This window comes from Hippopotamus amphibius, chromosome 3, assembly GCF_030028045.1.
Source record: "Hippopotamus amphibius kiboko isolate mHipAmp2 chromosome 3, mHipAmp2.hap2, whole genome shotgun sequence".
Taxonomy (NCBI): domain Eukaryota; kingdom Metazoa; phylum Chordata; class Mammalia; order Artiodactyla; family Hippopotamidae; genus Hippopotamus; species Hippopotamus amphibius.
In genome coordinates, this window is record NC_080188.1 from 113982963 (window position 1) to 114271320 (window position 288358).

Sequence of the window (288358 nt, forward strand, 5' to 3'; positions counted from 1 at the left end):
AAGTAAGGAGACATCTACTGGGGTATAAAGCAGATGACTTCACACTGGACATACAACAATTACAAGCTAAAATAACTGGCGTACAACATGCATCCTTACAATCTCTACCCTAAACTGCAAGTTTACAAGGTATAGCCGATGGATTAAAAGCATTGAATCCTTTGGACTGGATAAAAAGCATGGGTAGTGGTCTCCTAGGCACTCTGATATTCTTTTGTTGCTTTTTAACTGTCTTATGTTTAGTCCTCAGATGCGCAAGAGAAGCCCTCTGAGAACTGATGAAAAAAGAAGCGGCTCGATCGGCTTATCTTCTCCTACAAAAACAAAAAGGGGGAAATGTGGGAAAACATTCAGATGTTTTCCTGAAGCCTTGAGAATGTAACAGAAAATACGGCTAGGGACTTCCTAGGTGGCGCAGTGGTAAAGAATCCGCCTGCCAATGCAGGGGACATGGGTTCGAGCACTGCTTTGGGAAGAATCCACAAGCCACGGAGCAACTGAGCCCATGTGCAGCAGCTATTGAAGCCCACATGCCTAGGGCCTGTGCTCCACAACACGAGAAGCTACGGCAATGAGGAGCCTGTGCACCACAATGAAGAGTAGCCCCTGCTCGCAGCAACTAGAGAAAGCCCGTGTACAGCAACAAAGACCCAACGCAGCCATTAAATACATAAAATAAGTAAATTTATATTTTAAAAAAACAGAAAATATTGCTAAAAGTAATTAAACTACGTGGGCCGAGCAACTGGGTACAGGATGTCCTGCTCGTGCAGCGGAGGAGCGAGGGGTGCGGACTTAGGAAAGCCGGGTCAGTGCAAGTTAGAATGCTGCTTGAGCACGCACCGATTGTTCTTCCGCTGTTCTTGCAAAAGACCACTGCCCCCAATCATGCGAGGCCCTTTGTACAAAGAGAAATTCGGTTACTTCAAAGAAAATATTGATTGTGGGACACAGCTGGGAGTGTGGCAATCTTATGCTATATGACTTCCTGAATGCTGAGAGTGCATAAAAGCAACGTGGCATGAATCAGCAGGGCTCTTGATCCAGAGGTCTTGAGTCCCCGGTCCCATCTTTCTCTTAAGTCTGTCTTTGTGTTTCTTTACGCTTTGTGGCACCCATCATTCGCCCCGACGTGCCGAGCTCATCTCGGCAAGGGATCCCAGAGCGGGTTTCAGATTGTTGGGGGTGGAGGGGAGGTTGGTTCCTGACACAGTTGGATATGGGGTCCAGGATGTCCTGAAGGTTGTGTTGGCCTGCTAGTGGACTGAGCCAGGGTCCAGCTGTCCCCAGGGTAGGATCTGGCCTGCACTGCAGGATTGTCATTTTCTTGCTTCTTGTGTCTGCCCCCAGGTGGATAAGGATGGTCTACAGGCTTGGTCTGGCTTCCTGGTGGGAGGAGTTGGTCCACTGGTGGGTGGAGCTGGGTCTTGGCCCTCTGGTGGGCTAGGCTATGTCTAGGGGCAAGCCCAGAGGTGGCTGTGGGCTCTTTAAACTTTAGGCATCCTGTCTGCAGATGGGTGGGGCTGTGTCCCTGCCTGGTTAGTTGTTTGGCCTGGGGTGTCACAACACTGGAGCCTACAGGCTATTGGGGGCCAAGTCTTGGAGCTAATGAGCCAAGATCCACTGCCAACAACGTTCCCCCACGTGCTGCCACCCATGTGCGTTTTCCTTTACCTGAGCCTGAGGTCCTTCTTGTTTCAGGGTCACAAAGCCCCTTTCTCCCTGCTGACTGCAGGGGATTCTTGGAGGGGAGTATCCGCTTGTACTCAAACAGACACGGAAGTAGTAGTATGGGATCTGAATTGTCATCTATAGTTCTAGGAAGTCAGATATGTTCTATTGTTTCCCTAAGCCAGTGGTTCTCAAAGCATGGTCCCTGGAGCAGCAGCAGCAGCATCACCTGGAAACTTGCTAGAAATGTACATGGTGGGACTCTACCCAAGATCTACTGAATCAGAAAGTCCAGGGTGAGGCCCATAGCCCTGTCTTAACAAGCCTGGTAAGTGACGGTGATGCAGGCTCAACTTTGAGAACCTTCCATCTAAATGTCAACTAGACTTGACTTTGCCTCCAGGGGACATTTACTGATATCTGGAGACATTTTTAGTTGCCATAATTGGGATGGCAGGTGCTACTGGCATCTAGTAGGTAGAGGCCAGGGATTCTGCTAAACATTTTACAAGGCACAGGACAGAACTGCAGCAAAAAATTGTCCAGTGTAAAATGTCGATTGTACCAAAGTTGAGACACCTGCTCTAAACTGAGCCTTCACTCTCTCGATGGGCCAAGAAATTAAACCTCAGTCATGTGTGTGTTCTCTGTGTGTGTTTATGTGTGTGTGTGTTTGCGTGTACGTGTGTGTGCATGTGTGTTGGGGGACGTTGGTGGTGGACTTCATCCCCAATTCCTAATTTCAGGCTTAGGTGGACCAGAGGCAACAGATTCTTCATCCAGGTGATCACGTCATTCAGCGGCTCAGTTTGCTGCCCAGTGCTGGTGTTTAGTGCAATTTCTCTCAAAGGGCTGGGGCAGGAAACTCTCCCACCTAACCTGTCCAACCAGGAAGAAGGTCTCTCCACACCAGCAACAAGACTCTCCCATGAGACAGTGGTCTGAGCTGCACAGAATGCTGGCATCCTAACGTAAGGTGCCAAGTTCAAGTGGAACAGCAGGCATCCATGCTGTGCCATCCTCCCCCTCAACTCCCATCTCTTCTCAATGAATCCCCACCTTTCTGGGTCTGCGTGTTCCCACTTTCCTCTCCCCATAAGCTCACTCCATGCTGTCCCCATCACAAACCACTTAGCTTCAACTTATACAATCAACACAAAATCTCTTTGTTGTTGGAGGTCTTTGGGTGGCATTAGGATGCTGAGCTTTTAGAAACAATATTGAATCATTTTCCCCAGAGTAGAAGTGGGGTGAGGAGAGGTTAACGTAAGTTAATTTTTTCTTAATAACTCTCTCTGCTATATCATGCATATTGTGTTTAACCTAATGTCTCATATATCCTTGTATATAACATATTTAATGCACCTATAAAGTGCAATCAGAGGAGAGGATAATCCCTACAGACCTAATGAATAGAGTCCACTTGCTCTTCACTAAGGGAAAAGCCATAGAAAGAGAGGAATAAGTCATAATGCCCAGGAAATATTATCTCTCCCTGGAAAAATAGGCAAGGCTCTACCAACCCATGCTCTAAGAGTCCCAGGGGAAGCCATTTGGGGCCACATGTAGCCGCTGAAGAAGCCTGGCAGAGATACCGGAAGCGTGGGCAACAGAACTGTGTGAAACCACTGCAGGAGGACCAGATGCTGCTTATGCTGAGATATCCAAGGCAAGCCCGTCAGCGATTTGAATGCAGGCACAGTAGCAGTCCTGTTGACCAGTCATGCTACCTCCCCAGGACCCATGCGGTGTCCACTCCTTTAACAACGATTACAGTTACAATTTATTCTTTCCCTCCACCTACCCATCGGCTCCTCCAGCCGCATCCTCAGGCCCATCCCACACTGTCTTCGGGTCAGGGCTGCTTCACAGTGGTACACAGTTCCATTGGTTCCAGTCACAGGGCACAGGGATGTGATTCAGACTGTGACTCATTTTCTGCATAATTTTGTTTTTCTTGTCTACATGAGAATATACGGGAAAGCCATGTTTGATCAGAGCCTGGGATTGGCAATGGATAACGTAGGTGACGAGACCATGGGCCCGATACTCAGGTATGGTGCCTCCCATCCGCATCTCTCCCGTCTGGTCCATCAGGGACCAGGACACAGGGGTCCCCTCGGGCCCCAGCAGGCAGAAGGTGGGGAAGCTCCGGATGCAGCGCTCGATGAATCTCTGGCTCCTCTCATTGCCACCGAAATGCCAGAATTTATTCACCAAGGCCGCGTGGGGAGGATCCAGGGATGAGAGTTTAAACAGCTCTTGGTCACTATGGATGTTCCAAGAGAAAAGGAAAGCCCATGAGATTAGAGGTTCATATTTGTTCTTACCTCTGTTATTTTGAGAGACAGAGTAGGCAGAAGAAATAGCAAACGCAAAGTCCTGGAGTATGGGTGAACTTGTAATGACAGAGGAACAGAAAGAAGGCGATGTTGTTGTACTGAGTGAGCTGGAAGGTCAAGACAGGTCAGAGATGTTGACATAGGCCTGATATAGTCCAGATGAGAAGGGAATTGGTGGGGTATTTTAAGCAGGGGAGAAATCATGGTTTGAATTACATTTTTTGGAGAGATTATTCTGGCTGCTTTGAAGAGGATAGATTGTGGGGAGGGAGAGTAAGACTAGGGAGAGAAGTTGGGAGGCTATTTCCATAGTGAGAGTTGTAAGTATTGCAGAGTAGCTTTTATCAGACTCACATGGCCTTGGGTTCGCCATCGGTAAGGGATAAGTTCTTTACATCCAGCAGGGAAGGAGCCAGTTCCTTTATTGTCTCAATCGCCATATAGAGAATATTTTGCGATTGGTTGACTTTGAAGGATTTAGTGGCTGCAAGATTTTGTATTACTTCAGTCAGGCTGGACTGTGAACCTAGGTGGGGTTATGAGGAGAAACACAATGAGTTAAGTCCACCTAGGGAGACGCTTTCCAGTGGAGCAGGAAGTGTCTGAGGATTTCTAGTCAGAGAACTTTGGTGATAGGCTTGGTGCTGCTGCTGTATGACTGGGATTATGTAGTCAGCATTTGTGCAGTTTTCCCTGTTTTCCAAAAGTGAAAACATGCCTAGAAATTTATTCAGCCATGGTCATGCCATTGGAGGCAATAGCAAGACTGCAACTAAGTTTTCTGGGCTACAGAACCATGTAAGTTTGATGCTCAAAGAAGATGAGTTATAATCATTATAGTTGCCAACATCTGTGGGGTACTTACTATGTTCCCAATGTGGTAGATTGTTGCAGTAATGGCCCACAATTTGCCCACATGTCATTGTATCCATTCCCTGGAATGGTGCCCTTCTGCACAGCATCTGACCTTGGCCATATGACTGACTTTCATCAGTGGGAAAGGGTAAATTAGATGCAGGGAGAGGCTTAAAAATGCTTACATTGAGGCACACCATTTCTTTAAGCTCCTGGCTACCTTAAGACCAACACCACGTGAATACTCCTAGGCTAGCCTGCTGAGGACATGTGCTCACGATATACTCATGGCCAATGGCCAGCACTGACAGCCAGAACCATCATTCAGACCTGTAAGGGAGGCCATGCTAGGGCAACCAGCCCATAGTCCACCCATCAACAGACTGCAGATACATAGGTAAACCCAGAGGAGACCCGCAGAACTACTGCCTTGCAAAGCCTAGCCTAATTATTGATTCACAGAATTATGAGGTTTGCTATGTAGTGAAAGTTCCCTGAAACACGCAGGTATTGTACTAAGCAATTCCTAGTCAAGGTTTCATTTCATCTTTTCAACACTGCTGTGCTTTAGGTACCATTACTATCTGCATTTCTATATATGAAAATCATGATCTCAGATAGGACCAGTCCCTTGATAGGATCACATAGCAAAGTAACAGGCAAATGCCATCCTAGGTCGTCTGACTCTGGAAGGCATGCTCGTAACCACGGCAGTTGTTCTTTATGACCAGGGAGGTGTTCTGTGGCACAAGCTGTCATCCCAGTTCTAGGAATGAAAGTCCCTGGGGAAAGCTCTGCTCTGATACCTAATCACCCTAAGGGATTCTGGATATGCCTGCAAAATATGCCCTAAATCCTTGGCTATCAGGGGATTTTGTTATGGTCTTCTATAGGAAGCTCATTCTGTACAAGCTCTGAGAGTATATTCTCCCCCTTCACAGGTATAGTTGCAGGTGAGTAAAAAAAGAACGAAAAAAAGACAGCAACCGAGCATTCGGAGCTTGGAGAACGGAGATGCCCATCATAGGAGAAATTGTTCAGGATGAAGATGTGAGTCAGCACATGTTCCATTCCTTTTGCTTACTCTGGATCTGCAAATGCTGCTTCCAATTGATGACTTCTGGTATGCCAAGGAATTCCTGACAGTTCTTGAGGTCTTTGGAGTAGATGTGGTAAGTATTGGTGTAATGATCAAGGTCATCCGTCATGTCCTGTTATGATTGAGAAAAGGCAGATAAAACAAGTTTCTTATTTTTCACGAGTATAATGCTTTTATCTAAATTCTACTATATTGTGGTATCTTTAAGTACTAAAATATTGGTGTTTGTATTTGAGCATTACAAGTTTTTCTGAATCATTTAAATCATGAGTTCAAGATGAGAGATTCAGGTACTCAAATTATGATGAAAAACTGCAGAAGGATACTATCCTCTACCCATACATTGTGTTAAAAATCTCAACTCAAACAAAGACACAACTATTTAGAAAGCATTCTTCTATATTTTCATCTTCCTCCACGGGAAGAAGAGCACAGCAATTGACAAGAAAAACTTTTGTTGCAAGAATACATTTTTCTATATTTCAAATACTTGCAGAATATACAAACTATGACAATGACAATATTCATTTGGTTGTTGATAATTCTGGATTAAAATTTCCATCTACACTTAAGACAAAGGTGACGAAAACGAATGAGAAATGTTTTCTTAAAATAATACAATATTGAACAAATTGTAATTACAGAAAAACAAAAGAAACCACTTATGTAGAAAGATCCTCTCAAATTATTAAATAAGAGATGAGATTATTTGGAAGAAGAAGGGGCAGGGAAATATTACCACAACTGGAGGAGAATTTGAAACCTTTTTTAAAATAGTTGCAATATATTTCACAAAAATATACTCACAAGTCAGCAATGATACCACTAACACACTTTGTTTCTTAAGATCAAAGTTAAGATAAAAGATCAAATCATTTTATTTCAGTTTGGTTATTATTATTAATATAAGTTTATTCATTTTATATATTGTTTAATTTAGTGGTTTTTAAATAACATAATTGGCCGGAAATATATATTTGTATATCTATAAACTTATAATTTTACTGGTCATTTTAAAGGGAGCTTAGGGTGTTTTGTCTTTGAAATGTATTAACTACTATTTAGTTTCATTAATTTTTAAATGTTTCCCCAATATACATATGGAAATTCTAATATCATAAATTTGCTTTTTTATAATTACCCTAAGTGTCCTGTTTCATATCTTCCTATCTTTGTCCTTGCTACTTTCTCTGGTTAAAATGGTTAAAATGTCCTCTCTTCTGTGTCAATCTAACAAAGATATATTTGTCTACAAAATCCAATTCAGATGAAACATCCACTAAAAACTATCTCTAACCTGAGTCTGTCACCGCCATCTCCAGCCTCCGTACTTTAATCAGCTTTCAGTTGTGCTTTCTTTGTATGTTGTACATTTTCTGTTCTTGTACACTTTACAGGGTTATAATTTATGTTCTTATCTATATTCTCCTCCAGGCTGTGAGGTTCTTGAGGACAGGAACTTATTTGCTATCACTGCAATTCATTTCTGTATCCGCAGGCTCTACACATTGCCAAGCACATAGCAAATACAAACTTACATGCATATTCATTCCACATCCAGTACCTTACCTGCTCCTGGGGGCGGATGACCACTGTATTAAAATCAGGCCACTTGTCCACCAGGGCCTTTAGCTTGAAAGGGTTTCCCTGGTTCATGTGGAAGATGGTCCCATAAACCTGCAGCATCCCAAGAAAGTGAGAGGGTCAGCTTATTAGGAAGAGATGGCAAAGTGCCTTGTTTGATCAGGACAAAGTTTATTTCAATGAAATCATGAAATTTTACAGTGGTACAGGGGAAATGGGGCATCAAACATCAAAAGTCTCCACATGCTACTTTTTATTTTTACCTCAAATGAGAGCTTTTGCTTCCCATCTAATATAAATCATACATGCATGTAGTAAAATATTTGGACAAATAAAGGTCATGATCTAGAGAACATCACTCTTTTTTGTAGGATTTTATATTATCTTTTCCCAGACTTTCTTCTATTCATATGCACAGAGATACACAACTTTACAAACATAAAATGATTGGATACATGAAGTTTCTCCCTCAATGAATACATTGTGGGTGTATTTCTATGTTCATAAATTCAAACATTTTCAATTATGTTCCAATGACTGCATAGGATTCTGTTATAAGGATGGATCACAGTTCATTTGTTCATTTGCCTATTGATGGCCATTTCAGCTGCTCCCAAGTTTTCATTATTTTAAGAAATAATTCTTCACAGGGCATGCTTGTGCAGAAATATTTGCATGGGCATCTGATATTTTCTTAGATTATCCAGGAGGTAATTGCTGGTTCGAAGGTCATGGAAAAGTTTAAAACTCTTTAACATGTATGTCCACATTACACTCTGCAAAGTAAATTTCCTCCCACCAATAAGCAAAGGCTGCAGCAAAATGCTCAACAGAATGGACTGTAGGGTCCCACAGCCTTGGTCCAGTCTTGGATACCGAGCCGCACCATGGTGCACAGGCTGCTCAGAGAAAGGAAAGTGGCAGGAGAGGATGAATGAGACAGTCTATGGACATTACGTGTCCGAATGGTTGGGGGTTGGGGAATGCAGCGGTGGATGCCACCATGGGCCGAAAGACTATTGTGAACACAAACACTTACAGATACCAGCATGGAGATATGCCAATGACCAAAGGTCAAAAAAAAAAAAAAAAAAGTATGCAGTTGAATGGTTTCTACCACGGATAGGTGATGACCAAAGACGGTACCAGCATCCTTCCCTCCTGCCACCCTCCACCCCACAGGAACTACTGAAGTTAGACCCCGGAGAAAGAGAAGGGGGAAAAATCTAAGTTGACAGAGCTTATCTGAATTTATTGTTTACAGCCATGAATAGAGGCTTGATATAGAAATTCAGGATAGGTTGCCAAAATATAGACATTTCTTCTTACACATTTGCATTAGCGGTCTGTAAAATTGCTTTACACTGTGTTATCCATCACAAGATCTGAAAAATGTGTAACTGTTATTCTTTCTTATTCCCCTGGCTGAATTAATTAAAACTCTTTTTTCTGTTGGTCTCAGATCATAGTGAGCCACGCAGCTATTCTAAATTGACTCAGCTGGAACTGACACATGCAATAAAATATACTTAACACTCAACACTTAGAAGAACGGATGGACCTTTTATTTACTGAGACTCAAGCAAGTATTGAATTCTATGTCATGTCTCCATTTAAAATTCCTGTCAACCAGTATTCTCCATTTCAACTAGGGTAAATGTATATCTTTAATATACAACCAATGCTATTTCTTCATGAAACTTAAGGAGCCAGCAGGGCCACCTTATCTTCCCACAGAGATGCTCCAAGTAAGGACCCTTGGGAACTACCAATAGCTTTCTCAAATAGCTTAAAAAAAAAAGAGTTTTCTCAAAATGTTTGGGGTTCACGTAACCCAAGGAGTAAAGAGAAGTTTAAATCACAAAATTCTGTACTATGGAGCATGGAAGAAAAAATTTTAGGCTGAAGAATTTTCAAAAATATCTACTCACCATAAAAATATCTTAGGCAAGTATTCATAACATGTATGACTGATGTAACCGCCAAGAAAAATTGACTGTGTCTCTGAGAGGTTGCCTGTTTTTGGCAGTAACAAAGAATAGGGCACGTTGTTTCATTACTCTATTTCTTATAAATGAAACCATAAAATCTACAAATAAAATAATGCTAACATTTTTCTCCTTTATACTGAAAGAAGGGAGTAAAGAATCTATTAGGGAGTGAGGGACGTGAATGCATTTATCTTGTCTAAAATGTATGCATCTTGCAGAAATCTCTTGCATTCTTATACACTAACAACAAAAGAGCAGAATGAGAAATTAAGGAAACTCTCCCATTTACCATTGCAACAAAAAGAATAAAATACCTAGGAATAAACCTGCCTAAGGGGGCAAAAGATCTGTATGCAGAAAATTATAAGACACTGATGAAAGAAATCAAAGACGACACAAACAGATGGAGGGACATACCATGTTCTTGGATTGGAAGAATCAACATTGTGAAAATTACTATCCTACCCAAAGCAATTTCCAGATTCAAGGCAATCCCTATCAAATTACCAATGCCATTTTTCGCAGAACTAGAACAAGAAATTTTACGATTTGTATGGAAACGCAAAAGACACCGAATAGTCAAAGCAATCTTGAGAAGGAAAGATGGAGTTGGTGGAATCAGGCTTCCTGACTTCAAACTATACTACAAGGCCACAGTGATCAAGATGGTATTGGTATTGGCACAAAAATAGAAAGGAAAATCAATGGAACAGAGTAGAGAACTCAGATGTAAGCCCACGCACATATGGGCACCTTCTTTTTGACAAAGGAGGCATGAATATACAATGGAAAAAAGACAGCCTCTTCAATAAATGGTGCCGGGAAAATTGGACAGAAACCTGTAAAAGAATGAAATTAGAACACTTCCTAACACCATACACAAAAATAAACTCAAAATGCATTAAAGATCTACATGTAAGGGCAGACACAATAAAACTCCTAGAGGAAAACATAGGCAGAACACTCTATGACATACATCAAGGCAAGATCCTTTTTGACCCACCTCCTAGAATCATGGAAATAAAATCAAGAATAAACAAATGGGACCTAATGAAACCTAAAAGCTTTTGCACAGCGGAAGAAATCATACCCAAGACAAGAAGGCAACCCTCAGAATGGGGGAAAATGCTTGCCAATAAAGCAACAGACAAAGGATTCATCTCCAAACTCTACAAGAAGCTCATGCAGCTTAATACCAAAAAAGCAAATAACCCAATCCACAAATGGGCGGAAGACCTAAATAGACATTTCTCCAAAGAAGACATACAGATGGCCAACAAACACATGAAAAGATGCTCAACATCACTAATCATCAGAGAAATGCAAGTCCAAGCCACAATGAGGTATCACCTCGCACTGGTCAGAATGGCCATCATCAAAACATCTAGAAACAACAAATGTTGGAGAGGGTGTGGAGAAAAGGGAACTCTCCTGCACTGTTGATGGGAATGTAAGTTGGTACAGCCACTATGGAAAACAGTTCAGAGGTTCCTTTAAAAACTACAAATAGAACTACCATATGACCCAGTAATCCCAATCCTGGGCATATACCCAGAGAAAACCATAATCCAAAATGAAACATGTACCTTAATGTTTATAGCAGCACTGTTTACAACAGCCAGAACATGGAAGCCACCTAAATGCCCATCAACAAATGAATGGATAAAGAAGTTGTGGCATATATATACAATGGAATATTACTCAGCTATAAAAAGGAATGAGATGGAGCTCTATGTAATGAGGTGGATAGACCTAGATTCTGTCATACAGAGTGCAGTAAGTCAGAAAGAGAAAGACAAATATTGTATGCTAACTCATATATACGGAATCTAAAAAAATAAAATAAAATAAAGTAAAATAATGGTACTGATGAACCCAGTGACAAGACAAGAATAAGGATGCAGATGCAGAGAATGGAATTGAGAACATGAGGTTAGGGGGCGGGGGGTGAGGGGGAAGCTGGGACAAAGTGAGAGAGTAACATAGACATATATACACTACCAAATGTAAAATAGATAGCCAGTGGGAAGTTGCTGTATAACAAAGGGAGATCAACTCAATGATGGGTGATGCCTCAGAGGGCTGGGACGGGGAGGGTGGGGGAGATTCGTGGGAGGGAGGGAATTTGGGGATATGTGTATGAATACAGCTGATTGACTTTGGTGTACCTCAAAAACTGGTACATGATTGTAAAGCAATTTTATTCCAATAAAGAGCTTAAAACAAAACAAAACAAATAAATAAAATGTATGCATCTCATTGGAGTGTCTTATAAAAGAGTAGAAATCTGGTTTCTATTTTTACAAAAAAAAAAGTTTCTGGGAAAACAATTGTTCTCCAAACACACACACACACACACACACACACACACACACACACACACACACACACACACACACACAGTGTCCTACTTAAATTACACTGGAATGGACCCTATCCCTTTGGTTGCTAAAGAAAAACACAGGTGAGGACCTCAACCAATCATTAGAGTTGCTCTAGAACAGTTCTGGATGTGGCCATCCATGTGTGTACACTATTTAGTCCTCAGATTTCTGATCAATTGTACTAGGTTAACAGAGATCCTCAGAGTCAGTCATAAAATAGCCTGATATGCAATAAGTTCACAGCAATTGGAAAATCTAAGTCCAAAGAAATGGACTTATTATTCATTTCACATACTCATGATGGTTAACCTCGCACATGGCAAATGTTTCTTTAGGGAGAACAAATTAAAAATTGACATGCAGTCTTAGCTTACTTTGTTGAGAACTCTGCGCAAGCTTCCAGTGCTATTGTGGAAGGCTTCTTGGAAAGGAGCAAGGGAATACTTTATGAATCAGCTTGGAACAAAAAGCAGAGTTAAGTCTCAGGCATTCCTATGTTCATACTATAACACCGCAGCTCACTCTTTGTGGGGTATTGGGCAAACCACTTCACTGAGCCTCCATCTTCACATCAGTGACACGGACATAACATCAAATATCTTGTAGAGAGGTTATGCAAATTAAATAAGAGAAGACACGCACTAGTGCCTGGCACAGAATAGGTGTTCTGGAACTACTAGTGTCCCTTCCCCTCATTCACATGAACTTTCTATTCCTTACTCCCTTCAGAACTTTCCCATTGTCACCTTTAAGGATATAGGAAGGCTCTTCCTCAAGGATTTCTCCAGCATCTGCAGCATCTGGGCACCTAGCAACTGGAACATCGTGCAAGACACCTTAGCCTAGAGAGATGACCAGGAAACAGCCAGAATGAGAAGAGCTGGAGGAGATTCAGAAACACAACTAGCACGTTCTATGCTAATTGCCAGAGCCCTCTCCAGTGTCTCTCTCTCATTTTCGTTTTACATGTACACAACATAGAGTCAAATCATCTTTATTTATAAACTGGTATATACATTTTCATATAGAAAAGCCATGCAAATACATAGTCCAGTTTTCAGTATATAAAAATGAAATCTCTATTTTGATACATTTGTATTAGAATTTGCTTATTCATTGACATTGTATTTATTTATGTATTTTAAAATTTTTATTGGAGTGTAGTTGATTTACAATATTGTGTTAGCTTCTACTGTACAGCAAAGTGAAGCAGTTATACATGTACGTATATCTACTCTTTTTTAGATCCTTTTCCCACATAGATCATTAAAGAGTGTTGAGTAGAGTTCCCTGTGCTATACAGTAGGTCCTTATTAGTTATCTATTTTTTAAAATAAATTTATTTATTGGCTGCGTTGGGTCTTTGTTGCTGCACACGGGCTTTCTCTAGTTGTGGGGGGAGGCTACCTTTCATTGTGGTGTTTGGGCTCTTCATTGTGGTGGCTTCTCTTGTTGTGGAGCACAGACTCTAGGCTGAGGGCTTCAGTAGTTGTGGCACATGGGCTCAATAGTTGTGGCTCACGGGCTCTAGAGCGCAGGCTCAATAGTTGTGGTGCACGGGCTTAGTTGCTCCGCGGCATGCAGGATCTTCCTGGACCAGGGATCAAACCCACGTCCCCTGCATTGGCAGGTGGATTCTTAACCACTGCACCATCTAGTAAGTCCCGGTATCTAATTTATATGTTGTAGTGTGTATATGACAACCCCAATCTCCCAATTTATCCCTCTCCCCTTTTCCCCCTTTTAGTGAAGATGGGGGGAAATCCTCACCTATTTCAAGGAAGGATGAGACTGGCAGAAAGTGTAGAGCCTGCCTTCTGAAGTTTTCAGTTCCCTTTCTTAAAACTTTGATGACTTCCAATCATAAACTTCACTTTAGGGTAACAAGCACAATTTAAATTACGTATAATGTTTTTTTGAAACATAGTTGCTATCACTGAGTCTTCTGACTCTACTAGTAATAAGCTGTGTAACCCTGGGAAAGTTACTTTGCCTCTCTGTGCCTTGGTTTCCTCAAAGTAGATGGGATCATAGTACTATCTGAGTCAGAGTTCTTATGAGGAGCAAATGAGCTATTAAAAGAGTAAATAGGGCTTCCTAGGTGATACAGTGGTTGAGAATCCGCCTGCCAATGCAGGGGACACGGGTTCAATCCCTGCTCCAGGAAGATCCCACATGCCGCAGAGCAACTAAGCCCGTGTGCCACAACTACTGAGCCTGCACTTTAGAGCCCGTGAGCCACAACTATTGAGCCCATGTGCTGCAACTACTGAAGCCCACGTGCCTAGAGCCCATGCTCCACAAGAGAAGCCATGGCAATGAGGAGCCTGTGCACCACAACGAAGAGTAGCTCCCACTCACCACAACTAAAAAGAAAGCCCGAGCACAGCAAAAAAGACCCAACACAGCCAATAAAATAAATAAAATAAAGAGTAAATAAGTGTAGAAGGGTATCTGTCACACAATGAGCACTGAACATATGTTATTTTATTACTACTAGCACTCCTCTTCCTCTTCCCCCTCTTCCTTCCAGTCCTTTTCTCCACCTCCTCTGCTTCCCCCTCCTCCTTCTCCCCACTTCACTTAAAGTGTTGGATACTGCATGATATTTTGATGCAAACGTTTAAATATAAGGCACACTGACATGGTTTCAAAGAAGGGTCCCCGACCTTTTTGGCACCAGGGACCAGTGTCACGGAAGACAATTTTCCACCACCAGGGCGAGGGCAGGGATGGTTGGGGCAGGGATGTGAGCAATGGGGGGCAATGCGGAGCTGCAGGGGAAGCTGTCCTTGCTGGCCTGCTGCTCGCCTCCTGCTGTGCGGCCTGGTTCCTCACAGGCCACAGACCAGTAGTGGTCCGTGGCCCGGGGGTTGGGGACCCCTCGTTTAAAACACAAATGAGTAAACTTATAGTTTGTTTGTTTAAGTGCCACTTCCTGTTTCAAGCTGGTATTCTCGCCTAATGCATCTCTAAGCCTCACTCTTGAATCTGTGATACATACTGTATAACTATTAGGTAGCATAAAAATCCTATTTTTACATATTTGACCCATGAGATCAAATTGGGATTACCAAAACATCCCATAAAATTCTATCGCCATGAAAAAGGAAGAAAAGAAACCCTGTGTCACAGTGTTCTGGTTTGGAACTATGATCTGGGAGGAGCACAAAATTACTTTTTAGTAAAGGCACCAAAGAGGTGTTCTGAGAGGATGTTATATTAAAACCCGCCATGCATGAGATGCCCTGCTCCAGGAGAGAACTGGGTAAATTTTTGATTTGAGAACAGCAAGTTATGTCTTGAAGAAACGTCCACACCAAGGTAGAGGCACCCCTATCTTGTATTTGAGGATCTTCAGACTGTAAAACGCATAGCATTCCTGAAGGCCAATCTTATCTTTTATCTAGAGGCAACTGACAAGGAAGTTACGTGAGTATAAGATGCAACATAGAGATGCATGTCAAATCTGTGGGGTGAGGTCAGAATGGCCATCATTTAAAAGTGTACAAATAATAAATGTTGGAGAGGGTGTGGAGATAAGGGAACCCTCCTACACTGTTGGTGGGAATGTAAATTGGTGCAGCCACTATGGAAAATAGTATGGTGGTTCCTTTGAGAACTAAAAATAGAGTTGCCATGTGATCCAGCAATCCCACTCCTAAGCATATACCCAGACAAAATTATAATTCAAAACGATACATGTACCCCTATGTTCATAGCAGCACTGTTTACAATAGCCAAGACATGGGAACAACCTCAGTGTCCATCAACAGATGAATGGATAAAGAAGATGTGGTACATATATACAAAGGAATGTTACTATGTCATTGAAAAGAATGAAATAATGCCATGTGGGGCAACATGGATGGACCTAGAAATTAGCATACTAAGCAAAGTAAGTCCTAAAAAGACAAATACCATATGATATCACCCACATGTGCAAGGCAAAATATGACACAAATGGTCATGTCTACGAAACAGAAACAGACTCACAGACATAGAGAGCAGTGTGTGGTTGCCAAGGGGGAAGGGGAGTGGGGGAGGGATAGAATGTAAGTTTGGCATCAGCAAATTCCTATATATAAGATGGACAAACAACAAGGTCCTCCTGCATAGCACAGGGAACTATGTTCAATATCCTGTGATAAACCATAATGGAAAGAATATGAAAAGGAATATATATATCCATAAATATTGATATATATATATATGTCTGTATAACTGAATCACTTTGCTGTGCAGAAGAAATTAATGTAACATTGTAAATCAACTATGCTTCAATAAGATTTTTAAAAAATCTGAGGGGTGTAATATTACTGGATTTCCTGAAAAGCATAGCATTTGGAACCACCCTCCAAGGATGCACACCCAAACCAACAACCAAGCATGATGCCTCATAAATGAGGTAGACCGAAAACAACTGAGACTGAGATTCTCCAGGACACTGGACACACTCACTGTGAGCTGGCAGAGCTGGGCAACAGGCAACGTCCTTGAGAGTAAACTTCAGGACCTGGGACCTAGTTATTCCCAGAAGAAGAAATTAATCCAAGGGAAACAGTTCAAAAGAAGAAAATAGCTCTCAGCGGAATTTGATAAAGCTACACAAAAATAAGCAAGGACTGAACAAAATCCCAGTGTCCAACAATAGGGCAAGGAAATACCAGCTATGATGCAACTCCATGATAGTCACATCATTCCTATACATACATGGGGACATGGGGAAGGGTTGAAATAATATGAGAAAATGTAGGACATAGAACAGTTCACGTACCACATACATAAGCATAAACTTAAAAGCACACAGGTAAGACGACAGATTATGGAGGTAGCAATATACTACAATCTTTAAAGTAAGTTTGCTTATTATGTGATTTCAATAAACAATAGATCTGGTCTGTATTCTTGTCCTTATGCATCTACTCATTTCCTCTCTGACTTTATTAAGTACACCGTTCTTATCACTCATGGAGGCAAAAACTGCCTACATTAAGATACAACCAGAAGGATTAAATTGGGTGATGTTTAGAGTGTCTTTACCCACTCACTTCCAGAAGATGCCCAGATTTTTCCTCATTCCTTCATTAGTTCAGATGCAAAAACTGGAAGAATTTTTCATAGTACCTAACAAGTTGCCTTTTATAGAATCGGTGCCAGATACACGTTTCTTAAGCTGAAGCTATTCCTTTTCCTTAGCAGAGCAAATATTCCTATTCTGAGCAGAACACAACGTGAACATTTTGAATTGTCTCATGTAAGCGGAGAGGATGTCACAAAGCAATGATTACCTATTTTATTTTATTTTGGCATGAGTTCTCACCTGGAAAGCTGTCTTCACATCAAGTTTTGTAGGAACAAATGAAGAGAAACAACCTTATATCATGAAATTTTGCCCTGGTGCGGTCAGGTAAGCAGGGTCTTGCAGAATGCCTTCAGGTAGGTTCTGTTCAGAAACTGCCAAACTGAGGCTTGTCATGTGAACCTTGCACTAGGCAAAAAGTTGGGTGTTAGCACTCATGTAATCCAGCCCTTGCTCTCTGGACTTGAGTGGTGGGAGTTGGTTGTGCAAGGCTGGGAGGCTGCCAGTGTCCCATCTGAGTGCTCTTTCTGAAACACCAGGCTGCTCTTTGCCCCACAGGCCCTGCCATTTCTCTGAAATCCTATTTCTGTGCAACCAACAGGCCAGATACAGGAAGGGTCACAGGGTACAGGCAATAGCTTCCTCCTCCCCTTCCCATTCTCGAGTACCTGCAGTAAGAGGAAGATGATTAGGAAAGATATGGTTCAGGCCTGATTTGCAGAATCTGATCTTCCTTCCTACACGTATGCAGAATAGAAGATCATTTGCAGAGAGGGACTAAAGCTCTTAGGATCCTCGCTTTTTTTAGGATCATCTGTGTCCTCTCCCCTACCCATTCTGAGGCTCCAGTTCAACATCCCCACAATGATTCCACTCGGGCACTTCTTAGGTTCACTTTTATAGAGAAGGAATCTAAGGCTGGATTGGATAGAATTTAAACCCAGACCCTTTCACTCCAAAGTGCCCAGTATCCCTCAGAAACGAAAGGAGGGTTCACAGGAGAGATAACCCACTGTGGGAAACGACCAGGGAGGGAAGGCTGACACTATATGGGTCCTTGTCCTCATCACTCTTATCCTTGTTCACCAGGTGAGAGGACAGTTTCTTTATGGAGCGAAGGAGTCACTCTAATCAGGGGAGCAGGGACAGGGTTGGCTACTTTCTAGAGAGAAAGTGGAAAAACCTCGTGTGCTCCTTCAGTCCATGGACCAGCACAGCACAAGTTACCACATCTTTACCTCTGTCCTCCCAGAATATTAATTCTCCATCTTGACTCCTGTTGAAGTTGTTATAATTATTCATTACTCTTTCTCTAAGGCTAAAGGCCATTGAAACTGTTCTATCTCAGAATGGCCATCATTAGAAAGTCTACAAAGAATAAATGCTAGAGAGGGTGTGGAGAAAAAGGAACCCTCCTACACTGTTGGTGGGAACATAAATGGTACAGCCACCATGGAAAAGAGTACAGAAGTTCCTTAAAGAACTAAAAATAGAGTTACCATATGATCCAGCAATCCCACTCCTGGGCATATATCTGGAAAAGACAGAATCTCTAATTCAAAAAGATACATGCATCCCAGTATTCATAGCAGCACTATTTACAATAGCCAAGACATGAAAACAACCTAAATGTCCATTGACAGATGAATGGATGAAGAAGATGTGGTATGTGTATACATATATATAATATGTGTATATAATATTACTCAGCCATAAAAAGGATGAAATAATGCCATGTGCAGCAACATGGATGGACCTAGAAATGACCACACGAAGTGAAGTAAGCCAGATAAAGACAAATAGCATATGATATCACTTACATGTGGAATCTAATAAAAAATGATACAAAGTTATTTCTGAAACAAAACAAAAACAGACCCACAGACAGAGAAAACAAACTTGTAGTTAAGAAAAGGGAATGTGGGGAGGGAGCCGGAATCAGCCTAGTGGACCCCTGGCCCCAGTAGGGTCCATATCTCACAAAGACTGTGTACAGCACACGAGTAGGTCCTTCGGTGTCCCACCTGAACCCAGGCCCCTGGCCCTCTGTCTCCTTCAGCCCTTATACTCACTCAGTCAGAGGATTCAAGAGTCTCTATTACCCTTGGATGTTAAACTACTCTCTACCTCTCCCTGGATCATTTCCCCAGCTGGAAAAAGAGTGCTGTCATGCCAGATAACCAAGGATTTTCCCTGCTCTTCTGCTACCAACCCTCTCCAGTGGATCCCCAAGAAGGGTCCTACTGCCTGGTGTCACTGCCACCAATCAAATGAGAACTAGTGCCGTTTGGAAGCAAAGGAGAGCTTTATTGTTCCATCAGAGAATGGAGAGGTGCAAGGTCTGGCTCCAGAGCAGGAGCTCTCCCTGCCAGACTGTGGGCGGGGCTGCTTCACAGGGTTCGCAGTCAGCAGGGCATGTGCGGAGTTCTCAAGGTCTCGCGCAGGCACATGGCTCATGGCCCCAGAGGCCCCAGAGCGCAGTGTCAGCCTCAGGTCGCAGTGTCTGTGCACACGGCCTGCTGCCGCCTTGAATCTCTGGGCGTCGCTCCTGCACACGGCCCTCAAAGATGCGGTGTCGGGGAAGCCATTTCACACCAGGACCTTTGGTCTGAAGCCCCGGGTTTGAGGCTTCTGCAAGTGACACGCTGTGAGCAAGTGAAACTAGATGAAGCACGAAGGAAAAGAGAAAGATCAGACTTTATTACCTAGATTCTATTTTTATTTCCCAGGAATTGTTTTTATTTAAGTTTTTATTTTGTTTTGGGATATAGTTGATTAACAGTATTGTGTTAGTTTCAGGTGTACAGCAAAGTGATTCAGTTATACATGTACATGTATCTATTCTTTTTCTTTCCTTTTTAATGGTTATAGATCTGCTTTTTAATTTTTTTAATTTAATTTCGTTTTAAAAAAGTTTTATTTTATTATGGAGTGTAGTTGATTAATAGTGTTGTGTTAGTTTCAGGTGTACAGCAAAATGACTCAGTTATGCGTATACATGCATTTGTTCTTTTCAAATTCTTTTCCCATTTAGGTTATTACAGAGTATTGAGCAGACCTCCCTGTGCTATACAGTAGGTCCTGGTCGGTTATCTATTCTAAATATAGTAGAAGAGTTGGGGGGAGGGATAGATGGGGAGTTTGGGATGGACACGTACACAGTCCCCGGGAATTGCTCATGGGCTTTGCCACTGACACTTCTTGATTCTGTGGTTATTCATTACCTTTGCTGTGTTACCCAAGATAACAGACTAAATCTTCTCACACGCTTTGGGATCAGATAAGAGGGAAAAGGTTCAGGACCACAGGCGTCAGCCTTTTTTTTTTTTTTTAATAAATTTATTTATCTATTTATTTGGCTGTGTTGGGTGTTTGGTGCTGTGAGCGGGCTTTCTCTAGTTGCAGCGAACAGGGGCTACTCCTCGTTGCGGTGCATGGGTTTCTCATTGTAGTGGCCTCTCCCGTTGTGGAGCACAGGCTCTAGATCCGCAGGCTTCAGTAGTTGCGGCACACAGGCTTAGTTGCTCTGCGGCAGGTGGGGTCTTCCTAGACCAGGGTTCGAACCTGTGTCCCCTGCATTGGCTGGCAGATTCTTAACCACTGCACCATCAGGGAAGACCCCAGGCATCAGTCTTTATGGAAATGTTTCTCTGGATGCTGGGGTAGGGCTGCCAGTGACGACATCAGCAGCACAGCAGAGGGGCCCGGACGAGGACGATGGGGCTGAACTAACAGGGCTGGGATCCTTGCTGCCCCTCTTACTGTTGTGACCTTGCACAGATTAGTTCATCCTTCCATGTCCCTGTTTCTGGATCTACGAAGAGGACTAAACAATAGGACTCTCACCTAGGACGGACACATCATTAATTGGAGTTCAGGCTAGTGGGTGTCCCTGTGCCTACAGATCCCCGATGAGTTCCAGAAAATGTATGACCTTGTATAGGTTATCCAGCCTTTTCTCATCATTAGTTGGGAACAGAGCTTTTCCCAGCTTTCTAAATCCTAGGTAGAAGCAGAAATAAGATCATATCTTTTCTTAATTTAGATGTGCATAGTTATATTGCTTAGACAATAATTGCTTAGGCAGTCTCCTGGTATATGGTAAGCATAGAAAAGTGTTTCATTAAATAAATGAAGAATTATCTAATACAATGCAGTATGCGTGTGCAAATGTGCATAAAAATATTTAGTGGAAATAGTTCTTTCCTTAGAGTTCTAGGTCCAGTCATACTCACGAGGCCAGTGGAGTTCATGAAGGTCTGATAATGTAGCTAACTCTGGTTCTAATATTCAAAATTCTGAATATAATAAGGATAGATCCCCAGTGACTAGTGAGACTACATTGAATTATCTAGCATATGTTTAATTGCAGTCCCAGAAGGAGAAAAGAGAGACAGGAACAGAACATTTTTTAATGGCCCCCAAATTGCAAATTTGATTTCAAATATCAACCTACAGCTCCAAGGATCTCAATAAACCCTAAGCATGATAAACACAGAGTAAAACAAGCCTGGAAATATAATAATTAAATTTCTGAAAAGCAAAGATAAAAGGAAAGTCATGAAAGCAGTCAAAGTCAATAAAATGGCATAAGGGGAAACCTACACCCTCCAAACCCTAGGCACACCAACTCAAAAATCATACACAGCTCACGTCCCCTCCTGAGAAATGCAGAGACCAGTAGAGAGGCTCCTGCACCACTGGGCATGGGACCAGCAGCATTGAAGCCAATAGGAAAATATGTGGCACCTTGCCGTAATCCCCCAACCCATGCATCACAGCACTTCATGCTGGGAGGAAGACCTCAACTACCAGCTTGTCCCAGGAGAGAGGAGAGGACTGGACTGTACATCCAGTGGTCTGACTTTTCAGGAGCAGCCTGGGGGATTATTTTGCAATCTTGCTCGTGTCTGAGTGGTGAGAGGAAAGAGCTCCATGTTGGTAACCACTGAGAACAAAGGTGATGGTTTTGTTGCCACAGAATTCGTCCAGGGAGTGGGTGCGTGATCTCTGAAGGAAAAGAATTTCTCCTCAGGATCAATAACAAGCTGCCACTCAGGTTTAAGCCACAGAATAAGAGTTTATTAAGAGGAGAGAACAACAGCTTCTGGCACAGACACCAGAAGGGAGAGGAGAGACCCGCAAAGGGGTCTCACATGAGTAGGTTTTTACCTTCAGAGCAGGGTTAATTATAGCATCAACCTTTGCCTAAAGTTTACCATTTCCTTAGGAATTTACAATCATTGATAATTATCAGAGCAAAGACTTTCGTGACTCAGTGATCCATTGCAATTAATCGTTGTCCCCGTTCCCTTACTGTAGCCACAAGACAGAGTCCCTAGGGTTTAGAAAGATTGGTCACAGTCACCCATGGTTTTCCAGTTCTACCTCCCATCCCCCTGCCGAGTCATCCCCAAGAACTCTCAGTTTGAGCTAGTGCACACTCACTGGTAATAGTCCCTCCTCCCAGCTTAATGCAGAGGGAGCAAGGCAAAACCCCCAAATTCTAGCTTTTCCCAAACGCAGAAACTAAACAGTGTTTGCAAGGATGTAGAGAAATTTGACCACTTTTGTACTGCTGGTGGGAATGCAGACACTATGAAAAACAGTAGGAGAGTTCCTCCAAAAATTAGAACGACCTCGTGATCTGGCAATTCCACCTCTGGGTATATAGACAAAGGAGTTGAACTCAGGATCTTGAATAGCTATCTGCAGTCCCATGTTCATTGCAACATTATTTACAGCAGCCAAGATGTGGAAGCAACATAAATGTCTGTGGACAGACCAACAGATAGAGAAAATGTGGTATATACATACAGTGGAAGGTTATTCATTACAAAAGAAGGAAATGCTGCAATATATGACAACATGGATGAAACTTGAGGACTTCATGCTAAGTGAAATAAGCTAGTCACAGAAGGACAAATAGTGCATGCTTCCACTTATATGAGGTATCTCAAGTAATGATACTCATAGAAGCAAAGCATGGAGTGGTGGTTACCAGGAGTTGATGAGAAGGAAAGATGGTGAGCTGCTTATCAATAAGTAAAGTATCCGTTATGCAAGATGAAAACGTCCTGGAGGTCTGCTGTACAGTGCTGTGCTCATGGACAACAGTACTGTGCTATACACTTAAATATTTGTTAAGATCTCATATTTTTCAACCACAATAAAATAAATGCATAAAATTAAAACGTGGGGAGACAAAGCAGTCAGAGACATAAAAGACACATTTCATTCAGGGAACAATAAGAATTGCAGTTGACTTCTCATCCCTACAGAGTTAGAATGTACTGGAACAGCATCGTAAAAATTGCTTTAGGAATAACGTCCATAAAATTCTACATCCCAATGAAAATATCCTTCAAAATTTAGGTAAAGCCATTTTCAGACAAATATATGCAACTAATATATTTTATTACTAGAATTGGTGCTGTTTTATGTTTTCAGTATTTAGAAAATTCTAGTGATGCAATGATGATCACAGATGTCATATAGAAGGGCTGTCTTCAACATTTCAAGAAGAGTTAACACCTATCCTTCTCAAACTCTTCCAAAATATTGCAGAAGGCGGAGCACTCCCAAACTCATTCTATGAGGCTACCATCACCCTGATACCAAAACCAGGCAAAGATGTCACAAAAAAAGAAAACTACAGACCAATATCACTGATGAATATAGATGCAAAAATCCTCAACAAAATACTAGCTAACAGACTGCAACAGCACATTAAAAAAATCATACACCACGATCAAGTGGGGTTTATCCCTGGGATGCAAGGATTCTTCAATATACGCAAATCAATCAACGTGATACATCATATCAACAAATTGAAGGATAAAAACCATATGATCATTTCAATAGATGCAGAAAAAGCTTTTGACAAAGTTCAACATCCATTTATGATAAAAGCTCTCCAGAAAATGGGCATAGAAGGAAATTACCTCAACATCATAAAAGCCATATATGACAAACCAAAAGCCAACATTGTTCTCAATGGAGAAAAACTGGAAGAATTCCCTCTAAGAACAGGAACAAGACAAGGGTGTCCACTCTCACCACTGTTATTCAACATAGTTTTGGAAGTGTTAGCCACAGCAATCAGAGAAGAAAAAGAAATTAAAGGAATCCAAATTGGAAAAGAAGAAGTAAAATTATCACTCTTTGCAGATGACATGATACTATATATAGAAAACCCTAAAGACTCTACCAGAAAACTGCTAGCACTCATTGATGAGTTTAGTAAAGTAGCAGGATACAAAATGAATGCACAGAAATCTCTTGCATTCCTATACACTAACAACGGAAGAGCAGAAAGAGAAATTAAGGAAACTCTCCCATTCACCATTGCAACCAAAAGAATAAAATACCTAGGAATAAACCTGCCTAAGGAGGCAAAAGATCTGTATGCAGAAAACTTTAAGACATTGATGAAAGAAATCAAAGATGACATAAACAGATGGAGGGATGTACCATGTTCCTGGATTGGAAGAATCAACATCGTGAAAATGACTGTACTACCCAAAGCAATTTACAGATTCAATGCAATCCCGATCAGATTACCAATGGCATTTTTCACAGAACTAGAGCAAGAAATCTTACGATTTGTATGGAAACGCAAAAGACCCCGAATAGCCAAAGCAATCTTGAGAAGGAAAAATGGAGTTGGTGGAATCAGGCTTCCTGACTTCAAACTATACTACAAGGCCATAGTGATCAAGACAGTATGGCACTGGCACAAAAATAGAAAGGAAGATCAATGGAACAGAAGAGAGAACTCAGAAGTAAGCCCAAACACATATGGGTACCTTATCTTTGACAAAGGAGGCACGAGTATACAATGGAAAAAAGACAGCCTCTTCAATAAGTGGTGCTGGGAAAACTGGACAGCAACATGTAAAAGAATGAAATTAGAACACTTCCTAACACTATACACAAAAATAAACTCCAAATGGATTGAAGACCTACATATAAGGCCAGACACTATCAAACTCCTAGAGGAAAACATAGGCAGAACACTCTATGACATCCATCAAAGCAACATCCTTTTTGACCCACCTCCTAGAATCATGGAAATAAAATCAAGAATAAACAAATGGGACCTCATGAAACTTAAAAAGCTTTTGCACAGCAAAAGAAACCATAAACAAGACTAAAAGGCAACCCTCAGAATGGGAAAAAATAATTGCCTATGAAACAACGGACAAAGGATTAACCTCCAAAATATACAAGCAGCTCATGCAGCTTCATACCAAAAAAGCAAATAACCCAATCCACAAATGGGCAGAAGACCTAAATAGACATTTCTCCAAAGAAGACATACAGATGGCCAACAAACACATGAAAAGATGCTCAACATCACTCATCATCAGAGAAATGCAAGTCAAAGCCACAATGAGGTATCACCTCACACCAATCAGAATGGCCATCATCACAAAGTCTGGAAACAACAAATGTTGGAGAGGGTGTGGAGAAAAGGGAAGTCTCCTTCACTGTTGGTGGGACTGTAAGTTGGTACAGCCACTATGGAAAACAATTTGGAGGTTCCTTAAAAAACTACAAATAGAACTACCATATGATCCAGTAATCCCACTCCTGGGCATATACCCAAAGAAAACCATAATCCCAAAAGAAACTTGTACCATAATGTTTATTGCAGCACTCTTTACAATAGCCAGGACACGGAAGCAACCGAAATGCCCATCAACAAATGAATGGATACAGAAGATGTGGCATATATATACAATGGAATATTACTCAGCTAGAAAAAGGGATGAGATGGAGCTATATGTAATGAGGTGGATAGAACTACAATCTGTCATACAGAGTGAAGTAAGTCAGAAAGAGAAAGACAAATATTGTATGCTAACTCACATATACGGAATCTAAAAATGGTACTGATGAACTCAGTGACAAGAACAGGGAAGCAGATACAGGGAATGGACTGGAGAACTCGAGGTATGGGAGGGGGCGGGGGGTGAAGGGGAAACTGAGAAGAAGCGGGAGAGTAGTACAGACATATATATACTACCAACTGTAAAATAGTCAGTGGGAAGTTGTTGTATAACAAAGGGAGTCCAACTCGAGGATGGAAGATGCCTTAGAGGACTGGGGCAGGGAGGGTGGGGGGGAATCGAGGGGGGGGCGTCAAGGAAGGGAGGGAATATGGGGATATGTGTATAAAAACAGTTGATTGAACCTGGTGTACCCCCCAAAAAAATAAAATAAAATAATAATAAAAAAAAAAAAAAAAAAAAAAAGAAGTGCTGTCTTCGATCAGCAGAATTTCAGGCCATCTTCCACAAATAAGGAAGTGCTTCTTCCTTGATGAATCAGCTTGGAGAATTCTTTGTTCTTTTTCTTCTACCACTGGTACATCCCCAGTGTCTTTCCTCTTTAATAATCATGTCTATGTCACACTAATTCATTAGAGATGTGAGAATATTGTCGTTTTATGGCATTATTAAGATGAGAATTTTTTAAAATTCCTGTGCCTCAGAGGAAAAAAACATATATATATACTATGTAGATGCATACCACTACAGATTAGCACATAATGCACCATTCTATTGTATTCTCAAATTGCTTTTTGAGGAAGACAAGAAATTTCATCTTAAAAATCTATTTGATGACAATGCAACATTTTTTCTGTTTACTTTCTGAACTCTTAGAAGGGTGAATTGTACTATAAGAGAAAGGTGAGTGCAAAGTCACCTTCCTGAACATTTTCAAAGATTTAATTTTCTGAAACTGCACAGGTTAGTGCATAGCACAGTTAGTTAGAGGGTTATTTTCAAATTGTAATATCCTTTATTAAATTGTGTAAAATGTCCTACAGCTTGGTATAAGAAGAATGGCTGATATTAATTATAAAACTCCTCCTTATACACAAGAGAACATTACATTTGAAGTACCCCTTTCTGCCCAGAGTAGCCTTGTCTTTGATACAAATAATTCCTGTTCAGCCTGCAACTTGAAAGTAGTTGAAAACATGCCAATTTTTTTATCTTGTCAATTTAGAAAAAATGTCGTATTCAATATTTACAGATTTAACCTAGTTCACAGAATATGCAAATGTTATGTGTGCGAAAATCCCACAAATTCCATACAATTTTATGAATTTTTCCTGATTTACCTTAAATTTAAAGTATTGATGCCGCATACCTTTTAACAGTTACTTGGTTTTTGCCTTTTTTTTTTTTTTGGCTGCGTTGGGTCTTTGTTGCTGCGCTTGGCCTTCCTCTAGTTGTGATGAGCAGGGGCTACTTTTCATTGTGGTGTGTGGGCTTCTCATTGTGGATGCTTCTCGTGTTGCAGAGCAAGGGCCTTAGAGCACACAGGCTTCAGTAGTTGCAGCACGTGGGCTCAGTAGTTATGGCTTGGGGCTCTAGAGCACAGGCTCAGTAGCTGTGGCACACAGGCTTCGTTGTTCTGCAGCATGTAGGATCTTCCCAGACCAGGGCTCAAGCCCGTGTCCAACGCATTGGCAGGCCGATTCTTAACCGCTGTACCACCAGGGAAGTCCCAACTGTTATTGCTAAATAACAATTTTCTTTTTGCATGCGTACTGTTTCTGGATAACAAGATGTTAAATTGTCCTGCTACTGTGGTATGACAAGCTACATAAGTTCTCTTGCTTTACACTCCATTTACACACTCTAAATAGAGATAAACATGATGGAGCTGGAAAGAAGAATAATGGCACCACTAGAATAGTGGGTTGCATTTATTCTTTGATTATGGATACATTCTTTATTAGCCACCTGCATTGAAAGAAAACTGTGAGCCAGTAAAATAAACCAGACAGAAACAGAAATACTGCATGACATCACTTATACACGGGACCTTAAAAAAAAAGGTGAACTCACAGAAACACAGAATAGAACGGTGGTTGCCAGGGTTGGAATGTGGAGGAAATAGGAAGATCTGCTGGACCCAAAGGGAAGTTCTTGAATGATGTGTGAGTAGGCACCCTGGTGGATCTGATGGCCGTTCAGACTGCTTCCACCAGAGCCCAAACAACACACAACACACACAACTTTTCTGCTGATTACAATTTATTCTTTCTTTCTGCCCACCCCACTGCATCTCTTGACACGAGACCAGCGGAGCCAACACTGTCTTGAGTTCAGGGCTGCTTCACAGAGGCACACAGTTCCACTGGTTCCAACCATAGGGCATGGGGATATGATGCAGAGTGTGACTAATTTTCTGTATGATTTTGTTGGCTCTGTCTGTATGGTTATATACGGGGAAGCCGAGTTTCTCCAGAGCCTGGGTGTGGACAAACAACATATGCGAGATGAGACCCTGGCCCCGGCACTCTGGCAGGGTGGCCCCCATCCGCATCTCTCCTGTCTGGTCCATCAGGGACCAGCACGCAGGGGTCCCCTTGGGCCCCAGCAGGCAGAAGGTGGGGAAGGCCTGGATACAGCGTTCGATGAATCTCTGGCTCCTCTCATTGCCACCGAAATGCCAGAATTTATTCACCAAGGCCGCGTGGGCAGGATCCAGTGGTGAGAGTTTAAACATCTCTTGGTTACTATTGAGAAGAAGGAAAAAGAACAGCCTATTAATGACAAATACAGTGGAATATTATACTGGTTTGCCCCCAAATTGTCTTCAGACAATGCAAATGAGAGCACAGGTAAAGGTATAGATTCTGCGACCAGACTGCCTGGATTCACAGTCTGGCTAGATGTGTGATCTCGAGCAGGCAGCATCATGTGTCTTTGCCCCCATTCCTTTTCTATGAAGTGGGGACATTAATAGTACCTTCCTCCAAAACTGATATATTACAGGAGCAATTGCATTGTAAGGTACATTGGACTTGTGCCCACAAACAATAAGACATACATAACAATTAAGTATTGGTCCTCTCAGGAATGCAGTGACTCTCCACTTAATATGAGGGAATTGATATCACCCCCATTTTACAGATAAGAAAAAGAGGTAAACAGAAAATAGACAAGTGCCCTAAAGCACATGCTAGCAAGCTGCATATAAAGCCAGAGCTTAGAGGCATGTAATCTTAGATTGTTGGTGTAGAGGGTCCTTGGCCACTGTGGGAACTGAAATCCAGAAAGGGGGAGTGATGTGGTGTGCACTGAATCTGAAGGCAACTACAGGCTGTAAAGGGCTTTGGGAGGTGTCCTGGAAAGAGCCCACAGTGTGGAACTAGGAGATGTAGACTCAAGCCCATTATGCCGTTAACCATCCGCGTGACCTGAACAAGCTATTTCATCATCTGAGCCTGTTTCTGTCAGGACCATAGGGAAAATATCTCCTACCTTGTCTATCTCCTGGGGTGGACGAGAGAATCAAATGAGATTATAGATGTGCAGGTGCTTTTCAGGTGTAATGTGTGATACAACGTGAATAAAGCTTTTGCAGGTATGTTACTACACAGAGGGCCATAAGATTGGGCATCTCCAGCTCAACTCTTCACCATCAGTGTTCAGTTTTATTCAGGGTCTGACTGGACATCAATGGGGGAAAATATACAATTTGTTTAAATACTTTTTAGTGGGAAACTTTCAGTCCGTGAAGTGAGTTCATTAAATGTGTATTTTTCAAGCACCTGCGATGTGTTCTGTCTGGTTATTGAGGATCTACTGGTGAACAACATGAAGATGGTCCCTGCACTTGCGGAATTGGAAATGTTGTAGGGGAAGGTCAAAGAACAAACAGGTCAATAAGTACACATATAGGCTGATTTCAGATAATGATAAACGCAAGAAAAATAAAAATTGGGTTTAGCAGTTGAAGACTTATGGGAGGCGGTGGTTTTAGACAGGGTTCTCTGAGAAGAACTCTCTGCGGAAATGACATTGGAGAGTATGAATGGAAAGAAAGAGGCGAGTATGTGAAGATCACAGGGAAGGACCTTGTTGGCAAAGTGCAAATGCAATGGCCCAAAGGCATGTGTGAGTGAATGAGATCAAGATGCGGAAAAATGGCCAGAGCTGCTGGTGGGAGTAAGCAGAAGGGACGGGATGAAGTCCAAAAGGTGATGGGTTCCAGGTCTCATAGGACCTTGAAAGTCCATAAAGGAGTCTGATTTTACTCAAGGTTAGCTGAGAAACCTCAGTGGCTTTTTGGCAGGTGAATGGACGTAACCCACAGTACATACTAAAAGCAACCACCCTGGAAATGGGTGGCAGGGAGACAAGAGTGAACGTAGGGAGAGAAGGTGGGAGGCTACATCAATAGTGAAAGATGTGGGTAGTGCAGAGCTGCTTTTTTCAGACTCACATGGCTTTGGGTCTGGCACGTTCAGCAGGTAAGTTCTTTGTCTCCGGCAGGGAAGGAAGCAGTTTCCTCGCTGTCTCAGGCATCACATAGAGAATGCATTGTGTTTGCTTGACCTTAACGAATTTAGGGGTTGCAAGATTCCGAATCACCTCATCCAGACTGGGCTGCGAACCTAGAGAGGGGTAAAGTTAGGAGAGAAGTAGTTGTCCATTTAGATGCTCCAAGAAGCTTCCCGACAGACATATGCAGGATATAAAGTCAGACAATGTCGTTTCTGGTATTGCAAAGGACCATGTTACCACGGCCCCGTACTACTTAAGCATGTTTTCTCTTATGCAACACAGAGGTAATAACTAGAAATCCTGACCATATTACTGTGAAATCAAGGAGAAGTGGTATTTAGAAAATAGTAGCCGACCTTGCATGTGCACATACTACATGCCCAGGTACTGGTCTAATACCACATTTAATCCTTATGTTAACCATATGTTTTAGGTACTTTTATTGTCTTCATTTTTTATATGTGAGGGAACTGAATAATAAATAAATTACACCACTTGCTCAAGGTCACAAAGCAAGTAACAGGCCGAGCAAGGATGTCACCCAAGGGACTCTGACTCCAAAAATGATAGGTGTTCTTGTGACTGGGGTGCTGCTCTAGGGCACAAGGACTTATCATTCTAATTTTAGGAATGGAAGGCCAGAGGGGGAGCTCTGCTCTCACACCCTATCCTAAGGGTGTGATCTCACACCTAAGGGGTCCTGAATATGTCTGGAAAATATATCATGAATCCTCAGCTAACAAGAACTTACATTACTCACACATCCTTAAAAGAACCCCATAGTTTGCAATGTTTGAACTCAACTCAACTGAAGAGATGGTGGCAGCTGATACAGGGATTGAACATCAAGCTGGGTGTCTGGAGTTTGGTAAAAGGAAATAACGGCTGTAGGGGAACATACTCAGGATAAAAAGTGACCCTACAGGTATACAGACATGAGCAGTCCTAGCAGCCAGCACACATCCCAGATCTCTTACGTACTTTGGATCTGCAAATGTTGTTTCCAATTGATGACGTCTGACGTGCTAAGGGATTCTTGACAGCTCTTGAGGTCCTTAGAATAGATTTGGTAGCTGTTGGTGTAGTGATCAAAGTCATCTGCCATCTCCTGTTTGGTTGCGTAATATAAATAAATCAAATTAATTATACCCAGTGATTGGAATACTCGTGTGTGGTATTTCATTATACTATGCTATTTTACAAACCTAAATATTGATATTCTTCTTGATGTACTATCATCATTCCTGAATCATCAGGGATTTAATGAATTATTCCACTTATGAGTAAGAAAAACTTGATGAACCAGGTATTTATATGTTGCATGACAATTTCAAATCCACCAAACACGTGCCAGTTTAGAAAGCATTCTGCAATAACTCTGTAATCCTCAGGAGAAAGAATGAATTTTTGTCAAAGACGAGCTTCCATTGCAAGAGTAGATATTACTCTGTTTCAAAGAGTCTCAAACAAATGGATTGTGAAAATGATATTGAAATTGACATAGGGAACCTTGTGTTAGAATTCTCACATGTGATAAAGCTATACAGAATGAAGACACATGATGTCTTTAAAATGTAAACCACAATGCATTATTGTTTAAAAAATAACTCATATTCCCAATGAAACTGAAACACAAAATTTGCTCAAAAAGATCTCAAAACTAACAAAAGATAAGATTACTTTCAAGGTGAAGGAAGGAGTCAGAGGACAACCACCCAACAAGGGTAGCATAGTTGGAAATCGTTGCACAGAAATGCTGTCAGCATTAATACCACCAACAATCTGTGTTTTAAAGGTTGCATAAAAAAGCAAATGTTCTTCCATCTTTGGATTTTAATAATTAAATTATCTTTATTTTTGTATTCTGTTTAATTTGGTGTTTTAAAAAACCACTATATATTTAAATTTTACTTGTAAATAATTTATATCAAAATGACACTATGAAATGAATTTTCACTTATCTTCAACATACTTGCAACATATTTATATTTGAAAGAGTTAACCACTTAGTTTCAGTGATTTTTGAAAATATAGTACTGAAAATACTTTCCCAATATAAGCATTGTAATTTATTCTTTATATTTCCCTAACATTATTCATATTTACCTTCACATGTTTTTGGGTGTTATTTTCTCCACTTAGAATGCAACCTCCGTTCTTGTCAACCTGTCAAAAACCTATTCTTCAAAATTCAGTTTTGGTGAAATGTCTGCCATGAAGGCTGTCTGATCCTCTCCCTGCAACCCCTGACGTCTATAATTTTAATCATGTCTTGGCCAGGGCTACTTTTGTATCTCATATATTTTTGTACATTTTCAAACCATGTTGTAATTTATTTGCTTGTCTGTATTTCCTCCCAGGCTGTGAGGTTCTTGAGGACAGGGATTTGTTCACCATCAGCGCAATTCTTTTTGGCATCCCCAGGGTCTATCACATGCAGGTATGTGGTAGATTTGTAGCAAATATAGACATAGATGTGTATTCATTTCACATCTGCCACCTTATCGGCTCTGGAGGGCGGATGACCACTGTATTAAAATCAGGCCTCCTGTCCACCAGGGCCTTTAGCTTGAATGGGTTTCCCTTGTTCATATGGAAGACGGTGCCATAAACCTGCAGTATCCCAACAAAGTGAGATGGTCAGCTAACCAGGAAGAGATGGCAAAATGCCTTGCACTTGATCAAAGTTTATTTCTATGAAATCAGGTTAACTACCTAATACTGCATTTAGTTCAGTCTTCAGGTTCTACTTTATTACTCCAAATGGAAATAGATTTTTGGATTCATATTATATGAAGGTATTTTAAACTCAAGATTTATAAAATGAATAAATTAAAAATCTTCTATCATATTGTAGAATTTAGTGTTATATCTTTCCATTTTTTCCATTTATTTACGTACAGTTTTTTTATTTTTTAATTTTCATTTATTTTTTTGATATACAGTAAACTGCATATATTTAAAGTGCACATTTTGATATCTTTTTCTTGTTAGTAATGTATATATGGTAATGCCAATCTCCCAATTCATCCCACCCCAACCCCAGCCCTGCTTTCTCCCCTTGGTGTCCATATGTTTGTTCTCTACATCTGTGTGTCTATTTCTGCCTTGCAGACTGGTTGATCTGTACCATTTTTCTAGATTCCACATATATGTGTTAATATGTGTTAATATGTGTTCTAGTTCTGTAAAAAATGCCATTGCTAATTTGATAGAGATTGCATTCAATCTGCAGATTGTTTTGGGCAGTATAGTCATTTTCTCAATGTTGATTTTTCCAATCCAAGAACATGGTATATCTCTCCATCTGTTTGTGTCATTTTTGATTTCTTTCATGAGTGTCTTATAGTTTTCTGAGTACAGGTCTTTTACCTCCTTGGTTAGGTTTATTCCTAACTATTTTATTCTTTTTGTTGCAATGGTGAATGGAATTGTTTCCTTAATTTCTCTTTCAGATCTTTCATTGTTAATGTGTAGGAATGCAAGGGATTTCTGTGTGTTAATTTTGCATCCTGCAACTTTACCAAATTCATTGATTAGCTCAAGTAGTTTTCTGGTGGCATCTTTAGGATTTTCTACGTATAGTATCATATCATCTGCAAACAGTGACAGTTTTACTTCTTCTTTTCCGGTTTGGATTTTTTAAAATTTCTTTTTCTTCTCTGATTGCTGTGGCAAGGACATCCCAAAACTATGTTGAAATGTAGTGGTGACAGTGGACATCTTGTCTTCTGATCTTAGAGGGAATGTTTTCAGCTTTTCACCATTAAGAATGATGTTAGCTGTGGGCTTGTCATATATGGCCTTTGCTATACTGAGATAGGTTCCCTCTATGCCCACCTTCTGGAAGGCTTTTATCATAAATGGGTGTTGAATTTTGTCAGAAGCTTTTTCTGCATCTATTGAGATGAGCATGTTGTTTTTATTCTTCAATTTGTTAATATGGTGTATCACATTGATTGATTTGCATGTATTGAAGAATCCTTGCACCCCTGGGATAAATCCCACTTGATCATGGTGTATGATCCTTTTAATGTGTTGTTGGATTCTGTTTGCTAGTATTTTGTTGAGGATTTTTTGCATTTACCTTCATCAGTGATATTGGTCTGTAATTTCCTTTTTTTGTAATATCTTTGTCTGATTTTGGTACCAGGGTGCTGGTGGCCTCATAGAATGAGTTGGGGAATGTTCTTTCCCTGCAATTTTTTGGAAGAGTTTCAGAAGAATGGGTGTCAGCTCTTCTCTAAATGTTTGATAGAATTCATCTGGAAAGCCATCTGGTCCTGGACTTTTGTTTGTTGGAAGATTTTTCATCAGTTTCAATTTCATTACTTGTGATTGGTCTGTTCATATTTTCTATTTTTCCTGATTCAGTCTTGGAAGGTTATACCTTTCTAAGAATTTGTCCATTTCTTCCAGGTTGTCCATTTTATTGGCATGTAGTTACTTATAGTAGTCTCTTATGATGCTTTTTATTTCTACAGTGTCCGTTGTAACTTCGCCTGTTTCCTTTCTAATTTTATTGATTTGAGTCCTCTCCTTCTTTTTCTTGATGAGTCTGGCTAAAGATTTATAAATTTTATTTTTCTTCTCAAAGAATCAGCTTTTAGTTTTATTGATCTTTGCTATTGTTTTCTTTGTTTCTATTTCACTTATTTTGCTCTGATCTTTATGAATCCTTTCCTTATAATAACTTTCAGATTTGTTTGTTCTTCTTCCTCTAGTTTATTTAAGAGTAAGATCAGATTGTTTATTTGGGATTTTTATTGTTTTTTGAAGTAGGATTCTATGGCTGTAAACTTCCTTTTTAGAACTGCTTTTGCTGCATCCCATAGGTTTTGTATTATTGTGATTTTGTTGTAATTTGTCTCTAGGAGTTTTTTGATTTTCTCTGTGATTCCTTCAGTGATCTCTTGGTTATTTAGTACCATAGTGTTTAGCATCCATGTGTTTGTGATTTTTACAGGTTTTTTTTCCTGTAATCGTTTTCTAATCTCATAGCATTGTGGTTGGAATACATGCTTGATATGATTTCAATTTTCTTAAATTTACCAAGGCTTTATTTGTGACCCAAGATGTGATCTATCCTGGAGAATGTTCCATGTACACTTGAGAAGAAAGTGTAATCTACTCTTTTCAGATCGAATGTCCTGCAAATATCCATTAAATCTAGCTGGTCTATTGTGTCATTTAAAGCATATGTTTCCTTATTAATTTTCTGTTTGGATGATCTGTCCATTGGTGTAAGTGGGGTGTTAAAATCGCCCACTATTATTGTGTTACTGTTGATTTCCTCTTTTATAGCTGTTAGCATTTGCCTTATGTATTGAGGTGCTCCTATATTGGTTGCATATATATTTATAATTGTTTTCTCTTCTTCTTAGATTGATCCCTTGATCTTTATGTAATGTCCTTTCTTGTCTCTTGCAACATTATTTTAAAGTCTATTTTATCTGATATGAGTATTGCTACTTCAGCTTTCTTTCGATTTCCTTTTGTGTGGAATATCTTTTCCATCCCCTCACTTTCAGTCAGTATGTGTCCCTACGTGTGAAATGGGTCTTATTAGACAGCATATATATGGGTCTTGTTTTTGTATCCATTCTGCCAGTCTGTGTCTTTTGGTTGGAGCATTTAGTCCATTTACATTCAAGGTAATTATCAATATGTATGTTCCTATTAACATTTTCATAATTATTTTGGATTTGTTTTTGTAGGTCCTTTTCTTCTCTGGGGCTTCCCACTTTGGGAAGTTCCTTTGGCATTTGTTGTAGGGCTGGTTTCATGGTGCTGAATTGTCTTAACCTTTTCTTGTCTGTAAATCTTTGATTTCTCCATTGAATCTGGTAAACTTTTCAATCTTTGCATCCAGTCTTTTTTCAAAGTCCTGGATCATCTTCACTATCATTATTCTGAATTCTTTTTCTGGAAGGGTGCCTATCTCCTCTTCATTTAGTTGTTTTTTCGGGGTTTTAGCTTGTCCCTTCATCCGGTACAAAGTCCTCTGCTTTTTCATTTTCTGTATCTTTCTGTGGCTGTGGTTTTCAGTTCCACAGAAGGAAATACTGCTGATACTGCTTGATACTGCTGTCTTCCCTCTTGTGGAGGAAGCTATCTAGGAGGCTCGTGTGTGCTTCCTGATGGGAGGGACTGATGGTGAGTAGGGCTGGGTGGGCGGAGCTCAGTAAGACTTTAATCCGATTTGGTGGGGAAGATCAGTAAAACTTTAATCTGCTTGTCTGCCAATGGGTGGGGCTGTGTTCCCACCATGTTTGATGTTTGGCCTGAGGCTACCTAGTAGTGACACTTACAGACCCTTTAGTGGGGCAATGGCAGACTCTGGGAGGGCTCACACCAATGAGCACTTCCCAGAACCCCTGCCCCAGTGCCCTGTCTCATCAGTGAGCCACAGCCACCCCCCAACTCTGCAGGCAACCCTCCAGCACCAGCAAGTAGGTCTGATTCAGTCTCCTATGGGGTCACTACTCCTTCCCCCAGGTCCTGGTGAGCACATTTTTTTGTGTGCCCGCCCAGAGTGGAGTCTCTGTTTCCCCCAATCCTGTGGAGGTCCTGCAATCAAATTCCACTGGCTTTCAAAGTCTGATTCTCTGGGGATTCCGCCCCCCATTGCTGGACTCCCAGGTTGGGAAGCCTGATGTGGGGCTCAGAACCCTCACTTTAGTGGGTGTGCTTCTGAGGTATAACTGTTCTCCAGTTTGTGAGTCACCCACCCAGCATTTATGGGATTTGATTATAATGTGATTGCACCCCTCCTACTGTCTCATTGTGGCTTCTCCTTTGTTTCTGGATGTGGGGTGTCTTTTTTGGTGAGTTCCAGTGTCGATGATTATTCAGCAGTTGGTTGTAATTCCGGTGCTCTTGCAAGAAGGAGTGAGCACACCTCCTCCTACTCTGCCATCTTGATCCAATCTCTCTCTGTTGAATCTGAATGAGATCCTTGCTCTGTACAGTATTCTTGGTTGTAGGTTTTTTCCTTTCATCACTTTAAATATATCATGCCACTCATTTCTGGCTTATCAAGTTTCTGCTGAGAAATCAGCTATTAACCTTATGGGAGTTCCCTTGTATGTTATTTGTCATTTTTCCCTTGTTGCTTTTAATAATTTTTGACTTTAATTTTTGTCAATTTGATAACTATGTGTCTCAGCATGTTTATCCTTGGGTTTATCCTGCCTGGGACTCTCTGCACTTCCTGGACTTGGGTCGTTATTTCCTTTGCCATGTTAGGGAAGTTTTTGACCATAATCTCTTCCAATAGTTTCTCGGTTCCTTTCTCTCTCTCTTCTCCTTCTGGGACCTCTGTAATGCGAATGTTGCTGCATTTAGTGTTGTCCCAGAGGTCTCTTATGTTGTCTTCATTTCTTTTCATTCTTTGTTCTTTATTCTGTTCCATGGCAGTCATTTCCACCATTCTGTCTTCCAGGTCACTTATCCGTTTTTCTGCCTCCATTATTTTGCTATTTGTTCCTTCTAGTGTATTTTTCTTTTCAGTTATTGTATTGCTTCTCTCTGTTTGTTTGTTCTTCAATTCTTCTAGGTCTTTGTTAAAGTTTTTGTGCATCTGTCCTTCTAAGGCTATCTCTCTATATGGTGTTTTCAGTAGTTTAATTATATTTTTGGGTGTACTTTTCCTTCTCTTTATTCTGTTTGAGGTTTACTGAGCTTATTCTAAAATTGAGGTGGGAGCATTTTAAACACTTTAGTCTTTCCCATTAAATAATTTCTTTACTTATGGTTAAAAAAGAGCTCTGATTCTATACATCAAATCCTAACAAAGTATCTCTTGCTCTTGCTGCAGGTATTTATGAAAGTGGAGGGAAGGAATAGGCATTTCTTATACAGATTCACCTGCCTCCCAGTTCTTAGGCAGCTGGTTTCACAGCTCAGAATTGCTGAGTATTGGCAGGAGCTTTATGACCAGAAAGCAGCTCATCCTTCTGGAAAAAAAGCCTCAAGAGGCACTCTGCCAATGTCTCAATTTTACAGAGCTATGTCCATGAACATGGGACCCAGAGGGAGGGACTCCATCTCACACTCTGCTGCCAGAAGTTCAGCTTGGTGCATGGGTCAAATTAAGAATGTAGCTCAGCAGTTTTTGGATGAAACAGATTAAAATACACTTCTCAAAGCCTGCTATAGCCAGAAGATATAGTTCATCTTCTGGAATAAACTTCTGTCTCTTGTTTTTTTCTGGGCATCTCTGCAGAGACTGAATGAGAAGACAGCTTTGCAGGTGAGAACAAAGGGTAATTGCTCTGAGACTCCTCATCTCCTTCTGTTTCCCCACTGAAGTAGAATGAATTAAAATGCTACCATTGGATGTGGATAAGAATTTCCTCATCTGTGTTGAATTATGTCAGATGAAAATGAAGTTCTTCCCTTTGAGAAACCTGTATAGGTGCCTATGTATAGAGCAGTATCCTAATTCTGTGAGTTTTCCACTGGATAAAGACAGGCTTTTTTTCTGAATTGATAAAAAAATATGGAGATATTTGGGAGCTTACCATTGGCAGATGGGTGACAGAAAATATAATAACTTCTCAGAAGGAATGTGCTCGCTCAGGTGACATTTATATAACATAGTTTGTTGAGATACTATGCAAACATGATCTTATTTAATTCTCTAGTAACATTCTAAAGTAGTCAGGTTTTCCCCCCTTGAATAGATGATGACCAGGGAAATTAAGTGCCCTGCTTAAAGTGTCAAAGACACAAGGTAGATTCTAGTAAATGAACTACATTATAGATATATTATTAATTTTAAACTATAAAAATGTAATTTTAAATATCTCAGCTGCAATGCTCCTATATTTGGTGTTTCCTTCTACATTTTTACCTTTATATGTGATTTATGTAAACATGTATACCAAAAGACTTTATATCTAGTTAGAATCTTTGCACTTTCATTTCGATCCTTTTCATGTTCATCTTTAAGACTCTCTCAGATGGTAATTATATATCATAACTTTCATGTTAATGAGTTTTAGAGTAGTAAAATAATGATAGATCATAAATTATCTTTACAAAGAGACACTGAGATTGTGTCCCATACTTCCCTGTGAGTTAATATGACATTGCTTTACAAACTTTTTCAGAATACTTTTCTTCATTTGAATTGTTTTCTTTGGATAAATTCCCAGCTATGTCAAAGTTTTCAAAGTGTGCTTTATAATGTACTTTGCCCATTATCAATTCTGGCAAGCTGCTAAAATGAGTGTCCTCAGTTTTAGGTAACTGGATTTACTAAACACCATATTTGTGTTTTTTTTCAATTTTTAATTTTTAATTTTTTACAATAAACCGCATATATTTACAGTGTACAGTTTGCTATCCCAATCTCCCAATTCATTCCCCCCCAACCCTCCCCGCTTTCACCACTTGGTGTCCATATGCATATTTGTGTTTTAAGTGTGTGTGTACACATGTGCAGAAAGTTTTCCCAAATGTACTTGCTGATACTTTACTATCCCCAGTTACCTGGCATCAAATTCAAGTTTTCTTATTTTCATGTAATCTTTTGGTGAAATGCTCCTAGCTAATGTCTGTTTAATCTTTAGAAATGATACTCTTCTACTGTCTTGATACTTTCCAAGATATGGCACAGGTACTTCTATTCTGGTCTGAGCCTTTTTTCAAAGGAGAATCTGGTACAAATTCCCATGCCCAGAACATAGGTGGTCTTTTACTGGTACCTGCTGAATCAATGAATGAGTCTTTTCTCTTGGTAAGCAGAGTGACTAAATAGATAATTATGTTGATACAAATACATAATACATCCAATCACTAAACAGACACTGAGTACTTACTGTGTATCTGACAGCATAATAAACATTGAGAATAATAGGATAAATCATTCAAGACCCTGCCCAGGGGACTGATAATCTAGAAGGCAAACTGTAATTTACTGTAACCAGTTTTGTGATTGAAATGTGTACTCAGACTTAAGGGAGTGAAGAAAAGAGTGCTTTGTTCTGTTTAATTGAATAACTAGAGGGGGTCAATAGGGGGAAAGTTGAATTTTGAGTAACACTTTGAAATGGGAAGAAATCTGGATTTCGAAAGTTTTACCAAAGTAGAACATAAATAAAATGAAGAAAGGCCAGAGTTATGAACTCAGATAGTGAGTTAAAGAAATACTCTGTGGTTATGTGTGGAAAAGAAGGACAACAGAGGAGACTAATAGACTTTACCTTGATATTGAAAAAAAAATCATTTATAGGACTTAAGTGAATACTACCAGTCCCACTGACTGTCCACAGCAGCTATAGTCAAGATACAAACAACTCTTGAAAGATTAACTTAAACTGGATTAAGGACTTAAATGTATTAAGATCTGAAATTGTAAAACTCCTAGAAGAAAACATGGGGAAAAAACTTGACCTCGGTCTTGGCAATGATTTTTTGCATATGACAATAAAAGCACAAGCAACAAAAGAAGAAAATAAACAAGTGGGACTATATCAAACTGAAATGCTTCTGCACAGCAAAAGAAACAACAAAATGAACAATCTATGAAATGGGATAAAATTTTTGCAAACCAATAAGGGGTTAATTTCCAAAATATGCAAAGAACTCATACGACTCAAGAGCAAAATATATATACTGTGTATATATTGAATCCTGTTTAAAAATGAACAAAGAACCCCTGAAAAGACATTTTTCCAAAGAAGACATGCAAATAGCCAATAGATACATGAAAGGATGCTCAAATCAAAGTCACAATAATACCTCACACCTACTTAAATGGCTATTATCAAGCAGTCCTGAGGTTATGTGCAAAATGCCTGCTGCTTCAATTCTGCCCTCCAAATACTCCATAGGGATCTCTCTGTGCCCTACCCTAACTGGAAACATGCAGGGAAGGGAATTTCTGGGAAATGAAGTTCAGCCTAGCTTAGGTAACAATTGCCTCATTTGTTGAGAATGCATTGTGTTCTCAATAAATATTTATTGAGCAGTTGAATAAATGAATGACTGCATGGATGAATAAATCAATACTTAAGTTTCCAGACTAGTTACAAAAGTCTATTTAAATTATAATGAAGCTACACCAGAGTATCGTTAAATAAAAATCAAGGCCAGTCTTTGGTATGGAGAGACTTTATTTGAGAGGAATATTTAAAGACTGGGGGAAAAAGAGTGCTGTAACAGGAAGAGGGTATTATTTCAACAGGAGAACTCTCATTTAGACCATATGATCTACAAACAGCTGAGAGGTCAGGCAGAAAAGGGTTATTCTTTTATGGAAAGGAGTAAGCAAAGTTCATTCTGAATGCCAAGGTTGGCTCGGGATGAGGGTGGGTCACAGTGCAGAGCCCTGTGTGGGGGAGAGAAGCTTGATGAATGTTTGGTCAAGCCAATAACCTTTGTTAAGACATCAAAACACTTTGTTCTGATGGTTCACTAGGGATAAACAGTCAAGCTAACCATTTATGAAGGAAATTAAGACAGGGCTAGAAAGAATCCAGTTCTTCTGCACATTTTTTAATTGTGTTGTTTGGGTTTGTTTTTTGTTTCTGTTTGTTTGTTTTGTTTTTTGATGTTGAGTTGTGTGAGCTGTTTATTTGTTGAATATTGGGAATATGAAGGGTTAGCACTTGGTCTTCTCATAGGTAATAAGGGGGACATGGTGAGTCTTTCTAAGCCAAAAGGCAGAAGGACAGTTCCTTGAAGGAAGACATTTCAGGAACTCAAAGGCAGTGGAGGAGTTTCCTTAACCATTGCGGTTTTCCAGAATAACAAGGCTTAGGTGTCTTTGTATGTCTTGCAGCACTTCTCATTCTTTGCTTTTTGATCCTCTCTTTCAATTAAGGTACCTGCCAAGATGTTCCATTTACAAGGCCCACAACTGCTGCAGATGTTAGAGAAATCCTTGAGGAAGAGCCTCCCTGAGTCCTTAAAGGTGAGAGTGGAATATTCTTAGGGAACAAGGACTAGCAACAGCCTAAGAAAAAGGTGGGAAAGAGAACAAGCATTCACTGAGCACTTACTCTGTGCCAGGCACTCACTCATCTTGCATGTCATTTAGTTTACATCACCTCTCTGCAAGGCAGGTCCATCATGTCTATGGAACCAAAGAGGAAATGGAGGCTCAGCTATATGACTTCACCAAGATCACACCAATAGTGAGTGGTGATGCTAGGATTTCAGTCTACTATGATTTTTGCTGTGTGATGACCCCAAAACGTTCCCTTGTGCCCTTTCAACACCTTTGTGATATAACACTGGAAGTTTTTCTAAGATTGGCACAGTTGATTGTTTGGTAAGAATAAATTAAACATTAAGTGCCTGAGAAAACGTTAATCATTATGACTCAGCTTTGCAATGACTCGGTCAATTTCTGTTTTGTCAAACCCCAAAGGATTATGTTTAACGTGGGGTGAGACAGAAATTATGTTTAAGAAATGATCTTATACCATAGAGAAGTGTTTCTTCTAGGATACACTATTTTCAATACTGAGCCCATAAAATTTCACAAGGTATGTTCTGTCAAAAGCACAAATTACCAAAGGACACTGGAGAAGAAACATGCACCCTAAGTTGTCCTGTATCTGTTGGAGAAATGGATTTTGTAGTTTAAAACTTTCCAACAAAGAAAACTCCATGCCCAGATGGTGTCAGTGGCAATTTCCACTACACATGTAAGGAAAAAAATAATACCACTTCTACACAAACTCGTGCAGACTAGAGCAGAGGAGAAAACACTTCCCAAATCATTTTATGAGTCCAGAATTACCCTCATACCAAAAGCAGAAGTGGATATTACAAGAAAGGGAACTACAGAACAATATCCCTCGTGAACAGAGATTACCCTCAACAAAATACCATCAAGTCAAATCCATCAGTACATTGAAAGGATAATACATCATAACCAAGGGGAGTTTATGCTGGAAATGCAAGGCAGGTTCAACATTCAAAAATCAAAGCAAAGAAAAAAAATCTATGTAATTCACCATATCAACAGACTAAACAAGAAGAACCACATGATCTTCTCTCAATAGATGCAGAAAAGAAGTATTTGGCAAAATGCAATATCCTTCATGAAAATAAAACTCAGCACACTAGGAATAGAAGGAATTTCTTCAACCAGCTAAAAAGCGTACTGGGAAAATCTGCATCTATCATCATGCTAAATAGTGAAAGAATGAATGTTCCTCCTAAGATCAGTAACAAGGCAAGGATTCATTCTCACACTTCTATTCAACAAGGTACTGGATATCCTGGCCAGTAATATAAGGCAAGAGAAAGAAATAAAAGACATACATATTGGAAAGAAACAAAATATGATTTATTTGCAGATGGTATGATTGTTTAATGCAAAAATTCCTAGTAAATTTACCACCCCCTCCACAAAAAAACCCCCCAAATCTCCTAAATATATAACTAAGTTTAGCAAAGGCTTTAAAGTGAATATATAAAATACAAAAAATGTTTTTCTATGTTCTGGCAATGACCAATTGAAATTATAAATGGTATTGATTTTTTATTTTTTGTTTTTAAGCACCACCCCCCAAAAAATACCCCCCAACAGACAACAACAACAAAAAGCCTTAGGTAGAAACTCTGTTAGTTTACAAGGCTTGTCTCAAAAATAAACGCCATTTTATTTTGTTGATGAATCACAAAAAGCTCTGGACTTCTCAGTGCAGCATGAATATGATTTATGTGTAGTTAATTACATAAATCATTTATGTAATTTTTGTTATGAATATGATTTAGTATCATTAATTACACTGATCATGCTGATGGGAAACCTCAGAAGGAAGAGCATCATATTATACCTTTTCTTACTTTTTCCTGGTACTCTGACACCTTGTATAGGGATCATGTATAGACTAAGCCACGAGCGCTTAGTGTAGCCCAGAGGCACTGATCCTTCTGATCGAGGTAGGGTAGGGAACTGTAGAGAGGAACAAGGTCAGGAGTCAGACTACTCTGATCCCACAAATCCATTGTTTTCTGGGTAATGCAGCAAAAGTTAAACATCTCTAAGTGTCAGTGCTCTTGCATGTAAAGTGAGTAAAACCAGAAAGTAATACTCTTGGTAAACATTCCTCAACCGTAAACAGGGTTATCATTACCTTACAGAGCTTTTGGGAAGATTAAATAAAATATGATAAAATTAATAGCCAACATTTCTTGAATACTTACTAAGTATCAGGAACTATACTGAGTGCTCGACATGAACTCAAAAGTCAAACTCAAAAGTCTTTTTTATTTTTTTAGGAGGATAAGCTACTAAATCAGTTAGATGCTCTGTGGACTGAATTATTTTTATCTTGAGTGGCTGCTTTGAAAAGTTTTCCAGGTTAAATTGTTTTCTTCCATGCTCTATAGGGCAGGTCTCTGGGGTTTAAATTGTCATTTACTTCTTGTGTTAAGTGGATCCAAAGTTTTGGAGAAAATTCTTGGCACTACTAGCCTCAGCCCAACTCTACTGTGAGGAAAAGTAACCCTCAATATGAGATCCTTGATTTTTAATGAGTAAATGGTTCTTTTCCTCTCTACTCAGTTGATTCTTTGATGACATAGTTTTTTCCCATCAGCAGAAATCTAGAATATTTGTAGGAATTGTTCTTGTTACAAATGTATGATGTAAAACTCATTCTCATTCAGTACTCACTAAAGTCTCAGGTGAGAAAAAAAAATGTGTAATATGGCCTGAAGGACTGCTCATCTATCTCTCTAGGTAATGCAAACTGCATAGGTTATCTCACGTGTTAACTCCAAATCATTCAGTTTGCCGTGGCTGCCTGGATCACTATGTTCTGGCTTAGTGATGCTTCCATGTACACAGAAATGTGTATATAAATGTCACTGGTTCCAAAGTCCAATGTTTAAAAAATGTGGTTTTATAATTTTTTTATTTTCCCTAAAACTGCATTTAACTTCTATATTGAGCCCCTGATTATGGCAGAAATTTAACTTTATAAAAACTCAGTGAAGTCAAAGTTTGCCTGGGCCTCTTTCCGCTTAGTCTGACATAAACATTTCATGACAAGGGTAGGGAAGCACAGGGTGAAGTGTGGTCCTTTGTCATTGCAATATTTACCATTCCATTGGTCCCTGGTCTTTGACATCCTTCCATATCATCTGCTGAGGCATCATGTTTCCAACTGCACTTAGGTCCTGAGACCTACCCTAGTATGCACTGCTGTTTTTCCTCTCCCCGCAACCACAGGGTCCATTCTAGCTTGGAGAATCTCTCTTTCTCGTCTCTTCAATGATTTGAGGACTGATGTTTGGACAGATTTTTGCAGTAAAGGTTAAACAGATTGTGCAATATGTGATGTTCTTGGACCTTGATCACCAAAGGTTGTGTTCTTAATGCTATGCTCTGTCTCTACTTATTAAGTAGGCAGGAGTCATTTAACCCTTCTGAAAGGTAATTTGGAGGTATGTGTAAAAAAAAAACTTTATACAGCAGTTGATGTTTGACCCAGAAATTCCCTTTCTAGAATTTGTAATATCAGGCATATTTGCAAGGATTTATGCAAAAAAATATTCATTGATGAATAAACTGTTAAAAATTAGAAAACACTGAAATGACCAGCAATAAGAAATAGTAAAATTGAATTAGAGTCCTTCATATAATGTATATTATACAGTCATTAAAAATGACTAAGTAGGTTTGTGTTTATTGACATGGAAATATGCTCATAGTATTATGTGTATGGGGGGGGGAATAGATGTTAAATTAATATGTATTAGATAATTTCATATTTAAAAACTATCTGTGTATATAAATAAATGGAATAAAATGGAGAGATATAATACTGAATTCTACAACCTGATAGTAGGTGATTTTTCATTTATTCATTTTATTTATCTGGATTTTAAAATACATTCATATACTATTCTCATGGTTTGACCCAAAAGTCTATTTCCATTTGGAGTAATAGAGTAGAACCTGAGACTGAACTAAATTCCCTATTAGGTACTTACCCTGACTTCATAGAAATAATCTTAGAACTCATCAGACACAAGGCACTTTGCCATCTCTTCCTAATAAGCTGATATTTTTACTTTGCCTGGGTATTGTAGGTTTATGGGACCGTCTTCCATATGAACCAGGGAAACCCATTCAAGCTAAAGGCCCTGGTGGACAGGTGGCCTGATTTTAATACAGTGGTTATCCGCCCTCAGGAGCAGGTAAGGTGGCAGATGTGAAATGAATATGCATCTATGTTTATATTTGCCATGAACCTGCCATGAACCTACCATGTACCTTGCAATGTGATAGACCCTGGGGATACCAAAATGAATTGCAGTGATGGTGAACAAATCCCTGGCCTGAAGAACTTCACAGCCTGGAGGGAAACACAGACAAGCAAATAAATTGCAACATGGTTTGAAAATGTGTGAAAACCTATGGGATACGGAAGTAGCCCTGACCAAGACGTGATTAAAACTATAGATATCAGGGGATGCAGGGAGAGGATCAGACAGCCTTCATGGCAGACATTTCACCAAAACTGAATTTGGAAGAATAATAGGTTTTTGACAGGTTGACAAGAACAGAGGTTGCCTTCTAAGAAGAGAAAGTAACATCTGAAAATATGTGAAGATAAATATAAATAACATTAGGGAAATAGAAATAATAAATTACAATGCTTGTATTTGGGAATATATTTTAAGTACTAGACGTTCAAAAATCACTCAAAGTGGTTAATCTGTTTCAAATATAAATATGTTGTAAGCATGTTGAAAATACATATAAAGTAATATGGACACCACGTGGGAAAACTGGGGAGGGGGAGGGGTTGGGGTGGGATGAATTGGGAGGTTGGGATTGCCATATATACATTAGGAAAAAAATATCAAATTGTACACTTTAAATATATGCAGTTTATTGTATGTCAATTATATTTCAATAAAATTTCTTTTTAAAAAGAAAATACATATAAAGTAAAAATTCATTTCATAGGGTTATTTTGATATAAATTATTTACAAGTAAAATTTAAATAGTGATTTTTAAAAAAAAACCAAATTAAACAGAATACAAAAATAATTTAATTATTGAAATCTAAAAATGGAAGAATATTTGTTTTTTATGCAACCTTTAAAACACAGATTGTTGGTGGTATTAATGCTGACAGCATTTCTGTGCAACGATTTCCAACTATGCTACCCTTGTTGGGTGGTTGTCCTCTGACTCCTTCCTTCACCTTGAAAGTAATCTTATCTTTTGTTAGTTTTGAGATCTTTTTGAGCAAATTTTGTGTTTCAGTTTCATTGGGAATATGAGTTATTTTTTAAACAATAATGCATTGTGGTTTACATTTTAAAGACATCATGTGTCTTCATTCTGTATAGCTTTATCACATGTGAGAATTCTAACACAAGGTTCCCTATGTCAATTTCAATATCATTTTCACAATCCATTTGTTTGAGACTCTTTGAAACAGAGTAATATCTACTCTTGCAATGGAAGCTCGTCTTTGACAAAAATTCATTCTTTCTCCTGAGGATTACAGAGTTATTGCAGAATGCTTTCTAAACTGGCACGTGTTTGGTGGATTTGAAATTGTCATGCAACATATAAATACCTGGTTCATCAAGTTTTTCTTACTCATAAGTGGAATAATTCATTAAATCCCTGATGATTCAGGAATGATGATAGTACATCAAGAAGAATATCAATATTTAGGTTTGTAAAATAGCATAGTATAATGAAATACCACACACGAGTATTCCAATCACTGGGTATAATTAATTTGATTTATTTATATTACGCAACCAAACAGGAGATGGCAGATGACTTTGATCACTACACCAACAGCTACCAAATCTATTCTAAGGACCTCAAGAGCTGTCAAGAATCCCTTAGCACGTCAGACGTCATCAATTGGAAACAACATTTGCAGATCCAAAGTACGTAAGAGATCTGGGATGTGTGCTGGCTGCTAGGACTGCTCATGTCTGTATACCTGTAGGGTCACTTTTTATCCTGAGTATGTTCCCCTACAGCCGTTATTTCCTTTTACCAAACTCCAGACACCCAGCTTGATGTTCAATCCCTGTATCAGCTGCCACCATCTCTTCAGTTGAGTTGAGTTCAAACATTGCAAACTATGGGGTTCTTTTAAGGATGTGTGAGTAATGTAAGTTCTTGTTAGCTGAGGATTCATGATATATTTTCCAGACATATTCAGGACCCCTTAGGTGTGAGATCACACCCTTAGGATAGGGTGTGAGAGCAGAGCTCCCCCTCTGGCCTTCCATTCCTAAAATTAGAATGATAAGTCCTTGTGCCCTAGAGCAGCACCCCAGTCACAAGAACACCTATCATTTTTGGAGTCAGAGTCCCTTGGGTGACATCCTTGCTCGGCCTGTTACTTGCTTTGTGACCTTGAGCAAGTGGTGTAATTTATTTATTATTCAGTTCCCTCACATATAAAAAATGAAGACAATAAAAGTACCTAAAACATATGGTTAACATAAGGATTAAATGTGGTATTAGACCAGTACCTGGGCATGTAGTATGTGCACATGCAAGGTCGGCTACTATTTTCTAAATACCACTTCTCCTTGATTTCACAGTAATATGGTCAGGATTTCTAGTTATTACCTCTGTGTTGCATAAGAGAAAACATGCTTAAGTAGTACGGGGCCGTGGTAACATGGTCCTTTGCAATACCAGAAACGACATTGTCTGACTTTATATCCTGCATATGTCTGTCGGGAAGCTTCTTGGAGCATCTAAATGGACAACTACTTCTCTCCTAACTTTACCCCTCTCTAGGTTCGCAGCCCAGTCTGGATGAGGTGATTCGGAATCTTGCAACCCCTAAATTCGTTAAGGTCAAGCAAACACAATGCATTCTCTATGTGATGCCTGAGACAGCGAGGAAACTGCTTCCTTCCCTGCCGGAGACAAAGAACTTACCTGCTGAACGTGCCAGACCCAAAGCCATGTGAGTCTGAAAAAAGCAGCTCTGCACTACCCACATCTTTCACTATTGATGTAGCCTCCCACCTTCTCTCCCTACGTTCACTCTTGTCTCCCTGCCACCCATTTCCAGGGTGGTTGCTTTTAGTATGTACTGTGGGTTACGTCCATTCACCTGCCAAAAAGCCACTGAGGTTTCTCAGCTAACCTTGAGTAAAATCAGACTCCTTTATGGACTTTCAAGGTCCTATGAGACCTGGAACCCATCACCTTTTGGACTTCATCCCGTCCCTTCTGCTTACTCCCACCAGCAGCTCTGGCCATTTTTCCGCATCTTGATCTCATTCACTCACACATGCCTTTGGGCCATTGCATTTGCACTTTGCCAACAAGGTCCTTCCCTGTGATCTTCACATACTCGCCTCTTTCTTTCCATTCATACTCTCCAATGTCATTTCCGCAGAGAGTTCTTCTCAGAGAACCCTGTCTAAAACCACCGCCTCCCATAAGTCTTCAACTGCTAAACCCAATTTTTATTTTTCTTGCGTTTATCATTATCTGAAATCAGCCTATATGTGTACTTATTGACCTGTTTGTTCTTTGACCTTCCCCTACAACATTTCCAATTCCGCAAGTGCAGGGACCGTCTTCATGTTGTTCACCAGTAGATCCTCAATAACCAGACAGAACACATCGCAGGTGCTTGAAAAATACACATTTAATGAACTCACTTCACGGACTGAAAGTTTCCCACTAAAAAGTATTTAAACAAATTGTATATTTTCCCCCATTGATGTCCAGTCAGACCCTGAATAAAACTGAACACTGATGGTGAAGAGTTGAGCTGGAGATGCCCAATCTTATGGCCCTCTGTGTAGTAACATACCTGCAAAAGCTTTATTCACGTTGTATCACACATTACACCTGAAAAGCACCTGCACATCTATAATCTCATTTGATTCTCTCGTCCACCCCAGGAGATAGACAAGGTAGGAGATATTTTCCCTATGGTCCTGACAGAAACAGGCTCAGATGATGAAATAGCTTGTTCAGGTCACGCGGATGGTTAACGGCATAATGGGCTTGAGTCTACATCTCCTAGTTCCACACTGTGGGCTCTTTCCAGGACACCTCCCAAAGCCCTTTACAGCCTGTAGTTGCCTTCAGATTCAGTGCACACCACATCACTCCCCCTTTCTGGATTTCAGTTCCCACAGTGGCCAAGGACCCTCTACACCAACAATCTAAGATTACATGCCTCTAAGCTCTGGCTTTATATGCAGCTTGCTAGCATGTGCTTTAGGGCACTTGTCTATTTTCTGTTTACCTCTTTTTCTTATCTGTAAAATGGGGGTGATATCAATTCCCTCATATTAAGTGGAGAGTCACTGCATTCCTGAGAGGACCAATACTTAATTGTTATGTATGTCTTATTGTTTGTGGGCACAAGTCCAATGTACCTTACGATGCAATTGCTCCTGTAATATATCAGTTTTGGAGGAAGGTACTATTAATGTCCCCACTTCATAGAAAAGGAATGGGGGCAAAGACACATGATGCTGCCTGCTCGAGATCACACATCTAGCCAGACTGTGAATGCAGGCAGTCTGGTCGCAGAATCTATACCTTTACCTGTGCTCTCATTTGCATTGTCTGAAGACAATTTGGGGGCAAACCAGTATAATATTCCACTGTATTTGTCATTAATAGGCTGTTCTTTTTCCTTCTTCTCAATAGTAACCAAGAGATGTTTAAACTCTCACCACTGGATCCTGCCCACGCGGCCTTGGTGAATAAATTCTGGCATTTCGGTGGCAATGAGAGGAGCCAGAGATTCATCGAACGCTGTATCCAGGCCTTCCCCACCTTCTGCCTCCTGGGGCCCAAGGGGACCCCTGCGTGCTGGTCCCTGATGGACCAGACAGGAGAGATGCGGATGGGGGCCACCCTGCCAGAGTGCCGGGGCCAGGGTCTCATCTCACATATGTTGTTTGTCCACACCCAGGCTCTGGAGAAACTCGGCTTCCCCGTATATAACCATACAGACAGAGCCAACAAAATCATACAGAAAATTAGTCACACTCTGCATCATATCCCCATGCCCTATGGTTGGAACCAGTGGAACTGTGTGCCTCTGTGAAGCAGCCCTGAACTCAAGACAGTGTTGGCTCCGCTGGTCTCGTGTCAAGAGATGCAGTGGGGTGGGCAGAAAGAAAGAATAAATTGTAATCAGCAGAAAAGTTGTGTGTGTTGTGTGTTGTTTGGGCTCTGGTGGAAGCAGTCTGAACGGCCATCAGATCCACCAGGGTGCCTACTCACACATCATTCAAGAACTTCCCTTTGGGTCCAGCAGATCTTCCTATTTCCTCCACATTCCAACCCTGGCAACCACCGTTCTATACTGTGTTTCTGTGAGTTCACCTTTTTTTTTAAGGTCCCGTGTATAAGTGATGTCATGCAGTATTTCTGTTTCTGTCTGGTTTATTTTACTGGCTCACAGTTTTCTTTCAATGCAGGTGGCTAATAAAGAATGTATCCATAATCAAAGAATAAATGCAACCCACTATTCTAGTGGTGCCATTATTCTTCTTTCCAGCTCCATCATGTTTATCTCTATTTAGAGTGTGTAAATGGAGTGTAAAGCAAGAGAACTTATGTAGCTTGTCATACCACAGTAGCAGGACAATTTAACATCTTGTTATCCAGAAACAGTACGCATGCAAAAAGAAAATTGTTATTTAGCAATAACTGTTGGGACTTCCCTGGTGGTACAGTGGTTAAGAATCGGCCTGCCAATGCGTTGGACACGGGCTCGAGCCCTGGTCTGGGAAGATCCTACATGCTGCAGAACAACGAAGCCTGTGTGCCACAACTGCTGAGCCTGTGCTCTAGAGCCCCAAGCCATAACTACTGAGCCCACGTGCTGCAACTACTGAAGCCTGTGTGCTCTAAGGCCCTTGCTCTGCAACACGAGAAGCATCCACAATGAGAAGCCCACACACCACAATGAAAAGTAGCCCCTGCTCATCACAACTAGAGGAAGGCCAAGCGCAGCAACAAAGACCCAACGCAGCCAAAAAAAAAAAAAAAAGGCAAAAACCAAGTAATTGTTAAAAGGTATGCGGCATCAATACTTTAAATTTAAGTTAAATCAGGAAAAATTCATAAAATTGTATGGAATTTGTGGGATTTTCGCACACATAACATTTGCATATTCTGTGAACTAGGTTAAATCTGTAAATATTGAATACGACATTTTTTCTAAATTGACAAGATAAAAAAATTGGCATGTTTTCAACTACTTTCAAGTTGCAGGCTGAACAGGAATTATTTGTATCAAAGACAAGGCTACTCTGGGCAGAAAGGGGTACTTCAAATGTAATGTTCTTTTGTGTATAAGGAGAAGTTTTTTTTTTTTTGTTTGTTTGTTTTATTTATTATTTTTTGGGGTTACACCAAGTTCAATCATCTGTTTTTATACACATATCTCTGTATTCTCTCCCTCCCTTGACTCCCCCCCACCCTCCCTCGAGTCCCCCCCACCCTCTCTGTCCCAGTCCTCTAAGGCATCTTCCATCCTCGAGTTGAACTCCCCTTGCCATACAACAACTTCCCACTGGCCATCCATTTTACAGTTGGCAGTATATATATGTCTGTGCTACTCTCTCGCTTCGTCTCAGCTTCCCCTTCACCCCCCACCCCCTCTCAAACCTCGAGTTCTCCAGTCCATTCTCTGTATCTGCATCCTTGTTCTTGTCACTGAGTTCATCAGTACCATTTTTAGATTCCGTATATGTGAGTTAGCATACAATATTTGTCCTTCTCTTTCTGACTTACTTCACTTTGTATGACAGACTCTAGGTCTATCCACCTCATGACATATAGCTCCACCTCATCCCTTTTTATAGCTGAGTAATATTCCATTGTATACATATGCCACATCTTCTTTATCCATTCGTTTGTTGATGGGCATTTAGGTTGCTTCCATGTCCTGGCTATTGTAAATAGTGCTGCAATAAACATTATGGTACAAGTTTCTTTTGGGATTATGGTTTTCTTTGGGTATATGCCCAGGAGTGGGATTACTGGGTCATATGGTAGTTCTATTTGTAGTTTTTTAAGGAACCTCCAAATTGTTTTCCATAGTGGCTGTACCAGCTTACAGTCCCACCAACAGTGCAGGAGAGTTCCCTTTTCTCCACACCCTCTCCAACATTTGTTGTCCCCAGATTTTGTGATGCTGGCCATTCTGATCGGTGTGAGGTGATACCTCATTGTGACTTTGACTTGCATTTCTCTGATGATTAGTGATGTTGAGCATCTTTTCATGTATTTCTTGGCCATCCGTATGTCTTCTTTGGAGAAATGTCTATTTAGGTCTTCTGCCCATTTGTGGATTGGGTTATTTGCTTTTTTGGTATTAAGCTGCATGAGCTGCTTGTATATTTTGGAGGTTAATCCTTTGTCCATTGTTTCACAGGCAACTATCTTTTCCCATTCTGAGGGTTGCCTTCTAGTCTTGTTTATGGTTTCTTTCGCTGTGCAAAAGCTTTTAAGTTTCATTAGGTCCCATTTGTTCATTCTTGATTCCATTTCCATGATTCTAGGAGGTGGGTCCAAAAGGATGTTGCTTTGATGGATGTCCTAGAGTGTTCTGCCTATGTTTTCCTCTAGGAGTTGTATAGTGTCTGGCCTTACATGTAGGTCTTTAATCCATTTGGAGTTGATTTTTGTGGATGGTGTTAGGAAGTGTTCTAATTTCATGCTTTTACTTGTTGCTGTCCAATTTTCCCAGCACCACTTATTGAAGAAGCTGTCTTTTTTTCCATTGTATATTTGTGCCTCCTTTGTCAAAGATAAGGTGCCCACATGTGTTTGGGCTTGCTTCTGAGTTCTCTATTCTATTCCATTGATCTTCCTTTCTATTTTTGTGCCAATACGATACTGTCTTGATCACTATGGCCTTGGAGTATAGTTTGAAGTCAGGAAGCCTGATTCCACCAACTCCATTTTTCCTTCTCAGGATTGCTTTGGCTATTCGGGGTCTTTTGTGTTTCCATACAGATCATAAGATTTCTTGCTCTAGTTCTGTGAAAAATGCCATTGGTAATTTGATCAGGATTGCATTGAATCTGTAAATTGCTTTGGGTAGTACAGACATTTTCACGATGTTGATTCTTCCAATCCAGGAACATGGTATGTCCCTCCATCTGTTTGTGTTGTCTTTGATTTCTTTCATCAATGTCTTAAAGTTTTCTGCATACAGATCTTTTGCCTCCTTAGGCAGGTTTATTCCTAGGTATTGTATTCTTTTTGTTGCAATGGTGAATGGGAGAGTTTCCTTAATTTCTCTTTCTGCTCTTCCGTTGTTAGTGTATAGGAATGCAAGAGATTTCTGTGCATTCATTTTGTATCCTGCTACTTTACTAAACTCATCAATTAGTGCTAGCAGTTTTCTGGTAGAGTCTTTAGGGTTTTCTATATATAATATCAGGTCATCTGCAAAGAGTGACAATTTTACTTCTTCTTTTCCCATTTGGATTCCTTTGATTTCTTTTTCTTCTCTGATTGCTGTGGCTAAAACTTCCAAAACTATGTTGAATAATAGTGGTGAGAGTGGACACCCTTATCTTGTTCCTGTTCTTAGAGGGAATTCTTCCAGTTTTTCCCCATTGAGAATGATGTTGGCTTTTGGTTTCTCATATATGACTTTTATTATGTTGAGGTAATTTCCTTCTATGCCCATTTTCTGGAGAGCTTTTATCATAAATGGATGTTGAACTTTGTCAAAAGCTTTTTCTGCACCTATTGAGATGATCATATGGTTTTTATCCTTCAATTTGTTGATATGATGTATCACATTGATTGATTTGCGTATATTGAAGAATCCTTGCATCCCAGGGATAAACCCCACTTGATCATGGTGTATGATTTTTTTAATGTGCTGTTGGATTCTGTTAGCTAGTATTTTGTTGAGGATTTTTGCATCTATATTCATCAGTGATATTGGTCTGTAGTTTTCTTTTTTTGTGACATTTTTGCCTGGTTTTGGTATCAGGGTGATGGTGGCCTCATAGAATGAGTTTGGGAGTGTTCCACCTTCTGCAATATTTTGGAAGAGTTTGAGAAGGATAGGTGTTAACTCTTCTTGAAATGTTTGATAGAATTCGCCCGTGAACCCATCTGGTCCTGGGCTTTTGTGTGTTTGGAGATTTTTAATCACAGTCTCAATTTCTGTACTTGTGATTGGTCTGTTCATGGTTTCTATTTCTTCCTGGTTCAGTCTTGGAAGATTGTATTTTTCTAAGAATGTATCCATTTCTTCCAGGTTATCCAATGTATTGGCATATAGTTGCTTGTAGTAGTCTCTCATGATGTTTTGTATTTCTGAGGTGTCCGTTGTTACTTCTCCTTTTGCATTTCTAATTCTGTTGATTTGCATCTTCTCCCTTTTTTTCTTGATGAGTCTGGCTAATGGTTTATCAATTTTGGTAATCTTCTCAAAGAACCAGCTTTTAGTTTTATTTATTTTTGTTATGGTTTCCTTCGTTTCTTTTTCATTTATTTCTGCTCTGATCTTTATGATTTCTTTCCTTCTGCTCACTTTGGGGTTTCTTTGTTCTTCTTTCGCTAGTTGTTTGAGGTGTAAGGTTAGGTTGTTTATTCAATCATTTTCTTGTTTCTTCAGGTAGGATTGTATTGCTATAAACTTCCCTCTTAGAACTGCTTTTGCTGCATCCCATAGGTTTTGGGTTGTTGTGTTTTCGTTGTCATTTGTTTCTAGATATTTTTTGATTTCCTCTTTGATTTCTTTAGTGATTCCTTGGTTGTTTAAGAGTGAATTGTTTAGCTTCCATGTGTTTGTATTTTTTGCAGTTTTTTTCCTGTAATTGATATGTAGTCTCATGGCATTGTGGTCTGAGAAGATGCTTGATATGATTTCAATTTTCTTGAATTTGCTGAGGTTTGATTTGTGACCCAAGATGTGATCTATCCTGGAAAATGTTCCATGTGCACTTGAGAAGAAAGTGTAGTCTGTCATTTTTGGATGGAATGTCCTGTAAATATCAATTAAGTCGAGATGGTCTAATGTGTCATTTAAAGCTTGTGTGTCTTTATTTATTTTCTGTTTGGATGATCTGTCCATTGATGTAAGTGGGGTGTTCAAGTCTCCCACTATTATTGTGTTACTGTCGATGTCCCCTTTTATAGCTGTTAGCATTTGCCTTATGTATTGAAGTGCTCCTATATTGGGGGCATAGATATTTACCATTGTGATATGTTCTTCTTGAATGGATCCTTTGATCATTAGGTAGTGTCCTTCCTTGTCTCTTTTAATAGTCTTTACTTTCAAGTCTAATTTGTCTGATATGAGTATTGCTACTCCAGCTTTCTTTGGACTTCCATTTGCATGGAATCTCTTTTTCCATCCCTTTCCTTTCAGTCTATATGTATCCTTTGGTCTGAAGTGGGTTTCTTGTAGGCAGCATATAGAAGGGTCTTGTGTTTGTATCCATTCAGCCAGTCTGTGTCTTTTGGTTGGAGCATTTAATCCATTTACATTTAAAGTGATTATTGACATGTGTGTTCCAATTACCATTTTCTGAATTGTTTTGGGTTTGTATTTGTAGGTGTTTTCCTTTTCTTGTGTTTCCTACTTAGAGAAGTTCCTTTAGCACTTGTTGTAAGGCTGGTTTGGTGGTGCTGAATTCTCTGAACTTTTGCTTGTCTGGAAAGCTTTTGATTTCTCCCTCAAATCTGAATGAGATTCTTGCTGGGTAGAGTATTCTTGGCTGTAGGTTTCTCTCTTTCAGGCCTTTCAGTATATCCTGCCATTCCCTTCTGGCCTGCAGAGTTTCTGTAGAAAGGTCAGCTGTTATCCTTATGGGTTTTCCCTTATATGTTGTTTGTTGCTTTTCTCTTGCTGCTTTTCATATTTTTTCTTTGTGTTTAATTGTCGTTAGTTTGATTAATATGTGTCTTGGTGTATTTCTCCTTGGGTTTATTCTGTATGGGACTGTCTGTGCTTCTTGGCCTTGGTTAATTATTTCCTTTCCCATGTTGGGGAAGTTTTCCACTATAACCTCTTCAAATATTTTCTCAGACCCTTTCTTGTTTTCTTCTTCTTCTGGGATGCTTATCATTCGAATGTTGGTATGCTTAATGTTATCACTGAGGTCTCTGAGACTGTCTTCTAATCTTTTTATTCTTTTTTCTTTTTCCTGCTCTGTGGCAGTTATTTCCCCCATTCTATCTTCCAACTCACTTCTTTGCTCTTCTGCCTCAGTCATTCTGCTGGTTATAGCATCTGGAGTATTTTTAATTTCAGTTATTTTGTTATCCATTGCTGTTTGTTTTTCTGAGCTCTTATGAACTGTTTCTTGTACTTTCTCTATTTTGTTATCGAGATTTTGTATCATTTTTACTGTCATTACTCTGAATTCTTTTTCAGGCATTTTTCCTATTTCCTCCTCATTTATTTGGTCTTGTGGGTTTTTTTCCTGCTCCTTTGCCTGCATGGTGTTTCTTTGTTTCCTCATGGTTGTCCAAACTTTCCCAAAAGTGCTTGTCCTGGTGATAGAGGTGTTTATAGAAGACTGTCCAAGCCTCAGACTAATGTCCAAGTACTGGATTAAACAAATATTCAGTCTAGGAAACACATACATGTATAAGACACACAACTACTGAATCCATTAGGACATAAGGCTCTGGAAAGACCTACAGAACCCCAGTGTGCTATCAGATATTCAAAGAGAAACCCAACAGAAACTGACAACTGAAACAGAACAAATCAGAGACAAAAGCAAAAGCAAACAAAGGAACTAATAACACCTTACACCTACAAACATTAATCCAGGGAGATTTTGTAAGCTAGGATCCAATATAGAAAAGAGCCAGAGTACCACCAGAGAGAATGGAGATTCTCAGAATGTAATTAGACAACTGTACTATGAACTAAGATAAAGACAAAAACCTAATATTAAATACCAAGGCGGTGTGTCATCTGGAGAATAGAGCAAGGGGTCTGAGCAGATCAATAGTGTTGCTTATAAGTATGTTAAGATAAAATAAACTAAAAATGGATGGAAGAAAGGGGAACAGAAGAGCGTAGTGTGGTTGGAAATATGCAAATAAAAAGAAAGGAATAGAAATGTATAAAAGATAGGGATGAAAGGAAAGTATGAGAGATATATTGTCTGTACTACCAAAAACTTAGCTAGATATAGAAGTATATGAAAAGGCAAAAAAAAAAAAAAAGAATAAAAAATATCATTAAAAAATTATGTTATAAAACTTGTAGATCCCTTAGGGCTAAGATCGTATTTAATAAAGAAAAAAAAAGAAAAGAAAAAGAAAAAAAAAAAAAAAGAGAGAGAGAGAAAAAGAAAAATGAAAAAAAATCCAGAACTTATCCCAGAATGGACCAGTTCAATAGGAATTGATACTACTATTTCTGTTTCCTTAGTGTCTCAGCTGTAAGTGTCCTTCTCCTCGCCTTGGGTTTTTTTGCCTTATTCTGTGACCAGCAGAGGTTCCTTTATTGTTCGTCTGTAAGCGTAGGTGTGTGGGGAGGGAGAGGGTACAATAGTGGCTCCTTCTCCTGGGAGTGAGTGAGCAGTGGCACAGTATTGTTTCATTCGGGCTTGGAGGTGCCTGTTACAGAGGGACGCCGGTGGCTCAGGTGTAAACAGAAAGTCTTAGAGTTGGGCTTCTCTCGGGGTTTTTTTTGTTGTTGTTTTTGTTTTTGTTTTTCTCGGCAGCCTCCCTGATGCCGGCGTTCCAAGGGGTTTTAATCTAGCCCCGCCCGAGTGCCTGAGGGTGCTTGTTATCCCTGAGTGCCTTAGGTGGCCCACAGGGCGTCTCTCCACTGCCTGCTGCAGAGGCGCTGAAAGAGAGAGAGAGGCTATGCGCGTGGCTCCTGCCCCCCGCCCGTGAGCCTGCAGCCTCCAGCCGCCATCATGGCCGGGCAACTCTCAGGGGCAGGCACTCCTCGTCGCGGACCTCTTCCCTCCTGTCCTCTCGGTCCGTCACCTTACTGGCAACAATATTACTCACCCTGAACCAGCTCTCCGGTTCCCTCGCTCCCGCTCCTGGACCCTTTGTTTAGCTGTGGATCCACGTCTCGGTCCGGGAACGCTGAGCTGCCCTGCGGACCCTCTATATGTTTCTCACTCCCTCTCGTCTGCCACAGCTCCGCCGCTTCACCCTCTTTGAGCCCTCGTAGATGCCTCGCTACCAGTTATGTCGGGCTCCTTGCAGTCCTTTCTGGTGTCCGAGGCCGTCTGCTGGTGTTCAGCTGGTTCTCTGTGGGAATTATTGCGTCCTTTGGTGCATTCCCAATGTATCTGTGGAGAGGGATGCATTCCGCGCCCCTCTACTTTGCCGCCATCTTTTTCCCCCAATCATCTGTTTTTATATACATATCCCTGTATTGCCTCCCTTCCTTGACTCTGCCCTCCTCGAGTCCCCCCCACCCTCCCTGCCCCAGTTCTCTAAGGCATCTTCCATCCTCGAGTTGAACTCCCTTTGTTATACAACAACTTCCCACTGACTATCTATGTTACAGTTGGTAGTATATATATGTCTGTGCTACTCTCTCGCTTCGTCTCAGCTTCCCCTTCACCCCCCGCCCCCTCACAAACCTCGAGTTCTCCAGTCCATTCTCTGTATCTGTGTCCTTGTTCTTGTCACTGAGTTCATCAGTACCATTTTTAGATTCCGTATATGTGAGTTAGCATACAATATTTGTCTTTCTCTTTCTGACTTACTTCACTCTGTATGACAGTCTCTAGGTCTATACATGTGAAGGGGGAGAATATACTCTCAGAGCTTGTACAGAATGAGCTTCATACAGAAGACCATAACAAAATCCCCTGATAGCCAAGGATTTAGGGCATATTTTGCAGGCATATCCAGAATCCCTTAGGGTGATTAGGTATCAGAGCAGAGCTTTCCCCAGGGACTTTCATTCCTAGAACTGGGATGACAGCTTGTGCCACAGAACACCTCCCAGGTCATAAAGAACAACTGCCGTGGTTACGAGCATGCCTTCCAGAGTCAGACGACCTAGGATGGCATTTGCCTGTTACTTTGCTATGTGATCCTATCAAGGGACTGGTCCTATCTGAGATCATGATTTTCATATATAGAAATGCAGATAGTAATGGTACCTAAAGCATAGCAGTGTTGAAAAGATGAAATGAAACCTTGACTAGGAATTGCTTAGTACAATACCTGCGTGTTTCAGGGAACTTTCACTACATAGCAAACCTCATAATTCTGTGAATCAATAATTAGGCTAGGCTTTGCAAGGCAGTAGTTCTGCGGGTCTCCTCTGGGTTTACCTATGCATCTGCAGTCTGTTGATGGGTGGACTATGGGCTGGTTGCCCTAGCATGGCCTCCCTTACAGGTCTGAATGATGGTTCTGGCTGTCAGTGCTGGCCATTGGCCATGAGTATATCGTGAGCACATGTCCTCAGCAGGCTAGCCTAGGAGTATTCACGTGGTGTTGGTCTTAAGGTAGCCAGGAGCTTAAAGAAATGGTGTGCCTCAATGTAAGCATTTTTAAGCCTCTCCCTGCATCTAATTTACCCTTTCCCACTGATGAAAGTCAGTCATATGGCCAAGGTCAGATGCTGTGCAGAAGGGCACCATTCCAGGGAATGGATACAATGACATGTGGGCAAATTGTGGGCCATTACTGCAACAATCTACCACATTGGGAACATAGTAAGTACCCCACAGATGTTGGCAACTATAATGATTATAACTCATCTTCTTTGAGCATCAAACTTACATGGTTCTGTAGCCCAGAAAACTTAGTTGCAGTCTTGCTATTGCCTCCAATGGCATGACCATGGCTGAATAAATTTCTAGGCATGTTTTCACTTTTGGAAAACAGGGAAAACTGCACAAATGCTGACTACATAATCCCAGTCATACAGCAGCAGCACCAAGCCTATCACCAAAGTTCTCTGACTAGAAATCCTCAGACACTTCCTGCTCCACTGGAAAGCGTCTCCCTAGGTGGACTTAACTCATTGTGTTTCTCCTCATAACCCCACCTAGGTTCACAGTCCAGCCTGACTGAAGTAATACAAAATCTTGCAGCCACTAAATCCTTCAAAGTCAACCAATCGCAAAATATTCTCTATATGGCGATTGAGACAATAAAGGAACTGGCTCCTTCCCTGCTGGATGTAAAGAACTTATCCCTTACCGATGGCGAACCCAAGGCCATGTGAGTCTGATAAAAGCTACTCTGCAATACTTACAACTCTCACTATGGAAATAGCCTCCCAACTTCTCTCCCTGCTCTTACTCTCCCTCCCCACAATCTATCCTCTTCAAAGCAGCCAGAATAATCTCTCCAAAAAATGTAATTCAAACCATGATTTCTCCCCTGCTTAAAATACCCCACCAATTCCCTTCTCATCTGGAATATATCAGGCCTATGTCAACATCTCTGACCTGTCTTGACCTTCCAGCTCACTCAGTACAACGACATCGCCTTCTTTCTGTTCCTCTGTCATTACAAGTTCACCCATACTCCAGGACTTTGCGTTTGCTATTTCTTCTGCTTACTCTGTCTCTCAAAACAACAGAGGTAAGAACAAATATGAACCTCTAATCTCATGGGCTTTCCTTTTCTCTTGGAACATCCATAGTGACCAAGAGCTGTTTAAACTCTCATCCCTGGATCCTCCCCACGCGGCCTTGGTGAATAAATTCTGGCATTTCGGTGGCAATGAGAGGAGCCAGAGATTCATCGAGCGCTGCATCCGGAGCTTCCCCACCTTCTGCCTGCTGGGGCCCGAGGGGACCCCTGTGTCCTGGTCCCTGATGGACCAGACGGGAGAGATGCGGATGGGAGGCACCATACCTGAGTATCGGGCCCATGGTCTCGTCACCTACGTTATCCATTGCCAATCCCAGGCTCTGATCAAACATGGCTTTCCCGTATATTCTCATGTAGACAAGAAAAACAAAATTATGCAGAAAATGAGTCACAGTCTGAATCACATCCCTGTGCCCTGTGACTGGAACCAATGGAACTGTGTACCACTGTGAAGCAGCCCTGACCCGAAGACAGTGTGGGATGGGCCTGAGGATGCGGCTGGAGGAGCCGATGGGTAGGTGGAGGGAAAGAATAAATTGTAACTGTAATCGTTGTTAAAGGAGTGGACACCGCATGGGTCCTGGGGAGGTAGCATGACTGGTCAACAGGACTGCTACTGTGCCTGCATTCAAATCGCTGACGGGCTTGCCTTGGATATCTCAGCATAAGCAGCATCTGGTCCTCCTGCAGTGGTTTCACACAGTTCTGTTGCCCACGCTTCCGGTATCTCTGCCAGGCTTCTTCAGCGGCTACATGTGGCCCCAAATGGCTTCCCCTGGGACTCTTAGAGCATGGGTTGGTAGAGCCTTGCCTATTTTTCCAGGGAGAGATAATATTTCCTGGGCATTATGACTTATTCCTCTCTTTCTATGGCTTTTCCCTTAGTGAAGAGCAAGTGGACTCTATTCATTAGGTCTGTAGGGATTATCCTCTCCTCTGATTGCACTTTATAGGTGCATTAAATATGTTATATACAAGGATATATGAGACATTAGGTTAAACACAATATGCATGATATAGCAGAGAGAGTTATTAAGAAAAAATTAACTTATGTTAACCTCTCCTCACCCCACTTCTACCCTGGGGAAAATGATTCGATATTGTTTCTAAAAGCTCAGCATCCTAATGCCACCCAAAGACCTCCAACAACAAAGAGATTTTGTGTTGATTGTATAAGTTGAAGCTAAGTGGTTTGTAATGGGGACAGCATGGAGTGAGCTTATGGGGAGAGGAAAGTGGGAACACGCAGACCCAGAAAGGTGGGGATTCATTGAGAAGAGATGGGAGTTGAGGGGGAGGATGGCACAGCATGGATGCCTGCTGTTCCACTTGAACTTGGCACCTTACGTTAGGATGCCAGCATTCTGTGCAGCTCAGACCACTGTCTCATGGGAGAGTCTTGTTGCTGGTGTGGAGAGACCTTCTTCCTGGTTGGACAGGTTAGGTGGGAGAGTTTCCTGCCCCAGCCCTTTGAGAGAAATTGCACTAAACACCAGCACTGGGCAGCAAACTGAGCCACTGAATGAAGTGATCACCTGGATGAAGAATCTGTTGCCTCTGGTCCACCTAAGCCTGAAATTAGGAATTGGGGATGAAGTCCACCACCAACGTCCCCCAACACACATGCGCACACACGTACACACAAACACACACACACACAAACACACACAGAGAACACACACATGACTGAGGTTCAATTTCTTGGCCCATTGAGAGAGTGAAGGCTCAGTTTAGAGCAGGTGTCTCAACTTTGGTTCAATCGACATTTTACACTGGACAATTTTTTGCTGCAGTTCTGTCCTGTGCCTTGTAAAATGTTTAGCAGAATCCCTGGCCTCTACCTACTAGATGCCAGTAGCACCTGCCATCCCAATTATGACAACTAAAAATGTCTCCAGATATCAGTAAATGTCCCCTGGAGGCAAAGTCAAGTCTAGTTGACATTTAGATGGAAGGTTCTCAAAGTTGAGCCTGCATCACCGTCACTTACCAGGCTTGTTAAGACAGGGTTATGGGCCTCACCCTGGACTTTCTGATTCAGTAGATCTTGGGTAGAGTCCCACCATGTGCATTTCTAGCAAGTTTCCAGGTGATGCTGCTGCTGCTGCTCCAGGGACCATGCTTTGAGAACCACTGGCTTAGGGAAACAATAGAACATATCTTACTTCCTAGAACTATAGATGACAATTCAGATCCCATACTACTACTTCCGTGTCTGTTTGAGTACAAGCGGATACTCCCCTCCAAGAATCCCCTGCAGTCAGCAGGGAGAAAGAGGCTTTGTGACCCTGAAACAAGAAGGACCTCAGGCTCAGGTAAAGGAAAACGCACATGGGTGGCAGCACGTGGGGGAACGTTGTTGGCAGTGGATCTTGGCTCATTAGCTCCAAGACTTGGCCCCCAATAGCCTGTAGGCTCCAGTGTTGTGACACCCCAGGCCAAACAACTAACTAGGCAGGGACACAGCCCCACCCATCTGCAGACAGGATGCCTAAAGTTTAAAGCGCCCACAGCCACCTCTGGGCTTGCCCCTAGACATAGCCTAGCCCACCAGAGGGCCAAGACCCAGCTCCACCCACCAGTGGACCAACTCCTCCCACCAGGAAGCCAGACCAAGCCTGTAGACCATCCTTATCCACCTGGGGGCAGACACAAGAAGCAAGAAAATGACAATCCTGCAGTGCAGGCCAGATCCTACCCTGGGGACAGCTGGACCCTGGCTCAGTCCACTAGCAGGCCAACACAACCTTCAGGACATCCTGGACCCCATATCCAACTGTGTCAGGAACCAACCTCCCCTCCACCCCCAACAATCTGAAACCCGCTCTGGGATCCCTTGCCGAGATGAGCTCGGCACGTCGGGGCGAATGATGGATGCCGCAAAGCGTAAAGAAACACAAGGACAGACGTAAGAGAAAGATGGGACCGGGGACTCAAGACCTCTGGATCAAGAGCCCTGCTGATTCATGCCACGTTGCTTTTATGCACTCTCAGCATTCAGGAAGTCAGATAGCATAAGATTGCCACACTCCCAGCTGTGTCCCACAATCAATATTTTCTTTGAAGTAACCGAATTTCTCTTTGTACAAAGGGCCTCACATGATTGGGGGCAGTGGTCTTTTGCAAGAACAGCGGAAGAACAATCGGTGCGTGCTCAAGCAGCATTCTAACTTGCACTGACCCGGCTTTCCTAAGTCCGCACCCCTCGCTCCTCCACTGCACGAGCAGGACATCCTGTACCCAGTTGCTCGGCCCACGTAGTTTAATTACTTTTAGCAATATTTTCTGTTTTTTTAAAATATAAATTTACTTATTTTATGTATTTAATGGCTGCGTTGGGTCTTTGTTGCTGTACACGGGCTTTCTCTAGTTGCTGCGAGCAGGGGCTACTCTTCATTGTGGTGCACAGGCTCCTCATTGCTGTAGCTTCTCGTGTTGTGGAGCACAGGCCCTAGGCATGTGGGCTTCAATAGCTACTGCACATGGGCTCAGTTGCTCCGTGGCTTGTGGATTCTTCCCAAAGCAGTGCTCGAACCCATGTCCCCTGCATTGGCAGGCGGATTCTTTACCACTGCGCCACCTAGGAAGTCCCTAGCCGTATTTTCTGTTACATTCTCAAGGCTTCAGGAAAACATCTGAATGTTTTCCCACATTTCCCCCTTTTTGTTTTTGTAGGAGAAGATAAGCCGATAGAGCCGCTTCTTTTTTCATCAGTTCTCAGAGGGCTTCTCTTGCGCATCTGAGGACTAAACATAAGACAGTTAAAAAGCAACAAAAGAATATCAGAGTGCCTAGGAGACCACTACCCATGCTTTTTATCCAGTCCAAAGGATTCAATGCTTTTAATCCATCGGCTATACCTTGTAAACTTGCAGTTTAGGGTAGAGATTGTAAGGATGCATGTTGTACGCCAGTTATTTTAGCTTGTAATTGTTGTATGTCCAGTGTGAAGTCATCTGCTTTATACCCCAGTAGATGTCTCCTTACTTTATCCTGAGATGTGTCACTAGCATTATATTCCTGTGGCGTTACGCAAAACGAGGTAACATTCCAGTCGCATTTCAAATGTATTTGTAACTTCCAATTTTACACTTCATCCCCTAAAGGCAATACAGCATTTTCTAAATCTACAAGGCGACTGTTTATTTCCTCGTCAATGTGGCTTTGACTTCCCCATGCTGAACCTGCGTTTTTATGCCATTCTTGCACAAAAGCAGTTGTCTGTATAGGCTGGTGTAATGCCATTCCAGCAACAGCAGCTGTAGCAATGATGCCCATGATGGCTGCTATTAGCAACCCTATAAATCGTTTAGATCTTTTTAAGACAGTGTTTAATATTGATAACAGGCCATGCATATCTGGGGATACCTCACAGGGTCTGGTTTGGTTAACAGGAAGCCAGATTCCCAACCGTCTCCTCAAAATTACATATGAGTGGTTCTGGTTATAAATTGTAGAGTTTAAACATGTATATAACTTACAATTCATACATGTCAAATTTTTCTCCATATCATTAATAATTATGGTGCCGGCCATCAATATGTGAGGATCTCAAACATATGCTTGAATGTAAACTCTCCAATTAGTGGATGTATTAAAGCATAAATTATAATTAGTTTTGTGAGTATAATTGCCATCCCAGATTTGTAATATTTCTAAACTTAAAGGAGGTTTCCATATTTCTGTCTGAGCTTTGCCATTCTCTAATTGAGGCCAGGGAGGTACCAATCTGGCACCATGCCATAAGGTGGGATAGGGCGAGCGAGTGGCAATATTGGTTATAATTATGTCTAGATACATGCCATCGCAATCTTTTACAGGGATTGCAGGAGGAGTTTTGGTGTGAAGAATTAGAGACTGCATACCCCTTAGGAGACCAGTCCCATACTGTTCCATAAGAACCATTAAGTAGTACCACACCCCCCGTCCCACGGCAAACATCTTAATGAATCCAATCTTGTCTGTCAGCCCATAACCATTTTATTTCATACAAAGGTCTATCAGGGGTGGTATAATCAGTAAACTTGGTTTCTTGATATCCAAAGCTCAAACCCGAAAACAAATGTAGTTGCACTTTAGTGTGGTTTCTATTTTGAGAATTAACAGACAGCCATGCCTGCATTGTCATATTCAAACATCCTTTGTCAGTGCCTATACGTATAGGCCATGTTTCAAAACCCATGGAGCTAGTAAATTGGGTTCCTTCTTTGCCCTTCTGTTTAGGCAACCTTTTATCCTCTGGTCCAGGAATCCAAGAGGAATCATTAACATAAACAGGTATGGATCTTTCTCCCCAATTAACAGGTCTTAGTAATGGAGGATTAGCCACATAAACCCAATAGGTATAATTCTTTTCTTCTGCTGAGACAAGGGGCATACTCACTGCGATAGTCATCAGAGCAAACATGGTCATGGTCAAGTTGCCTGGAGTCACTGGTTGTTTCTGCTCACAAGGGGTTTCTCTGTTTCTTGGCACAAATGCTTCATTTGCCCCCATGTTGGGATTTTTGCTCTCCGTGTTTGTGGTAAAGGGCCTGTGATTTTTGTTGTCTTGAAAGTCAGACCCTCAAAGCTCGTTACCGGAGGTTCCATGTCCCATGCAAAACGGCGTGTCTTTGGGGCGCTCATGATATGGTTTGACTCGCCGAGATGGGATCCACACAGGTTCCAGGCCTTGTCCTGGTGACACACAAGCAAACCCTCTTCCACATGTAACTAACTTTTCTGGTGACCAAATGTTAGTCAACGGGTCCTGCCACCATATCAATGGCTGTGTATCATTAAAATGAGTCACATTCCTGGATGGGGCTCGAAAAGGCCTCTCAGCTGCTGTATCTGTAGCCTGTGCAGATACATTCAAAAAATTAATAGTGAATAAGGCTTTATTTAAAGTTGTTTGTTGCCCTTGGGTAATTCCCCCTTTTTGTTTTTGGAGCATGTTTTTAAGTAGTTGGTTTGCTCTCTCAACTATGGCCTGCTCTTGGGGGTTGTAAGGAAGTCCTGTAGAATGTGATATGGACCACATATCAAGAAATTTTTGAAATGTCTTACTAAGATAAGCAGGGCCATTATCCATTTTAATGGCCTGTGGCAACCCCATGACTGCAAAGCATGCATATAAATGCTTCTGCACATGCCTCAAAGCTTCACTGGACTGGGCAGTAGCTCATATGAATTGAGAAAACGTATCAATGGTTACATGCACATAGGAGAGCTTACCAAAGGATGAGATGTGAGTAACATCCATTTGCCATAAAGCATTAGGGTGCAAGCCCTGTGGGTTTATGCTGGGTTCAGATTGCTGAGGATTGTTAATAATTTGGCATGATGGACATGTTTTTAATATATCTTTGGCTTGATTCCACATAATATCAAACTTTATTTTTAAACCTTTTGCATTTATATGAGTTCATTGATGGAAATGTTTGGCATCATCCAATACGGGTGCAACAAGTTGATCAGCAGCCCTTTTACCTGTTGCCAGAGGCCCAGGCAAGGTAGTATGGGCCCGAATATGGGTAATTTGAAAAGGAGTGTCTATAGAATGGAGAACCCGCTGAAGTAATAGGAAAAGATCATAAAGAGGCTGTGGAATAGACTGCTTAATAGTAGCTGTTTCTATCATGTTAGTGGCTTGAACCACATAGGCAGAATCAGATAAAATATTAATGGCCTGACATATGTCTTGCAAAACACAGATAACTGCATATAATTCTGCTTGCTGAGCTGAAAAGTGAGGGACAGGGATTTGTCATGTTTTAAATCCCACATATCCCACTCGGCCTTTACTAGAGCCTTCAGTAAAAATTATAGGAGCATCTGGTATAGGATCAGATTTTACTATTCAAGGTAGAATCCATTGAGTTCTTTTAAGAAACTGCAAAATGGGGTTTTTTGGATAGTGATTATCAATTTTCCCAATATAATCAGCAACGGCAATTTGCCAACTTACATAAATTTGGTAGCAGGCCTGAATTTCTTCAGCGGTTAAGTTAATAATTATATGTGAAGGGTCAGTTCCAATCAAATGCTTACTTCAAGCTCTTCCCTTCAGAACTAACTGAGTAATTAACTCCAAATAAGGTGACAAGGATTTTACCATAGTATTAGCTAAAAGCAACCATTCCACAATCCCTTCATTTTGCATTAATATCCCTGTAGGTGAATGAGGAGAAGGTAACATAATTAACTGCAATGGCTGATTAACGGTTACTCTCTGTATTTGAGAAGAATGAATTTTATTTTCTACGAGTTTTAGTTCCTTTAAAGTGGCTGATGTTAACTTCCTTGGGCTATTTAATTTTGTATCCCCTTTCAACAGTGCAGATAGGTTAGACACTGCATATGTGGGGACCCCTCTGAATGGGCGAAGCCAATTAATGTCTCCTAGGAGTTTTTGCAAATCATTGAATTTGAATTTGATCTGTCCTCAATTCCACCTCTGTGGTCTCATAGTTGTTCTAACAACTATTGCACCCAAATATTGATATGGGCTATGCATCTGTACCTTTTCTGGAGCTATTTTAAGTCCTGCTTTATCAAGGCAAAGTTGCATGTTCGTGTATGCAGAAGTAAGTATATCTTGATTAGGAGCAGCACACAAGGTATCATCCATGTAATGAATAAGATAACAATTAGGGAATTCTAGTTGTACTCGTTTAAGGGACTTAGCAACAAAGTTCTGACAAATAGTGGGGCTATTGGAGTAACACCTTCCATTGAAACTGTTTTCTAGGTTCTTTATTGTCTAATGCAGGCACAGAAAAAGCAAATTTTTCTTTATCATTGGGGTGTAATGGAATGGTGGAAAAGCAGTCTTTTAGATCAATAACTATGAAAGGCCAATGAGCAGGGATCATATTAGGTGATGGGAGGCCTGGTTGTAATACCCCCATTGGTTGTATAACTGCATTGACTCCCCTGAGATCTGTTAATAATTGCCATTTACCAGTTTTTTTTCTTTATTGGAAATACTGGAGAGTTCCATGGGCTAAAAGTTCTTCAATATGTCCCTTTTCTAACTGTTCAGGCACTAATTATGTTAGAGCTTCTAACTTTTCCATGGTTAAAGGCCACTGCTCAACCCAAACAGGTATACCGGTTTTCCAGGTCAATGGGATTGGTGCTGGGGGAAGCAGTAAGCTTTTAAGAACCGTGACCACTAGTGAAAAGACTGAAATACAAAACCTTCTGTTTACATTGCCTTCAGCTGGAATGGGAAATAACTTCCCTTTCATAGGTCCAATGGCCTTCTTACAATCTGTATTTGCATTTTCAAAGGCCATTAATTGTAAAATAGTATCAGCGGCCTCAGCATTAGTGATATGTCGCTTGATAGCCTCTTGTAATCTGGCAATAAATTCAGTATAGAGCTCTTTTGCCCCCATATGAGTTTTTTAATAAATTTATTTATTTATTTATTTCTTATTTTATTGGTTGTGTTGGGTCTTCTTTGCTGTGCACGGGCTTTCTTTTAGTTGCGGTGAGTGGGGGCTACTCTTCATTGTGGTGCACAGACTTCTCGACTTCTCATTGCCATGGCTTCTCTTGTTGTGGAGCACGGGCTCTAGGTGCGTGGGCTTCAGTAGTTGCAGCACATGGGCTCAATAGCTGTCGCACAAGGGCTTAGATGCTCCACGGCATGTGGGATCTTCCTGGAGCAGGGATCGAACCCATGTCGCCTGCACTGGCAGTCGGATTCTTAACCACTGCATCACCTAGGAAGCCCTCCTGTATGATTTTTTGTAAAGAGACAGGAAGTTGCCCTTTAGCTTCTCTTTTTTCCCAGGCTCTTAGGCAACAATGCCTCACCTGTTCTATGGCCTGATCTTCCACCAGATCTAATCTTGAACCCTTCCCCAATTTCCATTACCTATCAACTGATCCAAGGAGATAGGAATCTGCCTTGCTTGGTTATGGCTTGCCATAGTTTCAGCATGATCACACCACCAAAGTTTGAATTGTAAAAAAACGAGCCAACGTTGCCCAATCAGCTGGAATCAAATGAGAGCCTTCGGCTAATCCCTGTATGATTCCTGTGGTGAATGGAGAATTCACTCCATAATTGTGTACTGCTTGCTTTAATTCTTTCAATATTTCGAAAGGGGTCAGCTCATGTATTGCCCCGTAAATTCCATTGGGATTATTAGGATCCACTCCAGGTGCCACCCTTTCATGAATATTCACCAGGAACACCATCTGCATAGCCTCCAGATCTCCAGCTTGCCTAGCCTGCAAAATGCCCTTCGTAAGGGTGATAAAACTGTGTCCTTTGACTATGGGAAAGGCAAGAGCTCCTGCAGGTGGCATTAAATAAGGTGGCGGAGGTGGCAGTAGAGGAAGATTGCCCTCCTCAACAAATGGGGGAGACAAGGGTCTTAATCCATCAGCCCTTTGTATTCCCTTTTGTTTTCCACTTCCCTCTGGCACCTCATATGCCAGTCAATCCTCTGAGGGACCAGCTTCTTCATCAAGGCTATTGTCTGAGCTCTCAGGAGTTTGTAGAGGCTCTAGTACAGACTTAATTAGAGCCCTTGTTGACCAAACTGAAACAGGTATAGGGGTCCCTTTAGAGTGTAGTTTTTTAAGTTCGCTACCAACCTTTTCCCAAGTGCGCAAGTCCAGTGTGCCCAAAGAAGGAAACCACGTACAATGTTTCTCAATCATTTGCAAAAGCTCTAATAATCGACCTTCACTTGTTTTTGCTCCCCCTGCCCTCAGGAGCTGCGGTAACAGGCATACATAAGGTCGATCTTAGTGTGAACTTTCTGCATTTCCCATATTTTACCCTGAAAACAAAATACCTGAGAGATTTACTTACGGGCAGGGAATTTCCAGAGGCCTCTCACTCCCCTCTCACAGCACTTCCCAATTTTTAATTTCACTTTTCGTGAGCCTTCGTCATTCGAGCCCCTCAAGCCCCAAGTTGGGCGCCACTTGCCGAGACAGGCTCGGTAAGTCGGGGCAAACGACGAATGCCGCAAAGCATAAAGAAACACAAAGACAGACTTAAGAGAAAGATGGGACCGGGGGACTCAAGGCCTCTAGGATCAAGAGCCCTGCTGATTCATCCCACATTGATTTATTGAGCTCTCGGCATTCAGAAAGTAAGATAGCATAAGATTGCCACATTCCCAGTTGTGTCCCACAATCAATGTTTCCTTTGAAATAACCAAATTTCTCTTTGTACAAAGGGGCTCACATGATTGGGGGCAGTGGTCTTTTGCAGGAACAACAGAAGAACAATCAGTGGGTGCTCAAGCAGCATTCTAACTTGCACTGACCCGGCTTTCCTAAGTCCGCAACCCTCGCTCCTCTGCTGCACAGGCAGGATGTCCTGTAGCCAGTTGCTCAGCCAGTGTACTTTAATTACTTTTAGCTGTATTTTCTGTTACATTCTCAAGGCTTCAGAAAAACATCTGAATGTTTTCCCACAATCCCTGAGCCAGACTCTAGGAACCATCTATGCCTACCAGTCATCTGGCACTAACCCCAGGATCTGGCTTCACCAACCAGTGTGTGGGCAACAGGCCCAGAGTCTTTGGGATCCCGACTCCACCCACCAGTGACCCAGCACCCACCCCAGGGCCTTCTGGGGTTCTACAGCCAGCCACCTCATGACAAGGCCCTGCAAGACAGCAGCAAGCTACATCCACACAAGGCAGGACCTGGCCACCAACCAGATAGGAGCCTACCTGACTGCCCACATAGCCCACCGCAGCAGGAAAACCCAAGTAGCCCTCTTAGGGGAACCCGTAGAGCTCGTAGTTTGGATAACAAGAGGGGATTGCACTGCTGGGAGGCATAGGACACCTTCTACAAAGGGTCACTTCTCCAAGGTTGAGAAATGTAACTAAGCTACCACATACATAAAAATACAAATAGCAACTTAGAATGAGGCATGAGAGGAACATGTTTCAGGTGAAGGAACAAGATAAAACCCCAGAACAAGAACCAAGTGACATGGAGATGTGCCCAAGAAGGAATTCAGAGTAGTAGCCATAAAGGTGATCAAGGGACTTGGGAGGAGAAGGGATGCACAGACCAAGTACTCAGAAATTTTTAACAAAGAAAAAATTTAAAAAATAATCCAACAAAGATGAAAACTACAATAACTGAAATGAAAAATACACTGGAAGGAATCAATAGTAGACTAAGTGAGGCAGAAGAACAGATCAGTGAGCTGAAAGACAGAGTAATGGAAATTACTGTCCCTGAACAGAAAAAAAGAAAAAAAAAGAAAAAGAATGAAAAGGAGCAATCCCATGTGCTTAGAGATAAAGACAAGATCGTTTATGGGAAACAAGACTTTCCAGCCTTTGGATGGATTATTTGGATATCCTTTTCACATGCTGATTGCTTTATTGTTTGAGATAGGTGGTAAAGAAATATCCAAGATACCCCGAGATTTAAGCTCATGCCTGTCTAGAGACTTGAAGTCTGCAGGCCCTGAGTGGCATTGTTCAATTGTCTTGGTAACTTTGTTTTAATTGCAAGATTTACTGTTTGGGGTAAATAATAATGCTATATCAAGGGCTTTTGTGAGGAAAAGATAACACGATGCATGTAGAAGAGCATTATAACTGCTCCATGTTGTATAGTTACAGAATATTGCTTTAACATGCCTAAAGCGAGTACTCTGGGTAATATGGTAAAAATTCGGGATTAGGGATCAGGAGTGTGTCTGAATTACAAGCATGGCTCTGCCACTCAGTGGATGATAATAGGGAAATCACATCAACACTGTAGATTTTGGTTTCCCTTTTTTAAAATGCAGGTAAAAATGTATGCACTTGTAAAAAATAGATAGGGAAAAGATTGCATAAATCCAAGTTAGAGAATTGGCTCAAGATGGCAGATGGAGCCCAGTTATCCTCCGCCTAAGCCCATTAAATTATCAAATTAACATCAATAGGAGTCGGGGAAGAGAAAAAGAATTTATTGATGCTCCAGATGTGTTGAGGAATTCCTGTAAGCTGGAGAATGAAAAGGACCAAGGCTATGGGGATATAAAAGTGTAAGAAATACATGCGTGAAATGTCAGCTAGAAGAGAATGCAGAGCAGAATCAGCCCAGAGTCAATAGACAACCAAAGTGCAATGAACCTAACTAAGGCCTGTTACTGGTCAGAGTTACATTGAGCAAGCTTGGCTGGTTGATCTTTGATTCCCTCCTGTTTTTTGCGAAGCATTTTGCAAATGTGAGTGTAACTAGAGCAGAAGGCAATTGTGGGCGAGGAGGGGAGGGGAGGGGCTTTGAGGACTAGAAGCAACAGAGAGCTCTGGCCTTTGGAAGAGGGGAGGGCTTCCCATAAAGACGGCAAACTATTGCCACAAGTTGTAACATTCTGGTCCCAACCTCCAACATACGAGGGGTATGGAGCAGAAATTCTTTTAAAATTGTTAATAGGAATTCTCAAACTCTAAGATAAAAATAATCCAGGAATGACCAAAGAATTGACAAGGAACGAAAGGCATCGAACTTCACCTGTGGGTGAATTCACACCTGCTGAAAGAGAAACAGAGTAATGAGGAGACTTTAGAAAAGTATAGTTGTTGATATTTCATGTTACCTTTACAAAATGGAATCAAGTAGAGATTTTGGAAATTCAATACTGGAACTTTGAATAAAAATCTCAGTAGGTGGACTGACTAGCAAAGTGAACATGGCTGATAGATAATTAGAAAGCTAAGAAGTTCTGGTAGAAGGTATATATCAGAAGATCACATAGAATGAAAATGGAATGGAAAATATGAAAGAAAATATAAGAGAACTGAACAACAATGACAAGTTTGAACATCCATCTAAATGACATTCCAAAAAATGAGAATGGAGCAAATGGAGTGATGAAAACAAAGTAAAAGGAAGAAAAAGAAGAGGTGGCAGAAGTATCAGAAGAAGCAGCAGATTTTCCAAAAGTGAGGAATGACTTAAGATTGAAATAATTCACTTAAGACTTAGTGTGAAAAGAACTCATTAGATATATTACTGTGAAATTTCCAAGCACCAAAGATGCAGACAAGATCCTACCAGTTTCCAGAGAGGGGGGATAAACTGGTTATGATAAGAAGAGTAAGAATCACACTGACTTCAGACTTCTCATGACAGCCCCAGATAGTTAGCAAACAGAGAAGTGATACCATCAAAGTTCTCAGGAAGGTTCTTAAAACCACAATCATAAGGACAGGCAAAACAGTATTTAATTAAAATGACAAATTACGGAAACGTTTGGACATACACCAACTCTCGATTTTTAATACACGGAGTTCCCCTCTCTTTCTCACTTTGAAAATGAGGTGTCATTAACAAACACCAAGCTCTTAAATTATAGTTCTGTGGGGCTGAAACAAGCTTACTCCCACTCATGAAACCTGCATCCCTTTCAAAAAATAAAGCAATTCTATCACCTCTGAAAGTTCTTTCATGTTGTTTGCCAGTCAATCTACATCCCAACCAGAGGTAACCACAGTTAAAATCTCTCCAGTGATTAGTTTCTCAAGTTCTTGAACTTCACAAAATTAGCATCCTATATTGAGTCCTCTTTTATGCTTGGGATTCCCATTCACCAAATACATATGAGACAATCCATGTTGTTGGTATGTCAGTATTTCATTCATTTTATTGCTGAGTGCTCTCCCACTATGTCCCATCCTATGTGAGTATGATCAGCTCACTTGCAGGCCTGTGTTGCAAGAAATAGCTCCATCAATACTGAGTTCCAATATTTCGCAATCTGACCTGGTAAATATTGAAAAAGAAGAGTTCAGTACATTCAATGCACTCTTCAATAGGAGCAGGCTGCATGTACTCATCAGTTACATGATTAATCCCTGCATGAAATAAAAGCAGGTGATTCTGGAAAAGAAATCTGAGGAAGACTTCCTTGGGACCTGCCTTGACGGGACTCTATAGGTATTCCTGAGGACCAGTTCATCTGTAAGTTTCCGAGGACTTATCCTCAGATGTTAAGAATTAGAAAATATACCAAGAGTCTTAAAAGGAAGTTTTCCAGGGAACCTCTGAAAGCAGATGGTCCACACACATTGCCTCAAAACAAACAAAACCAAAACCATAAATCTGCATCAATTAATCTGCTTGCATCAAAGACCATTGAAACAAAATTCTCCCAGATGTCTCCAACTACTGATAGTCCCATTTTCCTTTACGTACTTCTTGTCCTTTAGTGTTTTGACTAAATTAATCTTTTTTCCAGTTTCAGGTTATACAATTCTGATTTTCCACAAAATGTTTCTCTTAACTGAGAATAATACTTGTTGAGGTTATAAGGACCATCCAATCTGACTGTGTAATTTACTTCTTCCAAATTATTGCTGGTCCAGTCAACTTAAAGAATCTCTGTACGTGGCAGAGCCTGAAAAAAAAACCTGCAAATAATGGACATATATTCAACTGATGCTATGAAATTTAATTCTGAGCAATGATTTTCTGATCAACAACTAGCCCTCCCAAATGTTAAAAAGATATTGTTAATAAACATTCATGGAATTTTTGCTGGAACAATATCTTTGGAAAGTCTTGTTGATAAGAATTGACCAAATTTGGTCAAAATGATCAAATATTAGCATTCAACCTAATCATATGAATCACCCCTACCCTCAGCCAGACTAGCCCTTTGTCAATGTTGAGAGGTATTTTCTTTGTAGTAATACTACAAACTGAATCCCAAACAGTCAGACATTTGAAACCTTGAGTTATTCCTAATGAAATGATAAAAGGTTTAAATTTCTTAGACATAGAAAAAAAGTGAGGATGGCACCAAACTGTGTTACATTAATTTTACCAATAATGATGCTCCTCTTGGACAAATACTACAGAAAGAAAATATCCTTGTGCTGTGAAGACAGACATACAAGTATTCCTCAGAATCAGGAACTATTTTCATGAGATAACCCTGATGTGGAAAACCTACAGAGTTAGTCAGCTTAACCACACCTCCTGACTTTTTAATCTACGAGGGAATCAGGTTCTTCTCTGCTAAGCCAGGACTGTGGGAATCTTAAGCGATTCCAGGATATTTCCTCCACAACTCCCCAGTGGACTAGGTGTCCTTTCAAAGAGTCTGAAACGGTCAAGTACACCTGGAGATGTACCTGCTAGCTGATGGGACACCTCCAGCTCCAAGTGGTCATCTATGACGGTCCTTCGTAATGACTATTGTAATAAAGAACACACTTCAATCTATGCAACCATAACAAATTAGTTTATGTTCTTTAGCCCACAGAGTCAAGGGTAATAGAACAGCCTTGAATTCTCTTTGGCCAAAAGGTAAGAATCTGTGTGGTTGCAAACACACTGGATTAACACCAGAGGTGAGCTGGAACAATCTATATGTAAGATAAATAAAATTCCTCCTGGCTTTCTATGCTTTTACTATAGGACACTCCTTCGTTTCCTAAGTTAGTTCCCTGATAAGATAAGAGTAATTTGCCTCCATACTTTTATCTCTGTTTGCAAGATACATTATGTATGCTAAGCTATCTGACTACAGATCATGTTTTGACACGAATGTTTTCCTTGCATACCAGAAATCCCCAATTAAGGCAAAATCTTATCTAACATTGTGACTTGAGCATCTTCACTTATATATAATGAGCTAGTTAGGAATGGCCACCTTGAGTCAACATAAATGAGGAATTTGGTGAGGACGTTTCTAGGAAAAGCTGACACTGTGTAGGACTGTGTAGGGTGGTGTAGTAGGACCGTATGTCATCTTTTTCTGACATTCTTCTCTTCATTATGTCATATTAGAATGATCATATCAAAAGGGGTTGTATCTGTAACCACAGGGAAAAAGCCTTTCACTCAGTATTTTGAGACACACTTACATATGCAACTCACCCTACACGTGGGTACTTTTGTTTTGCTTTGTTTCATTTAAGAGACATTAATATAATTTTATAATTGTCAGTCACTTACCTAAGCATTTCACAAATGTTAGCCCATTTAACTTAAAAACACAAAAACCTAGTACGAGTGGGTAATATTAATATTATTCACCTCACCCATAGATAAGGAAACAGAGGCACTGAAAGATTAGATGGCTTGGTCAAAGACACACAACTGGTAAATGGTAGGATCAGATGATAAATCCCGAGTTACAACCAGACTCCAAAATTTGCAGGAAGAGCAGAACATGTGACTCAGAAGGAAGGACTAGATGCCCCTGGACTCTGCACCAGCTAGCAGAAGCTTCTCCCTTCTGTTTTTAAAGAGACAAAGTCTAAATTAACAGCGTCAACTTAGCTATTTCTGTAGAATAATTAACAAAACTCCCTTTGCAGCTCTGGGGTATACGTGCCAGGATAAAGAGAAGTTCACATTCCGGAAAAGTCTGCTGCTTCTCATTTGTTCTTGGGGACCTTTCTGAGTGGAGACAACGTTTCAGGTGAGGACTCATCTCACTTGGGAGAATCACTGTGACACCTGCCTCCTTTTTCTCCAACAACAAGGTGGGAAAAATCAAATGCTCTTGTTGGTTTTAAGTAGGATTTGCCAAGCTTTTATTGAGATTCATGTCAAAGGAGAGGGAGTCTGTTCAATTTGAGAAATAATGCTTTGCATGTCCTCTGTATACCGCAGATGTACTGTGGAAAAAAATTCTTGGAAGGACTAAGCCAGGTTTCCATTCTGGGCAGATAAATGGTATGGAGGGAGTATGGAAGTTGGTGGGTGAGTAGAGAGGTAAAAGATTTTGCAAGAAAGGATGCTGATCTACATAACATTTATCTAACCCCTATTGTGTTGAGATACTTTGCAAACATTGCTCTATTTATTCCTTTAGGAAACATCCTAAAGGAGGTAGCGTGTTCCTTAGATAAAGGATAATCAGGAAAGTGAAGCAGTCTGTTCAAAGTCAGAGAGAAAACATGCAGAGGAATGTGGACTAGAAAGCAGCCCAGGTTTACTTTTAATTCAGATCATGTGAAAAAGAAAGTTAATTTCAAAGAACTGATCTGTAATTCGGTGGCCATAAAATAGTTTTTGATATTTTGTTTTCCCTTCTAAATTTGTCTTTCTGTATCATTACAATTCTCACATATGTTGTATATTGAATATGTGTAAGCAAAGATTTACATATTCAAATCAAGAAGTATGCACTATTTTATGCTCTCTCTTTTCTCCTTTTGTTTTGGTATTCACCTGTGTGTGTGTGTGTGTGTGTGTGTGTGTGTGTGTGTGTGTGTGTGTGTGTGTGTTTGATACTTATTATGTTAATGGCTCTTAGAATTGTAACATACTACAAGCATAATTTATGTAACCTATCCTAGTGCTAGATATCGAGATTGTGCTTTGTATTTTCCTATTTATTAATGTTGTTTTATAAAACTATTCTTTGGGACTCATTTTCTTTATTTGAATTGTTCAACATTTTGCAAACATTTCCAGTAAGGGGAAGGCTGAGTCTGAAGTGCTTTCTTTGTGGGCTTTGCCCTTTGCCATTGGTGAAAGCTCACAGTGACTGTACAGTATTCTAGAGGCTCTTCAGTTTTCAATCTACCCTGTTAATTGGGCAATATGTTCGTTGTTGGTGGTACTTTTACATACATGCAAGAGATAGAGATAAACAATAAACACATGAAAAGAAGCTCAACGTCTTTAGTCATCATGAAAATGCAAATTAAAACCACAATGAGAGGCCGCCCGGCCTCACCACCCCTCGCTCGCACGCACGCACGCACGTTCATTCTCCGTTCTCGCGCCCCTTTTCCTACACTTTCCTCTTCTCCCCGACCCGAGGAGTCGCTCTCCCCGCGCAGTGCATTCTGGGCGCCCAGGTCGAGCCCGCCGCCGCCGCAGTCGCTGGAGGAAAGCGAGAAGAGGCCGCGACCGGGGAGAAAGACGCCTGCCCAGGAGCTGCCGCCGGAGAGGCCCGCCCACCCGTTCGCCCGTCCCCCTGCCCTGTTCACGATGCAGCCTGCTTCTGCAAAGTGATACGTACGATCGAAGGGACTATGTCTGCATTGAATTTTGTGTTGAAGACAGTAAAGATGTTAATGTAAATTTTGAAAAATCCAAACTTACATTCAGTTGTCTTGGAGGAAGTGATCATTTTAAACATTTAAATGAAATTGATCTTTTTCACTGTATTGATCCAAATGATTCCAAGCATAAAAGAACGGACAGGTCAATTTTATGTTGTTTACGAAAAGGAGAATCTGGCCAGTCATGGCCAAAGTTGACAAAAGAAAGGGCAAAGCTTAATTGGCTTAGTGTGGACTTCAATAATTGGAAAGACTGGGGAGATGATTCGGATGAAGACATGTCTAATTTTGATCGTTTCTCTGAGATGATGAACAACATGGGTGGTGATGAGGATGTAGATTTACCAGAAGTAGATGGAGCAGATGATGATTCACAAGACAGTGATGATGAAAAAAATGCCAGATCTGGAGTAAGGAATGTTGTCATCGCTGGATTTTGAGAAAGAAAAATAACTGCTCTGCAAGATTTCGTAAGTGAGAGAATTCCTGAGTTGATAGCTCTAAAGGCAGATGCTGTATTTGCCTCCTTTAACCCATTTTTCAACCTGTTTGTTTTTTTAAAGGCTTCACTAAGGGTTGATATGTACCATCGTATGGGGCAATTTTAAGTCAGCTAAGGCAATAACCTTATGCATGAACATCTCCCAAGTTTCCATGATGCTGTTGAGGTCCGAGGCAACTGATAAAGCAGTTGTGATAAATAAAAACATTTTACCTAAGTCTCCTTTACTGCATAACATAGATACTGATGTGATAGGAAGCTTCTTGGATTAGGGAACGTAACAAAATTTTAGATTTTAGAACATGGACTCCAAGTGGCTGAAACAAATTGGTTGATACTTTAAACTCTTAACGTTGTTCCTCTGGTATATCCTTCAGGATTGTTCCACTAAAGTTTTAATTTTTCAAAAAATTTACTTCACATTATTGTATGTAAGTGATCACTTAGTGTTCCAGATGTATCTTAGCTAAAACTAGTGAATGCCCTAACTTAGATGGTTTTGAAGCCTGTACATTTGGTATTGTTTGACCCTTAAACTTTTACATCTCTTAGCATGGAGGACGAAGAAAGGCTGTACATTGTTGCTTGAGAGTCTGTACATTTAGACCAAATTTGTATTTGCACTGTCAGTATGGCAAATCAGTGAAAAAAATGTTAATACACTATTGGATTTTTTCTTTTTTTCTTTCTTTTTCTTTTTTTTAAATTCAGCTTGTACCTGGGCTGAAAACCTCAATTTATGTTCATGACAGTGGGGATTTTTTTTAATGTTGACTTTCTTTCTAATAAACTGTTGGAAGACTTCTTGGCTATCCTTTCAAGTGTCTGGTTTACTGTAATTTCATGTATTGCTATTTACTGGAATGGAGTTTTTTATTTTTACTTGAGGAAGAATTGGGGAATATTCCTCTGTTTGAAAAAAAAAAGAGGCTTACTGTAATGTGACAGAAAACCTTTTAAAAGTGGATCTGTAATAGAAAATTGTAGATGCACTTTGCAACAGTTGGAAAAGAAAGTGTGATTTGATTGAAATAAAACTAAATGTGTTGTCCTCCTCTAAAAAAAAAAAAAAAAACCCACAATGAGATAACTCTTCACATCCACAGATTAGCTAAAATTTAAAAGGCCAACGGCCCAAAGCATTGTTGAAGTGGAGTAACTGGAACTCTCATGATTTGCTGGTAGGAATGTAAAATGAAACAACAACTTAGATAAAACAGTTTAGCAGTTTCTTATATAGTTAAACATACACCTTCCATACAATCCAGCTATTCCACTCCTAGGTATTTACCCAAGATAAGTGAAAATATATATCCACTACAAAGTTTTTACATGACGCTCCATTGTAGCTCTACTTACTATATCCAAAAAAAAAATAGGAAAAGAGAAAAAGAAAAAAAGAAGATAACTACCCAAATATTTATCAACAGATGAATACATTGTGGTGTGTTTATACAATGAAATAATATTCAGTAAAAAAAAGTAACAAACAACTGATACATGAGCAAGTTGTTTTAATCTTAATATCATTATGAAACGTATATACAATGATTAACATTTATATAATAGAAACTAGTCTATAGTGATAGAAAGCTCATCATCTCTTGAGTAGGCTAGCAGTGGGTAGCAAAAGACTACAAAAAGAAATCGAGAAACGCTGTGGATAGGAATTCCCTGTTTGTCCAGTGGTTAGGACTGTGTTCTCTCACTGCTGAGTTCGATCCCTGGTCAGGGAATTAAGATCCCACAAGCCATTTGCGTGGGGCATGGCCAAAAAAAAAAAAGAAAGAAAGAAACACTGAGAATGAAGGAAATGTTCTATATCTTAAGTGTGGTGATGGTTTCATGAGCATATACAAGTGTCAAACCCATAGAATTGTACACTAAATTTTCATTTAATTATGCCCATTTAAATTATTCAACAATAAAGTTATTTTAAAAAGATACAGCTATAATGATGCTGTCAAAGACTCTCCTCTCCCCAAACCAATAAGTGGACAAAATGCTCTGTTGGTGTCCACAAAGGATTGGAGAGCACCTGGAGGTGTGGGGCAGTACGCACACATGGACAAGTCAAGAATATTCACTTGTTCAAAGAATCTCAAATCTGTTCACAGCAGGTGCCAAGACATAAGTGAGATCTTTGGAACCAGAGCATTTTCCCATTGCAAGTGAGCAACACTGGTTCCATCTCTACAAGTCTATATCTTTTTTTAATATTTACTTTATTTATTTATTTATTTATTTATTTATTTATTTATTTATATTTGCTTTTGGCTGCATGGGGTCTTAGTTGTGGCACATGCGATCTTCATTGCAGCATACAGATTTTCTCTCTCTAGTTGAGGCACACAAGCTCAGTAGTTATGGCGAGTGGGGGTCAGTAGTTGTGGTGCGTGGGCTTTGTTGCCATGTGGCATGTGGGATCTTAGTTCCTGGACCAGGGGTTGAACCCGCATCGCCTACATTGGAAGGTGGATTCTTTACCACTGGACCACCAGGGAAGTCCCTCTGCTAGTCTATAGATTAACAGATCATCCCAAAGGGCATGTGTTCCTAAAAGGAAGAAAGCCAAGAACATGTTGGCCAGAGATCTGGGAAGGCAAAGTCTGAGGCACTAAAGGGCTAAGTACATAAAACCACCTTTTTCCTGCTTCCTTCAGAAAATAAGAGTAATAATGACATGAATACTATTCTGTGTCAGGCACTCTAAGGATTTTATATGCACTTTTTCATTCACTTGGTGCCAGTGGATGGATTTAATCCCCACACCTAAGATATATATGTATATACTGGCATTTTTCCAAGGGCATTATTGGCACGGATGACTTCACACTGTGGTCTGTGTTAAAGTTAAATCCCATCCCTTCAGTACAGAAGGACAACCCAATGGACTGATTTGAATTGCTGTGTAGTTAACTGCCAATGACAATATTAATAATAACAATAGTAAAAATAATATCATTTTGAGTTACTGTATGCTGGAAACTCTTCTACACACTTAATATGTGTTAATTCACTTAATTCTGACAGCGATTTTCTGAGACAGGATCTCATTTCAGAGGATTTATTAATGTGGAAACCAAGGAATAAGGAAGTTAAGTAACTTTTTGAAGATTACATAACTTGTTAGTAGTGACATTGGGATAATCACAGACAGCAACTTAACCTGGAAAGATGCACTTGCATATTTAAAGAATATGTTTGTTCGATGGGACCGACAAGGACTTACTTTCCGAAATGTACAAACAATTCATACAACTCAACAACAACAAAAAAGCCAATTGAAAAATGGGCAGAAGACCTAAATAGGCATTTCTCCAAAGAAGACATACAGATGGCCAATAGGCACATGAAAAGATGCTCAACATCACTAATTATTAGAGAAATGCAAATCAGAATTACAATGAGGCACCACCTCACATGGGTCAGAATGGCCATCATTAAAAACTGTAGAAATAAATGCTGGAGAGAATGTGGAGAAAAGGGAACCCTCGTACACTGTTGGTGGGAATGTAATTTGGTGCAGCCACTATGGAAAACAGTATGGAGGTTCCTCAAAAAATTAAAAATAAAGTTGTCATATGCTCCAGCAATCCCACTCCCGGGCATATATCCAGACAAAACTCTAATTCAAAAAGATACATGAACCCCTATGTTCATAAGAACACTATTCACCATAGCCAAGACATGGAAGCAACCTAAATGCCCATCGACGGGTGGATGGATAAAGAAGAGGTGGTACATACATAAAATGGAATACTACTCACTCATAAAAAAGAATGAAATAATGCCATCTGCAGCAATGTGGATGCAACTCAAGATTATCATACTAAGTGAAGTCAGTCAGAAAGAGGAAGACAAATACCATGTGATATCACTTCTACGTGGAATCCAAAAAATGACGCAAAGGAACCTATCTACGAAACAGAAACAGACTCACAGGCATAGAGAACAGACTTGTGGTTGCCAAGGGAGAGGGAGTTGAGGGAGGGATGGAGTGGGAAGCTGGGGTTAGCAGATATAAGCTATTATATATAGAATGGATAAACATCAAGGTCCTACTGTGTGTCATAGAGAACTATATTCAATATCCTATGATAAACCATAATGGAAAAGAATATTAATATATACGTATGTATAACTGAACCATTTTACTGTACAGCAGAAATTAGCACAACATTGTAAATCAACTACACTTCAATTAAAAAAAAAGTCTGTGTTAAGATAAAGTGTCTTTAATGACTGAAATTCAGGGTAGTGTAAGAAAGTGAGGTGAAAATTATCAGAAAGAGAGCCAGTCTTTCTGCTAGTCTCATCGCTCCTTGCATTGGGAGGACTTCAGTGACAGTGCCACCAAGAAAAGTTACTAAAGAAAGGCTTGGACATAGGTATTAGCATAGAATCTGAGACTCATTTCTTTGTGTCCTCTATGAAGTGGTCCCTTCAGGACTTTCATGATGCCCCTCCAAACTCCTATCCTCCACAGTAAGGCTAGAAATCTAGGGTGCCTGAACGTTCCTCCCTCTCCCAAGGCAGTTACTCTAGGCAAATTTACCTCACCTGTTAACCTTCTAAGGTTCAGGTAAAGTTGTTCAAATCTATTTCTATTGGTTCAGCATCTTCTCATTCCTGGCTGTTTCTTGGTCCTTTCTCTAGGCTAAGGTACCTGCCAAGATGCTCCACTTACAGGGTCCACAGATGTTGCAAATGCTAGAAAAATCCTTGAGGAAGAGCCTCCCTGAGTCCTTAAAGGTGAGTATGGAACATTCTTAGGGAACCAAAGGGTTGCACCTCCTATAACAGAGGTTAGAGAGAAAATGAGCTTTTACTGAGCACCCCTTCTGCGGCAGGAACTCACACTGCATCTCACATAGTTCACACTACCTCTTGGCAAGGGAGGTATATTATACTCACGTCTCAGAAGAGGAAACAGGTCTCAGCAATGTGACTTGCTCAATATTTTTAAGTGGCAAAACAAAACAAAACAAAACAAAAACTGCTCTCTGAAGACTCAAAACCATTCCCTTGATTTCTCTTTAAAAGGTTGATCTAAGTACATACTAGTTTTTAAACATTGTGCCCTAGGTGAGGTTAACCACCATGTACCTTCTTGGAACATTTACCAGGTCAATTCCTATTTCTTTGAAATCCAGAAGATTGTGCACTGTTCATGGAGGAGACCAAGAAATAATTATGTACTCTTCACTATTTTATTGCAACAATGTTTATTACAAAGGGGCTGGGTTTATGCATATTTTATTTATATTTTCATTTTTAACATTCAGAGGATTGAAGAAACAAGTAAACTGCTTTTTTAAAAGGTCCTTTTGCACCTAAAGGTAGAAGCTGAAGTCACGTGCAACTACTGACCAGCACCAGCACCAAGGGAGACCTCAGGGCCAGAAGACTAGCAGCATAGTTCCTAAGTGGCAATAGAAAGCACTTGTGGCCCTGACCTCATCCCAGCCACTGGGCCTTGTCTGTAAACTCACATAAATTTCAAAACTTGCATCTAAGGAAAGTGTCAATCTCAGAGAGACAGCAGTGAGCAGTCCTGGAGAGAGAACTTAGTTCCCTGCCTGCGAATTGAAGCTGGGTAGCCTGGATAAAAACCAGGACTCCTAGCTGCTAGACCACCAGGGGCTAGAGGCTAGAAGCAAAGTGGTCCTGGCTCTTCTGATGTTTGAAAGCAAGACTGTTTCAAGGAGGCAAAAACTGTAAAATCAAGTACAATGTTTATCATTGGAGACGCAGCACAACAAGTGGGAGAGCACACAGCGAAACAGTATTTATTTAATTCAGAAGCTAGACGGAAATACACAGCCAGAGAGAAAGTGTGTGGGCATCCTTCCTTATGAGGAGGAGCACAGTAAAGAGGTGATTTAAGTCACTTACAGAAGACAGGTCTTCCGGGTCTTTGTTTACCTTTGGCCAACTATCTTTCTTCACACCTGATCTGACCTATGACCGTCCCCAACATGCATGTGCAACTTTTGCTAAGATGGATCCCACCACAGAGGCCTGTGGGGGTCTTGGCATCACCATTATGGCATGGTGCCCCCTCCTTTTAGACCCCTGAGGAGTCTTTCTGTGCCTGTGCAGCTGGTGAAGTTTCCTTGACCTCAGGAGTGGTCATCTTATCTCTTAACTCCAGCAGAGTTCAGTTTCTGCCACTAGCTTTGAGCTTGGAGCATCTGGGGGTGGGCGGGGGTGGGGTGGGGTGGGTGGGAGCAAAGTTTTCAGTTTGACTCCACTTGACAAACACCAGCTGTCCATCCCAGAGACCCATCTATCTCCTACCTCAGTGTCACTCTTATCCATATGTTGCAGAGGATGGATGCGAGGCCAAGAAAACTTAAATAACTTGCCCAACTGGCTACTGCTGGGGCCAGAAAAATAATCCACCTACCCAGTCAACTCTCCTGAGCCTACCTGCATGTTTTGAGCAAAATAGGCACTCAACTTAAGATGCTGATAAGAACGAGGAGAAACTGGATCTCTCACACTTTGCTGGTAGGAATATGAAATGGTACAGCCACTCTTGAAAAGCAATTTGTAAGTTTCTTTTAAAACTAATCATGCAACCAGCACGCAACCAGCAATTGCAATCCTGAGAATTTTCCCCAGAGAAATGCAAGTTTATGTTCACACAAAACTATGTACATGAATGTCTGCAACAACCTCATCTATAATAGTCAAAAGCTGGAAACAACTCAGATGTTCTTGCATAGGTGAATGGCTAAATGGACTGTGGTACATTCATACTATGGAATACTATTAAATGATAAAGAGGAAATGACCTATTGATACCTGCAACAATCTGGATGAAACTCCAGAAAATTTTATGCTGAGTGAAAAAAGCCAATCACGAAGGGCTACATGCTGTATGATTCTGTTTACATAAAATTCTTGAAATAATAAAATTACAGAAATGGAGAACAGATTTTTTTTTGTGCTATTAGTGAACGGTGAATTATATTTATTGATTTCTAACCTTATACTCAAGGAATATATCTCTCTTGGTTGTGACAGATTATTCTTTTTATATTACATAATGCATTCAGTTGGTTAATATTTTCTTTAGCATGTTTCTATATGCTTTTTTTTAAGCTCTTTATTGGAAAATAATTGCTTTACACTCTTGTATCAGCTTTTGAGGTACACCAAAGGGAATCAGCTGTATTTATACATATATCCCCATATCCCCTCCCTCCCGTGACTCCCTCCCACTCTCCCTGTCCTGGCCCTCTAAGGCATCACCCATCATCGAGTCGCTTTCCCTTTGTTATATAGCAACTTCCCACTAGCTATCTATTTCACAGCTGGTAGTGTATATATGTTTATGCTACTCTCTCACTTTGTCCCAGCTTCCCCTTCGCCCCCTGCCCCGCAACCCTGTGTCCTCCAGTCCTTTCTCTGCATCTGCATCCTTATTCATGCCCTGTCACTGGGTTCATCAGTACCATTTTTTTTTTTTTTTTAGATTCCGTATATATGAGTTAGCATACAGTATTTGTTTTTATCTTTCTGGCTTGCTTCACTCAGTATGACAGACTCTAGGTCTCTCCACCTCATAGCTCCACTGCATTCCTTTTTATGGCTGAGTAATATTCCATTGTATATATATGTGCCACATCTTTATCCATTCACCTGTTGATGGGCATTGACATTTAGGTTGCGTCCATGTCCTGGCTATTGTAAATAGTGCTGCAATGAACATTACGGGACATGTTTCTTTTTGGATTATGGTTTTCTCTAGGTATATGCCCAGGAGTGGGATTACTGGATCATATGGTAGTTCTATTTTTAGTTTTTGAAAGAACCTCCAAACTGTTTTCAATAGTGGCTGTACCAATTTACATTCCCACCAACAGTGCAGGAGAGTTCCCTTTTCTCCACACCCTCTCCAACATTTGTTGTTTCTAGATGTTTTGATGATGGCCATTCTGACCAGTGTGAGGTGATACCTCATTGTGGCTTTGACTTGCATTTCTCTAATGATGAGTGATGTCGAGCATCTTTTCATGTGTTTGTTGGCCATCTGCATGTCTTCTTTGGAGAAATGTCTATTTAGATTGATGGTTGCTGCAGGTGAAGGAGGAGGTGGGCAGTGGGAAGGTAATGGGTGTGACTATGAAAGAGTAATGAGAGCGATCCTCGTGATGATGGGCTGTATCAATGTCAGAATCCTGGTTGTGGTATTGTATGGGCACAGAGACACTAGGTCTCTGTACTTCACCAAGTTCACACAGTAAGGAGCCAGGATTTTGCTCTGGGCAAGTTAACACATGAAGCCATGTACTAACCATGATGCTCCTCCACTTGGCACAACGTCTCAGATGTTGGTCAATAAAATTATATATTTCAATTTCTATTATTCATTTTTGGCCAGAACATGTACCCTAATCCTACCATGAGAGTTAGCTTGATGACAGTGATGTCTCATTGGTTCTGTGGCTAAAAGGGCAGACTTGGCAGCCAGCCTGCCTGGGTCTGTGCCTGCCTCCTCCACCGACAAGCTGTATGTCGACTTCACATCATTTAACTTTCACATGCTTTAGTTTTCTCATACAAAATGGGAGTGATGAGAGTCCCGACATCTTGGGGTTATTGTCAGGATGAGAAGGCTCATGTTAAACAGGTAGAACTGTACCTTGCACACAGAGAAGCGATGCAAATATTAGCTGCTATTATTACATATCAGACCATAAATTTACAGAGGGGTGAATTGCAGATACATCTGTTTATCTTATTTGAGGCTAATACTTTGAAAGACTTGGCATAATTTGGGGTGAGTTGAATATATTCACCTTTCATAATCTCAACCATTTGTAAACCATCCTTTTACTCTGAGGAAGAGAAAGGTAAGCATTCTTCTATAGGTAGACTATTTGGCTTTATTTTCTTTTTAATTAATTTATTTGGTTGCACCAGGTCTTATGTGAGGCAGGTGGGTTCCTTAGTTGTGGTTCAGGGGCTTCTTAGTTGTGGCATGTGGGCTTCTTAGTTGCAGCAAGCAGGCTCCTTAGTCATGGCCTGCAAACTCTTAGTTTAATTACTATAGCCGCTACTATTGGTAGGAAATATTTACCTTTACTAGAGGATATTTTGAAAACACACATTGCCAAGACCAGCTCGGCGACTCGAGGTGAGTGACGGGTGCCGCAAGCTTGAAGAAGACACAGACACAGACTGAAGAGAAAAGTGGGACCGGGGGGCTCAAGACCTCTCGGATCAAGAGCCCCGCTGACTCATCCCAGGCTGCTTTTATTGAGTTCGTGGGCTAACATTCTCAGGTTACACTCATAAACAGTCAAAGGCCTCACATGATTGAGGCAATTATCTTTGTTTACTTCCTGGGTCTGAGTTGAGCAGGTGTGGATTTGAGCTGGGGGTGGAGAGCAAAACAGCCCTGGGGGCAGGAGACCTCTCTCAGATATTGGGGGTCTGTGCCCCACCCGTGTTGGCCCCTCTGCGACTGTGCCTGTCTTAGGTTGTTCCTCCTCTGAGGAATCTTACCCGTCTTTGGCTAACCAGCCATCCCTCAGGACCAAACAGGGTGATATTAGTCCCCACGCCCCGCACCCTCAGCTCCTCCACTGCTCAAGCAGGACATTCTGCATCCCATCGCTCGGCCCACATACTTTAACATTTTCAAGGTTTCAGAAAGGTTTCCGAATGTCTTCCCACAGCACATTAAGGGAATTCCCTGGTGGTCCAGTGGGTAAGGCTCTGTGATTCCAATGCAGGGGGCCCAGGTTTGATGCCTGGTCAGGGAACTAGATCCCACATGCCACAACTAAAGATCCCAAGTGCTGCAACTAAAGATCCAGCATAGCCAAACAAATAAATAAAATAAAATATTAAAAAGAAAATCATCCACATCAAAAAAGCTTTAAAAAAAGGAAAAGAAAAGAAAATGTATGTTTAAAAGCATTAAATCTGTAGATAACTTTAGACCCAGCAATTTTCCTTCTAAAAACCTTCCCTAAGCAAATATCAGGTACGTATGCAAGGGTTTCTGCAAACAGTTATTCTCTGAAGAGTCATTTTTTACATTGAAAAGTTGGAAACACCTGGAGTGTATCTGATAATTTATTCTTATGAAATTCTGTGTGTATATGTGAACAGAAGAAAATCTATTAAAGATCTTCTTAAATTCTATAATGGGAGAGTTCATAATTTTTATTCATAAATTTCATTGGTCTGAATATTTTCTATATGAATATTTTTAAGATATATTTATTGGGGCCAAAAATAGAACCTAAAAAATGGTCTACAGAAATTCTCATTAGGTACCTTCCAATAAAAAAAAATCCTTATTTGATAGAAATAAACTTTGTCGTGATTAAACAAGTCACTTTGCCATCTCTTCCTAATAAGCTGATCCCCTTACTTTCTTGGGATACTGCAGGTTTACGGGACCACCTTCCACATGAATCGGGGAAACCCTTTCAAGCTAAAGGCCCTGGTGGACAAGTGGCCTGATTTCGATACAGTGGTCATCCGCCCTCAGGAGCAGGTAAGGTGTCAGATGTGGAATGAATATGCATTTATGTTCATATTTGCTGTGTGCTTACCATGCTCCTGGCAATGCGGTAGATCCTGGGGATATAGAAGTAAATTGAGGTGTTGGTTAACAAGTCCTTGTCCTCAAAAAGTCCACAGCCTGGAGGAGATTATATGAGGGTGAGTCAAAAATTATCCACACTCCGATTTAAAACTTCTATAAATTCTACAGCCAGCTTGCGGATAATTTTTAACTCACCCTCATAGATAAATCCACAGATAAAAGACAGCATGGTGTGAAATAGGCAGGATCAAAACACAAATGGCATCCTGCTGCTGCTTAAGACAAAACACACTCTGTCATTTCTTGCATCCAGTTTGTGGAATAGAGGCAACCAGTGCGGGGCTGTGCTAATGTAGGATTATGTTAATGGCACAGACAAGAGCCTGGTCTTTTGTTAAAGAAATCAAAGGAACATTTCCCAGGCTAGATTTCTACATCATAATAACTCAAACCCATTTTAAACTCTTAACCTAAGGGAAAAAAATATTGTCTACCTTTTAAAAATACCAGTTTTGAAACCACACCAACTCATTTGTGCTAACTCAAAATGTCTCATTGTGATACTGTCTCCCCATTGAGATGCTGCACAGTGTTATAACCTATTGTCATCAATAAAGCAAATGAAACAGGAAAGGAAAAAAAAACTTTGTGGTAGAAGTTGCAGAGAGAGGATCAAAAATGCTTCTTAGTAGAAATTTTTACCAAAACTGGATGTTGAATATAAATAAGATTTTTCACGTGGTGGCAGGGCAAGACTGCATTCAGAGCAGAGAAAATAGCAGTTGCAGGGCATAAGGTCTGAAACAACAGAGTGAATTAAGGAAAATTAAGGAGAAATGACATAGTTGGAATTGTTAGTTACATGTTGTATGATAAGTTTTTTAATTAGTGAAATTGAATAGTTAAGACATTTCAAAAATAAAATGTATAATGATATTTATCAAGTAAAAAATCCAAAATTTTAATATAAAATGTATTACCTTTGTATATAATTTACATAGAAGTGAAATCGGTAAGAAATATTATTTAAAACAACCAAATTAAATAATTCAAAAATGAAGACTTTTAATTACTGATAGTAACCTGAGCTTTCAAAAATAGTCTTAAAAAATAAGGTTTGTCCAGCTTTATGAGTGAATACCAACATAGAAGATTGTGTAAGTTTAAAAGATACAACGTGTAGATTTGATACACATATATCATAAAATGATTCCCACTATAGCTTTAGCTAACACTCTATCACGTCACATAATTACCATTTCTTTTTTTTTTTTTTTGCTGAAAACATTCAAGATTTGTTAAAATTTTAATTTTGTCTACTATTTTTAGGTTTCAGAATTTGAGGTGTTCTTCATGGTATGAGGTCAGTTTTTGACAGGTGCTTGAAAAGAAGCTATGTTTATTTTTGTACGATCTTGAATGTCTGTTGAACAATCACATGTATCCTATTGACTTTGTCAGTCTTCTTTCTGTGGGTTTCTCCAGGCAGCCATACCTTCTTCTCCCTCTGGGCAAACCGGGCTCAGGAGGCTTCTACACCTGTTGTGTGTTTCCTGACCCCACACCTGGTGACCCTCTGATCTACTCTTTTAGCAACCCTCAAGTACTGTTGACCCCTGAACAATATGGGTTTGAACTGCACGAGTCCACTTATATGTGGATCTTTTTCAGTAATTACGTGCTACAGTATTGCACCCTCTGAGGATGGTTGAATCTGTGGTACAAGGGCTGACTGTAAAGCTATATGCGGATTTTCAAGTGTATGGAGAATTGGGGTCCCTAACCCCTGCCTTGTTCAAGGGTCAACTGTATAGAATACAGCATTCTTAACTATAATCCCCATACTCTATATTAGATCCTCAGAGTTTATTTACCTTATAACTGGAACTTTGTACCCTTTGACCAATATCTCCCCATTTCCCCCTGCTAGGCCTCCCCCAGCCTCTAGTAACCACCATTCAACTCTCTGTTTCTGTGATTCAGCTTTTTAAGATTCCACAAATAAAAGAGATCATACAGTATTTGTCTTCCTCTGCCTGACTTATTTCACTTAGTATAATGCCTACAAGGTCTACCTATGTTGTCACAAATGGCAGGATTTACTTCTTTCTTGTGGCTGACTGACATTCATTCCATTGTATAGATATGCATTTATCTTTATCCATTCATTTTTTTCCCCATATCTTGGCTATTGTGGATAATGTTGCAATGAACTTGGAGTGCAGGTATCTCTTCGAGATCCTATTTTCATTTCCTTTGGATGTATACCTAGAATGGGATCCCTGATTCATATAACAGTTCTATTTTAAATTTTTGGTTGAACCTCCATACTGTTTCCATAGTGGTTTTACCAACTTACATTCCCACCAACAGTACACAAGGGTTCCCTTTTCTCCACACCTGCCCCAATACCTATTATCTCTCGTCTTTTTGATGATAACCATTGTCTTCTTAGTATGTCTTGTACGTCTTCTTTGGAAAAAACATGTGTTCAATTCCTCTGCTCATTTTTTATATGCATTTAATATGTATGAATTATTTAAATCCATGTTGTTTGACATCAAATCCAGTGGTAAATTCAAGAGAAAGCTGCCATCATTTTATTTATAATTCAGTCAAAGTTAATTGCCTTTCATACACAACTTCTTAATCATTAATAATAATTTTTACTATAATCTTTTTTTTTCAGATCTTTATTGGAGTATAATTGCTTTACGCTGTTGTGCCAGTTTCTGCTGTACAGCAAAGTGAATCAGCTGTATTTATACATATATCCCCATACCCCTCCCTCTTGAGCTCTCTCCCACCCTACCCATCCCACCCCTCTAGGTCATCACCAATCATCGAGTTGGTCTCCTTGTGCTCTGCAGCAGATTCCCACTAGCTATCTATTTTACATTTGGTGGTGTATATTTGTCAATGCTACTCTCTCACTTCGTCCCAGCTTCCACTCCCCCAACCGTGTCCTCAAGTCCATTCTCTACATCTGCATCTTTATTCTTGCCCTGCCACTGGGTTCATCAGTGCCATATTTTTAGATTCCATATATATGTGTTAGCGTACGGTATTTGTTTTTCTCTTTCTGGCTTACTTCACTCTGTATGACAGACTCTAGGTCCATCCACCTCACTACAAATAATTTAATTTCATTCCTTTTTATGCCTTTACTCATTTTTAATGGGATTGTCTAGGGGTTTTGATATTATGTCATATGAGTTTTTTAAATATGTTTTGGGTATTAACCTCTTATCTGATATATGATTTGAAAGTATTTTCTCCCACTTGATAGGTGCCTATTCATTTTGTTGATTGTTTCTTTTGCTGTGCAGAAGCTTTTTTAGTTTGATGTAGTCCCAATTATTGATTTTTGCCTTCTTGTGCTTTTGGTGTCATATCCAAAATACCATTGCCAAAACCAATGTCAAGGAAATTTATCTCTGTTTTCTTCTAGATTTTTACAGTTTCAGTACTTATGTTTAAGTCTTCAGTCAATTTTCAGTTAATTTTTGAGTGGTGTAAGATTGGGATCAAATTTCATTCTTTTGCATGTCGTTATCAAGCTTTCCCCGTACTATTTATTGAAGAGACTGTTTTTTCCTGATTGAGTGTTCATGGCTCCTTTGTAAAATATTAGTTGATCATATATGCTAGAGTTGTTTCTGGGCTCTCAATTCCATTCTATTGGTCTATGTGTCTATTTTTATGCCAGTACCATAATTTTTTTTAAGAACATTTATTGAGATACAGTTAACAAACAATAAACAGCATATATTTAGAGTGTACAATTTGGTATCCCAATCTCCCAATTCATCGCCCCCCAAACCTCTCTGCTTTCCCCACTTGGTTTCCATGTGTTTGTTCTCTACATCTGTGTCTCTATCTCTGCCTTGCATTTCCTCTTCCATAGTTGTTAGCATTTGCCTTATGTATTGAGGTGTTCCTATATTGGGTGCATATATGTTTAAAATTGTTATCTCCTCTTCTTGGATGGATCCCTTGATCTTTATGTAATGTCCTTTCTTGTCTCTTGTAATATTTTTTATTTTAAAGTCTATTTTATCTGATATGAGTGTTGCTACTCCAGCTTTCTTTTGATTTACATTTGCATGGAATATCTTTTTCCATCCCCTCACTTCCGTCTGTATGTGTCCCTAGATCTGAAGTGGGTCTCTTGTAGACAGCATGTATATGGGTCTTGTTTTTTATCCATTCAGCCAGGCTGTGTCTTTTGGTTGGTGCATTTTGTCCATTTACATTCAAGGTAATTATCGATATGTATGTTCCTATTACCATTTTCTTAATTATTTTGTTTTTGTTTTTGTAGGTCCTTTTCTTCTCTTATGTTTCCCGCTTAGAGAAGTTCCTTTAGCATTTGTTGTAGGGCTGGTTTGGTGGTGCTGAATTCTCTTAGCTGTTGCCTGTCTGTAAAGCTTTTGATTTCTCCATCGAATCTGAATGAGATCCTTGCTGGGTAGAATATTCTTGGTTGTAGGTTCTTCCCTTGCGTCACTTGAAATATATCATGCCAGTCCCTTCTGACTTGCAGAGTTTCTGCTGAGAAATCAGCTGTTAACCTTATGGGAGTTCCCTTGTATGTTATTTGTTGTTCTTCCCTTGTTGCTTTTAATAAGTCTTCTCTGTCTTTAATTTTTGTCAATTTGACTACTAGATGTCTTGGTGTGTTTCTCCTTGGGTTTATCCTGCCTGGGACTCTCTGCGCTTCCTGGACTTGGGTAGCTATTTCCCTTTCCATGTTAGGGAAGTTTTCAACTATAATCACTTCCAATATTTTCTCGGGTCCTTTCTCTCTTCTCCTTCTGGGACCCCTATAATGTGAATGTTGGCACATTTAACATTGTCCCAGAGGTATCTTAGGCTGTCTTCAGTTCTTTTCATTTTTTTTCTTTATTCTTTTCCACATCAGTGATTATCACCATTCTGTCTTCCAGGTCATTATTCGCCCTTCTGCCTCAGTTAATCTGCTATTGGTTCCTTCTAGTGTATTCTTCATTTCAGTTATTGTGTTGCATATCTCTGTTTGTTTGCTCTTTAATTCTTCTAGGTCTTTGGCAAAATTTTCAATCTTTGCATCCAGTCTTTTTTCAAAGTCCTGGATCATCTTCACCATCATTATTCTGAATTCTTTTTCTGGAAGGGTGCCTATCTCCTCTTCATTTAGTTGTTTTTCTGCAGTTTTATCCTGTCCCTTCATCTGGTACAAAGTCCTCTGCTTTTTCATTTTCTGTATCTTTCTATGGCTGTGGTTTTCAGTTCCACAAGACAAAATACTGCTGATACTGCTTGATACTGCTGTCTGCCATCTTGTGGAGGAAGCTATCTAGGAGACTCATGCTGCTTCCTGATGGGAGGGACTGATGGTGGGTAGGGCTGGGTGGGTGGAGCTCAGTAAGGCTTTAGTCTGATTTGGTGGGCAGAGCTCAGTAAAACTTCAATCTGCTTGTCTGCTAATGGGTGGCACTGTGTTCACACCTTGCTGGTTGTTTGGCCTGAGACTACTTAGCACTGGAGCTTACAGGCTCTTCGGTGGGGCTAATGGTGGACTCTGGGAGGGTTCACGCCAATGAGCACTTCCCAGAACCCCTGCTGCCAGTGCCCCTGTCTCCTCAGTGAGCCACAGCTGTCCCCCACCTCTGCAGATAACCCTCCAACACCATCAGGTAAGTCTGGTTCAGTCTCCTATGGGGTCACTGCTTCTTTCCCCTGGGTCCTGGTGAGCACACTGTTTTGTGTGCCCTCTAAGAGTGGAGTCTCTGTTCCCCCCAGTCCTGTGGAGGTCCTGCAATCAAATCTGCTGGCTTTCAAAGTCTGATTCTCTGGGGATTCCTTCTCCCATTGCTGGACTCCCATGTTGGAAAGCCTAACGTGGGGCTCAGAACCCTCACTTTAGTGGGTGGACTTCTGCAGTATAACTGTTCTCCAGTCTGTGAGTCACCCACCCAGCATTTATGGGATTTGATTTTAATGTCATTGTGCCCCTCCTACCATCTCATTGAGGCTTCTCCTTTGTCCCTGGATGTGGGGTGTCTTCTTTGGTGAGTTCCAGTGTCTTTCTCCATAATGTTTTAGTTTCTATAGCTTTGTAGTATAGTTTGAAATCAGAAAGAATGAAGCCTCCAGATTTGTTCTTATTTCTCAGGATTGCTTTGTCTATTCAGTCTTTTGTGGTTCTGTATAAATTTTAGGATTTTTTTCTATTTCTGTGAAAATGCTATTGGAATTTTGATAAAGGTTGCATTGAGTCTACAGATGGCTTTGGGTAATATGATTATTTTAGCAAAACTAATTCTTTCAACCCATGAACCCTTAACCAATTCATGAACCATAAATCCAAAGGTATATCTTTCCATTTGTTTATGTCTCCTTCAATTTCTTTCATCAAAGTTTCGAATTGGCCTTTTTGATTTTTCTTCTTGTTACCTTTCTTGGCTTAAAGTCCATTTTGTATAATACAAATATAGCTATTCCTGCTCTCTTTTGGTTTCCATTTGCATGATATACATTTTTCACCCCTTCACTTTGAGCTTATGTGTTTCCATGACGCTTAAAGTCTCTTGTAGGCAACATATAGTTGATCTTTTTTGTTTTGTAATCCACTTAGCCACTCTATATATTTTGATTGAAGAATTGAATCCATTTACATTTAGAGTACTTATTGAGAGGTAAGAACTTACTAATGCCATCCTATTGTTTTCTGCTGTTTTGTAGTTCTCTTGTTCCTTTCTTCCTCTTGCAACCTTGTGAATTGATGATTTTCTGTGGTGGTAATTTTGATTCCTTTCTCTTCTCTTTTGTAAATCTACTGTAGGTTTTTGCTTTGTGATACCATTAAGCTTATGTAAAATATATTATATATATAATAGTCTATTTTATTCTGATAACAGTTTAACTTCAATTGCATACAAAAACTCTATCTCTTTGCTCCCTCCTTTTTATATTTTTAATGTCACAATTTATATTTTTGTGTTGGATATCCATTAACAAATTATTGTAGCTATAGATATTTTAATATTTGTCCTTTAATCTTTATACTAAAGTTAAGTGGCTAACATAGCATCATCTTACTATATTAGAGTGTTCTGAATCTGACTATATCCTGACTTTTACCAGTATGCTTTATATTTTCATGTGTTTTTTTGTTACTAATTAGCATCCTTTCATTTCAGCTTGAAGAACTCCTTTTAGCACTTTCTTTCTTTCTTTCTTTCTTTCTTTCTTTCTTTCTTTCTTTCTTTCTTTCAGAAAGAACTGGAAAATTTTATTCGAGACAAATCTGAGGATCATAACCCAGGAAGAGCATCTCAGAAAGCTCTGAGATCTGTTCCCCTTTCAGCATTCTTATAAGGCAGGTCTTTTGGTGATGAATTTCCTCAGTTTTTGTTTGTTAGTGAAAGTCTATCTTGCCATCATTTCTGAAGAACAACTTTGTTGGGTAAAGTACTTTGGTTGGTAATTTGTTTCTTTTGGCACTTTGAATATATTCCCCCCATTTCCTTCTAACTTGCAAGGTCTCTGGGAAATCTGCTGATAGCCTTATGGGGGGGGGTTGACAGTTTTATTATAATGTGTCTAAGAGAGGTTCTTTTCAAGCTGATTTTGTTTGGTGAACTGTGAGCTTCATAAACTTGTATATCCAAGTTTCTGCCAAGATTTGGGAAGTTCTCAGCCATTATTTCTTTTTTTTTTTTCATAAAACTTTACATTTATTAGACTTTAATAAAGGCAGGCTAATCACATTACATACACTAGGTCAAGGGCCAAAAAGAAATTAATATACGAGAGGCAGAATTTTAATAAAAACAGAAAATACATTTGAATCTCTAACACTGAAGTTCTGATTACTGATATTGTCATCAATTGCAGCACCAGTGTGTGTATGTATTACATAGGTTGGCCAAAATGTTCATTTGGGTTTTCCTGTAAGGTGTTGTGGAAGAATCTGAACAAACTTTTTGGCCAACCCAATATGATCCTTTTTTTTTTTTTTTTAATTATTTTTTTGGGGGGTACACCAAGTTCAATCATCTGTTTTTATACACATATCCCCGTATTCCCTCCCTTCCTTGACTCCCCCCTCCTCGAGTCATTATTTTTTTAAATAAACTTTCTTCCCCCTTTCCTTCTCTTCTACTTCTGGAATTTCAATAATTCACAAACTGGTTCTTTTAATAGTATCCCATAGACCACATAGGATTTTCTCACTATTTTTTCATTCTTTTTCTTTTTGCTTTCCTAATTAGATAATTTCAATTGGTCTGACTTTGAGGTCACCTTCTTTCTTCCATTTGGTTCAGTTTGCTGTTGAAATTCTCAGTTGAATTCTTCAGTGCAGTCATCATATTCTTCACCACCAAAATTTTTGTTTGGTTCTTTTTTATGTTTTCCATCTCTGAACTTCTCATTTTGTTCTTGTATTGTTGTCCTGATATTGTTAAATTGCATGTCTGTGTTCTCTTAAAACTCTCTAAGCATCTTTTGAAAAATTATTTTGAATTCTTTATTAGGAAATTCCTGGATATCCATTTCTTTAGAGCCAGCTACTGGGGGCTTACTGTATTCTGTTGGTGGTTTCATGTTTCCCTGATTCTTTCTGATCCCTGAATCCTTGCATAAGTGCCTGAGCTTTTGAAGAAACAGTCACCTCTTCCATATGGACTGACTTTGGTAAAGGAAAATTTTATCCATGGGTAGAGGCACTCTGGATTGTGCTGTGACCTGAAGTCTAGTGGTTTGGGGTACCAAGTGCAGGGGCATGTAGTGGCACTGGTTTGGGTGGTGTACGTGATGTCTTCTTGACTCAGGCTACTGGGATCCACATTGACAGCTGTGTGATCCTTGGTGAGCATTGCAGGAAGTCCAAAGTGGCTGCAACAGGACTTCCCTGGTGGTCCAGTGGGTAAGACTCCACGATCCCAATGCAGGGGGCCTGGGTTCGATCCCTGGTCGTGGAACTAGATCCCACATGCATGTCACAACTAAGAGTTCACATGCCACAACTCAGAAGTCCGCATGTTGCAACTAAAAGATCCCACATGCTGCTACTAAAGATCCCGCATGCCGCAACTAAGACCTGGCACAGCCTAAATAAATAAATATTTTAAACAAAACAAAACAAAGTGGCTGCAAGGCTGTTGGGGTTTTCAGTGGTGCCTCCTAGTGCAGTGGCTATGGGCCAGGGCAAGCAGTGGTAGTGGCTGGAGCCAGCAGTGTGCCTGTACACAGCTGTGGGGGCCAGCTCCAGGTTCCTGGGTAGTGGCAGTGGTCGTTTGCAGACACATACATAATGGTGGGGTCCAGGGCAGGCAGCAAGGGCCAGGACCAACTGCAGGTGCACTGGCAGCTATGGGGTCCCTCTCTGTTGGCATGCATGAAAGTGGTTGTTGAATCTTGCTGTGAGTGCACAGCAGTGGAGACTGGTGGTGGGAGTTGGGCTAGGGGCTGGGCTGGGGGCTGGGCTGGGGGCATGCAGGTGTACAGCTAGAGGGGCCTGCTGCAAGTTAGTGCAGTGGTGCAGGCCAGTCACAGATGACAGGGCCTGATCCAGGCCCACAAACAGCTGTGAGGACCCTAGCTATCGATGTGCTCTCCCATGACTGCACAGTCTCCCTCTCAGTGTGAATGGCAGTGGAGGCTAGTGACAGTCATCAGGCCAGCGGCATGCAAGTATACAGCTGGATGGGCTAGCCCCAAACATGTGCTAGGTGGTGGTTGTCAGCCACAGGGGTCGAGGCTGGTGTCTTGCACTCGTGCAGCTGTAGAGCTGACTGCTGACTGTTGGTGCAATTCCCTGGTTCCCGCAGGAGCTGGTGGGGGAGGAAATAAAGAGGGGCTCAGGTGGCTTATATCAGAGAATGTGAATACCTGTGGGGCAAAACTTGATGAAATCTGCAGGGGGTCTGATACTGACTATTGGTTTCTTTAGGGGCAAAAGCTGCTGCGTTTTTTTGCAGAGCAGGTCAGAGTGAGCTATGAATCACTACCGCTACATAGCTACTACTGGTAGCCCCTGTTTTTCTTCCTTGTTCCTAACCATCTCTATACAGCACAGTTTTGCCACTCTGGGTGAGATGAAACAGAGATGGGACCTTTGCGTGGTGCCCTGAAGGCTGGGGAAGCTGGTCATTCACCCTGTTGTTCCTTTCTTGGTGAGAGGGAGAGCTTTCTAGCTAAGGATTTCCTTCTCAGCACTGAGCAATGCTGGCTTGGTGGATGGAATGATGCAGGCAAAATGAGGCTGTCTTTCTTCTCTTTTCATGCAGTTAGCCTCAGGTTTTTTGTTCTACTGTGTTGCTGAAGCTCCTTAAGTGGGCTCCTGAGCTCTCCCAGAGCTGTTTTTGTGCATGAATAGGTGTCTAATTATTGATCTTTGTGAGGGGCAGAGGCTGGGGTCTCATACATTGACATTTTGGTGACATCACTCTTAAAAATAAAGTTTGATCAGGAGTAGCCTTGATGAATAGGAAGTGTATTTATTTTTTTAATATTTCCCAGATATTTTAGGAAAAAAAGCTTTCTGAAGAGTTCCCTGGTGGTCTAGTAGTTAGGATTTGGTGCTTTCACTGCTGTGGCCCGGGTTCAATACCTGGTCAGGGAACTGAGATCCTACAAATCCTGCAAGCAACCTGGCGCAGCCAAAAAAAAAAAAAAAATAGCTTTCTGATTCTGAACTGGCTGAAGTAATTTTCTTTATATCTATTCCTTCATCCTCAAATAATTCCTCATCAGTTTTAATAATTTTGCTAGATATATTTAAATGAGTATGTTTGTTTACTTATTGATGGAATTGATGTTTGTTTAACAATGGTATGATTTTTTTTAAAGAAAGCAAATCTACTTCATCATCTTTTTCTTGGCTTCATAATTTATAGAAGAATCATCTAACCTGTTCACTTACTTGGTTTTAATGAAGACATGTACATAGTCCACATATGCAAAAAATCTTTACATTAGATAGAGCAAGATTTATTCTTTTGGCCAAAAATTGTGCTTCTCAGTTGTCATTTTATGTGAGCTGGTAGGACTAGGTTAGTCACAGTCGCAAGTATGGACTTGCATGCCAGTTTGGTTTTTGCTGGCTATTAACTATGCTGATGGAAGTGGATTGGACAACATACAGAAGTCACAGTGTTCTCAAGAGCAGAAAGAGAAGGCAAGACTCAGTACTCGGCCACTTTTCAAGCTTTTAATGAGTTTCATGGGGGTATAAAAAATAATTTTGAATGGATCATTTTTGTTTGGTTTAAAAATTTAAAGCAATAACTGAGTTAGGAATAGTTTTGCTCAGGACCTTCTTCATTATTTATTGAATAAGGGAGTCCTTGACTTGATCTCATTATGTAAATAATCCTTCAGTAAAATCAATACAACATAAAAGCTAATATTTTAGTATTAAAAATATCACAATATAATGGAACACTGAAAACTAATATGGCAACCACTGAATACCAGCATTTTAGTTGATTCTACTTTTTCAACCCAAATAGGAGATGACAGATGACCTTGATCACTACACCAATACGTACCAAGTCTACTCCAAGGACCCTAAGAAATGTCAGGAATTCCTTGGCTCACCAGAAGTCATCAACTGGAAGCAACATTTGCAGATTCAAAGTAAGGGGACTGGGATGTGTGCTGGCTGCTGGGATCTCCCATGTCTATATCTGCAGGGTCATTTTTCATTTTGAATTACACCCTGACATCCTCTACATCTTTATTCCAAGTCACAGACACTCAGCCTGTGGTCCATTCTTTCTCTCAGCTGCCACCACTACCTCCATAGTTGTTAGTTCACAAACCTCTTTGGGAGCTTCCCAGGTGAAATCTGAAACCAGTCCCCATATGTGTCTGTGGCAGGGAGAGACCTAGGAAAGGGGCAGACCACTCCAGATTGGTAGGTGGCAAGTTGAATAAGCAAGGGAACTTACTTCCAGGCTTGTCTTAGGAGACTGCAGGATGAGTAGATCACTGCACCTGCCTGCCAAAATCTTAAACATTTGCATAGTGGCCTTAACTGGCTTCAGTCATGTATCCAATCCAGATAACTCAACACCATATTTCTCTCAAAGCTGTGTCTGTGGAGCACTTTCTAGAGCTGGGAAGGCAAGTGGAACCCACATTCCAAGGAGGAGAGAGAGTGGCAAGCCTCCAGTTGCCTGGGTTCAGCTCATGGGTCAATAGGCACCATGTCTTCTTGATGACTTCCTCCAACAATAGTGAATTAGAACTTGAAGACTGCAGCATATGGGGTTTACATAGGAAATCATGAGTAATATGATTTCTTAATAGCTAAGGATTCATGATTTATTCCAGAATCTATTAGAGAGCTTAAATATGGGAGCAGAGCTTCCCTTTTGTCTCATCTCTCTCTCACCATTATGTCTTATTTACAAAGGAGAATTTAGTAGTTGAGAATGTGTTTGGGAATTCCCTGGCGGTCCAGTGGTTAGGACCCTGTGCTTTCACTGCCAGAGGCCTGGCCTGGGTTTGATCCCTGGTCTGGGAACTAAGATCCCACAACTAGGAGTCCACAAGCCATGGTGTGGCAAAAAAAAAAAAAAATGTATTATCTGGAGTCAGACTACCTAAAATCATGACCTTGTCGGGCCTGTAAGTAGTTGTGTGATCTAGGGAAAGGAACAACCTCCCTTTGAATCAGTTTCCTTATGTATAAAAATGAGGATTATAATAGTATCCAAAACACAGAGACATTTAAAGATTAAATGAGATCTTGAATGGGAAGTGCTTAACACTATGCCTGGTTTTATCAGTTAGGTTTTCAAAACATCCCCAAATCGTGACTGCAAACCACAACTTAGCTCATGAGTTTGTGGGTCAGCAGTTTGGGCTAGACGCAGCTGGCTGATTCCTCTGTTGGTCTCTCTGAAATTCACTCCTGTGGCTGCAGTCAGCTGGGAGGTGTCTATGAGCTGGTAGGACTAAGTTAGCCACAGTCCTGAGTCTGGCTCTCCACGCTGGCTTTGTCTGGGCTGGCTACTGTCTGCACTGATGAAGTGGTTTGGACGATGTACAGAAAGTAACAGGTTCTCAAGAACAGAGAGAAAAGGCAAACCTCTGTGCATAGTCACTTTTCAAGCTTCTTACTGATTCACAGCTGCTGTTGTTCCACTGCCCAAAGCAAGTTTCATGGTCAATCCCATAGTCAGTTCAGGAGAAAAAAATCAATAGTGAAGAGGAACAAACTTGGACCATTGTAGCAACAATCTACTGCACTGAGTGCATAGAATTGTTCAATAAAATTTGGTTATTATCTTTGTACCTCATCTCCTTGGACGGTCATAACTGTACTGTGATGTATTCAGGAACTGTAGTGTTATCCCAATTTTCATTTTTTGTTTAATGTAAGAATGATCTGCCATTATCCCATAGAGGACTTTTCATGATGGAACACAAGTTTTAATAATTTGAAACCCACAAACTTTACAGCTGTTGGACAGCTTTTTCCTGACATCTAAAAGAAGAATGATATCTCATATGATTCCTCATTTCCTCCATCTAGGTTCACAATCCAGCCTGAATGATGTGATAAAAAATCTTGCGGGTATTAAATTGGGCAAGGTGAAGCAAACGCAATGCTTTCTCTATATGGTCTCTGAGACAACAAGGAGATTGACCGCTTCCCTGCTGGATGGAAAAGACGTATTACCCAATGCTGATAAATACAAGTCCATGTAAGTCTGATAGAAGCTGCTCTGGGGAATTCCCTGGTGGTCCAGTGGTTAGGACTCCATGCTTTCACTGCCTGTTGAGGGCACGGGTTCAATCTCTCTTGTCTGGGAACTAATTAAGATCCTGCCCACAAAAATCACAACATACTTGGGTGGTGTAAAGCAGCAGAAATTTATTCTCTCACAGTTCTAGAGGCCAGAAGACCCAAGTCCAGAGCTTGGAAAGTCTGTGTTCCCTTATTAGTCTCTAGGAGAAGAGCCTTCTTGCCTCTTCCAGATTCTGGTGGCTCTAGGCACTCCTTGGCTTGTGGCTTTGATACCCAGCAGGGTTCTTGGCCTTCACCAATCAATAGAAATTGATCAGAGGCCAGACAAGAAGCTCAGGCAAGCCTTTATTGGGAGCCTGCTGCAGCAGGGGGAGCAAGAAAAAACAACAGCTTGCCTCACTCGCTCACTGCAGGGAGGTCCAGCTGGTTCCTTATATGGGGTGAGAATAGGGGTGTGTCCAGGGGTCAGGACAGAGGGGTGACTTAGGTGGTCTGCCCACCCCTTTGGTGGCGTTCTGTGCAGGGGGCATGCCCAGTACCCTGCTTCTGCTCCCAACACAATGTTTTTTACTGCTGGCTCCTCAGAAGGGGCAATTGGGATTTTTGGTCTTTCTGGACATTTTTGCAGATAATCTGTCCCAACTGTGCATGCATGCAGTTATTCTTAGTCCCTTATAATTTTTTTGTATTTTGTTGATAAAGGAGACGTTTGTCCAGGTACAAGCATTGCAGCACTGCAATAAGGGTTCCAGGTCCCAGCCTGTCTCAGCTTCGTCACTCTAATTTCTGACTTTGCCTTCACATGGCTCTCTCCTCCATGTGTGTTTGTGTCTTGTCTTCCTTCTCTTGTAAGGACACTTGTTATTGGATTAAAGTCCACTAGATAATCCAGGATGATTTCATGTTGGGATCCTTAATGTATTTCCATCGGCAAGGTGCTTTTTCTAAATAAGGTCATATTTTCAGGTCCCAAGTGGGCATACCTTTTGAGTGGACACACCATTCAACCACTATACCTCCTACCTGTTCTTCCAGGTTTCCTTTTGTCTTCTTACCAACCGTTTTCTGCCAAGCAGCCAGAGTAATCTTCTTTTTAACAATGCACATTAGACCATGTACCTCCCTTGCTTAAAAGACTCCAGTACTTCCCATCTCACTTAGAAATAATTTTCAACTCCATCACGACCCTATAAGAGCCAACACCCTTCTACTTTTCGGATCACACCTCCTCTCTTGCTTACTGTCCCCAACATCACTGGTCTTCCTCCTGCCATCCATCATTGCAAGCTCAGGCCTATTGAATCAGCTTTTCCCTCTGCCTCCACCCCACCCATCCTTACACATGTGACTTCTTTTCCTATTCAGAAATGCTCAAGTGTCACATCCCATGCTAGACCACCCCATCTAAAATCACTTGCCAGTTATTTTCCACACATGACCTAGTTTTATTGTCTTCATAGCACCTATGATTATTTGAAATTAGCTACTTTAGTTCACTTTCTTACTGGTTGTTGGAGCTCTCCCCAACAACACTGCAAACCCCATGAGACAAAGCAGGTACCTTCCCTGTCTCATTCACTGATAGATCCTCCACAGCTAAAACAATGAGTGCCTGGTATGTGGTAGGTGTTTAATAAATGTGTTCAGTAAATTCACTTCACTAAACAAAAGTTTTCCAATAAAGAGAATTTCAACAAATTATATCCTTTCCCCCATTGATGTCCAGTCGAATACTGAATAGAATTGAACACTGAGGGTGGAGATTTGAGCTGAAAATACCCAATGCAGTGGTCCTTTGTGTGTATTCCTGGGAGGGATTTATTTATATTGTATCACACGCTATAACCTGGAAAGCACCTTCACATCTAGAATCTCACTGGATCCTCTTGTCTGCACTGTGGGATAGACAGGATGGGAGACATTATCCCCACTTCCATGATAGAAAACAGACTCAGATGATGAAATAGCTTGTTCGAGTCCCATGGATGATTGAGGTCACAGTGGACTTGGGTCTGAATCTCCTACTTCCACTTTGTGGGCTCTTTACAGGACACCTCCCAAGGCCCCTTTATAGCCTGCAGAAGCCTTCAGACTCAGTGTGCTGTACCTCAGGGGCTGCCTGCACTCTGCGTCACTGCCTCTTTCTGGACTTCAGCCTCCCTACTTGTTCAACATGGTAGCCAAGGACCTTCAGACACCCACATCCTAAGCTCTGGCTTCACTGCTTGCTAGCATGTGCTTTGGGGCACTTGCTTATTTCTCTGCAACTTTTGCCTTCTATGTAAAATAAGGATAAGAACAGCTGCCTGTTTAGGTTGGAAGGTTGCAGCAGAGGCCAAATGAAACAATTGTAGATATTTTCTGTAGAGGATGTATTATGTGCCAGGTGTGTGTTCTAAGCTCCTACATCCATTGATTCATTTTAGCTTCACAATGATTCTATAAGGGAGGTGTGATTATCATCCCTGTTTATGAGATGAAGAAATAGAGGAAGGGAGAAATGAAGTAATCAGCCCAAAGTCACCCAAGGAGTCAGATTATGAAGCCAGGCAGCTTGGCTACAGAGCACTTACACTTAAATATGTTCCTATTCCCCTTTCGGGGCAATTGGGGGAGAGGACAAATAAAATACTCCACAGCACATGTGATTTTGTTACCAAACCAAACTTGGATCCATTTGCAGTAAAGCCAATCTACTGACACTGGGCTGTGGTGAAGGAAAGTACAGAGTTTATTGCAGGGCACCAAGCAAGGAGAATCACGCTCAAAAGACTAGAACTCCCCAATGGCTTTCAGGGAAGGGGTTTTAAAGGCAGTGTGAGGGAGGGGCTGCAGGGTTCACGATCAGCTTGTGCACAATTCTCAGACTGGTTGGCATCAAGGTGAAGTTTCAAGCATCCTCAACCTTCTAGTTTCAACCAGTCTAGCGTCTATGCTTTTGTAGTCAGCAGCTTTCAACTGGTGGGGGTCTGCTTCCTATAGAAGCAACTTAGGAATATGTGCCAGGCCTTTCTCTATATCTTGCAGAGAACTGTGAGTTTGGTGATTCCGTGTGGCAGATACATAGTCTAAATTGTTACCTGTTTCCCAATCCAACAGCTATTCTATTTCTATATCTTCACATTTCCTAATCACTAACTCTTGAGTCAGCCCTCTGAGACTCAAGGGAGGCCTGGGAGACTAAAGCAAAAGCTTATTATTTCAAAGGACAGGGATACAGGGGCTTGTATGTGGTTTAAAGATTATGGCCTGTTCTTTCCTCTTGTTCCCAATAGCCATCAAAACATGTTGAAACTCTCATCGCTGGATCCTACCCATGCTGCCTTGGTGAATAAATTCTGGCACTTTGGTGGCAATGAGAGGAGCCAGAGATTCATCAAGCGCTGTATCCAGAACTTCCCTACCTTCTGCCTGCTGGGGCCCGAGGGGACCCCTGTGTCCTGGGCGCTGATGGACCAGACAGGAGAGATGCGGATGGCAGGCACCATGCCTGAGTATCGGGCCCAGGGCCTCATCACCTACATCGGCTGTGTCCAGGTCCAGGCTCTGGACAAACTTGGCTTCCCCCTGTATTCCCATATAGATAGGGCCAATCACATTATGAAAAAAGTGCGCTTCAATCTGCAGTGTACTTCCATGCCCTGTGACTGGAACCAGTGGCACTTTGTGCCTCTAGGAGGCAGCCCTGAACACAAGACAGTGTTGAATGGATGGGGCATGTGGCTGGAGGAGCCAAAAGGTGATGGAGAGAAAGAAAAAACTGTCATCAATGAAGGGGCCTGAGCTCTGAGGAAGCAGTGATGGGTGGTGAACAGGACAGCCGCAGTATCTGTGCTCAGATACCCCCAATAATTCCTTAGTTTCTTGAGTACCAAACACACCAGCACCCCAGCTACCTGGCTGTTACAACTCCCACACTTCCAGCAACCTAGCCATGCTTTAAACTGACTTGCATGATTTTCTACTTTGTTCTTCCTGGAACTACGACCTCATTGACCCTTTCCAATTTGCCAGAAGGGTTGTAATATTTTGTGGGTTTTATGATTTTCCTGTCTGGCTTTCTAAGACTTTATTTTAATTGATTGGAGAGTAACCTGTCCTCTGAGTAGATCTTTGAAGATCCTCCTTTCCCAGGTCACTTCTTAAGCCTTGTATTATAATCATGTAAAATATACTATGCACAGACATCATACATTTCTATACATATAGATATAGATGGGATACAGATATAGATATAGATATAGATAACAGCAGAGAGAACAAAAGAAAATGACTGAGTGGTGTTAACATCTCCTTAGTGATGACTAGCCTGGGAGACATCCTCTCAGAGAGCTCTGAGGAACTCCTCCAAAGAGGTGAGGAGGAGGGCAGGATGTATGTGATTTTGGAGTAGGGTTACATGCAATCAAGCCCACATCTTGGTAGGTCAGTGTTAGTCACAAGGAACAGATACCTCTGTGAATGATTTTGGTGCTTTTCTAAGTATGGGAAGATGCAAGAATTGGGGTTCATAAAAGATTCTCCTGAAAATATCTAACTATCTGAACACCTTTTCTGCCAGTTTCCCCAGAGCACAAGTGCCTCACTGCTGATCTCGGCCCTGAATTACTTTCACTGCAGTGGCTCATGATTCTATCTGAGCCTGACCAGGGTGCTTGGCCTTTCCCAGTCAGTAGAAATTGACTAGAGGCCAGACAAGAAATTCCAGGCAAGGCTTTATTGGGGCTGCTGCTGCAGCAGGGGGGAGCAAGAACAAGTAAGAAGTAAGAGAACCTCATTCCATGGTTCTCTTACTCTTTGGCTTCCTACGGGGGAGCAAGCCTGTTTCTTATATGTGATGAGAGTAGCGCTGTGTCCAGGGGTGCAGCCTAGGTGTGGTTTAGGGGGTCTGCCCACTCTTTAGGTGGTGTCTGCCCCTATCCCCTTGGTGGCGTTCTGTGCAGGGGGCATGCCCAGTACCCTGCTTTTGTTCCCAATACCCTGACACCCTGTTTTTGGCTCCAGGCTCTTCAGAAGGGGCAGTTTGGTTTTTTGGTCTTTTTGGACCTTTTTGTCCATAACCTGCCTCAACTGTGCAGGCACATAGTTATCTTTAGTCTCTTACGATTTCTTTGTATTTTGTTGATCGAGGAGACGTTTGTCCAGGTACAAGCATTGCAGCACTGCAATAAGGGTTCCAGGTCCCAGCCTGTCTCAGCTTCGTCACTCTAATTTCTGACTTTGCCTTCACATGGCTCTCTCCTCCATGTGTGTTTGTGTCTTGTCTTCCTTCTCTTGTAAGGACACTTGTTATTGGATTAAAGTCCACTAGATAATCCAGGATGATTTCATGTTGGGATCCTTAATGTATTTCCATCGGCAAGGTGCTTTTTCTAAATAAGGTCATATTTTCAGGTCCCAAGTGGGCATACCTTTTGAGTGGACACACCATTCAACCACTATACCTCCTACCTGTTCTTCCAGGTTTCCTTTTGTCTTCTTACCAACCGTTTTCTGCCAAGCAGCCAGAGTAATCTTCTTTTTAACAATGCACATTAGACCATGTACCTCCCTTGCTTAAAAGACTCCAGTACTTCCCATCTCACTTAGAAATAATTTTCAACTCCATCACGACCCTATAAGAGCCAACACCCTTCTACTTTTCGGATCACACCTCCTCTCTTGCTTACTGTCCCCAACATCACTGGTCTTCCTCCTGCCATCCATCATTGCAAGCTCAGGCCTATTGAATCAGCTTTTCCCTCTGCCTCCACCCCACCCATCCTTACACATGTGACTTCTTTTCCTATTCAGAAATGCTCAAGTGTCACATCCCATGCTAGACCACCCCATCTAAAATCACTTGCCAGTTATTTTCCACACATGACCTAGTTTTATTGTCTTCATAGCACCTATGATTATTTGAAATTAGCTACTTTAGTTCACTTTCTTACTGGTTGTTGGAGCTCTCCCCAACAACACTGCAAACCCCATGAGACAAAGCAGGTACCTTCCCTGTCTCATTCACTGATAGATCCTCCACAGCTAAAACAATGAGTGCCTGGTATGTGGTAGGTGTTTAATAAATGTGTTCAGTAAATTCACTTCACTAAACAAAAGTTTTCCAATAAAGAGAATTTCAACAAATTATATCCTTTCCCCCATTGATGTCCAGTCGAATACTGAATAGAATTGAACACTGAGGGTGGAGATTTGAGCTGAAAATACCCAATGCAGTGGTCCTTTGTGTGTATTCCTGGGAGGGATTTATTTATATTGTATCACACGCTATAACCTGGAAAGCACCTTCACATCTAGAATCTCACTGGATCCTCTTGTCTGCACTGTGGGATAGACAGGATGGGAGACATTATCCCCACTTCCATGATAGAAAACAGACTCAGATGATGAAATAGCTTGTTCGAGTCCCATGGATGATTGAGGTCACAGTGGACTTGGGTCTGAATCTCCTACTTCCACTTTGTGGGCTCTTTACAGGACACCTCCCAAGGCCCCTTTATAGCCTGCAGAAGCCTTCAGACTCAGTGTGCTGTACCTCAGGGGCTGCCTGCACTCTGCGTCACTGCCTCTTTCTGGACTTCAGCCTCCCTACTTGTTCAACATGGTAGCCAAGGACCTTCAGACACCCACATCCTAAGCTCTGGCTTCACTGCTTGCTAGCATGTGCTTTGGGGCACTTGCTTATTTCTCTGCAACTTTTGCCTTCTATGTAAAATAAGGATAAGAACAGCTGCCTGTTTAGGTTGGAAGGTTGCAGCAGAGGCCAAATGAAACAATTGTAGATATTTTCTGTAGAGGATGTATTATGTGCCAGGTGTGTGTTCTAAGCTCCTACATCCATTGATTCATTTTAGCTTCACAATGATTCTATAAGGGAGGTGTGATTATCATCCCTGTTTATGAGATGAAGAAATAGAGGAAGGGAGAAATGAAGTAATCAGCCCAAAGTCACCCAAGGAGTCAGATTATGAAGCCAGGCAGCTTGGCTACAGAGCACTTACACTTAAATATGTTCCTATTCCCCTTTCGGGGCAATTGGGGGAGAGGACAAATAAAATACTCCACAGCACATGTGATTTTGTTACCAAACCAAACTTGGATCCATTTGCAGTAAAGCCAATCTACTGACACTGGGCTGTGGTGAAGGAAAGTACAGAGTTTACTGCAGGGCACCAAGCAAGGAGAATGGGCAGCTCACGCTCAAAAGACTAGAACTCCCCAATGGCTTTCAGGGAAGGGGTTTTAAAGGCAGTGTGAGGGAGGGGCTGCAGGGTTCATGATCAGCTTGTGCACAATTCTCAGACTGGTTGGCATCAAGGTGAAGTTTCAAGCATCCTCAACCTCCTTCTTTCAACCAGTCTAATTTCTGCATTTTTGCAGTCAGCCATTTTCATCTACTGGAGTTCTGTTTCTTATGAAAGCAACTTCGGAATATGTGTCAATTCTTTAACCATATCTTGCAGGCAATTGTTTGTTCAGTCTTTCTGCTCTGTGATAGATATACAGTCTAAATTGTTACCTATTTCTCGGTCCAACAGCTATTCTGTTTCTACAACTTTACATTTGTTAATCATTAATTCTTTTGAAAAGCATTTTTTGCATCTATTGAGATGATCATATGGTTTTTATTTTTCATTTTGTCCATATGGTGTATCTCATTGATTGATTTGCCTATACTGAAGAATCCTTGCATCCCTGGGTTAAATCCCACTTGATCATGGTATATGATTGTTTTAATGTGTTGTTGGATTCTGTTGACCAGTACTTTCTTAAGGATTTTTGCATCTACATTCAACAGTGATATTGGTTTGTAGTTTCCTTTTTTTGTAGTATCTTTGTCTGGTTTTGGATTCAGGGTGATAGTGGCTTCATAGAATAGGTTGGGAGTGTTCCTTCCCCTGCAATTTTTTGGAAGGTTTGAGAATGATGGGTGTTAGCTCTTCTCTAAATGTTTGATAGAATTCATTTGTGAAACCTTCTGGTCCTGGACTTTTGTTTGTATGAAGTTTTTTAATCACAGTTTCAATTTCATTGCTTGTGACTGGTCTGCTCATATTTTCTATTTCTTCCTGATTCACGCTTGGAAGGTTATACCTTTCTAAGAATTTGTCCATTTCTTTCAGATTGGCCATTTTATTCGCATATACTTGCTTGTAGTAGTCTCTTATGATGCTTTTTATTTCTACAGTGTCCATTTGAACTTCTCCTGTTTCATTTCTGATTTTTTTGATTTGAATCCTCTCCTTCTTGATGGGTCTTGCTAGAAGTTTTTTAATTTTATTTATCTTCTCAAAGAACCAGCTTTTAGTTTTATTGATCTTTGCTATTGTTTTCTTTGTCTCTGTTTCATTTATTTCTGCTCTGATCTTTATGATTTCTTTCCTTCTACTAACTTTGGATTTTGTTGGTTTTTCTTTCTCTAGTTTCTTTAGATGTAAGGTAAGATTGTTTATTTGGGATGTTTCTTGTTCCTTGAGGTAGGATTGTATTGCTATGAATTTCCCTCTTAGAACTGCTTTTGCTGCATCCCACAGGTTTTGGATTATTGTGTTTTTGTTTTCATTTCTCTCTAGGTATTTTTTGATTTCCTCTTTGATTTCTTCAGTGATCTCTTGGTTATTGTAGTGTATTGTTTAGCCTCCATGTGTTTGTGGTTTTGGTAGTATTTTTCCTGTAATATTTTTAATTTCATAATGTTGCGATCAGAAATGATGCTTGATAAGATTTCAATTTTGTTAAGTTTACCAAGGCTTGATTTGTGACCTAAGATGTGATCTATCCTGGAGAATGTTCCATGTGCACTTCAGAAGAAAGTGTATTCTGCTGTTTTCAGATGGTATCTCCTATAAATATCTCTTAAATATAGCTGGTCTATTGTGTCATTTAAAGCTTGTGTTTCCTTATTAATTTTCTGTCTGGATGATCTGTCCATTGGTGTAAGCAGGGTATTAAAGTCCCCCACTATTATTGTGTTACTGTTGATTTCCTCTTTTATAGTTGTTAGCATTTGCCTTATGTATGGAGGTGCTCCTATATTGGTTGCATATATATTTATAATTGTTTTCTCTTCTTCTTGGATTGATCCCTTGATCTTTATGTAGTGTCCTTTACTGTCTCTTGTAATATTATTTATTTTGAAGTCTATTTTATCTGATGTGAGTATTGCTACTCCAGCTTTCTTTTGACTTCCATTTACATGGAATATCTTTTTTCATCCCCTCACTTTCAATCTGTATGTGTCCCTAGGTCTGAAGTGGGTCTCTTGTAGACAGCATGTATATGGGTCTTGTTTTTTATCCACTTAGCCAGGCTGCGTCTTTTGGTTGGTGCATTTAGTCCATTTGCATTCAAGGTAATTATTGATATGTATGTTCCTATTACCATTTTCTTAATTGTTTTGGGTTTGTTATCGCTGTTCCTTTTCTTCTCTTGTATTTCCTACTTAAGAAGTTCCTTTAGCATTTGTTGTAGGGCTGGTTCGGTGGTGCTGAATTCTCTTAGCTGTTGATTGTCTGTAAAGCTTTTGATTTCTCTGTCAAATCTAAATAAGATCCTTGCTGCATAACATATTCTTGGTTGTAGGTTCTTCCCTTTTGTCTCTTTAAATATGTCATGCCACTCCCTTCTGGCTTGCAGTTTCTTCTGAGAAATCAGCTTTTAACCTTATGGGAGTTCCCTTGTGTGTTATTTATGATTTTTCCCTTGTTGCTTTTAATAATTTTTCTTTGTCTTTACTTTGGTGCATGTGCCTGTGTGTCTTGGTGTGTTTCTCCTTAGGTTTATCCTGCCTGGGACTCTCTGCACTTCCTGGACTTGGGTGGCTATTTCCTTTCCCATGTTGGGGAAGTTTTTGACTATAATCTCTTCAAATATTTTCTCAGGTCTTTTCCCTCTCTCTTCTCCTGCTGGAACCCCTTTAAGGTGAATGTTGGCACGTTTAACATTATCCCAGAGGTATCTTAGGCTGTCTTCAGTTCTTTTCATTCTTTTTTCTTTATTCTTTTCCACATCAGTGAATTCCACCATTCTATCTTCCAGATCACTTATCTGTTCTTCTGCCTCAGTTAATCTGCCATTGGTTCCTTGTAATGTATTTTTCATTTCAGTTATTGTATTGCTTATGTCTATTCATTTGTTCTTTATTTCTTCTAGGTCTTTGTTAAACTTTTCTTGCATTTTTTCAATCTTTGCATCCAGTCTTCTTTTGAAGTCCTGGATCATCCTCACTGTCATTATTCTGAATTCTTTTTCCGGAAGGTTGACTATCTCTACTTCATTTAGTTGTTCTTCTGGGGTTTTATCTTGTTCCTTCAATTGGTGCAAAGTCCTCAGCCTTTTTGTTTTCTCTGTCTTTCTATGGCTGTGGTTTTTCTTCCACAAGATTCAGAATTATACTTCTTCTTAATATTGCTGTCTGCCAACTGGTTGTTGAGGCTATCTAAGAGACGTGTGCATGCTTCCTGATGGGAGGGACTGGTGGGTATGGCTGAGTGTTGTTTGGTGGACAGAACTCAGTAAATCTTTAACCCTTTCGCCTGCTGATGGGTGGGGCTGAGTTCTCACCCTGTTGGTTGTTTGGCCTGAGGAGACCCAGCACTGTAGCTTACAGGCTTTTTGGCATGGCTAATGGCAGACTCTGGCATGGCTCATGCCAATGACCACTTCCCAGAACCATTGCTAGTGTCTGCATTCCTGTGGTGAGCCACAGCCACCCCCCACCTCTACAGGTGACCCTCCAATACCCGGCAGATAGGTCTGGTTCAGTCTCCTATGATGTCACTGCTCCTTCCCCCTGGTCCTGGTGCATACACTACATTTTATGTGCCCTCCAAGTGGAATCTCTGTTTTCCCCAGTCCTTTGGAAGTCTTCCAATCAAATCCCACTGGCCATCAAATTCAGATTATCTGGGGATTCCTCCTCCCATTGCTAAACCCCCAGGTTGGGAAGCCTGACATGGGGCTCAGAACCCTCACTTTAGTGGGTGGACTTTTGTGGTATAACTATTCTCCAGTTTGTGAGTTGCCCACCCAGTGGTTATGGGATTTGATTTTATCATGATTACACCCCTCCTACCATCTCACTGAGGCTTCTCCTTTGTCTCTGGATGTGGGGTGTGTTTTCTGGTGAGTTCCAGTGTCTTCCTGTCAATGATTATTCAGTAGTTAGTTGTGATTCTGGTGCTCTTGCAAGAGGGAGTGAGTGCATGTCCTTCTACTCTACCATCTTGATAATCAAATCCCTCACATGGATTATTATCCTGGTCACTTACTCTTTTAACTTATCCCTCACTTTCTCTGAATACTATTTTTCTTGGACCAGCAGAACGTGAATCCAGGCTCCATTTTAAGTTCTAGTTCTTTTGCTATTTCTACCACATTTGCAGTTACTTCCTCCACTGAAGTCTTGATGAATTCCTCAAAGTCATCCATAAGGATCGGAATCAATTTCTTACAAACTCCTGTTAATGTTTATATTTTGACCTCTTCCCATGAGTCATGAGATGTGCTGTCATCCTGGCTTTGTTTTTCCATTTATAGAACACAGACACAGTTGATTTAGCATAATTCTTAAGGGGCCTAGGGTTTGGGGAATGGCAAATGAGCATTGGATTCAACTTAATGTCACCAGCTGCATTAACTCCTAACAAGAAAGCTTCAGCCTGCCTTTGAAGCTTTGAAGCCAGGCATTGACTTCTCTCTAGGTATGAGGGTGCTAGGTAACATCTTCTTCCAATATCAGGTTATTTCATCTACATTGGAAATCTATGGGTTTTTAATTTGTTTTTGTTTGTTTGTTTGTTTTAGCATAACTACCTTCATTAATTATCTTAGCTAGACCTTCTGGATAACTTGCTGCAGCTTCTACATTAGTGCTTGCTGCTTCACCTTGTACTGTCATGTTAAGGAGATGGCTTCTTTCCTTAAACTTTATGCACCAACCTCTGCTAGTTTTACTTTTCTTCTGCAGATTCCTCACCTCTCTCAGCTTTTACAGAAATGAAGAGAGGTAGAGCCTTGATCTGGATTAGGCTTTGATTCTAGGAAATGTTGTGGCTGGTTTCATCTTCTATCTGAACCACTAAAACTTTCTCCATTTTAGCAGTAAGGCTGATTCACTTTTCTATCATTTGTGTGTTCACTAGAGTAGCACTTTAATTTCCTTCAAGAACTTTTCCTTTGTGTTTACAACTTGGATAACTGGCACAAAAGACTTAGATTTCATCCTGTCTCAACTTTTGACATGCCTTCTTCGCTAAGCGTAATCATTTCTAGCTTTTGATTTAAAGTGAGAGATGTGCGACTTTTCCTTTCACTTGAACGTCTAGAGGCCATCATAGGGTTATTAATTGGCCTAATCTCAATATTGTTGTGTCTCAGGAAATAGGGATGCCTGAGGAGAGAGAGGGAAATTGGGAACAGCTGATCAATGGGACAGTCAGAACACACAACATTGATGGATGAGGTTCACCGTCTTGTATGGGCACATCTTGTGGAGTCCCAAAACAATTACAATAATAACATCAAAGATCACTGACCACAGACCACCATAACAAATAATAATAATAGTAATAATAAGAGTAATAATAATAATAATAATAAAGCTTGAAATATTGCAAGAATTGCTAAATGTGACACAGAGACATGAAGTAAGCAAATGCTGTTGGGAAAAATGGTGCTAACAGACTTGTTCAATGCAGGGTTACAACAAACCTTCAGTTTGTAAAAAAGGAAAAAAAAAACCCAATATCTGAGAAACACAATAAGACAAAACACAATAAAACAAGGTATGCCTGTAGTGTAATATACAAACAAAGATAATTTGCCTCTTCTTTTCCCATACCTGTGTTGGGTTTTTAGTTCTTTGCCTATTGCATACAATAGAAACTAAGAAAATAATAGCAGCTAACAGTAATATTTCCATCTTTGTCTTATTCCTGATTTTAATGATAGATGGCTTTCACAATTCATATTTGGAATAATATTTGAATGTCACTATATGTTTAGAGTAATTTCCTACAATTCGCATTTTCTTAGAATTTATATTTAGAATAGTGCCTGGATTTTATGTTATTTCATATTTGTTTATTTATTTTCTTTTTGACAATTGATATACTCGTAGTTTTTACTCCTGTAACAGGTTACAATGAAAGATCTGATTCTAAGCCATTCTTGCCTTTCTAAAATAAATTCTGCTTGTTCATATCTGTTAATCCTTTGATGTAATATTGGATATTTTATTGAAAAATTTTCCATCTGTATTCATAAGTGAAATGTGAAATAAATATATTTGAGTCTTTTTTTTTTTTAACCAGATTTTGGATTGGGAATCTTTCCATCTGTTGCCATGGCCTAATATTGAAATTATTTGTTCATTTTTGGCTTATATAAAATTTAAATTAAAAAAAAGCTTATTTGGGCCACTTTTTAAATAGCAGACATTTCATTTCCATTCTTTTCTATTGATCTGTTGAGGTTTTCTATTTCTTTGAAGGTCAGTTTTGATAGTTTATGCTTGAGGGAAATTGTCCATTCCTTTTATCAGTAAATATGTTGCCTTGAAGTAACATAAAGCTCTCTTATAACTCTTCCATTCCCTTCTCTGCTTTCTGTCTCATCTCTAGTACTGTATGCTTTTTATTTTTCTTTCTCTTATTTTTCCTCAAAAAGTCTTACCAGGAATTTATCTTTTGGGGGGGGGGGCACTTAAAAATTAGTGAGGTGGATGGACCTAGAGTCTTTCATACAGAGTGAAGTAAGCCAGAAAGAGAAAAACAAATACCATATGCTAACATATATATATATATATATATATATATATGGAATCTAAAAAAATGGTACTGATAAACCTAGTGGCAGGGTAGGAATAGAGAAGCAGACATAGAGAATGGACCTGAGGACACTGGGAGGAGGGGAAACTGGGATGTAGTGAGAGTAGCATCGATATATACACACTACCAAATGTAAAATAGATGGCTAGTGGGACAATACTACAGAGTACAGGGAGATCAGCTTGATGCTTTGTGAAGACCTAAAGGGGCGGGATAGGGATGTTGGGAGGGAGGCTCAAGAAGGAGGGGTTACAGGGATATATGTATACATGTGGCTCTTTCATTTTGTTGTATAGCAGAAACTGATATAATACTGTAAAGCAATTATTCTCCAATAAAGATAAAAATAAAATAAAATAAAATATAAAATAAAAGCCAGTTTATGCCTTTGTATATCCTTGGTACTATGTCTTATTCTCCATTCCATTATTTTCCGATCTCATTTTTGACTGCTTCCTTTATTTTCTTTTAGTTCTTTTTGATATTCTTTTTACAGTTCATTGAATACTTACTTTGTCTATTTCCAGTCATTCTTTTAAAATCAGGCCTCTTATACCTACTATCCTGAGTACATTAAGGTTTTGTTTTTGGTCACATTCAAGAACCTGCCCTTATATAAGTACCTTCAAATTCTTGAAGTATTCTTTCAAATTAATTGCATGATTTTACTTTTTATTTTTTAACAATATAATTTCCAACGTGATATACTCTGCCAAAACTCTTACACTTGATTGTTGATATTTTCTTTCAAAATAAGATATTTGTCTTCCTGTGGAATTTGTGGCTTGCCAGAATGGGATTCCAAGTGTCATCCAAGTCTGTAAGAATAACACCATATCAAACTGCCCAGAATACTACCAAAAATTCCAATTGCCTTATTCCATTGTATAGGCTCTAGTTTTGAATAAAGTATTACTATTCTAATATGTTGCTGGTCTATTGCTTTGGGCAAGGGTAATATCTCATTCATGCTGATGTTCACTATAGTATCTTGTCCAAGATGCTATAAATTCTTAATAAATGAAATCTGAAGAAAAAGTTCAAAGGAATTAATCTGACCTTTCACCATCCCACACAGGAGATGACTGATGACATAGATCCATACATAAACAGATATTGTATATTCTCCAAAAAGCCTCAAAAAATCACAGCAAGTCTTGAACAACTGTGAGGTCATCGTATGGAAACAAGTGCTCTAAATCCAAGATAGCAGGTCAGAGCAACAGTAGTGGTTCTCAAAGTGGGTCCCCAACCAACAGCATTAGCCTCACTTGGGAGCTTGTTAGAAAAGCAAATTCTCAGACTTACTGAATCAGAAACCCTGGCGACTGGGAGGCAGACAGCAATTGTGGTATAACAAGTGCTCTAGCTGAGTCTGATGTAAGCTCAAGTTTGAGAACCACTAAGCAATTGCATTGAATTATTTTAATCAGATAGGAGCAGCAGAAGCAGAGAACTCTGAATCACCGTTGCCATGGCCTAATATTGAAAGTATGTGTTCATTTTTGGCTTATATAAAATTTAAATGAAAAACAAGCTGATTTTGGCCACGTTTTAAATACTAGACATTTCATTTCCATTATTTTCTATTGATCTGTTGTTTTCTTACCCCTCTTCTCAGATTGTCAAGAAGGTTTGGATGAGGAGATGAGAATGGTTGCATTTTCAAAGTCAGTAAGAGTGGAACATCTGAACGTAATCTTCTAAATAATGGAAGATATTCTGAAGCTCAATGCCTCCACTAAGAGCAAACCTGGAAGCTAATGTGAGGCAGGCCACCCAGACAATGAGTTTGAGAGGTACAAAAACATGTGTTCACCGACCTAGTGGCTTCTAAAAAAATATTGTTAGTTCTTACATGTTTTTGTAATTCTCATAAATTAGTTTGGGAATGAGTAGAAGACAAATTAATTCACTGGAATGAATAAAGGTTGCCAATAGTCAAAACAAGCAATTCTGCAAAGGTGAGTATTTAATCAAGGAAATGAGTGTTGGAGAGCTCTAGTGTCTTGATGGTGTCCAGAAATTACAGGAGCAGGCATTAAAGTTTTGTTTGTTTTGTCTTGTTTCCACAGTGAGGATCTGAACTTGAAACTTTCCCAGCTGGATGCTTCCCATTCAGGACTGGTGAGTGACTGCTGGAAACCAGGTCAGGGTGAGCCGAGGCTGCACTGCCTCCTGCGTTGCACACAGACCCTGCCTGTGTGCTGTCTGCTGGACCCAGATGGGTTGCAGACACAAGGGCCACCATGGACCCCACTAGCAAAATGGGGATGGTCTATTCACTGGATGGATACCGAAACAAGGACATCCTGAGACTGCTGGTGTTCTGTCATATTAAATAACTGCATTAGGAGAATATTCCATTTTACCCCTCTGTGCTGGCAGGGAGTGAAAAAGCCCCCAAATCTGTGACATAGTCTGGTTTCTTTGTGGCTTCATGTGCATGGCACCAATGGACCTGCTACCCACAGAAATTAGTTTCATTTGTTCAAATGATGAGGCTATTTGGCCATCTTGGGAAAGTCCTTTCTTAATATTGAAGCAGAGTCACAAAATAGCTTTCTTTCACTCACAAATGTTTATTGGGCAGTTATGATATGCCAGGAACTCTTCTAACATGGAGATGTGATATTAAAAGATACAGCCACCATCCTGAGGGGTTCACAGTCTGGCAGGGGTGGTGATGGTAATGAAACAGAGTAGGACTATGTCCCCCATGTCTTCAGCCTGTCTTTTGTCTGTGGAAAAACTTTAGCCAAGGAATAAGTTTAATTAGAGAAGAGAAAATGCAGAAGCAAAGAAAAATGGTCAAACAGGACAAAATAATAATAGTTTGGTCAGTAGGCAAAGTCAAAGCCTTTTAGTTCCTTCTCAACAGCTGCAGACAATATTCTGAGCCATGTCCTGTGAGCTATCTTATAGATACTGAAACCCTCACCAGATGGAAGAAGTTAACCACATGATGACCAGACTGGAGCCATGACATAAGCTGCCACAATTCTGAGAAATGACCTCAAAGAAATGGGACCAAAATGACCCTGGAACTGAAGATGAAGTGTACTTAAAACAATCAAGATGATACTGGTCAGACCACTGATGACCAATTTCAAGATGACTGTCAGAACTGACTGTGTTGTTCCTGCATGTAGCCCCCTCCCTCCATCTATAAAAGCTCTTGTCCACTGCTTATCAGTGTGTGTGTTTGGGGCGGGGACAGGGGGAACTCGGCCTTTGGACAGGAGTCCACCCTCCCTGACAGTTGCCAGCATCCAAAATAAAGCAAGATTTTCTTTCCACCAACCTTGAATCTTTATTGGCTTTTGAGCAATGAGCCGCCAGACCTCACTTTTGGTTACAGTTACACAGTCTTTCAAAATGTATGATAAGAGTTGCTGGGAAGAAAGTGTTACCAGTAAGCATATGGCTGGGAAGCCTGGGCCAGTTTTTACTTCTGAGAATCAGAACTCTTTATGAAACTCAGTTGACAGAATCTATCTGGAAGATAAATAAGGGACTTTAATAAATTGTTAATAGAATATAGCTGGTCTATATGGATTGTTTATCACAAATACATCTGCTGAGAGAGTAGAAGATGGCAGAGTAGGAGGACGTGCGCTCATCCCCTCTTGCAAGAGCACCAGAATTACAAACAACTGCTGAAAAATCATCGACAGAAAGACACTGGAACTCACCAAAAAACAAAGCAAAACAAAAAAAAAAAACCCACACCCAGAGACAAAGGAGAAGCCACAATGAGATGGTAGGAGGGGCACAATGGCATTAAAATCAAATCCCATAAAAGCTGGGTGGGTGACTCACTAGCTGGAGAACAGTTATATCACAGAAGTCCACCCACTAAAGTGAGGGTTCTGAGCCCCACGTCAGGCTTCCCAACCTGGGAGTCCAGCAACGGGAGAAGGAATCCCCAGAGAATCAGACTTTGAAAGCCAGCAGGATTTGATTGCAGGACCTCCACAGGACTGGGGGAAATGGAGACTCCACTCTTGGATGGCAAAGAAAAAGTGTGCTCACCAGGACCCAGGGGGAAGGAGCAGTGACCCAATAGGAGACTGAACCAGACTTACCTGCTGGTGTTGGAGGGTTGCCTGCAGAGGTGGGGGAAAGCTATGGCTCACTAAGGAGACAGGGGCACTGGTGGCAGGGGTTCTGGGAAGTGCTCACTGGCCTGAGCCCTCCCAGAGTCTGCCATTAGCCCCACCAAAGAGCCTGTAAGCTCCAGTGCTGGGTAACCTCAGGCCAAACATCAAACAAGGTGGTAACACAGCCCCACCTGCTGGCAGACAAGCAGATTAAAGTGTCACTGAACTCCACCCACCAAATCAGATTAAAGTTTTACTGAGCCCCATCCACCCAGCCCAAACCACCAGTAATCCCTCCCATCAGGAAGCACCCACAAGCCTCCTAGATAGCTTCCTCCACAAGAGGGCAGACAGCAGAATCAAGCAGTATCAGCAGTATTTCATCTTGTGGAACCGAAAACCACAGCCACAGAAAGACAGAAAATGAAAAGGCAAAAGACTTTGTACCAGATGAAGGGACAAGATAAAACACCAGAAAAACAACTAAATGAAGAGGTGATGGGCATCCCCCCAGAAAAAGAATTCAGAATAATGATGGTGAAGATGATCCAGGACTTTGAAAAAAGACTGGATGCAAAGATCAAAAAGTTGCAAGAGAAGTTTACCGAAGACCTAGAAGAATTAAAGAGCAAACAAACAGAGATATGTAACACAATAACTGAAATGAAAAATACACTAGAAGGAACCAATAGCAGATTAACTGAGGCAGAAGGGCGAATAAGTGACCTGGAAGACAGAATGCTGATAATCACTGATATGGAAAAGAATAAAGAAAAAAGAATGAAAAGAACTGAAGACAGCCTAAGATACCACTGGGACAATGTTAAATGCACCAACATTCACATTATAGGCGTCCCAGAAGGAGAAGAGAGAGAAAAAGGACCCAAGAAAATATTGGAAGAGATTATAGTTGAAAACTTCCCTAACATGGGAAAGGAAACAGCCACCCAAGTCCAGGAAGTGCAGAGAGTCCCAGGTAGGAGAAACCCAAGGAGAAACATGCCAAGACATATAGTAGTGAAACTAACAATAAAGACAGAGAAAAGTTATTAAAAGCAACAAGGGAAAAAAGACAAATAATATACAAGGGAACTCCCATAAGGTTAACAGCTGATTTCTCAGCAGAAACTCTGCAAGCCAGAAGGGAGTGGCATGATATATTTCAAGTGATAAAAGGGAAGAACCTACAACCAATACACTCTACCCAGCAAAGATCTCAATCAGATTCCATGGACAAATCAAAAGCTTTACAGACAAGCAATAGCTAAGAGAATTCAGCACCACCAAACCAGCCCTACGACAAATGCTAAAGGAACTTCTCTAGGTAGGAAACACAAGAGAAGAAAAGGACCTACAAAAACAGAAACAAAACAATTAAGAAAACAGTAATAGGAACATACATGTCAATAATCACCTTGAATGTAAATGGATGAAATGCACCAACCAAAAACACAGACTGGCTGAATGGATACAAAAACAAGACCCATATATATGCTGTCTACAAGAGACCCACTTCAGACCTAGGGACACATACAGATGGAAAGTGAAGGGATGGAAAAAGATATTCCATGTAAATGGAAGTCAAAAGAAAGCCGGAGTAGCAATAGTCATATCAGATAAAATAGACATTAAAATAAAAAATGTTACAAGAGACAAGAAAGGACACTACATAAAGATCAAGGGATCAATCCAAGAAGAATAGATAACAATTTAAAATGTATATGCACCCAAATGTAGGAGCACCTCCATACATAAGGCAAATGCTAACAACTATGAAAGAGGAAATCAACAGTAACACAATAATAGTGGGCAACTTTAACATCCCACTTACACCAATGGACAGATCATCCAGACAGAAAATTAATAAGGAAACACAAGCTTTAAATGACACAATAAATTAGCTTGATTTAATAGATATAGGACATTACATCGAAAAAACAGCAGATTACACATTCTTCTCAAGTGCACATGGGACATTCTCCAGGATAGATCACATTTTGGGTCATAAATCATATGTTGGTAAACTTAACAAAATTGAAATCATATCAAGCATCTTTTCTGACCACAAAGCTATGAGATTAGAAATCAATTACAGGAAAAAGGCAGTAAAAAACACAAACACATGGAGGCTAAACAATATGCTCCTAAATAACCAAGAGATCACTGAAGAAAGCAAAGAGGAAATCAAAAAATACCTAGAGACAAATGACAATGAAATCACAATGATCCAAAACCTATGGGATGCAGCAAAGGCAGTTCTAAGAGGGAAGTTTATAGCAATTCAATCCTACCTCAAGAAAAAAGAAACATCTCAAATAAACAATCTACAATCTAACCTTACAGCTAAAGAAACTAGAGAAAGAAGAGCAAACAAAACCCACAGTTAGTAGACAGAGAGAAATCATAAATCTCAGAGCAGAAATAAATGAAATAGAAACAAAGAAAACAATAGCAAAGATCAATAAAACGAAAAGCTGCTTCTTTTAGAAGATAAATAAAATTGATAAGCTTCTCACAAGACTCATCAAGAAAAAGAGGGAGAGGACTCAAATCAATAAAATTAGAAATGAAACAGAAGTTACAACAGACACCGCAGAAATAAAAATCACGATAAGAGACTACTACAAGCAACTATATGCCAATAAAATGGACAACCTGGATGAAATGGCCAGATTCTTAGAAAGGTATAAGCTTCCAAGACTGAATCAGAAAGACACAGAAAATATGAACAGACAAATCGCAAGTAATGAAATTGAAACTGTGATTAAAAATCTCCCAACAAACAAAAGTCCAGGACCAAAGGGATTCACATGTGAATTTTATCAAACATTTAGAGAAGAGCTAACACCCACCCTTCTCAAACTCTTCCAAACAATTGCAGAGGAAGGAACACTCCCAAACTCATTTTATGAGGCCATCATCACCCTAATATCAAAACCAGACAAAGATACTACAAAAAAGAAATTACAGACCAATATCAATGTTGAATGTAGATGCAAAAATCCTCAAGAAAATACTAGCAAACAGAATCCAACAACACATTAAAAGGATCATACACCATGATCAAGTGGGGTTTATCCCTGGGATGCAAGGATTCTTCAATATAAGCAAATCAATCAATGTGATACACCATATTAACAAATTGAAGGATAAAAACCACATGATCATCTCAATACATGCAGCAAAAGCTTTTGACAATATTCAACACACATTTATGATAAAAACTCTCCAGGAATTGGGCATAGAGGGAACCTACCTCAACATAATAAAGGCCATATAAGACAAACCAACAGCAAACATCATTCTCAATGGTGAAAACTGAAAGCATTCCCTCTAAGATCAGGAACAAGACAAGGATGTCCACTCTCAGCACTACTATTCAACATAGTTTTGGAAGTCCTTGCCACAGCAATCAGAGAAGAAAAAGAAATAAAAGGAATCCAAATTGCAAAAGAAGTAAAACTGTCACTGTTCGCAGATGACATGATACTACACATTGAAAATCCTAAAGATGCCACCAGAAAACTACTTGAGCTAATCAATGAATTTGGTAATGTTGCAGGATACAAAATTAACACACAAAATTCTCTTGCATTTCTATACACTAACAATGAAAGATCAGAAAGAGAAATTAGGGAAACAATCCCATTCACCATTGCAACAAAAAGAATAAAATACCTAGGAATAAACCTAACTGAGGAGGTAAAAGACCTGTACTCAGAAAACTATAAGACACTCATGAAAGAAATCAAAGGTGACACAAACAGATGGAGGGACATACCATGTTCTTGGATTGGAAGAATCAACATTGTGAAAATTACTATATTACCAAAAGCAATTTCCAGATTCAGTGCAATCCCTGTCTAATTACCAATGGCATTTTTCACAGAACTAGAACAAGAAATTTTATAATTTGTATGGAAACGCAAAAGACCCTGAATAGCCAAAGCAATCTTAAGAAGGAAAGAGGAAGTTGGTGGAATCAGGCTTCCTGTCTTCAGGCTAAACTACAGGGTTACAGTGATCAAGACAATATGGTACTGGCACAAAAACAGAAGTATAAATGAATGGAACAGGATAGAAAGCCCAGAGATAAACTTTGGTCAACTAATCTATGACAAAGGAAGCAAGGATATACATTGGAGAAAAGGCAGCCTCTTCAATAAGCGGTGCTGGCAAAACTGGACAGCTACATGTAAAAGAATGAAATTAGACAACTCTTTAACACCATATACAAAAATAAACTCAAAATGGATTAAAGACCTAAATGTAAGGCCAGACACTATAAAACTCCTAGAGGAAAATATAGGAAGAACATTCTTCAATGTAAATAACAGCAAGATCTTTTTTGATCCACCCCCTTGAGCAATGGAAATAAAAACAAAAATAAATAATGGGACCTAATGAAACTTCAAAGCTTCTGTCCAGCAAAGGAAACTATAAGCACAATGAAAAGATAACCCTCAGAATAGGAGAAAATATTTGCAAATGAATCGATTGACAAATGATTAATCTCCGAAATATATTAACAGTTCATCCAGCTCAATGTCAAAAAAATAAACAACCCAATAAAAAAATGGGCAGAAGACCTAAATAGGCATTTCTCCAAAGAAGACATGCAGATGGCCAAGAGGCACATGAAAAGCTGCTCAACATCACTAATTATTAGAGAAATGCAAATCAAAACTATAATGAGGTATCACCTCGCACCGATTAGAATGGGCATCATCAGAAAATTGACAAACAGTAAATGCTGGAGAGGGTGTGGAGAAAAGGGAATGCTCTTGCACTGTTGGTGGGAATGTAAATTGATACAGCCACTGTGGAGAACAGTATGGAGATTCCTTGCCAAACTAAAAATCGAACTACCATATGACCCAGCAATCCCACTACTGGGCATATACCCAGAGAACACTATAATTCAAAAAGACACATGCACTCCAATGTTCTTTGAAGCACTATTTACAATAGTCAGGACATGGAAGCAATCTAAATGTCCATCAACAGATGAATGGATAAAAAAGATGTGGTACATACATACAATGGAATATTACTCAGCTGTAAAAGGCAATGAAACTGGGATGTTTATAGAGACATGGATGAACCTAGAGACTGTCATACAGAGCGAAGTGAGTCAGAAAGAGACAAACACATATCGTATATTAACACATATATGTGGAATATAGAAAAATGGTACAAATCAACCAGTTTGCAAGGCAGAAATAGAGACACAGATGTAGAGAACAAACATCTGGACACCAAGTGGGGAAAGCGGGGAGGGTTGGGGGGAAATGAATTGGGAGATTGGGATACTAAATTGTATACTCTAAATTTATGCAGTTTATTGTATGTTATCTGTATGTCAATAAAAGTTCTTAAAAAAACAAACAAAAAACAAACAAAAACACATACATCTGCTGTTTATCGATTTATGAGGCAGAGCTATACTAAAGAATGGACAGCAGTTTCATCGTTTGTGACTAGCCAGAAAGGTGAAATTCCAAACAAATGACTTGCAGAGGCTAACTTGACCCATTCATGCAATTAGCTTTTGTCACTGCAGTGTGGGAATGGAATCCAGAGAATGGAGTCTGGTGGACTCTGGGCCTCCGTTACAGAGGTGGTTGCTGTGATTCCTTCCTCCTACCTGTTGCTAGTCATCTGTGAAGTGTGAAGCTGTGAATCTGGTTGTTTTTTCAGCCCTGTGTGTTTGCACCAGGAGTAAGATCTTATATCAGGAGGGTTCTGGAAAAGAGTAATAACTAAGATGAAGACTAAAGAGTTAGTATTAATGAACCAGACAAAAAAGTGATGGGAAATTCCAGAGGAAGGAGAGAACATGTTCCAGGCACACACCGTTTCTAATCAAAAACTTGTGTTACCAAATCAGAGTCCCTTACCTAAAAAAAAAAAAAAAAAAAAAAAAAAAAAAAAAATATATATATATATATATATATATATATATATATATATATATATATATAATACACTTCAGGAACAGCACAGTCATAACAATGGCTTCTTTTGCCTTTTTTCCTGACACTGGAACTTGGGCCATTGTGGACATTGCAACTATTACATAAAAAAAAAAGAGCTCTTAACAGAATTGGCTTTGGGCAATTAACAAATGCCAACCCCCATCTCTCTATAAAAAACATAAACCTCTACAAAATTTATTGTCTACATTTGGTATAATTTTAAAGGATGAATTTCCAGCAATTAAAGAATTATGTCAGTTAACAAGCTTTTATAAGAATTTAGTTCACCTTAGAAGGCTATGGTAGGTTTGTCACTCATACCATAGTATAAATCAGTTCAGTCAGCTTTTTAAACTCCTAAGACCTGGCTGATTGTTATATTGACTAAATCAAAGCATAGTCTGAGAAAGAAAGGAAAGAGATTATTTTGGATTTTGAAGTGTAGAGAAGACAGATAAAAAAATAAAATCAAGCTGATCTTGCTGTGCTTTGCAGCACCTTCCCACTAGCTATCTATTTTACAATTGTAGTGTATATCTCAATGCTACTCTCTCACTTTGTCCTAGCTTCCCCTTCCTGCCCCCACTGTGTCCTCAAGTCCATTCTCTACGTCTGCTTCTCTATTCCTGCCTTGCCACTAGGTTTGTCAGTACCATTTTTCTAGATTCCATATATATGCATTAATATACAGTGGTTTTTTTTTCTCTTTCTGACTTACTTCACTCTGTATGACAGACTCTAGGTCCATCCACCTCACTACAAATAACTCAATATTGTACCTTTTTATGGCTAATATTCCATTGTGTATATATGCCACATAGGGAGGGGGTATGGGGATATATGTATACATATAGCTGATTCAATTTGTTGTACAGCAGAAACTAACACAATATTGTAAAGCAATTATACTCCAATAAAGATGAAAAATTAAAAAATATAAAAATAATAAAAATAAAAAGTTAGCTATATAGCCAAAAAAATAAATAAAATAAAATAAAAAGAGCCTAGTGTTATATGAAAATAACTATATTATTCTGGCACTCAAAATTCAGGAAACACAGAAGATGAAAGAAGAGAAAGCAAAATCATTTTCTATTTCAAAATGATGCCTCAGGCAGGTCCTGTATCTGGAGAATAATCTGGATCCAATCATCCAAGGTTGAGGCTCAGACCACCTTAGCACCATCCTGCTGATCTTGAATGTCTCTATCAAGACAGTGATTCCCAAACCTGATCATGCACCTGAATTAAAGACACAACAAAAAAGCATGGGAAATAGGAAGAAAATCTTTTTAATATGGCATAAATAAGCATAAAATTATCAAGAATCACAATAAAAGTAAACAGATTAATTTTCCTATTAAAATTCAGGTTTCTCATATAAGTTAAAAACAAAATCCAAGATGCGTATTAGTCTGCCAAGGCTGCCATAAAAGAATTCCATAGACTGGGTAACTTAACATCAGAAATTTCTCAGTGTTCTGGAGTCTGAGAAGTCCAAGATTAAGGTGCCAACAAGGTCAACTTATGCTGAGCCTCTTCTCTTGGCTTACTGGTGGTTGCCATCTCACTATGTCCTCACATGGTGTAGAAAGAGAGAAGAAGAGAGAGAAGGTTCTAGTCTTTCTTCCTCTGCTTAGAAGGACACCACTGCCATTGTGGGGGCTCCACCCTCATGACATCACTAAACATAGTCACCTCTCAAAGGCACCACTTCCAAAAATCATCACAGTATGGATTTGGGTCCCAACCCATAAATTTGGGAGGGGGAGGCACACAAACATCCACTCCATACTAAGGCACATATGAAACAAACAACATGTGAGGGTTAAAAGCATGGGGAAAAAAGATACTCAAGACAAATGTTAAACCACAAGCAAGTTAATGACATCGATATTTGCAAACAAAATAAAACAAAACACAGTTCTCCCACAAGATAGGTCCTGAATCTTCCTAACAACACAAGACAGCTACAGAATATACAGACATACAGAGAGAGATTGGTACATCCACAGTCATTGTGGGAGAATCCAGGACACTTTCCTCTGAAAGTGACAGATGGAGTATTTTTATTTTTTTAAGTTGGATTTATGCAATACCATTATAACGAATTTTTCGTGATTTCTGGTTTTCTACTTCTGTGTTTGAGAACTGTTCATCTGTGTGTCTATTCATCATAGCTGACCTACAGGGACACTGGGGGAAGCGAGGGATGTGTGTCCACATGCAGAGCACTGGAAAGTTGTTTCTAAGCCATATTTCTGGTCTCTGCTTGTGATCATCAACTATCTATTGGGCAAGATTTGTATCTCTATCCCCGGGGCTGACACTTATCACTTTCGCCTATGGATAAATGTTGCTTGGGACAAACAGGGATGTGAGGATGGAGAAAAGACCCCTGTTGACTAGATATCTTAGGCCATCTCCCACCCAGCTTCTCACTTCTGTCATGCCCAGACTTGAAGGTTTTTTTTATAGTGCCTAACTCCACAGCAGTCTGCTCCCATATGTGTTTCCATCTGGTATTTCCTTTAGGTTCATCCATCTGCTCAATATTTCAGGCTCCATGATAGTACCTTCTGAGGCAGATTTACTCCATTTTTGTTTCTTTTTATTTTTTCCATTATTTCATGTAATTATTGGTGTGAAGAAGATGGACACATGTTTGGTTCACCACCTGATCCCCTCTCCACCTAGCATTCTCTCTCTCCACCCTTTCTCCCAGGTTGGTCCCACCCCTCCACATCATATCAGTTCCTTCATATTTGACTTAGACTGTTGCCCTTGCAGACAGATACAACTGGGCCAATCCTACTTTACTATGGATACAAACTCCCCTCAAATAGTCCCTGAGACTCGGGCTTTACATATGAATCTTCCTATGACCCAGTGAACAGTCTTTTCTTTTACCTTCAGGGAAGGCCTCAGCTCAGAAGCATGGGAAGCACTGAAATTGATCCCAATGGACTCTCTCTGCTGTGCTTTTGGAGCCCTTTCAACTAGGAGAGGGAGTAGATTACAAGGGACTTTCCCACCTCCCTTCCTTACCCTGAAGGAGCACCTGTTCTCAAAAAGAAAAATTAGGGACAGTCCAACAGGAGCTCTTGGCATTAAGCCTTGCCTTATCACCATGGAAGAGCAGCCTGTGTGTGATATTTCTAAAAACTGAAAAATGATCCCCAGAAGTAATAATAAAAATATTTAAAACTGGTAAGGGCACCAACTTTTTAGAACAATTTGTCTTCCCAAGGACCTACTCTAGAAACTGGAGATCATGGCACTTCACTAGTAGCCTAATGGCTACCCATCTGTTCCTACCTGAACACACACAGACACACACACACACACACACACACACACACACACACACACACACACACGCCCTCTGTTAGCCTCTTTGGCTCCTGATCTCATCTAAACTTAGTCCAAATCTTTAGCTATGTCCCAAACTCATGTATTATAGAGCAGCTGTCCCCAACATTTTTGGCACCAGGGACTGGTTTTGTGGAAGACAATTTTTCCACGGACAGGGGTGGTGGGGGATGGTTCAGGTGGTAATGCAAGTGATGGAGAGCAGCACATGAAGCTTCGCTCCCTAGCTCACTGCTCACCTCCAGCTGTGTGGCCCAGTTCCTAACAGGCTGTGGACCAGTACTGGTCTGAAGCCTGGGGGTTGGGGACCCCTGTTATAGAGGTTTTGTGAATCTCCTTTTGAGCATACTCACTCACCACCTAAAAACTATTCACGAGAAATATATTTAAAGTAAAACTTTTCATTTCCTGCCAGACCAGTGAATCTTCCTCTGTATGAACACTGATCTGCTCAGCTGCTGTAAAATATGTTGGAAAGGGCTTATTAGGTTTGTGTAGTCATTGATTATCCCAGGAAAAGTAGTGTCTAGAGAATGGGGTGAAAATTAATTTATTTCTCCTGGGTACACTTTTTTTCTTTCAAAAATTGTACCCTGTGTCTATTCAAAAGACAATGGCTGTTTTTTAATGGGGATACTGCCTCCATGGAGGACTCTTATGAATTCACTTATCCATCATGGTCCCTTATTAGCTTGTTATTCAATCATTACTATTTTTCTTCCTCTGTCTTAGATTAGTTGACCATAGTGTGTGGGTTTATTTCTGGGTTCTCTATTCTGTTTCTTTAATCTATGTGTCTATTTTTTTTCATGCCTGTGCAATACTGTTTCGATTACTGTAGCTTTGTAGTATAACCTGAAGTCAGAGAGTATGATACTTCCAGTTTTGTTCTTTTTTCTCAAGATTGTTTTGCCAATTCAGGGTCTTTGGTAGCTCTATATAAATTTTAGGATTATTTGTCCTAGGTTTGTGAAAAATGTCATGGGTATTTTCATAGGGAATGCATTTTAAATCTGTAGATTTCTTTGGGTAGCATGGACATTTTAACAATATTAATGCTTTCATCCAAGAACACAGGGTACCTTTCCATGTCCTCCTATCTTCTTCAGTTTCCTTCATTAATGTTTTATAGTTTTCTGAGAATAATTCTTTCAACTCTTTGGTGAAGTTTATTCTTAGGTATTTTATTCTTTTTGATGCAATTTTAAATGGGATTGTTTTACTGTTTTTCTCTTTCTCATGGTTCATTATTAGTGTATAGAAAAGCACAGATATTATTTCCACTAAGGAATCTTATGAATTTGCCTATTCATTGTATTCTCTTATTAGCTTTTTATTCAATCAATAGTATTTTTCCTAGTGCTCACTGTTGAACACAAATTCTCTTCTATTATGTATGAGCAAAATACCCGTTATTCTCACTTTGCTTCCACTTGCATCCCAATAAGACGACATCTCTCCAAAACATTTCCCCTATTCTTCTCCCTCCTCACATCCAGAAGAGTATGATAGGTGAGACAAAATGCTGTTACTCCTCTACCTGGTCCCCCTGAGCCAAACCCTGAGTGTTTCAGCTTCAGATATCATAGAATTTCCATTGCAGTGAGTAACTTCCATTTAAAGGATCCTTTTTAAAAATGTTTATTACACATTCACAGAGAGTCTATCACTGTCTGTTTAGATTTAACTATATAGATAAGATTTGCCAGATTCTTTGGCTCACCACTGTTTGCTCTACGATTTTTCTGCTCCTAACTGAGGTCTCTGCCCCTATTTATTTGTTGTTTGGTTAGAACTCTTACTCTAGTACTTTCTACATATGAGTACATTAGTGATATAATTTCTGAAGTCTTCCAAATCCATAATATCTTTCTTTGACCTGTGGGGGACTGACACCCTGTGACCCTATGTTTTAGGCTAACCAATTTGTTTTTTCATTTTACACAAAAGGAAATTGAGGCTCAAAAAAAGAGGGTAACCTGTTCTGGTCATGTAGCTAGTAAGAAGTGCATGACTAGTAATGGGTGGGGGGGGGATGCTCAGATAGAGATTAACAATCAAAATCATAGGACAAATAGAGTTTAGCCCAACTTTAAGTTTATAAAATGGTGTAAGACTGTAAAAAGCTGGCTGGAGATGAGGCTGGCATGGGTGTGCACCATGTTAGTACAAGGAAGCTAGTGCATGTCTGTGCACTTCACTTTACACCATACTGTTCACCCTAGGTCTTCAGGAGTGTGTGGCTGGTTCTCATCCTTGGTGCAGCTGGGGCCCACTGATTAGAAATCATAATAAATAATCACTACAACCTGTGTAGGTTTCTCAGCATGTTCTCCTTACATTACACAGAAACTGGCACCCATGCAGGATTCCTCGTTTCTCATTAGTTCAGGACACAGTTTGGGTAAGAAGCTCAATCCAAGGTCAACTCCTAGGTGTCCTTGGCTCCTGTGCATGGGAGGGAAGTCAGATAGTGCGGGAATAGGGTGTTCCTCCATCCTGTTTACTCTTTTCTTCAGAGGCAAATCCACTTATGGCAATTCGGTCTTCTGGCTCCTAATGCAGAACTCTTTCTACAACCACAAACATCTTAAGTGAGAAGATGCTGAGAGAAACAAACAGCAAAGTGTTTCTTTGTGTACCAGACCTTTACCTTTGTTACCTGCTGGGGTGAGGACTGAAAATGTGCAATTCTTCACTAAAAATCAGAGAGAAGAAGGGGACAGTATAGATAACTGGAGGAGAGGGAAGGGCTGGGTGATCCTGGCCCCGAGGATTGCAAGAATGCAGCAATCGGGAGAGGTGTGAATAAACAGTCCCCCATATTCCTCTACTCCCACCCCAGCCAAGGGGGTTTCAGGATGCACTGGGCAAGGCTTTCTCCTTCTATCCCCAACCCTCTGGCTTTGTTGCTTTCCTCTCGAAGCCCCCAGTGTTCAGGACTCCTTCCCGTCCTTCTTGAAGCTTATGTTCTTTTTTTTTTTTTTTTAATTTTACTGAAATATAGTTGATTTATAACGTTGTGTTCATTTCTCGCTGTACAGCAAAGGGACTGAGTTATACATATACATATTCTTTTTCATATTCTTTCCCATTATGGTTTATCACCGGATATTGAATATAGTTCCCTGTGCTATACAGTAGGACCCTGTTGCTTCCTGAAGCTTACATTCTAATGCAAGGAGACAAAAACTACACTAACAAAAAATAATCATATTTACTATACAGTGAATTGTAGTATATGAACTATTGGGATAAGGGGACAGAAGTTGATAGAGGAGGAGAGGACAATATTTTATAGGGAGTGGTCAGGGAAGGCCTCTCTGGAACCTGGCATTTCACAGAGACCTAAAGAAAGAAAGGAGACAGTCAGGCATGTACCAGGGGTGGGGGTTCCAGATCGAAGAAGCGCTCCAGGATGTGTCCAAGTTGGTCCACTGGAGTGAATGAAAAAAAATACTTCAACCACCATTTATACTTTTACCCCCAAAATAAGAAATAAGTGACATAACATTTACTATATCAATTACAAAAGCATATATACATATATAATATAAATAATATATATGGGATGGGTGCTCCATTTGTTAAAAATCGTAGGGGTGGGAAATGAAAAGTTCAGAGATTACTACTGCCTAAGGCCTCCTAAGAGGTAAGGGTAGATTTTATCCATGTCTTTATTTTCAGACTCCATCATATTATCTGGAACAAAATAGGTATCAATATTCCCTGTATATCTTTTTTTTAATCTCCTGTGTATATCTTTTTTATCTCTGCTTTATAGCAGAGTTCACTTTTCTGTGTGTGTGTGTGTGTGTGTGTGTGTGTGTGTGTGTGTGTATTTTTAACAGCAACTGGGCCTATGCCTTGCAGATGGGTCCCTAATAAATAAGTAGATGAATAGATGGTCTGAAGGATGAATCAATGTGAGGAGAGGTGATTTACCCGAACTGCGTGCATTGAAACTTTGCAAAGACAGCCTTGGCACAATAAAAGAGCTTGGGCGTTGGCTTCTGACAGGAGTTAAAAATCATCCTCGGGCAGTATATTCACTTTGTTCCCTAATCCGTGAAACAGGAAATGGATTAAAGACAAAGATGATGCAATGAGACAATCCTGTGGAAAATACCAAAACACAACACCTGGCATTTAGTGAACGATTCCCACCTTTCATCTCTCACCCTCCTCTCCGCATCCCCACCGCCAAGCAGCCCGCTCTGCATTGACAGTGAGGGAAAGGGCCGCTAAGACAATGACAGGTAGCGCGTCGGCTTTGCCCCTACGATGCCTTTTACCAAAACTACCAGGAGCCAGAGTGAGGGAGACACAAATTTGCCAGAGACATGTGAGGTCAACCTCAGTTAACTGAGAGGAAGGTAAGTTGGGAAACAAAAAAACAAAAAACAAACACAAAAAGGTTGAGCCAACATGAGCTATTTGCAACCTTGGACTAAATAGAAAACCATCAGGGAGCACGTGACGCAGCATCTGCCACCCCCACGTCTCATTTCCCTGCCACAATTGCCTCCCCCTAAAGGAGTGGGAAGCTCTTGGGGGCCAGAGCACGGAAGCTGGACAAACCGCACCATGCTGCCATTGGCCGTCATGACTGTCAATTCTCACCCACCTCCGCTTTTCCCCGCCTCCGTCTCTCTCCAGGTTCCCCATGCTGATCCTCCGGCGCCATCTGCAGGCTGCACGCGGAACTCCATACGCCCCGAAGAAACTTTTGCCCGCTGCGAGGACTGGAGGCACCAGGGCTGAGTGAGGTTCTTTCCCGCTCTGCTCTCGTGCCAGCGCGGACCTGGAAAGGGGCTGCCCGCGCCGACCTCAGTCCCAGGAGCAGTGAGGGAGGATCACCGAGGGATAGGTTGGGGCGGAGAGGAGCAGACACGGGAAGTGCTGGGGTAGGCTGGGGTAATGGAAGCTGATTAGAACCATAGCGGAGAAGCAGTGAGGGGGCGGGAGGTCTTGTGCGGGCCGCTTGGTGGGTCATCCTGTCTCTGCTAATAGCTGTATGTCTTGAGGCCAATTGCTTGATATCTCTATGGTGACAATTTCCTTTGAAATGGGGATAACTGTAGCTGCCTCCTATAGCTGTTATGAGGATAAAGTTAGTTAATATTTGTAGAGTCCTTAGAGTAGTTTTGTTCAGTGAAAAAAGGTGGTCATCAGCAGCATTGGCATCACCTCTTGAGAAATGCACCTGGCCACACTCTAGCCTTAGGGAATCAGGATCTCACAGGAGCTCAGGAATGTTTCCACAAGCTCCGCAGAGGATCCTGATGCAGCATAAACTCTGGGAAGCACTGGTCTGAGTTTCTCAGGCAGATCTGTTGATGCCTCTACTTGTTAAAAGATGCAGATTATGGAGAGTCACCCCAGACCTGTTGAACTTACACTGGGATTGAGTCCCTGAATCTGTGGTTTTTAAAAGCTACTCAAGTGATAAGTTTGAACAGCAGTGGACGGAGAATCACATATGGGTAGATCTCTTTAATTTACAAATAGGAAACTAAGACCACCCCTCAGCCGCCCACAAGAGGCAAGGGATCCTGCCTAAGGTCTCCCCGCAGGGTCCTAAGAAACTGTGAGGCTTTAAGGTTAAACTCCTCCTGGATACTGCTACCCCAGTCCCAACTAGACCTGTGGCCTCTGACAAACTATCCTGTTTCCTTATCTGTGAAATGGGGGCAAAATTCACACCTAGTTTAAGGGGTGACTGCAAAGATCAAATGCAACCCAGATATGTCCCCCCAGGAATATGTATTGGACTGAAGTGTTCACCCATCTCCAGGCCTCAGAGCCTGAAATTCCTGCAGGTGCCTGGAACCCTGTAGGGCAGTTTTCCTTCTGGGAATTTGCTTGATAAATTAAGACTTCTTGGAAACTCAAGTCACCAGGAGAGGGGCTTCAGGGAGACAGTCGGATCTCTAGGTTTCTCAGTTTGGCCAGAGTCTGGCCCAGCCCAGGGTTTTCAAGTCCCAAAGTGCAAGAGAGGACGAGAAACCATAGAGCTCACCACTGCATCTCAGCCCCAGGCAACGTCCACCCCTGGTATTTCTTTTACTGAAGAGACGAAAATCCCCGGCTTGCTGGCAGCCTCTTTCTTAGAGCCTCTGGTGTCCCAGGAGAGAGGGCTTTACCCTTCCATGAGTGCACTGTCTTCCTAGGATAGGGTGGACCTGGGGTCTCTGTAGGCAGTTTAGCTTCTAGGCCTTCAGGGCTGACCCTATGTGGTTGCTGGAAATTTAGAGACCCCACTGTGAGGTAGGCCCACTGTGAACTCATGGGAGAGGAGGAATAGACTATCCTTTTTGTGCTTTTGCATATCCCAGGGCCAGCTCTGGAACAGGATATCCACGCCTTCATCCCCAACTCCTCCCCAGAGGCCAATTCTCTAGCCCTTCACTCTGCTTTTCCCTTTGTACATCTGATGACAGTTCCCTGCTACTCCCCCATGAAACTCCCACTCATCCCTCACCCATCAAGTTCAAGTCTAAATCTCTATCTCTCCCCTCCATGCCCCCCCTTACTCTTCTCAGGTAGAGGCAATTGTGTCTTCTTCATTCCCAGAACATGTTGTTTGCAACTAAATACAGAAATCAGTCCACTCTGTTACGATTTTTTGAGCATGGGCCAGGGGAGAGACATCTATCAGGATTCATGGAAGAGTTACTATTCCAAAGCACTGGCCTCGTCCCCGGACTCTCCCAGACTTGGCTTCATTATTTGACGAATCCCCTTCTCTCCAGAACATGTGAGCCATCTTTACCTCATTATGGGTTTGACAACAGTTAAATAACCCAACCACCTATGACTTGGCCAGATGTGTACTTTTCACATTTATAATGAAATGCAGACTACTTACCACATGTGACAAGGTGCTTAGTCCAAGGGACTGTGCACTATGTGGTCTTATCAAAGGCAAACACCTGTCCTCAGGAATGTCAGACAATTTCAACAGCATCATATCAGCATCGGTTGAAAGTGAAGTCTCCTCGATGGCTCAGCAGATTCCTTGAGTGTTCCCTATTCTGTCACTGCTGCCAAGTTGTGGTGGGTTTGCATCGAAGCTCTCAGAGCACAGCCTCGAAAAGGAAAGCAATGCTGGAGTTCTGTCACAGACCTATAGGTCCCGATTCAGCCAGCTCTAGGCTGTTCATTTTTTGGTGAGAGTCAGTTTTACACTTAAGGCAGAAATGGAAGATGGCAACCTAAAACAGCATCAGGCCAACGATTCCAAGCATATGGTTCAGTTGCTATTCCAGTGACCAGTAGACAAACAGGGAGTAAAGCATCAGCCTTTAGCTAGGCTCAAGGAGACGGGATGCTCTGCGATTGGCAGGAACTATGTGCTGGTTGAGATGCCATTACAAATGGGCAAAAGTCCACTGAGAGGTAAAAATACAAATGTCACCTAAGAAACAGGATCTGGGGAAACAAGGCAGGCTTTTTCTTTATCTTCTGCTGAGCTATCTCCCTTTGAATTCTTTTTTCCTTTTCCTTTTCACTGCATCTCAAATATACTTCTCAGTTAATGGCCAACATCATTACCATCATAAAGTCCAAGCTTCTCTGTCTCTCTCTGTGTCACTCTCTCTCTCTTTCTCTCTCTCTCTTTCACTTTGGTGTATGTTATTCCTTCCCATGTCCAGTCCTGTGTCCCTTCCTAACCCTCCCTGGGTATTTACTATCACGATGTGAATCCTTTCACGTCACTCCTTGTCATTCAGTTGGAATGGATTCGTATCTCTAAGTCAACATGTCAAAAGTAGAATTCACAAACACATACACACACGCGCACGCACACACACACCAGCAGCAGCTCCTTGCTTGCATTTCCCATACCAGTTAAAGGAAACTTTATCCTTGCTCAAGTTGCTCAAGTCCAAAGCCCAGGAATCATCACTGAGCCCTCTTTTTCTCTTGCTTCTTGAACTCCCCATCCCCATGCTCATGGGCTTGCGTTTCAAAATAAATGCAGAATCCAACCAGTGTTCACACCTCCACCACTATCACTGGAAGCTGTGCCTCCCACATCTTTGGAAAGCAGCAATAGCCTCCTTCTAATTGCTTTCTCCTTCTGCAACTATTCTCATACCCTATAGATTTTGGCCCACACAGCTGCCAGTGATTTTTTAAAAATCAGGCTTTATACTCCCTTGCTTCAAACCGTCTGTTTAGAATAAATCTTGCACTTATAATAAAAATCCAGACTCCTTACTATGGCCTACAAGGTGCTTAGTGGCAATGGCAAATACATGTGCTCCTTAAGGTATGTTCCTTTCCAGGGCAAATTCTCTGTCCCCAGAAATGTCAGGCCATTCTCTCATGTCAATAGCGCCATTCTCTACTGCCTCTTCCTTTTTATAACTTTTTAACATCTCCAGGGTCTACAAAGAAAAGAGAATCAGCAAGTCCCCTTGTGCAATAATTTGTTGTCCATTTATTGTATGTTACTACTAGTTCACTTGTACACTTTAAGATGGTTCAGTTGATATTCCAGTGACCAGTAGACAAACAGGGAGTAAAGCATCAGCCTTAAGGAATAACAGTGATTTGATAAAACTGTCATAGTTTTCCTCTTCTTTTCCTTGAGCTTTTTAATAATATTTTTACAATTACACTTCCAAAGTTTACTCTCTCCAAACCCCACTGAACACCTAGAATTTAAGCAGTGATTATAATTTCTCTGTATATATTTTACATTAAGTTAGGAAAAGCTTTCAGTATTATTCCAACATCGTCGACTTTTACATAAACATCTGTTCTATTTCAAAAGAGTTGCCACCATCCATTATGTTCTCCCCTTCTTTGACCAGCTTTTCGGAAATAGCACCCAATACTGAAGGCATCTCCTCCTATTCAGTTTCTTAAATAGTAAGATGTTTTCTCAAGCCCCTTCTTAGGTCGTCAGTTTGGAGATACCTAACTCTGGAGCCCTCCCTTAGGACTGGAAAATTCTCTATATACAGATGCACTGCCTGGCAACCGGGAGTGCAGGTGCCGGCCTTTTCCTCCTGGTTGGAGAGTCTGTGTGCAACAGCCTCTGGGTGAAGTTGGCTCCTTTGCGGGGTGGCGGGGAGAGGGGGGCGAGCACCAAGTCAAGCTGCCTGCTTCGGGCCATTTCGTGCACTGGAAGCTGGTGAAGCTCACCGCGCCGATGCCCGCAGATTCTGGGCCCGGAGCCTCTCCCAGGGAACTCAGCCCACCGCCGCCGCCCACCCCGCAGCGGCTGAAGGGGCCGTGAGGGTCGCGCTCCCAGCACTGGTGGGCCGGGCTGTCCGCCCTACGGGTTCCAGGGCACTTTGCTCCCGCTGTGCGCAGCCGCTGTGTAATCAGAGCCGCGGGGAGAGAGCAAATCCGCCAGCTCCTCCCACTCCCGCCCAGCGCTGGCGCCGGTCCACTCCGAACTACAGCGGACGCGGGGAGGGGGGGCAGGACGGGATGGAGGGAAACGATCGCTCCAAGTTTGTCCCAGAACAAGGAAGCTGACTGTGGCCCGAGTGCGGGGAGTGAGTGGATGGATGGGACCGAGCCGGGGTCATTAGGGCAAGCGGGCTGGTTGGGCACACATTTTCCCGCGCACCGCTTTCCGACGGGTCAGCCCGCGTGATGCGGTCCACACCCATCATTTCCCTCCGCCCCCTCAGTGGCCAGAATCGGTCAATCGGCTTCCGACGTGAGTGAGCTACTGTCCAATGAGGGCAGACAGCCTCCGCAACCTTGCCGCCCATTGGCCAGACGCGATGTCAAATCCCAGGCGGGGAGGTGGGGCTTCCAGCTGCGCACTGTTTGAGTTCCTCTCCAGGACCAGCCAAGCGCCAGCCACTGTCTCCCCAGCTCCTGCGGATCCCAGTTGGGCAGTCACCCGCGCCTTTGGGGCAGATTCTCCGCTTCTGTGAGTGGTTCCTCTGCTCTCGAGAAGGACGTGGAGTTCTTAGGGGGTGGTCATTAAGGGCACTAGTTCGAAGGATCTCAGCCCAGATCCAAGGAGGTTTTGGAAGGTGGGGGGGGGGGGGGGGAGGAGGGGTGCATAAGCAGCTTCTCATTGTGGTAACCCTCTCCCTACCCCCAAGCTTCAAAGGTCAAGAGTTTTACACCTGGAAAGACACTTTGAGATCGTCTAGGTAGCTGTTCCAACCAACGTGTTGTGTGCCTTTTGTGGGGGTGAAGGGTTGGGGTTGGGGGGTGGGGGGCGTAATGTTAAAAGTACAAACTCCATAAGTGCACGCCAGGCATACTGAATCATGATCTTTGAGGATGGGACTCTGGTATCCTTCTCCTTCGCCGCCGCCGCCGCCGCAGCCTCCGCCGCCGCCTCCGCCTTCTTCTACAAACTCAGAGGGGAGAATTCTCAGGACCAATAAAAGTTTGATTTGAACCAAACTCCTTCGTTTACAAATGAGGAAACTGAGATTCCGAAGAGGGGTGTCATCTGGGGAGGGTTTGACAGTTTAAGGAGGTTCTTTCTTGGCCCTGGGTAATTCTTCCATTGCTGTTCTGAGCAATTCTCAGCTGAATACCTGGGGGTATTCATATATCGGGAGTTCCTGTATCCTTCCTATATCCTGAGTTCTCTCTCTGTGCATGTCTCTCCCTGCTGTGTCCTTTGAACTCCTGCCACCTTGGTCTCTCAGCTCTGGCTCCTCAAATCAGGAGTTCCAACTGGCTCTGCCTTGCTGCCCCTTCTTGCACCCTGGCCTGGAATCTCTCCAGGCAGTCAGCTGGAGTAGTTGCAGCGTGCACCTCATTTGTCACTGCCCTTAACTGCATAATGTCCGTTCCTTGCAAATTACTATTTCATCTACCTTGCCTATTTTGTCTGGTTTTGCTTTTAGATTGAAGGGTAAATCTGGACACTGTTAATTTATTTGGCCAGAAATCCAAGGTAATAACGGTTTTAATGTTCTTGTCTACTAGTTCTATCATCTGTGTCACTTGTGGATCCGTTTCTATTCATCCATATCTCTCCTCATTGTGGGTCATATTTTCCTCCTTTTTATGCCTTAGAATTTTTGATTGGATATCCAGCTTTTCAATGTCATATTTTTTGGATGCTAGAAATGTTTTTATTCCTATCAGTCTTCTTGAGCTTTGTTCTACTGTACAGTTATGTTACTTGAAAACAGTTTTATCCTTCCAAAGCTTGCTTTTAAATTTTGTCAGGTGGGACCAAGACAACCTTTAGTCTAGGGCTAATTTTGTGGAGGCAATCTCTTTCTGAATACCCTACCTGATATGTTACACATTATTAAGTTTTCTAGTTTGACTTCTGGGAACAGAAACTATTCTCCTCCCTGTAGGAGTAACAGAAACTGTTCTCCCTCTGTATGAGCCTCAGAATTGTTCTGCTTTTTTTTTTTTTCCCCGCTTTGGGTGGTTCTTCCCCTGGTTTCCAACAGTTTCATCACACTCGTGCACTGAAATTTAGCTGAAATTTCAGGGGTACCCATTACAGATCTCTGGCACTCTCTCCATCTGTGTAGCTGTGGCTGTCTAGTACTCTGCCCTGCAAACTCCAGCCACCTGGGCCTCCCAGGACTCTTTGCTTGTCTTCTCATTCAGGGAAACTGCCAGGCTTTGCTTGTGTTTCCCTTCCCTGAGATATAGCCTGAAAACCCTCTGCAGGCAGTAAGCTAGATATCCCTAGATCCTACCTCTGATTTACCTCTCTTAGGGATCAGAGATCACTGTTCTGCCCTGCCTGATAGCCAGTGTTCAAAACTTATTATTCCATATATCTTGTGTCTTATTGTTTTAGTCTTTTCAAATAGGGGGGTAAATCTAATCCTTGTTTCTCTGTCTTGGCCGGTAGTGGAAGTGAGTTTTATTCTCTTGGAACTCATCATGAATTTCATGCAGCTTGAAGAGAACACGTCATTCGGTGCTACAGGAAAAGACCAGAGTTCCAGGCCTGAAGTTTCAAAGGTATGTGTACTTTTAAAGAACTCTGCTGGGACAGCACTCGAACCGTAGCACAATCTCAGGGTGCCGGTAGGGGATAAGTACATAAAACATGGCAGTTATAACCCCTTCTCTCGCGTTGTTTAAAATATATTTGGGGAGATCATACATGTAAGTGATTATGTGAAAACAAAATGATAGTGTATGAATTAACAAAGAAAGGGTACCTTGTTAGACAACAAGGTAACTTAGAAATAGTACAGACCCTTAGTATCATTGAAAATATAGGTGGGTGAAAATGATTATGTAGTTAATAATTACTGAGTACTTGGAGTTAAGCTGTCACTTCCTATAGATCATGTCCTTTAGCATTTAATAAAACTCTGTGCAATACATAGTACCATCCCTATTTTACAAATGAAGAAACACACTCAGTTTTTTTAATGGACTTCACAGCAAGAATGTGAACCCAGGCAATCAGACTTCGGAGCCTGATTTTTGACCAACGCACTGTTTTACTCAAAATATGCAAAATGATAACACTAAATCAAGATATAGGGACTTCCCTGGTGGTGCAGTGGTTAAGAATCTGTCTGCCAATGCAGGGGACACGGGTTCGATGCCTGGGTCGGGAAGATTCCACATGCCACGGAGCAACTAAGCCAGTACACCACAACTACTGAGCCTGTGCTCAAGAGTCTGTGAGCCACAACTGCTGAAGCCCACATGCCTAGAGCCCATGCTTCATAAGAGAAGCCACCACAATGAGAAGCCCAAATTCTGCTGTTAGGGCCTAGATGGAGACTCATTGTTAAAACAACTCTAACTAGTTAGAGACAGCTCAGGTGATTGATTGTATTGCTTAGGAAGCATCCCATTGCAACCACTGGGGCCTGCTGCCCCAAGGCTGCGTGACCACCAGCACATCTCCGACTCTCTCCAAGGCCAAAAATCAATCAGCTGATAGCAGGCACCACTACTGGTTATTGATAAACTAAACTCTCTCCCTATATAAGAAACCAGCCCCAAGGGAGGGGGCTGGCTCTCCTTAAGGGTCAGTCTCTCTCTCTCTCTCTCTCTTTCTCGTTTCCCTTTAATAAACTTTCCTCATTATCTGCTTGCCTGGCTCGCTCTCTTTTTTTCTCCACACTCGCCTTATAACCTCAATGAAGAGTAGCCCCCGCTGGTGGCAACTAGAGAAAGCCCTTGTGCAGCAACAAAGACCCAATACAGCCAAAAATAAATAAATAAATAAATTTATATTTAAAAATAAGATATAAACAAGTGCTTTTAGAGTGCAGAGAAAAGAGTGCTTAATTCAGACTCAAGAAATTAAGGTCATACCACATGAGAAAGATCTTAAAGAATTAACACGATTTCACAAGATAGGTGGGTTCAAGCATAAGGGAATAGTCTGGGTAAAGTCATGTACACATGAAAACATAGTTGAGGAACAGTGTAGCTAGACTCGATGGTATGTAAGGATAATTCAAGAATGAAGTAGTAGGCAAATAATGCTGGGAAGGTAGTTTGCTACAAGATCACAGTAGGCTTTATATCAGTAAGAACATTTTGTCAGGGAAAAAAATCCTCTAATTGTGAGATGACAAAATTGATTCGTGGAATTAAAATTAAATAAAATTTAAAATGTCTTTGTGCACTAGCCACATGTCAAGTGCTCAGTAGCCATATGTGGCTCATGGCTGCCATATTGGACAAAACAGATACAGAACATTTCCATCGTTGTACAAACTGCCACTGGACAGTGCTGCTCTAGATCAAGGTGCTACTCTATGGCCTAACTACTCAAAGTGTGGTCTATTTACCAGCAGCGTGGATATCATCTGACAGCTTCTTAGATCTGCATGATCTGCATTTTAGCAAGATACCCAGATGATTCACATGCCCATTACAATTTGAGAAACACTGTTCTAAAATAACCTTCTGCTGGAAGATTCTGTATGGTGAAATCCATCATTCTTTTTAATTAGTTAATTTATTTATTTATTGGCTGCCTTGGGTCCTCGTTGGTGGTCATGGGCTTTCCCTAGTTGTAGCGAGGAGGGGCTACTCTTCATTGCAGTGGCTTCTCTTGTTGTGGAGCATGGGCTCTAGTATATAGGCTTCAGTAGTTGTGGTATGCAGGCTCAATAGTTGTGGCTCATGGGCTCTAGAGTGCAGGCTCAGTAGTTGTGGCGCACGGGCTTAGTTGCGCTGCAGCATGTGGGATCTTCCCAGACCAGGGATCGAACCCGTGTCCCCTGCATTGGCAGGTGGATTCTTAACCACTGCACCACAAGGGAAGTCCAAATTCATCATTCTTATCAGCATTATTTGCTAATATTTATTTAGCTTGTATAACCTTGTTTCAAAAAGAGACCTTTTTAGCTCCTTGAGAGAAAAAAATAAATGGATTCATTGGTTCACACATCTGGAAAGTCCAGAGGTCAGCTGAGCTTTAATTCAGTAGTACACAATATTTTCAAGGACTTATTTAGGTTTTTAGTTTCTGTACTCTGCTTTTCATGTACTCCTATGGCTGGCTTTCTGCATAGTAACAATATAGCTGCAGTAATTTCAAAGATCTTTCTTTACCATCCAGATGATGAGTCTATCCTGTTACCCTGGGGCAACTTCTTTGCCATCATACGCTAAGTAGCTCAACCTTCCTGCACAAAACCTTGTGGCTAAAGAGGCACTTAGAGGAATCAAGATCTGTTCCTGAGCTAGCATGAATACATTTTTTTTTCACCTTTATGACTGCTGAAAAAAAAATCAGACAGGTAGAACAGCTTTTTGGAAAATAGCTGTGGTATCTTTTACTTTCTTGAACTCCATGTTTTGGTATTTGAATTTTTTTCTGTAAGTAAAGGAGAAGCATTTACTGTTCTTATCCTTGTATTATTTATGGAGAATGATTTAACTTAAACTTGAAGTTTAATATTCATGTGAAAATGTCTAGAGCTGTGCTGTTCAGTATGGTCACCACTACCCACTTCTGGCTATTTAACTTCAACTTAACTGAAATTAAATAGTGAAAAAAGTGACTAATTCAGATCCTCAGTTGCATTAAACATATTTCAAGTACCCAATAGCCACATGTGGCTGCTATATTGAACAGTAAAGATGATGAACCTTTCCACTGCAGAAAATTCTGTTGGACAGTACCAATCTGGGGCACTCATTTAGAAAACAGAACAAACTGTTTGGAGGGAATATGGGATGATGAGGGGGAAAATGGATCTAAATGAGGTAACAAAGGAGAATGTAAATCTAGAATAAGTGGCACAAATAGAATGCACATGAAATAAATGATACAAATGAATACCAAAAAACAAAGTTGGTTATCTTACTAGTTGCATGAAATACTTAACTTTTATTATTACTTTTTAATGCATTTATTTTGTATACAGTAAAATTCGGTCTTTTTGGTGGATAGTTCTATGGCTTATGACAAATGCCTACAGTCATGTAACCATGACCAGAATCAAGATACAAAAGAGTTCCATTACCTTAAATAATTCCCTTTTGCTCACTCTTGTCCTCCAGCCATCCCAATACCATCCATATATCTTCTTTGGTCAAGTGTCTACTAAAATATTTTGCCCATATTAAGATATTGGTTTGTTTAATTTTTAATTGTTGAGTTTTGAGAGTGCCTTATATACATTGGAAATAAGTCCTTTGTCAGATTGTTTCATTTGACAAAGATTTACAGATACTTTATCTAAGTCTGTGGCTTGTCTTTTCATTCTCTCTCTCTCTCTCTCTTCATTTTCTTAATACTGTCATTTGGGGACCAAAAATTTTCAATGTTGATGAAGCCCATTTTATCAGTTTTTTATAGTGCTTTTGGATTTATGTCAGAGAACACTTTGCCAAATCTAAGATCACAAAACTTTATTTCTGAGTTTTTGTCTAGAAGTTTTTTTATAATTTTAAGTCTATGATCTGTTTTAGTGTGTTATTTTTTATGGTGCAGTGTATAGATTGAGCTATAGTAATACAGTATATTCTATTACAATGCAGTGTGTGGATAGAACAATAATAATAGTAAACACACATTAGTGTTTGTTAGTTAATTAATTAATTTGCTCTGCATATGGCATCTAGTTGTTCCAGCACAATTTCCTGAAAAAGTTACTCTTTCTCTACTGAATCGCCTTTACACCTTTGTTAAAAATTAATTGAATATGTATGTTTGGGTCTATTTCTGAACTCACTGTTCTATTCCATTGATCGATCGATTTGTGTGTTGTTCTGCTTGTACTAATACCACACTATCTTGATTACTGAAGTATAATAATTCATAAGGTCAGTTAGTGGGAGACTTCCAGCTTTGTTCTTCAAAGGTATTTTGGCTAATCTAGGTCCTTTCCATTTCAATATAAACTTTAATGACTCAAGTTGTCAGTTTCTACATAAAACCAGCTGAGATTTTTTTATTGGAATTTTATGGACCCTGTAGGTCATTAGTTGACAGCTTAACAATATTGACTCTTCCAATCCTGAACACAGTATATCTCTCTTTTTATTTAGGTCTTGTTTAATTTCTTTCAATATTTTTTTAGGATAAATATCTTGCATATCTTTTGTCAGATTTTTCCCTATGAATATCATGCTTTTTTGATGTTACTGTAAATAGAACTTTTTAGAAGCTTATCTTTCTGATTATTTTTTGCTTGCAGCCTGAAACTTTGCTAAACTTGCTTCTTTCTGGTATCTTTTTCATAGAGTCTGTAGGATTTTCTACATAGATGGTCACATCATCTGTGATTTGACAGTCCTACTTATTTCTTTATGATCTGAATGTCTTTTCTTTATTTCTCTTGTCTTATTGCACTGACTAGGATTTCCAGCATAATGCTGAATACAAGTGGCAAGAACAGACATCCTTTCCTTTTTCCCTAATCTTAAGAGGAATACATTCTTTCATCATTATGCTATTACCTATAAGTTTTTTATAGATGCCCTTTATGAGATCAAGGAAGTTCCCTTCTATTCTAGGCTGCTAATCATTTTTCTCAAAAATGGATGTCAGAGTTTGCTAAATGCCTTTTCTTCTGTTTGTTGAGATGGTTATATGTTTTTTCTTTTTTAGTCTCCTGATATACTTAATTACGTTGATAGCTTTTCTTTTTAAAAAAATTTCCTGCAGTTTTATTGAGATATAATTGACATATAGTATTGTATTAATTTAAGGTGTATGGCATAATGATTGGATATATGTATATATTATGAAATGATCACCACGTTCATCACTTCATAGAGTTAAATTTTTTTCTTGTGATGAGAACTTCTAAGATCTACTCTCTTATTTAGCAACTTTCAATTATACAATACAGTATTTTTAACTATAGTCACCAGGCTGTACAGTGGATTCCCCAGAAGTTATTTATCTTATAACTAAAAGTTTGTACTCTTGACCAACTTCACCCATTTCCTCCACCCACCCACCCCTGGCAACCAGAATCTATCTTCAGGGAATAATCTAGGGTAATTATATGGTTTGCTTCATTTTTTCCCCCTGGTTTACAGGGATCACTGTCCTTTCTTGCCTAATGTCCAGTGTCTTGAAAACCATTTCATATATTTTGTCCATTTGTCCATGAAAGGAGACCTAAATCAATGTTGTTTCAGACAGAAATGTAAATTAGGTCTGTATTTTCCCATCTTGGCCAGAGTGGAAATTCCAGACATTGCTTTTTGTATTCTTTCCAGAGGTTTTAGTTACAATTGGTAAGAATAATAGACTATAATGAGATTAATTCATCTTGGCTGTTGTCTTCTGTTATTCTTTTTTTTTTCCTTCTGTTATTCTTAAAAATATAAATAATGGCATACCAGAATGTCAGTTAAGGGCATCTTCAGAAATTCAACAGGAAACATTGTGTTAAATGATCTCTAGAAGCATTTCCTTTACAATCAGGGAGAATGGAGGAATACTCACTGTTAGCTGATGATTACATAATCATCATTGCATCACACTGTACTGGTGATTCTAGCCAGTACAATAAGATAAGGAAAATAAGTAAAAATACACTTAAGAATTGAAAAGGAACAGGCAGATTCATGAAGCATCCACAGATGATATAATTGCCTGTTTTGAAAACCATAAAGATCCATAGGCCAAATATTAGAAATTATTATAATTTAGCAATTGGCTAGATTTAAGATTGATATGTACAAAAAGATGGATTTATCTTGATCAGCAGTAATCTTTCTGATTATTTCTGATTATGCTTGCTGCATAATATCATGAAATTATTTTATGATGCCTAGAAAAATTATTTCATGATGCCTAGGAATAAATGTAAGAAATGGTTTGTAAGTCTTTTATGTACAGTATTAGAAACTTTTGTTGGAGGACATGAAAGGAGACCTAACTCAAGGTCAAGATATCAGATATTCATGAGTAGGAAAACCAATATTATTGGAATGTCAGTCCTTGCCAGATTCATTTAATGATTTAATACAAGCCCAATCAAAATTCTAAACGTTTATTTTTCTGGCACTTAACAAGATAACCAAAATTTATTAGAAGAGCAGAGGGCTAATATCCAAGACATTTTTGAAGATACAGAGTGAAGTGAGGGAAATTGTTTTATCAGATATGAATGCTTATTATAAGGTTGCAAGTAAGACAATATTTAGCACAGATATGGAAAAATATGCCACTGGAACAGAGCAGAGACAAACCCATAAAATATGTGAAAATATATTTTTATTACTTTGTTGGGGCTTCCATAACAAAATACCACAAACTGGGTGACTTAAACACAGATATGTATTGTCTCACAGTCCTGGAGGTTCAAAGTCCAAGGTCAAGTTGCCTAGGGAAATATTAAGACTTAAGACAAAATGTTTTAGGTATAGAAAAGTTTGTCATATTTAGAATAGTAAAAATTTAGAAACACTCTAAATATCCAGCAACAGAAGAATGGATCAGAAACTATTGTACAGTAAACTATCATATAGGCCCTCAAACTGTGTTTTCAAAGGTCGTTTAATGACATGCAAAAGCACTGGCAGATTGCTTAGTGAAAAATAAACTCATATGCAGCATAGTATATTTTAATTTTATAATTAGAAAAACATGGAACGTTATTATTGAAGGTGATTCTGATTAAATTTTTTATCTTTCCTTTTTTAAGGATATTGTCATGCAGCAAGCATGTTCTGGCACATCTGGTGATCAATCTCTAGCTGACATTCGAGAATGTAACAGCACCATTAAACTTAAAAGTGAAGTCAGTGAGCATGAAATATCCCCTAAAAGTCAGAACGCACATGTGCGCACCAGTAAAGAATGTTGTTTCACCTTTACTTTGCATGAACGTTCCACGAAGTCAGACCGTAGTGTGTTTACAGCATATGGTGGAATCAATGACAGTATCTACTCTGTTCTGAGAGATGATGACTGTTTCAGTGGGTGGAAGAAGAATAGTTTTAAAAAGAACATTATTGTTTACGAAGAAAAAACAATAAAAGGATATGTAAATTTAGGAATGCCTCTGAGATGCCTGCCTAGAGGTTCTCATTTTAAAATAACATTTGGTCAAAGAAAGAGTAACCAGGAAGAAGATGATCAGATACTACGCCAGTGTGAAGATCCAAACACTGAATGCATTGTTTTTCACGTCGTTGCTATTGGGAAGAACATAAAGAAGATTGTCAAGATCATGGAACTTCATGAAAAAGGAACTACACTTTGTGTCTATGCCTTGAAGGGTGAGACTATCAAAGAAGCCCTATGCAAGGATGGCCGATTTCGGTCTGACCTAGACACATTTGAATGGAAAGTAATGGAAGGTCACCAGAAAATTTACGGAAAACACTCCATGGTGGATAAAGTATCTGGAAAAACCTTAGAATTGGACATTTCTAAAAGACAATGTGTCAGGAAAGGTACCCCTAAAAAAATTAAACGGAAGGATGAAAATGCCACTGATGAAATCAGTCCCCAGGATTTGATACAGTCTAAGAGCAAAGTCCATGAACCAGAGGATGATAGTGAGACTGAAGATGTTGAACACAACAGAGAAAAAATTCTCCCACCTCAGAGTCTAGGGCAGGATATTGAGGATAAGAAATACCGGACAACTTCCAAAATTAAACATTATTACAATAATAGTTTCTACAAAAAATATAGGGGGAGAAACCCACAAATTAGGCCAGGGCTCCTTCTGGGTATGCAATATGCTGTTAATCGGGCTATCCAGAGGGAAGCAGCTCATCTCTGGGAAAAGAATTTACAAATGTTGAACAAAGTTATGATGCATCAATATCCAAATTTTAATGAAGAGGCACTTTGTGTGCGAAAGTATTTTCAGGGAGAACAGAAGAGAATGCAACTGCCGACGTTTAAACAATTCAACATATATAAAAAGTCCTTTGGAAAAGTGACCGAAAATTCTACTTCAGTTGCAACCTGTGAACGTCTTGTTCATCTCAGTAAGTCAGTTGGGTTCATGAAATGGGACAATAATGGAAACATAGGCAGTGCTACTTGCTTTGTCATCAACAATGGTTTTATTTTCACCTGTCGACATGTTTTAGATCTCATGGTGGGAGAAGGTACAGATCGAAGTTTGTGGCCACATATAATAAGCAAATATGCAAAGGTCACTTTCACATATAAAGAGTTCTGCCCTACTGATATGTGTTGGTTTTCCATGGAGGCGTGGTTTGTGGTGTCTGATGAAACTCTCGATTATGCCATTTTAAAACTAAGGGCAAATGGAAATGGATTTCCTCCAGGCCTACTTGGACAAGTTTCCCCTCAACCGTCCAGTGGTTTGCTTTATTTAATTGGTCACCCAGAAGGCCAGAACAAGAAAATAGATGCTTGTGCTGTGATTTCTCTAGAGCAGCGGCTGAAGAGGTACCCAGGTTATCAAGATGAGGCAGCAGGACCCAGTGATACCACTCATAATGCTTTGCCTATGTTCACCCAGAGAAGCTTCCTATCACAGGCTTGGAGCACGAACACAATTAGTTACGATACTTATTTTTCTAGTGGGTCCTCTGGCTCTCCAGTGTTTAATGCATCTGGTAGTTTGGTTGCTATGCACTCCTTTGGGCATTTTTATAAACGTGGAGGTAGTGTGTATGCCCTTATTGAATTTGGCTATTCTGTGGATTCAATTCTTTGTAATATTAAACAGAACAATGAGCACTTGTACCAATTATTAACAGAAGAAAAAAATGAGAACCACAATGAAGAGAAAGATAACACACAAGTGTCGTCACTTCAAGATCATCAGATTGAACCCATGGAACATTAAGGAAATGATGCTGCTTTCAAAAAAAATATGCTAATAATTTAAAGCATTTGGGGCTGTTTCTTTAAAGTATAATGAATATTATTGCTCAATCAGAAAACTTACAGAAGATCATGTGGGTGTACAAAACACATATTAGAGCTCAAATAAATACTGATTTTTTTTTTCTCATTGGCTTTTTCTTTTCTTTTAAACAATCTCAAGCCTCACTTAAAATACTTAGGTTGGGCAGTAACTACTGGTGTAAGATAGGCTACAAGGATGTATTGTACACTGCAGGGAATATAGCCAATATTTTGTAATAACTGTAAATGGAGTGTAACCTTTAAAATTGTATAACAATTTTTAAAAATATAAATAAATTAAAAAGAAAAAAGTAGGTCACTTAATACAAATAGTTTGGTGTTTACCATTTTAAACGCCTAGGATGGTACATCCATTCCATCTTTCTAACTGGTGAAGTGATTATTATTCTCTGTGTAACAAGATAATAGGGAAACATACCTTTAGAGTTAAAGGAAAAACATGTATTGTTCCTCTAAAACCCAAAATTCTTTGGTAATCTTAATTTTTTCCCTTTTATGCCACTGTGACATCAGCCTCTATTGTAATTGCCAATAGAAAATCCCAGCTTTTCAATTTTTTTCTCTAGCTCTGCCCTTCTCTGGCAGATATAAAGAGTGACTTGGGGACTTCCCTGGTGGCACAGTGATTAAGAATCCGCCTGCCAATGCAGGGGACACAGTTTTGATCCCTGGTCCGAGAAGATCCCACATGCCACGGAGCAGCTAAGCCTGTGTGCCACAACTACTGAGCCCGAGTGCCACATCTACTGAAGCCCATACGCCTAGACTCTGTACTCTGCAACAGTGAGAAGCCGTTCACTGCAACAAAGAGTAGCCTCTGCTCACTGCAACTAGAGAAAGCACGTGCGCAGCAACAAAGACCCAATGCAGTCAATAATTAATTAATTTCTTAAAAAAGAAGGACTTGGCTAGTCTCCATCTCCACCCTCTCATATTCACAGTCTAGAAAACTAACAACTACATATCTCAGTCCACAATTTGCAGCTAAGATTCTGGATATAAATCAGGTTCCTCTAAATAGATATACTTGCATGTAATTTGGAAGACAGAAATTAAATGGAGGCCCTCTTTCTTCACCATATTCTGGCAAAGTAAGTCAGAAAAGTGAGTGTCTAGAGATAGTAGTGTTGGCCACATTCAGTGTCAGTGTTTAGTCATCAGCTTCATGGGTACAGGAGTTAATTGCCACAGTGTTGGCAGCCAGAATCAGCATTGCAATGTCTGGTCATTCACTTAGATGGTGTGGAGAGGCGTTTGTAACAGCTTCCCAGTCCAGCTTCCTGATTCCTGGATTGCAGCTATGAAAGTGTGTTCTTGAACTCAGTAATTCCAATATTTGCCTTCTGAATCCCACTGCTTTTTTTATCATCATCCTAAAGATTTGCCAGCACTAACCACTTCAGTTATATCTCTTTTACCTGCACTGACCTCTGGCATAACCTCCATACTAACTAGCAATTGATGGAACTGTCCAAATATGTGATAGTCTTCCAGCCATGCAAAAGCCAGAAATCTGACTCAAGAGAAATTGTTGATTCAGAAACTCTAGATCTGTATGTTTATTAGAAACTGTTGAATTTCAAAAAATAAAAGAGATTTATTTCTCTCTCTATAATAGTCGAAACATAATGTTCTCTGTGGTTGTGGGAATTCCAGGTTGTCAGGGTATTAAGTTTCTTCAATCAGGTTCCATTACACCACAGTCCTCAACGTGCAACATGGTCCAAGATGACTGCTAAACTTCCAGCCAACACACCTACACCACAGCCAGGGATAAGAGGGAAATTGCACAAGGAGAGTATACCTCTTCCTCTTAAGAACACCATCCAGAAACTGCATATCACAGATGCTCATGCCCATTGTCTACAACTTGGTCACATAGCTCAGCTGAAAATCAAGCTGTGAATGTAGTGTTTATTCTAGTTGACCAGATGTCCAGCCTAAATTGTATTGCTGTGGAATAAAAGGAAAATAGGTATTGGGTAAATTAGTAGTCTTGACCACAGCCCCATCCATCTAGCCCCTCTAGTATCTTATGTACGCTTCCTTCCACATATGAAACACACCTACCCACTCTCTAAGATAGTCCAGCCTTTCTGGGTAATGTGCATTTCTCTCCATCACATCTGAATGCAGCTCTCCTCATGGCCCAGAGACATATCTGCCCACTCCCCCTCATCCTACTCACACACCCGATATACCAGGGTGGAGTATGGCCAGAATCCAGTATCTTAAATTTTTATTCCAAAAAGAGAACGGAAAATTTGGCAGTCATAATCTCCCATGGCAATGATCAAATTCTGTTTTGCAGGAATTGCCAGGATGTCCTGCTTCAGTAGGGAGTTCCACTTATGATTAGTTCACATTGCAACTCTTGGTTACTACTCATGCGAGTTGGAACAGACTTGACCATGCTCTCTCAAAGCCCCAGATTTTGTCTTTCCAGATATTCTTTTCTGTCTATTGTTTTCTGTGGCCATCTCCTTCTCTTTACAATGTCTAGTTTTGGTAAGTTAGGATTTCCATAGAGTAAATATGTGCTTTTGTTGTACAAGTCTGTGAATTCTGACAAACACATATACTCGAGTGACTACTACCCAATCAAAAAGCTAAGCAGCATTTTTATAAAATATAAATACACTGCTGTCAGTGTGCTTACAAAAATTTAGTGATAATTTCAATCAGTGTATATCTTCCCCTGACTTCTCCTTAATTTGTTGTTAGTTTTTGTTTGTTTTACATCTGGATTGTTCAAATCAGAATCCAAACAGTCTCCACATTGTATTTGGTTATATGAGTCTCTTAAGTCACTTTTAATGTATAAATTCCCCCTTCCTCTCTATTTTTTCCAGACATTTATTTATTGGAGAAAGTGGGTCATATTTGTCCTATAGAATAGTCTACATTCTGGACTTCGCTGTTTCATCTCTGTGATGTCATGGAATGTGTAGCTGTATTCCCTGTACTTCCTATAAACTGATGGTTAGATCTATAGGGTCGATTATATTCAGCTTAGACTTTTAGCCAGAAATACTTCCTAGGTGGTGTCAAGGGATGTCGGGTCTTCCTGTTGCATTTACTGTGGGCCAGTATCTGAACCTCGTTTTCATTACCATGATGAAGTTTAGTATAAATTCCTTTGGCTTCCTATATCTGAGTGTTGAATACAGAATCTCTGGAAAGTGCACCACCTCGAAGAACTAAGCCAAAATCATTTTCCCTCTTTTTTTTTTTAATTAAGAATCTTTAAAATCCACTCCCACAAGTGTTCCCTGGTTTTTTGATGATGGAGTTTAGCAAATTCTAAAAGTTCTCTCTGTATAAGACTTCTTTCTCACATATTCTGCAAATCACCCTCAGATCATAGTAAGTTTACAACTGGTGTGATGGTTAATGTTATGTGTCAGCTTGACTGGGCCACAAGGTAACTGTGACGGTCACATATTATTCTAGGTTTTTCTGTGAAGGTGGCTTTGCATAAGATTAATATTAAAGCAGATTGCCCTCCTTAATGTGGGTGGGCCTTGTCCAATCACTTGAAGGCCTGAATAGAACAAAAAGACTGACCCTCACCCAAGTAGGATAGAATTCTTCCTGTATGACTGTCTTTGAGCTGGGAACCAGCTTTTTCCTGCCTTTTGACTTGAACTGAAACGTTTGCTCTTCCTGGGTCTCAAGCCTGCCTTGTTCTCAGAACTTCAGATGCTGACTGGAACTCACCATGGGCTCTCCTCCATCTCTAGTTTGCTGACTCACCTTGCATATGTTGGGACTTTCCAGCCTCCATAGTTATGTGAGCCAATAATCTACAATAAATATACACGTACACACACACATACATAATCGCATAAGCCAATTACCTGTAATAAATAAAGAGATGGATGTACATATCCTATTTGTTCTGTTTTTCTGGGAAACTCTGACTAATACATCTGGTAACAGGATCACTTCAGTGAGGCATGGGGCATGAGAAAAATTTATCTTTCTCCTACCAGAAGACAAAGGAGAAGCGGCAGAGAGAATGTGTCATTCAGGTTTAAGGGTTGATATTTTCCATGTCTTAGAAGCCTCCAAAATGCCATAACTCCAATTCTAGGAAACTTGCCCTTTGTAAATGAAGGTCCTACATTTCCCATATGAGACAGGAGAAGTTTTGAATTCAACTGTCATTGGAATTTAGCAACATAAAAGATCAACCTCAGAATTCTTCTCTGGTAATGGTGGAGTGGGTATTTCAAACCAACCTTCCCACCCTACACAAACACACACTCACACAGGCACACTGAATAACCTGAAAATATAGACCAAAACCAGGAAACACCTGTGTGAAGTTACCAAACCATTACCAAAGCAGTTAGGAAGTGCAGGACCAATGCCCAAGTGAGGAGGGAAGCCCAAAGAGTGATCTCTGTAGTTAGTGCTGCTTTTACCTTAGAGGCACCTGCCAATTCCGGAGGAGATGGCCCAGCATCTGACTAGCTGACCAGACATTTGAAAAGAATCATGAAGCTGAGGGGCACGGGGGCAAAACTTAGAGTTTAAAAGTCCTACTAAGTGGTAGGAGGGTCTAGTAAACACTGCAGGATTTTGAATGGGAACAAAATATTACCCATCAGGAATAAGAACATCCCCCAAACATCCCAGCTTTCACAGGGACACAAGTCAGTTGGAAGACATTCTCAGTCCCAACTAAATTTAGGTTGATCTAACCTAGGTTAGGCTGATGACCCCCCACCCAGCCAACTCCCAGAATGAATGGTCAGCTTTCTTTGGAGGAAAGTTATATCATCCTGAGCCTCAAATTTTTTTTCGGTAAGACAAAGATTTGCTACAGAAAAAATGAAAAGAAATCTTAGACTTGAAAGTTAAAGAACTTCTTTGGGAGAAGTGTATCAAGAAAGTTGGCAGAGAAGTAGACTTAATGAGAAAAATATGATCATATTCTTCGATATTAATATGTGAGATATATACTATATTATAACTATTGACTGGATTGTAATTATTTATAATCCAGGAGCCCAAAGTACTTATTCAAGAGACAAGCCTTCTTTCTTAACCACTACCTGAATAGTAGGGAATTACGTTCTTGTCTCAACGTTTGACTCATTCTTTCCCTAGGCAATGTGGATTGACATTTCCTGTTTCAGTATTTACTGAAACTGAAAAGAACAATTGCACCACAAGAAGTGAGACATAACTTTAACCAGAAGGATATTTTTAGACATTTTCGTAAAGCTGTGGGCCCTCTTGCCAAACCCTGAGAGCCCCGTACTCCTGCTACACCCACACTCAAAGATTTCAAATCACTTGATCCTGACAATGCAACTAAATATTCCGCTGAAGATTATTCATGGAAGCTCCAAATTAGATGAATCAGACCCTCAAACTTAATTTTTTACATAGCACACAAATGCCGCCTGCCTCTCTCAGTGTCCATTCTGAGAACCTTGTTATATGCCACTGCTTGAGCTTGTCAGCCATATGATGGCTGCCCCATCCCTCTGAGACAAAGATGCGTCCAACCAGATGTGCCAGGCAAACAGTGGTTCTTGGTGGCTATAGTAACATTCTCCACTGAAATTGTAGGTATAGCTTATCATTGGGATGGATAGAAATCAGACACATAGACCCTGGGATGGTTCTTAGACACCGGTCAATGAGAGATTAGTAACAGCTAACCCATAAAGCATATTCATGGGAATTCTACCCCAACAGATAATTGTACTGGAACCATACAGATCAGCTAAAGATGAGTCCCCTAGGGTGGAACTCCTCCAGCACTCTCCTTTCTGTCTTTGCTGCTTAATCCTTATGGGCTTCATCCAACCTTGCAAAGGGCAGCCAAGAAGAAAAATCAGAGGCTGGCCCACACCTTGCTGGTAAGATACATGCCCATTCGTCCTCACTGAGCACATTAGCTTCAGTCCCATTTGTTTATTTGTTTGTTTATTGTGAAGGTCAGTTATACAGGTAAAGTAGAACTAAAAGCCACTCAGCATGAAATCTGGCTAATGATTCTATCAGTCCAATCATGTGGTTCAACGATTTCCACTATTGTCAGCAAAGGAGAGGGTGGGTAAAATACATTAATTGCTGGGCATCAGGGCACAGAAAGTGTCTGCAATTGGCTTTAGCATTGCTGTGTGCTTTTGCTATTGTTGCTACTATAAAAAGGCTAGGAGGGAAAGCTAAGGTTAGTGTTTTGTGGGCCATTTGTGTATGGCAGTTCTAAGTTACTAGTTTTTAAAATCAGTACTTTCTGACAGAACCAACTTGACCAAAAATTTGTCACAAAATTTTGGGACCCATTAAAACAAAGTGTAAGAAAAAGAAAACAAAAAGGTTCCTAATGTGTAGTATATTGATTTACAAGGGAAATATATATAACTAAAATATATTTAAGGATCCAGCCTACTCTTTCCTTTTCAGGGCTAGAAATACTTGGCAGCTAAGTTAGTAAAAACAGACTCCTATACCTGAGCCAAGAATTCCTTTACATGTTTACAGTAATCCAGGGTGTCACTAGTGATGGAGAAAAGGGCATTTGAGACCTTCTCTACTCAGGGAAGGTGAGGCGGGTCATTAGTAAACTGAAAGGATGGCGAGGCAGCCCCAAAAGGCCAAGCCAAGCTCAGTTCTAGCATCTTCAGACCAACAGATAGATCACAAGGGAGCAAGTGAGAGAACGTCCCAGGCCTCCAACTTCACACTCTGTTAACCTCTCCAACACTCAGCGAGGGAAACGCGGTTTCCTGAAGGCTTCAAGCTCTGTCCCATAAACCTGAGGATTGGCAAAACCACCTCCCTGTAGTGCTGCCATTGGGTGTAGGGGATGTCAATCCTCGCCCCAGCTCCGCCCACCCTCCCAGTTCACCTCTGGCGCCATCTGCAGGTGGTTCTTCGGATTCCATGCTTGGTGAGGAAACGCACTTGCTGCAGGCGCTTCCCGTAGCCAGCCTGGGACTTTCTTGGAGTGGGGCTGTGGGCGCTGATCTCATTCCCAGCACCTCGGAGAGGGTCATGGAGGTAGGACTGAGGGACGTGGAATAGAGCATGGTGGGGAAGAGCTGAGGTGGGGTGGTGTCCTGGAGACTGATCTAACAATGGACAGGAAGAAAATTCTAGAGGCTAACGCCTTGGGGCCAGGTTCTTCTTCTGCAAAATGGGGGTGCTAAAACTTGCCCGGAGTTCGCAAAGGTGTTGTGACGATTTAAAAATTGTAAAGTGCATAGAATAGTGCCTGGCATACAGAGCAGTTCAGTTTGTTAACTAGCAACTGGCTTTAAAGATGGTCTAACTCAGATAAATTGTAGCAGTATTTTTTTTGGATCTGTCTCCTAAAACAAAGGAAACAAAAGCAAAAATAAACAAATGGGACCTAATTAAACTTAAAAGCTTTTCCACAGCAAAAGAAACCATGGACAAAATGAAAAACACAGACTGAATGGGAGAAAATATTTGCAAATGATATGACTGATAAAGGGTTAATATCCAAAATATATAAACAGCTCATATAACTCAATATCAAAAAACAATCTTCTGCCGAGTTAAAAATGGCAGAAGACCTGCAAAGACATTTCTCAGAAGAAGACATACAAATGGCTAACGCATCTGTATGTCACATGAAAAGATGCTCGACATCACTAATCATCAGGAAAATGCAAATCAAAACCACAATGAGATATCACTTCATACCTGTCAGAATGACTATCAACTAAAAGTCTACAAATAGCAAATGTTGGCAAAGATGTGGAGAAAAGGGAACACTGAACACTACTGATGGGAATGTAAATTAGTGCAGCTACTATGGAAAACAGTGAGTCCCTCAAAAAACTAAAAATAGAACTACCTTATGATCCAGCAATTCCACTGCTGGGTGTATACCCAAAGAAAATGAAGATATTAATTCAAAAAGATATGTGCACTCCAGTGTTCATAGCAGCATTATTTACAATAGCCAAGATATGGAAGCAACCCAAATGGCCTTCAAACAAATGGATAAAGATGTGGTGTATATATATATATATATATACCATAAATATATATATACACCATATATATATATATATATACACACACACACACACATACCATATACTCAGCCATAAAAAAAGAATGAAATTTTGCCATTTGCAACAACATGTATGGACCTAGAGGGTATTATGCTTAGTGAAGTAAGACAGAGAAAGACAAATACTGTAAGATATCACTTATATGTGGAACATAAAAATAAAACAAATGAATGAATATAAAAAAACAGAAACAGACTCACAGACATAGAGACCAAACTAGTGGTTACCAGTGGGAAGGGGGAAGGGGCAGGATAGGGATAGTTTAAGAAGAACAAACTTCTATGTATAAAATAAATAAGCTACAAGGATATATCGCATAGCACAGGGAATATAGCCAATATTTTATAACAACTTTAAATGGAGTATAATCTATAAAAACATTGAATCACTATGTTGTACACCTGAAACTAATATAATATTGTAAATCTACTATACTTCAATAAATAAAATAAAATAAAGATGATCTACTCCAGAATTTCTCACCAGGGTGATATTTAAAAGACACAGATTATCAGGCCTCACCCTGGACTTGTTGAACCATAACATACAGTGTGGGCTTCGAGAATCTGCATTTTTTAAGACTGTCCCAGGTATTCTTTACAGACACAAAAGTTGGGGAATCTATGGTCTGGGCCAGTCTTTTCAAATTGCAAATGGAGGAACTGAAAGGTACTCAATCTCTTCGGAGGGTTCTAGAAGGCTGTGAGGCTCAGAGTTAAAACCTTAGAATTCCTTTCCCTCCCAACTAGTTTTGTGGCCTTTAGTAAATTCACCTGGTCCCTACTCTGTGAACTGTGCACAAAGTCACACCTATCCCCAAAGGGGTGAACCTAAGGATTAAATAAACCCAAGGTAAATCAAGCACAGACCTAACATGTGACAGGTGATGAATGACCACGTGTTTCCCACCCCACCTCCATCCTGTTTTCCGAGGCATGAAGGATGATCTCCTCCCCCTCCTCCCCGCACCACCCCCCACCGCCCCAGGAGACAGTGAAACAGCAAGTCTGGAAAGACGAGTCAGAGGAAGTGAGGACTGGGCTGGGGAAGGTGGTGGAGGGATGTCTACCCTTGAATCTGAGGCCCGCCCAGCTGGTTTGGAGCTGTTCACCAGCCAGAATGGCCCACGAGGTCGGTTTCCGCGTTCAGCAGGAAAGGGGAGGCCACTCCAGCCTGCACGTCCCTGCAAGTCCCCGTGGCCCCGTGACCGGGCCTCTGACCACGACTCCAAAGGGCAGACATCGATCTTCCTAGAGATGGAAAGAGCCCAGCATACCAGCAGCCTCCTCCTTGGAGCCTCTGGATTCCAGATGGTGTGGACATCCCTCCTACACGTCTAAGCAGAGGCCACTCACAGAGGTGCATTGCCTTCCTGGTTTTGGGCAGACCTGGAGTCTCCACGATTGATTGCTGGCTCTGAACATGGAAATCATCAGTCTCTTACCATTTTTGACCTCAAGGTATAATGAACAAAATTTCTTTCTGCTGGTGACAGTAATTTGCTGCATCCTTCTGTATAGTAATTTGGCAATATTTCCCATAATCGAGATCACATGCAAAACTGACCTAATGCACAGCCTGCTAGACAGGTGTACACCAAAGCAGAATAACATGATAATAATAAAAGAAGTAACAGAGATAGTGGCTAACATTTATGGGGCATTTGCGCCTGGTGTACTTGGACAGTCACTACATGCACTACCTCATTTAAACCTAGGCACTTAATGAGGCCCTGCTAGCAGAAGCATGTCCTTTTCATGGCTAGAGAAAAAGCCCAAGAGAGGCGAACAGAAAGACCCAGTGACTCTTAAGGCCAAGCTCAGCAGGCTTTGGATCTATGTATATTTCACTGCCCTAGCAGGTCATATGGCCAAGTCTACATTAATGGGGGGGGGGGGGGGACTGCAAAGTCACCAGGCAAAAGATGTACAAAGAAGGGTGGAGATTTGAGAACAATTTCCCACATTCAACATCCAATTCTTTTAGTTCTACAAGGACATTCCAAAATAGATACGAAAAGTAGAATTAGGGTTCTCCAAATCCCTTGAAAGCCAAAACAAATGTTTTCAAAAACAAAGTTACATCAATCTCTACAAAACTTTTCACAGCAAACATGGATACTTAATGTGGAATGTGTCTGCATTTTAATGTATTTGATAGGCTATGAGATGTGTCCTAGAAAAGCCCTTGGCTTACAGTCTATGTCATATTACATTGCTCCAGGTCCATGAATGTGAGCATCATGCTTATCCAACTCTGTATCCCTAACATCCAGCACAATATCTGGTACAAAGCAGGAATCAACATCTGTTTTAAATGAATGAAACCATGTTGGAAATTATATTATATGTGTACTTTTCCATCTTCCCTATTTGAGGACAGAACTCTTCTCAACATGTTACCTTTTATGGGATCCAGCCCTGGGCCTTGTAAATGGTAACTGCAAATTTGTGTTAATAAGTGATGGGATGAATGAAAAAAAAAAAAAAGGGGAGAAGGAAGAGACAAGCCACTGTGCCTTTTTTGCAGTTGAATATTAAAGGCAACCATGGTTCCATAGAAGAGAGTTTGGCTTCTAGTTACAGAAAGGATTTTAAATCTTCCTAAGAATGTTTCTGAGCAAGCATCTGCTAACTCTGATTTGTGAAGTGAGTAATATGATCACACCTTCCCCACAGGGTTATTGAGGGTATTAAGTGAAACAGGCCACATGCATGTGCCAAGGACAAGGAGGTGCCCAAAGCAGTTCCCCGGGAGATGTTATTTGCCTGTACACCTCTTGACTCCTTCCGTGGGCAGGTGTTAGTGTTAGCCCATCAATAAAAGGAGTCAGAGTCAAGTTGGCCTTTGCCGAGGAATCCCACATCCCTCTAGCCTTTTAAAAATTACCAGGACTTCCCTGGTGGCACAGTGGTTAAGAATCCGCCTGCTAATGTAGAGGACATGGGTCCGAGCCCTGGTCTGGGAAGATCCCACATGCCCAGCGCAACTAAGCCCCTGCGCCACAACTGTTGAAGCCCGTGCACCTAGAGCTCATGCTCTGCAGCAAGAGAAGCCACCACAACGAAGAGAAGAGAAGCCATGCTGCAACCAAGAGTAGCCCCTGCTCCCTGCAACTAGAGAAAGCCCACGTGCACCAATGAAGACCCAACACATCCAAAAATAAATAATTTTTAAAAATTACTACAAAGGTAATTAACAAGAAAATTTTATATACCAATAACAATTGTATTTTTAACTTGGTGGCATGTCTTGCTTTTTCAAACAGGTATTTATTTATAGTGCTTCCAATTATTAAGAATAAGTTAGGGCAACAACAGAAAAAGAAATTTGTATAGAGTGTGTGGACCTGGAATTTTTGTTTATTTGGTTGTTGTTCTTACAGAGCAGTCATGGCTTTTAAAATAAACTCTGAAGTAAAAATGGAAAACAAGGCATCATCATGTACGATATAATCTTTTCATTAAAAAATTAATAGCAAAAAATGCAGATGAGGTTATACTTTTACATATTTTATGTAATTTCTTATAGGTACATTATCTAGTTAAGGTTTTCTAGCCAGGGTTCCCTGTACAAGAGGGGCAGTAAGAATTCTCCAAACAGCTCAGCTATCATGGAGTAATAATACCCAAGTATATTGTTGTTGATATCTGTTTCTTATTATAAAAGTAGCCATAGAATATATAGATATTGATTAAAATTCATGTTTATAGACCATAGAGTCACTTAAACCTATAAACATTCAGAATATAGTTATACTTACATATTTTCCCAGAAGTCAGATAAGAGTGTAAGCTTCAATATAGCAAAAGGATTAATTTCTGTGGCAGATTAAGAAACACAGGGATTATTTATGAAAAGGATACTGTATTAAGTTCATTCTGCTCTTGTGTTTAACTGCATAAAAGCAAGAGGCAAGAAATAAAATGGCACATATAAATGTGGAACAAAATTCACCTCATACTGTTACCTTTATATTTTACCTTGCCTGTAAAAATTAATTTCTTCCCATCAAGGAAGAAGTTTTCCCCCTAAAAGCTCTTTCCTGACTGCAAATTAAGTATGGAGGAAATAACTCTTTGAAGCTAATTTTGGGAAAAGTTTGCCCTCTTTAGACCTTGTCTAAGAATTATGGATGAAGCATTGTCAAGGAACCTAAACTATTTTATTATTATTATTATGGAAATGTTTTTCCATATAAAGATTATTTAAATTGTACAAAATTACATAAAGATTTAGGAAAAATATGATAGATATCTCGCTACATAGTAGGTTTAGAAGCGTAGATGTTAGAAGAACAAATTTTGTATCCTCTGTAATAGTCATGTTTTATTATCTTCTTGTGCACTAATATTTCAGTGACCAAAACTTATGAGTATGTTGAATTGTTAACATCCATAGCTTAGAAAGTGTTAAGCCTATTGTCTATTAAATCACTTTCTTTATACACTGAAATATACAAAAGAAAAAAAAGAGAGGGAGGAAAAACCACAGGAGATGATTCACATCTGCACAGACATATTCTCAGTAGACTCACTTGTATTTATTACCATCATAGGTCTTCTTACTGTATATGTAGTGGCTTCAACAATAACTGTGTTCGAAACAGGATGACTTCACTCTTCTTCATAGCTTTCTGAGACCCATTTCTTAATTTCCAGGCAACATCTCAAAAGCTATCAAGTATCAGTAAGTCAGATCGAATGGCAGGATGCTGTTCAATGTTTGGAAGTCACCAGGATGGCTCAGACTGCTCAGCAATATCAATCCTAGTATTCTTTACTACCTTTTATTTGTCTCTGAAATGTTTGCTACTTCAGAATCCACAGTGGAAAAAAGAAAAGAAAAGAAACAGCCAGATACTAATTCTCTGGTGAATATTGCACAGATGTAGAAACCTCTAATGATTCAGAGAATGATAGTAAGTGGTGAAACTTTTGTGCATGCTGGGTTTTTTGTTGTTGCCTTTTTAAAGATTACTCTAGTCCAAACACCAGAGAACCCACAGAAGAGGAAGCAGGAACTTTAGCTACTTCAAGTAAATTGTATGTACATTAAGGCCAGTTCTCCCAAATCACCACACATATTGTAGTTACCAACACACTTTTCAACTCTGTGATTTTATATACATTGTATATTCCTCTGTCACTGCATAAAAGTAGCATTGCCACATTGATCCCTTCTCAAACACAGCATGGAATACTTGCATGCCTGCTCTCCACGGAGATTTTTAAACAGCAGGCTGCCTTCGCAAGCATTTTCTGATCCAAATCTTTGATTGTCAGCTTTGAGGTGCAGTCTTGGAGATCACGTTTCCTTCACCCGGTTGGTAAACTTCTGCACATATGGAAGCACGTCTGGAGAATCGATTTGTGACCAGGTCGTTCAACTCCGCCTGCAATCGCGGCTTCTTCCTCATTGTCCTAGTCTTGGTCCTGTCCCAGCTGCTGGGAATGACACCCCTGGAAAGTGCCCGAGTCTCCCTAGACCCCGCCTCCCCACCCACCTGCAGCGTCCTCCGTGCGCCGGAGCAGGTGGAGCTGGGCGCTGCAGACGCCAGGCTAGTCTCCTCGCCTCGTCCCGCACCAAGATCTCCAGGCTGGGACTACCGGGCACCCGGGGGCCACCTTTCCGCACGCCCACTCTGACCTCCGCAGCGGGTCCCGGCGCGTGGGGCTAGGGCCTCTGCCTCCCCGCGTCCGGGGTCCTTAGGCTCCGGAATCCTGTCTAGCTGCGATCCCCCGCTCCCCTCCCCACCCCCGGACCCCTCTTCCCGGACTCTTTCCCCAGGTCAGGACTTCGGGAGCTGAAGCAGGCACTGCTGGCAGCGAGCAGCGGAACAGCAAAGCACAGTCTCACCAAGATAAAGAAAGATTTGGCGGGTGGGGGAGGGGGTAGTGGGACCCGCCCACACTCATCTTTTCTCCCGCTCCGGGTAGAGCGCAGCCAATCAGCTTCCACAGTAGGAGAGCGTTGTTATCCAATGAGAACAGGACTCCAAGATCTCTCTGTCTGTGGCCAGATGCGCGGTTCCCCAGAGCTCCGAGTTGGAGAGTTTCCCTCCACGTTGCTAGAGCAGACAAGTAGCAGCTCGGTTGGGGAAAGACACATCTCTTACGTGAGTTATGCCTTTGCTCCTGGGGCGGATCTGGAGTTTTGGGGAAATTCAGTGGCCGGGGCACAATTGGAAAAAACACTCAGGTTGGGGGGGGGGGGGGGAGAAAACATAGTCCTGGCTACAGTTGTTTCTGAAAGGGGAAATGAGGCCTGTCCCTGGAAACGTAAAAAGAACAGAATGAAGTAAAAGGATGTGTATTTCTTTTGCAGTGCCCAAGGGGAGAGCATGTTCTAATTTTAAAAACGGATGGGTCTTCTAAGACCCAACATTAACTTCATAAAAAATGTTTCCTAAGATCTCGCTCTCGCTCTCGCCCTCTGAATTCTGTGTGTAACAAACAAATCATGTCAAATGTGTTTTCCTGAGTGAGCTTCTTTCCAGGAAAGAGAATAGGCATAGGCTCTGATACGTCTGTTTCTCAAGCTGGTCCCAGGAAGGAAGAAGTTCAGGTTTGGTTTCAGGCTGGAGAGACCGTTTGAAACACATCAAATGCTTCACGCTGGATGCCCCCAGCAATCAGGTTCTGGCTTCCCCGACTGACCAAAGAATAGAAGAACCCAGAGTGGAGGCGGCGGGGAGAAGTGGGTGGGACGTTTAGGCTAGAAGGCAAGAGGAAAAGAAAGCGAAACTCTCCAAAAGGACAAGCTGAGCAGCATTTCCTCATAGTCAGGCAATCTTAGCCTCGCCTCCCTCCTTTCCAGCCGGGGGCGGTGCAGAGGAGGCAGCATTCCCCTCCGCCAGCCGTGGACTGAACTGGAAGGCCTTCCCTTCGCGAAATAAGGAACGACCCGGTTGGGGAGCTGGCGGCCGGCTTGGCTCTCAGTAGAGCAGGTGAGTACTGGGCAGCCTGGAGCGCGCCAGTCCCAGGAACTGGGAAGGGAAGGGACTGGGGCCCCAGGGCCTGGGCCAAACAGCGTCCCCCACCAGGGGGATCCAAGAAGGCACAGGGTTTTTATTTAAGGGGCTGCTTCGTGCTACTCTGCGCGCTGGTGGGAGCGGGGTGATGGGCTTGGACGAAGCCTAGAGTCAGCCTCGATCCGATTCCTACCCCTCGACAGTGGCCCGGCTCAACTCTCGGGAACCGAGCCAGAGAAGAGTGAGAAGGAGGGTAGGGAAGAGGGAGAGGAGGTGGGGGGCAGAGAGAAAAAGAAAAGGGAGGGGTAAGAGGAGGCGGAGAAAGATGAGAGAAGGAGGGAGGGAAGGAAGAGAGAGGGGGAGAGAGAGAGAAAGGAGGGGAGGTGGAGAGAAAGAAGAGGCGGAGGGATGGGGAGAGGGAGGGGGAGAAGAGAGAGGGAGGGGGAGAAGAGAGAGGGAGGGGGAGAAGAGAGAGGGAGGAGGTAGAGAAAAAGAAGAGGGAGGGGGAAGAGGGGGGAGAGGAGGGAAAAGGAGGAAGAGAAAGAAGCAGGACAGGAAGGAGGGGGAGAGAGAGGAGGGAGAGGAAGGGGAGGAGGAGAAATAGAGATGGGAGAGAATCACTTCTCATTTTACAAACGGAAAACTAAGGCTCAGAGAGGCTGAAGTGAGTTTCCTGAATAGCTCATTCCCAGTAAATGATGAAACCAGTGCACCTGCTCCACTGTGAAATAGTGAAGGGAATAAGCATAGTCTTTAGATAACTTCTTCTTGACCAGAAATGCAGGGGCCAGAACTTAAATGAAACAAGAAGACACAACCCAGGAGGTGTATATTTACGAACAACTTCTTGGTGCTCCTCAACAAATCAGGACTTTTTCTAGAATAGAAGAACTCAAAAGACATAATAATTAAAGACAACTGATGTACCTCAGTTGGATTTTGGTCTGAATAAATTAGTATTGTGATGCTATAAAAAAACACAAAATTTTTAGAGATGGAAAGTGGTAATTAGGGTTAACATGTCATGATGTCTCTAACTGTAAAATAATGTAGTAAAATAAAAAGATGATGTGAATTTGCAGATAAAATGAGCACATTACCCTGTGTTACAAGTGTATGGGGGCTCATTATACTGTTCCCTTTTTTTTCCTATTTGAAAATGTTCATGATCAAAAGTCATCAAAAATATACTCTCTGGGGCTCTGTGACCTTGAGTAAAGAGTTTGATCTGTCAGGGTGTTCAAAGACTTTATCAGTGAAGTGGAACTAATAATACCTGTCTCACAGGGTTGTAGGAATTATACGAGGTAATTTATGAAAAGCAATTAGAACAGTGCATAGCTCCTCACATGCACACTTCATTCATTCATTGAATGCATCGATGAGGGCTTGCCCCGTGCCAGGCTTTGTGTTAAATGATGGGTTCTAAAGACAGATGGCTGCTACCCTCCATGGCTTTCATTCTAGTGGCACGTGTATATCACTGTTGAAGATTTCACTATTTTATTTACATTGTTCATTCTCTTTTGGGGAGACCTCAGAGAGACGATAGATGGGGAAGTATCTCTTTAAACTAAATACTAAAGCTGCAACTAAAGTTTCTCAGTAACGTCCCAGGCCGACCCTCACTTTCAGTTTGTTTTGTCTTCATGGTACTACACAATTCTCTTCCTGTCTGTTTCCCTATAATTATACCATCTCAGTATCATCTCCATCTTAATTGGAGGCCACATTTTAACATCAGTGTGTCTAGAACACACCTTTGAATTCTCCAACTGAAAATCCATCTGTAGGGTATTTATTCCTGCATTTGAATTTCATCTGTGCTTTGTAGCTCTGGCCTTGGACAGGTAAGCTATGTTCTCTGAGTTATACTTCCTCCATCTGTGAAATGTAGATACATCTGTGTGGTATATATGTGGGCATTGGCAATTAGAGATAATTTTTGTAAAGTATTGTTAAACTGCTCTCTGAGAAGGAAATATTATTGTTCAGATTATTATAATTAGTGCATAAACTGTCTACAGGCTAAATTAACGTATCTAAGGAAAGTGAGGGTGGAGCTGAAGGGAAAAGGTGGGTTGGGGTCCCTGTTAATCTTACTATCTGTACAGTAAATGATAGCCATGAAGAGACTGCTATAAATTGACCCTTTTTGAAATTAGAGTTTCAGCTGAACTGTCTGTTCATCTTCAAGCCATCATGAGCTCTGAGAAGCCCAAGTCACAGAAGGACTCAGATGAAGAGAGTAAGATGAACACGGAGCACTGGTTCTCTAAGGTATGTTTGTAAATACTATTTATGGAATATACCAGTATTAGACTTAGCCGTTCTTGACACTGGGCTTCATAGTTCTTCCCGCCAAGAAATGACCTCATTGTACGTAGGAAATAGTAAATAAGTTAAAACCTGCCTCTTCTTATTTTAGTAGGATGGTGGTAGGGAGGTGTTTTAATAAAAATCTTGGCCATATCAAAGCAGACATTAATAAAAAGCTATTGTAACACTTCCTGAACAATGACCAAAAAATCAAACGTAACATATTACAGTAAACTGTGGAATAAAAACAAAAATGAATGCATGAAAATATATACCATCCCAAACATGGCTGAGCTATTCAATAACAATAATAACCTACATTTGTATAGTGCTTTACAGGTCATAAAACAATTTTTAAAATATATGTTCTTACCCTAACCTTGTTAGGCAAGCAGGGAATATTGTGTTATCCTCAATTTGTTTATGAGGAGAGAGGAGAAGTGAGTTGTTGCTTAAGGCAGAAGTGGACTGAAGACTTGGCCTTAAGTTTATTGGCATTAAGTCAGGACTCTTTCTACTAACTGGGCTCTGTTATCATATCAAACCATCATCTCCTTTCCTGAGTCTAAAATGCTTCTTGGGACTTCCCTGGTGGTGCAGTGGTTAAGAATCTGCCTGCTAATGCATGGGACATGGGTTCGAGCCCTGGTCCAGGAAGATCCCACATGCCGTGGAGCAACAATGCCTGTGTGCCACAACTATTGAGCCTGCATTCTAGAGCCCGTGACCCACAACTGTTGAGCCCGTCCCCGCTCATCGCAACTAGAGAAAGTGTGCGCACAGCAAGGAAGACCCAATGCAGTCAAAAATAAAGAAAAATAAAATAAAAATAAAAATTTTTTTTAAATGAAAATAAAAAAAAATAGAATGCTCCTTGACTTTTTCAACAAGAAGGCTGAGAAATGGTAAACATTTGAGACTGCAACTTAAAAACTGTTAACTTTTATCTGGCTCTAACTAGAACATCCCCATATCTAGAAAAGCCAACCGAATTCTGTTTTCCTGTGTCCATCCAGTGAGCTGATAACCATGTACTACCCCAGTCCCCTTTTGAAAGTGTCTGTATCTGCCCAAGAATCTTTTAACTAGTCAGAAATCCATTACAGTGTTCCAGTGGGATGTATGACATTTCTGAAAGCATTAGGCTGAAGGGATGCTTTTTGAGAGTCCGTATGTATGCCCAGAGTACCTTTTGTTCCTTTTTTGGTTTCGTTTTGATTTTTTTGGATCCAAGATATTTGTACCATTACAAAGAAGGAAAATAAAAGTCAACATATTAATGTGCCAGTCATTGTCACACATGATGCTACACTCAATCTTTACAACAATCCTGGCATTGTTAGTCCCATTACAGCAAGTGGCATTGTTGGCACATGAACCCAAATCTCTTGACACCTGTGCCATGATGAATGTGACTTGGGGAAAATGTATCATTTAGACATAGGCATCAGATACTCTTAATTGTTATCAAATTTTTGCTATTTGATTAATCCTCCTTATGTAATTCCTATCCCCTCCCCACCCCTGGTTTTTCAGATAATGCCCTGTAAAAACAGGAATCATGGATATAAAACTTACCAAAAAAAGAGTATAAAATTGAGTGGAAAAAATACTGGAGTTCTGATACTGGAGTCCGTTCATTGGTTATTGTGTGACCCTAGGAAAGGCATTTACAGGAAACACTTTCTGTGTCTCAGATTCTCCATCAAAAGGACAGAGAGACCACATTTGTTCCTCCTCATTTCATAGTATCTGGGAATTAATTAATACAATAGAGGAGATAGAGTCCTTTGCCTGATAAATGCTGGATACATTAAGATTTTTATATTAGAAATAACCGTTATAACCAAATGATTACACAACTAATGATGGCTGTGTCTAACATTTAATGCTTGATAATAAACCATAGTTACTTATTCTTGCTGAGTTTGGTGCATTAATAGCAGACTTTTTGGTTGAGTTCATCACTATGCTTGAAAAAAATGTAAAAATTTTATAGCTGAAAATGATAAGACCTGAAGTAACACTGTAAGAGTGCTGGCAGACGTTTAAGCATCTCTGTTTTTGATGCGCTTGGAAAATACTTGTTTCTTTCCTTATATTTCTCAGAAACAAATGCACCAGTGTAGTAGTATTAAGAGCTTATCTAACTCACGAGATAGGAAACTCAGCTTATATTTTAGATCCCAACTCAAATTCTGATTTAATTATATTCACTGGCCTTTTGAGGTTGGTTCCGAGATCTCTAGATAAATTTTGTGAATGGCATGCTAAAAACAGAAACAAGAGACTACGGTTGCATTCATAATTTTAAAGTATTTAACATTTATGTTTAGGTCAATGAAAACCAGCAGAATAATTCCAGTACTTCTCAAATGGAGACGGACTTTAGAAAAAGTTCAGAGACTATAACTAACACCCAGGCTGAAGGACCCAAAAACCAGACTGTGTCCCAACGAAGGACGATATTTGTTACCTTGGATGTAGACATCAAGAAAGACAAAAAAAGGAAGAATAAGCTCACACATAGTGATAGGGATAGCTTATATGAGGCACTTGAAACTCTCCCACCTGTCAGAAAAGCGATAGAAACTCATTCAGGCAAAGAAATGCTGGTATGTGGCAAAGAAGGAATTAAAGGATATTTAAACCTTAGAATGCCCTTCAGGTGTCTTCCTGAAGGCTGCCACGTGGAAATTAAGTTTTCTAAAAAGAAAAGTGAGCCAAAAGAAGAGAAGCAGGTATTTGGCTGGCGTGACACATCTTCTGACTGTGTCAAATTTTATATCCACCCAGTTGGGAAGATCAGAAAAAAGATCGTGAAATGCGGGCAACCTCACCTAGAAGGGAACATACTCTGTGTCTATGCTTTCAAAGGAGAAAGCATTAAGAAGGCTCTGTGTGAGGATGGCAGATTTCTTTCCATTCTGGAGAACAGAGATTGGAAACTCATTGAAAACCTGACTCTTGTTTTAGACAGCTCACAGTTGGTTGATGACTTAGAGGGCAAGCTCTTTCAGGTTGAGGTTGAGAAGGGCGTGGACACCAAGGCACCAGCCACTCAGAATTCTGCGCCAAAGGAAGTAAACCCCTGTGTGTTGAAAGAAGCAGCAATTGTGGACCAGTACACTGGTTGGAAAAGAGAAACTGATAAAATTAGAGAAAACTTTGAGAAGGATATGAAAATAAGGAAGGGGAAAAAATTATTTGAATTGCATAAAACAAACTTCGGGAAACTGACCAAAAACTCTACTTTGGTTAAAGTACACAAACTTCTTGCTCACCTCAGTGACTCAGTGGGGTACCTGTCATGGGACAACAATGGGATTAAGGGTTCTGCCACTTGCTTTGTTATTAGAGGGTTGTACATTTTCACTTGTCAGCATGTAATAACTTATATTGTGGGAAATGAGATAAAGCAACATCAGTGGGCACACATAATTGGTCAATGTGTGAGGGTGACATTTGTTTATGAAAGCACCCCAGAAAAAGAAGAGAACTGCTTTTTCATTGAACCTTGGTTTGAGATATGTGGTGCAAATCTTGACTATGCAGTTCTGAAACTGAAGGCAAATGGACAACAAGTGCCTGTGGGATTATATAATGGAATTGGTCCTGTACCATATACGGGGTTGATATATATTATTGGCCATCCAGAGGGAGAGGCAAAGTCTACTGATGCTTGTGCTGTCATCCCTCAGAGTCAGCGAGAAGAGAAATCTCTGGAACACCTTCAGGCTAGAGCTGCAGAGGGTCCTGATATTCGTTTGCAGTGTATCCATATGTACACTCAAAGAAGTTTCCAGGAAGTAGTTCCCAAGCCTGATGTGATTACCTACAACACATCTTTTTACTTTGGGTCTTCTGGCTCCCCAGTGTTTGATTCAAAAGGCTCATTGGTGGCCATGCATACTGCTGGCTTCAGTTATGAGTACCAAAGTGGGACTTCCAGCATCATTGAATTTGGCTTTACCCTGGAATCCATCCTCTCTGATATTAAGCAAAACTATGGAAGGTGGTATGAAGAAGTATTTATAAATTCACAGGAAGTAGAAATGATGGATGTTAACGATGGCACGGAGTGAGAATTCAGCCTATTTACCAGCTTTAAGGGAACTACCTATGGAATTGTTATTGTGCAGGCAATGATGACAATTTTTGAATTCCAAAATGATCAGTCTCATCAAAAAACAATAATAATGTTATTGATCACTTCCTATGCACCAAGGGTTTTTCTGAGAAACTATCAATAGTTTTAACAACTCTATGAGGTAGGCTATTATCTCTATTTTAAAGGTAAGCAATGTGAAGAAAGATAAGATTAAATAGTAATCAGTTGATGACAATAAAAGTAATGGAACCATCGTTGTTTTGTTTTGTTTTTTCATCTTCCATATCTCCCCCTAAGTTCAGTTGCTTAAAGACAGGATCCAAGACTTGTTCTTCTCGTTATCCACAATGTCTGGTACATAGAAAGTAAGGGCTTAGAAAATTTGCAGCTTCATCAGGAGCAAAACTTAGGGCTGCAGTTAATCTTAACTGAGTAGCTAAATGCATGGTTAGAAATGATCTCCAACAAAATATTTTAGAATTTCCAGAATCCTCATATGACCCAAACCATCAGGATCTATCTGTCCTGAAATTCAGAGGGCGCTATCCACTTTTCACGCATTTCTAGGCTACTAGGGTAAAGGGGACATCTTAAATATCATGTTACTTGATTCAGCTTTCCTTAGTTTTCACCTGATATCCTTTTTCCTGCTCCAGGACACCATTTAGTGTTCACATTACATTTGGTTATTATGTCTCCTTAGGAGTCTCTTGATTGTGACAGTTTCTCAGACCTTTCTTGTTTTTGATGACCTTGACAGGAAGCGTATTGGTCAGGTATTTTGTAGAATGCCTTTCTATTGGAATTTGTCTGATGTTTTTCTCATGATCATTGGACTGGCGTTGTGAATTTTGGAGAGTAAGATCACAGAGGCGATGTAGCACACATAGAAGCCCTTACTAAATTGACCCAACAAGCTGAAAATGATAGCTGGCAAAGCCTGTCTTGACTGCACACTGAAATGTCTCTAATGAGAAAAGCTCCAAAATAGGAAGGACTTGGACACGATTACTGCCTCGCAAGGAGACACCTGTGCCATTATCCAAGCCCCGTGTTGTGTTTTCATACCTGATGTGTCTACTAATGTATCATCTTTATTAAATCACAGGAGGACACAAGTGAACATCCTGAATAATCCGACCTCCAGCCTAGGGGACTTAGTAAATCAGGGGTTCCCTTAGGAAATCAGGCACTCTTGGTGAAGAAGATTGTTACTTATTTGGGACTCATCTGAAACTGTGTGTTCTCTTGCATGTGTCTGTATCTCTGCTGTGATATCTGCCTCCAATGCAGCCGGATAGCCACCCAGTAAGCCACCTCCATACTTGTGAAACCTCTTGCTGACTGCTCAGGGAACATTGCAGAAGAGGGGGGCATATGAGACTGTAAGAGCTGGTCACGAGGGGTGGAGTATTGGAGGAGGTCATCAAGAGGACGTGATCACCGGTTGACCCTCGAGCTGGACCCGGCAATCGGAGGCACCTCTGTCCTTGGAATGTACACTTTGCCTACCATTCCCACTGTGACAGCTGTTCCAAGGACATAGACTTGCCTTTAAAATACTATATGATATCACTTATGTGTGGAATCTAAAAAATGAAATGAATCTATATACAAGGCAGAAACAGATTCACAGACATAAAAAACAAATTTATGGTTACCAAAAGGGAGTGGGAGAAAGGGAGGGACAAATTAGGAGCAGGGGATTAACAGATACAAACTACTATACCTGAAATAGATTAGCAACAAGGATTTACTGTATAGCACGGGGAATTATATTCAATATCTTGTAAAAGCCTAGAATGGAATGTAAACTGAAAAAAATAGCTGAATCACTTTGTTATATACCTGAAACTGACACAGTGTTATAAATCAACTATACTTAGATTAAAGAAAAATTCTGGTGGGAGGGTGCAGAGAACCACCTGTCTTGTGACCTCTCAAGACAAGCCATGTATGTTACTTTTCCTTGCTTATTAAACTGCTACCTACCAATCTGGAGTAGTCTGCCTCTTTCTTCGATCTCTCCTTGCCCTCCGTGTACAGGGGCCAGTTTTCAATCTAACAGCCATCACCCCGACCCTCTTAGAAGTAAAGGGTGTTCGCTCCCCTGCTCTCATCTCCTGCTCACTCGTGACTTGGGACAGAGGACAGTCCTTCCCCTGGCTCATTGCTCCTCACCCCAGCTTCTGGGATCTGTAACTAAAAAAATCTTGTGATTCTGTTTCCTTTGTGTGGCTGTATGAAAACTATACATTTGATCCAAATGACCCCGCGGGCTTCACTTCCCCAGAGTGGGAGCTTGGATGCTGAGGGAGCTCCCTGCAGACCCTGTGTGGCTGCTTAGTGTTCCCTCCTTCAGCAGGTCATCATCTGCATCTTCTTGATTCAATACACCAGCTCCAGGTTCCCAACACACTTAGAAACATGCAGTTAATATTCCTCTGTGTCTTTTCATGGTGTGATGACTCATTTCATCTTATCACTGAGTCATATTCCATTGGATGGATATACCACCATTTGCTTATTCGTTCATCTTTTGAGAGCTATCTTAGTTTCTTCCAGTTTGGGGTGATTATATCTAAAGCTGCTCTGAGCATTTGTGTACCAATTTGTGTGTGAGTATAACTTTTCAGCTCAATGGGTTAAGTTCCTAGGAGTGTGATGATTGCACTGTATGGTAAGGTTATATTTTTGGTTTTTTTTATCCCTCTAGCTTTATTGTGATATTATTGACATATAGCATACATAAGTTTAAGGTGTACAATGTGATGATTTGATAATTGTATACACTGCAAAATGGTTACCAGAATAAGGTTAGTTAACACTTATATCCCCTCACATAATTAGTTTCTTTTTGTGATGAAAACATTTAAGATCTACTCTTTTAACAACTTTCAAGGATATAATATAGTATTGTTAATCAGTCATCATGCTGTACGTTAGATCCCCAGAACTTATCCACTTTATAGCTTATTATACCTTTTGACCAATATTCCACCATTTCCCCTACCCACAGCCTCTGGTAACCACCACTCTATGAATTAGGCTAATAAGATTATGTTTAACTTTGTAAGAATCTGCTGGGATTATAGGATTTATTCATAAAATTGGGCTGTGAGTGATCCAGTATATCTATACATAATTAGAGTGTCAGTCTGGATTCTGTCAGGAGAATAAATATTACAAGAATAAGGTACTTAACTAGGAATTCGGGCTTATATGAATATGGAAAGAGCAGAGGAAGAGAAGATCTATAAAACTGCAGCCAGAGGATGTCAGCCTAACACATTGGAAGGGGGAGGGAAGCTGCTGATTGATGTGGGGAAGTCTGAGAAGGTGCTTGTCTTGTCCCTATGATAGTGAAGTAGTAACTTAGCAGAGAGGTTGCAAAGTTGCAGCGGGTGCAACCTACAAACGAGAAGAAGCAGATGAGATGGTACAGGAAAGCTGATAGCAGGAGAGGGGACCCACCAGCAATTGTATTGGTGTCTTCACCCCTCAAATATTAGTTGACATATTGGGCATCCTGTTCCTGTTGTCGAGAGGATGAAGAACCAGACAATGACGCCCTTTCCCACAATTCCCTTTATTCTTGAGGTGTCTACCAGTGCTACTATGTGATTGGATCTTTCCTCTATACTGTGCATCATTCCTTGAGGAGTGCATCCATTCCTGTATCTCAAGTACATCTTTCCTGGACAACATTCAAACAGTGTGATCGTTGAAGTAAGGGATAAAGCATAAAACCGAACAAAATCAATACTATCAATATTTCTCAGCTTCATTATTTGCAGATTCTGTATTTGAGAATTTACCTACTCCCTGAAATTAATTTGTTACCCCCACCCCCTGAATCAATACTCATGGTGCTTTTGGTCATTCACAGTTATGCAGAGAGCAGTAAAATACTTGAGCTGCCTGATGCATACAATCCCAGCTGAGGCAGAACAAGGCCGTGAACTGCCTTCTTTCAGTTCTGATACAATAAACAAGTGGCTTTTTCACTGTATATTTAGCACCACGTTTTTTTGCCTTTTTGTGCTTTTATTTTGTTGGTGGCATTTTTGCTGTTTAAAATGGCCTCCAACAAGAATGCTGAAGTACTTTCCAGCGTTCCTGAGCACGAAAAGGTTTTGACATGCCTTACGGAGAAAATACATGTATTAAATTTGTCCAGGCATGAGTTATAGCACTATTAGCTGTGAGTTCAATGTTAAATGAGTCAACAATAGATATTAAATAAGGTGCTTTTTTTTTTAAACAGGAACACACATAAAATAAGGTTCTATATTGATTGGTTGATGAAAATGTTGTGACCAGAGGCTAACAAGAATCTAGCCCTGTGTTTTCCCAAAGAGCAATGGCTCAATATTCCCTAATTCAGTGTTTTCAGAAACTTTATAGAACATGACTGCCACAAATAATGAGAATCGACTATATATACATATCACTTCAAATATAATTGCAAGTGTCTAATCATCACAAGAACTTACAGAATGTAGTGTTTATTGAATAATTCCTGACATATTATATCAACACCTATTAGATCGATATTATTATCCCTGTTGCCTACGTGAGGAGAAGGAAGGATAACTGAGTTGTTGCCCAAATTCCAGGGCAAAGACTGAGACTGAAGTCATGAAATGTAGTTTCTTGTTCTCTCTGCTAATTGAGTTTGTTCATGAGACCAAGACACCACTGTGTCCATTCCTGCATCTCAAGTACATCCACCCGCTGAAGAAGCATGGTAAACATTTCAAAATGTAATAAATGCTCTTTTCTTGTTTTCTTTAAATGTACTTATTTATTTTTTTATTGGCTGCTTTGGGTCTTTGTTGTTGCACACGGGCTTTCTCTAGCTGCGGCAAGCAGGGGCTACTCTTCAATGCGATGAATGGGCTTCTAATTGCAGTGGCTTCTCTTGTTGCAAGCACGGGCTCTAGGTGCACAGGCTTCAGCAGTTGTGACACATGGGCTCAGTAGCTGTGGCTCTAGAGCGCAGGCTCAGTAGTTGTGGCACACGGGCTTAGTTGCTACGTGGGATGTGAGATCTTCCCGGACCAGGGATCAGACCCATGTCCCCTGCATTGGCAGGTGGATTCTTAACCACTGTGCCACCAGGGAAGCCCCCCTTTTCTTTTTTTGTCCTAGCGCTGAAGACAGGAAGTTAGAACATCCAAGTTAAGCCAGGATTTATCACCATCCACCCTCCAATTCCCAGTTACAGAGCCAGCCCATAATCACATGCTACCACAGATTTCTTTGAAGTGGGATAGTGGGCTGAAGGGAGTTGTTGGGAGTTGAATTGTGTCTCCTCAAAGATATATGTAAGTCCTAATCCCTGGCACTTGTCAATATGAATGAGATCATTCTGGATTAATGGGTGGACCCTAAATCCCATGAAGAGTATCCTTATCATTATAGGAGGAACAAAGAGGAGAGACCCATAATGGAAGTGCACATGATGGTGGGGGCAGAGAATGGAGGTACAGCTACAAACCAAGGGATGCCAAGGTGGGCACCAGAAGAAGCTAGGAGACATGCAGCAGGGTCTTCCCCAAAGTCTCCAAAAGGAACCAACCCTTCTGACATCTGGATTTCAGACTTCTGGCCTTTTCTGTTCTTCAGATCTTTGTGGGAGTATAATTGCTTTACGATGTTGTGCCAGTTTCTACTGTACAACAAAGTGAAGCAACTGCATGTATACTTATATCCCCATATCCCCTCCCTCTTGAGCCCTTCCTATCCCACCCCTCTAAGTCATCACCAAGCATTGAGTTGATCTCCCTGTGTTACGCAGCAGCTTCCCACTAGCCTTCTATTTTACATTCGGTAGTGTATATATGTCAATGCTACTATCTCACTTCATCCCAGCTCCCCACCACATCCGTCCTCAAGTCTACTTTCTACGTATGCATCTTTATTTTTGCCCTGCCACTAGGTTCATCGCAGACTTCTGGCCCTGAGAACAGCACAGTGAGATAATACATTTCTACTGTTTTAAACCACCAAGTTTGTGGTAATTTGTTAGCAGTCTGATGGCTTAAAACAATGCAAATGTATTCTCTCACAGTCTGAGGTGGGGTGTGGGCAGACCTCGGAGAAGTCTGTAATCAGAACCATGGACCAAAATCAAGGTGTCCTCAGGGCTGCGCTTCCTCCAGAAGCTCTAGGGTGAATGCATTCCTTGCCTCTCCTAGTTTCTGGTGTCTGCCTGCATTCCTGGACTGTGCCCACATCACTCCAATCACTGCCTCTGTGGTTACACTGCCTTCTTCTTTTCTGACTCTCTGCCTCCCTGCCTCCCTCATAAAGGACATTTAGGGCCACTCAAATAATGCAGGATAATCTTCCTATCTCTAGATCCTTAAGTTAATTACACCTGCAAAGCCTTTGCTGTATAAGGCAACATTCACAGGTTCTGGGGATTAGGACATTGGGCATATCTTTGAGGGCCATGATTTAGTCTACCACACATACCAAGGTGAGGAGGACTTGGGAAAATATACATTAAGTTTGAGGGATCAGGGGACTCCCCTGGTGGTGCAGTGGTTAAGAATCCACCTGCCAGTGCAGGGGATATGGGTTTGGGAAGATCCCACATGCCGCGGAGGCTGTGTGCCACAGCTACTGAGTCTGTGCTCAAGAGCCCGTGGGCCACAGCTCCTGAAGCCCGTGTGCCTAGAGCCCGTGCTCCACAACAAGAGAAGCCACTGCACGGAGAAGCCCACGCACCACAACAAAGAGCAGCCCCCATTCGCCACAACTAGAGAAAGCCCACGCACAGCAGCGAAGACCCAGCACAACCAAAAAATAAATAAATAATTTAAAAAAAATATTGAGGGATCAGATGCTCCGTTTTCATTTACCTTTTATGGCTTAAACTTGCTCTTTTAATTCATCTTTTTTGGAAAGCCAGTCTCTTCCAAATGCAAATAACAATATAAAATTCATCCAAGAAATCACAATCTATTGGGAAAAGTAATAAAGAATTAGGGTTTTGAGCCTCACTGTATTCATTGGTAATATGTGACTTCAGGATGGGGGAAAAAATCTTTTTCTGCTTAGATGCCTCACTAATTTTTCAAACTACATTTTGGAAGAAGAAGAAGGAGATGCTGGTGGGACAGGTTCATGGATATAGAAGATTCTCTGGGATCTGTTAGCAAATGCTCTCACCAGTTGAGGGGGGGTGGGGAGGATTAAGCCCCTCCCCACTTAAGCCCCGCCCACTGACCTACTTGTTAAGGAGTCTGGGTGGCAAGAGGTAGAATCAAAACAAGTCACCCAAATGGTTCCTTGTTGTTACTCATGCTATTCGCCCTCCTCTGGGCAGAAGCATGAGGTTTTCATGACAGTGGGGCAGCAAGCCTCGCGGCTCCGGCTGCTGAGTGAAGGAATCCCCAAAGCTGAAATCAATGGTGTCATCAATAAAATCTTGCTATTTGGTGTCTGGCTTTGAGTGACCTAAAACAGAAGTTCATATGGTTGAACTCAAACCACCCACCAGCCACTCAAAACCAGAAATATGTGCATGTAGTCACTCTCCTCTCCCTTCCTCTCTACCTCAACCTCAGATGCTTTTGAAGACAGTTAAGAGCTGGAGCTGAGAATTCTTTGTCTCAAGGGGGACCAAAGACCGTACACCCTTGTGTGAATACGTTAGGAATTTCAGGGACGGGAAGACTTAAACTTATGGCTGGGTTGAATTCAGGCACCCAAGTCACTCTCTTGCCCTGGAAGAGGAAAAGACTCAGCGCAGGAGCAGTCAAAGGCACCAAGGACTGAGGGATGGAGCTGAGGCAGTGTGTACGGAGGTAGAAAGAAGTCCCTGAACTTGGTTCTCACCAGACACTGAGAGGTACATGGAAAAGGAACTAGCACTGGCACTTGGGCAATGACCCTGGAGCGAGGGACCAAGGGAGGAAAAGAGACTGACAATCGAGTTTTCTCTCTCCTACCTCCACTGTCCCTTTTTCAACTCTAGCTGGCCTTTCCCCTCCACCCTGAACTTCCCTGGGCAGCTTTTGTTGTAACCCCTGATTTACATTGTGGTTCTATAGGAGGAAAGGTACCTCATTCAATCGATGGGGTTTAGGCAAGATTTGAGGTGAGGAAGGAAATGACCTGAACTTCTGGATGCACTCGATGTACTGCTGTCCTGGAATCGGTGCGATGTATGCCTGCGCTCCCATCGCAGAAGCGCCAGCGGGGATTCCCCTGTGCAGGACCTGCTTCACGTGGGATGCGTAGATTGTCCCCAAACCATTGCCCTGTCTCCTCTGGATATTCCAAAAATAATACAGAATCCCAGAAGGAGAAAGGGAATTCCCAGCTTTGCTTAAAGACGGAAAGGTGGCCTGAACACTCAGAGAAGCCATTTCCTGGAGCCACATCGCCACCTGCCGGATGTAGCCACAAAATGTACACCTTCTAAACAAAGGCAGCCTTTCACTTGTAGCTAAGCTAATGTTGAAACTGACCAGGGGAAATTCCATCTGGCTTCTCTTCTGCGGGTGGTTCACCTCTGACTCACCGACTAGCAAAGGAAAGATCAAAAAGCATTGGCAGTCAAATGTAAATGGTATATTCAAGAGCTCAGTCAGCCCCCAGCCTAGGCATCATATTGGATTTTACACGAAAAAGTGGCAGTTGCCTTCCTGGGAGAAATTGTATCCCCTACTTCATCTCCCCACCCCCACCCCCAGCACCAGGACTTTTTTTTTTTTTTTCCCTCCAAGGAGGAGTCAGCTTGTCTTCTGATAGAGTGAAATCAGATCATCTTAATCCAGTCAGTGATGAAACTGACTTGAAATGGAGTCACAAAATGTTAAGGCTCTGTCTACCTAGGGTCTTCTCTGCCCTCCAGGGGTCCCAGCTGAGAGCTTGGATGTTTACTAGTGCACCTTCCCTTATCAGATTCTGAACTCCAGTTTTAATCTCATCAGCATCATAAGTCTTTAGGGAACTCTGCTCCACTTTTCATTGACTTACCTACCCTCATTGGGGTGCGGGAAGACTGAAAATTAGTGCAAGCCTTGAGGCTCTAAAGAACACAGAAATAACCATCTCTGCCATATATGCATTTGATTGATCAGTCTGGCCCCTGCAGAAATCTAGTAAGTCCTGGAGCATGACAGTTAACTTCCACAAAGTCAGCCAAGTGGTAGCTCCAGTTGTAGCCACTGTGCCAGGTGTGGTATCTTTGCTAAAGCAAATAAACACTGTCTCAGGTATATGGTATGTGGTCATGGATTGGGTGAATGTGATTTTTTTTCTTTCACTATTCGAAAAGGGGTTCATAAACATTTGAACTCACACAGAAGAGACAATAGTAAATATTGTTTAGTTTTGCCCCAAGACTGCATTAATATACTCTTCTTTTGTTATAATAGAGAGAGAAAAAGTTTGGATGATGCGTACTTCCTGCAGACCATCACATTAGTCCACTCGATCAATGATCTCATGCTAATCAAGCCAGATGGGCAAGAATGGTCAACATCTGAGAGGCCCTGGCACTCACGCATTTCAGATACTCGGAGATAATTCCTATGGAGAACCCACTAAGTCAGGGGCATGCCAGGACATCTCACCTGAAGAAAATGATGTATCCCACTATGAAGAAGGAGGTAGCACTGCTTTTGGTTTCTGACAGTAGCATATACCACACCCGGGTATACTGCTTCGGCCACTTTATAAGGTGACACACTAGGCTGCCAGCTTTGAATGGGACTTAGATTAGGAAAGGATTCTGCAGAAGATCTAGAGTGTGGTGAAAGCCGTGCTGCTACTTGGACAAGCCAGCCTAGCTGACCCTATGGTATTAGAAGCATCAGATGTGGGAAAAGGTACCATGTAGCGTTTACGGCAAACATGGGAGAGTCACAGTGCAGACTCCTGTGGCTCTGCAGCAAGACCATGCCATTTGCCCTGGAGAATTATATGTCTTTGGAATAACAACTTTTGGTGTACTAGTGGAGCCTGGTAGAGATGGAGCACCTGACCATGAGACGTCATGTGACAGTTCAACCAGCTCTGTCCATTGTGTGGCAAGTTCTATCAGATTTGTCAAGTCATACTTCAGGTGTGGCCAAAAATTACCTCGTGTAATATGGAAATGGTACACCCAGAACTGAGCATGAGTGAGATAAAAAATCACAAGTGAGTTTCATGAGCAATGTGGGGAGCATCCCTGCAAAGACATTCATGTCCTTATTCCTGGAACCTATGAATATGTTGTTTGGTAAAGGGCAAATGGGAGGCATCTCTGATTGACCATTTTTAGCTCTTATAGGGTACAAGTTCCAAAGTTCCTGAAGACCACCTTCAGCTTCAATAATTTGCAAAAAGATTAGGAGAGCTCAGAAAACCATTATACTCATGGTATGGTTTATTACAGTGAAAGGATACAGATAAAAATCAGCAAAGGAGTAAGATTTAGTCTAGGCATGCAAGGCTGGTTCAACATTCAAAACTTATTGATGTGATTCATCACATGACCTGGCTAAAGAAGAAAAGCCATATGATGGTATTAATAGATGCAGTAAAACATATGACAAAATCCAATACCTGTTTATAAAAACTATCAACAGACTAGACATAGAGGGGAACTTTCTCAAGCTGATAAAGGACTCCTACAGAAATCCTACAGCCAATATCACACTTCATGATGAGAAACTAGATGCTTTCCTGCTAAGATCTCAAACAAGGCAAGGATGCTGGCTTTCACCACACCTATTCCATATCATACTGAAAGTCCTAGCTAATGCAATAAGACAAGAAAAGGAAGTAAAAGGTACACTAATTGGGAAAGAAAAAATAAAACTAATCTTTGTTCACAGATGATATAATTGTCTATGTACTGTGCAGAATATGCCAAAGAATTGACAAAAAAACTCCTGGGACTAGTAAGCAATTATAGCAAGGTTGCATGATACATGGTTAATATATAAAAATCAATTGCTTCTGTATGAACCAACAATGAGGAATTGGAGTTTGGAATTTAAAACATAATTTAAAACATAATACCATTTACTTTACCACTCCCCCCACAGAGAAATATTCAGGCATAAATGTAACAAAATATGTACACAATCTATATGATGCAAACCACAAAACTCTGATGAAGGAAATTAAAGCAAATCTAAATAACTGGAGATATGTTCAATGTACATGTATAAGAAGACTCAATATTGTTACATTGTCAGTTCTTCCCCACTTGATCTATAATCAATGTAATCCCAATCAAAATCCCAGCAAGTTATTTTATGAATATTGACAAACTGATACTAAAGTTTATGAGGAAAGGCAAAAGACCCAAAGTAACCAACACAATATTAAAAGAATAGAACAAAGTTGGAAGACTGTCACTATTTGACTTTACTACTTACTATTATAAAGATGCACTAATCAAGATAGTGTTATATTGGTCAAAGAATAAAGAAGTAAATCAATGGAACAGAGCCCAGAAATAGACACACCAAAATATAGTCAACTGATCTTTCATGAAGGAACAAAAGCAATATGAGGGAGCAAAAATGGTCTGTTCCACAAATGGTGCTGGAACAGCTGGACATCTCCATGCCAAAACACAAACAAAAAAAGAATCTATATATATACTATACACCTTTCACAAAAGTTAACTCAAATTGAATCATAGACCTAAATGTAAATCACATAACTATAACATTCCTAGAAGATAACAAAGGAAAATCCAGGTGAACTTGGGTTTGACACAAAAGCATGACTAGTGAAAGAAAAAAAAAATGTCATGTTGGACTTGGTTAAAATTGAAAATTTCCACTTTGGGAAAGACACCTCACCCCCACCACTACACAGTGCAAAGGTAAGTGCTGGCAAGGTTGGAGAAAGTCTATTTGAACCTGAGCACTGGGACTTGAGGTACTTCCTGTCACCCTTGGGCCCTGTGGTACCTGCAGCAGACCAGATGGGGCAAGCTCCTGCTACTTTAAAGAGAGAGAGAGAAACAAAGAATGAATAGACAAGCCACAGATTGAGATAAAATATTTGCAAAAGACACATCTGATAAAAGACTGTTCTCTAAAATACACAAAAACTTTTAAAACTCAACAATGGGAAAACAAATAAACCTATTAAAAAGATAAGCAAAGACCTTAACAGACATCTCACCAAAACAGATGGCAAATAAGCAGGGGAAAAGAAGCTCAATGTCACATATTAGAAAACTGCAACTTAAAACAATAATGAGCTACAACTACCTATGTTCTATGGGTTCTATATAAAAACTCATAGAATTTACAATATCAAGAGTTAACCCTAATGGAACATGTGGACTTTAGTTCATAATAATGTATCACTATTGGTTCAGCAATGGTAGCAAAGGTACCACACTGATACAAGATGCTGATATTAGGGTGAACGGAAGGGGTAGAGCACTGCTGGGATACGTGGGAACTCTATGTATCTTCCACTAAGTGTTTTTAGAAACCTAAAACTGCCCCCAAAAGAAAGTGTATTAATTTAAGAAATCATCAAAGGGAGAGACGAGAGGGCAGTGCCCAGGAGAGAACAGGTGTGGAGCTGTCCATTGTCTGCCCCTTCCCAGAGGATTTGTGTGGCTTCTGTTTATTTTTCCCAGCAATGGTGTATGACAGTATGCATGAGCAGTGCTAAGCAGGGAAGCTCCCCACACTTTTACATCCAGAGTTTTTATTAGGGGTTTGTCATGTACACATGGTGGACCACCCATGAGGCTCACCTTAGTTGCCAGCCCCTCCAAATGTCAAGCTGATATTGTGTGTCCTAAGTCCTCTACCACATATCACATTGTTAGTATAAACTATCTGTCATGGCCCAAGCCCCCCAGATAAACAAAGATACTCTTATCAATCAGGACATTCCAGAGGCTTAGAGGTTACCTTCCAGGAGCCAAGGGCAAAGGGCCAACTCTTTCTGTGGGCACAATTAATGCTTTATTGCCCACAGAGCCTGCATTACAGCACAACTCCTTTTGCCCAATCCTTGCCCCCTTTTTTTCTTACCTTCCTTCCTTCCTTCCTTCCTTCCTTCCTTCCTTCCTTCCTTCCTTCCTTCCTTCCTTCCTAGGTGTTAAGCCAAAGGATGCTTCTTTATACACATTCTGCTCACTAAGTTCTGTCTCAGAGTTGGCTTTTTAGAGAACCCTACCTGCAACAGACCATGTGATGGGATAATTAGTCTGTAGTTTAGGTCCCAAGTCCAACTCTGATCAGATTTTATCCACTAGGTTTTGAGATTTATTCTGAACTCTCCACAGGGGAAAACAAAATGTGCATTGTGTACCAAAAAAGAAGCCAAAGTTTTAAGTTGCTTTAGGAATTTAAATCTGCAAATTATTTATTTTCAGGACCTGAAAGACAATTGGGTAAGTTAGGTACTCTCGACAAAATCCTTTTTTTTTCCTGGTCAGAGAGGCTTCAGGAAAAGTTCAAGAAAGATGAGTGGCATCCACGTTCAAGGATTATATTCGTCTGAGGAAAATCCCACAGGGCAGACAACTCCTCAAAAGAAGAAATTAACCATTGCTTTGGATATAAACTACCTGACACACAGAAAAAGTAAATGCAAGCTTAAAAGTGATGAAAATGAAAACATATATGTGTCACTCAGCTGTCAAAACAGAAAGAGAAAATCAACAAGGAACTAGTGGGATTGGGGTGTCCCACAACAGCCTGGCAAGAAAGTAGGTTCCCCACTAAGCCTTTGTGGCCATGGGTGGGCACAGGACCAGAGTTCTTCTGTGTTATTTGGCTAGAGTACAGTGGCTACTTTTAAAAAGTTTTCAGCTTTGCTCTGCTGCCCCTTTCTTTGCTTTTTGATTAGTGAGGGTAGGTTTTTTCATGTTGTGTTTGTTTGTTTCGTTCTGTTTTGGGTCTGTGCCTATGGCATTTTCAAGTTGCTGGCTTCTTCTAATCCCAGTCTGGGGTATATGAGGCAAAAATAAAACTAGGGAAACACCACTATGTTGTTCCTTGGGTCCCAAGGTCCCTAAATGATCTGCTTTTCCTCCAGCTTTCAGAGTCTTCTCATGGTTTACCAGGGTTTTTAGTTGTACTTAGCTAGAGGCATACAGAAAAGTATGTCTACTTCTTCTTCTTCTTCTTCCCAGAAGTTGAAATCCCATATTGGAGTTTACACTTTATTGTCTTTTATGACCTCCCCATGAATGTTACATAATGTCATTTCTATTGTGGTGCCGTATTAGACAGCACAGAGAAGGATCCCACAGATGGAACCTCTTCATAAAGGAGTGACAATGTTTTGGAAGATCGTATGGGACCAGAAATATTGTTGAGGCCATTTTTTGGAAAATATAATCTACCATGCTCTTTGCCTTTGGAAACTGATGAACAGCTGCACTACAGTTTAAGTACCCAACTTTGTTTTTCCTCTCAGTGACTTGGTTACATATCCGGAAACAGCAATCAAATCAGGGCTCTCCCACCTGATTTGCCTTAACTTCAGAGGAGTATTCACAAAACTGTCAGATTGCAATATATGGCACTGTAGGGAAAAGAAGGGAGCCAAGTAACTGGGAAAAAATGATGAGTAACAGAATGTAACACTGTCTGATGTGGTCCTGAATGTATATAGAACAATTATAAATAGGGCAGAGTAAAAAGAGTTAAAGGGAAGTAATGTTTCTGTACTTCACTTGAAGTACTAAAATGACTACATTAGTAGTTTGTAACATTGTAAATATAAAGTATAATGCCTAGAGCAACTTTTAAACAAGCTATTCAGAGAGAAACATGGAAAAATACTATACATAAGTCAAAATTGAATCTTCAAAATGTGCAAGTCACCTACAGGAGAAAGAAAAGAGAGCAAACAGAAGACAAAAAATAAACTAGCAGAATTAAGCCCTAACGTATCAATAGTTACATTAAATGCAAATAGTTTCAATACACCAATTAAAGGGCAGAGATTGGCAGAGTCGATTAAAACATGACCCAGCTATAAACTGTCTACAAAAAAAAAAACTCAGTTCAAATTGAGCATTATAGGCAGATTGAAAGTGAAAGGACAGAAAAAATATACATCATGAAGGCATGGATAAAAGGAAAACAGAAGTGCCTATCTTAATACTAGATAAAGTTGACTTCAGATCAAAGAAAATTACCACAGAGAAGGATACTATGATAAAAGGATCAATCCACCAAGAAAATGTAGCAGTCTAAAATGTGCAAGAGCAAACAACAAATTGGCAAAATATGTGACCTAAAACCTGATAGAACTAAAAGGAGGAGACAAATCTAGAATTGTAGTTAGAACTTCAATATACCTCTTTCAATAATTTATAGAACAACTATACAATCAGCCTGAGTAAAGAATAATGGAACAAAGTTCTCAACCAATAGCATTTCACCAAAATTTATAGAACACTCCACAACAGAATACACATTTCTTTTGAGCACCCATAGAGCATACCCTTCTTTATCAGATTTAGGCTCTTTCTACCTGGGAATTTCTGGTTTAGCTGGTCAGACACTGTTTTCTCCCTGGTACTTCCAGCCTCCCCTTCAATCATTACTGACAGTTTCTAGTTAGTTTCTGGATTTGTACCTACCCAGACCACAAGAAAGTTTCCAGGGGCTTCATGATTGGAAGTTTCCTTGGTCTCATGATTGGAAGTAAAAATAGCTCAATACAAATTTACATGACCTTTTCTTCAATTCTACTTGTGTTCTTTAGAACACTCTATTCTTATTTTCTCCCTTCCTTTCTTTCACAGTGAGGCATTTTTACATTGCCATATATCTTGCCTCTTATCACACCATCTCCTCGTCATATAACTTGTGTTAGAGAACAAGGTGGGGTTTTTTTGGTTTGGTTTCGTTTTTTTTTTTTCTTGCCCAACTAATTTTTGAATACCAATTTCCCCTCTGCTAAACATGTAACTGGGGCAAACTGCTCAACTTCCCTAAGCCTTATCATTTATAACACGGGAATAACAGTGATTAACTGAGGTATCCTTAACTTCTTTTCCTTTTGTCCTTCAAACCCTAAAATTCCATGTTTTAATGAATGGTGTTGATTGAGCTGGATTGAGAGACTGGCCTTAGGGGAGAGGTTTGCTGGAGATTCTCGAGGTCACCCTAGCGAGATTTCTGGGCAAGGGGACCAGCAAGAACAAAGCTGAGAGGTAGCCCCAAGCCAGGTGATTTGGAGATCTAAAGAACATGTTTGAATACAGATGGCCAACAAACACATGAAAAGCTGCTCAACATCACTAATCATCAGAGAAATGCAAGTCAAAGCCACAATGAGGTATCACCTCACACCAATCAGAATGGCCATCATCACAAAGTCTGGAAACCACAAATGTTGGAGAGGCTGTGGAGAAAAGGGAACTCTCCTGCACTGTTGGTGGGACTGTAAGTTGGTACAGCCACTATGGAAAACAATTTGGAGGTTCCTTAAAAAACTACAAATAGAACTACCATATGATCCAGTAATCCCACTCCTGGGTATATACCCAAAGAAAACCATAATCCCAAAAGAAACTTGTACCATAATGTTTATTGCAGCACTATTTACAATAGCCAAGACATGGAAGCAACCGAAATGCCCATCAACAAATGAATGGATACAGAAGATGTGGCATATATACACAATGGAATATTACTCAGCTATAAAAAGGGATGAGATGGAGCTATATGTAATGAGGTGGATAGAACTACAATCTGTCATACAGAGTGAAGTAAGTCAGAAAGAGGACAAATATTGTATGCTAACTCACATATACGGAATCTAAAAATGGTACTGATGAACTCAGTGACAAGAACAAGGATGCAGATACAGAGAATGGACTGGAGAACTCGAGGTATGGGAGGGGGCGGGGGGTGAAGGGGAAACTGAGATGAAGCGAGAGAGTAGCACAGACATATATATACTACCAACTGTAAAATAGTCAGTGGGAAGTTGTTGTATAGCAGGGGGAGTCCAGCTCAAGGATGGAGGATGCCTTGGAGGACTGGGGCGGGGAGGGTGGGGGGGACTCGAGGGGGGGGGAGTCAGGGAAGGGAGGGAGTGTGGGGATATGTGTATGAAAACAGATGATTGAACCTGATGTACCCCCAAAAAAATAAAAAAAATAAAAAAAATAAAAAAATAAAAGAACATGTTTGATATTTTTTTCTTTAAATTTATTTATTTAATTTATTTTTTATCTGCATTGGGTCTTCGTTGCTGTGCGCCGGCTTTCTCTAGTTGCCTGGAGCAGGGGCTACTCTTTGTTGCCAAGCGCAGTCTTCTCATTGTGGTGGCTTCTCCTGTTGTGGAGCACACACTCCAGGCCTGTGAGCTTCAGCAGTTGTGGCTCGTGGGCTCTAGAGCGCAGGCTCAGTAGTGGTGGCGCAGGGGCTAAGCTGCTCTGTGGCATCTTCCCGGACCAGGGATTGAACCCATGCCTCCTGCATTCGCAGGCAGATTCTTAACCACTACACCACCAAGGAAGTTCTGATGTTTTTCTTTTACTTTTTACTTAGAACTCAGAAAGGAGAGAGGTAAAGGTAGAGGGATGAAAAAGATTTGGAAAGTTCTAGTGATGGGAGAAAGGACAGGTGTAATTCAAGAGAGAGCAACAAACACGGAAGGAAAGCAAATCTCCCAAAGCAAAAGAGATCGTATGTTATTATGAAAGAAAATGATGATTATTTCAAAAAGTTTTATAATCCCAGTTCCTAACACATAGTCTACTTTTATTTCCATATCCAATCCTGGCTCTTGATCCTATGAATTCATAGTTTTATGTTGTTGCAACTTTAGCAAAACAAAATTTGCGTTTTCTGGCAAGATTAATATGTAATCCCAATGGCAATCTACCCTTTTAGTCAGAACGCACCCATTTTAGATTATTTTCCACGTCGACTATTGATGACCAAAACACCCAAGTCTAGCTTAGTGTCTCATTATTTCGGTCATAGAAATCCTGCAAAATAAATCGATTTATCACGTGTCTTCTCGATTGTAGTAACGTCTAAGCAGGCCGGAAAAACCACATTTGCTCTTTACATAGACAGTGTTAATCCATCCTCTCTCAAATTGCTGCATCCCTTTGGACTGGGTCTCATAAGCGGAGCAGTGACTAGCGTGTGGCCAGTGGCCGCCAAGCGTCTCTTTAGGCCAGCAGGGAGCGCGTGAGCTCCAGGGCACCTGCGTGAGTCGTCAGGGGGCGTGGCTCTGCATCCTTGACGGACAGCTGAGGATGCGGACGGAGATGAGGTAATACGGCCACATCAAGGAGAGCGTGTGGATGTGGGCGCGTGTGTGTGCGAATGTGAGTGTGCAAGACACTAAGTATGTAAGAGCTCGCGGTACGGACACCGATCACACTGCATTAAAAAAAAGAAAGAAAAAAAAAAGGAAAATTCAATTTCTGGGAGCGCGGCTGCAAAGTTGCGGCCGGGGACAGCTGCAGTCCCGGGGCTTTTTCCTGGGGGGTCGCGTTTCCGCGTCTAGGGATTGGGGAAAATTCCCCCTCGGGCGCTGGTTTGCGGGAGTGCGGGGCTTGGGAGGGGCGATTCACTCTAGAAGCCGCGGAGCAGAGCTACAGGGAGGGGGAGCTCTCGCCCAGGCGGCGACTGCGGAACGTGCGGTGAGAGGGTGGGGAGGGACGGGAGAGGAGGGGAGGGGAGGGGAACTCTGCGTGCCTTTCCGAGCGCGATCGCGTGGCGAGATCCCACCCCGGAGTCTGCAGAGCCCGAGGGGCAACTGGTGCGAGGGCTGGATCCTTGCCTTGCCGTCAGCCCCAGCTCGCGGCCGCCGGGGCTCCGGCCGCGCGCCCGCCGGGTGGCTTTGCAAGGCGGGGGCCCGTTTGCAGAGAGCCGGTTATTTGCATGAAGCGACTCGACCCCACGGAGCAGCGGCAGCAGCGGCGGACCCGGGCGGCGGCGGCGCGCGTTCGGAGCCAGGCAGCCCTGGTCTCCGGGCCCTGGTGGATGCGCGGCTGGGGAGCGGCCCATGGGCCGGAGCTGAGGCTGCCCGGGGTGTCGCGGCGCGGGGCAGGGGGCGCGGTCGAGGCCCGGAGGCGGCGGCGCAGGAGGAAGCGGAGGAGGGCGGGCGCGCCGGGCCCGGGAGGCAGGCATCGCAGCGCTGCCGCCGCCGCAGCCCCGGGCTCACCATGCTCCTGGCCTCGGCCGTGGTGGTCTGGGAATGGCTGAACGAACACGGCCGCTGGCGTCCCTACAGCCCGGCCGTAAGCCACCACATCGAGGCGGTGGTTCGCGCCGGTCCCCGCGCCGGGGGCAGCGTGGTGCTGGGCCAGGTGGACAGCCGTCTCGCCCCCTACATCATCGACCTGCAGTCCATGAACCAGTTTCGCCAGGACACCGGTGAGCCGGCCGCCCCTGCCCCGCCCGCGCCACCTCCCCTGCCTGCCCTGAGATCTTCCGCATCGCGAGACCACCGGAGCCCACCCTTGGCCGCACCCCCATACAGTGGTGTCACCAAGAGGTGGTCGTGGAGTGGTCGCCTTACTCCCCACGATGCTCTTAAGATACCGCTGCAATAAACGGCCATGCAGATAGCATCAGTGGTTTGGTTATGCAAACCGAGCTTCAACCTAGCCCCTAAAAAATCCCCTTTCACGCCCCCCTTTTAAACGCTTGGCAGCTCCAAGTCCTCTCTTGTAGAAATTCAGGGGCTGCATCAGCCCACAAGCAGTCCCAGCAGATAGGAAAGGCTTCCTGCCCTCATTCCTCAAACATCACGTTGGCTGACCCTGCTTTGCCTCAGGCACCCTTGGGCCTGCCACAAGTTCTCCAGGTCACCCACCTCACTGCCTCTGCCCCTCCTGGGTGGGATGCCTTCCCACAGCTGCATCCTGGGGGTGGAAATGGGGGGCGGAGAGGAAGAAGGGATTCCCGGGAGGCTTTTGCTGTAGTCTAGTATGGGGAGGGAGGGGCCTTCCTGGGAGGAGAGATGGACTTAGGGGATTCCAGGGCTGGAAACGCCCTGGTTGCTGTGGCATTGGTGAGTGCCTCTGCCTGGGCACTCCAAGTGTTGAAGCAACAGGCCAGAGCAGATGGAGAGAGGAGGGGGAGGGACACAGCTCTGGAATGCCTGGCAGGGAAGCTGATCGCTTTGTCCATGGAGAAGGAGGAGGAGGAGGCAGCAGCAGTAGATTCCTCAAAAGAAACTGTCCCCAAGCTTCCTCCCGTAAAGGTCCCCGATGGAGGACACTAAACTCCTATCTTTTTGTGAGCATCCAGTCGCCACTGTGGCCACCACAAATCCCACTTCCCAGCTGGCCAGGCTTTCTAGGTCAGAGCAAAGAAGAGAGCCTGCAGGATGGAGGTTCAGGGTGGCGGGTCCTTGGCGTGAGGGGCAGGGAGAGCTGCATCTCTTTGCATGGCCCACTCATGGTGCTCAGGCATAATTGACCTGGGAAAGTCTGTCCAGTAGCCTCTTCACAGAGGTGGGCAGTTGTTTTTGGAATTCTGACTGGGCTTTCCCGAGAGTGTGACCCAGGAGCCTGCAGAGGCAGGTGTGGAGGGGAGGGACCAGAGAGGAGGACGGGGAGAGTCCCCGAGGGCCGGAGAACAGCTGTGTGAGCCGGGCATCGCGCCTCCTTGGAAAGCTCCCACATCCTGTGCGCTAATTAGGATTGTCATGGGAAAGGGGTATCTTTCCACCCTCGGGTCCACGTCTTTAGTCATAACTCCTAACAACCTCTTTGCCAAGGGCTTTGTAGACACTGGCCGATTGAGTAAAGCTTTCTGGGGAAAGGATTCCAGAAGTGTTAGCAACTGGGGGAGCTTAAACCTTGGTGGGAAAGGGAGGGGGTGGAGCTGAGAGAGACTGGGAGGAGGAGGGAATAAGAAGGAATGTGGGGAGATTGAGAAAGAGCATTAAGTGTGGCCGAGGGGGAAGGGGGGGAAGGTAACTGTGTACTCTGGATAGAAGTCAGAGAGGTGAGAGTGGAGGCTTCAGACTGGGGGCGGGGGAAACTAGCCTTGTAGGTGGGGCCAGAGAGACTGACAGTCAAGACACACCTGACAGGGGATTCTAGTCCTGTCCTCCTCAGAATAAATGGGCAGGTGTTAGCTTTTTTATTTCAGACTAAATCGCAGCAGCAGATGGAGAGACACCTTGGTGACATGAAAGTCCCAGGCCTTGTCTCACATTTGAGAAGGGAAAACACTTAATCAGTGTTGAGGGATGTCTGTGATGGGCACGGTACCTAGGAAGGGTCACGGCCTGAAGGGCCCTTTCTACAGAAATGAAGTTTTGGAGAAAACTGGGCTGCAGGACAGATGCTACTTCCCCCAGGTCTGACCACTCTTGCGTGAGGACAGGCTGCCCGCTGCCTGGTGGTTCACAGTTAAGTCAGAGGCTGGAGCTCCTCAGAGTTTAGACCCAAGCTGGCCTTGCATCATTTTCAGTGTGTTTTACATTTTTTTGGTCTGTCTTTGAGGGACGGGATTCAGCCTGCTTTGGTGGCATCCACTCATTCTAATGGTTGATCGGCCAATGTGTACAGAGCGCCTCCATCCTCAGCGCCAGACCTCGCTCTGGGTGCACTGGGTGCACTGGGTGCAGAAGGCACTGGGCTGCATTCCCAGGATTTCTGGGTCTGTCAGGGAGCTTGTCAAAGCAGAATAGAATCTCTGGGTTTCTGGGCTCCCAGCCCCCTCCTCTGTCTTCTCCGCCAACAGACACACAGTTCCTCTCAATATAGCTCATTGATGAAGCCATGACAGGGTAGGAACTGTAAACCACCGGCTCCCAGGCAACCTCGGCCAAGCCCTGGCAATGTTTAATTAAATTACCCACCATCCCCAAGCCACAGTTTGAAGCTGGGAACCAGAAACATCCCCATAAACAAAGGAGAGCTGGAAGTCCCCTGCCCAGAGGCGATTCCTCTCTCTCTCTCTTTTTTTTTTTTTTTCTTGTTGCCTCCTCTATGTGGGGACATTTCCTGACATGGGAGCTGTGTTTTTTCAGAAGTTGCCTGCCCTGCTGCCAAGTAAGTCCTCAGACTCACCACTCCCCTGGGCTCCTACCTCATCCAGCCTGTCTCCAGGGAGGTGGCTGGGAGGTGGCAGATACCCTCTGCCTGCCTCTGTTTGTCCTGGGCCCTTCTTCCCCAGACCAACTCTGAGTCTGAGCTTATTTGCATTCTGTGCTTGTCTCCTCTAGGCATTTTAGGGAAGAAGGGAAGAGACAGGGCGAGATAGAGGAGAAGGAGTCTTGGCTGCTTCCAAAAGGCTTGGTTGGGTCCTCTCCATCCATGATCATTCACCTTAACTGGGCTGACCTTTTTTTGTGGTAGAGCAGTGGCTGGAGCTCTGTCCCCTGTAACTTCCAATATCACTGTGCCTTGTTTCTTCCAACATATCTGATCATTGCCGTTTTCAGGGCCTGGCAGCAGGACGGGGGAAGACCCAGGGGAGCAGTGGGAGACATGACTCAGGCTATCATTCCAGACCCACTGGCTTGCTCTGTGACCTTGCTCTGTGACCCCTGACCGCTCAGATCTCATTCTCCTTCGTAGAATAAAGAGCAGCCCTAAGGTTCCTTCTGGCTCCTTTTCTCCATCAGCAGGTGAATGGGTTTGGACCCTGCACCAGTGATGATGCTGATGAGAAATCACATGGTATGAGGGAAGGTTCTTTCCAGCTCAGTTTTCTGTGCAACTTTTGCCTCTTTTATGTCTTGGACGCGGTGAGGAGAGTAAGATGGAGAGTGATTAAAGGCTTCGATAAAAACTGACTTTTAGCACATCCCCCCCCCCCATTATACTCCCCACCCTGTGTGAGCACAAGAGTGCTGGGGGCAAAGGTCATGACCACAGGATAGCTACAGTATGAGGGAGGCACCGAGCACACTGCACACATTATCTGGTTTCATCCTTAGTCATCTTATGAAGGACCCATTGTTCTCATTTCATAGGAAACGAAACAAGTTGAAAGAGATGAAGTTGGTCAACGTTTTACAGCTAGTCCAAGGCAGAGCTGAAATTAGGAATCAAGTACCCGTGTCCTATTTCATTTGGTGAACACTTATGGACCACCTACTTCGTGCAGGCACTGTACCAGTCTTGTGGGATATAGCAATAGCCAACCATCCAAGTCTTTGCTCTCATGGAACATTCTAGTGGGAGGAGGGGTGCTGGTAAAAGCGGCCTGGGATTTCCTGGGCACAGGAGCACAGTGTTGCGTGGACATGGGTGAAATGCCCTGGAGTCATAGAGGCATGCCCAAGAGGTATTGCCTCTCATTTCCCAGGAGCCAGAACAACTTGGGTGCTTTGGGCTGTAGGGGTCTGAGTTGCTCGGAAAAACTTTTCTTCTCTTTCTTCCTCCTTCGTCTGTGACATCCTTTATCCCCGTCCCATTGGATTCCCTTAGATCATCTAGTTCCGGGTCCTGGTAATAGAAAGGTCCAGGACTCGCCCACGCCAGATGGAGTGGTCTTCTTTAAAAATAATAAGAGACTGTAATCTCACCCTCTCTCTTGTCCTACCACTTTGGTGCTGAGGTCTGCCTTCTGTGTTTAACTAACCCTCTAGGGCTGAACCGAACGCAGCGTCTTCCCCTGCAAAAAAAATCAGCTCCTCCTCGTGACACCCCTCTTCTTGGTAAATAACCTCACCATCTTAACACTCGCCAGCGGTGGAAGCCTCAGGAGTCTTTGACTCGTTTCGTCATGCTTTTTTGGAAGCCCCGTATATACAGGCACGTAGACGTTGAAACTGGAGCATGTGCGGTGAACACTCTGCCGATATTCACGTGCAGATTCCAGGCCCAGCCCCTTCGGTTCTGCACGGTGTTGCAGATCTGTTCCCCTGGAGATTCGGAAGCAGGTGATCCTGGATCACTCGGAAAGCCTTGGGCTGTTCATGATGAGGTCCTGTGGAGGCTGGTCCCTCGGGTCTATCATCTGCTCTTCATTTTTGCTGCGGGCACCCTCCCCCCCGCCCCACCGTTACTTCTCATGTGGAACTAATAAAAGGAGCAGCTCTGGTGTCATCACTTCCCTGCGTCATACACACACTTCACTGGTTCCTCGTGGCCTGTAAATAAAAGCCCTCACAGCCTGGTGTTCCAGGTCATCTATGCACTGGCTCTCACACACCTTCCCGAGTTTATCTGCCTCTGTGCCTGTATTTTCCTCTACTCCTGCGAGACGAATGTGCCTTTTATTCTCAGACACCCTCCCCCCCCAACTATTCACAAGGTCCCCTTCTGCTGAGATGACCTACTTCATCGTTTTCGCCTTTTGAAATTCTCCTCATCGCTCAGGCCCAATGCTCTCTGTCATGCTCTCCGTTTCTTCTAATGTTCTCCAAATCATTATTTCATTTATTCAGTGGGTATTTATGGAGCACCTAGGACATGCCAGGCACAGGGGATGCAGCCGTGAGCAAACTCCTGGATGCCCACCCTGGTGGGATTGGCAGTCCCATGAGGTAGACAGACGTTCATCAAATGAATCACACAAATAAATGTGACTTCACCTCAAGACAGTGCTATTTAAAAAATAGGAATTTGACCTGGTCAGACAACGCAGAGAGGCTTCCTTGAGGAAATGAGCTGAAATCTGAAGGCTGGGTAGCCAAGAGGATGCCAGAGTGTGTGGGGGGAGGGACCAGCCTTGGGAAGAGGCCCAGAGAGGAGAAGAGGCGGTGGGGAGAGTCTGCAGCAGGCCAGAGGGCAGAAGTGTGGGCAGTGTATTAGGGTGTGAGGAAGCCACAGAGGTTGTAGGTGGAGAGGATCTTGGTCTTGACCTACAAGGAAGTCATGGAAGGGATTGAAGCCTGGTGGGCCTGTGGTTACATTTTCTGCTAACATTGCATTTGTTGGCACCCTTTTTTGTGGCAGATTCTGCCTCATACCTAGGCATTCACACACTTGCCTTGTTTTAGACTGGGAGGTGCTGGAGGAGTCTGCATTCCTCACAGTAGCTAATGCACACTCAGCAATATGGGATAAATGATCAAATGCCAATGTAGCCAGAAGTCTTCAACCCATCACAGCACATCTATGGAGCCCTCGTTACTGCCGACACTGCATTAGGCACTGAAGTGCAAAGAGCTATATAGTACTATCTCTGCCTTCACTTAAGGCACTGATATGAATAGTGCTGAGAGGCTGGTACCCATCAGACATAAGCAGCTATGCAACCCAGACTTCTTGAGGGTGGGGCGTGGACTGGGAGAGCATTTCAAGAAATGGATGGCAAATGGCATAGGACCTGAACGAAAGGAAAATTTCAGTAGATAAAAACGGCAAAGGAGGGCATTTCGATGGTTGGGACCTGGTGACTAGTAGGGGAGGTGGGAAGTCAGGGAACGCTGAGGGAATGCAGGGGGGAAAGGGGGCATCTGTCCAGAGCATAGAGGAGGATAAACCCGGAAAGAGACAGGGAGTAGTTTCCAGAACTTCTGGGACAACTCACAGGCGTAGCTGGGACTGATACCGCTATTGTGAAAAATGCTTTTTAAGCCCGTTTATGGGAATTGGTCAAGTGCATTGTCCCTGCTCCCCTGGGGAGAGTATAAAACAGTGTCATTTAAGCTCTCTAAACTTAAATGTCCTCATCTTTAAACGTTGTTTGGTAGGATTGCTGGAAAGATCAAATGGGATAGGACAGCTGAAGGTGCTTTCTAAGTAACGAAGATTGTGCAAAGAGGGAGTTTAAACTCTCTTTTCCTCCCCTTCTCTCTCTGTCTCTGTCTCTGTCTCTATCCCTGTCTCTCTCTCTCTCTCTCTCTCTCTCTCTCTCTCTCTCTCTCTCTCTCACACACACACACACACACACACACACACACACACACGCACTTCACATCCCTGGGAGGAAACTTTTCCCGTGACTTCTCCATCCTTCTTAGACATAAAATAGAAGATAAATTACAATAATAATTACCAACTTTTATTGAGCCCTTGCCATGCAACAGGTATTATCTTAGCATTTATATTCATTTAATCCTCAAATCCACCCTTTGAGGAAGCTACCCAGGACCCAAACAGATGAGGAAACTAAGGCTTAATCACACAGCTGGAAGGGATGGAACATCCGCTATTGGATCCGAAGGCTGTGTTCTTTGTCCCCCAGCAAGCTGGCTCCTTAGGAAGGACATGGAGGCAAACTAGGGGCCTACTGGCCACCCCCTTCTTCCTCCTCTCGTCCTCCTCTCCCTCTCCCCCCAGGTCCAGCAGAGCTCCTGGCCCTGAATAGGGGATTGTTCTGCTTCTCCTCCTGCCTCTGAATGTTGATGTTTTGGGTCATTAAGGGGCTTGGAGATGGGGTGGGGGGCGGGTTATGACCTGGCAAAGGCCTGAATAGTCATTGTTCCTTTTCTTCCCCTCTTGAATGGGATTCTGTCCCCAGTCTTGGTGTCTCCCCCTGGGTTGGAGGAGGGGGTGGGTCAGAGGCCAGCGAAGGGGAGCCTTTTCCCACCACTTTGATGGATAGAGCTTAAGCTGACAGATGCAGAGATTTCAGCATCCTTGGAGCTCTCCCCAGTCTCCCCACCCTGCCTTAAACCAGGCATCTTCAGCCTTGATGTTAATACCCATGAAATGAACCCTGGTTGGGCATGGATCTGAATTCAAGATTCCGGTAGGCAGAGGAGAAAGAGGCAACAGTTACAGGCTTAAGTTTCCCTACCAATCCTGCAGGTTCATTTTTGCTGTACTGTTCCCCTGCAATAAACCCTAATCTCTTCCCTGCCCTCACCACCCCCTGCCCCACCCACTGTGAGACTATAAAAATTGAGACTATCCTATCTTTAGGGGGGTTAAGCTTCTTGAGAAAAGACGTTAGATAAATAGAAAGTTATTCTTATGATCACAGTTACCGTTGTTGATATAAAATTTAATGCTGGGAAATATGAGAGAGTTCTCTCAACCTGATCTTTTATTTTATTTTTTTACCACACCCATAAAAGTCCAGAGAGCCACTTCCATTGCCTGACCGCTGGGCAGCCTTCCTGGGTGGAGACAGAGTCTCCTCTGTCCTCTAGGATTCCATGACCCTGTGTTCTTTTCCTCCATAGCCTTCAGGGCTGAGGCATTTAGAGAATCAAGGAAGAAGGGAAATGACATTTATGAGCACCTACTATGTGCCAAGGGATTTCTATGTCTTAATGCAAAGTACAGGGCGCATGAGAAATCCAGGACCTGATCTACTAGCCACATGTGGCTACTGAAATTTAATTAAAATTAGACATAAGAGTTCAGTTCATCTGTTGAATTGCCACCTTTAAGAGCTCACTAGCTATGTGCCTAGTGACTACTGTTTTGAACAGGGCAGATGATAAAACATATTCATCCCAGGAAGCTCTGTCGGATGGTACCCAGGGGGAAACTGTTACTTCCTTGGTATATACCCTTCTAGACCTTTGGATGCGTGTATTTATATGTATATAAGTGGGATCATACTGTTTTGTCACCTGCTTCTTTCGCTTAAGAAATGAGGAATATGTTTAAAAAAAAAAAGGAAAGAAAGAAACAGGACCTGGCACAGACAAATACATATTTGTTGAATGAGTGAGCCACATTTAATTTTCACAAAATCTCTGGAAAGGAATTATTATCTTGTTTCTCCCGGAGAAAAAAAAAGAAGGTTGTGGGGTGTGATATTAAGTGAACAAATTTGGCTGCAGTGGGCCTTCTTTAATATCTGCCTATTAACGTAACACAATTCAGTTTCATCCCTTGGTGACCCTGATCCTGTCCTCTGTCCCACTCCGGCAGGGACCCTCCGCCCAGTTCGCCGCAACTACTACGACCCGACCTCCGCCCCCGGGAAGGGCGTGGTGTGGGAGTGGGAGAACGACAATGGTTCTTGGACGCCCTACGACATGGAAGTGAGCATCACCATCCAGCACGCCTACGAGAAGCAGCATCCCTGGATCGACCTCACTTCCATCGGCTTCAGCTACGTCATTGACTTCGGCACCATGGGCCAGATCAACCGGCAGACCCAGCGCCAGCGCCGCGTCCGCAGGCGGCTGGATCTCATCTACCCCATGGTCACTGGCACCCTGCCCAAGGCTCAGTCCTGGCCAGCCAGCCCCGGGCCGGCCGCCGCGCCCCCCGCCCCGCCCTGCTCCTGCCCACAGTGCGTCCTGGTGATGAGCGTCAAGGCCGCGGTGGCCAACGGGAGCGCTGGACCCCTGCAGCCCCCGGCGGCCCGCAAGAACGTGCCCGCATCTGGAGCGGTCAAGGTGCCCCCTCCACTGGGCCCCGGGGCCAAGCCACTGGACATCACGGGCACCATTCGAGGTCCGGTGAAGATGGTCCCATCGCAGGCGATCCGGCGACAAGCCTCTAGTACGCAGGCAGGGGCAACTGTGGGCTCCCCTGCTAGCCCCCCGGGAGCCAATGGCAAGACCGGAAGGGTGGCCCTGGCGACCTTGAATCGGACCAACCTGCAGCGACTGGCCATCGCCCAGTCCCGGGTGCTGATCGCCTCTGGGTAGGTCCTTCCATGGCCGCCTCTGAGCTTCTACTGATCACGGGCCTCAGAGGTGGCTGATCTTTTGGGTCAGAGACGAAAGAGGGGCTGTCAAGGCTGAAGCTCCTCCTCCTGGTCTTCACCTGACCTCCTGGCTGCAGGTGGAAGGCAGCGCAGTATGGTGGGTAAGGGAGGGTTTGGCCTTTGGGGTCCAACAGATCTGGATTCTAAGGGAGACATTGCCCCTTCCTAGCCCTGTGCTAGGAGCAGATCCCTAACATCTTAAAGCCAGAACTTCCTCATCTGTAAATGCTGGCCTAATATTCATGTTAGGGTGGCAGTGAGGACTAAAGGAGGTGATGCCTACCAAGTAACAGCAGGCGACATTCATGGGCTCCCACTGTGTTTTATTTTGGGGGCTTAATCACTTTACTTAACCTTTACAACAAGTCTGTGAAGTAGGCATTTTGATCCCATTTTACCCTTGAAGACGTGAGAGGGTCACTCGCTCCAGGGCACATATCTAATCATCAGCAGAGACCGGGATTCAGACTTTAGGAGGTCTGAGCCCATATTCTTCCTGACTCTGCCAGGCTGCTTCCCTGTCAATCACATATCACGGCGTCCAGCATACAGTAGGTACCAAGTGGGGGTTAGTCCCTTTCCTCTGGTGCCTCCACATTGAAATAACAGCCCGTGTTTCGTGAGTACTTACTACATGCCAGGCAGTAGTGTGAACATTCCTGTGACAACCTGGGGATGTGGTAGGTTCTGTTATTACTGCTTTTTAACACCCTCCTGGTCTTCCTGATCAAAAAATGGGAAAGACCCAGGTCCAGGTGGTACCTGCAGCCTTTGTCTGCCAGCCCCTGATTTCTTGTAGGATTGGCCTCTTATATCTGACCAATCATCCCTTTCCCTGGAGGAGCCTGGCCCTGCCTGCAGCCCAAGCCACAGACATCTGAGATGGTTTAGAGCTAGGTTGGACACCAAATTGAGACAGTCAGGCAGTGGGAAGGATGATCTCTGCACATAGAGGCTTAGCACTAGGAGGAGAGAGGAAGGAGGGTAGGCTGCAGGCTGTGAGACCCCAGCCTGTACTCCTGTCTCTGCCACTGGGTGAGCCACAGAATCTTTGCAAGTCCACGTGGACATTCCCATCCTGTGTGGAATGGGATCATCATCCTTCCTTGCCTACCCTTGTGGAGTCCGTGTGAAAACCTGGACTAAGAGAGGGCACCCCTTAACAGCTGACCAGATACACTTGCCGACACTGACCTGTTCCCTTACACCATGATGCAAGCATCAGGCATGGTCCCTCAGCTCGGAATTAACTCCCCAAGGAGAGCTGTACAGCCCACATGTTACAGAGTGGGAGCTGGAACTCAGGTTTTCGTCTCCTAGCCTGCTGCTCTTTTGGCCAAGGCCCAGCACCTCATTGTATTTGAAGGCAGTTTATAAATGGTCAGATGCTAGTCAGATGCCGGGGATTTTCGTAGGACTTCCTCTGAGCCTGCAGAAGTATTTGGCAGAAGGGCAGCGGTAGACGCACAGTGCTGCTTCTGAGTTTCTCTGCAATGGCCTACAGTAGCATTCGGGGCCTCTGACAGAGTTCCAGGGTGACTGCTTGCACGGCAGAGGGAGGCTCGCATAGTGGGTAAGAACACAGTCTCTAGAACCTGACCGCCTAAGCTGGAACCCAAGTTTCTGGTTGTGTACCTTGGGGCAAGTTTTGCATCCTCTGTCTTCAGTTCATTCATCTGTTAAATGGGGATAGGAAGAGTTCCTTGCTTATAAGTTTTGTCCTGAGGATTAAATGAAATATTCATTGTGGGTTTACCACAATACTTGGCATATAATAAGCATCTGGTCGGTATTAGCTGCTGTTATTATTATGAACAGTATCTATGGGATATGCACTCTGTAGTTATTGAAGTCAGAGCTGAGCAGAATCTGACACCCCACTTCATTTCTGGCACCCTAGACAAAAGCCAACTGACCTCCATGCCATACTTGAGGCAAAGGAACCCCAGATCCCTTTAAATCTCAGTGAGGGAGTCAGCAGCTCTTTATCTCTCTGCTTTAGTATCTGCCTGCCAATAGAATCCGAGCAACAGAATAGGGCGGAGGTCTGGGCCATGCAATTTCAAAAGGGCTATAGAAACAACTTGTTTTTTTTTTTTCTCTGCTCTGTTTTCCAGACAAGGGAGGCCCCTCCCCATCCCTCTCTGTCTTCCAGCCCTCTCCTTTTCACCTCTTACCACTTCCCTCACCCCCACGACCATCTTCTCCTCCAGTCCTTCTTGGCCATTTAATTAGCGTGTTTATTCCTTTTGTCTGCCATGGCCATCGACCTTCTGTCGTCCCGTGGCCCCTTCCCCCTCCCCTCTCTGCCCATGACCTCTTCCAGCAACTTTCCCACGGAAAAAAGGAAGACCAGGGAGGGCGGGAGAGGTGGGATGGAGAGAAGGGTTTGGGGGGAACAAAGAATCCTGTGAATTATTCAGAGACACAAGCAGGGGGTTTCTAAAGAGGAGAAGAGGCGGGGCTGTGCCGCGGAGGGCGGGAGTCGCCCCTCTGGCCCTCTTTTCCAGAATGGAGGCTTCTCTATCTCCAGCGAGACCTTGGTTGCTGGAGAGACAAGACCATTGTTCTGCCGACAATTCCTGGGTTGGCTCAGAAGTCCCGGAAAAACACTGCTTCTCACCATGGTATCTGCAGAGCTATTCTCCCCTCATCAACTGCCCCGTCCCCCCCTTCCCCGGCCACTTTGCCACCTCTTCTCTCTTCTTAGTTTTGTATTTTAGAGACAGAAATTAAAACGTGCACCCTGCATCGCTAGGAACTGCCCCACAGCATGGGGGCAGGGGGTTTCTGCTGATTGGCGGACCAGTTGGGTCCTTTGGGTTGCTAATTTCTAGAAAAAGGGCTCAGGCACATATAACTCTGGGCCCCAACAGAGTGTGACCAGTGTGGACCATACAGGCTGTTCTCCCCCGTTTTCATTTTAACCAGTAACAGTGGGGGCAGAGTGATCAAGTGTTACCAGCTCAACAATCTGCCCAGCTCTCAACTTTGTCTTAACACTTTACACCTGACGTCCTCAAGAATCCGAGAAAATTGTAATATTAAGCAGGAAAAGGCTTTATAACAAGCCCGACTTCCTCTTACTGTTGGGAAACAAAAATGTAAACAATCGCCCAAATTTGCATAGGGCTTGGCTATTTACAAAGTATTTATCCTAGATCCTAAATCCTCCCAGGGACCCCACAGGACAGGCATTTACTGCCATAGTAACTAAGATGTGGTCACGAATTACAGAGACTCTGCACGGTGCTCCCAAAGGCACAGAGCCAGTGCGGAGCTGGGCTGGAAGGCAGATTTCCTGACCGCCTTGCAGGGCCGCTTCCACTGGACCCTTCTGTATTTCATAAGCAAATATCTTATCTCCCCCAAGCCCTGTTGCCAGCATCCAGAGCCTCCTGACAATCCCTTCCACCATGTTGTCCCTTTCCTGGCATGGCAGGGACTCCCACTTGTCCAGGAATATTCACGGGCAGACCCTCCCTTTCTCCAGACCTAGCCCTCAGCCCCCGAGTTTTCGGGCTGCCAGGGATGTGCGCTCTGGGGATCTGGCTATTTCCTGGTTAACCAGGTTGGGTGTGGAAACCTGCCAGTCCAGTTTGTGGGAACAAAGGTGGCTTTTGTCACCCAGGTCACAGCTACTTATCAGCTGAAGTGGGGGCCTTGGAGATGGAGAAGGGGGAAAGGCAGGTGCAGGGGCTGGGCTGTGCGTGCTGCCCCCTGGTGGGCGTCCGGGGCACAGGCACAGAAGAGGAATCCTTCCCGCCCCGCCTCGGCAGAGAGAGGTGGGAGGAGAATCAGCCCCGGGTGGGGACCCAGGGCGGAGACTGCACCTTGGTCTCCAGGCACCGGGGTGGGAAATAGTCAGAATGTCTCCCTGGCAGCTTCTAATCCGACTTTCACAGTTTTGCAGATACGGAAATGGAGGCTCAGAAAATGATGGAGATTGTGATTGTTACTGGCAGGATTGGGTCTCGAACCTGGTTTTCCTTTTTTTTATTATTTACTTATTTTTGCTTGCATTGGGGCCTCGTTGCTGCGCAGGGGCTTTCTCTAGTTGTGGTGAGCAGGGGCTACTCTTTGCTGTGGTGCATGGGCTTCTCATTTGGTGGCTTCTCTTGTTGCAGAGCATGGGCTCTTGGCACTCGGGCTTCAGTAGCTGCAGGTCATGGGCTCAGTAGTTGCGGCACTTGGGCCCCAGAGTGCACGGACTTCAGTAGTTGCGGTGAGTGGGCTTAGTAGTTGTGGCTCGCAGGCTCTAGAGCACAGGCTCAGTAGCTGTGGCCCACGGGCTTAGTTGCTCCCTGGCATGGGGGATCTTCCCTGGCCAGGGATTGAACACGTGTTGCCTGCATTGGCAGGAGGATTCTTCACCACTGCCACCAGGGAAATCCCTCAAACCTGATTTTTCTGACGCCCTATCCACTATACTATGCCTGGCCCTGAGGGACAGGTTACAGAGTCTGGAATCCAGTCTGTGCCTCTTTTTCTTGGTGACTTTCTTTTGTATTGAATTCAGCTTTCCCCTCCTCCCATTGGGATTTGATTTATCCAGGTGGCAGTTTCTGAGGACAAGTAGCCTTTGGTGGCCTGTTGAGACACAAACACTCCCACATCTGTTATTTCCACTTCCTTCTCACAACCCTGGTGCACATGTCCTCATCCCCAAGAAGGGACAGAGGCCCCAGAAAACTCAGCATGGCCAGGACAAGCACCCATGTGGAGGACAGACGGACCCAGTGCTCAGCCTTGAGGTGCCATTCCAGCCTTCCCTCTGAGTTGTGGGTTTATTCCTTATGCTCGGAGATTCATGTTTTCTGTCTGCAGCATGGGGGTATTATAAGGGTTACACAGACACAAAAGCACAGTATAGTAAGTGACTAAAACAATGGGCTCCGGAGCCAGATTTCCTGGTTTCAAATCCTTTGCTGTGTGACCTTCGTCAAGTTCGCTTAACCTCTCTGTGCCTTGACTTCCCTGCCTATTAAAACAGAGTTACTAATAATAACACCTCTTGCATAGGTTGTTGGAAGGGTTAGATGGGTGCATATATTGTGAGCAGTTAAAACGGTGCCTGGGATGATGTGCCCAGCTCTACTCTTTTTTTTTTTTTATAAATTTATTTATTTAATTTATTTATTGGCTGCGTTGGGTCTTCGTTGCTGCACACAGGCTTTCTCTAGTTGCTGAGAGTGGGGGCTACTCTTCATTGTGGTACGCAGGCTCCTCATTGTAGTGGCTTCTCTTGTTGTGAAGCACAGGCCCTAGGCTCATGGGCTTCAGTAGTTGTGGCACATGGGCTCAATAGTTGTGGCTCACGGGCTCTAGAGCACAGGCTCACACAGGCTCAAGAGTTGTGGCGCATGGGCTTAGTTGCTCTGTGGCATGTGGAATCTTCCCAGAGCAGGGCTCGAACCCGTGTCTCCTGCATTGGCAGGGTGATTCTTTCCCACTGTGCCACCTAGGAAGTCCCCCAGCTCTACTCTTGTTAGCAGTTTTAACACATGGATGAAGGGCTGTGTGCTGTCTTGTTCACTGCTGTGTCCCTGACATCCAGCAGAGTATCCAGCACAAAGTGGGGCTCAGTAAGAATGCACAAATAAATTAATAATAAAAATAAATAAACAAGTGCTCTTTCCCCTCCCACACACTTTCCCAGCACCATGCTATCCTCCATAGCAGAACTTCTCAGGTGGTCTGGTTCCTGGAGTCATCTGTGACCCAGTCCATCGGGCTCTCCAGGCCCATATCCCCCCTCCAAACCCAGCTGTGGAGGCCTGGGTGGCAGGGGGCGTGGCGCAAGACCTAGCCCCACGTGTCCCGTATTTTTCTACTCAGCACCGTGGGAGGCCTTGACTTTCCCAGGCAGCTGTGCTGTCTTCTCTCCAGCCTGGCTCGAGTTGCTGGGGAGAAGGACAGAAAAGGGAGGAGACTTTGTCTGATATTTATGTTTCTCAGGGAAAAGGAGAAGTGACAGCTATTAGAGCAATGGTTTCCAAATGTCAGACTGGGGACTGCCTCTGCACCCTCGCAGCAGAAGCTTGTAAAAGTGCAGAGTCTCTTACTCCACAGGTGGAGTTTCTGATTCAGGCAAGGGGCTTTGCCTTTCCAAAAGCGTCTGAGGTGACTCTACATCCAGGTTTGAATTTGCTTCTTTATTTTATTTTATTTTTTTATTTCTTCAACCAGGATTCATTGAATGCCTGCTAGTGTCAGGCTCGGAATGAAATGGACAAAGTTATTTGTCCTGGTAGAGCTTAGATTTTAGGAGGGGAGGCAACAGCTTATTTTAAAAGATCATAAGTGGGAATTTCCTGGAGGTCCAGTGGTTAGGACTCAGCGCTTTCACTGCTGTGGCCCGGGTTCAATCCCTGGTTGGGGAGCTAAGATCCTGTGAGCTGCGTGACACAGCCAAAAAAAAAAAAAGCCAGTTAAGAGGACTTGGAGTTTGCAGGGGGGGTTGAAAAGGTGGGTAGCAGTATTAAATAAGAAGGCCTCAGGAACATCACTGAGAAGGGAACATTTGAGCCAAGACTGAAGAAGTCATAGGAGGGAGCCAAGCAGGTGTCAGGTGGAAAAGCATTTCAGGCAGAGGGAACAGCATAAGCAAAGGCTCAGAGGCAGGAGTGTGCCTGGCCTGTAGGAGGAAGAGCTAGAGCACAGTACAGAGGTGAGTGACTTGAGGGAGGCCAGAGAGCTGGAGGGGGATGCCGGCAGCTCATGAAGTGCTGTGTAGGCCTTGCTGGGGCTCAGAAGCAACTGCAGAGTGGTTCTGAGTTTTGAGGTTCTGAGTGGAGGCGTGATGTGGTCTGACAGGATTTGAAGGGATCACCTCTGGCTGTGGGGCGATGAATTTACTGTATCTTTAGTAGGAATAAGTAGTTCCTGTAAGAATGGGGAACCCTTCAGTGGGTGAAGTTTTGGGGTTCCCACCACTGGCCCGTTTTGTCCCATTTGTCAAAAGCATGATGAGTCTGCTCTTTCCTTCTGCAGGGTCCCCACCATCCCAGTGAAGAACCTAAGTGGGTCCAGTCCTGTCAACCCTGCCTTGGCAGGTAAGAGAAGCCCCCGGCTGAAGGTAGAAAAATAAAAGCAATGAAATAGGCGTAATGAGCATTTGTAAAAAGAGAGAGATTTTGAATGTTGATTAAGACAAAAGAGGATGTGAGGAGTTGGGTTGGAAGGGTAGGAAGAGTTTGGGGTGAACTGATTGCAAAAAGCAAAGCTTGCTGTTGAAAATGAGGGAATGAATACATTTCTGGGAAAAGTAGAGGCTAATTAGAGAATTCATGAGTTACGAGAACACCAGTGGAAAGGAGACGAGTAGGTTACTGGGGAGGGGGGAGTTGGCGGGGTTTGAGGGGCTGACTTTCCAGTCCTTCCTCCCTCATGTCTTTGCCCTTCCAGGAATCACTGGCATCCTTATGAGTGCAGCGGGGCTGCCTGTGTGTCTCACCAGGCCACCAAAGCTGGTCCTCCACCCTCCCCCCGTCAGCAAGAGCGAAATAAAATCCATCCCAGGGGTTTCCAACACAAGCCGCAAGACCACCAAGAAACAAGCCAAGAAAGGTATCAGCTTCCTTATTGAAAGGGGTCCTGGAGGGTGGAGGTCACAGACTTGGCTCCCAGCTCTGGCTCTACCTCCACCACTGAGAGTCGGACCCATGCCTTCACCCTCTGTGCCTTAATTTTTGCATCTGCTAAATGGGACTACCTGGTATCCATTCTGATGATTACACCAAAGTAGATCAGATGGAGACACCTTGAGAAATAGGATGCAGGGCAAAAATATAGACACATAAAAATAGGATGCTTGACGCAAGTAAAATACATTAGGGGGACTTCCCTGGAGGTCCAGTGGTTAAGACTTTGCCTTCCAATGCAGGGGGTGTGGGTTCAAGCCCTGGTGAGGGAGCTAAGATCCCACATGCCTCGTGGCCGAAAAAACCAAAACATAAAACAAAAGCAATATTGTAACAAATTCAAAAAAGATTTTAAAAGTGGTCCACATCAAAAAAAAAAAAATCTTAAAAAAAAAGAATACATTAGAGAAGAAAGATCACTTTGGCATTGGAACCCAAACAGAAATTCAAATCCGAACTCTGTCCCTTGTAAGCCACGTGACCCCAGATAGTCTCTATTTTCTCACCTTTACAATGGGCAGAACCGATACCCAGTAAGTAGGTCCTGGAATGCATCCATGTCACTGGGGAGGTAACCACTTCCTAGTGTCCCTCTGGAGCTTCCAGATGTTCTGGCCCCTCAAACCCTCCTTCAGGAGCTCCATCCTCCCTGCTCACATCCCACAGCTAAGAGGTGCCCTCCTCTTGCACTAAGAACCCTGCCTATGGCTGGTCTTTCTGGTCTCTGGTATTGGTTGTTAAATTGTTTGACCATCACCCCTAAGCCCCCACCTTGCAAACTTGTGACGTTTCAATGTGATCATATGTATATTGTAACTTAGCCCCGCAAGCAATAGGCTCTCAATTCATAGAAGCGTAATCTGTCGAAGGGAAGCAGGGCAGTGGGAAGGAAGGGCCTGCATCCCAGCGTTTGGATGGTGCAAGATCCACTTCCTCAAACCCTTGTCCTACTTTTCCATTCTGTCAAAATTTCTCTGCTTAAATGAACTCCATCGCCTTGCTCGTAGCCTCATGGGAAATGGCAGGACTTTGCACTTTCCCACTCTTCCTGTTTTTATTAATAGCACGTATCGGGCTCTTAGCAGGCAAAGTGCCGAAGCACTGTACGTCCGTTAGCTCATTTAATTGTCAAAGCAACCTTCTGAGTAGGTGCTATTGCTCTTGACCATTTTTTTTTTAGAACTTTTATTGAGATACAATTGACGTGCAATAAACTGCATGTATTTGAAGTGTACAATTTGATTTTTTTTCTTATTAGTAATGTATATATGGCAATCCCAATCTCCCAATTCATCCCACCCCAACCCCCCTGCTTTCCCCACTTGGTGTCCATATGTTTGTTCTTTACATCTGTGGCTCGACCATTTTTAGGTGAGAAAAGAGAAGCTTAGAGAAGTTAAGCCGGTCACCAAGGACGCACTGACCCTTTTTTCAAACTTCTAAGTCTTTTTGTGAGGTTGTATCATCCCATCCCCTTTCTTTAGGCTAGGCTGCCCCTTAGGGGTCTAGTCCCCCACCCCACCCCCTGAAAATTCCAGAATCATTGTACCTGTCAGGGTGCTTCCCAGACATCACCCTTTCCCTACTGCTGAGCTACCTCTGCTGGCAGTTGACCACACCATCCATAGCCGAGGAAGACCGTCCTGAAGCTGTGATCAAAACTTCCTGGTTTCCCATAAAAATAATAGTACTTTGACTCCACATTACAGACCGAGACAGCACTTAGCACATTGTAAAAGAAATGCCATAAGCCTACCTAATGCGTTTAAATGTGTAACAGTTTACAGAGTGCTTTCCTTTGTTATCTCATTGCATCGTTTGGGCAGGTCCAGGCTCTTTGATGATGTGAAAGAGAAACCCATTCAACCTATGACAGTTAAAATCTGGGTTTGTTGAAATTAGGCGGGGGGATGTCAGGGAAGTGACCACAGGATATAAAGGCAGATGTGAACACCTCCTACCTCCTCAGACCACCTCTCTTCATCTCCTACCCCTGAGTTCCCTTTCAATTCTTAAATCCAATTGCAGAATGAATTCCTCGCCTTTTCTGCTTTGAGCTTGGCTGATAACTTCCCCCCGCTCTGGCATGTCCAGTTTGTCTTGGTGGCCCACTGATGATGCTTTCCCCCCAGGTAAAACCCCAGAAGAAGTGCTGAAGAAGTATCTACAGAAAGTCCGGCATCCTCCAGAGGAGGTGAGTGCATGGGGGGCAGGGCAGGGTTCACCTTCTCCATCTCCCACAAGCATCTCCTCTGCCAGAGTTTCCCGCAGGATGAGGCAGGAGCCTCTTTCTAAGTCCTGACGGGTGCAGAGCTGGTCAGAGTGGATACCCGGGTTCCAAGGTTCATGGTCCTGAGAGAGAGCTGCAGCTTATACTCTTCCACCTCCCCATTCAGCAAAATGCTGGCTGATTCTAAACTGCCTTAACATGAGAGTCTGAATTTAAGAAAAGCAGTGTGATAAGCGATGGGAACTGTCTTTAAAATGGGCTTGATGTCGATCAGTGGTTCTCAACCAGAGGTGATTTTACAGGACAGGAGGGCAGAGGGGATGCCCCTGGTATCTAGTAGGCAAAGACCACAGATGCTGCGAAACACCCTACAATACCCAGGAAGGCCCAGGACAGCACCCACAGCAAAGAATTATTCAGCCCCCAATGTCAGTGGTGCCAAGGTTGAGAAATTCAGTAGCAGACTTATTTAAATAGCAGCCTCTCCAGGACACTTCAAATACAATTCCTTTACCAACATTTCATTTAAATAAAGCTTGGCAGTGGGTCTATCAGCAAGCATTGGTTTCCTCCACAGGCCACTAAAGGATGCCAAGGAAGGATGGTCACATCCCCCAAGGAGATTATCATTTATTGACCAGCCTATATTAATATGTACCACCATCAGGAATTATTTCAAGAATTTCTCTGTTGGGCAGAGCAAGATAGAATTCTATTTAGATTCCCAAAGGCACGTTTATCCTAGTTTGTGGGTTTTCTAGAAGAGGAGCAGTAACAGCTCACCTGACCTCTGAGATCACGTGGGAACCACCTTGGAGATGCTTTGGCCTCCCTGGCTGAGTGAGAGCTGATGGCCTCTTTCCTCTGTCCCCTCCCACCCTCCAGGACTGTACCATCTGTATGGAGCGCCTCACGGCCCCCTCTGGCTACAAGGGTCCACAGCCAACGGTCAAGCCTGACCTGGTGGGAAAGCTGTCCAGGTGCGGCCACATCTACCACATCTACTGCCTGGTCGCCATGTACAACAACGGCAACAAGGTTAGTGCCGGCCCGTGGGGCAGCTGCCACCTCCCACATGGGCCCTGGGCTGCAAGAGCATGGAGGCCTTATTGGAGTGGCATCCAGCTGGCTTGGGGAGTCTTAGAGGTACCCCAGGGCAGCAGGAGTGATGCTCTTGGTTGGTCTCAGCAGAATCAGTGTTCCTCAAAATTATTGTGTTGGTAAAATCTGTCTTTATCTTCCTTTTGGGCTATGCTCCCCAATTCCCCTCAGTGTCTACACCGAGTGGTGGTCTCAGAGGTATAGACTTCTGTTCCTGAGGGTTCTGAGGGGAGTGGCCCATGACGATGGGCCAGTGGTAGGGGTCCACTCAAACAGGCATAGATGGATTTCCCAATCACCGTTCCTTCTCCCAGGGCTAGTGATTTTCAGTTACAATTCATTTTCTGTGGACAATTTCAAAACACCTTTCATTGCACCTTTAAAAGCAGTAAAGATTTTGTCAAAGTATACCTGGAAGTCCCTTAGGGTCCCACTTTTGGAAGACGGAAGGCTGTATGTGATGCTTTTCTTGTCCACTAATGACAGAGGAGTGGTATTCCCCTGTTAGAGCTGGTTTCCAGGAATCTGGGAGTGTCCTCAGGTGAAAACTCTCTCCTTACAATGCCTGAGCTTTATCTAAGCTATTGACTTTCTCATGTTCTCTCCCAGGCCTGGAACAGCCTTCACGCCTCATCTGCGTGCATTCGAATTCTGTGCATTTCTCCAGGCACAGCTTGGATTGCAGCAACCTCTTATTCATTCCAAAAAATATCTGGCCTTCAGGGCCTGCTCTGTACTTCTCTTGCTGTGGAGAAAGAGTAAAGGCAGCAGACCCAAACTTGAACCCTGGCTTAGTGGCCAAATGACATTTGGCAAGATTTTCAACCTCTCTGAGATTTCATTTTCCATCTGGAAAATGGAGATAAACCAATCCCTACTTTATAGGATGCTATTAGCATCGTTATTCACATCTCCTTTGTATTATGGCTATGTATTTTTTTCCCTTCATCCTAATATAGCTCTATGATTGAAATTCTCAAAGTGCTGAACTTGGGACCCTTCTCTGTCTCAGAGACCACGTGCTCAGTTATTGATGGACGATTCGTCTCTGTATCCCCTGTTCACTTAAGAGTTTCGTTGGAACTTGGCACTTTAAGAGGTTGTTTTGGGTTTGACGAGGTTTCTTAGCACAATCATTCTCTTTTTGAGAACCGTATACAAGAATAATCTAGTACCTTTGCATTTATTTCCATGGTGCTCCAAAAATGTTGAGGACACTATCCTTTTTTCTCTTTTGCTTTGAAGTGCACATTTTTTATTTTCTTTACACAGAAGAGGGGTGCAAAAGGCCCAGAGAGAAGTGGAGTGATTCATCCAATGTCATGAAGCAACTTAAGGCCAGAACAGAGAGTGGGACTCTGGCCTTGGATTCCCATCCTTTGATCACACGGAGTAACCTCCTCTGCCCTGAAAACAAGCTGTTCCTTTAAATGAGTAGAGTTTGAGTTGAAAAGTTCTTAAATAGCCCTGCAGAGGATCCCAGTCTTCCCCAGGAGATCCGGATGTCCCAGAGAGCTCTGGTCCAGCTGTGTGACAGCGCTTTGTACGCACCTTGTTCCCTGCCCACTCGTGCTTTCCTTCTCCTCACTCCCTTTCTTTTTTCAAGTCTGGGAGTAGGATTTACTGTCTAGGCTCTCCCTCAAGCTCTCCTCCTGCCCCTCCAGAAGGCACTTCACCAGGTCCTGCTGTGAAACCACAACCCCTCACATCGCTGCATCCAGAGTCCACTTCCATCCCCCCCAAAAGAGCCCTGAGATGCCGGGCAAAGCCTGGTCTCCTTCTCAAGAATGGAGTCTTTCTTACATGTCCCTTAGTATGGAACACGGGGCTGGTGTGGAATTTTCCTCCTGTTACTTTGCAGAAAGCATCAGCTTTCAATGGCCTCGGTAGCTAGGCAAGGGGTCAACTAAGGTCTATTACTCGTTTGGGTGCATTTTGCCCCCCACCCCAGCCCTTTATCTCTGGCTTTCTAGAAGAGGAGTAGTAACAGCTCACCCAACCTCTGAGATCATGTGGGAACCACTGTGGAGATACTTTTGCATCATGTGGGTGCATTTTGCTCCTGACCCCAGCCCTTTATCTCTGGTACCTTTTGGGGTTGGGTGGGGAGGTCATTACCAAAACTGTTGCCACACTGGTTGTTCTGACCTGTCTCTTCAGGATGGGAGTTTGCAGTGTCCAACCTGTAAGACCATTTATGGGGTGAAGACAGGTACCCAGCCTCCAGGGAAGATGGAGTACCACCTCATCCCCCACTCACTGCCTGGCCACCCAGACTGCAAAACCATCCGGATCATCTACAGCATCCCCCCTGGCATTCAGGTGAGCCTTAGCCATTGGCTTTAAAGTTTAAATGTTTTTACATGTTTGCGGGTAAATGGTTGTCTCTAGTCCGTTCAGACTGTTGTAACCAAAAAAAAAAAAAAACCACACACACAGACTGGATGACTTTTTTTTTAATTTTTACTTGAGTATAGTTGATTTACAATGTTGTGTTAATTTCAGGTGTACAGCAAAGTGAATCAGTTATACATACACATATATCCACTCTTCTTTAGATTCTTTTCCCATATAGGTCATTACAGAGTACTGAGTAGAGTTCCTTGTGCTATACAGTCGGTCCTTATTGGTTATCTATTTTATATATAGTAGTGTGTATATATCAATCCCAATTTCCCCCTTGTAAACAACAGAAATTTATTTCTCACAGTTCTGGAGGCTGAGAAGTTCAAGATCAAAGTGCCAGCAGACTCAGTGTCTGGTGACAGCCCTCTCCCCAGTTCATGGACCGTCTTCTCACTGGGTCCACACATGGTAGAAGGGATGAGGGAGCTATCTGGTGTCTCTCTTATAAGGGTGCTAATCCCATTCATGATGGCTTTACCTTCCTAACCTAGTCACCCACTAAGGGACCCCCCACGCCTTAATACCATTACAATGGGGATTAGACTTCAACATAAAAATTTATGAGGGGATCCAGACTTTCAGTCTATAGCTTTCTACCCCTGGCCTCCCCAAATCCATGTCCTTCCTGCACATAAAATACATTCATTCCATCCCAATAGTCTCCAAAGTCTTAACACATTCCGGTATCTGCTTTAAAGTCTAAGTCCAAAGTCTTATCTAAATCAGATAGGGGTGAGACTCAAGGTATAATTCATCCTGAGGCCAATTCCTCTCCAGCTGTGAACCTGTGAAACCAAACAATTTACGTGGTGGTATCTCACCAGACACTGAATCAGCCGGCACCTTGATCTTGACCTTTCCAGCCTCCACAACTGTGAAAAATAAATTTCTGTTGTTCGCAAGCCACCCTGTTTATGGTATTTTGTTATAGCAGCCTGAGCTGCTAAGACAGTGTTATGCTATGAAAAATCTCCTGCCCACTCTGGTCCACCATCTACCCAGTCTCACCCTCCCCCACGCTCCGCCACTATTCTCACTTTCTTATGTATCACGGCAGGGTTCTTTGTGTGTTTGCAACAAAGACTGCATCCACTCCTCCCATCTTTACACAAAGGGTGACACATCAGACACATTGCTCTGCACCCTGAATTTTCAGCGAACAATATAGTCTGTAGATCTTTCCATGTCAGTATAGAGAGAACTTCCACATTCTTTCTTAGCTTTGCATAATCATCCCCTGTGTAAATGTACCATAATTTATATTCAGCAGTCTCCATTTGAAGGGCATATAGATTGCTTCCAATCTTTTGCTGCAACAAATAATGCTGTAATGAATAAACTTGCACGCATATGAGTATATCTGTAGAATAATTTTCTAGAAGTGAATTCTTTTTGTCAAATGGTATTTGCATTTGTAATTTGATAGGTAGCCCTTGACTTTTTTTTTAAATTCACCCAGAAATAAATTTTTTTCTCTTTTACTTTATTTTATTATTATTTTATTTATATTTATTTTCAGCTGCATAAGGTTTTTTTTTTTTATAAATTTACTTATTTATTTTATTGGCTGTGTTGGGTCTTTTTTGCTGCGTGTGAGCTTTCTTTTAGTTGCAGTGAGTGGGGGCTACTCTTCGTTGTGGTGTGCTTCTCATTGCTGTGGCTTCTCTTGTTGCGGAGCAGGGGCTCTAGGCACATGGGCTTCAGTAGTTGTAGCACATGGGCTCAATAGTTGTGGCTCATGGGCTCTAAAGCACAGGCTCAATAGTTGTGGCACACGGGCTTAGTTGCTCCGCGGCATGTGGGATCTTCCTGGAGCAGGGATCGAACCCATGTCCCCTGCACTGGCAGGCGGATTCTTAACCACTGTGCCACCTAGGAAGCCCCTGCATAGGGTCTTTGTTGCTGCACACAGGCTCTCTAGTTGTGGTGAGCGGGGCTACTCTTCATTGTGGTGCGTGGGCTTCTCATTGTGGTGGCTTCTCTTGTTGCAGAGCATGGGATCTTGGCACTTGGGCTTCAGTAATTGCAGCTTGCAGGCTCAGTAGTTGTGGCACTTGGGCCCCAGAGTGCACAGACTTAGTTGCTCCATGGCATGTGGGATCTTCCCGGAGCAGGGATTGAACCCATGTCGCCTTCATTGGCAGGTAGATTCTTAACCACTGTGCCACCTAGGAAGTCCAGACTTTGACTTTTGTGGGCATTTCTTTCCTCTTTTGATTCTTCAAAAGATAGCCCTAAGGAACAAATTGAACAATTTTCCTGGCAGTAAATACAAATGTGTCCCTTCCTTCACACACTGAAGCTTTTTATAAATGTTCTAGGGTATTCACTGGATTCATTTATTTAGCAAATATTTATTAGTTTACCCTCCTTTCCTCCTTCCTCCTCGCCTTCCTCTATTTTGTCTTTTGTTTAACAAACATTTGAGTGTGGACTGGGGGCCAAATGGGTTCTAGATGCTGGAGAAAGAATGGTGAGCTAAACAGACACAGTCTTTGCTCCCCTGAAATCCACCTTTTAGTGGGATAAGGAAGAAATAAAACAGGGAGATGTAATTGTCTGTAAAACATTGAATAAAAAAATATGGTTCTTCTTCAAAGGGCAGGCAGAAATAAATATAAATCACTAAGCTATAGAGTAAAACCTGATGAGCACTATTGATAAAAGCTGTGGGAAGCAGGGTGGATAAAGACAACAGGAGGCCTTAAAAGTCTGACGAACCTGGGTTCCAATTCCTGGCTGATTCCTCCTAAGCTGGGGATTTTGGACCTTGACCACTTGACCTTCCTGAGCCCCATTTTTTTATCTGCACAGCTAGGAAGCTAATATGCAAGGGTTTTGTAAAGATGGGTGATAATGTCTATATGTGCATATTGTGGTCCAGGGTATAGGACCAAGGTGCTTAGTACCTGGTCCCTACCATTCATAAGGATCCTATATGTCAGGGTGAGGAAGAGGGCCTATGTCTGTGTGTCTGGTAGGGTCAGAGGAGACTTTCTGGGGGCAGGGCCCTCGCTAGTAGAGGAAAGACATGAAGAAATAGAGGAGAGCATTTTTACTTGGATGACACAGCAGAGTTGCCGAGGAGAGAAAGTGGGGGTGTGGAAGGCCCATGAGGAAGAGTTTAATGTGGGTTAAGATTTGCCAAAGTGGGGGAGGGGAGGGGGTCGTATGAAGGATGTGGTAGAGCAGGCAGGGAAGGGAGATTGTAGCCAGGTCAGGGAAGGCCTTGGACATTAAGGTGAGGGCTGTGGACTCTCCTTGTTGAGTTGGTGGAGGGGAGGGGAATCCCTGAAGGTTTTGGGCGTGTGGTTAGGATTATGGAAAGTCATGTGATTGGGATGATGCCTTAGGAAGGCCAGTCTGGCCAAAGAGTGAGGGATGACCTGACAGACCAATTAGGAGACCTAATTGCAATCATTCAGCTTCCGGTAATGAACAAGGGAGGGGCCAGGACCAGGGAGATATGGTTGGATGTGAGGGCAAGTGAGACTTCTGGTATGATTCTAGGGCTGCCAGTGGGGGGGCGGTGATAGGGACATGAATGAAAATATGGGCGTCCCAAGAAACAGCCAGTGGCCTTGGTGGGAAGTAGAACAAACTGAAGTGGGCAAAGTCTGGGTGGGGAAACCACTTCAGAGGATGCTCTTTTTCCCCAGACATCAGGACCAAATGATAGAGACCCTGCACTAGGGTGTAGAGGTGCCTGCCTGCTGCCTCTGTAGGTGCCACGGCTCCCCGGGGAAAACCCAAGCGTGTGTCAAAGGAGGTGCAACTGTGCACTGTCCTTACAGTCACTCCATAGACCACCCCTGAGACTCAGTAGCAGAACCCTCAGGGCCACGTCCATCCCTGGAGATTCCAGGGACCACACAGGCTTGGGCTTTCATGCAGTGTGAGGCCCTTTAAGCTCTGCTTTCACTGCAGAATGTGATTCTCTAGGGGAGAAATTCTGAGCGGGGCAGAGGCAGAGTCGTGACTGCTGAGCTTAGCAGCATGTGGGGAGCACACAGCCTTGCTGGGCTGATGCCAGGCAGGCGTCTGTGTTGACCGCATAACAGGCAAGTCCTAGGCAGGAGAGGAGCCGGCAGAGCCGTGGTCAGAATTGCCCATCAGTTGTCCAGCCTGGCTTAGAAACAGCCATGGCCGTGGGAATGTTGTAAATGTGATTTCACATGAATATGAAATTCAGAACTGTCAGGTCCTGCATCTCCCAGAAGACACTGTTGCCTCTTTCTGTTCCCTGTGATCTTTCCTTTCTCTGAGACTCCATTGTACTCATCATGCTGTTAAATTTGCAAAATCGCACATAATCCTGAACCATGCTATTAAAAATTTTTTAATCACATAATTTTTAAATCATTTTAGAACTGTCGTCCATAGCAAGAGAAAATGGAAAATCTGAGTTTTCTTGCAGTTTTGTCGTTCATTCATTGACTTCCTCATTCATTTGTTCAGCCAGGATGCATTTTACTGATCTAGGATCTGTGTGGAATGATCGATATTATATTGGCTTCATCTAGAAAGGATTTTAAAACAGGGTTTCACACACTCTGAGGGGGGCCAGGGGTGTTCAGAAATTATAGACAAACATTTGTGTGTAGGGGGGAAATATGTGCATTATTACTGGGATAAAATCCCTCATTTTTCAGGAGAGTCTCAAGGGGGCCTGGAGACCGTTTTGGATGCTGATTAGGAAGCCTGGCTTTTGGCTAAATTCTGCTTCAGTTTCTTTCCCACCCAGTGACCTGAGACCACTTGCTTAATAGGGGTAGTGGGTTATGACAGTTGAAATCTTAGAAGATTTTTAGTCGTGGATATGCCAACACATATTGTTAAACAGGAAAACAAACCAAAACCCATGAGGACAAAGAAGAAGAATCCCCAAGAAATCTTTCAGATAATTCTCTGATCGCACAGCTCTTGGCTCAGAGATCACAGGCAAGTGCGTTATTCTGAGCAGTTTACAGGTTAAAAAGTCCAGTGCATGCTTCTGGAAACCTGGATTTAAGTTTTGGCAAAGCCATTAATGTTACGGAAGTCATTTAACCTCTGGGGCTGCAGTTTTCCTCTTTTGTAAAACAAAAGAGCTGGAATAGATGATAATGAAGGTGATAAACAGCTACTGAGCTCTGAGTGTGCTCCAGGCGCCAACCTCATCTAACACTCACAATAGTCCCACAAGGTGAGAATCCCGCATCTTCCTTGTTTAAGGGACGGGGAATTAACACCCCAGGAGAGGGCAGCTCCAGCTAACACAGCTGGAGGCAGCAGTTCTGGGTGCAGATGCAGGTCCAAGGACTGGAGTCTGTGTTAAACCACTACTCCTGCTGTTGTTTGGGTCTATTCTCTGTCTAGACTCTGCGGCCATTATTAGTCATCGTTATTTGAGTCAATCACAGCCTGCACTCCCCTCATCGGAAAGATTTTGAGAAATGTTCCTTGTTCTCTTTTTTTCTGCTTTCAGGGGCCAGAACACCCAAATCCCGGGAAAAGTTTCAGTGCCCGTGGCTTCCCAAGACACTGTTACCTTCCAGACAGCGAGAAAGGGCGAAAGGTGAGAGCAGGTTTCAGAGTAGGGCTGGGAAATGTACTTCTCTCTTAGGGCCCCAGGTTTGTTCCCTACAATGCTAAACAGAACTGTGTCTCTTTGAACTCTAGATGCCCATGTAACAAAGTCATAGTCCAGTCAACTAGAAGTAAGGATGGATATATTTAGAGTTTTATTTTTGCAGGGTGGGGGAGGGTGAGCTTTTGGCTTTTTCTTCTCTGGGATTTTACTGGCAATATCATCTATTTTAGGATCCTTCCTCTAGAGCTTTGCTGCCTAATGGCAGGTCCTGAGACCAGCACCAATGGTAACACCTAGGAGCTTGATATAAATGCAGAACCTTAGAACCTACTTTATTTTAACAAGATCGCAAATGATCTGACAGCACATTAAAGCTTGAGAAGCACTGATCTGGGGCGGGGATCTTAATTTGTGGTTTTATGTGTTTGTTTATATTTTAATGAATACTTTGACTTTCCCCCCAAAAGCAGAGGGAAAAGGCACTGGATTTCTGGATTCCTAGTGATTCCTGGTGAGGCTTCCATGGTTCTATAAACTCTAAAATTAGAATTAAAATTTCATGTTCATTTTCCTGTGGATAAGGCCAGAAAAGCATTGGATTCTCAAAAACTTCCCTGATCTCAAAAGGGAAAAGAACTGTTGATTTATTACACAAGAGATGTGTCTTTGTTAGCTTTCTGTAGGTTGTGCTGCGTAACAAACCACCTAAATCTTACTGGCTCCCTTTAATCAGTGTTTATTTCTCACGTAGTTTGGATATCAGTAGCTGTGGCTCGGTTGCTGCTGTGGGTCAGCTTTCATCTGCTCCATGTGGCTTCCTGTTCTGGAATCCAGGTCAAATGAGCAGCCCTTTTGAGGTCCATCCCCTTCCCACAGAACCGGGCAGAGGACCAAGAGAGAATCCAAGCAGGAATGTACAATCCCATTAAAGCCGCTCCTGGAAGCTTATTTCCACTCACCTTTCATAGGCTCCAGCAAGTGATGGGCAAGCCAGACAAGGAGCTGATGCCCTACCTACAGGGAGGCAAAGAGGGTGGCTCCTAGCAAAGAGTGTGGCTACAGTCTCTGACAGGGGAAGAAGCAGATAGTCTGGGACAATAAGAGAGTCAAGCACATCATCTTGAAGTGGTGCCCAATGCAGTGTTCCCAGATGAGGAGTCAGGGCCAGTCCTGATGCCCGTTTGCCCTGCACAACCGCATCTCTGTGCCTGAGATCTACAGCCCCAACTGCTGGCTAAACATCTCCGCCATCAAGTCCTGTGGTTAAAACCAGAATCCTCTTGCCAAGAGCTGCTCCTCTGCCAGTCCTCCCTCTTTATGTTAATGACATACTCTGAATCCCTGGGAACAAAGTGGACACATGAATACCTTGCTCTGAACCACACATTTCTTTTTTTTTTTTAGTTGGAAAAGAGAGAATTTATTTACTAGGCATTTCAGATTATTGTGGGTACCCTTCTTTGATACTACATTAGAACTCAGCAAATAGTATTTTCTTAAGGTCAGTAACAAGTCAGCATTTGAAAATATTTCAAAGAACTTTTGAACTCTTGAACCACACATTTCTGTCTGCAATGCCCTCCAAACCGCTTGACTCTTTTTCTAATCCTGCCACCTCCAAACTAGTTATCTGTCACCAGAACAGTGATCTTGAAAACACAGTTTCTGGCATCAGTCTCCTTTGTTTAACAGAAATGAAGTGAGAGAAAACAAGACAAAATTGTTTGGATGCCTTTCCCTTCCTTCTTTACAAGGACAGCCTTCTTGCTTGATAGACAAGACCTATGACAGTGTGGGTCTGAATCGTCCCCTGTCACCAATTCCTCACCCTTATCCCTCATGTCTGATGTTCCCAGGCCCTCACCTTGGGCTCTTTTGTAGAGGAAGGTAATAAGAACATGTGCTTTGGAACGAGACTTCAAATCCTGCGTTCATATCCTGCCATTTACCAGCTGTGGGAACTGACATAAAGTTGACTTAAGTCTCAGTCTCCTAATCTGTTAAAGAGTGGTGATCATTTCTAGCTGTGTGGACAAGATTTGTAAGAATTAAATGAAGATAAAACACCCAGCGTGGTGGCAGCAATCTTAATTATCCATGCCTTGGGGGGTATGCATTTCCAGTGTCTGTACATCCTTCTCTATTAATATACCTCACATCCTGCCCCCTCTCTGAGACTCAGCTCAGAAGCAGCCTCCTCCACGACATCTATACCAATACCCCCTCTAAGAGTCAACAGAGTCATGATTGAGACCAGGGGCTGTAAAGTCAAGCAGTCCTGAAGTCAAGGCCCCCCTCTGGCACTTTCTAGCTGCATGACCAAGGCATATCTTTTATCTTCTGAGCCTGTTTCCTCTTCTGCAGACAAGGGATAATGAGTATCCTGTCTTAGCCAATTATTAGAACCATCACACAAACCAGTGCCCGGCACTTAGTAAGTAAACACTCAGGAAATGGTAGCTCTTAGTTTCAACATCTGCTATTCTTATTACTATTGCTGTTAAGATTCCCCACCTCCAGCTCACACCATGTTTACAGTTGTTCAGTTTTGAACCTAATGCATTTTTAGTGGGCACCTTCTTCATGCTGGTCAGGGTGTCAAGCATTTGTCTTCCTGAACAAAGATTTGTGTTTTTTTGGCTGAGCTGCACAGCATACAGGACCCTAGTTCCCCAACCAGGGGAAGTGTGGAGTCTTAACCACTGGCCTGCCAGGGAAGTCCCAGAAAGATTGTTTTAACGTAGCTGAATTAGAACGTTCTGCAAGCCCTAATGCCTCTCTGAGCCTCACCGATAAAATAGAGATATAATAGCCCCTGTCAGACTTGCCTCAAGGGTGGTTGTGAGGATCAGGTGAGAAGATGAATACGAAATAGCCTGGAAGAGGTCAAAACGCTTCCACCATGTCCCTGGAGAAATATTCCACAACTTTAGCTATGGGTCAATGAATATCACATTCAGGTGCTTGTGGTGGTCGTGGTAGTGGAGGGCACAGCTCAGATCTCAGATCATAAGTGCCTTGAATTCCTAGATCCCAGCTTTTAAAATCCAGCTATAATGCTGGTACCTAACATTTGGTGAGTCGGGGTGCTAGGTATCACTGTGAAAGTATTTTTCATGTAGATGCTCACAACCTTTTCCTAAGATGCTCACAACCTTTAGAGGCAAATTGTACCATTGCCATTTTATAAGTAAGGAAATTAAAGCTCAGAGAGGTGATGTAACTTGTCCAATGTCACACAGTCGATGACAGAGTCAAGACTTAACTGCAGGTCCCTGACTCCGCTTCCCAATCCCTTTCTATTCACTGTGCTGCTCAGGGCATCACGGTGTAGGAAGGGCTGGGACCCTTGGGAGGACACTCTGCCTTCCAAGGGATAGCCTTTGACCCACACTGGATGTCTGACTCTCATCTCCCACCTTTTCTCTTAGGTCCTGAAGCTGCTGCTCGTGGCCTGGGATCGCCGCCTCATCTTTGCCATCGGTACGTCCAGCACCACGGGCGAGTCAGATACTGTCATCTGGAATGAGGTCCATCACAAGACAGAATTTGGCTCTAATCTCACTGGCCACGGCTACCCAGATGCCAATTACCTGGATAATGTGCTAGCTGAACTGGCTGCCCAGGGCATTTCTGAGGACAGTGCTGCCCAGGAGAAGGACTGAACTGCAGGGGCCTTGGGGTGGGAGGGGCCGTGGGGACCACAGGGCAGGAAGTAGGGAGAGTCCGGGTGGAAGTTGGTGCCGTGCCCTCCTGACCCCCTGTCTCCCCTTCTGTGCTATTTCCGTCTCCCATCCTTCCCAGCCATGGGTGGTGGAGGTGGGTTGCGGAGGGGAGGGGCGGGGGGTGGGAAGGGGAGCCAGAATGAATAAGGTGGTGTCATTCGGAAACCTCATCCAACACAAAGGGGACATGGGATGAAGGATGAAGGCCATCCTTGGTCTGTTCCCATGGAGTTTTCGGTGCTGGGTAGGCAGGGACCCCCCTCACCCCCCTCAGCAGGGGGCATAGCCAGCACACTTAGGGTAGGGCACTCCTTACCCTGGCCTTGTGAAGCCGGAGGGTCACGCCTCAGCTGGCTTCTTGCTGCTTCCACTCTGCTTTGAGAGCGGAGTTTCCGCTTTTCTCTCCTCCACTGAGGTGAGGAGCTCTCACTGTGCAAGACGGGGGGGCAAAGGGGTGAACCGCTAAACTGCTGTGACATCAGAATTCGATGCCTTGGTGTACAGTGAGGAGGCACTTCTTGCCAAGAGGGTCAGGGCGGCACAGGCTCCTGGGAGCGAGCTCAGATCTCATCTCCGTCCTGGCTTCTTTGGGTCCTCCTTGCTCCTCACACCTTTGACCTGTCCAAAGAGGCATCTGGTTCTCTTGTGTGGATGGATGGACTCTGGGATTCCGCTCTGGGGTGGCATCCCACAATGTCTCCAGCCCCTCTCTGATCAGACCAGAGCCTGCATCCCACTTAGCATCTGAACTGTCCTCAGGGAGAGGAGCCCATAGCCTTTTTCCCAACTCATCCCAGACCAGCTCAAAGATTCTGTGAGTTTCATCCAGTCACTGTGAGTGGAGCCCAGGCTGGGCCTTGTGCCATCTGTGTACGTGCATATGTGTGTATGTGTGTGCGCGCGTGTGCACCGCTGGGCCAGACTGGTGGAGGGTCCCATCATGTTCTCACGCTCTGCTTTGCAAGATGTCAAACCCTAGTTCTGATGGGGATGAAACAGCCAGCTGTGGGCCCTCGACTTGCCTCATCCTTTGCCAACCCATCTCATAGTAAACTTGCACCCAGATGGAGACAGGACTGTGCTTGGGGGGATGTGTAAGGTGAGGGCTGGACTGACACCTTTGTATATTTCGTTCAAGATGGGAACTGAACCGGTCTACGAGGGCTTCAATCTGTCTCCGTGCACATTTGCTAATGAAAGCCCGGAGGTGGTGCTGGGCCCCTCGTCTCCCTCATCAACTGCAGATGACCCAGAGCCTGAGGGAGACTCTAGCTCATTCCCAGCAAGGTTGGGACCACATTAGGGTCCCATCCATCCTGCGTCTGGGTTGTGTCCCAAGACCCTGTCTGTCCCCCTCCCCCACATTCCCTTCAACTCCCATTAAGGAAGGAATTGGGGATCAGGGAGGAGAGAAGGGGGATCAAGAAGGGAAACCCAATCCCCCCTTTGAAACTGGGTTCTTTGAACCACGTGTTTAGGGGAAGTTCCTCTGGTTACTAATTTGAATTTATATACCTCATGTCTGGGGGGTTTGACATATATATGCATATATATTTCATAGTATTTGGAAGGTTTTCGATGCTAGAAAGATGGAAATGGAAGAACCTTCAAAAATGGTGTTTAAGTTAGAAGCGGAAGCCAAGCTTTCCTGAGAGCAGGCTCTGAGCTGCTTGCTCTTAGGCCTGCAGACATTTTGACTGTAGGGTGCCCAGTGGGTTTGCCTGGGTGTCACCCAGCTCCTGGGCCATGCTCTCCTCCTTTTCCGAATGACTATAGGGGTGTTAACTGGCTCCAACAGAGGGGAGCTCTGGTAGGAGGAATTGTTCCTGCCCGCTGAGTTCCAGTCTCACCCATCAGTCCTTTATCTCACCAGCAGACCAGGAGATTGGTCCCGAGTGCACTGCACCGCGCGGCAGCTTCCTGCCACAGTCAGGAGGCAAACATCCACACTCAGTGGAAGAGACATCCTTGCAGTGTTTGATGTCACACCCATGCCCTTTGCCAGGCCACCCTGTGCCAGAGATGAGCCTCGTTATAAGCCTAGTACCATCCCCACCTTCATTCAGCACCGTTGTCAAGTGCCCACTGGGCTCCTCACCCACAGGGGATGAGGAAACAGATCGAGGGTCAGTGGGTAGACAGAGCTGTGCAGTAGGCAGTGGGGAAAGAAAGTAGAAGGCTTTGACAACTGGCAGTGGGCAGTAGGGAGAGATTGACTTCCCTGGATCCGGCAGAAGAAGGTGTGGGTGCAGAAGGGGACGGCCAAGAGCAGAGAGGAGAGGATGCAGGGAAGTGTAAGGCAGGCGGTATGCCAGGGGCAATACCCCTTTGAGAGTTTGTCTTCATACCTTCAAGCCTTTCCCACTAGGATGCTGATAGTATCCGTGCCCCGTGGCTCTTCCTCTCTGAGGATGCTCAGCAGGGGCTACCTCATCTTCATGCTGCTCTTCTTGCGGACCTTCTCGGCAGAAGGCATGTTAAATTTCCTTTCTAACACTGTGCCAGGCAAGGCGGGAGGCATTCCCTTGCCCTCTCTCTTGTGCCAACCTGGAAAGGTACAGTCTCGGGTTCGGTGAGAGCCCCCGCCAGCAGAGGCCCTGTGCACCCATCACTTTGACACAGGACGTTCTCCCACCGGAAGCCCTGCTGTGTTCCCGCCCCGGGCGGGGGAGTGCCACGCCTTTCCTTTCATCAGCTTAGCACCAGCAGCCTAGTTTCTCCCTTCCTGAGTCTCCAGGGAGGACTCATGGGATTGGAGACAAAACCTTGTTATGTGCTCATCCCTTAAAAGATGAATTGTGTATGTGTAGTTGGGTGTGTCTTTGTGTTTTCATTCCTCCCCTTGCCTCTTTTGTAAAGCTTGGACTTCTCTGTGGTTTCATACCTGGTCAGAAGTGCTTGTCCTGGTATTGCACTGTCTGGGGCATGAGAGGATTGAGGAAAGGTCCTGTGTGGTACAAGAAAGGGCCCTGCCCTCTTTCCTTGTCTGTGATCACTGGCATTGATGGGGAGGGGGGAGGGGTTGGCTCTGGGAGAGGGCAGGTGAATGTCCTATTGTAAATCCTTGTAACCAGCGTGTTTTGAAGTCCTTGGTGTTGCTCTGTGAGAGGACATCGCCACCTGGTGCTCATGAGATGTCTGTGCAGAACAATAAATGGTAAATGAAGAACCACAAAACTGCTGTCAACCTGCTTTCTGTAGACCAGCACACCTACCTGTGAGGCGCTTGGGGTACCTCCCCAAGTCTGTAAGCAACCACAAGCCCTTCCGCTGAATGGGAGAGTCACTTTTTCTAAGTTTTTTTCCACATCTTTTCTACCCACACATTTGACCAAGTAACCTAGCTTGACTTCTTGTTCCTCTAAAGAAAGAGACCATGTGGCAGGGGAAATGAGTAAGTGAAACTGTGGGGAAAGACCATCTTAAAAATCATGAACATTTGCTTCTTAAAGTTCCCTTCGCCCAACTACAATATTGTGTATGTTGCAATAGTTTACAGGCTGTTTTTCATTTCAAATACATGTTTAGTGTTGACCATCCCGATATTAATGAGAACACAAAAATAAAATGCAATTGCAAAGCCACCTTTGTCACTCAAATGTGTCTCTATTTCTGATAATCTGTGGAGTGTGGTTTTCTTGGAAGCCTGGATTTGTCCTCCCACATATGCCAGCCTGAGCTGTCCAGTCAGGAAAGCAGGATTCTGAAAGTAGAGCCTGTGAACCCCTTGTCTGGGTTTTGAGTTTGTAAAGTGACTTGAGGTATGTAAACCGTAGACTCCCTCGTTCTGATTTCCTGCGGATGAACAGCCAAGACAGAGTATTCCTTAAGTGCACATTTTAATGCTTATTTCTGTGCAATATTGTTAGAAATACAGGTTAGTGACAAACTTTTAATATCGATGAGCAGTTAGTGCCTTAAAAGTCTGGGAGGCTATAGCTATACTTTGTCTCTCTGACTCAGTAAACTTCAAAGAATACACAGGAAAGTCAGTATAGGCGGGAAAGTGGTTAGCTTGGCTGAAACATGCCCACAAAACACCCAGAGGTTAAGGACAACATTTTAACGCTTAAGAAGCGGGGATTTAGTGGGGAGGTTGTAGAAATCAGAGTCTCTGGCTGAGAGCACGGCTCAAATTCTGTGACTCACTTCTCTGTATTGCAGTGGGAGATGAATGTGTGACCCCCCCCCCATCTTCCTACAGGCTGGGATGCTTTGAGCTCCTCAGAAGAAGGACCTAGTATAAGCCTAAACTCTTGACTGTGAATATTAATGAGGACAGGACACATTATCCTTCATAAAAGATAACTCACCGATGACATTTGAGTTGGTGAGCAAATATGTAACTTTAAAAAATGTTGCAGAAGAACATTGACAGATTCACCCCAATAACTACAATTAGGTGAGACATTAAAATTGGGCAAAGCCCCAAAGGCCAAGTAACAATGATGCATCCTGCTAGATGTCCCAGGGAGTTCAGCCTGGAACTGAAATAAACTTGTCACAAATGATGTTGGATGCCTTTCTCGTTTCATTCAAAAACATTGGTTTGATAATGTCAACCCCCTTTCTGCTGGAGAAAAAAATAAGTGTAGGGTACATAATTGGCACTTTCTACTCTGTTTAGGTTTTAGAGATGAAGTGATCCTTAGGTGTGGGTTTACTTTGACTTCTTGCATTTTTCTTATTTCCCACCCCCAGAAAAATTCAGATTTTTTGTTGGAATGTGAGGTGTGTGTGTGTGTGTGTGTGTGTGTGTGTGTGTGTGTTTGAGGGCATGTGTGCCTGTGATGAGAGGACCTGAAGGGGAGACAGTCATCCATGGAAGAGAAAGGGATTGTATTTGGTAACAGATCATGAGATGATAATGCTTGATCTATCCAAACCTGCAGCTCCTTTCTTTTTGCCCCATTTATGATGAGCTAAGAGGATGAAACCAGGTAGTTGGTGGTGGGTACGAATTTCAATATCCCATGAGCACCAGAATCATTTCTAGTTTTCACCCTTTCTTCAATCACTCCTGGTCTCCAAACTATCCCTTCACCCTAGACCTCCTAGTAGAAGCTTATACTCTAAAATATTTTCTGAGGACTTTATGACACTAGTCTGAAGTCCAAGAGTGGCATGGTATCAGTAAGTCTTAACTGTGGGGAAGCTAGAAAAAGTGGGCTTGATATAGGCACCATCTTTTGGTTCAGGTGCTGTTGAGGTGACCCAGAGGAGATCACACAGTTCAGCAATACTGAGCCCTCAAAGCTGAAAAGCAATAGCCAAGCAGGACCTCCTGTGTCTTCTGGGGGTTCTGTCTGCCTCCAGGAGCATGAAATCCAGACTGCTTTGTAAAAAACACAACATAGTAGGGGGATAACACTTAAAGGCATAATTTCTTAGATCTTGTGAGTTGGAAACCACGGCTGACCTCAGATTAAATGTCTTCACATTCAAATGTCAATATTCTCCCTCCTCTCTTTTTACACATAGGCAGTCAGGTGAAGATACTTAATGACACACATAGAAAGAGAAAAGACACCCCCCCTTGTGTTTTAGGCTCCAGGATGACTTTTGCTTAAAAAGCCACAACTGTTCTCCAGCCCTTCCCCCAAACTTGTCCATGCAGCTCTATTCATTTCCTGGCCCAGGGACCTAAGGAGGTCACAAACTTACACCTGCCTTTTGTTGCATTTGCCATGTCAATACTTAGGAAGGAAGAAGGAGAGAGAGAAAAAAAAAAAAGAAAGTCACACTTGAAGCTCTGGCTGGAGATGAGAGAAAAGGTTTCCTGGGAGAGTCTAGGCAGGACTCTGCACCTGCTCTTGGTCAAGGGCGTCTCCATTCACGGCTGTGTCTGGAACCAAACTCTGCCTCTCGTCCTGGACCACCTGGTATCCCCTCTTCCTGTACTTCCGGGTGCCGTAGATGGCCAGGGCAATGATGGCTGCCAGGACAGTGGTGACCCCTAGTGTGACCCCGGCAGCTGCCCCTCCAGACAGACCACCTCTGTCCCCATGGATGAACTTCATGGCCCTGCGAAGCTCCAGAGGCTCTCCTAGCCTCCACTGGTGGGTCTGGGAATCTTTAATCCAGGAGCTTGCAGCCTCAAGATTAGTCACCAGAACAGTGTTGGTGGCAGCCTGGCTCATGAGGGGTGGTCGGGTATAAGGTGGGAGCCTGACAGGAGGCAGAGATCCTCCCGTAAAAAGCCCGGCTTTGACGCAGTAAGACACTTGGCACCCATCGCTGATGAGGGCTAAATGTTGGCTGAAACCCCTGGGGCACTTTTTTAGAGAAGGTGCGCCTAAATCTTTGGATATGGCAGCATCCACCAAGGGGTTCCCGACTGCACAGCTAAAGAACCCACCAAAGGGGACTGAAAACCTGTATCCCAACTCATAGTCCTGAGAGGCACATACCTTGAGGTTTTCAAAAAGTCTCAATGGAAAATAGCCCGCTGGGCATGACTGTGCATTTGTCAAAGGGTTGATGCTCTTACCGCTGAAGAGGCCCCCAAAAAGTAGTCCTGAGTTTTCAGGTACTTGGCTACTGGCCACGCACCAAAAAGCCCTAAATTCTGCCTTGGCCACCCGGAACACGTCTTCACACACGGTCTTGCAGAAGATGAAGAGGGTGCACTTCCGTGGACACTCCAGGTGGTTGTAACCCTCCTCATGGGTCTGGGAGAGCAGCTGGACTGGGGTGTAGCCAGAGGGACAGGAGAAATCACCAGTGAGAGGATTCCTCTGCTCTAAGTTTTGGCAGAGTTGGACATCCTCATTCCCCGAGAACTGGGTACATTCCTGGTAAACTCCGCCAAAGGAGAAATTGGTCATTTTTCCCTCGCAAGAGCCATCATCAGTGTTGGCCTGGAAATTGAAGTTGGGCGAATTGAGATCTGTGCAGCCGGGGTAGGTGTTGAACATGTAATAGCGTCTCACGGCAGTTTCCACCGTCTTAGACAGCTTTTTCACCAAGGGTCCCGGCAAGTCAGGCAGCCTGTCAGGGTTGATGAAGAAATACAGAGGCAGGCCAGCTCGGTCCATGGCCACCAGGTGGTTGGTGATGCCCTCCTGCCAGGCCTGGAGGGTGATGCCTGGGTAAAAAGGGAGCCCTCCAATACTTTGCACCCTGGAGTTGGTTCGGTTGGTGAGGTAGTTCTTGGTGAAGGCATTCTGTGAGGTGTAGTTCTCCTCAAATTTGAAGTTCACGATGTTTAGGAAGGTGATTCCAGCAGACGCTGTCACAGCACTGCGGGTGGTCTGGCTGTCCTGGAGGAAAGAAGATCTGATGTGGTCCTCCTGAATGAGAGCAGCCCCCGCATCCACGCTGGTGATGACATGGGTACCATAGTTGAGGACCAAGAGTTCCGCCAAGTAGGTGGCCATCCGTGTCTGGTTGTTCTCCAGACGCTCAGAGATGTCCATGAGTTCCTTCTTAAATCCCCAGCTTAGCTCCGCATCTGGGTTGATTTTGACTGTGTAGACCAGGTTTCTTACCTGAACCTGGGTAGTTACTGCTTGGTCCTTCACCTGAAGTGTCTTCATCCTCTGGAACTCAGGGGAGAACCTGCCGTTGACTTTGGAAAAAAGGGAGAGCTCCGTGTTGATGGAGTAGGAGGTGCTGCTCTGGTAATTCTCCCAGGATTCCAGGATTTTTGAGTTCATCTCCAGGTTGCTCTGTTTCTGGGGAATGGCAAAGATCTCATCAGGGATGATGTACTGTCCATCCTCTGTGGTCCTGCAGTGGGTGTAAGTCAAGTTCATCACCCGTCCCATGTCCACATTCCGCAGGTTATCCCAGCCGCCTCCAGGTAAGACTGCCAAAACAGGTAGTTTTAAGGCATTCTTGCATTTTTGAAATCCAGCCTCATCTGTCTCTCCCAGAGATTTGTCCATTTTAGCCCATGCTGCCACTGCCCAGATAAGGATGGCACCCCTGAAGCTGTTCATGGCTCAGACAGCCCCAGCCTGACACGCCAGCCCTAAGCAAGCTTGCGGGCAGCCAGCGAGCTTGGGGCAGACTGAACTGTTGGGAAAGAAAGCTGTTGCTGAAACAAAAAGTTCAGCAGTTCTGCTAAAGCCACCAGTTCTGCTTTAGGCTAATCTAATCGCAAAATGGGGAAATGAGAGTTAATTGGAATACTAAGGTCCATTGGGACTTTGAAAAAATTGTGTTGTACTAGATATGCAAACTGAGCCCTCTATCCTTAACAGTTAAATACCCTAACTTTCCCCCTCCTCCCCTAGCCCCAGGCTGGTTACTCTGTAGCTCTCAGAAAAATGTAATCACGCACTTTACTGTTACCCCTAAGAGAGCTCTCCAACTTTGAAAGAAAAGCTTTGGTTTTTGTTTTTTGTTCAGTCCCTTGATGTTTCAGCTTGTCCCTGACCACTCTCTCCTGGCACTTCAGTACCAGTTTCCTTGTCCTGTGTGTACAGTTGGTACCTGCTATTCTACCTTTAATTTTTGCATTCCATTGTTGAGTGCATGTAGCCAGTATAGGTGTGTGAAAATGAATGTGGCTCTTCATTACTCATTTTTTTAAAGCAATAATTCATGTTATATTATTAGGAGAAGACAATTTCATGGTTTTGCTTTTCTATGCTTATGCTAAGTCTATCAAACCCCATAATTTAGGGCAGTGTTTCCAGGCCCATTGATCTAGAACCAGGCTTAATTGAAGCCCAGCTCTGTCAATTCTTTGGGACAACTAGCACATTTGGTGGCAGCCAGGGAATCCAGAGTTAATGGAAACTCCCAATTGCACCCTTATTGCTCCCCAAATTATACCATGATGCTGTCTCAGATGCAGTGCTGAGACTGAAAAAGACATGTTTCAATTCACAGGCAACCTGTATGCATTTTCAAAAGACGGTTTCAAGGAATTGAATTACCACAGATTGTCACTGATGCAGCTGACAGGTGTTTTCAGAAATAATTAGGTCAGTTGCCTAGCTTCACAGACTAAGCATCACTAGTTACTATTAAAACCTTGTGTGGAGCTTCCATATGATCCTGCAATCCCACTCCTGGGCATATGTCCAGAGAAAACTCTAATTTGAAAAGATACATGCACCCCAATGTTCACTGCGGCACTATTTACAATAGACAAGACAGGGAAACAGCCTAACTGTCTATCGACAGATAAATGGATGAAGAAGATGTGGTACATATACAAAATGGAATATTCCTCAGAATGAAATAATTACTCAAGAATGAAGTAATGCCATTTGCAGCAACCTAGAGATGGACCTAGAGATCATCATACTAAGTGAAGTAAGCCAGACAGAGAAACACAAACACCACGTGATATCTTTATTTGTGGGATCTAAAAAAAAGATACCAAATAGATACAAACAAACTTATTTGCAAAACAGAAAGAGACTCCCAGCCATAGAGAACATACATGTGGTTGCCAAGGGGAGGGGTAGGTAAGGGAGGGATGGATTAGGAGTATGGGATTAGCAGATGCAAACTATTATATATAGAATAAACAACAAGGTCCTACTGTATAGCACAGTATTCAATATCCTGTAATAAATCATAACGGAAAAGAATATGAAAAAGAATACATATATATACATATATGTATATCTGAATCACTTTGCTGTTTAGTGGAAATTAATACAACATTGTGAATCAAATATATTTCAGTAAAATAAATTTTAAAAAACCTTGATGGTGTTCTGTAAACCCAGAAGTACCACATTCTGGGTCTATTCATGCTTCAGTTATCACGCTCCAGGGAATTCACTTACACTCAAGAAGGATTACTTTATGAGCCAGTAATCCAGTTTCTACTTGGCTAGAAAAGCAAGCCTCTGTACAGGATGTCCTGGTTAATTTATAAATCAGTTAGTTATAAACTTATAGCTCAGTAGAGTGATCCTAGAATTAGAAAAATTAGAGTTGAATGCCCTTGAGTACTACCAATGAGTCTGTTGAGATATCCCACTACTTCTTTTCAGACTGTTTCAGGGCTAGTTCATCAGAATCAGAAAACTCACTTACACTGTTTTGAAGACATGCTGACAATTTCTCACTTTTTGTTTTGGCTTTAATAGATCCTGATCAGACCTCGCTCCTCTTTGATGAAAATATAAGCAAGGTGACTATAGATAATTCTATATTCAGGAGTTCCTATATCTCTAAACACTTAGTCATTGTGATTTACATTTTGACAGCCTTTCTTTTCATTTTTATTATAGCAGAAAAGATGGAAATAACTAAAAGAGCCAAAAAAGAGTGAAATCATAAAGCAGACATACGACAAAATATTTTACAGCCATCATAATTATATTTTCAAGCAATTTTAATAACCTAAGAAATTCTTATGCCATAATGTTAAGTGAAAAAACAGGACGTACATTTAACATGACCTCAACTATGTACAAATATAACTAGAGGAATATATACCAACTGACCCATTGACAGTAATTATATCTAGTAAGTAGGTTTTATGAATTATTTAAATTTTTTCCTCTCTTCTATATATTTTGAATTTTCAACAATGAGCATGCTTTTACTCATTTAGCAAATTTTTATTGAGAATCTACCAAGTACCAGACACAGGGGTGGGTAATCATCACTTTTGTATTCAGAAAAGTAAGCAACAAATACACGTTTTTTTTTTTTGCTCTTTATTGGAATATAATTGTTTTACACTCTTGTACCAGTTTTTGAGGTACACCAAAGTCAATCAGCTGTATTTGTACACATATCCGCATATTCCCTCCCTTCCATGGCTCCTCCCCACCCTCCCTGTCCCAGCCCTCTAAGGCATCACCCATCATCGAGCTGATCTCCCTTGTTATAAAGCAACTTCCCACTGGCTATCTATTTTACAGTTGGTAGCATATATATGTCTATGCTGCTACTCTCTCACTTTGTCCTAGTTTTCCCTTTACCCCCCGCCCCCCCAACCTCATGTCCTCCAGTCCATTCTCTGCATCTGCATCCTTATTCTTGTCTTGTCACTGAGTTCATCGGTACTATTTTTTTTTTTTAGATTCCGTATATATGAGTTAGCATACAATATTTGTCTTTCTCTTGCTGACTTACTTCACTCTGTATGACAGACTCTAGGTCTATGCACCTCATTACACATAGCTCCACTTCATTCCTTTTCATAGCTGAGTAATATTCCATTGTATATATATGCCACATCTTCTTTATTCATTCATTTGTTGATGGGCATTTAGGTTGCTTCCATGTCCTGGCTATTGTAAATAGTGCTGCAATAAACATTATGGTATGTTTCTTTTTGGATTATGGTTTTCTCTGGGCAAATACACATTTTAAAAAAGAAAAGAAACTAAATATTTCTGGAATTTCCATATACCCAAGATGATCCAAAACCTATGACTGCATTTGCTGTGCTCAAGGAAGTTCTCTTTTCAACTCAGGGGGAAACACAATGAAAGAAGAAGTGTGAATGTTGGGAATTTTGGCTCAACTTAAATTTGCATGCCACCAGCAGGAATCGCTGCTCATAATGGTCAGGTAGGAGGAAGCGACCTCTAAGAGTTTGACCAGATTGTTTCACCCATTTCTTTCTTGCTTTACTCTGCTCGCCAGCAATTTTTTCTACCTTTGCTTGTACTGAAAGGCACAGGCAACTGCAGAAACTCTCCAGATGGCCACTCTCAAGGGCTTGTGTCTAAAAGCTAAACTTTGCATGAGAGGGAGGGGATATGAGGATATAGGTATAAATACAGCTGATTCACTTTGTTGTACAGCAAAAACTGGCACAACAGTGTGAAGCAATTATATTCCAGTAAAGAGATTAAAAAAAAAATAAAAGAAAGCAAATTTGTAAAACAAAAAAACCAAGAAAACAGGGGTCCTCATGTGAGAGGTGCAACAGGAAATTCCTCTCCCTAAATGGATATATATATCTATACTCACAATGCAAATTATTAATTAGCTAAAGTCAGTATGGTTATATTCGTAGATGAGAGGGAAAAGAAAGCTGTTTCCTAAACAAATTCATATTTTTTCCTGTAGAAAAAGACCATTACTGCTCATAATTTGATTTTATGAAAATAAATAGGTTCACCTTTATTATCATCTTAAAAAATAAATAAAAGCTAAACTTTGGTCTCTAAGAAGAAAAAGGCCACTTTTCTACAAAAGTGATCCATCTGTGTTTCAGGACAGTGATTTCACTTCCTCCAAAAAGAGGCAAGAGGGAAGTCCCACATCTGCTTTCTTTCTCAGTTTGAGCACGTGCTTTCTGACACCAGCTTATGCAGAGCCAAACCATGATTCATGTCTGAGGTTCAGTTCTGTGTGGGCCTGGAGCTGGTCCAGGTATTCCCTACTTCTGCATTTCACCTGCGGTCTGAAATAAGGGGGGACATTTGGTCGCGTTTGCAGGGACCATCCCCTTTCTTATTTTTAGCAGGAATCTAGGAAACTGGATTTAGCAGGAGTCTGAAATCTGACAGTCAAACAGTCCCTAAATGGATCAGAGAACTATGACTTTTAAAGGCTCTGGAATAAAATTGGTTTTGGAAAATCCAGGAGGAATCAGTAACAACGTGACAACATTTTCTTTTCTGAACAGTTGCTAACCTAATGTTTGAGAATTGCTTTGTCAGCTCCTCCTCCTCTGAAACTGTTCTTCCCATGAGGACTGTTTGCGCCCTGACCACAAAAATCAGAACACAGTGGTTTCTTGATTCCTTAAAATCTTGTGAGAAAAAGCAGAAGGCCCATGTGAAATTCTGCATATTCCCATTAAATGTGCCAGAATTTGGCAGCCTCAACCATTTTCTTTCTTTTCTCTATGAACATTTGTCCCTCACATTTTTTCTCATTCTTCTTCTCATCAACTTTTCCCTTTCTGCTCTTTTTGTTTTCTCTTTGCCATTTCTATATTCGGGTTTGGAGGACACAAGCCTGTGATTTAAGGTACACTTCCACTGCCCTAAAGAAGAAGGAAATCTCGATGTAGCAGAGTCTGGGCCTTAAGGCCGACATTCCCCTATTGCACATCATGGCAGATGTGACCAATCAATCACACCACTAATTTCCACTGAGCTGTGAGGCTGCCTCAGTTTCATTCTCAGCACAATTCCCCAGGACATTTTAAGGAAGCCTATTTCACCCAGCCCTTAAATAAATACTTATTGAGCAACCTAAATGTCCATCAACAGATGAATGGATTAAAAAAATGTGGTACCTATATACAATGGGATATTCCTCAGCTGTAAAAAGCAATGAAGCTGGGACATTTCTAGAGACATGGATGGACCTAGAGACTGTCCTACAGAGTGAAGTGAGTCAGAAAGAAAAAAACAAATATTGTCTGTTAACACATATATGTGGACTATAGAAAAATAGTACAGATCAACCGGTTTGCAAGGCAGAAATAGAGACACAGATGTAGAGAACAAACACATGGACACCAAGTGGGGAAAGCGGGGAGGGTTGGGGGGGAATGAATTGAGAGATTGGGATACCAAATTGTACACTCTAGATATATGCAGTTTATTGTCTGTTAACTGTATCTCAATAAAAGTTCTTAAAAAATACTTATTGAGCATCTATTTCTCAGGCATCCATTGTAGGTACTGTTTTTTGGAGTAGCCAATGTCAAATTTAACCTTCTTTTAAGCATCTGGCTGACTGGGTGAGGCCTTGGAACCACTGCTTCCTTTTTCTTCTACTCTCCAAGCTAAGCGCCACTGGATTGAGCAGTTTGGACCAACCCATTCCCCCTCTCCATCAGCTTTCAGGTTTCCTAATGATACCAGTCTAATATGAAGAGTTCCTCTTGTATTCTCCTTCAGCTGAAAACAGCTAACCACGGAGAGCTTTGCTCACAACAGGACTTGAAACAGTGAGACTTCTCTTATTCCCTCATTTCCTAGTCCCCGAGCATTTGCTGTCATGTAACTTCTCCTTGGAGGAATATTTGACCAAAAGGAGTGATTGGGTGGCATTTGGTCTCGTTGGGTTAACTGCTGGCAGGGTTCACGTTTCTATACTTGTTTCATTATTGGGTAACACAAAACCAATCTAACGTTTAATCTTTCCCTCTTTTACCACAGGATCTTCAGATGGACTTTGAGCAGAGACGAAGTACAAATTATCACTGTTTTTCTTTCTACCTGAAGTAAACATGAAGACAAGTGAGTTAGGGGAGGTGGTTATTCTGTCATGGAATTATGTGGAATTCGGAGCTTTGGGTCTTCCAATGAAATATTCCTATTCTTTTTACTTCTTTTTTGGTGATCTAAATATGAGATTAAGATCATGGGCTAGTTGTGGGTCTCTTCAGTTTCTAGACTTTGTTCTGCTTCATAAAGTCACTCAAAATATCTCAACAGCTAGACTGATGTACAAAGATGTGAAAATAGAGGTTTCAGAATTAAAATATAGGTAACATCCTGGCTCCATATGTGACTTAGGGCAAGTTCTAGAGTCTTCCTAAGCCCCCATCTCCTCAACTGTGAAACACGAATAGCATCTACCTCTATGCAGTAGATGAAGTTGTTAAGAGGACTGACTGAAACCATTCATGTGAAGTTGTATATGACCCAGGTAGGAGCTCAATGTGTATCAGCTTTTAGCTTTGCTGAACTTGTTGCTGCAGGGTTTCAGGCTAAATCTATAGTTCAATCCTTGCAGAAGGGGAATAGGAGAAAAGCCATGTTAGAGCATCTCCGGAGCTTAACTTTTTTCTGCTTATCCATTTGATAGCATGGGAAGTTGTACTGACTCAGAGGGACCACCTGAATATTTTTTAATAATATCCTGAACAAAGACATGCATATCTTTAAGGAAAACAATCTAGTAGCCATGCCATCTAGATTAGCAACACAGGTAAATCAGAAATGATTGGATGTTTTATCAAAGAATTCATTTCAGGTGTCTCCTAAGAATAGAATTAGCAAACTTTTTATGTAAACTGCCAGCTCGTAAATTCTGTAGGCTTTGCAACCAAATGGTCTCTGTGATAACTACTCAACTCTGCCATTGTAGTACAAAAGTGGTGATATGTGGGACGTCCCTAGTGGTCCAGTGGGTAAGACTCTGAGCTCCCAATGCAGGGGGCCCGGGTTTGATCCCTGATCAGGGAACTATATCCTGCATGCATGCTGCAATTAAGGAATCCGCATGCCACAAGTAAAGAGTCCGCATGCCACAACTAAAAAGTCCACATGCCATGATGAAGATCCCGCAATGCCACAACCCAGCACAGCCAAGATAAAAAAAAAAATAGTTGATAATACCTAAATGCATGGGTATGACTGTGTTCCAATAAATCTTTACAAAAAACAAGTGGGGCTGAGTTTTGCCTGGGGTCTGTATTTTACTGACATCCAATTTAGAATCATAGAATTATGGAATCCCATGATTGGAAAGGACACTCCCTCTCAGCCCAATGCTTGAGCCTCCTCTAACACTGTCTTACAAAGTGGTCATCCACTCTATGCTTGGATGCCCCGTGGCAGGGTGGCCCCTGACTTACTGTCTGCAGCTGTTCTAATTCTTAGAAAATTGTTGCTTCAGCTGAGCCCAAATTGTCTGTGTGATCTCTGGTGGCTGAGATCATACTTCTGTGCTGTGGGCATCTTGACAGTGATGCTATATCCCAGGTGCAAGCAAGAGACAGTAGTTGGCTCAGATGCACACTAGCCTGGAAGTCCTGGAGGATGTGACTATGTCTATCTTGTTTAATGACTAATGAGAATGGATAAAGGCCACTGTATGAGCATCCTAGGGTCTTCCTTCTGGGGCAAGTATTCCTTCATTGGTGGATCATGGGGAATTTCAGGGTTTCCAGGGTAGGCATGGGGGTGGCTAGGGTATTTGGTGAGCTTGGAGAAGCACATTTTTAACTGATAAGGAAAAAAATATTTCAACATTCTCACAACTTATTCACATGAATACCAGCCTTCCCTAGAAAAGCATCTGGCACCCACTAGGTAGTCAATAAATATTTGTTGGAAAGATTAACTGAATAAATGGAGGAATGTAAAAACTTTGTAACCTCAGAACTCTGTTAATGAGATTCAAAACTAGTCAATGGTAGATACACGCCTCAAGGTGATAGGAACAAAAGGACAAGACATTCCATTTAGCAAGGGTATTTGGTTTATGTTTGAAGCTGAAAAGAATCAACATCCTAGAAATTATTTCGTGTCAGCATTCTGAAGCCTGTCAAGATTGGGGCTAGACAAACACAAAAAGACAAACATTATATGGTTCCCACTTACATGAGGTACCTAGAAGCAGCATATTCACAGAGACAGAAAGTAGAAAGGGGTGGGGGCAGAAAAGAATGTGGGATGTGAACATGCAAGAAAATTTTGACAATGTGTGTTTATTTGGGGTGTTGCAGAGGCAAACTCCAATTGAAGAGTTACCTTTTGAGATGCAGGTGAAAATATAGTTAAAAGCAGTTACACAAACCCAAAGTCCTCTGTCTTGGTGCTGAGAAGTGCATGCTGTTTATTCAGATTGAACTACTCCTCAAATTCTCCAGGCTAGTTCTTGCTTGTCCTTCATATTTCAGTTTAAACACAATTTCTTCCTAAAGGCCTCCCCTGAACCCACAGGCCTAGGTTGTATCAGACAAATTTATTGCCTCCCTAGATTTCTTCAGTTGCACCAACCTCCCAAGCATTCAGATACTTCCCCTGTGAAGAGCTCTGGTTGGTCCTCCAACCTCTCACCTCCAAGACCATTTGACCTCTCCCAGGAGGTGGTCTGGGCTCTGGCAAAGTCTCTACCTGCCCCACAACAAGAGGAGGGTTGCTTGATTTAGCAGATGCAAATATGTGATGCCCAATTACATTTAAATGTCAGATAGTGCTCGCTTCGGCAGCACATATACATTTAAATGTCAGATAAACAACAAATAAATTTTTTTTTCGGTAGAAGTATGTCCCATGCAACATTGGGGGCATACATATACTAACAAAAATATTCATTGTTCATCTAAAATTCAAATTTGGGGATTCCCTGGAGGTCCAGTGGTTAAGACTCACACTTTCACTGCCATGGGCCTGGGTTAGATCCCTGGTCGGAGAACTAAGATCCCACAAGCCATGTGCCCCCCCCACCAAATACTAAAACAAATAATAAATAAATAAATAAATAAATAAATAAATAAATAAATAAAATGACTAAAAATAAGTAAATAAAATTCAAATTTAACTGAGCATCCTTTATTGTATCTGGAGACCCTAAACACTACTGGACCCAAAGGGACTTTGGCTCGTTCCTCACTTTTGAGCTCAGATGAAGCACTGGGCCACCAGATGTAGGATATAGCTTCTTTAATAACTGGTCCGAGAAAACTGGATAACAAAACCCAGAAATACAGAGGACTTAATTCCATGTGCTGGTGAATATTGAGAGATAGGAGGAATCTGGCCCATAATCTGCTCTTCCTTTCTTCCTCCAGTGGACTATTTTGAGGACTGATGCTTTCGTGTGCTCTGTCTGAAGACATTTGCATAACTGAACAATTGTCTGTGTCTTTCTCGAAACTGTGATCAGCTCAGTAGTACCCCCACCTTAGCTCTTCTTCGTCTCCTTTGCTGACTTATCTCCCTTTTCCTTTTACATTTGCTGCCCTGGAATTGTACCTCCCAATGAAACATTAATTAATGTAGAGCATTAAATAATATTATAATGTTCCTCTATGTGCTCCATAGCATCTCTTGCATTTATCACTATTTTAAAGGACTTTTTGTTTGACTTTCTCCGCCAGTAAACGCTAAGCTCCTAATGGGAAGAAATCATGTTCTTTCGGTTCATCATTGTATTATCCAAGGCTGGTGCCGTATCTAGTGCATAGCAGATACCCAATCACTGCATGTTACTATTGAGTGAATAAACAAGTGAATAAAGCCAACAAAGCAGATAGTATTTCTAGAACATGGCCCTGGTAAATCAGGTCTTGACTGGCTAGGGATGAACAGTTGAGCTGAAGCAAAATTATTATAGGATTTTTGTTTCAACTTACATTAGTATCTTTGAGCACTACTTTGAGCCTAGCTTGTGCTGCTTGTATGGCATTTATTTATTTATTTATTTATTTATTTATTTATTTATTTATTTATTTTTGGCTGTGTTGGGTCTTCATTGCTGCACACAGGCTTTCTCTAGTTGTGGAGAGTGGGGGTTACTCTTCATTGTGGTGCACAGGCTTCTCATTGCGGTGGCCTCTCTCGTTGTGGGACACGGCCTCTAGGCATGCAGGCTTCAGTAGTTGTAGCTCGCAGGCTCTAAATCGCAGGCTCAGTAGTTGTGGCACATGGGCTGAGTTGCTCTGAGGCATGTGGGATCTTCCCGGACCAGGGATCAAACCCGTGTCTCCTGCATTGGCAGGTGGATTCTTAACCACTGCACCACCAGGGAAGTCCCTGTTACTTGTACATCTTATTATAAAATTTAATTTGGTTTTCTGGTCTGTAATTGTATCTTGGTGGATTTGGGAAGGTGTAAGCCTAGTGTCTTATATAATACATGAATTATAAGCGCTCAGAGGGAACATTCCTATAGGCCAAGAGCTTCTGCTTTATTTATGTCTGATCTGGTATTTAAAGCTCTAATCCTGCAGGAATGAACCCATACCTACTTCCATACCCACCTTGGTCCCCATCCCTGCCAAGTATCTGCATCTAGTGAAGCTGGCCTAGAGGTACTTGGTCCTCACCCCATTCCTTTTCCCTTTTCCCCTCCGTAATCCTCCTACACAGCATGCAAGCAGGCCTTGCCTGGAGGGTGAAGCAGAGGTGAAGAAGGAAGGAGCAACTGTCACAGAACGAACTTGTCCCAATTCTGATAACTTTTCCATCCTGCTGACAGTCAAGAGAAGGACTAAGGAAAATAGGGGAAGAATAAGAAAGGAAAATGGGTCAGTATAATGCAAAATGGAGGTAGGAGGGATTTATTAAAAAATTCTAGGGGACTTCCCTGGTGGTTCAGTGGTTAGGACTCTGTGCTTCTAACGCAGGGTTTGTGGGTTCCAGCTCTGGTTGGGGAACAAAAATCCCACATGCTGTGCAACGTGGCCAAAAGAAAAAAAAAAATTCTAGTTATTAGAACGCAAAACCCGAGCTTTGCTAATAAGAGTCAGAGCCCTGATTCGGGGTTTTCCTGGATCGTAAGTGGGCCTTTCTGTCCCCCTTTCCTCCTGGTCTTCTCTTGAAGCTAGGTTTTTCATTTCTGTCTTGGGAAATTAGGGCATCGTGGGGCAGTAAATGCAGCACGGGGTTGGAAACCTGGAGACTTGGATTCTATTCCTCATTCTGATACTAACATGCCTGTATCAAGTCAGGTCCCCTCTCTGAAACTCTGTTTCCCAATCTGTAAAATAAGAAGGTTTGTTGAGATCCTTTCCAGCATCTGCATGACGTGTGACTCTGCAATCCAGTTACAACCTGCCTCAACCTGAAAGCTACAGCTGTGATCTTTTACTTAAAAAGTTTTAGAGGATTCTGTTTCTTGCAGGTCATGGCACGTTTGTTCTCCCACTTTGTTCCTGCTGATACTTCCTCTTGGTGACTTGTTTCCCCGTGGGGTTTGTCAGTTGTGACTCTTGAGCACCTTTTCCACGGGGGTTAGCTGTGGGAGGCCCATTTGCGCCGGTTTGTTCAGCTGTCCCTCCGAGGTGGTTTTAACTGCGTCTCTGCTAAGGCCTTATAATCATACTGGACCAGTGTTTGCGTTAATTTCTTGGTTCGGAGTTGAGGTGAATTAAAACCTCACATCTGTGTCAGCACAGGCCTGGGGCTCTCTGATCTCTGGGAAGATTGCAAGCCTCCTAGCCATTTTCCACGGGTGCGTGGGTGGAGTTTTCCTCATCCGCAGGTGGTTCAGGCAGCCCTTCTGGCCCCCCAGGATGTTTCTAGCCCCCCCTCCCCCCCCCCCCCCCCCCCCCCCGCTGAACATTGCACGCAGGACCGGTGGCCTGGATGACCTCCCACAGAGCTTAAAGCCCCAATGCCCTGCTCTGAGGTCTGCACCTGGCTCAGAAAGTCCCTCAGCCACAGGCTTCAGCGCCCACTCACTGCTCTGATTTTGAGTTCTCCCTATCACCCACAGATTTCCCTTTCTTGGTTTTGAGCTCGGATCCTTGTGTTTGCAGAAATGTGTCTGTGCCTGTGTGTCTAAGGTAGGGAAGTCTCCCATGGGTCAGCTCAACCAGCCAAATCCTTTCTTGTTATGATTATTTTGTACACTTAACATTTTCCGAGATATAGTGGGGATGCGGGCACACATATGGTGGCACAAGGGCTTTGGGAAACAAACTTTCCTGCTTTCGCACCCCTTCCTCCCAGTAAAAGAACACCTTCACTGAAGTCTGAGACCCTTTCTCCAGCGGTAACAACTCTCTTTGCACAGGGAGAGTAGGGCTTCTAATGTGATCTGCTTTCCCTCTCCCTGCATCCCCCGGAGAAAGATGGAGAACAGCTTTCTCAGGAAGTGACAAGAACAGAATGTTTCCTGGGTTGAGGGTGGGGCGGGGTGGGGAGAGCAGCTGGTTACCGCACAAGTGAGATGGAGAGATGGGAAGATGAGGAAAAGTGAGGAAAGCTGAGGTCCTCGGGTGCAGAAAAGTTAGCAGACAGTGGGATGTTAACAAATGCCATTTTGTTCCCTCCTTCCCCTTCATTTCCATGGTTATATGTGTGTGTGTGTGAGAGAGTGTCTATATGTGTGTGTGTTTGTGAGTGTGTGTATGTGTGTGAAAGTGTGTGTGTGTTTGTGTGTGTATGTGTGTTTGTGAGTGAGTGTGTGTGAGTGTATGTATTTGAGTGTGTGTATGTGTGTGAGCTTGTGTATGTGTGTGAATGTGTGTGTGTCTGTGAGTGTGTGTATGTGTCTGAGTGTGTATATGTGTGTGAGTGTGTGTATGTGTATGAATGTGTGTGTGTCTGTGCGTGTATGTCTGTGAGTGAGTGAGTGTGTGTGAGTGTAAGTATGTGAGTGTGTGTATGTGTGTGAATGTACATATGTGAATGTGTGTATGTGTTTGTGAGTGTGTGTATGTGTGTATGAGTGTGTGTATGTGTTTGTGTGTATATGTGTGAGTGTGTGTATGTGTTTGTGAGTGTGTGTATGAGTGTGTGTATGTGTGTGTATGTATGTGTGTGAGCGTATATGTGTGTGTTAGTGTGGGTACATGTTTGTGAGTGCATGTATATGTGTGTCTGTGTGTGTCTATGTGTGTGAATATGTGTATGTGTAAGTGTGTGTGTGTGTAGAGAGAGAAAAATGCGTGGTCAAGACACAGGGAGTCCGGAGAACTCAGTTTGAATCCCAGCCTTTTTGTTCTCTTGCAAATTGCTTAACTTCTCTGGGCTTTCATTTCCTAATTCTAATTCCCCAAATTAGAGGATTGTATTAAATCTGTAGATTATAAACAAGATTTTAGCAATGGAACCCTTATTTTCAAGTGCAGGCTTCCATGGAAACTAGTCTACAAAACATGTAAAAGAACAGCTGCCTCCGAGGAACAAGGGCCAGAGCCCCAAAGCCCAATAGCTTCATTCCCTTCTCACCACTTGGAGAAGGCAGATCACCTGGAATACAGTTTGAAAACTGCCAGTCTATGTACAATTTTTACAGTTTTTTTCCAATTGAGGTATTATAGTTATGATGAGAAGGAGAAAATTTCCCTGGGCTTAAAATTCATAAGACAGAGCTGAAGTGGCACAATTTCCCTGAAAACAGGAAGCCAAAGTGGCCAAACTGTGAAGCAAGGGTTTTTAGCCCATATTACACTCTTTCTTATAGAACCTTCACCTCCTTTTTGGGTAAGTTGTTGACGGCAACAGCCAGCTGTTGTGTAGACATGGAAAGACTGCTAGGATGGAAAGGAATGCTTTCAATAGCCAGCTGTGAGTCATTTGCAAATTATTTCACCACCCAGAGCCTCAATTCTTTATTTGTGGAAAGAGGGGAGTGGAATAGACTAGTCACTAGGAGCTCACTGATGGCTAAAAATGTTCTGAGATAGAGCAAATTATTAATGTACTCACAAAAATGTATTGTGCAAATGCTGCATGTCAGGCATCACTTACTCTACATGGAGATTATAGTCTAATGGGAAGCCAGACACCGAACAATGATGCATTATATGGAAAAGGAAGTACAGGGTTATAAGTGACCAGAGAGGAAGGTCTAAACGTGGACCAGTGGGTCAGGGTGGTCCTCCAAGACAGAGAGAAATAGAGAGAGACAGAGAAATAAGTGAGACACAGAAAGACAGAAACAGAAAAGAGAAGCAGAGGGAAAGAAACAGAAAGAGACAGAGACAGAGAGAGAATGGGGAGAATGATGGAAAAAGAAGCCTTGGATGACTACAGACTGGGGAGAAAAATTTGATTTCAGCTGAGGTTAGAGATATAGGTGATCCAAAGAACCAAAATGAATTCACTTTCTAATGCACTGACTTCATGGGTAAAGCAAACTCTTTGGTTATCTTTATAGTCTACTTGGCTCCAAAATGTTTGAGCAAGCAGCTTGCAAAGATATATAAAATGTACAAAATAATAGATTAAAAGAATGGTGAAAGAAAAAAGTAGAGATGCAAAGTAGAGCTGGGAATAAAAATAAAAGTGCTCGTCAGAGTGACCTAAATTCTCCCTGCAGATGAGTCACAAATTTTACTCAAAACTTCTTAGCAATTAATGTAGTAAAAGCTCGTGTTTCTATGTTCAATGATATGATTCATGGTTTTAATGGGACGAATACAGAAAAATTGTTGCTAGGAAAGCAGTTAGAGAGTAAAATTCTCCTGGAGTCCCCTGCTATAAACCATTCATTGTGGATGCTGATACAATGTTGTCTGCTAAACTCTTTTTTATCTGGCTAATCCAGAGGGAGACTTCAAAGCATCAACACCCACCCCTCTTATTATCCCCCTAACCCTGATATCTTTTTATTTTTTTATTGGCTGTGTTGGGTCTTCGTTGCTACACATGGGCTTTCTCTAGTTGCTGAGAGTGGGGACCACTCTTCATTGTGGTGTGCAGACTCCTCATTGGGATGGCTTCTCTTGTTGTAGAGCACTGGCTCCAGGGCGTGGGCTTCAATAGTTGCAGCACACGGGCTCAATAGCTGTGGAGCACAGGCTTAGTTGCTCCGTGGCATGTGGGATCTTCCTGGAGCAGAGCTTGAACCAGTGTCCCCTGCATTGGCACGCAGACTCCCAACCACTGCGCCACCTAGGAAGTTCCCCTGATATCTTGATACGTTCCCTCTCAAGACTGTTTTCCTTCGCCAGAGCCTACAGCACAACTGGTCATTTCTTTATCTGAATATAGAAACAGATGCTATAAGTTGGGCTGCAGCTTCATTATTAGTGTTAGCTTTGAAGAGCATTATTCATTCATTACTAATTTGATTTTGGTTTTGTTTTAATATTTTGGTTTCTCCTTGTTTCATAATTTTTGTTTGGGAATAAAACCATTTATAAAATGGTTCCATTAACAAAACCATTTTTGAATAATGCTTTTTGAATTATCACTTTAAATAAAGCCTTGAATTCCTGGTATAGAACTTAAGTGCTGATCTTATTAAAACTAATCCTAACTATTTAACAGAAGTCAGTCAGTCCACCTTTTCTCTTTATGCACTGAAATCATGCCTGACTTGAGAAATTAGTGTTTTTTTTGTTTACAGAAGTTGTTTTAATATTTTCTTTTTCATCCCTAGATGATGCCAAGCACGCATGTGAGAATATGTGTTTTCAATTAATGGCCTTGATGTCATGTAGACATGCACTTTGGATCTCCTTAGCTTGTTAGTATGTGCCTTTGTGTATGTTATGTAACCTCCTTCCCTAGCCTTATATACCTCATTTCTTAGATAAAGATGATGAAAATCTCTAGCTCATAGTGTGGTTGTGAGAACCAAAAAAAAAAAAAATTGTATATATTAGAGACTTTCTGTAATCTATAAGTGAGGACAATAAACAATCCTATCTAACAGGGTTATTTCAAGTACTAAAAGAATACATGTAAAGAGGCATCAGGGAGGAAAAAAAAATCAGTTTGATATATCATCCTTCACTAAGGGTATGAGGAGAGAGCTGCCCTATTACATTGCTGACAGGAGGGTCCAGTGGTAGCCACTCTAGAGAGAACTTGGCAGTGTCTATTAAAATTTAAAAGTACACATGTCCTATAAGCAGCAATTCAACTTCTCAGTTTCTACCATAAAAGTGCATAGTATCAGGAAGGGTATGTACAAACATGCATATTGCAGCACTGTAATAAACTAGCAAAAACTGGAAACTACCTAAATGTCCATCAGGAAGGAATAGGTACATAAAATTTGGCATATTAATTCTATGAAACAGTGAAAGAGACTAAGGTAGATTTATATGTATAACATGGAAAGAGGTCCAGAAAATAATGATTGAAGTTTTAAAATTCAAGGTATAGAATGATCATTCGATATGACCTCATTGATGTGAGTGCATACAGAGCCACATAAAGCAGTATGATATATTTTTTGGTTGGTACATATATGAATATTATTAAGCAGAAAAAGTATAAATTTACATGCCAACATAAACAGTAGTTACCTCTTGGGGAGTGCAGGAAGGGATTGAAATTGAGGGTTCTGGTTTAAAAGAAACATTTCTTTACCTACGGTGTTTTAATTTTTTTAAAGTAGAGAATCTGTGTGTATGTTATAGAGTTGAAATACAATTTTTAAAAGCTTCTGGGAACAATGCCTGGCACATAATAAGCTTCTAATAAGTGTTAATTCCTTCCTTTGGCATAAAACCTCTAAATCATCTGCCAAGAGAATTTGAATTTATTTATTCATTTATTTAACAAATATTTATTAACACAGAGTTTGTCCCAGTCATATCCTATGCTTCGGGGAAACATTAGGGAGTAGTTTATAACTTTAGAAGACAGATAAATAAACAAGAAAAAATAGTAGTGTTGTAGGAACTGATGAATGAAATAGAGGACACTAGGGGAATATATTGCAGCAACTCTTAACTATGTCCAGAGGAGTCAAGGACCAAGGAAGTCTTTACAGAGGAACTTCAAAGTCATAGCTCATCCTATGCATAAAATTTCAATAATCCTAGTGGTCACAGAATGGATCAAATACCAGCATGAACTGAAAGAAGGACTAAGGCAAAAGAGTTATAGCCAAAGTTGATGCAACTTCGGGATGGCTGTCATGATTCATCATGATTTATATACACAACCACTAAAGAAGCAAGACTTCCTAAATGTTTGTCCTTTGCTCAACAACCATCTTGTAAAATAGGATCAAAGGCAAATTAAAATCCACATTCAATTCTGCTGCAAACTCACTGACTTTGTTGTCCTATGTCAGGTCATGTCATAGAGATCTGAGATAGGACATAGAAGGGACCCCTTCTGAGATAATGTGTAAAAATGAAAGCAGGGGTGTCAGGATCATGGAACAGGCTGTGGTCAAATTCCAGAGCAACAGTAGAAAAGATACAAACTCTAGTACATGAAGTGAAAGTAAATTGGAGATGAGGTGAGAACAGGGAGTAAGTCAAACATCCAAATGAGGCTGAGAGTGAGAACCAGTTTAGGGAACAGATATGGAATCAGAGCTGCCAGAGGAAGTCTCTCTTCTCTGACTCTGTTCCTTAAATCAGGTCCCCCCCAGTCACGAGGTGGTTTCAGGCATGAAAGTTAATGCTATGGCACTCTGCTCTCTTTTAGGGCTTCTCACTTACACCTATCTCTGCTCTTTGCTCACTGTGACTTCACAATGTTGGATCTGCTGGTTTAGGTCCCTATTTCTGGCTCCAGGGGACCCCATGACCCTACAGATGTGACCCTGGGCTCTTTTCACACACGGTTTACAGGTATCCTATTGCTTTGCTGACTCTGAGTAATCATTGCTAAACCCAACTCAGTGAGGGCTCTCAGATTCCTAATCTAGAGTCAGCCTTCCTGGTCAGTATCAACCTTTGGATAGGTAGGTATCCAAGGCAAGGGGAACAAAAAATGTGTCCCAAGTAGTGAATGGGTTGGTATGAGCGGTATTTTGTAAAGAAATCTCTAATGAATGCTGTGGTCTTAGGGCCATGCTCCAGCTGGCTCTAAGGCATCCTGGACATAACACCTGAGGCCATAAAGCTAAGGAATGTCATGGGGAAGCATATTTATTTTCTAATGCAAATGATCAAAATTGAAATCCTATCAGTCTATGACAAGAAAAGTAAAAGGAAGAAACAAACTGTGTAGAGACTAATTGTGCAGTAGACATGAAAGTTGGGGGTCTTAACTGAAATAGCTTCTTCAATCTATTACTCAGATTCCTGTTATTACTAATAATAAGTGGGCCACTTATTATTATGAAAATTTACATATAGCAAAACTTTTCTAATTCAAGGAACCATAAGATACAGAGAGGACATCTGCTTCTTTCTCTCCTTGAGTTTTTTCAATGCATCTTTGATCGCGTTGTTTCTCAGACTATATATGATGGGGTTCAGCATGGGAATCACAGCTCCATAGAACATGGACACCACCTTATCTTGGTCTAATGAGTAGCCAGCACTAGAATGCAGATATGAAAATAGACCAGAGCCATAGAAGAGAATCACTGTGGTCAGATGAGGGGCGCAGGTGTTGAAAGCCTTTGTCCGTCCTTGGGTTGAATGGATCTTCATGACAACAGCCATGATATAGCCATAGGAAACCAGAACAACAAGAAATGACGTCCCACCAACTGCACACACAACAAGAAAGTTCACTACCTGGCTGAGGAATGTGCTAGAACAAGATAAGATCAGCAGTGGTGGCAGGTCACAGAAAAAATGGTTAATGATTCGTGGCCCACAGAAATGGAGCCGGAATATAGAGCTGGTTTGGACCAATCCACTGAGGAATCCTCCAACGTATGCTGTCATGGCCATCCCCACACAGATGGTGGGTGTCATGAGGGCCATGTAGAGCAGAGGGTTGGAGATGGCAGTGTACCGGTCATATGCCATGGCTGCCAGGAGACAGCACTCTGTGCCCCCCATCCCAATGAAGAAGAAAAATTGAGCAGCACAGCCCACAAAGGAGATGGTCTTCTGCTCCCTGAAGAAGTCACAGAGCATCTTAGGGGCTATGGAGGAGGTATATGAGATATCAACAAAGGACAAGTGACCAAGGAAGAAATACATGGGGGAGTGAAGGTGTGAGTCCATGGCGATCAGGACAATAAGGCCCAGGTTCCAAGCCAAAGTCATGGAGTAGTCCCCAGAAACAGTACAAAGAGGATAGCCTGCAGCTCTGGATGCTCTGAAAATCCCAAAAGGATGAAACTGGTCATCACGCTACTATTCCTTCCTATGGCCATCTCTCGTCTCTCTGCTGCCTTCAGAGCCCCAAAGTGAGATTCCTGGGGCAATGAAAATCCAGGTGAAGCAAATATTTTGTTCTGTCATGGAATCATAGACCCTCCAGAGCCAGACGAGACAGTGGAAGGCAAATGTCCTACCTCCACCCAACGCAGAAATCCCCTCTACAACATTTATTGGGTCTTTCAAAGAGATGATTGTCACCCTGATCTGATTCATTTGTTTATGCAAAAGTGACAGGTTCCAAAATAGACTGGCATTTTTGCATTATCTGGGTCATCACCTTCACTGTAAATGTCACAACTTTATTGAAGGAAGTTATTAATAGTACTTGGAATAAATACCCCCTCTTTTTTTTCCAGTTGTCCCAAGCATTGTGATTGGATTATGAGCCACTCAGATTTATACTAGAATTTTTTCTTTTTTGAAAAGAAATGCCCAGAGAGGCAATTTTGTGTTTCTTATCATCATAGTCTATTTTGACCAAGTTTTATGGGGTCAAGGTGCTCTTTTTCCTTAAAGCAGAGGAGTGAAGCACTTAGAGATGTGAAACACTGGCATCCCCTTTAGAAATTAAAGAAAGGGGTAAGGAAAAAGAGTTCAACACTGTGAAATGCTTGTGCTCATTTTGCACAAGTATTATCAACTGACCTCACACCATGTGTTTGATAGAGAAATGCAGATGACGTAGACAGTAGTAAAACATTACTATTAAGTCCAAAATATTCAACATACTGCATGGGAGAGTCAGGAAACAGATAAATCACAGCACTGTGTGACAGGTGCTCTAAGAGCAGTATTTGTACAGTGCCCTAGGTCCTGGACATAGTTTCCAAGAGGAGATGTGTTTGAGGAGGATTCCAACAATGAGGAAGGGGTTATCAGAATGAAAATGTTGTGTATGAGTGGTTGACAGGTGGTTGGCTCAAGAGCTTTATATTTAAAATGGGGAAAGGATTTGTACAAGCACAGGAGACCATAGTGTTTGAGGAACCTTAAAAATGTTAGTGTGGCAGGAGCACAGGGTAAACAGAATTAAGAGAAGATAATATAAGTCTACTTCTGAGAGACAGCAGGGGCTGAACAAATTGTGAAAGATCTTCAAAAGCAAAGATGGTAAGGACATTTGTTGAAGAGTTTTATACATGTAACTGCATTTATCATATATATAATTGCACAAAATATATATATATACGTTTACATACATGTATATATATACATATACATACATGTTTAACTACATATATATATACACATGTATATATAATGTGCTTACATATTCGTATTTAATTTCAACCTTCTCTCCACTTCTGGACTTCTGTCCCCTATGCCCTGCCCTGTTCTTTTGATAGGAATCACCACTTCCTACCCTTGCATATAGTTCATTGGATTGTTGATTGTTGATTGTCTTTCTCCCTCCATGAGAATGTAAGCTCGATGAAGACCAAGATTTTTAGGCATTTTTGTCTCTTTTGTTCGCTGAAGTATCACAAGCACCTAGACCAGTGCTTGGCACGTAGTAGATGCTCAATACGTATCTGTTGAATAAATATCACGTTAAGGAGTTTGACCTCACCCTTATGGCCAAGTGGAAAACATGAACATTTTATTTTTGTTTGTTTTTTAAACTTTACTTTTGTTTTGCAAACAGGAAACTAGCTGTCAAATACATGTTTAACAATATAACTGAGCGCCGTGCAGAAGCAGTGTAAAAGATGGATTGCAGTGAAAAGGAAGACTGGAAAGTTGCAAGACTAGAAATTTGCTTCAAAGGCTCCCTTGAGGTGTAACAGCACCTTTCATTCTGCAGTGCAGCTGAGAAACCACGTATGGCCAGACAACTCGTTCCTCCCCCTCCGTTTCTCACATTTACGGTTATTGTCAAAGGTATATTTTAGCAAGATGCGTCGTGATTCTTGCTACTTCAACCTCGAGGTTCTATGATATCTAGTCTATTACATTTTTAGAGTGTGATAAAAGCTAATTGCCAATTATTTTATATGATTGCTGCATCGATAACCTGATTATTTTGACCTGAATTATCTGAAGGTAAAGATATAGAAATTGAGTATGTGACATACATTAAATTTCCTTATAATAGTAACTCTAGATAAGTTAGTTTGCATGGTATGAGAATCACCATCACTTATTATTAGAGTTTTTTAGTTTCTGCAACATTTTCACATGCATCATGGTATTGGTGGTCATCCAAAGCCGTGCCTTGAGGTCAGACACAGCTCGTCTCCAATCCTTGCATCACTGCTCACTAGCTGTGTAGCCTTGCTCAGACTGACACATGATTCTCAGATCTCTACTTTTGATTCCCCTCCACTGCAAAGTGGAGGCAATACTACAACTACCTCCTAGATTGTGAATATTAAATGATATAAATTACATCAAGTTTTGGAGAAAAAAATAAATATTTTTATTATTTAACAAAGGATCCACACTGTCAGGATTTGAACCCAGATCTACTTCATCCCTAATCCAGGATCTGCTCTCCACTGCACCTGCTGTCTAATCCCAGGTGCATGTGCTTGTACCTGATAATATTTGCCACATCAACTATATGCCCTTTATCATGTAGGAAGTAATAAAAACTTTGTTCCTGACAATACTTATAGCAACATGTTGGTTAAGTTGATAACACTTATCACACTTTGTATTTACTCCTGTTTGCTGATTTGTTCTGTCTCTATCCTTAACTGTAAAGTCTGGGAGGGCATGATAACTTTAATTCCTTGCACTGTGCCTGGAACATAGTGGACATTAAATAATATTTGTAGAATCAGTTCAGTTTACAGCAATTCCAAAAGACACATGTTACAGACAAGAAGCTCATTTAAGTTATGACAGCTGAAGGAGATATTAAGTGACTAAACCAAGATTTAAACCCTTGCTTTTTTGACTCCAGAGCCTGTTCTTTTTCCTGAGCGCTAAAAAAAAAATCTGGCCATGGGTCTGGGCAATCCATAAGACCATTATATAGATGGAACTGCAATAGGTATGATCCTTTCCCCATCCCAACTGACTGGACGAGACTGGTTATGAGGAAATTGAATTCTGAAAATCGTTGTCAAGAGTTTTCTTCTCCTCAACCTTAGCAAGTCCATTTACATTTTAACAAAATTAAGCCACTATTGAAATAAAGAGGAATGAAATTCAAATGTGGTAATTCCAAATAAATTATATAATTGAGGTACAGAGCGTATTTGTACTTCAGATGACTTTGTAGGGTATGATGAAGAAAACTTAGAATAACATGAAGGGAAATAAAAGTGTCTTCTGCCGTCATCAATTCTTTTTCCTCATCTGTTACAGTAGTTAGCACATTATAGGTGTCCAATGAATATATGTCAACTGGCTAAATAAAGGGCTATAAAATAGTTGCTATAGAGACATTATAAACTTTGGCTAATTCCAAGACTACTGGATCTGCCCTATTTGAAATACTCCCTGAATATCCAGAAAATTCTGGTGATATGCATAAAATAATAAAATATCCGAGATAAAAACCAGTTAGCCTAGCTTTTGTCCATTATAGATAATAAAACTGAAGCCAAAGAGAGTTATTGCCTGTACAGTTGGTTGGTACCAGAGGTGAAATTAGGACCTAAATCTCATTCTGCAAGAGTAGCTCTTTCTGCTTTACCTTCTTCTAAAACCTGGAGTTTCGATGATCACTAGAGAGGGTCCAAGGAAACTAGATGATTTTTAAAAAATTGCAGACATGCTCACACACGCACATATTCATGAGTCTAGAACAGCGTAAACAGCCCTGGCCTGAAATCTAAAAAAAAAAAAAAAAAAAAAATGCTGATTCAAGTCCTGTTTCTTCTATCTTTTTGCTGTGAGAACTTGCAGAAAATATTTGCTTTTCTGAATCTTAATCATTTTATCTCTGTCTATACAAGAAAAAGATTAGCTTAGATCATTGTTTTCTAGTCCATTTCCCTTCCTCCTTTCTTTCCTTATTTCCATTTGTAAGTAGCAGAAACTTTTTAAAAATGAGAGCTTCAGCAGAATTCTAGAATATAAAATAGGTCAAGTCCTACCCTTTAACCTACTCTGGTTACAGTCAGAGCAGTAGCGAAAAGGACTCCAGCATGTTGCCTGCTCCACCTTCCTTATTTTCAAGGGTCTAACTCTCCCATTCTGTGATTCTAGAATTCAGCATAAACCATTTCTAAACAAGGGCCAAAGGCAAACTCACCGACAACTTTTTAAACTGGATTTCAGTCAGTTGGCTAAGACCAGAAGCCTGTAACAAGAATGAAACCATCTCTGCTCGCACCTGGAGCACTGGTGTTGGCCAAAAAGATGTAGCTACTTTATTTTTTTTTTTTTTTTTTTTTTAATTATTTTATTTTATTTTTTGGGGGTACACCAGGTTCAATCAACTGTTTTTATACACATATCCCCATATTCCCTCCCTTCCTTGACGCCCCCCCCTCGATTCCCCCCCACCCTCCCTGCCCCAGTCCTCTAAGGCATCTTCCATCCTCGAGTTGGACTCCCTTTGTTATACAACAACTTCCCACTGACTCTTTTACAGTTGGTAGTATATATATGTCTGTACTACTCTCCCGCTTCTTCTCAGTTTCCCCTTCACCCCCCGCCCCCTCCCATACCTCGAGTTCTCCAGTCCATTCCCTGTATCTGCTTCCCTGTTCTTGTCACTGAGTTCATCAGTACCATTTTTAGATTCCGTATATGTGAGTTAGCATACAATATTTGTCTTTCTCTTTCTGACTTACTTCACTCTGTATGACAGATTGTAGTTCTATCCACCTCATTACATATAGCTCCATCTCATCCCTTTTTATAGCTGAGTAATATTCCATTGTATATATATGCCACATCTTCTGTATCCATTCATTTGTTGATGGGCATTTAGGTTGCTTCCATGTCCTGGCTATTGTAAAGAGTGCTGCAATAAACATTATGGTACAAGTTTCTTTTGGGATTATGGTTTTCTTTGGGTATATGGCCAGAAGTGGGATTACTGGATCATATGGTAGTTCTATTTGTAGTTTTTTAAGGAACCTCCAAATTGTTTTCCATAGTGGCTGTACCAACTTACAGTCCCACCAACAGTGCAGGAGAGTTCCCTTTTCTCCACACCCTCTCCAACATTTGTTGTTTCCAGACTTAGTGATGATGGCCATTCTGATTGGTGTGAGGTGATACCTCATTGTGGCTTTGACTTGCATTTCTCTGATGATGAGTGATGTTGAGCATCTTTTCATGTGTTTGTTGGCCATCTGTATGTCTTCTTTGGAGAAATGTCTATTTAGGTCTTCTGCCCATTTGTGGATTGGGTTATTTGCTTTTTTGGTATGAAGCTGCATGAGCTGCTTGTATATTTTGGAGGTTAATCCTTTGTCCGTTGTTTCATAGGCAATTATTTTTTCCCATTCTGAGGGTTGCCTTTTAGTCTTGTTTATGGTTTCTTTTGCTGTGCAAAAGCTTTTAAGTTTCATGAGGTCCCATTCGTTTATTCTTGATTTTATTTCCATGATTCTAGGAGGTGGGTCCAAAAGGATGTTGCTTTGATGTATGTCAAAGAGTGTTCTGCCTATGTTTTCCTCTAGGAGTTTGATAGTGTTTGGCCTTATATGTAGGTCTTTAATCCATTTGGAGTTTATTTTTGTGTATGGTGTTAGGAAGTGTTCTAATTTCATTCTTTTACATGTTGCTGTCCAATTTTCCCAGCACCACTTATTGAAGAGGCTGTCTTTTTTCCATTGTATACTCGTGCCTCCTTTGTCAAAGATAAGGTGCCCATATGTGTTTGGGCTTACTTCTGAGTTCTCTATTCTGTTCCATTGATCTTCCTTTCTATTTTTGTGCCAGTACCATACTGTCTTGATCACTATGGCCTTGTAGTATAGTTTGAAGTCAGGAAGCCTGATTCCACCAACTCCATTTTTCCTTCTCAAGATTGCTTTGGCTATTCGGGGTCTTTTGCATTTCCATACAAATCGTAAGATTTCTTGCTCTAGTTCTGTGAAAAATGCCATTGGTAATCTGATCGGGATTGCATTAAATCTGTAAATTGCTTTGGGTAGTACAGTCATTTTCACGATGTTGATTCTTCCAATCCAGGAACATGGTATATCCCTCCATCTGTTTATGTCATCTTTGATTTCTTTCATCAATGTCTTAAAGTTTTCTGCATACAGATCTTTTGCCTCCTTAGGCAGGTTTATTCCTAGGTATTTTATTCTTTTGGTTGCAATGGTGAATGGGAGAGTTTCCTTAATTTCTCTTTCTGCTCTTCCGTTGTTCGTGTATAGGAATGCAAGAGATTTCTGTGCATTAATTTTGTATCCTGCTACTTTACTAAACTCATCAATGAGTGCTAGCAGTTTTCTGGTAGAGTCTTTAGGGTTTTCTATATATAGTATCATGTCATCTGCAAAGAGTGATAATTTTACTTCTTCTTTTCCAATTTGGATTCCTTTAATTTCTTTTTCTTCTCTGATTGCTGTGGCTAACACTTCCAAAACTATGTTGAATAACAGTGGTGAGAGTGGACACCCTTGTCTTGTTCCTGTTCTTAGAGGGAATTCTTCCAGTTTTTCTCCATTGAGAACAATGTTGGCTTTTGGTTTGTCATATATGGCTTTTATGATGTTGAGGTAATTTCCTTCTATGCCCATTTTCTGGAGAGCTTTGATCATAAATGGATGTTGAACTTTGTCAAAAGCTTTTTCTGCATCTATTGAGATGATCATATGGTTTTTATCCTTCAATTTGTTGATATGATGTATCACGTTGATTGATTTGCGTATATCGAAGAATCCTTGCATCCCAGGGATAAACCCCACTTGATCGTGGTGTATGATTTTTTTAATGTGCTGTTGCAGTCTGTTAGCTAGTATTTTGTTGAGGATTTTTGCATCTATATTCATCAGTGATATTGGTCTGTAGTTTTCTTTTTTTGTGACATCTTTGCCTGGTTTTGGTATCAGGGTGATGGTAGCCTCATAGAATGAGTTTGGGAGTGCTCCGCCTTCTGCAATATTTTGGAAGAGTTTGAGAAGGATAGGTGTTAACTCTTCTCGAAATGTTTGATAGAATTCGCCTGTGAATCCATCTGGTCCTGGGCTTTTGTGTGTTGGGAGATTTTTAATCACTGCCTCAATTTCTGTACTTGTGATTGGTCTGTTCATGGTTTCTATTTCTTCCTGGTTCAGTCTTGGAAGATTGTATTTTTCTAAGAATGTATCCATTTCTTCCAGGTTATCCAATTGATTGGCATATAGTTGCTTGTAGTAGTCTCTCATGATGTTTTGTATTTCTGAGGTGTCCGTTGTGACTTCTCCTTTTTCATTTCTAATTCTGTTGATTTGCATCTTCTCCCTTTTTTTCTTGATGAGTCTGGCTAATGGTTTATCAATTTTGTTAATCTTCTCAAAGAACCAGCTTTTAGTTTTATTTATTTTTCTTATGGTTTCTTTCCTTTCTTTTTCATTTATTTCTGCTCTGATCTTTACGATTTCTTTCCTTCTGCTCACTTTGGGGTTTCTTTGTTCTTCTTTCTCTAGTTGTTTGAGGTGTAAGGTTAGGTTGTTTATTCGATCATTTTCTTGTTTCTTAAGGTAGGACTGTATTGCTATAAACTTCCCTCTTAGAACTGCTTTTGCTGCGTCCCATAGGTTTTGGGTTGTTGTGTTTTCGTTGTCATTTGTTTCTAGATACTTTTTGATTTCCTCTTTGATTTCTGTAGTGATTCCTTGGTTGTTTAAGAGTGAATTGTTTAGCCTCCATGTGTTTGTATTTTTTGCAGTTTTTTTCCTGTAATTGATATCTAGTCTCATGGCGTTGTGGTCTGAGAAGATGCTTGATATGATTTCAATTTTCTTGAATTTGCTGAGGTTTGATTTGTGACCCAAGATGTGATCTATCCTGGAAAATGTTCCGTGTGCACTTGAGAAGAAAGTGTAGTCTGTCGTTTTTGGATGGAATGTCCTATAAATATCAATTAAGTCGAGATGGTCTAATGTGTCATTTAAAGCTTGTGTGTCTTTATTTATTTTCTGTTTGGATGATCTGTCCATTGATGTAAGTGGGGTGTTCAAGTCTCCCACTATAATTGTGTTACTGTCGATGTCCCCTTTTATAGCTGTTAGCATTTGCCTTATGTATTGAGGTGCTCCTATATTGGGGGCATAGATATTTACCATTGTGATATGTTCTTCTTGGATGGATCCCTTGATCATTATGTAGTGCCCTTCCTTGTCTCTTTTAATAGTCTTTACTTTCAAGTCTAATTTGTCTGATATGAGTATTGCTACTCCAGCTTTCTTTTGACTTCCATTTGCATGGAATATCTTTTTCCATCCCTTCACTTTCAGTCTATATGTATCCCTTGGTCTGAAGTGGGTTTCTTGTAGGCAGCATATAGAAGGGTCTTGTTTTTGTATCCATTCAGCCAGTCTGTGTCTTTTGGTTGGAGCATTTAATCCATTTACATTTAAAGTGATTATTGACATGTGTGTTCCAATGACCATTTTCTTAATTGTTTTGGGTTTGTATTTGTAGGTGTTTTCCTTTTCTTGTGTTTCCTACTTAGAGAAGTTCCTTTAGCACTTGTTGTAAGGCTGGTTTGGTGGTGCTGAATTCTCTTAACTTTTGCTTGTCTGGAAAGCTTTTGATTTCTCCCTCAAATCTGAATGAGATTCTTGCTGGGTAAAGTATTCTTGGCTGTAGGTTTCTCTCTTTCAGGACTTTCAGTATATCCTGCCATTCCCTTCTGGCCTGCAGAGTTTCTGTAGAAAGGTCAGCTGTTATCCTGATGGGTTTTCCCTTATATGTTGTTTGTTGCTTTTCTCTTGCTGCTTTTAATATTTTTTCTTTGTGTTGAATTGTCGTTAGTTTGATTAATATGTGTCTTGGTGTATTTCTCCTTGGGTTTATTCTGTATGGGACTCTCTGTGCTTCTTGGACTTGGTTCATTATTTCCTTTCCCATGTTGGGGAAGTTTTCCACTAGAACCTCTTCAAATATTTTCACAGACCCTTTCTTGTTTTCTTCTTCTTCTGGGATGCCTATAATTCTAATGTTGGTACGTTTAAGGTTATCACTGAGGTCTCTGAGGCTGTCTTCTAGTCTTTTTATTTTTTTATCTTTTTCCTGCTCTGTGGCATTTATTTCTTCCATTCTATCTTCCAACTCACTTATTCGTTCTTCTGCCTCAGTCATTCTGCTGGTTAGAGCATCTAGAGTATTTTTAATTTCAGTTATTTTGTTATCCATTGCTGTTTGTTTTTCTGAGTTCTTATGAACTGTTTCTTGTACTTTCTCTAATTTGTTATCGAGATTTTGTATCATTTTTACTATCATTACTCTAAATTCTTTTTCAGGCATTTTTCCTATTTCCTCCTCATTTATTTGGTCTTGTGGGTTTTTTTCCTGCTCCTTTGCCTGCATGGTGTTTCTTTGTTTCCTCATGGTTGTCCAAGCTTTTGGGGTTGCTTGTCCTGGTGATAGAGGTGTTTATAGAAGACTGTCCAAGCCTCAGACTAATGTCCAAGTATTGGATTAGACGAATATTCAGTCTAGGAAACACATACATGTATAAGACGCACAATTATTGAATCCGTTAGGACATAAGGCTCTAGAAAGACCTGACAGAACCCCAGTGTGCTATCAGATATTCAGAGAGAAACCCAGCAGAAATTGACAACTGAAACAGAACAAATCAGAGACAGAAGCAAAAGCAAACAAACAACAAATAACACCCTACACATACAAACATCAATCCAGGGAGATTTTGTAAGCTAGGATCAAACATAGAAATGAGCTGGAGTACCACCAGAGAGAATGGAGATTCTCAGAATGTAATTAGACAACTGTACTAAGAACTAAGATAAAGACAAAAGCCTAATATTAATACCAAGGCAGTGCATCATCTGGACAATAGAGCAAGGAATCTGAGCAGACCGATAGTGTTGCTTATAAGTATGTTAAGATAAAATACACTTAAAATGGCTGGAAGAAAGGGGAACAGAAGAGCGTAATGTGGTTGGAAATATGCAAAGAAAAAGAAAGGAATAGAAGTGTATAAAAGAAAGGGATGAAAGGAAAGTATGAAAGATATTTTGTCCGTACTACCAAAAACTTAGCTAGATATAGAAGTATTTTAAAAGGCAAAAAAAAAAAAAAAAAAAAAAAAAAAAAGAGAAAAAAATATCCTTATAAAATTATGTTGTAAAACTTGTAGATCCCTTAGGGCTAAGATCGTATTTAATAAATCAAAAAAAAAAAAAAAAAAAAAAAAAGAGAGAAAAAAAAAAAAAAAAATCCAGAACTGATCCCCGAATGGACCAGTTCAATAGGTATTGATACTACTATTTCTGTTTCCTTAGCATCTCAGCTGTAAGTGTCCTTTTCCTTGCCTTGGGTTTTTTTTTTTTGCGTTATTCTGTGACCAGCAGAGGTTCCTTTATTGTTCGTCTGTAAGCCTCGGTGTGTGGGGAGGGAGAGGGTGCAATAGTGGCTCCTTCTCCTGGGAGGGAGTGAGCAGTGGCGCACTGTTGCTTCAGTAAGGCTTGGAGGTGCCTGTTGCAGAGGGCGCTGGTGGCTCAGGCGTACACAGAAAGTCTTAGAGTTGGGCCTCTCTCGGGGTTTTTTCTTTTTGATGCTGGTTTTTTTTTTTTTTTTTTCTCTCGGCAGCCTCCCTGCTGCTGGCGTTGCAAGGAGTTTTAATCTAGCCCCGCCCGAGCGCCTGAGGGTGCTTGTTATCCCTGAGCGCCTTATGTGGCCCCGCAGGGCGTCTCTCCGCTGCCTGTTGCAGAGGCGCAGAAAGAGAGAGAGAGGCTATGCGCGCGGCTCCTCCCCCCCGCCCGGGAGCCTGCAGCCTCCAGCCGCCATCATGGCCGGGCAGCTTTCAGGGATCGGCACTCCTCTCCGCGGACCTCCTCCCTCCTGTCCTCTCGGTCCGTCACCCTACCGGCAACAATGTTTCTCCCCCTGAACCAGCTCTCCGGTTCCCACGCTCCCGCTCCTGGACCCTCCGTTCAGCCGCGGATCGATGTCTCGGTCCGGGAACGCTGAGCTGCGCTGCGGACCCTCCGTATGTTTCTCACTCCCTCCCGTCTGCCACAGCTCTGCCGCTTCACCCTCTTTGAGCCCTCGTAGATGCCTCCCTACCGGCTATGTCAGGTTCTCCGCAGCCCTTTCCGGTGTCCGAGGCCGTCTGCTGGTGTTCAGCTGGTTCTCTGTGGGAATGACTGTGTCCTTCCGTGCATTCCCAATGCATCTGTGGAGAGGGATGCACTCCACGTCTCTCTACTTCGCCGCCATCTTTTTCTCTCCCTGTAGCTACTTTAAATTGGTCACCAGGGGAAGGACCTGATGGGGCTTTAAATCAAGGCCCATTCTCTCTGAGGTACCATTGGGTCTCTCTAGTTGTGGGGTATGACATGTCCTGGAGAGAACATATTGGCAGCTTGACTGCCCGTCTGGGCTCGGAGGAAAAAAAGGATGTCAGCTTTGGTTGGGTGGAGTTGATTTCCATTGGCCCTGCTTCCATTATATTTCTAGTCCCTGGTCTGGTTCCAATAAAGTATCCCTAGAGGCTGTGAAAGCCAAGAGTGTCTTTGGCTTCAAAATAGGTAACTATATCATCAATGGCAGTTACCTTTGTAAGGCACCAGGTACCCTCTTTTTGTAGAACTTTTTCAATGTAAAAATATCTTTTGGATGACTCCAAGGGTTGGAGCTAAGACTGAATGAGAGAGAGAAAGAGACAGAGACAGAGAGATAATAAGGAAACAATAGGACAGTTCAAATGTAGGATGGATGTCCTGCAAAGGAGTAAATTCTCCATCACTGGAAGTAAGTGAGGAGAAGATAGTACAGTTGACAGTGATGCTCTCACGTATATGTGGAATCTAAAAACAAACAAACTCATAGAAACAGAGAACAGATTGGTGGTTGCCAGAGGCTGTGGGTGAAGGTGATCAAAGGGTACAAATTTCTAGTTATAAGAGAAATAAGTTCTGGAGAGGCGATGTACAGAATGGTGACAATAGTGCATCATATATTTAAAAGTTGCTAAGAGAGTTGATCTTAAAAGTCCTCCTCACAAGGAAAAAAATTATAACTATGTGCGGTGATATATCTTAACTACATAAACCTATGTGGTAATCATGTCACAGTATATACATATATCAAATTGTTACTTTGTACACCTTAAACTAATACAATGTTATATGTCATTTGTATCTCAATAAAATTGGAAAAAAGTAAAATAAATAGGCTATCTGAGAGAGAGAGAGGAGAGACTAAATTAGTTGACCTTATGGGTCCTTTAAAATTTTAAGATTCTATGATTCTGTACAATGAGGAGAAAGAGGAAAGAAGGTCGACAGGTACTACCATTTTTGGCTGTGTGAATTGGGCCTTTTGTATCCTTCATTTCATAATATCCTCACAGTAGCTCCCAACAGAAAGCACTCAAATGCATTTTCAGTTGAGAAAATCGAATTTTGGAGACATGCTTGTCAAGGTCATGCAGAGCAGTAGTGGTAAAGCTGGAATTTATACTAGGGTCTTCCAGAATCCAAAGTCCATGTTCAGTCCTCTACACCCCACATCCACCCTCCACCGCCGCACCCCCACCCCCATGCGCCAATAAGGACATGAAAAATGGATGGCAACGGAGAAGAAAAATCACTTGATAGACCTCATTTTTCAAAAAAATCTATGTGTGGGGAGTTTGAAAGAAAAATAAACTTTTGGTGTTTGACTAAGGCCAGATTTCCTTCATGTCCATGTTTTGTTTATGATTTATTGCATATCTGACTTGAAAAGACTTGAAGTCTATTTGTGTGTCTGGTGAAAGGACATACAAGGAACAGAAGGAAGTGGGTATTGTGCAAACCCACAGGACCCTGTGGCTTCTTTCAAGGATTTGTGAAAGATGGCAGCCACACCCTGTTTATGTTGGCAGCTCTTTAAGCTACATCCAGATGAGAAAAATCTTCTTCCTCTTCTCCTCTCCACTCCCAAGCCCCACCCACTTCTCTTCTATCAGGGTCATAATCTCCTACTGTGAAGCTGCAAAAATTATACCCCTTCCCCAAATTCCCAGCTCTTTTCCTTAGATCTACATTCTTGGGGTCCCTCTAAAGCTTGACACTGGGGGGACAGTCACCATGGTCAATGCAGTAGTTTGTATGTAATTAATCTTTTCTAGATTACAAAAATATGTGAATAAAAACCAAAAACATCCTCTAGTTTCTTACTTCTCACTGCAGAGTGCAGGGTGTAAGGATGGAATACTGGAAGACTGCAGTATTTTTAAAAATCCCTGCCTATTTCCTTCCCTCCTTCCCAAGGCAAAATTTCAGAAAAGACTCTTTTTTTGCTACTTGTAGAATAAAATTATCAATAGAATCAAGTCCTTCTTTCATGGCATCTCCATTCCAGACCCTTTTTGTCAGGTAGTTTTAACCTGATTATTCATGATTTGTCAAAATCTTCCAACTGCCTTCTTTTTACCATCAGACTCTCTCCAATTCAATTCTTCCTCCCTAACCTGCACAAAAACCTCCCTAAAGTGCAGGTCCAATCATGTCTTTCCTTGCTCAAGAACAGTCCTTAGTGTTGTTGTTCATTAATTTCCTGATGATATCCAAGTTTATTATCCTGATCCTCAAAGCCCTTACCACCCAGTAATGCTTGGTGAACCTGGCATGGAAATCAAAGATAGAAAAATATGAATAAAAGGCCACTGGATGCAGTGAGAAGGAAGTGGTGATCTTTCCAGCACAGTTCCAATAGGAGCCCATCAATCCTAGATGTGATGTCTGGAGTGGGTATCAAAGAGGATTTGAGTAAAGCCAGATGCAGAAGAAAGTGAGGTGCCAGTTTAGCAGTAAAAGAAGAGAAGGAAATGGAAAAGTAGGTACCACAGCTGGCAATGTCAAGGGAAAGAATTCCCAAGATTAGGGAAACAGAAATAGATCTGGAGACTGAGGGAGAGGCCTTGGAGAAGGATTCTCTACGGCAGTGGTTCTCAGTCATGGCTACTCACAGATCACAGCTAGTCACTGGTACAGCCAGAATTTAAGCCTGTGCCTCCAATCAAGAGAGAATGCAGGAAGGTTTCATCAGAGGCGAGCAGTAATAGGAGAAACAGGGAACCCAGACTCAGGAAGGGACAGGCTTAAATATGGAGGAGACAGAACAAAAGACAAAATTATAGGACATTTTGCTTTTGCTTATAGCTGGTCTCGTCTGCCTTTGCCAGTAGTTGTTGTAGCTTGTTGAAAATAACATATAAGTTTATATTTCTGGATCCAGGGTAAATGGAGAAGGTATCCTCTGAAATCCATTCTCAGTCTTAGAATAGATCTATAAACCAGCAGTGTAAAACCTAGAAAATAGTTGTTCAACCCCATGTGTCAGGCAGATGTGGCCCTTCATGCACAATGTCTATTGTCTATTCTGTAAGAACCTTCAGTGCTGTTTGGAGTGATGGGAAGGGTGATGGCTCTTCTTGGAAGCCACATTGCTGTCGTATCCCCTGCTGACAGAGCCCACCCCCAGACTTTCCTAAAGAAGCCTTTCTGGGACACGCAACATGGACAAGTGTGGAGCCACTAGGAATCATGCATCTAATTAACTGTGTATTGCAACACTGACTTGTCCCTTAAAATAGACCTTAAAATGACCCAGAGCTGATGTTACTTGGGAAATGTACAACCACTCTGAATTTGCTTGATCTTAAAAGCAGCATTTTGTCAGTGGGCTGAATTTCAAGGAGAAAAGGCAGCTGTGATTGGGTACAGGCAGTCAGGTTGATAAATAGTCGCTGGAGTGGGCTATCCAGCTGGATCCCAGATGGTGGGAAAGGCCTTGTCTATGAGGCCATAAAAAGCCAGATGAATAAGGAACATTTTAGTCTACGTGGATATTGATGGTTTGGAGAGGCAAGAGAGGAAGAAAGGAGACAACAGCTGTCGGGTATCCAGTATCTGTTTATTTTACTGAATCATTAATTAGTCTTGAAAATCTAAAATTGGTCTTGAAATTCTATCAGATGTGGCAGATAGAAAGATAGGAGGAAAACCCAACAGGTTTCCTCTGTGCACTGCCTCTATCATGTCTTTGACTGAGGTTTCAAGACATCACTCTTTTCAAGTTGATCACCAATGTGTTTGGGCAGTTAGCTCAAGAGCAACCACGCATGGCTAGGAATGGCAAGAGAGGACCTACTGCTCACTGATATGTTGCCTCTCCTCAAGACCAAATTTTGATCTCAATAATGTCAAAAATGTATCTGGATTGACTTCACCTCACTCTGATTCTTTCATTCTTTTGTATGATCCTCCAGTCAACATTTACTTAGCTTTCTATGATTAAGGGCAACCAAAAAGATAAATCAGATGGCTTCAAAGTTGACACCTAGAAATTCCCCAGCTTCATACTGTCTTGACCTCTATACCTCCACCAACTTCAACCTCTATGCCACCCCAGTAATACAATGCGGCAGCCCCATCCCAGACCTCACCATAATGGGAAACCGCTAAATTTCAAGATCTCAAACCCTAAAATTTCCCTTTACTAAAATTTCCTCTTCTTCTACTGTGCAACTGTCTGTGAACTTATTCTTGGTGACTTTTCGTTCCTCAAACCCTCCCAGGTTCATAAGTTCACTGGCTCTAAGTCGTTCTTGCTACCACCTCTCATGATTTTCTTCTTTTTCCCCTCTGCTATTCCCAGACTTAGGTTGCTGACAAGATCAGCTATTTAAATGAGGTCTACAATGCAACAAAGACATTCACTGCTGCATAAAATCCTTCCTGAGTCTCCTGTTGACTCCCTATTACATTCCCACAGCCAGCCCTAGATAACCTTTCTTGACACCGTCCACCAGATATGAATTCTCCTGGTCCTAAACTCTCCTAGCTTGTACATGTTATTCCCTCATGGCATCTGTCATTTTCTGATGCATATAATAGTTATGTGTCTACTTGTACTATTTCTCTTTGAGGTCTTTTAGGGTTTCAACTTCATATTTATCTTTGTATTCCAGTGCCTGGCATCAAACTGATGTTCAGTGACTGTTTACTGCATTGAATAGGACAATTTTTCTATACAGGAACTTTTAAAGCTTCATCAGGACATAAAATGCAAAATTCAGAAGGGGGTAGTTTTACAGAGAAACAAACTAAAATGTAAATGAGGATATTAGTTTCTCATTGTTGTGTAATGAATTAACACAAATTTAGCAGCTTATAAAAATAGGCATATATTATCTCACAGATCTGTAGGTCATAATTCTGAGCACAGTATGGCTGGATTCTCTACTTACTGTCTTCCTCCTGAACAGGGTAAGAGAAGATATTGGGGTGTTTTTTTTTTAGCTCTACCCACCTCTTCAAGTAGAGTGTCACCTCTTCTTGCATCTTATGAAGTAGGGAGGGAGGATATTTTAAGGTCCTTTTTGCAGATGAAAACAGGTTGAAGTTACTTGGAAGGAGCTGGTTGCTTAGTTCAAGGAGGAATTTCCTTATATCTTCATCCACAGATATAAGGGACTAAGAGGTTGTGAACCCCTGGGGTGAAGAGAAGTATTGAAGATAAGTATTCATGTGTCCCAGGCACAAAACAGAGGTGGATATATTTAGCCTCTCTCAGACATGCATGCCAAGATATCTGAAGGGATAATTCCAGCTAAAGTGGCAACTATTGGGAGAAAAGAGTATTCTATTTGGACCCTGTGGGAGAAGTGTTAATATTCTGCCCCCTTGGATGATGTAGATGCACATGCATTCCTTGTCCCCCATCTGCTGCTCGTTTGCTAGGTCACCTTTGCAAATGTGAGCTGAAGTTCTGCTTCCTCATCTACAAGAGGAGGGTCTCAAAGCCAAGCTGTCATGAAGACCAAATGTTTGTGGATACAAACTGTAAGCAGTTACACTAAAGTCAACATCATCACTGTCACTAGTCAGATTCCTCTACTGCTCTCCTGGTCTTCTGTTAATGCCTCAGTTACAGTAAAGTCTTGTGATGGGTCTCCCTCTACTGGTTAATGAGTCTAACAGGATATTACATTTTGGTGTCTCATCATAACAGATATATCATACATATATAAGACTTGGTTCCATTTTACCTGCCTCTTCACATTCATCAGTTAACTTGGTCGTTCTTATAGCTACATAATACGCTCTTGACAATCTATATATAACTTAACTATACAAGTTAAGTTGTATTTTTTTTAATTTTTTAAGCTCTTTATTGAAACAGAATAGCTTTACACTGTTGTGCCAGTTTTTGCTGTACAACAAAGTGAATCAGCTGTATTTATAAATATATCCCATATCTCCTCCCTCCCATGACTCCTTCCCATCCTCCCTATCCCAGCCCTCTAAGTCAACACCCATCATTGAGTTGAACTCCCTGAGTTATGCAGCAGCTTCCCACTAGTCATCTACCTTACATTTGGTAGTGTATCTATGTCAATGCTACTCTCTCACTTCATCCCAGCTTCCCCTTTGCCCCCCACACCGTGTCCTCAAGTCTGTTCTCTACATCTGCATCTTTATTCTTGCCCTGTCACTGGGTTCTTCAGTACCATTTTTTTAGATTCCATATACGTGAGTTAGCATACAGTATTTGTTTTTCTCTTTCTGGCTTCCTTCTCTCTGTATGACAGACTCTAGGTCCATCCACCTCACTACAGATAACTCAATTTCATTCATTTTTATTCAAGCCATATTTTAAATGCATAAAGCAAAATGGCTATTTCAAGGAAACCTATAGTGAATCTTTTCATTTCTACTTCTGACCAAAAAAGGCTAGTCCCTCCTCCTCTTTCTTCATTTGGCTCAGTTCTATTGTAAGCAGCTTTTGATAGGAAAGAGCTCTTTTCAGGAAAGACCTCTCTGCAGGAGGCCCCCTTGTCTTGTCACTAAACTTAAACCAGGCACCCCCATGCTCTACTCATCTCTGGCCCTAGCACACCTTTCAAATCTTTTGACCACAAAATACCTTGCCTAATCTGTTGGTGCTTTCCATAGATCAAAGAAGTATAAATGAAGAATAAGTAATTAACAGATGACCAGATCTCTTCCTAGCTTCCCCTCCAGTAATCTCATGAACAAACCGCATGAAAATGATAGCATAGAAAGAAAAATTGCAAGACATTGACAAGCCTGCACACAGTGGGGGATGGCGATGGCTCTGATCCCCTGTGTCAGTGATTAACTGAGATTACTTCCCTTTCTCCCTTTAAAAACTTTCATGGCTGAATAGAATCTTCAGAGGTGGTTTTTGGGGGACACTGAGTCCACCATCTCCCCAGACTGCCAGCATTCTGATTAAAAGCAACTTTCCTTTCTACCAACATTTGTCGTTCTCTCATGTATTGATTTTTGAGCAGTGAGCAGGCTGACCTGAGTTGGGTAACAGCTGTCCCAAGAACACTGAGTCGTTTAGTACATGTCTTATTGGTGAATAATATATCTGGACCATGCCACAGCATGACAAGTGGGGGAACTGATAGATCCTGAAAGTATCGCTCAATCATGTTTCTTCCAGGGCCTGAGGTCTGAGACTCTGCAGGGCTCTATGAGAATCAAACCAGGAATGGGACTTGAACGTTTACTAAGTTTCTTAATTTGTGTGTCTTCCTCTGTTGGTATAGAGAAAGGCAATTTCTTTTGTATAGTCACTTCACTCAGGAACGGAGATGGGTTAGTGTTTTGCTTGATTTAAAAATTTTTCTTACTACCTTTAATTACCCTGCTCACTTCCTTTTTCTCTTTCATTACCAAATCTTTAAGAAATAGCCACCACAGAAATGGTGCCTTCCCAAGAATGTTGCCTTTGGTCGTAGGCACTTTCCAGCCTCTTCCTTTAAAAAACAAAACAAAAATTGCATAGCTTTGCTGAAATATACTTCACATATTATAAAATTCAGCCTTTTAAAGTATGCAATTCAGTGACCTTTAGTATATTTACAGAGTTTTTCAACCATTACCACAATCTAATTTTAGAATATTTTCGTCAAATATTTTCACTCATATTCACGAGCAGTCATTCCCCATTCCTCTCTACCCCCTTTGCCCTGTGCAACCACTTATCTACTTTCTGTCTGTACAGATCTGCCTATTCTGAAGATTTCACTAAAATGGAATCATACAGCATGTGGTCATTTGTGACTGGTTCTTTCATTTAGCGTGATGTTTTCAAGGCTCATCCATGTTGTAGCACATGTCAGTACTTCACTCCTTTCTATGGCCAAGTAATGTTCCACAGCATGAACATACCAACCCTCTTCCTTTTCCTTTTTTTTGGAGGTATAATTGACATATAACATTATATTAGTTTCAGCGGTACAACATAATGATTCAATATTTGTATACATTGTGAAGTGCTCACCACAATGTCTAATTAACATCCATCACCACACGTAGCTACAGATTATTTTCCTTGTGATGAGAACTTTGCAGATTTATTGTCAAGCATCTTTTCATGTGGTCAACACTAATCATTAGAGAAATGCAAATCAAAACCACGATGAGGTATCACCTCACATCAGTCAGATTGGTCATCATCAAAAAATCTAGAAACAATAAATGCTGGAGAAGCTGTGGAGGAAAGGGAACCCTCCTGCACTGCTGGTGGGATTGTAAAATTATACAGTCACTATGGAAAACAGTACTGAGATTCCTCAAAAAACTAAAAATAGAACTACAATATCGCTCAACAATCTCACTACCGGGCATATACCCTGAGAAAACCATAATTCAAAAAGATACATGTACCACAATGTTTATTGCAGCACTATTTACAATAGCCAGGACATGGAAGCAACCTAAATGTCTACCTACAGATGAATGGATAAAGATGTGGCACATATATACAATGGGATATTACTCAGCCATAAAAAAGAATGAAATTGAGTTATTTGTAGTGAGGTGGATGGACCTAGAGTCTATCATACAGAGTGAAGTAAGTCAGAAAGAGAAAAACAAGTACCGTATGCTAGCACATATATATGGAATCTAAAAAAAATGGTACTGATGAATCCAGTAGCAGAGGAAGAATAAAGACACAGATGTAGAGAACAGACTTCAGGACATGGGGTGGGGGTTGGGGTGAGAAGGGGAAGCTGGGATGAAGTGAGAGAGCAGCATTGACATATATACACTACCAAGTGTAAAATAGATAGCTAGTGGGAAGCAATTGCATAACACAGAGAGATCAACTCGATGATTGCTGATGACCTAGAGAGGTAGGATAGGGAGGGTGGGAGGGAGGCTCGGGAGAGAGGCTCGAGAGGGAGGCTCAAGAGGGAGGGGATATGGGGATATATGTATAAATACAGCTGATTCACTTTGTTGTACAGAGGAAACTGGCACAACAGTGTAAAGCTATTACACTCCAATAAAGATAGAAAGAAAAAAAAAGGTTTATTGTCTTAACAATACTTTCAAATAAAAGTAGGGTGTATATAGTCACCATGCTGTACATTACGTTCCCGTGGCTTATGTATTTTATAACTGGAAGTTTTTACCTTTTTGGATTCTCTTTACCCATTTGCCTAATCCCCATTCCCTGCCTCAGGCAACCATCAATCTGTTCTCTGTATCTATGAGATTATTTGTTTGTTTTTAGATTCCACATATAAGTGAGAGCATATGTATTTATCTTCCTGGGTCCAAATTATTCACTCAGCATATGCCCCTGTGTTCCATCCAAGTTGTGACAAACCTCTTCCTTGATTACCCAGTTTTGAGTGCTCTGAGTCACCAGTTCTCTGATCTATCCTCAATACTTCTTTCTTTGAGGGGGGAGTGTCTCTTTAGAGAGAAGATTTAATCTGCATTTCACCATAGCTAGTCCTAACTGCCTTATCCTTTATACCGATGCCAATATCTGAAGATTTTGCAGGTCTGTTTATAGGGATTATTTTTCCCCTGCCAGTTCTCAGTTATGGGGATTTGACTCTATATAGAAGTTCATGCTTTTATTTTATCTTTTACTGTGAACCACTCTTTTTTGTTCTTAAACATAATCCGTGGGAATTCTTGCTAATTTACACTGAGGGTATAGCCTTCTGGTTCACCTGGGGCATGTCCTAATTCTTGTCTTCTGAGCCTTCACCACCCATGCAGTCCACATAGAAGTCAGGGTCTCCAGCTTTTAGCAAGACTCTCCAAGTGAAAGCCATCTTTAGCACTTTTGTTTACTTTCCTGGGTTCCTGGTTTCACTTCATTTGAGGGCTTAGCTTATTCCTCCTTTGTGCTAAGTTAATTGGAAATACTTTTAAAAGATGATTTTATTTCAAATTCAGCATTTCAGTTGTTCCAGTTACAAGAGTCTTTCAGGTATAGTATATAATTCATCACACTGCCGGATGCAGAAATCTCAGTAAACTTCATTCTCCTGGTCTTTTAAGATATTTTCAACTCCCCTTCTTATCTTTGACAGTATCATTCATATCTAATTTTTATTTGTACTAAGACAATTGCCATTCCTGATGACCTTATAGGTTTCACAGGACCGGACTTTCTGGCTTTTGTCCATCAGGTCTTATTTCCTTGTGTACTTTAAGATTTGTACAACCTGATTTTCTTGAGAAAGTTATTTGGGAGACTTATCTGAGCTTGGGTTTAAGATTTTCTCTTAAGTATCTTGAGAGGATTTGCATTTGCTTTTGATTGGTACTTGAGGGTACGATCAACCTGGGGCTGCTTTAAAATTAATTCTCACCTAAGATTTCTTTATTTACCACAGGTGTGTGAATTCAGACCACAAACCTCCATGAGGGTGTATGGTTACAAATTTTCAGTTTACTTTTTCCCATACCCAGCATGACGCCTGAGAGAGTTAAGATTTTTTTTGTGTGAGATAGGACTTTTTTTCCCCTTTATTTCCTCTTATAACAAAGTCCACTGGACTCTCATATGTATATCTGGGTCCCCTATCAAACTCTCCCCAAGAGTTTGGGCTTGGTCTCCCTCTCTCTGAGCCTCATGTGCTTGTCAAAATACAGGCCAGGTATTACCAGAGCTCAGCAGATCCCCTCAATGTGAAAGTCATCTTCAGAGCTGACTTTACTCTCAGGATTTCTGATTTTTCTTTATATTTGGATGTTGGAGATTTCCTTTTCTTTTCTTGTCTGCTCAGAAGTGTATTTTAAATTTTTTTCTAGGGACTTCCCTGGCAGTCCAGTGGTTAAGACTTCCCCTTCCAATGCAGGGGGTGTGGGTTCGATCCCTGATCAGGGAGCTAAGATCCCGCATGCCTCAAGGCCAAAAGATCAAAACAGAAAACAGAAGCAATGTTGTAACAAATTCAATAAAGACTTTAAAAAACATTTTTTTAAAAAATATTTTCTAAAAAATATTTTGTCCAGTGTCATTAGTTGTTTTGCAGTGGTGAGTACATCTATGCTATTCAATCTGTCATAATAACAGAAATGTAATCTTTCCAGTATATTTCAGAATTCAAATGATCTCTGCCTTTCTTTGTATTTTAGTTCTCCCAGGTCAGGATAGTATCATAGAAATCCCCTTGTTCATTCACCTATTGATGTTAGGTTCTAAAAATAGAAACCCAGAAAACGAACTCTAGACTAAACTCCGTATGGTATTTTCCATAGCAGGGAAGTTATGTCAAAGTCTAAAGTTATGCTTCTCTCCACATCCCTGTTTTCATCAACTGGAATTTGCCTAGGCACCCAGAGAGTTTGAAGTCTATGACAAAATGGTCTTTGTTCTACTTGCGATGGACATTGTACGTGAGAAAGATCATTTTCTGACCTTCTGTTTAGTCCCATGTTTTCCAGCCTGCAGTCTGAAATTCTGAAAGGGTATGTAAGGGGCAAACACTGAGAAACTGAAGGTAATGTTAACATAAAAATTAATATATTAACTGCTCTGTGAAGCCATTGCTGGTGTAAGAGAGAGGGGTCAACTGTCAAGACTCAAAGAAGCCACAGGATTTTCATGGCACTGAGCCAGTGCTGGATTTGGATGGGTTGACTCACTTGAAATTCTGCCAGCGCATCAGCGATGTTCAATAATGTTAGATGCATTTCCCTTGCATAGTCTAGAAACTTCCAGTCATCAGGGTCACAAGCCTACCAGACCTTTAATTAACTGTGACAATGGGAAAACATTCTCCTCCTCTTACACCTCTTAAGGGCATCTTTGATTTCCTTGTTCCTTAGACTGTAAATCAAAGGATTCAACATGGGGACCACTACCACATAGAAGACTGATGCCATCTTGTCATAGCCCAGAGAATTATCAGCTCTGGGGTGCATATAGACAAAGAGTCCTGATCCAAAGAAAAAGATCACTGCTGTCAGATGAGAAGCACAGGTGTTGAAGGCCTTGGCCCTGCCTTCCACTGAGCTGATCTTCAGGATGGTGGCCATGATATAACCATAAGATATCATGATGATTAAGACCGATGTCACACCAAAAATCATTGCTACAACAAACTTTATCACTTGTAGGAAAAAGGGTTCAGAGCAGGAGAGGACTAATAATTGAGGCAGGTCACAGAAGAAGTGATTGATAACATTTGGTCCACAGAAATGGAGCTGAAGTAAAGCACACAGTTGGATCAATGAGCCAGAGAATCCAGTTACAGAGGCTCCAACCACCATCTGCACGCAGCGAGTGGGGGACATGATGGCCGCGTAGAGCAGAGGATTGCAGATGGCAGTGTAGCGGTCGTAAGCCATGGCTGCCAGGAGACAGCATTCAGTCAGACCCAGGCTAGAGAAAAAGAAGTACTACATGGTGCACCCCATAAAGGAAATGAATTCAGGCTTCTGGAAGAAGTCTGAGAGCATTTTGGGGGTTGTCGAGGTAACATAGCAGAAATCTAAGAAGGATAAGTTGCTGAGGAAGAAGTACATGGGTGTGTGTAGGGAGGAGTCCATCCTAATCAGAATGATGAGGCCCAGGTTCCAGGCCACTGTCAGGAGGTAAGTCCCCAAGAACGCTGCAAAGAGAACACTCTTGAACTTGGGAGAATCTGAGAATCCCAAGAGGATAAATTTGGTGACAGTTGTATTGTTCCTTCCTCCAGCCATTGTCTTGAAGTTTCTTCAAACTGCAGAAAGATCCTTGGGTTAATGACTATTTTTAATATTATGAAACATACTTGTTTTGGATATAATTTCATGTTTTTGGACAAAAATTATCCATAGTCAAGATAACTGTTTTAAACAATATAAGAAATTATAAAAATTATTTTAAAAAACATTGGGAATCCCCTTTCTCAGTTATTCTTGATAGTTTGTGACATATTCTTGCAAATTTTTCTTCACACACACACTGTGTACACACATCAACATACAGATGTTGCCAAACTGATGTCTAAAAATTGGTACTAGCTTACACAAGTTCAAGATTTTATGCCAATATACCTTACTATCCCATTATTAACACTGCCCATAATTATTTAGCTTTACTCTTTGACAATCTTATGGGTAAAAAAATATATTTTCTTTGTTTTTTATTTGCATTTACTTCTTTGATTTGCTCATATATATATTTACCCATTTGTTTACTAGGTTATTACTGATTTGTAGGAGCTCTTAACATATCAAGGATCATAACTCTTTCTCCCTCATACATTTTGCTAAATCTTTTCCAAGTTTATCATTTAATATCAATATTGTTTATGTTAGATTTTGCTATATAGATTTCTTTTATATTTAGGTACTCAGTTTTCTATGATATTTATGGTTCCTAGCCTTGATAGTATACTGAAAAATATTTCTTTACATAATCCAAAAGTCTTTTTAATTTTTTCTTTTAATTCACTTGTATTTTTATATTTACATTTAAAATTCTGGAGTATTTTAGTACACTGTGTGAAGTATAATTAACAGATTATTTTGGTTTTATTTTTCAAGATTAATTGAATGATTTCTCCACTGATTAAAGTTACTTCTAAGATGAAGTTGTTTATGGATTCCCTATTCTGCCCAATTTTTAATCTAATAGTCCATGTACCATGTGTCCAGTCCTGCACAACATTTTATAACTACTTATGACTATGTTTTATTGAAAATATTAGAACATTTTGATAAGTGGTAAGAAAAACATTCCCTCACTTTTTCACTCTGAGATGGTTTTGATGGTCCTCATATTTATGTCTTCAAAAGATCTTTATGATGAACCCAGGTAAATAAAATCGCATTTTTATTGCATTTCATTCTTACATTAATTTGGGGGAAAATAACATGATTTTTGTTTGCTAAGTTGTTCTATAAATAACAAAAAAAGCTAACAATTTTAATAAATACTATAATATTAAGACTATTGAACTTGACTGAAGCACCTGAGTCGATTCTATGCTCTATCCCTATATTGTTATAGTTTCTCTGTGTCTTCAGTTCCTTCATCATAAAATAAGATAATGTAGCTATTCTCCTTATATCATAGGAAATGATATAAGGAGATTTATTTTTTACAAATAAGGAAGTGGTAGTCATGGTAGGAGAACACACTGAAAGAAGAGTAACCTAATATTATTAAACTAATTTTAATATCCCAAAAGAGGATCACTTGACTTCTAGGAAAGGGAAAATTGTATTGACTCAACAGCATCCATCAATGTCCCCAGTGAGGCCACAACATCCAGACTATGTCCCTACAGTGATATCTGAATCATATGTTTATGTACTTTGAACACCTTCAGTAGAGATAGAGTCTATCAGCTACATTTATAATGTATTTATATTGCAAGAAGTTAAACAAGGTTTGATTTGGAAGCACTAGTTGCTGTGGTATTGGGTTGGCCAAACAGTTCGTTTGGGTTTTTCCATAACATCTTACAGACAACCCGAACGAACTGTTTGGCCAACCCAGTATTTCTATGGTATGTTTTGTCACGTCTGTTCTGAAGATACACGTGCTCTGGAGATCCTGAAGCCATAAGATTACTTCTGAAACTTTAGAAAATGCTTTCAGTGAAGTTGATTGGCTTTTGATCCTTATATCATTGACACATTTCAAGTAAAATGTTTTTTTTAATGACAAGGTAGAAATGGTAGCATATTCATTGTAATAACATTTTCTAATTTAATGATAAGAGAAAATGAAATAAAGTATTTAGATAATGATGGTAATGATTAACTCTCCCAGTAGTAAAGGTTACTTAACTAGAAAAATAAAATATTTCATATTTATTCTCAATTATTTTTATATTGTTTCCTTTTGTTATGTTTTCCCTCCTCATTGTTCATTCAAGACCAAACATACAGAATCAAGATCACTGGTTGCGATTAAAAATAAGAGGTCCAGAATAGTAGAATACATACTGCTTCTTCACTTTCTTTCAGGCACATGAACTGCATGGACCGGCCAAACAGCAGTAGTGCAATCCTGTCACCTGTGATGTCAAAAGGATGACATTGAGAACAGAGTGAATCTTTTAAGGGGTAAACTTACCTTCTTCTAGAATTTTTTTATTGTGGGGATTCACTGCATATAGAATGTTTTCAGAATCCCATATAAAAATAAAATTTATGGAAAAATAGCTTTAGAAGCTTGAAAATAAAAGCAGAAGAGCAGTAGCTCAACATGGAAACACCATTGCTGAGATTTTGGAGAACTAACAAACAGCATAAAAAATGATTCGTATGCTTCCAACAGCAGAAGTTACCAAGAGTAGCTTAATACTCAGTTAAGAAACAGTCATTCTCCTATCCTGCTTTCCACCTTTCCTTCTTAACTTAATACAACAAAATGTTATACTTCCAAAATAAAATTTTACCTCCCATGAGAGACATATTTTACATTTATTTCTTTTTAATAATAAAGCCCAAATTAAATCACTATTTATAAGTCACCAAAAATGTTTCTCTGTCCAGCAAGTAATTTGTTGTTATTGAATATCTAACATCTGCCAGGAACCAAGTAAGACTATCGTTTGGGAAGCAATACAAGGAAGATTAAATAAGTATTTCAAATGGCTCCTGAGCCAGTTCACTATTGCCATTCATATATTTTCAGAAAAGAAGGTGAAGAAAATAGGTGATTTAATATGAAGAGGGAAATACACATTATATAAATGTAAGCATATTTTCTTGTCTACACTGGAAATCTGTCCCTCTTATGAATATGGGGCCACTTCTTCCATGCTCCCAGAGCACCTCCATATTTTTCGAGTACAGTAAGAATCTCACTGTTCTTATTTTATTTTTATGAGTTTTCCCATTAGACCTTAACCTGTGCTCTTAGGCAAGAATAAATATATTTTTAAAATTTCTTTAACACCTAATGTATCAGTTATCTATTGATGTGTAACAAACCACTTCAAATGTATTGACTTAAAACACCAATAATTTATCATTTCTCATGTTTTTCTTGGTGCATCTGCTGGCCTCACTTGGATCCCCAATGTGGCTCTATTCATCTGCTGGTCTGGATGGTCTGAGATGACCTCACTTGTTTTGGACCTCACCTGGGATGGCTTAAATTCTCTCTCCACACAGCCTTTAATCTCTCCACACAGCCTAAATTCTTCTAAGTGTGATCTCAGGGTTCCAAGAAAGCCAGCTCCAACAATAAGTGCTCATCAGGCCTCTGCTTGGGTCAAATGTGCTGATGTTTCTTTGACCGAAGTCAGTCACATGACCAAAGTATCGGTGTGGAAGGGTACTATACAATGACATGAGAATAAGTAGATGTGATTCATTGATGCACATTAAAGTAACAATGTACCCCACTGAGGTTTAGTTTAGTGGCTTAACCAAACAATGTGGGTATGTAACAAATATTTGTGGAATTTATTCAACTATCTTTGGAAACGGTGTAGAAAAAGTGCTTACTGTATCTTGATTGTATCAGTGTGGATATCTTGGTTGTGATGTTATACTATAGTTTTTAAAGATGTTACCATTGGGGCAAACTGAGTAAAAGGTATATCAGGTGTTATTGTATTATTATCTTATAGCTACATGTGAATTTACAATGACCTGAAGTTAAATTTTTTAATTTAAAAGTACTTAAAGGAAATCCTACAAAGGAGAAATGAACTCTAAGGCACCTCATTACTGAGAGCTGAGTTCAAGGTAAAACTCCGGAAATAAGCCCTCTTTTTTACCTACCTGTCCTCAGTTCCAGACCTTGCTCAGGTTGAGGACCATAAGTAAAGATCTCCCAGGGCCTTCCTCAAGTACCTGTTTCTCTCTCAAGAGAGAACTTAAATCACATTAACAACTTCTTTAAACCTGATCTCTTCCACATATTAACTAGCATAAATTCTTCAAGGTTTTAATGTAGATGATACACATGCTAGTTTCAAATAATACTGATGTGGATGTCTTCCTAGGTATATATTCTGTTGGTAACTGGAATAAGAACTTGGAAGAAAACAGATAGTCACCTATTTTTACAGAGTCCTCTGTTTTGAATACCTTTCATTTTATTTTCCAAAGTTTCTTTTTAAAGGGTAGATTTAATTACATAACAATAAACCAAAAATAAAAATTTAAACAAGGACTTTATCATATCAAAATATCTGTCCATGTCCAACTGCTCCTCAGTCTAATCTCTGGACATAGAAGATGTGTCAGCATGGAATCAAAATACCTGATTCAAGTACCAAAATACCAAATTTTTGTATTTTGATTTTCAAATTTTGGTACAAAAGGTTCTGACACTTGATAATTAAAACAAAACAAAAAATCAGTCCTTGTAGAAGTGTTAATTAGCTAATATCAGTCTGGCACTCACAAAGGCTACAAATCTGGAGGAATAACTGCATTTTAACTTTGTATCTAAATGTTTTGCTGTTGTATAAATTTCCTAAGGCTACTGTAACTAACTGCAGTCGGCCCTCTGGCCTGCCCTCCATATCAATTAGACGTGCAACGGTGGATACAGAGGGCCAACACAAAGGGCCATTTTACATAAAGGCCTTGAGCATCACAGGTTTTGGTATCTTCAGGGGCTTCTGGAACCAATCCCCAAGTATACCAAGGGACAAATGCATCACAAACGCAATGCTTTAAAACAAAAAGTTATTCTGTCATAGTTTTGGAAGCTAGAAGTCCAAAATCAGAGCCACTGGGCTTAAAGCCAGGTGTCAGCAGAGTATACTCCCTACAGAGAGCTCCAAGGGAGAATCAGGTCCTTGCCTTTTCCAGCTTCTTACAGCTGCTGGCATTCGTGGGCTTGCGGACACATCACTGCAGTCTTCAAAGGCAGCACTTTTATTCTCTCTGTGCTCCGTCTCACATCACCTTCTCCTCTGTGGGTGTATAGAATCTCCCTATGCCTCTCTCTTATAAGAATATGTGTGATTGCATTTAGGGTCCACCCAGGGGAATCTCCCCATCTCAAGATGTTTAACTTAATCATGTCTGCAAAGATTTTGCCATAAAATGTATCATTCATAGGTTCTAGGGATTAAGACCTGATATCTGGGGGAAAGGGCATTTCCAGCCTACCACAGACATCAAAGAAAAAAATATATATATATATACAGTCTTTGTTTAGGTTTTCAACTTGAAAATAAAGTCACAAAGTAAAAAAAGAAGTAGAAGATTATAAAGTACAGGCTTTAAAAGCAGACAGATAAGAGGTTCAAATTTCAGGTTTGCTCTAACTGTATGACTTTGGGCAAGTTATTTACTCCCTTTAAGTATCTATTCTCTTATTGCTAAATGGAAATAAGATTTCTCATCTTGAAGGATAATTTTGAACACTTAGGGAAATGTCTGGTTCTGTATTAAGCCTTGGTAAATGTACAACAAATTATAGTTAAGCCATTTTTATTATTAAGGATGAATATAAAATTGGTCATTCATTATGGTCTAGTAATATACTAACAAAAATTATATAGTTCAGGTGAAGAAGCTGAAGGTGTTAGAAAACGTTGCATTTGCTTCTAAATACATATGACAGTGTAGAAACTGAGGCTAAAACCTGAACTTCTTGAATTCCATACATATTCAGGTAAAGAGTCAACCTTTTGGTTGAACACAAATCATTCAAAAGTCTGCCAAGTGCATTTGTCTAAAATTTCTTCTGAACCGCCAGGTAGGCTGATTACATATATTTCCTTAGTAGTCTCCCAAACCAGAAATAAGGATGCTGTGAATGATTACCTACAAATAATTTCTGGAATATATGTAAAGTATACCGGACTTCAACAGCATAATCTGGGCCCCTCACTTTTACATGACATCATGCAGAGGAACACAGTCGATGCCCTCTGACTTATGTGTCTTCCTCCCTCCCCTCTTCCTTCCCTCCCTCTCCACTCCTTCCCTCCCTGCCTTTCTCTCTTCCTTCCCCAACACTAAGTGTTCAGTATATGCAAACATCGGACTACTGAGATGATAGTGGTGAATGACACATAGACTTTATCATCAAAGAGCTTGCAGCCTCTCAGAGAAGGCAGACACCTAAACAAATAATTACTATGAAGGGAGATGTGTTAATAGTTTAAACGTCAAAATAAGGTTTTCATCTAAAGATCTCCAAGTACATGCTATTCAAGATTATTTATTAACAGATGTAGGAGTTAAAGGAGAGAGGTTACTATTTTACAGACAGTATGACTTAATGGCGTTCAAGTCAGATATATGGTTTCAACTGTGCTAACTGTGTGCTCCTGAACAAGCTATTCAACTCCTTCAAGCCTGTTTCTTCATCTATAAAATGCTCACAATGCTAGTAACTTCATCATTTTATTTTTTCGTTTTTTTCCTCACTTTATTTTTGATTCTCTGCCACATGTAAGTTTGCAAAAGGTGTTTTCTACAATTATGTCACAACAGTGTACTGAAAAACATAACTCCAGTATCCTACATGGTTATCCCGAATGTAGAACGATGCCAATTGCACTTTCAAGTTTACCTCTAGTCATAAGCTAACGGCAAGAATGCACTTGTTCATTGAGAGAGAACACCATCAATTATCAAGCACTCTTAATAACTTGAGAGGGACTTTTTCAGAAAGGGGTTCTGAGTATAATCCTGAATGAGTGGGAACCTTATATAGACTTGGAAAAGAGAAAGAACAAGAGTGTGAGTCTTAGGTCAGCTGCACTTACTGAATGACCTTGACCAAGCTACTTTAACCTTTTTGAAGCTTAATTCCTTCACTTGTGAAATGCAGGTATCATGTTTGGTTGTAGGATCATGGTAAGGATAGCATGAGATCATATACCTATAGTACCTTAAACAATTTTGTAACAAGATAGAATGTTGCTCTATTTTGGTTACTAATGTTATTATTAAATTATCTGGGACTGAGACTTCCCTGGCGGCACAGTGGTTAAGAATCCACCTGCCTGGACTTTCTAGGTGGTGCAGTGGGTAAGAATCCGCCTGCTGATGCAGGGGACACGGGTTCGAGCCCTGCCCCAGGAAGATCCCACATGCCGTGGAGCAGCTAAGCCCGTGCACCACAACTATTGAGCCTGCGCTCTAGAGCCTGTGAGCCACAACTATTAAGCCCATGTGCTACAACTACTGAATCACACATGTGTAGAGCCCATGCTCCACAACAAGAGAAGCCACCACAATGAGGAGCCCATGCACCACAATGAAGAGTAGCCCCCACTCGCCTCAACTAGAGAAAGCCCGTGTGCAGCAACGGAGACCCAACACAGCCAATAAAAAATAAACAAGTAAATAAATAAATTTATAAAAAAAAAAGGAAGAAAGAAAAAGAATCAGCCTGCAAATGCAGGGGTCATGGGTTCGATCCCTGGTCGTGGAAGATCCCACATGCTGGGGAGCAGCTAAGCCTGTGTGCCACAACTACTGAGCCTGTGCTCTAGAGTCCACGAGCCACAACTATTGAGCCTGTGTGCCACAACTACTGAAGCCCACATGCCTAGAGCCCTAGAGCCCATGCTCCGCAACAAGAGAAGCCACTGCAATGAGAAGCCTGTGCACTGCAGTGAAGAGTAGCCCCTGCTCTCTACACATGCAGCAACGAAGACCCAATGCAGCCATTAAATTATTTTTTTAAAAAGTTGATAAAAAAATTATCTGGGATGGAATAGGCTTTCAACAAATGTTGCATTGTTTACATCCTTTCCATGATTCAATCTATATTAAAACTCCAGGAAATTTTTATCCTGATTTGTTTGTATGACAGATAATATACGATTTCCCAAGCTAGGTTTTAATTTCCTGAAGGCCAGAGATATTTTCGTACACCTATGGTTAAGGTCTTTGCTCCCTAACCATGAATACTGGCCCCTAGACAACAACACTGAACACACAGAAATCCATGTAGTTGAATTTTTCTACTATTTTATGATATGATGATCACAGATATTTTAAATTCATAAAATAAAGTATTTCAAATGAATCAGGCATTAACTTTTTTGAGTATGAAAATCTTATGTGTCCATCAACAAATATTCATTTCTATTCTCACTACTATTGTTATTGGTGAGTTTGGAAGTCTTGCTCTCTCTAGGTATCCACCGAGAACAAATGCTTCCAATAAAAATTCACCAGCATTTTCCAAAGTCTGAATAGGGGTGATGAAAACATTTTGTAGCTGTGAAGTCATTTTTCTAAAAACTGTAGACAATCAGACTATTCAGGAAAAAGAAATCAAGCAAATTAAATATTTGATATCCTTGTAGATTAGTTTTTAATTGAGTAAGCCATTTCATTTTTCAGCTAGGCTTTGTAGCGTGGTTTACTGAGTCATGGTAAAAGTTATTATATGTTATTATCATTTAAAATTGAGGCTGTGGGCTCTTGTTATTGTTAATCATTATTAAAATTACTATAAAAAAACCATTTCTTAAGGGTTTTGTCTTAGAGTAGAAATAAATGTTATCTAAATACTGTCACTTTCCCTGATCTTTTTCACATTCTAAACAGTTAGAAGAAATAAGAAAAAACTTAAATGGTTATTTGAGACGCAAGAAAGTTTCTCTTGCTAAGCCAGTGTCTTAAGAAATGGTGGTTTGGGGCTTCCTAGGTGGCACAGTGGTTAAGAATCCGCCTGCCAATGCAGAGGTCACGAGTTCGATCCCAGCTCCAGGAAGATCCCACATGCCACAGAGCAACTAAGCCCGTGTGCCACAAAAAAAAAAAAAAAAAAAAAAAAAAAAAAAAGAAATGGTGGTTGGTCACAAAGAGCTCAATTTCCTAAGAGTGCTAAGTGCATGGAGAAGAGTGGCTGACATTGTCAAACTAGAAATGCAAAGGAATTTTTCCAGCTAAAATACCAACCAGGGGTTCTGAAGAAGTAAGAACTAAAAAGATAGTTAAGAATATAGGAAGCCACTTCCTCCATCAATTATTTCCAAACATTCCAGAAATGCTATGGGATCTTGAATAGTAGGAATGCACAGCTTTTCTCAATATTCCTAATAGTAAAAAAGAATGTACTTTAGACAGGGTAAGAATGATGTAGGATCATTAAAATCTCAAGATTCTTTCTTTGGACTAGAAACATATTAACTCAGTGTGGTAATACTGTTTATCTTTTATTATGTTAAATCATTGCTCTTCACTGATCACTTATTTTGTGTCAGGCACAGTTCTCAACAATCCACCTACATCTCATTTATTCTCACACAACCCTATGGGCCTTGTTTTTTAAAAATATACATATGGGGAAACTTGGCATGGGGAAGCTAAGTAACTTGTCCAAGTTCAAGCAGCTAGCGAGTGGCAGTGCTGAGACTTTGGATCAGGTCTCGTAAACTCTAAAAGCCTTGCTACTCAGGACAATGCTAAGGGGATGAAAAATAGACTAGTGTTTTAATTATATTAAATGAATTATTACTTAATAAATGTGGCTCTTGATAAACACAATCTTTCCAAAACATGACCCTGGGGGGGCGGGGATGGGTGGCACAATGTAGTAAAAGAAATTAAACCAAACTCTCCATACAACAGCAAGTTCCCAATTCAAGACATTATTCACTTAACTGCATACTCTTGTTTCTGTTAGAATTCTTGACTGAGGGGAAACATATTACTTCCTAGTAGAAAAGATCTGAGCTCTGAGCTAGTTTGAAGCATAGAGAGAAGACAGAATGACGGTGGGAAGATGTGGCTATGTGGAGGAGGGTGGCTCCCAAATTGGGCATCAGGGTCATTGAATACCATTACTATATACCCCATGCTGCCATTGACCACAATTCTCACCCAGATGTTTGCGAGGAAGGTGGGCCACTGATGGTTTTTTATTCCATTGGAATCTGGGAAATCTAATAGCAGCCACTGCCCCTTCCTGGTCTGGACTCTTGCCATGCTCTAGATTCCTAGGAAAATCACTGAACACTTACTTTCAATCATCTTCTAAAGGAACATTCCTGTGGGAGGACCTTCCCCCTCCAGACTCTTCTTTGGCCATGCCATCTCGTGGCCAGTCTTGATAAGAGAGGTACTCCCACCTGGGGTTCATTTAAATGCTTCCTTAGGATCCAACGTGGAAAGAGAACAGCTAATTAACCTGTCCAAGTAATTGTTCTCTAGTGCAACAATAATAGAAAACACAAAGGATTCCCCTGCTGATTTGATTTTATCTTCATGGATGATTCAAGTTTAGAAAACTTTTTTAGACCAACGAATTGCTAGAGTAGGAATGCATCTTGTATATCATCTTAATCTAAAACCTTTCATTATGGAATATCATTTCATTATTTCATATCAGCCTTTTCTGAATATTATATTTTCAGAAGTTTTAATGTGTGTATGTATCTCACTCAACATGTGAGTGATACATTTTAAGTGATTCATAAACATCATCATAAACTTAAATATTAAGTTATATAATGTTTCTATTTATTATTTATCAAAGCATAATTGATTTACAATATTATATCAGTTTCAGGTGTACAACATAATAATTTGATATTTTTGTACATTGTAAAATGATCATCAGTATGTCTAGTTACTACCTGTCACCATACAAAGTTATTGCAATGTTATTACCTGCATTCCATATGCTGTACATTGCATACCATGAAATTTATTTTAAAACTGTAAGTTTGTACTTCTCAATCTCCCTCATCTATTTCATTCGCCTCCCTACCCACCTCTCCTCTGGCAACTACCAATTTGGTCTCTGTACCTATGAGTCTATTTCTGTTGTCTTACGTTTGTGCATTTGTTTTCT

General features: G+C 41.7%; 10 protein-coding genes and 2 pseudogenes across 17 annotated transcripts; 7 read left to right on the forward strand and 5 right to left on the reverse strand.

Annotated features, from left to right (window-relative positions):
* Positions 1 to 3537: 3537 nt before the first annotated feature.
* Positions 3538 to 17410, reverse strand: LOC130848190 (glycine N-acyltransferase-like). Of its 2 annotated transcripts, XM_057726307.1 has the most exons (7): positions 17250 to 17410; positions 16388 to 16449; positions 12673 to 12768; positions 7537 to 7644; positions 5953 to 6079; positions 4368 to 4539; positions 3538 to 3940 (listed from the first exon to the last, which is right to left on the reverse strand). In XM_057726307.1, the coding sequence occupies exons 3-7, from the start codon at positions 12748 to 12750 to the stop codon at positions 3538 to 3540; spliced, it is 888 nt and encodes a 295-aa protein (XP_057582290.1). In that variant the 5' UTR covers positions 12751 to 12768; positions 16388 to 16449; positions 17250 to 17410. The 2 variants fall into 2 exon arrangements, with proteins under 2 accessions (XP_057582290.1, XP_057582291.1); XM_057726308.1 differs by lacking the exon at positions 16388 to 16449.
* A 10491-nt stretch (positions 17411 to 27901) lies between these two features.
* On the reverse strand, positions 27902 to 31549 carry LOC130848192 (glycine N-phenylacetyltransferase-like). The gene is made up of 4 exons (XM_057726310.1): positions 31531 to 31549; positions 31307 to 31433; positions 30264 to 30435; positions 27902 to 28551 (listed from the first exon to the last, which is right to left on the reverse strand). Exons 2-4 carry the CDS (start codon positions 31428 to 31430, stop codon positions 28149 to 28151), a joined length of 699 nt encoding a protein of 232 aa, XP_057582293.1. The 5' UTR covers positions 31431 to 31433; positions 31531 to 31549; the 3' UTR covers positions 27902 to 28148.
* Positions 31550 to 38406: 6857 nt separating this feature from the next.
* On the forward strand, positions 38407 to 51950 carry LOC130848191 (glycine N-phenylacetyltransferase). The gene is made up of 6 exons (XM_057726309.1): positions 38407 to 38579; positions 42159 to 42248; positions 46391 to 46498; positions 48095 to 48221; positions 49093 to 49264; positions 50977 to 51950. The coding sequence occupies exons 2-6, from the start codon at positions 42171 to 42173 to the stop codon at positions 51377 to 51379; spliced, it is 888 nt and encodes a 295-aa protein (XP_057582292.1). The 5' UTR covers positions 38407 to 38579; positions 42159 to 42170; the 3' UTR covers positions 51380 to 51950.
* An 8685-nt stretch (positions 51951 to 60635) lies between these two features.
* On the forward strand, positions 60636 to 62384 carry LOC130848704 (glycine N-acyltransferase-like). Its single transcript, XM_057727115.1, has 3 exons — positions 60636 to 60672; positions 61311 to 61482; positions 61910 to 62384. The coding sequence occupies exons 1-3, from the start codon at positions 60636 to 60638 to the stop codon at positions 62310 to 62312; spliced, it is 612 nt and encodes a 203-aa protein (XP_057583098.1). The 3' UTR covers positions 62313 to 62384.
* A 15825-nt stretch (positions 62385 to 78209) lies between these two features.
* On the forward strand, positions 78210 to 110923 carry LOC130848189 (glycine N-acyltransferase-like). 3 transcript variants are annotated; one of them, XM_057726305.1, is made up of 6 exons: positions 78210 to 78265; positions 85024 to 85119; positions 90782 to 90889; positions 102442 to 102568; positions 104475 to 104646; positions 107966 to 110923. In XM_057726305.1, the coding sequence occupies exons 2-6, from the start codon at positions 85042 to 85044 to the stop codon at positions 108471 to 108473; spliced, it is 993 nt and encodes a 330-aa protein (XP_057582288.1). In that variant the 5' UTR covers positions 78210 to 78265; positions 85024 to 85041; the 3' UTR covers positions 108474 to 110923. The 3 variants fall into 3 exon arrangements, with proteins under 3 accessions (XP_057582288.1, XP_057582286.1, XP_057582289.1); XM_057726303.1 differs by having other exon boundaries at positions 78213 to 78329; XM_057726306.1 differs by lacking the exon at positions 85024 to 85119 and having other exon boundaries at positions 78213 to 78329; positions 107966 to 110922.
* Positions 79774 to 82424, forward strand: LOC130848194 (prostaglandin E synthase 3-like; annotated as a pseudogene).
* Positions 110924 to 141782: 30859 nt separating the features above from the next.
* On the forward strand, positions 141783 to 153312 carry FAM111B (FAM111 trypsin like peptidase B). Of its 3 annotated transcripts, XM_057728060.1 has the most exons (4): positions 141796 to 141876; positions 142817 to 142866; positions 143794 to 143906; positions 151037 to 153312. In XM_057728060.1, the coding sequence occupies exons 3-4, from the start codon at positions 143826 to 143828 to the stop codon at positions 153167 to 153169; spliced, it is 2214 nt and encodes a 737-aa protein (XP_057584043.1). In that variant the 5' UTR covers positions 141796 to 141876; positions 142817 to 142866; positions 143794 to 143825; the 3' UTR covers positions 153170 to 153312. The 3 variants fall into 3 exon arrangements, with proteins under 3 accessions (XP_057584042.1, XP_057584046.1, XP_057584043.1); XM_057728059.1 differs by lacking the exon at positions 142817 to 142866 and having other exon boundaries at positions 141783 to 141876; XM_057728063.1 differs by lacking the exon at positions 142817 to 142866 and having other exon boundaries at positions 141785 to 141876; positions 143841 to 143906.
* A 13637-nt stretch (positions 153313 to 166949) lies between these two features.
* Positions 166950 to 174981, forward strand: FAM111A (FAM111 trypsin like peptidase A). Of its 2 annotated transcripts, none has more exons than XM_057728969.1 (4): positions 166950 to 167442; positions 168144 to 168273; positions 170495 to 170577; positions 172953 to 174981. In XM_057728969.1, the coding sequence occupies exons 3-4, from the start codon at positions 170500 to 170502 to the stop codon at positions 174699 to 174701; spliced, it is 1827 nt and encodes a 608-aa protein (XP_057584952.1). In that variant the 5' UTR covers positions 166950 to 167442; positions 168144 to 168273; positions 170495 to 170499; the 3' UTR covers positions 174702 to 174981. The 2 variants fall into 2 exon arrangements, with proteins under 2 accessions (XP_057584952.1, XP_057584951.1); XM_057728968.1 differs by having other exon boundaries at positions 166951 to 167442; positions 170463 to 170577.
* Positions 174982 to 193859: 18878 nt separating this feature from the next.
* On the forward strand, positions 193860 to 225949 carry DTX4 (deltex E3 ubiquitin ligase 4). Of its 2 annotated transcripts, XM_057727726.1 has the most exons (9): positions 193860 to 194085; positions 202455 to 203178; positions 210235 to 210296; positions 210649 to 210810; positions 213017 to 213078; positions 214000 to 214152; positions 216376 to 216537; positions 222089 to 222178; positions 225625 to 225949. In XM_057727726.1, the coding sequence occupies exons 1-9, from the start codon at positions 193875 to 193877 to the stop codon at positions 225856 to 225858; spliced, it is 1860 nt and encodes a 619-aa protein (XP_057583709.1). In that variant the 5' UTR covers positions 193860 to 193874; the 3' UTR covers positions 225859 to 225949. The 2 variants fall into 2 exon arrangements, with proteins under 2 accessions (XP_057583709.1, XP_057583710.1); XM_057727727.1 differs by lacking the exon at positions 222089 to 222178.
* A 3681-nt stretch (positions 225950 to 229630) lies between these two features.
* LOC130850105 (macrophage-expressed gene 1 protein) lies at positions 229631 to 233958 on the reverse strand. Its single transcript, XM_057729454.1, has one exon. The coding sequence runs from the start codon at positions 233859 to 233861 to the stop codon at positions 231708 to 231710; it is 2154 nt and encodes a 717-aa protein (XP_057585437.1). The 5' UTR covers positions 233862 to 233958; the 3' UTR covers positions 229631 to 231707.
* Positions 233959 to 252283: 18325 nt separating this feature from the next.
* On the reverse strand, positions 252284 to 253245 carry LOC130848705 (olfactory receptor 5A1-like; annotated as a pseudogene).
* Positions 253246 to 276360: 23115 nt separating this feature from the next.
* LOC130848706 (olfactory receptor 1440-like) lies at positions 276361 to 277326 on the reverse strand. The gene is given in 1 exon segment (XM_057727116.1): positions 276361 to 277326. A coding segment is annotated over 1 exon segment (966 nt).
* Positions 277327 to 288358: the final 11032 nt, after the last annotated feature.

Coding starts and splice junctions, on each gene's coding strand:
- LOC130850105 (XM_057729454.1), bottom strand. CDS start 233,861: ATGAACAGCTTCAGGGGTGCCATCCTTATCTGGGCAGTGGCAGCATGG.
- DTX4 (XM_057727726.1), top strand. CDS start 193,875: ATGCTCCTGGCCTCGGCCGTGGTGGTCTGGGAATGGCTGAACGAACAC. Junction 210,811..213,016: donor CAAGAAACAAGCCAAGAAAG/GTATCAGCTTCC, acceptor CTTTCCCCCCAG/GTAAAACCCCAGAAGAAGTG. Junction 216,538..222,088: donor GCATCCCCCCTGGCATTCAG/GTGAGCCTTAGC, acceptor TTCTGCTTTCAG/GGGCCAGAACACCCAAATCC.
- LOC130848191 (XM_057726309.1), top strand. CDS start 42,171: ATGTTCCATTTACAAGGCCCACAACTGCTGCAGATGTTAGAGAAATCC. Junction 42,249..46,390: donor GCCTCCCTGAGTCCTTAAAG/GTGAGAGTGGAA, acceptor TGGGTATTGTAG/GTTTATGGGACCGTCTTCCA. Junction 48,222..49,092: donor ACAACATTTGCAGATCCAAA/GTACGTAAGAGA, acceptor ACCCCTCTCTAG/GTTCGCAGCCCAGTCTGGAT.
- FAM111A (XM_057728969.1), top strand. CDS start 170,500: ATGAGCTCTGAGAAGCCCAAGTCACAGAAGGACTCAGATGAAGAGAGT. Junction 170,578..172,952: donor CGGAGCACTGGTTCTCTAAG/GTATGTTTGTAA, acceptor ATTTATGTTTAG/GTCAATGAAAACCAGCAGAA.
- FAM111B (XM_057728059.1), top strand. CDS start 143,826: ATGAATTTCATGCAGCTTGAAGAGAACACGTCATTCGGTGCTACAGGA. Junction 143,907..151,036: donor CCAGGCCTGAAGTTTCAAAG/GTATGTGTACTT, acceptor TCCTTTTTTAAG/GATATTGTCATGCAGCAAGC.
- LOC130848190 (XM_057726308.1), bottom strand. CDS start 12,750: ATGTTCCAGTTGCTAGGTGCCCAGATGCTGCAGATGCTGGAGAAATCC. Junction 6,080..7,536: donor TCATCCGCCCCCAGGAGCAG/GTAAGGTACTGG, acceptor CAATCATAACAG/GACATGACGGATGACCTTGA. Junction 4,540..5,952: donor GCAGCATTTGCAGATCCAGA/GTAAGCAAAAGG, acceptor AACCCCACCTAG/GTTCACAGTCCAGCCTGACT.
- LOC130848189 (XM_057726305.1), top strand. CDS start 85,042: ATGCTCCACTTACAGGGTCCACAGATGTTGCAAATGCTAGAAAAATCC. Junction 85,120..90,781: donor GCCTCCCTGAGTCCTTAAAG/GTGAGTATGGAA, acceptor GGGATACTGCAG/GTTTACGGGACCACCTTCCA. Junction 104,647..107,965: donor GCTGATAAATACAAGTCCAT/GTAAGTCTGATA, acceptor TGTTCCCAATAG/CCATCAAAACATGTTGAAAC.
- LOC130848192 (XM_057726310.1), bottom strand. CDS start 31,430: ATGGCAGATGACTTTGATCACTACACCAACAGCTACCAAATCTATTCT. Junction 30,436..31,306: donor ACAACATTTGCAGATCCAAA/GTACGTAAGAGA, acceptor ACCCCTCTCTAG/GTTCGCAGCCCAGTCTGGAT. Junction 28,552..30,263: donor CGTGCCAGACCCAAAGCCAT/GTGAGTCTGAAA, acceptor TCTTCTCAATAG/TAACCAAGAGATGTTTAAAC.
- LOC130848704 (XM_057727115.1), top strand. CDS start 60,636: ATGGCCTCCCTTACAGGTCTGAATGATGGTTCTGGCT. Junction 60,673..61,310: donor TCTGAATGATGGTTCTGGCT/GTCAGTGCTGGC, acceptor AACCCCACCTAG/GTTCACAGTCCAGCCTGACT. Junction 61,483..61,909: donor GATGGCGAACCCAAGGCCAT/GTGAGTCTGATA, acceptor GAACATCCATAG/TGACCAAGAGCTGTTTAAAC.